The 235441-nt window shown below is 46.7% G+C and overlaps 3 protein-coding genes and 1 pseudogene across 7 annotated transcripts; 2 read left to right on the plus strand and 2 right to left on the minus strand.

Annotated features, from left to right (window-relative positions):
* Positions 1-3451: 3451 nt before the first annotated feature.
* PAM16 (presequence translocase associated motor 16) lies at positions 3452-17372 on the minus strand. Of its 3 annotated transcripts, none has more exons than XM_088464737.1 (5): positions 17266-17372; positions 16246-16330; positions 7649-7788; positions 6303-6368; positions 3452-4467 (listed from the first exon to the last, which is right to left on the minus strand). In XM_088464737.1, the coding sequence occupies exons 1-5, from the start codon at positions 17266-17268 to the stop codon at positions 4384-4386; spliced, it is 378 nt and encodes a 125-aa protein (XP_088320863.1). In that variant the 5' UTR covers positions 17269-17372; the 3' UTR covers positions 3452-4383. The 3 variants fall into 3 exon arrangements, with proteins under 3 accessions (XP_088320863.1, XP_088320861.1, XP_088320862.1); XM_088464735.1 differs by lacking the exon at positions 17266-17372 and adding an exon at positions 17020-17243; XM_088464736.1 differs by lacking the exon at positions 17266-17372 and adding an exon at positions 17041-17242.
* A 23971-nt stretch (positions 17373-41343) lies between these two features.
* Positions 41344-181501, minus strand: CORO7 (coronin 7). Its single transcript, XM_088464731.1, has 28 exons — positions 181239-181501; positions 177047-177143; positions 174956-175030; positions 174746-174816; positions 173025-173202; positions 172141-172217; positions 167346-167396; positions 145116-145202; positions 140893-140975; positions 72477-72531; positions 71222-71279; positions 70939-71084; positions 67736-67831; positions 67272-67382; positions 57487-57583; positions 53591-53766; positions 53147-53252; positions 51971-52057; positions 48993-49135; positions 47122-47226; positions 46850-46935; positions 46614-46755; positions 44378-44467; positions 44077-44193; positions 43837-43972; positions 43632-43720; positions 42970-43056; positions 41344-41902 (listed from the first exon to the last, which is right to left on the minus strand). The coding sequence occupies exons 1-28, from the start codon at positions 181296-181298 to the stop codon at positions 41897-41899; spliced, it is 2712 nt and encodes a 903-aa protein (XP_088320857.1). The 5' UTR covers positions 181299-181501; the 3' UTR covers positions 41344-41896.
* VASN (vasorin) lies at positions 95985-116730 on the plus strand. 3 transcript variants are annotated; one of them, XM_088464733.1, is made up of 2 exons: positions 95985-96271; positions 114026-116730. In XM_088464733.1, exon 2 carries the CDS (start codon positions 114036-114038, stop codon positions 116001-116003), a length of 1968 nt encoding a protein of 655 aa, XP_088320859.1. In that variant the 5' UTR covers positions 95985-96271; positions 114026-114035; the 3' UTR covers positions 116004-116730. The 3 variants fall into 3 exon arrangements, with proteins under 3 accessions (XP_088320859.1, XP_088320860.1, XP_088320858.1); XM_088464734.1 differs by lacking the exon at positions 95985-96271 and adding an exon at positions 106143-106371; XM_088464732.1 differs by lacking the exon at positions 95985-96271 and adding an exon at positions 106161-106321.
* A 40890-nt stretch (positions 181502-222391) lies between the features above and the next one.
* LOC148535053 (EF-hand calcium-binding domain-containing protein 12-like) lies at positions 222392-231635 on the plus strand (annotated as a pseudogene).
* The last annotated feature ends 3806 nt before the right edge of the window (positions 231636-235441 follow it).

Genomic DNA, 235441 nt, shown 5'->3' on the forward strand with positions numbered 1-235441 from the left:
GTTTAAATGTACCACCATTTTTAAATATCAACAGTAATTTTTACCTTATTCAGGTTTAATAAATTTATGTTTTTTATTGACACATCCGTTTATAGAAACATTATTTAAGTATTGATGAGTGCTGGTTTTTTAATATTATATTTGTATCCTTGTTTATTGATTGACTGTCCCTTACCGGCTGCTACGTGGTAGCGCACTGAACTATTGTTTTTTTGTTTTTATGACATCAGGCCCCCGTCAGAGCATACGCCTTCCATGACATCATCAGGCTCTCCTCTGTCAGAGCGTACGCCTTACATGACATCATCAGGCTCTCCTCTGTCAGAGCATACGCCTTACATGACATCATCAGGCTCTCCTCTGTCAGAGCATACGCCTTCCATGACATCATCAGGCTCTCCTCTGTCAGAGCATACGCCTTCCATGACATCATCAGGCTCTCCTCTGTCAGAGCGTACGCCTTACATGACATCAGGCCCTCCTCTGTCAGAGCGTACGCCTTCCATGACATCATCAGGCTTTCCTCTGTCAGAGCGTACGTCTTACATGACATCATCAGGCTTTCCTCTGTCAGAGCGTACGCCTTACATGACATCAGCCAAAGAAAAAGTCTCTCCTATGGATTTTTTGTTGTTTTTATGACTAATCCCAAATACTGTATACCTGACTCAGCTGTATTGATCAGTGGAAGAGGTATCAGTCCTCTTAGCGTGTCCTGCGCAAATCCTAGGGGCTGTATATTAATCCACTTATAGCTGTTAGTCCAAGGTTGGAGCGGTGAATACAAAGCAATCACAGTCCTCGTAGCGTGTCTTGTGCAGATTTCTGGGGCTGTGTAGTAATTCACTTCCAGTTGCTGCTCCAAAGGTCATATCAGGAAATCGTTGGGTAGTCAAATTAGGTCCATGGAGAGTCCAGACATCCTGGGTTGGTAAAACAGCCTAACAAGTGTTTGTAGATGTATCTTAACGCGTTTCGCTGGATCAATAACATCCAGCTTCATCAGAAGCATGATCCAATTGTACCTGGATGCTCTTTTTATACCATGCAAATCATGGGAACCTAGAGCACCTGTAAAAAATCATTAACTGACACACCCGTTTTTATTAACATATTCTTTAAAAAGTATAAATAAATATAAGCGGAGGCAATCTTACCTGTTTATAGGTTCATAATATAACAATTTTTCTAAAGAACCTTTTTCATATCCCTGGGATTTACCTATTATAATTCACCCAAAAGGGTTGGCCAAATCCCGATCATGTGCATATATTCCAATCACATGGTACGGTAAAGACCTAGTAATATACTCTAGTGTGTGACTGGCTAAATCACATGATCGGAACCCCGTAGTCAGGTAGACGTCATACAAACATAAGGGTTGCCGAGAAACGATCTACCAATGATCAGGGGCAATGATAGCACATCATGTGATCGGCTAAATCACATTATCGGAACTCCGTAATTACGGAAGAGAATAGTTGTGTGAGTTTGGTTGCTTGGATACGGGATAAAACACTGCCCAGGAATGGTCCTTACCGTACCATGTGATTGGAATATATGCACATGATCGGGATTTGGCCAGCCCTTTTGGGGGAATTATAATAGGTAAATCCCAGAGATATAAAAAAGGTTCTTTAGAAAAATTGTTATATTATGAACCTATAAACAGGTAAGATTGCCTCCGCTTATATTTATTTATACTTTTTAAAGAATATGTTAATAAAAACGGGTGTGTCAGTTAATGATTTTTTACAGGTGCTCTAGGTTCCCATGATTTGCATGGTATAAAAAGAGCATCCAGGTACAATTGGATCATGCTTCTGATGAAGCTGGATGTTATTGATCCAGCGAAACGCGTTAAGATACATCGACATACACTTGTTAGGCTGTTTTACCAACCCAGGATGTCTGGACTCTCCATGGACCTAATTTGACTACCCAACGATTTCCTGATATGACCTTTGGAGCAGCAACTGGAAGTGAATTACTACACAGCCCCAGAAATCTGCACAAGACACGCTACGAGGACTGTGATTGCTTTGTATTCATCGCTCCAACCTTGGACTAACAGCTATAAGTGGATTAATATACAGCCCCTAGGATTTGCGCAGGACACGCTCAGAGGACTGACACCACTTCCACTGATCAATACAGCTGAGTCAGGTATACAGTATTTGGGATTAGTCATAAAAACAACAAAAAATCCATAGGAGAGACTTTTTTCTTTGGCTTACAGGATGTTTAAATGTACCACCATTTTTAAATATCAACAGTAATTTTTACCTTATTCAGGTTTAATAAATTTATGTTTTTTATTGACACATCCGTTTATAGAAACATTATTTAAGTATTGATGAGTGCTGGTTTTTTAATATTATATTTGTATCCTTGTTTATTGATTGACTGTCCCTTACCGGCTGCTACGTGGTAGCGCACTGAACTATTGTTTTTTTGTTTTTATGACATCAGGCCCCCGTCAGAGCATACGCCTTCCATGACATCATCAGGCTCTCCTCTGTCAGAGCGTACGCCTTACATGACATCATCAGGCTCTCCTGTCAGAGCGTACGCCTTACATGACATCAGGCCCTCCTCTGTCAGAGCGTACGCCTTACATGACATCAGGCCCTCCTCTGTCAGAGCGTACGCCTTCCATTACATCATCAGGCTTTCCTCTGCCAGAGCGTATGTCTTAAATGGCATCATCAGGCTCTCCTGTCAGAGCGTACGCCTTCCATGACATCATCAGGCTCTCCTGTCAGAGCATACGCCTTCCATGACATCATCAGGCTCTCCTGTCAGAGCGTATGCCTTACATGACATCATCAGGCCCCACCCTGGCAGAGTGTAAGCCTTACATGGCTTCATGGTGTTTACCACTCTCCTGTCCCTAGGCTCTATGCAGAAGGCTATTACACTATGTCTGCAGAATGCGAGTCATTACACCGGGTCATTACTGGGAAATGGATCTGGCCGGAAGTCGTGAGAACATTGGTCTGTAGACGAGAAAAATAAAACAAAGATGTTTTCGCTTCATCCCCAGAGACCGTTGTAATAGGCACTAATTAGCGCTGAGCGAGACACCCTATGCAAGCCTGGCCCAGCACTGGGATAGCATGGAAAAAATATCATAAATTAGGGGCCGACTGGTGCTTTGCAATATTATGGGGTCTAGTTACTAAGCAGTGTTAGGAGACAGAGTGAAAAGTGATAAGGTACCAGCCAATCAGCTCCCAACTGTCATTTTCAAACACAGCCTGTGAGATGGCAGTAAGAAGCTGATTGGCTGGCACCTTATCACTTTTCACTCTGTCTCCTAAGACTGCTTAGTACATATACCCCATAATCTTATATCTCCGAGCGGCTTATACGTAGATGGAGTCATACAAACACACATGAAGGTATGTACACGTTAAGGACAGGATTTCAACAAATCAACAATGTGGGATTAGGTTTGTTTTCTTTTTATTCATAGAAAATAAGCTCCTTACCAAAAAAAACAAAACAAATCTAGGTGCAGCCAATCAGTGGCCGGCGAGGAGATGGCGGAGCACCAACTGGGCGCGCGGACATAATTAACCACATATTAGGTCATTGGGTTTGTGTGGCATTTCACACATTCCCTCAGGCTTGATGGGATTTCAGAAACATAATTTTCATAGGTACCACAACAAAGCTCCCATTCCCATCATTCTATATGTGCCCGTACTAAACATGACTCGCAGGTCTTCTGTCCCGTATATACCATTTGTACAGGACTGCACCGATTGGCTGGGCTGATCAGCCTATGGCAGAAGGCCTGCATACAGAGCCGCGGCCACATGTAAAGTTACTGTATAGAGGAGACCACTGCACGAGGAGGGTCTGCTGTCCGCTGAGCTACGGAAAGCAACAAGCGCACAAGTCTGCCATTATTATCCAACGCCAAATGGGACGTAATGCCAAAGGAGCGTGGAAACACTACCCTGTATTTCTGTATTGGGAAGAGGAATTTATGCTATAGATAGGACATGGAACCAGAACGCCATGCTCTAATGATCAGCTGGTTACAGGTTCACAGGCTTAGACACCGGTCTTGCTGGTGTGCCGAGCCTCTATCCGGCCTGTCCATGCACCAGTTCCCAGTGACCTCAATCAGGCATCTTTTTCATGTATTAATCAGCCCCAAAACCGGCTGCCGCTGCCTGCGGTGGGTGGGTGCAGCTTGCGTTCTAATGAAGCAATACAAAGATCACTCCGGTTATCTACAAAATATACAGCTTTATCATGACGGTAATAAATTACAACACATGGGCGTTCTCGGTGTAAGGCGGCAGAAGTGCGGATCCCCCGATTCGCCGTTAGAGTCCGTGTACACAGTTTATGTGTGGAGCTAAGGGGTCACGTCGTCTTGGCTTCCTCCTCAGACTTATTCGCTTGTTGGATCTGTAACTCCTGCTCGAGTCGCTCTTTAGCTCGAACCACCTGAGAAAGAAAAACAAAAATGAAACGTCTAATTTCTGGACCCTTCTAAAGCTGCTGAACACTTCCATAATGCACATTACATTTGTCCATAAGCACCTGGGGGACGCGGCGGATGTCTCTAGCAGCCTGTAAGGGCCATGATAGGATGATAGATTATATTTAGCTACAGGGCCAGGTCCAGGTTTGATTTAAAGCTTTTCAAGTGTACAGAGAAACTCCAACACATGTGCCATTATTACGTAACCATTATAATGACCTAGTCCTAAAGACACCCCATCACCCAGGTTCTACACTGGCTCTTTTATTTACCTGTATTACTACTTTCTATATTGGAAGTCTGTTCCAAACAAGGTCTGCATTACAGAGAACTGAAGCCGAAACGAAATCTACAACAACGTAACATATGAGCCTAACATTGATATTACATTTTGACACTGAACTTTTTCATATTCTTCAAAACACAATGGTCATTTGTAGAAAAAAGGAACCTAATGCAGGAAAGTTTTTTTAATCAGACATTTAGTAGCATATTGGAATTAATACTTATTTTCTAGGATTTCTCCAACACAGAAGATTATAAGATGGGATATAAATACTGTCACACAATTCTGCCTATACGGTCACACAGGTCACGGTCACCGGCAGCATAGAAGGACTCACAGACCCCCTCTTTTACCTCCACTAATGGTCTCTCTGGATTTATGGCAGGCCTCAGGGGCATACCATGCGGCTTAGCCCTGGCCGGGAGTCTGCCAAGGTCTCTCAGGGGCCTTGTTGGGTAAAACGTGCCAGTGTGAAACGAACAGATTATTGCAGCGTGTCACCGCTCCAGATTCTAAGACTTCCGTGTCAGAAGTGTGCCCGAGGGACTAGAAATGGACTCATGATGAGGGGGGGGGGGGGGAGGGCTTCGGGTCTGCAGGTGTGTGAGGGGTTAGAAATATTCATGGTTTATGGGTAATGATTGTAAGCAAGCGAGCAGGGCCTTCCTACCTATATATCTGTCTGTTATTACCCAGTTTTGTTCTATTAATGCTTACAATTGTAAAGCGCAACGGAATATGCTGCGCTATATAAGCAACGGTTAATAAAAATAAAATAAAAATATTGATGATAATTGCCTAGTGATTTATTTTTTAATGAAAGATCCCCAGGTCCACAGGTCACTGTCACGGGAGGGGACCTTACAATGTCGCAGGAATGCATCCTCCTAATGATGTAGCTGCAGTGTATGGGGTACTGAGGGTAGGCTGCTGTACAGGTGTGTGATTATAGTATGTACAACACTGTAACCCTGCTGAATATGTCAGACAAATAGAGCTGAGCGCATGCAGGCCCAGCGGATAAATGAGAAATTCGTTTTTTCTTCTTTAGGTCAGAGCTAATATTGGCCAGCAGTCATTGGTTTCTAACAGTCGATGGAAAACCCTCAATGGTTAAAACGATCAACGATGCAACACTGCTCATGCAGATCATGGGCCTGATTGAGAGATAAGACGCTGTTAGCATCCCCGATGCGTGACGCAGCAGCAGCGCTAACATATGCTAATGAAGCGTCAAATGACAAAGGACGCCTCCTGCCGCCATCGAAAACCATTTGGCATAACCATCAAAGATCAAAGCTAGTCAGACCCAGCCTTCTGTACCTCCTGGCTCACTCCGGCTCTCCCTTACACTGAATGCTGCTGGCAATATAGGGCTTAGCCCTGTACTAGAATGTAAATGGTGATCGATGAGGAGCTAAAGAGTCAGAATAAAGTGGGTTTGGCGGCCTTTACTTTGCACGTTGGTCACATGTGCACGAGATCTGTAGAAGTGGCGTGTAACATGCTTACCTTGGACTGCAGGTAGAAGGATCCCCCCACCGACTTGTCATTGACTTTGAACAGATGGTCATAGTTCTAGAGAAGAGAGAAGAAGTCATGAGGGTCTGTGGGACTAGATCTGGTCTCCGTGTTCTAGGCGTCTCTGAGGATGAGCACAGCCCCCTCCCCGTGACCAGATGTAGATGAGAGAGCTCTCGCCCCCCTCCTGATTCTTACTTAATGCACCGAATGTCATTATATGCATTCAACCACAAGACGTGCAATGGAGAAAATATATTAAATATATTATTTATATATATATATATATATATATATATATATATATATGTTCACTCTAGCTCCGGCGGCAGGCAGGGCGCCGGAGCTAGAGAGGGCAACCTTATGCGCGCGCCCGAAAAGGAAGGCGTGCAGGAAAAGGGGGCGTGTCTATAAGACGCGTCCCCTTTTCGTCATACTTGGGGGCGTGCCCGGTGCTTACGGACATGCCGGGCAGCCCCCAAGCGCTGCAGAAAGGGAGAATAGATGCCGGGCGCATGTTTCTCCACCCGCGGGACACTGTGTCCCGCGGGTGAGAACGGTACCCGCAGGCTGTGAGGGCAGGGTGCTTTTTGCCCTCCAGAAGGAGGGCAGGGCGCCGCGCCCCGCTAAAACAGCCTAGCGGGAACGCTATATATATATATCTATACATATACACGAGTATGCTGTGCTTTTCTGGCTACAGTGCAGGCATATTGTTCTAATCTGGCTAGAAAGGAACGGAACTCCGCAGGCAGCTTCTCTGATGTTACAGATGTACACGGCACAGGGAGCATTACAAGTGCAGAACGCGCAGGAATCGGAGCCCAGCGGATCTTAGCCAGGCAGGACACACACAGAGTCAGCCAGTGGTAATCTACATGTGGTCCTTGTGCTGTGCAGGTGTAGGGGCACCCTGAGAATTCTGCACTTTAGATGGGATTAGCAGGAAACCAATTTCCGGGGTATTAGACGGTGTTAATATTTAGCATTAATCTGGTAAAAACTGGCGAGCAGGGCCCTCTTCCCGCTTTGTCTGTCTGTTATTAACCTGTCTTGTTTAATTACCGTTTGTTCTCAATTATGAAACAAAAACAGAAAATGCGCTATATAAGTAACGGTTACTGAATAAAATAATTATTCTGCAGCTCTCCCTTCATCGGTCTATAAACTCTCCCAGGCGCATACTGTCCGGCAAAACGGTTGAACTGGGGCTGCAGAGCGGAGGACACGCAGATGGTACCAAGGCAGTTTGAACTATTGTAAAAGTTATTTTGACTACAGGCGACTTTAGCCGCACAACAGACACAGACCTCTGCCTCCTCCTTTTGTGGTGTTACCTTATAAATCTCTTCAGGTTCCAGTTTGGAGATGTTGAGAATCTGCTGTGCCTCCTGTAGGTTGATTCCCGACAGGCTGCTGGCCGCAGCCGACTCCTTCCCTGCGCGGCCCCCTCTGGCCTCTGCGGCTACCCTGCTTGCTGGTAGGGATCAGAGAGAACGGTGAGATGGACGGATCAGAGAGAGTACATAACAGGACATGCTATAGAGAATATCAGAAGCCTGTATTACTTATCTGATCCCAGGTACAGCTTTATAATAACAATTTTTTTTTTGTTTATTTACAGAAAAATGGCATAAGACAGATTTTTGCAGACTTACATTCTATAAGGAGATTCCTCGTTGAATACAAAGCAACATTACAGCACACATACATAACAGACATGCTAACATTAAAGTATGCCTACTAAGGGGCATATTCAATTAGGTGCAAAAAGTCCCCTACTTTTCGCCGTCATCGCTGGTCTTCCATGCGAAAATGTGAGATATGGTAAGAACTTAACTTTGTTATCTCTATTTCTACGAAGTCCATAGGGTTCCACAGGATACCTTGGGGTATAGGTGTGACGTCAGTCATCAGGCACCATAGAGTTAAGCTTTCAGCCTCCCAGGATGCACTAGGGTCCCCCTCCGATACCACGCCCCCGAGCCAAGGCACCTCAGTTAGTTACCAAGCCATAGGCCGGAGGAGGAGAAGGAAGAGAGAGAAAAAAAAGATCTGGATACACACAAGAATCACATTCTCACCAGAGGAAGACGGGAAAACCGGTGACCAGACCAAAGCCCATCTGCAGCACAGGTGCGACAGGGCGGGAGTCCTGTGGAACCCTATGGACTTCGTAGAAATAGAGATAACAAAGGTAAGTTCTTACCATATCTCATATTTTCTACTTCATAGTCCATAGGGTATCCACAGGATACCTTGGGGATGTCCCAAAGCAGTATCCTTTAAGGGTGGGGACGACCTGTGCTGAAAGGAGAACCCGTCGCCCGAAGGAAGCATCCTGAGAGGCAAAGGTGTCAAACCTGTAATACCTCACGAAGGTATGGACAGAGGACCACGTAGCAGCCTTGCAGATCTGGACCGCAGAGGCACCACGTCGAGCTGCCCACGAAGGACCCACAGACCTAGTGGAATGAGCCTTCAAAGAAGGAGGAACCGGCAGACCTTCATGAAGATAAGCTTCAGAAATAGCCATACGGATCCAGGCTGCCAAAGTTTGCTTTGAAGCAGGCCAACCCTATTTACGGAAGCCATAGAGGACAAACAAGGCGTCCGACTTCCTAAACGAAGAAGTGCGGTCAACATAAGTCCTTAAGGCTCGCACAACATCCAAAGTGGCCTCACCCACTGAAAGACCAGGTGAGTTAAAGGCCGGAACAACTATTTCCTCGTTAACATGAAACTGGGAAACAACTTTGGAAAGAAATTCAGGCAGAGTGCGGAGCACTGCCCTGTTCCCATGAAAAATCAAGAAAGGGGTCTACAAGAGAGAGCCCCTAAATCAGAAACACGTCTGGCCGAAGCTATGGCCAGAAGGAAAACAGTCTTAGCTGTTAGCCATTTAAGATCCACTGAGCCCAGTGGTTCAAACGGCGGTCCCTGGAGAGCCCTCAGGACCACAGCCAAGTCCCAAGGCGCCACAGGTGGAACAAAGGGCGGCTGAATGCGGAGAACACCTTGCATAAAGGTGCGCACATCCGGGATTGTAGCAATCCTACGGTGAAACCAGACAGACCGGCCCGAAACCTGTACCTTCAAAGCAGCAAGGCGAAGCCCATGATCTAGTCCCGCTTGTAGGAAGGCAAGTATCCTAGACAGACGAAACTCCCGCGGTGCATAACCTCTCGGTCGACACCATTGGAAGAACGTATGCCACACGCGATGGTATATCCTCGCGGACGACGGTTTCCGAGCTCACAACATGGTACGCACCACAGAGCTGGAAAACCCCCTGGACCTCAACATGGCTGTCTCAACAGCCACGCTGTCAAAGACAGCCGAGTCAGGTCCGGGTGAAGACAAGGACCCTGCGACAGAAGGTCCGGTCGTAGCGGCAACCGCAGAGGACTGTCCACGGACAGACCCTGAAGGTCTGAGAACCAGTGCCGTCTGGGCCACGCGGGAGCTATCAACAGGAGCGTCCCTCCTTCCTGTTTGAATTTCCGGATTACCCGTGGAAGAAGGGAAACCGGAGGAAACAGGTATGCGAACCGGAACGTCCACCGGACGGGCAGAGCATCCACCAGAGACGCCTCTTCGTCTCTTGTGCGAAACCCGTACACCGGCAACTTGTTGTTGTGCCGGGACGCCATGAGGTCGATCTTTGGAAGACCCCACCTGTCCACCAGCAGTTGAAAAACGTCCGGGTGCAGGGACCATTCCCCCGGATGAACGTCCTGGCGACTTAGAAAGTCCGCCTCCCAATTTAGCACTCCCGGGATGAAGACCGCTGATATGGCCGGAAGATTGCGCTCCGCCCATACCAGGATCCGAGACACCTCTACGAGAGCCGCCCGACTTCGGGCTCCTCCTTGCCTGTTTATGTAGGCCACGGTGGTAGCGTTGTCCGACTGGACCTGCACCGGACGACCCTGGAGAACCCAATGTGCCTGCTGGAGAGCATTGACGACCGCACGCAGTTCCAAGATATTTATTGGAAGCTCCGCTTCGGTCGGCGTCCACCTGCCCTGGAACAAGTGTGGACCCGAAACTGCTCCCCAGCCGCGAAGACTGGCGTCCGTTGTCAACAGGACCCAATTTGGTACCCAGAACGGACGTCCCTTGCTGAGATGGGTCGTCTGCAACCACCAGGCAAGGGACAGGCGAACCTCCGGGGTTAGCACTATCGTCTGGGACTTTAGAGACTGAGGCAGCCCGTTCCACTTGGACAGGATCAGGTGCTGCAGAGGTCTGGAGTGAAACTGGGCATATTCCACCATGTCGAACACCGACACCATGGAGCCCAGTAACCTTATCGCCGAGTGTAGAGACACCCGGCGGCTGTGCAGACAACTGCGCACCCTCGACTGTAAAGCAGAGATCTTTTCCTCCGTCACAAAGATCCTTTGCTGTCCCAAGTCCAATAAGGCTCCGAGGTGCAGAATCCGCCGAGACGGGATTAGAGTGGACTTCTGCCAGTTGATTAACCAGCCGTGCCGTTGCAGCAGCGCAATGGTCAGGTCCAAGTGGCGTAGAAGGAGCTCTGGAGATCCTGCCACTAATAACAGGTCGTCAAAGTACGGCAACATGCGGACTCCCTGCAGCCGCAGAGAAGCCGCCATGACCGCCATCACCTTGGTGAACACACGCTGTGCTGTCGCCAGGCCAAAAGGTAACGCCCGAAACTGAAAGTGGTCGCTGCGGATTGCAAACCTGAGGAACTGTTGATGGCGCAACAGAATAGGGACATGCAGGTAAGCGTCCTGTATGTCCAATGACACCATGTAGTCCCCAGGTTCCAGCGGCAGAATGATGGACCGTAGGGTCTCCATCCGAAACTTCGGCACCCGCAAAGACTTGTTGAGAGCCTTGAGGTTGAGAATCAGACGACACGACCCATTGGGTTTCTGCACCAAAAAACGATTTGAATAGAAACCCTGGCCCCTCTGGGAGAATGGAACAGGCACTATAACTCCAGCCTGGAGCATAGTGTGCAAGACCTTCCGCAGCTCCGTGGCCTTGTTCCGGTCTGATGGTAGACCCGTGGTGAAGAATCGAGCCGGGGGTCTGTGCCGGAAAGAGACGGCGTACCCGTGGGAGACCACCTCGAGAACCCAAGTGTCTGTCGTGGTGACCGACCAACACCGGGCGAACTGCAGCAGGCGGCCTCCCACTTTGGGATCCCCCAACGGGAGGCCCGGACCGTCAGGCCGCAGGCTTGTCATCAGGCTTAGGGGCCGGACGTCTGGTACTCCATGCCTGCTTCCGGGGCTTGGCCGATTTTTTGGTGCCTGCCTGTCGGGGAAAAGACTGTGGTTTGGGCCTGCCGTGGGCCCTATAAGACCGAAAGGACGATGGTCCTGAACCAGAAGGAGCCGCGGCAGACGGGAGACATGCCGATTTGGCTGCCGCCAGCGTGGCCACAATCTTGTCCAGATCTGGACCGAAGAAAACTTCTCCGTTAAAGGGCAATGCCTCCAAACCCTTTTTGGAGTCAGCGTCCGCCTTCCAGGATCGCAACCACAAGGTGCGACGAGCAGCCACCGCTGCTGAAGAAATGCGAGACACCAGTGTACTAATGTCTAAGGCCGCCTCGTTGATATAAGTGGCCGAATCACGGAGATTACCAATCAACTCCGTTTGTTCGGCCGGACAGTCGGAATCAAAGGATGCCTCCAATGAATCCGCCCAGCGCTCCATCGCTCTGGCAACCCAGCAAATGGCCATAGCCGGCCGCGTTGCCCCCCCCGCAAGGGAATAAGCGGACTTCAGGCAGATCTCCACCTTGCGGTCCGTAGCATCCTTAAGGGAGGACATGGATGGCATCGGCAATGTAGCACTACAGACAAGACGTGGCACATGAGAATCCACCTGTGGAGGGGATTCCCACTTAGCAAAATAATTATCCGCGAACGAATAAGCCACTGCCAGGCGCCTCTGCGGCTGGTATCGCTTGCCAGGCTGTTTCCACGCCTCCTCTAAATGGTCCATTAACTGACCCGAAAGAGGAAAGACTGTGGCGTCACCCTTCACATACTTAAAAAAGGCATACTTGGATTTAGCAGCTGGGGGAACTTCGTCCTCAATCACCAAGGCTGTGCGGACTGCCCGAATAAGTCCAGGAATATATACCTTGGACCTAGCGTCAGCGTCCTTAGTATGGAGAGGTTCCTGATCGTAAGGATCCAGAATCTCCCCATCAGACGTCCCTTCGTCATCCTCATAAGGAGCCGACAGAGACGCCACCGGCCGTTTATGTGGCCGCATCACAGTCTCCCCCTGCAACACATCCGACAAGTGCTGTACAGAACTCGTCAGGGAGTTAACCCACGCCGGCTCCTGAGAAACCGGGAGAGGGGAAATAGGGAGACTGCGGGGTACCACCAATTGTCTTGGGAAACCCTGCATGGGTGACGACACCACTGACTGCTGGGACAAACCCATCTGTGTAAACGCGGGCTGCGGAGCTAACTGGCCCACTAAGGTTGTAAGCGCCTGAGCGAAACAAGCCCAGGGCGGCTCCTGTACCGGTGCTGTAACCGTAAGAGGCCGCGCCATGGACAAACACTGCCAGCAGAGGCCCTCCGCGCTACCCTCCTCCTCCGCTAAAGGTACTTTACACGTAGTACACTGTAGCCGGAGAGGAAAATCACTTTCAGACATGATGGTACTAAGTATGTGACCCCTCTCACCAATTGTATTTTAAAGAGGTGAGAGACCACCCTGCAGCACCGCACCGCAAGGGCTTAGCAGAAAGAACAGGGACAGTAATAAAGCTGACAGTCAGAATAGAAGATACAGGCAGCAGCGCTAGCACAGTCACATACAATGCAAAGAAAATCAATTCCTGCACTAACCAGCGCTGATCACTCAACTACGCAGACACAGGGTCTGGTAGGACACAGCGCTGCATACACAGACCTGACCACAGCAGAGGAGAGGTATGCGGGGGGATCCAGACCAAGATGCTTCCTTCCAGGCTTCCAGCAGCGTTCACCATGCACTCAGGAAGATGGCCGCCGAGGAGCAGAGAGGAGGCTGGCCTGGGGGAGGAGCGCTGCCACAGGGCCAGTCGGCAGAGTGCAGAGAGGGCTGTGTGCAGCGGGGGAGGCGCCGGCTGTGAGACAGGGAAGGCGCGCTCCCCTGGCATGCATTTAACCCCCGGGACGCCGCAGAGCTACCGCTCTGCTGCGGTCCGCTGTCCCAGGGGGGTAGTGGAAGCGCAGGTTCTTACCTGGCTCCACGGTGCAGCCAGTCCCCAGGGAGCCCCCTGCCTGGGGACTCAGGACCATGTAACAGCGGGGACCCACCGCGGGACCCCGCTACTTACCTTGCTGTCCCCTTTGAATCAGGCCATGGTCCGGAACATCTGGGGTCACCGCTAGCTGTGACCCCAGATGCTCACCAGCATCCCCGGATCGGTACCGGAGTTCTGGTACCGGCGGGGGTGTAGGGAAGACAGCATGGACGTCAGGACTGACTGTCCATGCTGTACATCCAGATGTGCAGCCACAGCTGCATGCAGAAAAGCTTCAGGAGCTCTTTTATCCCCCACTCCAACAGGTGCACCCGACTCCGGCCGGGCACCAAACTAAACTGAGGTGCCTTGGCTCAGGGGCGGGGTATAGGAGGGGGACCCTAGTGCATCCTGGGAGGCTGAAAGCTTAACTCTATGGTGCCCGATGACTGACGTCACACCTATACCCCAAGGTATCCTGTGGATACCCTATGGACCCTGAAGTAGAAAGAGTATCGCGCGCGTCCCTGCTTATCCCCGTATTCAATTACAAATCAGCGAAAACGGGACCTGGCGTAACTGTAACAGGCGAAAAGTACTGTCAGATTTGAGGAAATCAGCCTGAAACCCCCCAAAAGATGCACTGACATTGGGGATCACTATAGATACCCCCGAATAGCCCTGCTGAAGGTATTTGGGGCACTTAAATGATCGCAATAGCTGCTATTTAGCGTCTTTGCAGAAGTGGTGAAGAATAGCATTTAGCAGGTTATTTTCAGAAAATAAGTAGTCCGAGCAAATTTGGGGTACACGAAAATGGGTGCTAGCATATTTCACAGTTGCTAAAGTGAACTTTTAAAAAACTTTAAAAATCCACCTGCCGCAACCTCCTGCAAACTTAAAAACACCTGGGACATACTTGGGGACCCCTCTGGAGTCTATTTCGCTAGTTTTTAAATTTGTCCCTCAAATTTGGACTTTTTGCCTCCAAAATCAAAAGTACTTTTTTGGGGGGTGAACGAAAGTAATTTTGAAACTTTTTTTGACGCAGTTTACCTTTGAGGGACTGTCCCAAGGGTGCAGGGGGTGTTCCGGGGTTTGCACCCCAAAACCAGGATTCTGCACTTTATTTCGACACCTACGAAACTTTTTAGCAGGTTCTATTGCATTAAGATTCCGCACCAGCGAAAATTCTCCGGAATTGAATAAGGAGGAAAATTTTCGCATGGCAAAATGATGTCCTCGTGATACTTTATCGCAGAAAACGGCTTTTCGCACCTAATTGAATACGGCCCTAAGAGTTCTAAGGCAAGGAATGAAGAGAAATTTAGAAAAAAAGATACTTCAGCGAATGCGCTAACCATTTATTAAAGAAAAGAAAGTATTAGGTATAATATCACCAGCTGGTGACACAAATCACTGGAGAGGCTCTATAATTGTTCAATGTGTCCTCCATTGCGGTCAACAACAGTTTCAATTTGAAAAGCATCATTCTCTATAGCAGAACATAGCATGTCAGGTGGCAAAGCCAAACACATGACGTCTACTGCTGCCTTTCGGAGCTGATCGGGTAAGACATCCTTACCGATACATGTGGTTACTCCAAAAAATAAAATAAAAATCCCACAACGAAAAGTCGCATGGGGTGGCCAAGATGCCCGCAATAAGATGTGCAATCACGTACAGCTTACGCAGTGCAACAATCCAGCTTCCATCCGGGTGGCTAAGTTTGTCACTAAATGGCTGCGACGAATGGCTAAACAGTGTTATAATGTCATCATCCACCTCTGACCGAAACAATGCTCATATGTTCCCCATGTATGACAATCACAAATGATAGTTCACATATGTAGAGATTTTGGGAGCATATTAGAATAAATAGATTATTTTAAATTGTTAGTGCGGATATCAGCAGGTGTAAAGGCCATACAGGTGGAGTCTCCCATGTCCAAAATGCCCGGGACCAGGGGTATTTTGGAATATTTGCATACCATAAGATATCTTGGGAATGGGGCCCAAATATACACACAGAATGCATTTGTGTGTTATATACACCTTATACACACAGCCTGCCGGTCATTTTATACAATATTTTCAATAATTTTGTGGCTCAAACAAAGTTTGTGTACATTTCATATACACCTTATACACAGAGCCTGAAGGTAATTGTATACAATATTTTTAATAATTTTGTGCCTTAAACAAAGATTGTGTACAATGAACCATTAAAAAGCAAAAGGTGTCACTATCTCAGTCATGATAATGGACAAGGGGCTGAGGTGACAAGTTCTGTGTATACGAAGAATATGGCGCGTGTAAAAATACAAATATTAGACACAGTATATTCCACATTATCCCTATTTAAAATAGCAATGGACTGCGGCGTCAGTTATGGTCTATCACAAAGTGACAGGTACGTTCTCTGGTAATATAAATGCCATGTTCTGCCTGCACATCAGTGATAAGGCGCACTATGTGGTCAAGGGACAAACGTTAATAGAAATATGGCGAGATGCACTGAGCAACGTCTGCAATTCTGTATTTACCTTGGAGCAGACAGAGTGGTTCTGGCAAATCAATAACCAGACAGTCCAGCTCACCCTCCTCTAATAGAACATTATAGGGGGCATCTCACTGTGACGGGACGCAGTATATTTCCCAATACCTGGGACAGACAGCAGAGCGCCGCTCACTTACCGGACAACTCCTGGCGCAGTGCCTTTGTAAACGCCCGACCCACCACCTGCACCCCCATCACCAGGATCTGCGCCAAGTACCTGGCCTGGGAGAGAGCGAGTGTAATGTAAGCACAGAGCAGGGAGGTTATATACATCAGAGATCATAAACATTGTATTAACACTGCCAGAGGCTGAGCACCCGTGGCGATGCAATGGGCCAGCAACTGGGAACAGGCTTGTGTCACTCAGGGTAAGAGCCGTGCGATATGCACATTGTGCTGAGTGTATGCCCTGCATACTGTATGACATGAAGCGTTTACTAACCATGTTATGGCTGTGTGACGTGTGTGTGTGTGTGTGTATATATATATATATATTTAGGGATGTGCTATATATATATATATATATATACACACACACACACACACACTGCATACGGTTTGAGTCTGTCCGCGAGTGCCGCACCGTATGCAGTGTATCCAGTCGTTTCGTGGGGGCACCCGGCAAAGTTAACCAGTTAACCAGTTTGTGTGGAGTGCCGGTCCAATGTGGGATTATATATATATACATATACACACACACACTACATACATACAGCTGTATACTCACCATCCATAGGGGTACTATGATATATATATATATACACATACACACATATACACACACACATACATACATACCACACCTACATGTGCCCAGCTCTATATTCAGGGTGCTACAATGAACACTACACACCTACATGTGCCCAGCAGTATACCCACCATCTATAGGGGTAATATTTATATATACACACATTCACACACTGTATAGTTACAGGAACAGGTGAGTACAGCAGGCAGGACTCTGAGGCTGCGGGCCGGCCGGAGACATTGTACATAAGGCATACACACAGATACTATGGGGAAGAGGTCCCGCCAGCTGCCACACACTCAGCACGTCAGGCACAGAAGAGGAGGGGGCTGCTGGCGCCGGGTGTGTGAGTGACCCGGCGCCGGGTGTGTGCGGAGTGTGAGTGACCCGGCGCCGGGTGAGCACTTACCATCCTGCTCCGCCGCTCTCAAGGTTACATGCAGCAGGGCCGGCTCCGGGCCAGCGTGACATCCCCGCACCATGTGACCGGGCCCCAGTGACGTCACCACACCACCACGTGACACGTTTAAAAATCTGCAGAAAATGGATGAGGAGCTTTATAGTATACAGTGCCCGGCTTCTCTCTATCCCTATCCCCTGTGTGTGTCTCTCCTGCCCCATCAGCCTCTTGCTCTCCTGCCCCATCAGCCTCTTCCTCTCCTGTTCCCCCCCCAGCCTCTTCCTCTCCTGCCCCATCAGCCTCTTCCTCTCCTACCCCTCACAGCCTCTTCCTCTCCTGCGCCCTCAGCCTCTTCCTCTCCTGCCCTGCTCAGCCTCTTTCTCTCCTGCCCCCAGCCTGCTTTTCTCCTGCCCCATCAACCTCTTCCTCTCCTGTCCCCTCAGCCTGCTTCTCTCCTGCCCCCTCAGTCTTCTTATCCCCTGCCCCCTCAGCCTCTTCATCTCCTGCCCCCTCAGTCTTCTTATCCCCTGCCCCCTCAGCCTCTTCCTCTCCTGCCCCCTCAGTCTTCTTATCCCCTGCCTCCTCAGCCTCTTTCTCTCATGCCCCCTACCTGCTTTTCTCCTGCCCCATTAGCCTCTTTCTCTCCTGCCCCGTCAGTCTGCTTCTCTCCTGCCCCCACAGCCTCTTCCTATCCTGCCCTGCTCAGCCTCTTTCTCTCCTGCCCCCAGCCTGCTTTTCTCCTGCCCCATCAACCTCTTCCTCTCCTGTCCCCTCAGCCTGCTTCTCTCCTGCCCCCTCAGTCTTCTTATCCCCTGCCCCCTCAGCCTCTTCATCTCCTGCCCCCAGCCTGCTTTTCTCCTGCCCCCTCAGTCTTCTTATCCCCTGCTCCCTCAGCCTCTTCCTCTCCTGCCCCCTCAGTCTTCTTATCCCCTGCCTCCTCAGCCTCTTTCTCTCATGCCCCCTACCTGCTTTTCTCCTGCCCCATTAGCCTCTTTCTCTCCTGCCCCGTCAGTCTGCTTCTCTCCTGCCCCCACAGCCTCTTCCTATCCTGCCCCATCAGCCTCTTCCTCTCCTGCCACATCAGCCTCTTCCTCTCCTGCCTCCTCAGCTTCTTCCTCTCCTACCCCTCACAGCCTCTTCCTCTCCTGCCCTGCTCAGCCTCTTTCTCTCATGCCCCCAGCCTGCTTTTCTCATGCCTCCTCAGCCTCTTCCTCTCCTGCCCCCCAGTCTTCTTATCCCCTGCCTCCTCAGCCTCTTTCTCTCATGCCCCCCACCTGCTTTTCTCCTGCCCCGTCAGTCTGCTTCTCTCCTGCCCCCCACAGCCTCTTCCTCTCCTGCCCCCTCAGTCTTCTTATCCCCTGCCCCCTCAGCCTCTTCCTCTCCTGCCCCCTCAGTCTTCTTATCCCCTGCCTCCTCAGCCTCTTTCTCTCATGCCCCCTACCTGCTTTTCTCCTGCCCCATTAGCCTCTTTCTCTCCTGCCCCGTCAGTCTGCTTCTCTCCTGCCCCCACAGCCTCTTCCTATCCTGCCCTGCTCAGCCTCTTTCTCTCCTGCCCCCAGCCTGCTTTTCTCCTGCCCCATCAACCTCTTCCTCTCCTGTCCCCTCAGCCTGCTTCTCTCCTGCCCCCTCAGTCTTCTTATCCCCTGCCCCCTCAGCCTCTTCATCTCCTGCCCCCAGCCTGCTTTTCTCCTGCCCCCTCAGTCTTCTTATCCCCTGCTCCCTCAGCCTCTTCCTCTCCTGCCCCCTCAGTCTTCTTATCCCCTGCCTCCTCAGCCTCTTTCTCTCATGCCCCCTACCTGCTTTTCTCCTGCCCCATTAGCCTCTTTCTCTCCTGCCCCGTCAGTCTGCTTCTCTCCTGCCCCCACAGCCTCTTCCTATCCTGCCCCATCAGCCTCTTCCTCTCCTGCCACATCAGCCTCTTCCTCTCCTGCCTCCTCAGCTTCTTCCTCTCCTACCCCTCACAGCCTCTTCCTCTCCTGCCCTGCTCAGCCTCTTTCTCTCATGCCCCCAGCCTGCTTTTCTCATGCCTCCTCAGCCTCTTCCTCTCCTGCCCCCCAGTCTTCTTATCCCCTGCCTCCTCAGCCTCTTTCTCTCATGCCCCCCACCTGCTTTTCTCCTGCCCCGTCAGTCTGCTTCTCTCCTGCCCCCCACAGCCTCTTCCTCTCCTGCCCCCTCAGCCTCTTCCTCTCCTGCCCCCTCAGCCTCTTCCTCCCCTGCCCCCTCAGCCTTTTCCTCTCCTACCCCCCACAGCCTCTTCCTCTCCTGCCCCCTCAGCCTCTTCCTCTCCTGCCCCATCAGTCTCTTCCTCTCCTACCCCCTCAGCCTCTTCCTCTCCTGCCCCCTCAGCCTCTTCCTCTCCTGCCCCCTCAGCCTCTTCCTCTCCTGCCCCCTCAGCCTCTTCCTCTCCTGCCCCCTCAGCCTCTTCCTCTCTTGCCCCGTCAGTCTCTTTTGGACCATAAGGCCAAAGCGCCCGGAGCAGTGGTGTTATGAGACGCACTGCGTATGTACTTGGGGCCTGATTCAGAGATGGTTGCTGATGCCCCCTCATCCAGCTGCTTTCCTGCCCCATCAACCTTTTTCTCTGTTACTCCCTCAGTCTGCATCTCTCCTGCTCCATCAGTCTCATTCTCTTCTGCCACATCAGCCTCTTTCTCTCCTCTTGAATTCAATTTGAAGGTCCGCCACATATGCTATCTACTGATTGTATTGTGTATAACACAATGGCAACTTTCATACTTTTTAGGTGAACTTCATAAAAATGGCCGCTGCTAAATTTAAGGGGTCTATTTACTAAGCAGTGTTAGGAGACAGAGTGAAAAGTGATAAGTGATAAGGTGCCAGCCAATCAGCTCCCAACTGTCATCTCACAGGCTGTGTTTGAAAAATGACAGTTGGGAGCTGATTGGCTGGTACCTTATCACTTTCTCATCACTTTTCACTCTGTCTCCTAACACTGCTTAGTAAATAGACCCCTAAATATCATTTGGCAACTTACTGTATAATCGGCTATTATATATAGTGAGATTACATCTATAAATGAATCCTCATAGCTACTATTGAGCCCGGATCCTGTGCTTGTGCAAAGTGACTCACGCCACTGTGACCATGGTTTAAGTCCTTGCACTTGCGCAAGATCCGCGTTTCATCACAGGATTGGAAATCTCCGTGATCCTATCGATGTCACTCCGTCACTGCAAGATCCCAGAGGTAAATACATGACATTACCCACACAGTGGGGGAGATGTATGAAAACCAGAAACGGTATAAGCGCACGTTAGGTGCACTGATACCGCTTCTCCCCGATGTATGATCGCCTGACCGTTCGGCCCACTGTAGCTGTCGTTATCGACAGCTACAGCCTGGCGCTGTCCTATCTCCACAGCAGAGACAGCGCTGTACCTGCTGGGGCTGCTGCCGGCTCCAGATCTCGCGATACTTGCGAGATCTCGCGCATGCTCAGTGGAGCCGGCCGGGAGAGAAACATAGGGCGTCAGCACTAGGCTGATGCGCTGTGGTCTCTAGCGGGTAGCGCCGGAGGGGGAAGTTAACGCTCCCTCTCTCTCCGGCTGATGAGATGTTCTTACATCTCATCGGTAGTGCTTCCTGCTTCGCCTCGGTAAATAAGCAAAGCAGGAAGCGTTATAGCGGTACACGTTAAATGCCGCTATCGTACATCTACCCCAGGAAGTCCTGCATTTAGGCCCAGTCTTGGAATTCTGGTTAACACCCCTCCCTTTTTTAGAATTTGAATTATTTTCTAGGGGGTACATACACACTCACTGGGCACATTGCTCATCATCCTGATGAAGTCCAGCAACTAGGCATATGGACGAAACGGGGTGAGGAGAATTGACAGGACTTCTACCCTCACTTTCACCATGATACGGGCATTTATTTGTATTTTTTTATATATATATGTGAATAAAATAGTTTTAATATATTATACTATATAGTTTTTTTTCCTCCTCCAGCTGAGGAAAGCGCCATTTATACTTCTATATGGCACGAGTTTTGGCACTTTTATGGTGGATGTTACGTTTCCTGATAATCTCCCATATTTGGTTACTGTATTATTTACTTTGTGGTTTACTGTTACGCTCTTTTTTAACTGTATTTGGTATACAGTTGTTTAAAGTTGTGGATGAAACGTGTGCAGGATTTTGTTTTGGAATTGCAGTGTTTTTTTGTTTTTTTTCAATATATGTTTATTGGTAGATTTTTTGTTGTTATTTATGCTTCCAAAAAAGAAACAATTTGTGAGAAAAACCACATACATTCGGTATCATAGTTTGAAAAATACATCACACGTAACAAGTGCTAGATATAGAAATAAAGCCACACCTTAACAGCAATAATCAAGTAAGAAAAAAGAAAACACAAATAAAAATACAAAAAAAAATAGATGAATGAATACATAAATGAATAGTGATCTAACACAGAAAAGAGGGGAAGAGAGAAAGTGAGAAAGAGGAGGGTGGTTGGGGGATGGCAGTGTTTTTTTTGGCACAAATGAGTGTTTATTTAGCTCTGGCAACATTCTGGTGAGATGGAAACACTATGCCACTTGGAAAACAGTATTACACTATTTGGTATTGTATTATATATATGGAGAGGTAATGAGTTTTTAAGACATTGTCATTTTATGATAGGAAAGAAGAGAACTACTGATAAGCTAACTTATATTCTGGTATGCCTGAAATTTAGTGGTTCTGATGGTGATGAGCACACATGTAATGCATAATATACTACACTAGAGGGCGCTATTTTGTCACCCATTTCTAGATTAATTTGTGTCCATCAGAACAACAGTTATATTGGAGAACAGCAGACACCCTAAAGGTGCCCATTCATTAGAAGACAGGCAAAAGACTGCACGATTACGACATTGTAATCGTGCAGTCGTTTGTCAGTCTGTCATGAACGAGCAGTCTGTTCAGTGTAGGCACAATCAATCATCTGCAAACATGCTGAACCTGATGTTACCGTCAGGTTGACCAGCATGTTTGCCCGATGATAGATGTCTAAACGACCAGCGGGGGCGCGCATCGCTGGTAGTTTTAGGCATTTTTAAAATAATCTGCAAACGATTATCGAACGAACGATGGAACGATCATGATATCGTTATCGTTCAATCGCTCATTTTAATCGTCTAGTGGATGGGCACCTTTACCAATATTCGGTCCATTTCTTCAATTGGACAGTTGTGAGACTATTATTTAGAGAGAAAATAAGACTATTAACAAATCTTATAAGGTGTAGCGCTTATCACTACCATTATTTTATATATATATAATGGTATAAATATTATTTCTACACGTTATACTTTCAAGACAGCAAACACTACCTAGAAAAAAAATCTATATTCAATCTCAAGTGTGGGTTAATATCGAAGCAAGATCCACAAAGTATTCCTTGCCGTGGTTTCTAAAGTACAACCATTTGCTGTTAAAGAAGAAAAATAAAAGGCATCACAATATTTAGTGGTATATGATATTAATAAAAGTTCTAACAACTGCGTGAAGTAAAACCGTATAGTTATTAAAAGTTAAATTGAGTTATAATACAAATACAGTGAAATATAAAAAATAAAATTGGTGTAAGGGGTAAGTCAGGACCTGTAGACGGATAGTCAGGAGACACCAGTATAGTAGGCCTTGTATCTGACGTTAAGTTCACAGTAATCAAAATAGGCTAACGCATTTCGCCGGTGCTGCCAACTTCATCAGAGGCAAATAAGTAAGTAGGCTAAGGGTCAAACATATAACTTTTACTCTTAATTGGTGCATTCATTACACCTGTAACAAGAATATGCCTGTCACAGAGTAGGTAATTATAATAATATTTGATAATTATTTAGATGATAGTCAAACTTTTCAGTTTCTTGCTATTTCATTATAAAAAATACTTTTTGGCCATAATAATAATAATAATAAACAAATGAATGCTATGGTTGGTAAATTCGAAGTATTTAGAAAAAAAAGCCTGGTATAATTTATGTGGTTACTGCATAGTAAAAAATTTTATATTAACAGTCCAAAAAGTAGCAAAATAGGCTCAGTACATGTGTAAGAACACCCTTAGTGGCATGGGCGGAACTACCATAGGTGCTATGGGGCCCAGAACTGAGGGGGCCCATCTTCCTTGTCACAGTTACATACATTCACCATTGGGTGGTACATAGGGGCCCTTACAAACTTTTGCTATGGGGCCTTCACCTACCTAATATATTTTATAAAAAGTTTAATAGGGCAGCGGGGGATATGCTGGTAATTGTGCGGTATATATTTTACAGGACTGGAATGCAGATTAGGTAAGGGAAGGGACTGACCTGGAAACAATAGGAACTAATAGGGGGTTACACTTCCAGCCTATGATATATTGACTACCTGTAGCAAAACGAACCCTAGGGATAGGTCACCTCCCAGTCTCCACCCTGAAACGTCCAGGGATTTCATTCCCCCATCAAGTGTTAGTGACGCCATATGCAATTACAAACGGCATCGCACAGTAGCAACAAATGGCTCAACTGCAAATCATGGCCTTTGTACAGATATCACATGATCAATATGTAATGATGTGATTTATTTAGAGAAATGTACATTGATGACAAATAGTCTAATTTATAGATAAGAATAGAATTTTATTAAGTACTTTAACTAATACTGTTTAAATGTTAATCATAATGCAACATAATATCTAGTTATGGATCCATTATTCATATTATACCAATCAATCTTGAGTCATTTTTAAAGCTCATTATCTATGAAATGGTATATTCAATTTTACTTAAAACACCCTTGTACTATATTTGTATTTCTCCATAATAATTAAGAATAAGGGGGTATTTATCAAATCTCCTCGAGAGATAAAATTGTGAGATATAAAGTATTAACCAATCAGCTCTTAACTGTCATTTTTCAAACACAGAGCCGTATTCAATTTGAGTGGACCGCGATACTTTTCCGCCTCCCAGACTTTTGGCCTACATCGCGTGTTTTGTAGGCAGAAAAGTATCGCGCGCGTGCCCGCGTATCTCCGTATTCAATTTGAAAGTACGTGAAAACGGGACCCGGTGAAACAAACAAGCGTAAAGTACTGTCAGATTAGGGGAAATCAGCCTGACACCCCCCAAATGATGCTCTGACATGGGGGTTAGCTATGGTACCCCCCGATTTGGCTTGTTGAAGGTATTTGGTGTTTTTAAACGGACTCAATAGCTGCTAAATAGCGTTTTTGTATAAGTGGTGCAGAATAGTATTCTGGAGGTTTTTTTGCAGAAAATAACTTTTCCCAGCATATTTGGGGTACTTGAAAATGGGGGCCAGCATATTTTAAAATGGCTAAAGTTAAGTAGAAAAAATTGTGCAAAATCCACCTGCCGTAAGCCCCTGCAAAGAAAAAAAAAACACCTGGGCCATACTTAGAGACCCCCCCAGAGTCAAGTTCGCTAGTTTTTATCTTTGTCCCCTAACTTTTTTTTCGCCCCCAAATTCAAAGTGATTTTTTGGGGTGTCCTTAAGTGTTTTTTTAAAAAGTTTACCTTAAATAATTATCTTGTAATAGAAATGACCCTGCAAAAACACAGTCACATATAATTGTAAATGAAATAAAAATGATTTGTAGTCTTGGATTTATTGTGTCCAGGAGTGGGTAGTTCTGTAAAATAAGCTAAATATGTAAAACTAAGAAATAGGAACACAAGCAAGAAAAACCTCTGGATAAAACTAGAAAACAGTCACATTTATATCTAGTCATCCATATTTTAGGGTGAGTCTATCCGTGTAATAAAATATGCTCCTTAAGTGCTAATTAATTTCTGCTGCCCTTGAGGCTATGAGAACAGTTACCCTTCCCAGCGCCTGTACTCACAGCTCTCCCCGGCTGCCTGACACCCAGACACAGTCCCTTTTCTTAGAAATTCTCAACATGTAAAGCACTTTTATAAAAATAAAATATCAGTCACATATATATTGCAGATCTTAAATTTCTCAAAAACAGTAACTTGTACCCGTTTTCCACTGCTGCAATAGCCCAGATTATTGTTGGGTCTTCCCGGGTAGTGTCTCAGTGGAAAAGGGTCCCTGAAAAATAACCCGGGTCAAGTGACCTGGGAATCCAACCCAGGTAGCTACTAGGGTTGGACCCGGGTAATGGCACAGTGTAAATGGCGCGACCCAGGTTATCCAACCTGGGTCATGCCTAAAATGAGCTGATTGGTGGTTGTGGAGCAGTCACCTGCCACTTTTTATGACATCACAATTTTAGCAGAGCAGACCCAGGTTTAGTGCGAACGAGGCCGACCCAGGAATAACCCGGATCGAAGGTACAGTGTAAATGGAGTCTGATCTGGGTTGGAACCATGTCCAAAAACCCATGTCAGACCCGTGTTTTTAGTGGAAAATGGGTAAATCAGCATGTGCATTGTGATTATATATATATATTTTTTTTATTTAACCAGACCTTAATACAGGTTGAGTCTCCCATATAGAAAAAAATTCTTGGGACCAGGGGTATTTTGGATAATGGAATATTCCGTATTTTGGAATAATTGCATACCATAATGAAATATCTTGGGAATAGGACCCAAGGAATCGATATGAATTACCTTACGTCCGGCGGTTCAAATCCCGACAGCGGCTGCCCGACATGGGTGAAAATTCTGATCGTCCCCAGGTAAGTACCTCCCCCACTCCTCCTTAGGGGTGCCTAACCCTAACCTTCCCCCCCAGTGCCTATGCCTAATCCCCCCTCTAAGTGCCTAAACCTACCCCCCCTTCCCCGCCGCCTAAACTTAAGTCACCCCCGGGGGTGCCTAACCCTCCCTCCCCCTAGCCTAACCCTAACCTCCCGGGGGGCTGTCTAACCCTAAGTCCCCCCCGGGAGCCCTAAACCCCGCCCTTTACAAGCACCTGTGCTATGTCATTAAGCTGATTTGAGCAACTACCATATTTTTTGTTTGCAGTTTGGAGAGGTATTAAGGGAGTCAGTATTAGGAGGAGGTGCTGATCCTTATAGTGCCATGTGGAGGTTTTTGGGGGTACCTCCAAGGTAAGTTAGCTCTCAGCTCATACATGTACTGTTATCATGCAGTACACGAATTTGTAATCATATGACCCAGAGTGGGTGCTACTATTATGTAGCAATAATTATTTTGGGGTGAGCGTTTGGGAGTGGGGTCCCCGGGGTTGTTCTGGCTGGACCTTTCTCATGGCATCACCACTTAATTCACATAGAATATTTTTATCACTTCTCTAATTGTTTGTATATTATTTGTCATTTTAATTCTTTCACACTTTATTAACACTTATTGATTTATCCTTACACATCTATCCTTTACACTTCACTATCACCTTTTTTCCCCTATTCGTGTGATGCCCTGGGGATGGTCCTTGGCTAGAATTTTTTGGGGTGCCTTGCTTCTCGGACGTGAACCCCTTAATGTTAGGGATGCCAGTACAGAGGAGCTTTGACGATTAGCCTGGTGCTTATTCATATATTTGCAAATGTATTTAACTAATATCTCTGAATCTCTATTATTATGTAGGATTTAAGTATTTTTGATTTTGCTACAGTGTGCTGGAGGGAAAATCCAATTTTTCTGTGCTCAGTGTAAACCCCGCCCTTTACAAGCACCTGTGGTATGTCATTAAGCTGATTTGAGCAACTACCATATTTTTTGTTTGCACTTTTTATGACATCACATTTTTATCAGAGCAGACCCAGGTTTAGTGCGAACGAGGCCGACCCAGGAATAACCCGGATCGAAGGTGCAGTTTAAACTGAGTTTGACCTGGGTTGGAACCATGGGTCTCATTCAGACCCGCTCGCGAGCGCAGGACGCTCGCAAGCGGGTCGATGGTACCCAAATGCACATGTGCACGACGGAGGCTGCTCCATCGTGTGCATGCGCGAGACCCGGCGAGCGACGGGGAAGCCGTCGCTCGGGATCTCGCACCAAAGGGGGCGTGCTGGCGATGGTGAGTGACAGCACGCCCCCTTTGGTGGGCATGTCAGGGGCGTGGCTGCCCAGACGGAGGCGTTCCCATGGGAACGCCTACCGTCTGGGTCCGGCCCCACTGACATCACTAGTGATGTCAGTGAGAGTGATTTTGGCTCTGATAGAGCCAAAATCACTCCAGGGCTTGCGGCAGCGAGACCCTACTGCAGGGTCTCGTCGCAAGCCCGATGGTCGCGATGGTCTTGACCATCGCGACCATCATCATGGACGCTCGCATAAGCTGTGGGTGGTAACCCACAGCTATGCGAGCGTCCACAAGGCCGCTCCAAATTTAACAAGGACGGCCCTGATTCAGAGCGAGCGCTCTGGTCAGAGCGTCTGGCTCTGAATCAGGCCCCATGTCCAAAAACCCATGTCAGACCCGTGTTTTTAGTGGAAAATGGGTATAAATCAGCATGTGCATTGTGATTATATATATATATATATTTTTTTTTTTTTTTTTTTTTTTATTTATTTAACCAGATCATAATAAAGGTTGAGTCTCTCATATAGAAAAAAAATTCTTGGGACCAGGGGTATTTTGGATAACGGAATATTCCGTATTTTGGAATAATTGCATACCATAATGAAATATCTTGGGAATAGGACCCAAGGAATCGATATGAAGTACCTTGCGTCCGGCGGTTGAAATCTCGACAGCGGCTGCCCGACATGGGTGAAAATAACCTAACCTCCCCCCCATAACCCTCCTGAGGGGTGCCTAACTCTAACCTTCCCCTCAGTGCCTAAGACTAATCCCTCCTCTAAGTGCCTAATCCACACCCCCCCCTTCCCCGCCGCCTAAACCTAAGTCCCCCGAGGGGGTGCCTAACCCTAAGTCCCCCGGGGGGGGTGGCTAACCCTAAGTCCCCCCCCGGGGGTGCCTAACCCTCCCTAGCCTAACCCTAACCTCCCGGGGGGTGTCTAGCCCTAAGTCCCCCCCCCCTCCACGGCTATCCGCAGCAGCGCCCGGCATCACTTTGATTGGGATGCCGGGCGCTGGTCTCCCGGCGGCGGTAAAATGACCGTCGTCTAGATGTAGACGCCGGTCATTTAACCCTTGCTGGGATAAAGCAGTCGGGAAGCTGGCCGTAGGGATTACGTCCGCCGGCTTCCCGACTGCATACCGGACCCAAATATACACACAGCCTGCAGGTAATGTTATACAATATTTTCAATAATTTTGTGGCTCAAACAAAGTTTTGTGTACATACATGAAATTCATTTATGTTTCATATACACCTTATCCACAAAGCCTGAAGGCTATTTTATACAATATTTTTAATAATTTGTGCCTTAGACTAAGTTTGTGTACATTGAACCATCAAAAATCAAAGGTTTCATTATCTCAGTCATGCCAAAATTATTCCGTATTTCGGAATATTTGGATATGGGAGACTCAACCTGTATGTCAATTTCAATTCTTCAGTCAGCCATAGTAAATATCAGGTGTAGCTACAGAATATGAAAATGAGTATACCATATCCACATCTGGCCATTCCACATGGTTTTAGAGACAGTTATATAGAGCACGGTCTATTAGGGATAGCTTTCAAAATACTCAGGAGAGCCTCCAGATATAATGATGATGTCACTAGTCCTCAGCCCTGTTCCATAATCTCAGCAGAAAGGGAATTTCATTCTCAATTTGAGAGAAAAAAAAAAAAGATCCTCCAAACAAGATATCCCAAGGTGGAGATGATCCGCATGTATATCAGGAATCCAATCTGGTGGCCAGTATACAAAGCAGACTCCAATCTGGTAGCCAGTATACAAAGCAGACCCCAATCTGGTGGCCAGAGCCGTAACTAGACTTTTTGGTGCCCTGTGCCAGAGAGAGCATTGGCGCCCTAAATATGGAAATAAGACAGTGCACCTGAAAAAGGGCCATGGCCTCATGGGGAAGGGCCAGGGAAGAGATAGGGGAGGCCAGGATATGCTGGGGATAAAAGAAGAGGAAGCTACAAGTGAGAATGATAATAAACATGAAAATTGAGAAGGCCCAAACAGCACCCCCTGTCCTACGGTGTCCTGTGCCATGGCACAGTGGTCACACTACCCTAGTTACGGCCCTGCTGGTAGCCAGTATACAAAGCAGACTCTGGTGGCTAGCGTGCAAAGCAGATTCCCAACTTTATTTTTGTTATATAAAACAGTTCCATAATCTGGTGGCTGATGTATAGCAGACATTCAGTGTATTGGCTAGTGTATTATACAGGATTTATAGATTGGTGTTTAGTCTATTAACCACACCTCATCCCAGTACACCAGCGGGAGTGGGGTGGGATAAGTCTACAGCCTGGCCAGTGACCCTGCACCCATGCTGTATATGCCACTGGTTACACAGGCATCGTGCTGTATTTTTTCCCATTCCTGTCTATTGGAATTCCAGTGGCCCAATTTTTCCAGTGGGGTTGTGCACTATATGTAGAAACTCCATTAAAAGTAAATATAAATGAATGGGCTATTGACATGAATGGAGCTTCACAGTAGTGTCCTGGTGAAATGGCCACTTTCCGCATTGAGCTTTTCAGCGGTAACTGCAAACTATGTAATGCTTTTCTTCTTAAAGATGGAATTAGGTCAAGAACATCTATTTATAAAACTTTTCCAACCCGATTTTCTAAAATAAATCCCCCTATAAATATTGATCAACGATATATCGGACCATCGATGAACAGGGCAATGCGAATTTTCATTGCCCTGGCGGCTGCTCCGCTGGGTATACACTGGAGGGCTACTTCATTTCCCCGGCGGATGCTCCTCTCTGCAGCCACCAGCTGGGGGGTGCTGCAGGACTGCCCAATCAGCAGTGATCAGCTGCGTAGCAGACACTGGGGGAGGATGTAGTTCAGGTCCCTCTGACATTGGTGACTGCTGGATGTTTATCTTCCACCAGCCGCCCAGTGGGTGTTTTTGACCGGTCGCATTGTTTGGGACTATGTCACAGAAAGCATAGTCTGGCATGGCCGCAAATGATGGACACAACAGGCCAGAAATATTTCATCTACTCTGTCTGGATGTAGAGTTATAGATGTAAGGAACATTCGGAAATAATTGCTGAGAATGAGAAATGTATTTGGATCGTGACAAATTCTAGTTAAAAATCCTCTTTTCTGGCATAAGTAGGTGTTGAGGAAAAGGTTAAAATATGTGCAAATGTAATGCAAAGGCTTCATGTGCTACAAAACAAAAGATAGACCAAATTTGTTTCTGAAACTGAAGGGTAAATTCAGAGAGGCTCCATCAGACACTCTCACGCTAGCATACAGAAAAGAGGACTGTCTTACCCGGTTAAGTCCTTTTCTTCGAACTCCATGGGGACACATGCAGAAACCATGGGTATAGGGTGGAGCAAGAGATAGCAAGCCCAAGGCAGGAGCGAGGAAGAGAAGGAAGACGGACCTACACATACTGGTCCAACACCCCGAAACGGTAAAGGATAACTGGAAACACAGTAAAAAACCCTGCCAGCCCGGTGCGTCAGGGTGGGCGGCCTGTGTCCCCTATGGGATTAGAAAAAAAGGATTTAAACAGGTTAGACATAAGTCATCTTTTCTTCTGCACAGTCCATAGGGGACACAGGCAGAGACCATGGGACAACCCAAAGCTATCCCATTACGGGAGGGGACGCGCCGGAGCTGCACTGAGAACCCCTACGGCCACAAGCCACGTCCGTGGCAGCGAAGGTGTCAAATGAACAGAACCAGAATAAAGGATGGGCGGAGGACCATAAGGCCTCTCTACGAAGCCTCTCAGCCGAGGCACCTCTGGTAAGCCACTAAGAACTCACCAATCCGGTGAAAAAAAATTAACTGTAAAGACGTAACAGAAAGGACCACCAGCGCTGAAGCGTGACAGAAAATCAAACGGAGCCAACTGGCTAAGTCCCGTGTAGAAACCAGCCAGTACCATTTACAAAAATTCATCGAGGACAAAAAGGGGAGAGAATCGGAGTCCTGACCACAAAGATCAGGAGGGCCGGCACAATCCAAAGAGGCCTCCTCCATTGAAAAACAGGTGCCTGAAACTCAGGGACCAAACAATCCTGGGTGATGAGAAACCAAGGGACTACCATAGGAAGGTAGCCTAAGCAAATTCAAAGAACAGCCAGGTGTCAGTGATAAACCCACAATGGAGAGGGACAGGACAACGCGCCCCAGGGAAACACTTGCCGAAAGCACGAAAAGCGGTCATCCACGTAAGAAAACAAATGTATATCAGAGCCTAAGGGCTCAAAGGGCGATGACTGAAGAGCTCGAAACACCAAAGACAAAATCCAAGGAGCCGAGGAACAACACCGTCCGGGGTATCTTGAAGGAAAGTTCATACGTCAGGCATCAGAGCAATCTGTCTCTGAGGAGAACAGAAAGTGTGGAAACTTCAAACTTCCAAGAAAAGAGGCGGAGGGACAAATCCAGCATCATCTGTAAAAGGGAGAGGACCCAAGAGAGGGAAACCCTCTGGGAATAAAGTTCCAGTCTCAACACCAAGCAAAGTAAAACTGCCCAAGCAGTGACAAAGTCTTGCAGAGGAGAACTTATGGGCATACAGCATAGTACGAATGACCGACCTGGAGAACCCTGAATTTCTCAAGACTGAGTCAAGAGCAACGAGACGGGTCAGATCTGGATAGAAACACGGGCCCTGAGACAGAAGATCCGGCCACAAGGAAGATACAGCCGAGTGTTGACAGAAGATCTGCGCACCAAGCTCACCAAGGCCCATAGGGGCAACCAGAATTACCATGCCTCCCTCCCACTGCAGCCTGTGGAGGACCCGCGGAATCAACTAAATCGGAGGGAAGACAAACGATAGAATGAACTCCTGCCGGACCGGCAAGATGTCCACCCAAAGGGCTCTTGGAACCCTGGTATGGGAGCAGTACCTCGGTAGTTTGTGTTCCTGCCGAGATGCCTGAAAGGCGATGTCTGGCCACCACCAGCAAAGAACTAGGATCCGAAAGGCATCTGGACAAAGCCACATTCGTCTGGGTAGATGCCCAGGTAGCCAAGGAAGCTCTCTTCCCCATACCGGACTCTAGGAAGGAAGGCAAAATCCAAGGAGCCGAGGAACAACACCGTCTGGGGAGAATATCTTGAAGGAAAGTTCATACGTCAGGCATCAGAGCAATCCATCTCTGAGGAGAACAGAAAGTGTAGAAACCTCAAACTTCCAAGAAAAGAGGCGGAGGGACAAATCCAGCCCCACCTGCAAAAGGGAGAGGACCCAGAGAGAGAAACCCTTGGGAATAAAGTTCCAGTCTCAACACCAAGCAAAGTAAAACCGCTGAAGCAGTGACAAAGTCTTGCAGAGGAGAACTTACGGGCATACAGCATAGTACGAAGGACCGACCTGGAGAACCCTGAATTGCTCAAGACTGAGTCAAGAGCAACGAGACGGGTCAGATCTGGATAGAAGCACGGGCCCTGAGACAGAAGATCCGGCCACAAGGAAGATACAGCAGAGTGTTGACAGAAGATCTGCGCACCAAGCTCACCAAGGCCTATAGGGACAACCAGGATTACCATGCCTCCCTCCCACTGCAGCCTGTGGAGGACCCGCGGAATCAACTAAATCGGAGGGAAGACAAACGATAGAATGAACTCCTGCCGGACCGGCAAGATGTCCACCCAAAGGGCTCTTGGAACCCTGGTATGGGAGCAGTACCTCGGTAGTTTGTGTTCCTGCCGAGATGCCTGAAAGGCGATGTCTGGCCACCACCAGCAAAGAACTAGGATCCGAAAGGCATCTGGACAAAGCCACATTTGTCCGGGTAGATGCCCAGGTAGCTGAGGAAGCTCTCTTCCCCATACCGGACTCTAGGAAGGAAGACTACTGACAGAGCCGGAAGTTGACACACTGCCCAGATGAGAACGCGACACACCTTCTTCAATGCGCTGTAACTGCGTGTGCCGCCCTCTTGTTTTATGTAGGCAATGGCAGTCACGTTAACGGATTGAACCTGGACCGGACCATACTGTAGGAGCATTCGTGCCAGGCAGAGAGCTCTAAAGATTGTTTTCAGAGATCCACGAAGTTAATCGGCACTCGGCTCACGGAAGTTTTTCACTGACCCTGGAAGGTTGTATCCCATGTGGAATCCCGAAGGGGTCGGCCCTGTCTAAGCGGGATGCCTGAACCATAAGAGGAAGAGCTGAACCTTCCAGGAAGATGTGAGCCATCGGTGGGACCTGTTCCACAGGGACCATTCTCCAACTGAAGAGGGCGAGAGTGAAACTGGGCATACTCTGCGATGACTAATGTGGAAACAAACAAGCCCACTATCTGAATGTAAGAGTGTATTGACACTCAGAGATTACTAAAAACGTTGTGAATCCTGGCCTATAGGTCCCAAGCTTTTCTGGTGAGAGGAAGATTCGCTGAACCCTTTAATCCAGTGAGGTCCCTAGATGGTACATCTTCAGCGACGAAGTCCATGTGGAATACATCCCATTGATGAGCTTTCCGGGGGACTGGAGGAGACCTATTGAAAGACCGATGTGTTCCCTGAGAACATCCGGAGACCGGGAACGGATCAGAAGGTTGTTTAGAGAAAATAGAAACCTGATGCCCCTGCAGTGTAAATGATTTACCATGACTTTCGTTAAAAGTCGAGGGGCCCTGGAAAGACCAAATGGCGATGTCTGAAAATGAAAATGCTCCTCTCGGACTGCAAGCCTGACCAAAAAGCCTGTTGAGGATTTCCAGGTTAACAAAAAAGAGACTGGCAAAAAGAGCCCCTATGGTCTTCCTCAAGTCTGAGTCAGCGTACCAGAAATTAAGCCAGAGAACTCGCCTAACAGCCACCGAGGATGCGGACACCCTGAAGTCAGGATCAGTATTTATTGTTGCCTCTCCTATCTAAGAAGCCACCCTCTGATATTCTCACCTGACGCAGCTCGTTCCAATGGGAAACTAAGCTGAGGCTCTCCTAAAGAGCATACGTCCAACCTCCCATGGCTTTAGCTGCATAAGCAGGAGTCAGGACTGAGGGCCTGATTCAGAGCCGGACGCTATTTGCGCTCGCTCGTTCAGAAAAAGGGGCCGGCTATTTAAATTGAGCGCTCGCTCTTTGCGGTCTGTTGACGCCTCTATGTCTGAGCGAGCGAACGAAACATGTGCCCCCTGGCCGCTCGCATCCTACGTCATCTCCGCTATTTATTTGATTAATCGAGTACATCGAAAGGCATCTGAACTGCTCGCAGTGCTTGTGGTAGGATTTTCCTACCCCAATCATGCGAACAGTTGAGGCTAAGAGACAAACAAGTGACGTGGTCGATGACGCTGCTTTGTTAATTATGCACACCCTTAAATAGCCCGTTTTGACCTTTTGGCACGCCTGCTGGGTTCGGATCACCACTCCCCGTTTTCAAGCACCTTCCCGTTACCATCCACAAACGCCTCATCCTGTCACTCAAATTAGCAGGCACTCGCTATTTTGCGAGCGCTTGATTTCCGACCGCAATGACTGGTTGGCGCATGCGCATTACGACCCATACGCAGATGTGCGAACATCGCTCGGAGCGAACGCTTACGAGCGGCTCTGAATCAGGCCCTGAATGCATGATAGAATCTGCAGAACTTAAGTCCCTTTTGAGTTCTATTGTCCTGTTCGTCTGATCCCAAGGGATGCCGTATTTGGACTAGGAAGGGCAGCATTTTTGACTAGGCGGGCCATGTGGCATCCACTGAGGCTCATTATGCCCGGTCCGTAGCAGGTAGAGAATTGAAGGAGGCAAGGAGATTAGAAACCTGGAGGTGCCTATTAGGGTGAGCCCTCCATAGAAGGTCCACACTCTGCGCAAAAGACGGGAATTCTGCAGAAACCGTCTACCGAAGCTTTAAAACTAGGGATGTGCAGGCTCGGATAGGTTAAAATTTTCCCGCCAAATTCGGATTTTTCCTGCCAAAAATCGGGTCTGAGAAAGAGGCAAAACGTCATCTTTCATGGACAAACATCATCATTCCTGGACAAAAGTCGATGGAAGATGAGGTTTGTCCATGAAAGATTACCCTTGTTATCTCTCTTTCTTCGAAGTCCATAGGTTCCACAGGGTTGACCTTGGGGGTATAGGTTGGGAACCAAATCCGGACACCACATAGGTAAAGCTTTCAGCTCCCAGGATGCACTAGGTCCACTCTCCCTATAACCCCGCCCCCAAGCCAGACTCACCTCAGTTTGTAAGTAGCCAAAGGCCGGAGGAGGAGAGAAAGAGAGAGAAGACTGGAACACTCAAGAACCACAGTCACAGAGAAGGAGACAGAAAACCGGTGACCAGTAACACAGCCCATATGAAGCCAGGTGCATCAGGGAGGGTGCCCTGTGGACCCTTTGGACTTAGAAGAAAAAGAGATAACAAGGGCAAGTTCTTACCATATCTCTCATTTTCTTCAGGGTCCATAGGGGGTCAACAGGGTTGACCTTGGGGATGACCCAAAGCAGTCCAATTAAGGGTGGGGACGCTCCTGCGCTGAGAGGAGAAGCCGGCGCCCAAAGGAAACATCCTGAGAGGCAAAGGTATCCAATGCCTAGAACCTTACAAAGGTCTGGACAGAAGACCACGTGGCCACCTTGCAAGGCTGAACAGCCAAGGTGCCACAGTGAGCTGCCCACGAGGGGCCCACAGCCCGAGGAGAATAAGCATCAACAGAAACAGAAAGGCCTGCCTATGTGTATGCCCCTGAGATAGTCATAGCCAATGATTGTTTATTGGCCGGCCATCCTTTCCTGTGAAATCCATAGAGCACAAATAAAGGAGTCTGATTTCCGGAAGGAACTGGCACATTCCACGTAAACCCTGAGAGTCCGGACCACAGTCAATAAGGCCCCACCAGCCGAGAGGACTGGTGACTGAAATGTTTGTACAATAAATTCCTGAATAATATGGAACTGAAAAACCAATTTAGGGAGAAACACAGGGCAAGTGCGACTCACAGCCCTGTCTTGGTGAAATATCCAGAAGATGGAGCCACATGAGAACGCTCCCAATTCCGACACTCTCCTGGCAGATGCAAACGCCATAAGAAAGAGAGTCTAAGCTATAAACCACGTAAGGGCTATCAAAACTAGTGGTTCAAATGGAGGCCCATGGAAGGCACGAAGAACTACTACCAAATCCGAAGGAGCCCCTAGGGGGGATAAAGGGAGGTGGAATCCAGAGAACACCCTGAAGGAAGGTCTGGACACCCGGGAGTAGAGCAATTCTACATACGAACCATACTGAAAGTGCAGAAGCCCGCACTTTCAGGGAGGCCAGGCAGACTGCTAGACCCAATCCAGCTGGAAGGAATGCCAGAACTCTGGAAATCCTAAACACTTGAGGATCATAGCTACAGGTACAATACCATAAGAATTATGTATGCCACACTCTGTGGTAGATCCCAGCAGAAACTGGCTTACGCACTCTAAACATCCCTAGGATGACAGAGCCAGAGAATCCTTTGGACCACAGTAGGGATGCAGTCAAAGACAAGACGGTCCAGGGAAAGGCAAGGACCCTGAGACAACAGGTCCGGACATTGAGGCAGCTGGAATGGAGTGTCGATGAAGAGACTCCGAAAATCTAAGTACCAGTGACGTCTGGGTCAATCCGGAGCCACCAGCAGGACAGTATCTCCGCCTTGATTGAACTTCCAAAGAACTCGAGGAAGAAGGGAGACCGGACGAAACAGGTACGCAAATTGGAAGGTCCACTTCACTGACAACCAGTCACCGAAGGTTGCTTCGATATCTCTAGTTCTGGACCCTAACACCAGCAGTGTGTGATAAGAGTCAGGAGGCCATGAGGACCACCTCTGGGAGGCCTCATCTGCTCACTAGGAGTTGAAACCTCTCTTGGTGAAGAGACCAGTCCCCGGGATGCATGTCGTGATGGCTGAGGAAGTCTGCTTCTCAATGGAGAACTCCCGGAATGAACACTGCAGAGATGGCCGGGAGGTGACCCTTGGACCATGTCAGAATGTGTGACACTTCTGTCATTGCTGTCCAACTGAGAGTGTCTCCTAGATGCAAGCCACATTTGTGACATTGTCGGACTGAACCTTTACAGGTTTACCGTGAAGTATGTATTAGGCCAGAGTGAGGGCCCTAAGACAGCTCGAAGTTCCAACAAGTTGATTGGCAGGGTAGAATCGACTGACGTCCAATGGCCCTGAAAGGAGTGCGGACCGGTCACTGCGCCCCAGAGACTGGTGTCCGTTGTAAGGATTACCCAGTCCGGGATCCAAAAAGGGGCGACCCTTGATTAGATGAGATAGTCATAGCCACCCAGATAGAGACAGACGCACCTCTGGAGAGAGCATCATCGTCTGAACATTGATCCGATGGAGAAACCCGTTCCACCTGGAGAAGATCAGTTTTTGCAAAGAGCTGGAATGGAACGGAGCATATTCCACCATTCCGAAGGTAGACACCATGGATTCCAGAACCCGCATTACTGAGTGTAAGGACACTCGTCGACTGTGGACCATTCTGCACACTCGCAGTTGAAGAGTGGAGATCTTGTCTGATGTCAGAAGGATTATCTGAATCTGAGAATGAATCATCCCCTGTTAGCTATTCAGGGGGGACTTTTTCCCCAGTTGATTAACCATTCGTGCTTGTGAGGGAAAGCAATGGTTAACTAGAAATGGCTTTGAAGTACCCTGGTGATCCTGCCAAGAGCAGGAAGCCGTCCAGATAGAGGAGCAGTCGGAAACCCTGAGCAGATGGGCTGTCATAAAAGCCATAAATCTGGTAAACCCCGATGGGGCTCTGGACAGTCCAAAGGGCCGAGCCTGAAAAATGGAAGTGTTGCTGTGGCACAGCAAACCTGAGATAATGCTGATGAGAGGGCTCTATAGGTACCTGTAGGTACGCATCCTGAATATCCAGCGATACCATAAAGTCCCCAGGTTCCATAGCTCGGATGATGGAGCGTAGGGGTTCCCTCCTGAACCTACGCACCTTTAAGAATTGGTTCAGGGATTTGAGATTGAGTATAGTCCAATGAGGACCATTCGGCCTCTGAACCAGAAAGTAGAATAATAACCAGCCCCTCGCTGAGTGGGGCTGGCATAACTACCCCTCCTTACAGCAAGGATTGTATAGCTTTCTGGATTAGTAAGTCCTTGTTCGGGTCTGAAGAAGGACCTGTGTAGCAAAACAGGTGGGGAGGCTGTCTGAGCAATGAGAGGGCGTACCCGTAAGAGACCCTATCTCTTACCCAAGCATCCGTGGTGGTTAGACACCAGCACTGGGCGAACTGAAAAAGTCGGCATCTCACTCTGGGATCCCCCAGATGAAGGCCTGTCCAGTCAGGCTGAAGGTTTATCCTCAGGTTTAGAAGCAGGGCGTCTGGAGTTCCTGGTCTGCTTGGTTCCGGGTATGGCGGCCCTCGTGGAGGCCGACAACCTAGGAAAGGACTGGCCTTTAGGCTTTCCTTGAGGGCAAAAGGATTTCACAGATGTAGTCCGAGGCCTTATGGTGGAAGTAGCTGAAGGCGGAAATGACATTTGTGATACTGCCAACGTTGCTACAATCTTATCAAGGTCAGGGCCAAACCAGATCTCCCCATTATAGGGTAATCCATTTTAAGGTCCACCTCTGCCTTCCTTGAGCGCATCCATAGGGTATGGCGGACAGATACAGTCGCAGCTGAAACCCTGGAGGTTAGGAGACTGGCATCCCATGTGGTTACTCCAACATAGGAAACTGCATCTTGAATGTGAGTATCAAAAGACATCTGATCCCCAGAAGCTTTTGAGGGAAAAAGGCCTACAGATGCATCAGCCCATCTCTCAATAGCATTAGCCACCCATGCGATAGCCATGGGTGGACGGCCAACAGCCCCTGAAAGCGAGTATATCGATTTCAGGCAAAGCTACCACCTACCCATCCATAGAATCTGTCAGGGCAGGGATGGGAGGCGTAGTAGCGCTCTTAATCAAATGAGTAACATGAGAATCCACCGCAGGAGGTGATTCCTATTACTTGCAATGACCCTCAGGGAATGGGTAACATGAGGCCAACGCTCTTGTGATACCTCTTATCTGGCGATTACCAGACCCCCGACATGTGCTCCACCCGCTGGTCAGAGAGGGGGAAAAACAGCTAAAGACACTTTAATGCTTAAACTGAGGGTGATTTGATTTATGTGCAGGTTCGACATCCTCTATAACTAGGATGGACTTGACCGCCAGCACCAAAGGAGGGATATTAAATTGATTTAGGCTCCCCCTCGTGTGAAAGGAATAGGAGTCAGATACATCATCCATTTTTCCCTTGGCAGACGATCAGTGTTAGACAGCAGTGCAGACTGGGAAGTAACCACAGGGCGTTTATTACGCCTTCTTGGGTTTCTTAGAAACGACATTCACCCAGGGTGGCTGTTGTGGTAATCCCTGCAAGGGAAATGACAGACTGTTGTGGTACCTGAGGGAATTGCATGTACTGTGAAAAACCCCGGTAGGGTGCGACAGTCTGTGTCACAGGGGTAAACTGCAAGAACTGCGAGATACCCTGAGAGGGAAGGGTAGCATGTTGAGGTAACCCCAAGTGGGTTACAAATATGGGGGCCGTCAGGCGATCCATAATGGAGGCCAGGTTTGAGAAAAAAACGCCCAAGGGGGATCTTGTAAGGGGCCCGGCACTTGATGGCACCTTACACATAACCCTTCCTGAGTCAAATCCTCTGTACTCACACCTGCAGCACATGACTTGGAGGATAGCAAAAATGGATGCAGTATCGTGCTCTATTTCCTGGTCAGACATATCTGACTAATCACCATCATTGTGGAAATATCAAATGGCCCTATACTGTTCCTGACTAATGGTAAAATTAGCTGCAGGGACCCATTATCAGCGTATGCAACACACAGTTCCACCTAAAACATGGCAACGTGCAGCATGCAACAGTATGTGACAAACCTCACAAACATTGACGACAAGTATATACATGTGAGGTCTCAGAAGCACCCTAAGTACACCTGTATTAGGGCAGATTGTAAAGAAAAGGGATAGATATACACTGACAGGTGAGAGAATAAAGCACAGTCAGCGCTAGAATAAGGGTGCATACACACCTGTACGATATTGGCCCGATTTGGCCGATTTAGCCAAATCGGAACGACAAATTGGGCATATCGTGCAGTGTGTATGCCCAATTTGCGCGTACCCGCGGTCGCATGCGATATCATGCGATTGGCTGTGCTGCACAGTCAATCACACGATATCGCATGTGAGCCTGTAAAAGTTAATGAAGGACGGAACAGTGATTTATCAGTCTTTCATTACATCTTTTAATGTACCGGCAATCATGCGATGTTCAGGGTGAAGACAAATCGCCCTGAACATCGGCACGATTGGCGGTCGTTTAGGTGTGTACCCAGCCTAAGTCACATACAATGCAGAAATATATATACATAAACATTACATATAATATACTACAGATTCAGTGTCTGGGAAGGCTATAGCACTGTGTACACTGACCCAATAGGCGAGGTACGCAGGGGGACTGGATCAACTGCTGTCCTAGAAGATCTGCGCTGCACCACAGAGTAAAATGGCCGCTGGAGAACTCAGAGGAAGCGTGGCCCATGGAGGAAGCAGCTCAGCAAAGCCAGACCTTAGACTGGAAAAGCGTGCTGACCTGAGGGGAGGAGCCGCTGTAACAGGGAAGGCTGCCTCCCCTGGCCGGCTATTAACCCCCGGGACGCCGGCTCCCGCTGCCGAACTTTAAACCCTGGTGGTCTAGTGGACACGCAGGGTATGGGGGGGGGGGGGGGGCTTACTAAGGGCAACATCTCCACTTCTAAAAACTCGGACTTTAGTAAATATCCCCTATAGAGTAGAAGGAGCAGGGTATCACAAGTGCACAATGTAATGAGAGGCTCCTGCCATACTGATACAGGAAGACTGTGGTGTAAAACGCTCCTCTGCTGGGCACATTAACTATTCATAGAACCCGGGGTTACAGGTGTAGCACACATCGGACACGGTTACATATATATTTGTGTTGTACAAAGGGGAGCTTCATTATTACTGGTTCCCTAATGCTGTGACATCATTCCCCAGCCGCGCAGAGCAGACTGAACAGGCAGAGACCATGATGTTTTGACAGCTTTATTAGAAGATAAGGCAGGCCCGGCTCAGCCGGCAGATTTGGCAATGCTGCAATTAGTCCCTGTGTTAGTAACATATATGGCTTCTACATAGGCAGGTAAACATTAGACTAGGAGGAGATCTCATTACATTTGTTCCCTTATTCAAATCTAGGTCACTGCGAAGAGACGCAGATTGTGCCCCTGACTGGGTAAACTGGTGCCGTTGAGCACTGGAAACAATACAGGTCTGTAAACTAGATACAGATTGTGCTAATAAAATCACCAGTGCGCCACAAAGTCATATACACAAGAGGCGAACACGCAGTGACACAGCCGTACACCGGATAACTGTCCGCTCAGTGCGCCAGCTCCTCTGGTGGCATCATCCAGTTTCTTACAGCCGGGAATGCCGGGAGAGTGTAAACAGTTGGACATGAGTTTATTTTTCCCTGGGATTGGAATGTATCGGAAGCAGGGCTGGCTGCGGAGCCATTTCCAGTTACATGGGAGAGAGGAGGTGAGGGGTGAGCAGGCAGCTGGGAGCACTGGGGGTCACGTCTAATCCTGAAAGAGACAAAACACAGACTCGTGAGGAGAACAGAGAGAGAGAGTGTGTACACACGGCTGTCTATGGACACGTGTGAGCAGAAACTAACAGTCACGGGCATGGATGCGTGTTGCTATGTTAATGTAAACACCCTGAAATCTGATGTATTGTATATGTAACAGATTCAGCGCAAGCAGAACTGAAGTGACTGATGGGGATTTATGCCAATCCAATCAGTAGAGATAATTATTACTATTAACGTTAATTACAAAATACCATTATAACAACTGGAGACTGCATTGGGAATACAGAGAATGAGGCCACTGCTGGTCGGGGCGTTCTTACACATGGCTGCCCTGGATTCCATGCACGCCCCAAAGCATGGCCACTCCTTCTGTGGGCACCATGACTGAGGGGGCACAGTGACTGAGGGGGCACAGTGACTGAGGGGGGGTACAGTGACTGAGGGGGGGCACAGTGACTGAGGGGGGGCACAGTGACTGAGGGGGCGCCCCACTGGAGCCAGCTGGAAAGCTAATCAGCGACACATTTCATAATCAGAATAAAACAGCTCTGTGTATATTTGACTTTAAAATATACATTGCTGGGTCCAGGAAATGTCTAACTGACTCTTGCACTGTAATGAAGCCCCCCCGGTGATGGCGTTGGGCAATCAGTGCTACCATTCATGTAATAAGGGACATCAGGTCATTTTACCTGTGTTAGGACATTACTAACATTTTTTTGTTCCTGTCCAAACTTTGCTAAAGATATGAAATAATGAAAAAAAAAATGTAAGTAGCACAGTTGGAGTAGTGTTCAGTATTAATGACACACAGCACTGAGGTCTTGGATTCCAATCCCACCAAGGTGTGGAGTTTGTATGTTGTACCCGTGTTTCCTTCTACAATCCAAAAACATACTGGTAGGATAATGGAGTCTGATAAAATAAAAAAACATTAACCCTGCAGTAGTCATTGTGTGTGTGTGTCCGTGTGATAGGGAATATAGATTGTGAGCTACCCTGGCAAATAATTGGTAATAAATAAATATATTGTATGATCATCTCATGCGATTCACTCACCCACTCGTCCTCATCTACCCCTTCGAAGGCGTCCTGTGGCAGAGGATCATCCCGGTTCCCCAGTTTTTCCACCATCGCATTCAGTAGCTGAGGAAAGTAGAGAGAGGTTAGCGCTGTATGCATTTATGGACCTGTCACCTGCGCACAGTAGAGGCAGCTGGAATCAGTGCCTCGTGCCTCAGTGCTGTCAATGATTCCTAGTAGGACATCATGCATTCTCATGAGTATTGGTTTGGGATACCATATGGCTGTCCCTCCTACAGACAACGGTTATGCGTTTTCTAGTATACCCGTCTAACAAGGGGGCCCATCTATCAACGAGTTTTATCATACGCAACGAGTAATAAAACTTGTTGTGTATGATAAACGGTGCTCCAGCCAATCAGCTCCCAACTGTCACTTTTCAAACAGATGACAGTTGGGAGCTGATTGGCTGGAGCACCATTATCACACGCAGCGAGATTTATCACTCGTTGCGTATGATGAAACTCGTTGATACATAAGGCCCATATCACAGTTGGGAGCTGACTGGCTGGAGCACCATTATTATACGCAACGAGTTTTACAACTCGCTGCCTACGATAAAACTCATTGATAAATGAGCCCCACGGTCTCTCCAGCAGTGATATTGCTGTAAGATAAAGATGTGCGAGTGATCTGACCTCCTCTTTCTTCTGCTCGTCCGACTTCTCCTGGATGTACACGGAAGACGGGATCTTCTTGGTTGGTGCCTCTTTCGGAGCCTGGCTGACTGAGGAGAGAGAGGAGAATTATTGGCACCATTTGATGCAGCAGAGAATGACCAGCGCGTATTAAGGGAGCGGTGAAATGCTCCGCTCAGCAGCAATGCTCCGCAGGGAGTATTACCTGGAACCATGCCCTCAGGGCAGAGGTTGATGCTACGCTGCTGCTTGTCTTTACCACTGAGCCACTCCTCTGACGACAAGGCTGGCTCCCATGTCACGCGCGACGCCGGGAACACATCCTCTTGGAAGAACTCTTTCTATAGGGAAGAGACAATATAACCCATTGTACATGGCCTAAGCCAGCATGGCGTTTGTTACTTTGCATTATAACTACCCATGGAGCCGTAGACACAATACACACCTTCACACGTGGCACGCGGAAAGCCACGGGCTCCAGCGAGCTCGAAGACAGACGTATGGCGCACAGAACCTCCACCTCCCGCACAGCGCAATCCAATTTCCGCAGGTACTGGAAGCCCTGCAGTAACAAAGTGATATATCGTTATTCGCCATACACCAATGTATCTAGCGGAGCACAGTAAATACATCATGGCTGGATATTACTTTGTATCAGGTATTACACAGAGTACATTGGTTGAGCCCAGCTGGCAGGCAATATAATAAGGAGGCGATGTGTATGGCGGGCGGGCGGTCACTCTCACCTTGTGCGGCTCACTAGAGATGAAGCAGTTACATTCCAAGAAGTAGGGGGTCTCCGGTATCACCTCATAGAGAAAGACCCTTGTGTCACCCTGAGGAGAATTAAAGTCACATCAGGAGATCACGTTGTGCACCCTGTGTGTGTCTGCCTTAGCAACAGAAGCCTAATGCTGCCCAACCATTTAACGATGCGGGGGACGACAGCACGATTATGACTGAACGTTCAGTGTATGCAGATCAATCATCCCCGAACATGGCAACCTGACAGTGGTCGTCAGGTTGACCGTCATGTTCGGGCGATGATTGATGTTAAAAACGACCAGCGGGCACGCGCATCGCTGGTCGTTTTTAACCTTTTACTGCCTGATTTGCGGGTGATTACCAAGCGATGGAGCGATATCGACCATCGTTATCGCTCCATTGCTAGGCATATTCGCCTAGTGGATGGGCAGCATTAGACACAATACATGTCTGAGATTTTGTGGTGTATTGGTGAAACCGGGCGCTCCTGTTGAGGCTAAGCGGGCCGTGACTGGTAATGGGTTTTCCCTAGTGAAAACCAAAGTCTGAATTATGTGCCTAAAGGTAGGTAATTACCATGTATTTAGGCGCTCCTCAACATAAATGCTGTGACGGAGTCGACCGTATAGATGACATAGGTCAGTGTAGACATAAAATAAAATTTATTCATGAATACAAGGTGATGCATGGAATATAAATGCATACAGTCAAGACGTGCTGTAGATTCAAAAGGGATGAGAATTCACAGAATCAGTTGATAAATACTGGGTGAAGCAGAAAAATGGTATCTGCCATGGACATTAGACATATGCAATAGGTGAATTATATATATTGTGGATGAATCAAGGCATGAAACATAAAACAAATGACAGGTCTGGTGAGTTCTGATTGCAGCAGGAAATGTGACTCCTGTTTTTAAAATAAGCACTATCGTGCAATGTACAAATAAATGGTAATAATTGTACACTTGGTAGAAGGCAAAAAAGTACAGGATATCATACCCGGTGGGTGATGGGGAGCCAGCGGGTGTTGAATTGCAGGGTGGCCGGGTTGCCCTGCAAGGCTCCTTACGCTTTACCCAAACGGAAATCAGATCCTGTGGAAAAAGTCCAGAGTCCTTGGAAGTGATTACAGGTGTAGCTTGCCGACGCGTTTCGAGATACTGGATCTTGACCCAGTATGCAATCAGAACTCACCAGACCTGTCATTTGTTTTATGTTTCATGCCTTGGTTCATCCACAATATATATATAATTCACCTATTGCATATGTCTAATGTTCATGGCAGATACCATTTTTCTGCCTCACCCAGTATTTAACAACTGATTCTGTGAATTCTCATCCCTTTTGAATCTACAGCACGTCTTGACTGTATGCATTTATATTCCATGCATCACCTTGTATTCATGAATGTCTACACTGACCTATGTCATCTATACGGTCGACTCCGTCACAGCATTTATGTTGAGGAGCGCCTAAATACATGGTAATACCTACCTTTAGACACAATACATGTCTGCCCTACGGTTTATAAGTTACTAGAGATATTACAGAGGCAGGAGGAACTTCGTGCCTCATGCCTCGGTAATGTCACTAGTTTCTTGCGAGCTCATACGCTGCATTCTCTTCAGTACAAATTCAAGCCATGAAATGGCTGCAGGAAGACCTTAGGTGCAGACATCTTTGTAAATACAAAAACAAAAAAGTGTACTAATGTGGTTCTAAAGCACTAGGAAATAGGCTAAACTCTTACCGATGTACCTAAGATCTTATACCGCAACCTGTTCTGTTTATGATGCTTATAACACTGGGGCTAACGATTTTGTTGGAAAGGGTGTCTTTGTTTTCATGCATTTCTATACACAGGAGGGGTACAATTATAGAGAGACTTTATGTTAGTCACGCAGCGCGATCTGGCACTTGTGGCAAGATTCCAATCACACCATCAGCCTGAAAGCTCCGTCTGTAGGTATCAATCTACTGCAAACCTGGGCGTTCCTGTTAGTGATCATTACGAATAGAGAAATGTACACATCCGCTCAGCACTGTGGCACTGTACAAGATACAACAGCAGCCAAAGGAACAACACTTGATAAGTTTCTTCCATACATGATCCACATTGTATTTCACAGTGACAGTCACACTCTAAAGGAACAAGCAGAGTGACAAGAGCTTCTGAAATAACGCAAGTAACAGGTAAATGACCCTAAAACGTCACCTTCCCAGTAAGCAGCAGGAGCCCGGTGTCCGGGTCATAGTGCGGGATAAGGGTGGCCGGCGACACGTCAATAGCGAGGGTGCTGACGGGGCCGCGGGACAAGTCCTCCGTGCTGTGCAGGGTCAGCTGACGTTCGCTTCGGCTGTGAGAAATGACATAGTTATTGCTCTATACTTCCTGCCTGCTATGACGCGTACACATGGCGCTGTCAGAGTTACTCAGTGACGGCCTCTCACCTGTCAAATCCAGACACGAGCAGATATTTGCCATCACACACCCAAAGTATACGAGCTCCGCGGGCACCTTCAGGTCCAGCCCCCTCCTGTGAGTGGATCCAGAAAGAGAATCACATGATGCGCACTGAATAACACCATAAAGGCCATTGCTGAAAATGAGGCTGCATCGGTAACTACGCAGAAAAAGTAGCGAAACGCGTAGCAACAAAGACAATTTTAGTCAAAGGATTTAATAAGAGTTAGGGCTAGTCCATCGCCCAACAAGGTCTGACCTGCTTCGGCTGGCTGGAAACCCGTGGCTCATATATGCGAATGCGCTGGTCTTTGCTACAAGTTGCCAAGTATTTGCCGTCCGGACTCCATGCTAGGGAGAAGATCTGTAGGGGACAAAAAGGTCAATGCACCTGGCTGCTCCCTGGAGGGTCTCTTCCCTCACTAAGGAAAATGAGACCTAAGTGTACGTCCCTGTCTTCAACTTAATTCTGAAAACCCTCTCCCCAATGCATCCGGCCACATAACAAAATATGAAATATTAAAGGGGGAGAACAACAGTAACGGTGGGAAAGCTACTTGGGTCACATTAGTATAACAGCACCTGCAATAAACACGCTATAACAAGAAGTTACCCAGTGACAGGTTGTACGTGTTGCAGAACAAGCACCAGGTGCAGTAAGGGGACAGTTACACACACTGTTTGCTATTACAAATCTATGGAATTTCTATGCGACACATTATTTGCACAGGTTATTACTATTTTATTTATTTATTTTTATGCGTGTCCTCAGATAGAACAGGGATGATTCTGATTGGAAGCAAAGCCAACTAACATTGCAGCTGGACAAACCATGTTGCAAATGCAAAGGGGTGCAAACACATGTATTGTTTGTGCATTCAGGGTAAATACTGGCTGCTATTGCATGTAGCCCGCAAATACTTGAACAGCTTTATTCCTACACTGCAATTTAGACTTGAGCTAGGACACACCCCTCTCACATAATTTAGACTTGAGCTAGGACACACCCCTCTCACATAATTTAGACTTGAGCTAGGACACGCCCCTCTCACATCATTTAGATTTGAGCTAGGACACACCCCTCTCACATAATTTAGACTTGAGCTAGGACACGCCCCTCTCACATCATTTAGATTTGAGCTAGGACACACCCCTCTCACATAATTTAGACTTGTGCTAGGACACGCCCCTCTCATATCTCTCTGCACATTTTATACCCACCCCCTTCCCTGCAGTGTCACATGGTTATACCAGCACATAAAGTTACTCCTTGTTTTTCCTTTCCGCCCAACTCTCAATCAGGCCTATTGTGGGAGTTCATGTCCTTATAAAGCACTGATCACATTATTAAGGATACGTATTTCCTATCAAAGAGGCGGCATTTAGTATCAGAAAAGGAGCCACCTGACCATCACTGAACTCTGGTCACTAGTCATGTGCCACTTTGTCAGTTTCACATCCAATCAGTGGCGTCATGAGGGGGGTGCGAGCCGCACCTGGGTGTCACCCTCGTAGGGGAGGAAACCAAAATGCTGGCTCCTCTGCGGTGACAGGAGCAGGGTGCTGCAGTGTGACAAACTCCTGCAGCACCCGGCTCCTGTGACAGAAGAGGAGCCAGCCGTGCTGACAGCCCAGACAGCGGGTGCAGCCCAGCATCTCTAATGATGCTGGGCTGCCCCCACAGTGAAGTCATTGGGATACCCGCGAGGCCACGGCCCTTTGTTTTAGGCCACGCCCCCTTTCTGGGATAGTCAGTGTGCACCTCTGCATCCAATCAGATGCTTCCTTCTCCAAAACAGAATGCCACACCCTCTTTTCTTTCTAACTCCTCCCACCCAATTGCTGTCACTGGCAGCAATCAGCATTTAACCCAGAGGGTGCATAGAAAGCCAACTATAATTTTAAACACAAATGTAAACACCGATATTTCTTTCTGCCAGACATTGTTTCATGTTAGATTTAACTTAAGGACGATGTATTCTTATAAAACATGTCATCATAAGAGCTATTTTATAGCAGGTCTGACTGCATTTTCCTAGGTGATGATCTGATTCATCAGCTGCCTTGTGGTCCATAGCATGGCATTACGTGTAGTACGCTGCCTGTATAAGCTTGAGTCTGAGGGCTCACCTGGTCCTTGTGACCTTGCAGGGTTAGGACATCTTTTCTAGTCTTCAGGTTCCACACTCGCACGGTGAGGTCATAGGAGGAGGAGACGAGGATATCGGAGGCGCAGGGGTGGAACCGCACCGTATATATCCGCTCGTTGTGAGCTGTGGAGGAAGTAGGAGATATATACATTTTCCACTGACCATAGCTCTCTGCTCTGGACTCAAAAGGGTTAACTTGGAAATCCGCTGAGAATAATCTGCCTTTTGTGCCTAAAGTGAAACTATTCCCCATTTATTTACATTAGAAGGTGTGCAATCCCCATTCATAGGTAATTCACACAGAAGGGTAACTAGGCTGCTTGTGCTGGTCCAGGAGCATTCCACAGTCACCCTGTCTCTCCTCCTATCTCACATCAGTCACCCTGTCTCTCCTCCTATCTCACATCAGTCACCCTGTCTCTCCTCCTATCTCACATCAGTCACCCTGTCTCTCCTCCTATCTCACATCAGTCACCCTGTCTCTCCTCCTATCTCACATCAGTCACCCTGTCTCTCCTCCTATATCACATCACTCACCCTGTCTCTCCTCCTATCTCACATCAGTCACCATGTCTCCCATATCTCACATCAGTCACCCTGTCTCTCCTATCTCACATCAGTCACCCTGTCTCCCATATCTCACATCAGTCACCCTGTCTCTCCTCCTATCTCACATCAGTCACCCTGTCTCTCCTCCTATCTCACATCAGTCACCCTGTCTCTCCTCCTATTTCACATCAGTCACCCTGTCTCTCCTCCTATCTCACATCAGTCACCCTGTCTCTCCTCCTATCTCACATCACTCACCCTGTCTCTCCTATCTCACATCAGTCACCCTGTCTCTCCTCCTATCTCACATCAGTCACCCTGTCTCTCCTCCTATCTCACATCAGTCACCCTGTCTCTCCTCCTATCTCACATCAGTCACCCTGTCTCTCCTCCTATCTCACATCAGTCACCCTATCTCCCATAGCTCACATCACATATGTGTGTGTCCCAGTGTGTGATCAGTCAGGCTGTACTGTGTGTGTGTCCCAGTGTGTGATCAGTCAGGCTGTACTGTGTGTGTGTCCCAGTGTGTGATCAGTCCTGGCTGTACTGTGTGTGTCCCAGTGTGTGATCAGTCCTGGCTGTACTGTGTTTGTCCCAGTGTGTGATCAGTCCTGGCTGTACTGTGTGTGTCCCAGTGTGTGATCAGTCCTGGCTGTACTGTGTGTATGTGTCCCAGTGTGTGATCAGTCCTGGCTGTACTGTGTGTATGTGTCCCAGTGTGTGATCAGTCCTGGCTGTACTGTGTGTGTCCCAGTGTGTGATCAGTCCTGGCTGTACTGTGTGTGTGTCCCAGTGTGTGATCAGTCCTGACTGTACTGTGTGTGTGTCCCAGTGTGTGATCAGTCCTGGCTGTACTGTGTGTATGTGTCCCAGTGTGTGATCAGTCCTGGCTGTACTGTGTGTATGTGTCCCAGTGTGTGATCAGTCCTGGCTGTACTGTGTGTATGTGTCCCAGTGTGTGATCAGTCCTGGCTGTACTGTGTGTGTCCCAGTGTGTGATCAGTCCTGGCTGTACTGTGTGTGTGTGTCCCAGTGTGTGATCAGTCCTGGCTGTACTGTGTGTGTGTGTCCCAGTGTGTGATCAGTCCTGGCTGTACTGTGTGTGTCCCAGTGTGTGATCAGTCCTGGCTGTACTGTGTGTGTCCCAGTGTGTGATCAGTCCTGACTGTACTGTGTGTGTCCCAGTGTGTGATCAGTCCTGACTGTACTGTGTGTGTCCCAGTGTGTGATCAGTCCTGGATGTACTGTGTGTGTCCCAGTGTGTGATCAGTCCTGGCTGTACTGTGTGTATGTGTCCCAGTGTGTGATCAGTCCTGGCTGTACTGTGTGTATGTGTCCCAGTGTGTGATCAGTCCTGGCTGTACTGTGTGTATGTGTCCCAGTGTGTGATCAGTCCTGGCTGTACTGTGTGTGTGTGTCCCAGTGTGTGATCAGTCCTGGCTGTACTGTGTGTGTGTGTCCCAGTGTGTGATCAGTCCTGGCTGTACTGTGTGTGTCCCAGTGTGTGATCAGTCCTGACTGTACTGTGTGTGTCCCAGTGTGTGATCAGTCCTGACTGTACTGTGTGTGTCCCAGTGTGTGATCAGTCCTGACTGTACTGTGTGTGTCCCAGTGTGTGATCAGTCCTGGATGTACTGTGTGTGTCCCAGTGTGTGATCAGTCCTGGCTGTACTGTGTGTGTCCCAGTGTGTGATCAGTCCTGACTGTACTGTGTGTGTCCCAGTGTGTGATCAGTCCTGACTGTACTGTGTGTGTCCCAGTGTGTGATCAGTCCTGGATGTACTGTGTGTGTCCCAGTGTGTGATCAGTCCTGGCTGTACTGTGTGTATGTGTCCCAGTGTGTGATCAGTCCTGGCTGTACTGTGTGTATGTGTCCCAGTGTGTGATCAGTCCTGGCTGTACTGTGTGTGTGTGTCCCAGTGTGTGATCAGTCCTGGCTGTACTGTGTGTGTGTGTCCCAGTGTGTGATCAGTCCTGGCTGTACTGTGTGTGTCCCAGTGTGTGATCAGTCCTGGCTGTACTGTGTGTGTCCCAGTGTGTGATCAGTCCTGACTGTACTGTGTGTGTCCCAGTGTGTGATCAGTCCTGACTGTACTGTGTGTGTCCCAGTGTGTGATCAGTCCTGGATGTACTGTGTGTGTCCCAGTGTGTGATCAGTCCTGGCTGTACTGTGTGTATGTGTCCCAGTGTGTGATCAGTCCTGGCTGTACTGTGTGTATGTGTCCCAGTGTGTGATCAGTCCTGGCTGTACTGTGTGTATGTGTCCCAGTGTGTGATCAGTCCTGGCTGTACTGTGTGTATGTGTCCCAGTGTGTGATCAGTCCTGGCTGTACTGTGTGTGTCCCAGTGTGTGATCAGTCCTGGCTGTCCCTTATATAAGCCTCCATATGACACATGACCTCTTACCTGCAAGCACAAGTGGGGGCTCAGTCAGGGTATCTGTGAGACCACCCTGTGGAATTGTCCACACCCGTATCCGGCCGTCCTCTCCACCTGGGATGAATAAATAAATGATTTAATATAGCCTACACTTTATAAAATACCATAATTACGGCCATTAACTGTTAAACAACATACTGTGTGCCCCCCACCTCCGTTATATACAATAGGTGGGAATGAGTGTTCTATGGTGGCTAACGTCAGTTGTGGGGTCTCTCTGTCCAAGGGATCCTCTAATGGGCCATACTGTGCTGTGTACGCCAGGGGGGCACTACCTGCGGGTTCCGCACACTGGTTTTGGAGTTATAGGAGTGTCAGATATTGAACATATTCTATACGGAACAGCCTATTTTGGGGGTCACAGGGCACAGACACACTGACACTTGGGATCCGAACTTTAAAAAAAAAATTCACGTTGAATAAAGATAATTATGAGATAATGGAAATGTTTTGCTTAGAGATCTTGTTAAAGTCTAATGAAGCAAACATTACCCCTAATGAGGCCGTCTATGTACTGATCCAAGTCAGTGACCTGAGATTTATATAACAGTGACAGAAATATAGCAGAGTTCAAAGAGCAAATTATAATTAGAAAATGTAATAGTCTGTTTGATCAGAATATATTTTTAGTTCCACTAATAAAGCTACATTAGCTGTCTCTCTCTACCTGTGTCAGAGACTGCGACATTCCGCCATATTCCCCAGGACGGACGGTCATGGATTCAGCCCGGGTGTAGTATTAAAAAGTTGGCAGTCGGTATGCCGACACGGACAAGCGATAAGTCGAAATTCATAAATATCGACAAGGTTAAAAATGTAAACATGTTCATAACACAAACCATAAAAATAATACAAAAATGAACAGCCAATATTCTAGGGTCGACCTTGTGAACATGCCGACATTTCAACCATGCCGACATTTTTCTTGCTGACCCAATCTGTCCACATAACGTTCAGCCCTGGCCGAAAGCCAGGACTTTGTGTCACTACAGACTGTGTGAGAGACCGGACCAATCAAAAGCTTCGATATTCAACAACACTGCACCTTCTGATCGGTCCACTCACTCAAATCAAACTTCTGTGCCCGAAAATATTCACCCCTTTAGGTGGTAATGTAGCATGATCATATAGTCACCGTCATACCAATGGCCAGCCGATGAGGGTTGAATGGGTCCCACATGAGATCAGTGACGGGCGCCGTGTTCTGGACAGTAGGCAGAGAATCTGGGAGACGCCCGGTCTGCTGCAGCTGGGAGTAATATACAATCTTTGCTAAATTATCAGTGGTAATACTAAGCCAAATACGATACCTAAAATGACTATTTATATGTAACTAACAGTGTCTAATGTCCCATCAATTGGCAGAAGCCGGATGGAAAAAATAAACCTTAGGATGGTGGTGCTTCTTTATTTAGGATCACTCTGGAAGAGGTAAGGGAATCGGGGGACGAGCAGAAGCCCAACTGACAGTAGAATTGTTAGTTCTGTGCCAATAATAGTTTTCAGCGCTGTATAGTTGAGAGATTGACAAACTGTGACAAACAAACAATATATTATATACATACACACATCTGGGGGGCTACTTACCTCTAGCACAGCCACCTGACCCCCAGGAGCGGCCATTGGAAGCGCCAGTCGCTGGTGATTTACGCAGAATCCATCGCTCTCCCCCGGCGTGCTCTGGCTTACCCCTCGCAGGTTTGTAATGTGACTGTCACGGTGGAGGACAATCCCCTGAGTGTGACGGAAACGTGAGCTGGGACCTGTGAGGGTCAGACATTAGATACATGGGATGATTACACCTTAGTCTATTTGAGATAACCACCAATCTCATCCAACCATTAGCCCATAGCTCCCATGATGACCCAGGGCGCTGAGCCTGTAGGCTGAATGTGAAAGTGCTGTAGACAGGGGCTGATGAAGCAGGTGATGGCATAAGCAACGTCGACAACCTCCATCTAGAGCAATTTGCACCCGACGGTAATCGCTGGGGTACCATGGGACTGCAGGTTGCGGCAGGGGCGAGTTGTTCTACAAACGCGTAGGGCCTCTACTGAATTCTACTTATTGGTGTTTTAGCCATAACAAAAAGTTGCACAAAATTCTTCTTCAACCAATAGATGATTGGAGGGTTTAGAGCGCAGTGAATATTCTACTGAGGACCCTTTATTAAGTCTCCCGCAACTGTAGGGCATGTGCGTGCTATGACTCCTACGCCCGATTCAGAGGCGCGCACACTTCGCACGCTAGGCCGATGTTCACGTAGTTGAGCGATTGTTTGGAACTACGCATGCGTTCTCCTGAGTGTACGCAGAAAGGTGCTGTTGCCATCGGGACAGGCGGTATCAGAAAGGTGTTGGCAAAGTGATGGGTTCGTTCCTGGGCGGTGAGTGGGAGGTGGCTAGAAGTGAACGCAAAAAAAGTCCATCTCATGAGCGTGTCTCGGGCCGCGAGTCAGTGAGAGCGGCTGCGTTCTTACAGCTGCAGTGACCATGTTGCTACGGAGACACTGCACCTACCATAGGGCAGGTGCAGGTGTCGATGGCGAGCGGTGATGGTGGCGTCTAAAGAATCACCGGAGGTGTTACAGCGCGAAGAGACGCTGAAATCGGGGCGTCTATGGGGGGGCGATTCAAATGTTTAGGTGTCGGCTTTCTTTTTAAGGCGCCCGACGGAGCAATACATTTGCTCCATCTGAGCGCGATAGCTCCTGGCGATGGTATTTCTGCTCGCAGAAGTAAGAATGTGCGATAAACCCACAGTTAGGACGCCTTAACCAGGACTTTAGATGGGTTTAGCTTTTTAACACGGCTAAACCCGGTCTAGTAGAGCGTGAAGATGGCGATAATTAATGGACGCCAGAACAATTGAATTGCAACACTGGGTGCCTATAAATGATCACCGCCCACACAACAACTGAATCGCCCCCTCAGTGCTTGCTCATTCAGACGCAGGCTAGTACACTAGGGGAGGGCTGACACTGGCATTTGCATATCGCAGGCGTTACACCGGCAGCAGACTCCACCTGTATATCGGGCTCATAGTACTGATTGCTCTGGTGATGCTTATTGGTGTCCGGTCACTATTTATGTACAGAAAGCTCTAAGGTCTCCTCTAGACTTGCTCCTTATACGTCTGTACAAGTTATTAAGCTTCATTTGCATTGCACACAAGTGCTAGGCAGCTTTCTGTCAGCTCCGCTTTTTCTGGTTTAATTCCACTTACTTTCTGTTCATGTCAGTGAATTCCTATAGAAAATCCAGCAATAGTACAGCAGGCTCTGAATGCCGCACATTTTATAAGGACACATATACAGCTTTCACACGGCTATCCTCAGGGTGAGAGTATTTCCTCCAGCAAAGTCCATTCAGGCTCTATACAATGACCTTTTGCTTATATCGCTGATAGTGATGAATTAGCATATTGGGCTAGGCACATAGATCCCAGTGTATGGATAGCTCAGTATAACTATTGCTTTAGAATGAATAATTCTTTATAGCTGAATCGTGTGACGCTGAGATACAGAGGGAGATTTCTTATCTGCATCTTATTAGGTCTTTTTATTCCATGCAAATCGCATTCACTTATCTGCTTATACATTAATGGACTGTTTGCATTTTGCATAAAGCTGTTTAGTACCCTAAACCTAAGGCCCCCTCCCGGTGCCTAAACCTAACCTCCCCCTTCCCGCACCCTAATCCTAACCCTCCCTCCCCGATGCCTAACCCTAACCCTCCCTCCCCGATGCCTAACCCTAATCCCGCTAGCTAACCCTAACCTCCCCCTAACACCCCGATACTTACCTTCGGGATCCCGACCTGTCGGGATTTTGTCGCCGGTATACAGACCGTCGGCATCTTGCACGCCGGGATGCCAACTACATCCCGTTTGGGTTTTTAAAATACAAGCCTATTAACTTCTGGTTTTGGCAACATGCGTTCTGATCACTCCGCCATCTTAGGACCCGTCAGATCACAAAGTGTTTCCAAACGGCAACTAATTCTAAAGCTGCACACACAACGATTTTTTGAACGATTATCGTTAAACGATATCGTTAAACGATAATCGTTTGAAAAAATCGTTCACTTTCTGAGTTAAATGATGAACGATTATCGTTCATGCGCGTTCACATTTGTAGTTTGTAGTTCAGTCAGACTTGTCAACTAAACGATTTTCATTAAGGGAATATGCAAAAATCATTCATTACACTTTAAAAAATCTGACAGATAATCTGACAGAAAATCGTTCATAAAATAGTTAATAAAATCGTTGGTAACAAAATCGTTGTGGGTGTATGCAGCTCGTACAATAATCCGATGGTATGTATAGAACGCAGTTCTGGGAGATTTCATAAAGGGACACGGTGATGTCCAGAAACGCAAACAGTAAGGTAACGACCACGATCTGCTTCTGTACGTAGATCAGATCATTCATGTTGGTTGCCTTACAGAATGTCCCCCACCAGCAACACGTCATCTCCAGGAAGTGTATTAAAACATCGGTACATTGGGCACCATCGGATGTGAACGCAGTGCTTTAGGTAGTTTTACCCTACCGCAAGCATTGCGAGGAAATCAGTGTAAAGAAAAATGGTAAGTGACGTGTACTATGACGCTGCCTGTTAATTATGCACGCCTCTAAAACGGCGTTGAAACACCCGGGCACACCTGTGTTCGCATCTCCAACCCCCCGTTATTAGTGTCCTGCCCCTGTTACCACCCACAAACGGCCTCTCCTGTCACTCATTGCCCTGGGCTGCCTTTGCTGGGCGAGCGAACGGTATGCGATCGCAGAGAGTAGTTGGCACACGCGCAGAACGAAGCATGCGCGCGTACGTAGAACATCGGCCCGCTTGCGAGCGCACGCATATAGCGAACAGGTCTGAATCAGGCCCCAAGGTTCGGTGTTTCCGTGCTTCATTAGTGTTTGTCGTAACTTTGCTTTTTTCCAAAACTTAAAATTGCAATGTGAAAGGATTTTTCATGGCCTTGGGGTAACATACAGTACACTTACTTATCTCATTACTGTATTACAGACTTGCAAACTGCGCCCTTCTCATGCAGAATAAGCGGGCAGCCGGGAATGTACACTTTATTGTAATATTTCTATTTCTATTGGGAGAGCACATAAGTACAACATGTACCAAATCCAATTCTCCCCGGCCCCACATTACTGTTTCATTTCTTCCTACAGTTATGGAATGCTGGCTGGTATGGCACGATTACCAGCTATCTATTGCTACTGAGCTGCTGGTGGCAGAGGCTGTCTGTGACAACCTGGTAGCAGTGGTGGCGTGCTAACACGCGCTGCCTGGCTGCAGATCCAGTACTGTGCATTTAGCCTGCATGGGGGTAGGAAGTGGGTAACATGTGGACGAGCTCTACTGGAGCTATAGTAAGGGAGAGCAATGCACGGTGCTCACCGCACAGACAACCTGCACCTTCATCTCTCAAAAGCGAGACAGCTGAGTGACCACCACTTACCCAGAATGCTCTGCAAGGAGCGCTGACTTGTGCTGGAGACAATACCACTGGAGGGGGACGTGACAGAGCTGGTGGGAGAAGAGACGGCGCTGCCATCCTAAGAGACAGAGAGGGAAAGAACAAGGTGCCATGTGGCTACTCATACGGAGGAAATGAGGGACATTTACTAACACGTTGCTGGTGTGTCACTGCAGATGCTGCGATACACACACATATATAGATAATATATAGACATAATACACACACACACACACACACTTCACATTATTAGCACAAAACTCTGTGGCTGGCTCTGGTGCAGTATACCTGACATTAGTACAGGATTACTACTAAATTATCTCTTACAAATAAATAAGAGCAGCTGAGAAGTGATCTGAGTGACAGTGAGGAGCTGGCAGAGAACAAGCAGAGTGTACAGTGCACATGGAGTGAGTTTCAGGCGTATGTCTGGGAGTATGTTCTAGATGTAGGTGTGTGTTAGTGTGGGGCAGGTATGTGTGTGAAAGTGTTGCAGGTGCAGGTGTGTGCATGTTAGTGTGTTGCAGGTGTAGGTGTGTGCATGTTAGTGTGTTGCAGGTGTGTGAGTATCTTAGTGTGTTGCAGGTGTAGGTGTGTGCATGTTAGTGTGTTGCAGGTGTGTGAGTATCAGTGTGTTGCAGGTGTACGTATGTGCATGTTAGTGTGTTGCAGGTGTGTGAGTATCAGTGTGTTGCAGGTGTACGTATGTGCATGTTAGTGTGTTGCAGGTGTGTGAGTATCTTAGTGTGTTGCAGGTGTAGGTGTGTGCATGTTAGTGTGTTGCAGGTGTGTGAGTATCTTAGTGTGTTGCAGGTGTAGGTGTGTGCATGTTAGTGTGTTGCAGGTGTGTGAGTATCAGTGTGTTGCAGGTGTACGTATGTGCATGTTAGTGTGTTGCAGGTGTGTGAGTATCTTAGTGTGTTGCAGGTGTAGGTGTGTGCATGTTAGTGTGTTGCAGGTGTGTGAGTATCTTAGTGTGTTGCAGGTGTAGGTGTGTGCATGTTAGTGTGTTGCAGGTGTGTGAGTATCTTAGTGTGTTGCAGGTGTGTGAGTATGTTCGAGTGTTGCATGTGTAATGAGTGTGCTGCTGGTGTTCGTTTGTTGCAGGTGTGTGAGTATTTTAGTGTGTTGTGTGTGTAGGTGTGTGCATGTTAGTGTGTTGCAGGTGTGCGAGTATCTTAGTGTGTTGCATGTGTAGGTGTGTGCATGTTAGTGTGTTGCAGGTGTGTGAGTATCTTAGTGTGTTACAGGTGTGTGAGTATGTTGGAGTGTTGCATGTGTAATGAGTGTGCTGCTGGTGTTAGTGTGCTGCAGGTGTAGGTGAGTTATGTGATTGTGTGTTGCAGGTGTAAGTGTGTTGCAGGTGTAGCTGTGAGTGAGGTGTAGGTGTGTTAGTGTGCTGCAGGTATAGGTGTGTTAGTGTGCTGCAGGTGTAGGCGTGTTAGTGTGCTGCAGGTATAGGTGTGTTGCAGGTGTAATGAGTGTGCTGCAGGTGTACGTGTGTTGCAGGTGTAATGAGTGTGCTGCAGGTGTACGTGTGTTGCAGGTGTAATGAGTGTGCTACAGGTGTAGGTGTGTTAGTGTGCTGCAGGTGTAGGCGTGTTAGTGTGCTGCAGGTATAGGTGTGTTGCAGGTGTAATGAGTGTGCTGCAGGTGTACGTGTGTTAGTGTGCTGCAGGTGTAGATGTATTAGTGTGCTGCATGTATAGGTGTGTTAGTGTGTTGCAGGTGTAATGAGTGTGCTGCAGGTGTAGGTGTGTTAGTGTGCTGCAGGTGTAGGTGTATTAGTGTGCTGCAGGTATAGGTGTGTTAGTGTGCTGCAGGTATAGGTGTGTTAGTGTGCTGCAGGTATAGGTGTGTTAGTGTGCTGCAGGTGTAGGTGTGTTGCAGGTGTAATGAGTGTGCTGCAGGTGTAGGTGTGTTGCAGGTGTAATGAGTGTGCTGCAGGTGTAGATGTGTTATGTGATTGTGAGTTGCAGGTGTAGGTGAGTGTGTTGCAGGTGTAAGTGTAGCAGGTGTAGGTGTGTTAGTGTGCTGCAGGTGTAGGTGTGTTAGTGTGCTGCATGTTTAGGTGTGTTAGTGTGCTGCAGGTGTGTTAGTGTGCTGCAGGTGTAGGTGTGTTAGTGTGCTGCAGGTATAGGTGTGTTAGTGTGCTGCAGGTGTAGGTGTGTTAGTGTGCTGCAGGTATAGGTGTGTTAGTGTGCTGCAGGTATAGGTGTGTTAGTGTGCTGCAGGTATAACAAGAGATATGGTAAGAACTTACCTTTGTTATCTCTGTTTCTACGAAGTCCATAGGGTCCACAGGGTTGACCTTGGGGTATAGCTTGGATCTGGATCCACGGGCACCATACAGTTAAAGCTTTAGCTCCCAGGATGCACCTGGGTCCGTCCTCCTCTATACCCCGCCCCCGGCCACAGGCACCTCAGTTGGTAAGCAGCTAAGGCCGGAGGAGGAGACTAAACAGAGAGAAGGAAAACTGGAACACACAAGAAACCATACTCACAGAAATGGGAGACGGAAAACCGGTGACCAGCCACACAGCCCATATGAAGCCAGGTGCGTCAGGGCGGGCGCCCTGTGGACCCTATGGACTTCGTAGAAACAGAGATAAAAAAGGTAAGTTCTTACCATATCTCTTGTTTTCTACTTCAGGATCCATAGGGGGTCCACAGGGTTGACCTTGGGGATGTCCCAAAGCAGTTCAACTAAGGGCGGGGACGCTCCTGTGCTGAAAGGAGTACCCGGCGCCCAAAGGATGCATCCTGAGAGGCGAAGGTGTCAAACGCATAGAACCTCAAAAATGTTTGAATTGAAGACCAAGTGGCCGCCTTACACAGCTGAACAGCGGAGGCGCCACGTCTAGCAGCCCAAGAGGGACCCACAGAACGAGTGGAATGAGCCTTAACAGAGGCTGGCACAGGTAAACCCTCCTGTGCATAAGCCTCACAAATAACGGAACGAAGCCAACGGGCTAACGTTTGCTTGTTGGCAGGCCAACCCCTCTTGTGAAAACCGAAGAGGACAAACAAAGAATCCGACTTCCTAACCGAAGCAGTCCGGTCCACATAGATTTTAAGTGCCCGGACTACATCTAAGGAAGCCTCTCCAGCTGAAAGATCAGGTGACTGAAAAGCTGGCACAACAAGTTCCTGGTTAATGTGGAACTTAGCAACCACTTTAGGCAAAAACTCAGGAAGGGGGGGATTCAGGAAAGTGCCCCCAACTCGGATACCCTCCTGGCCGAAGCAAGAGCTAGGAGAAACCCAGTCTTAAGTGTTAACTACTTGAGGTCAACCGACTCAAGAGGCTCAAAAGGAGGTCCCTGCAGGACCCGAAGAACCACCGCCAAGTCCCACGGAGCCACTGGAGGCACAAAGGGAGGCTGGATCCTTAGAACACCTTGGAACAAAGTGTGAACGTCAGGCAGTGTGGCAATCCTTCGTTGGAACCACACTGACAGGGCCGATACATAAACTCTTAGGGAAGCAAGCCGTAAGCCCAGGTCAAGACCTGACTGCAGAAATGCCAAAATCCTAGAAAACTCTGAACACCCGAGGGTCATAGCTTCTAGACTCGCACCACTGAAAGTAAGTGTGCCACACTCTGTGGTAAATCCGTGCAGAGGCAGGTTTACGTGCCCTAAGCATGGTACTGTTGACAGAGCTTGAAAAACCCCGGGACCTTAAGACGGCTGTCTCAAGAGCCACGCCGTCAAAGACAGTCGACCCAGATCCGGGTAAAGGCAGGGACCCTGAGACAGTAGATCCCGACGTTGAGGCAGAAGGTACGGAGCGTCTACAGACAGGCCCCTGAGATCGGAGTACCAAGGACGTCTGGGCCAAGCTGGAGCCACCAGCAGAAACATGCCTCCGTCCTGTTAGATCTTTCTGAGTACCCGAGGGAGTAGGGAGACTGAAGGAAACAGATACGCTAGGTGAAACGACCATTTCACTGACAACGCATCCACTAGGCTTGCGCCTGCGTCCCTTGTCCTTGAGCCATATATGGGCAACTTGTAATTGTGACGAGAGGCCATCAGGTCCTATTCCGGCAGTCCCCACCTGTCCACGAGAAGTTGAAACACCTCTGGGTGAAGCGACCATTCCCCGGGATGCACGTCGTGACGGCTGAGGAAGTCTGCCTCCCAATTGAGGACTCCCGGGACGAAGACTGCCGATATTGCTGGAAGGTGGCACTCCGCCCAAGTCAGGATTTGGGACACTTCCAACATCGCAGCTCGACTGCGAGTTCCTCCCTGGTGATTTATGTATGCCACCGTGGTGACGTTGTCTGATTGCACCTGAACTGCTCCTCCGAGAAGAACGGTGCCTGACGCCAGAAGAGCACGGTACACTGCCCGTAGCTCTAGAATGTTTATGGGAAGGACGGCCTCCTCCGCCGACCAACGGCCCTGAAGAGACAACGAGCCGGTCACTGCCCCTCAACCCCGGAGACTGGCATCTGTCGTGAGCAGAACCCAGTCCGGAATCCAAAAGGGGCGACCCTGGCCGAGATGAGCTGACTGCAGCCACCACGCCAAGGACTGGCGCACTTCCGGGGACAATACCAGTATCTGGGATCGTATCCGGCGGGACAACCCGTTCCATTCCACAAGAATCTGCCCCGGCAGGGGTCTGGAATGGAACTGGGCGAACTCCACCATGTCGAATGCCGACACCATGGACCCCAGGACTCATTGCCGAAAGTATTGACACCCTGCCACTGCTTAGGCAACCGTGTATCCTCAGTTGTAGGGAGGATACCTTTTCCAGAGTCAAGAAAATCCTTTGTTGACAGGAGTCCAGAAGTGCTCCCAGATGGACCATCCGTTGAGATGGGATCAGAGACGACTTCTTCCAATTTATTAACCACCCATGTGCTTGAAGACAAGCAATTGTCAGGTGGAGATGATGAAGAAGCACCTCCGGGGAGCTCGCCAGCAGCAGCAGATCGTCCAGGTACGGCAGCAACCGTATACCCTGACCCCGAAGGTGGGCAGCCATGACTGCCGTCACCTTGGTGAAGACCGTCGGAGCCGTGGAAAGAACGAAAGGCAACGCCCGAAATTGGTAGTGATGGTTTAGGATAGCAAACCTCAGGTACCGCTGATGTGCCGGTGCCGCGGGCACGTGGAGATAGGCGTCCTGGATATCGAGGGAGACCATGAAGTCCCCCGGTTTCATCGCCAGGATGATGGACCGCAATGTTTCCATCCTGAACTCGGGAACTCTGAGGTACTTGTTCAGAGACCTTAAACTCAGAATAGGGCGATGAGACCCATTGGGTCTCTGCACCAGAAACAGAGATGCGAAGCTTTGGACTCGTCCAGCGAAGGACTCGTGCAAAAAAATTGGTGGGGCGGCCTGCACCGAAACGACAGGGCGTACTCTTGAGAGACTACTTCTCGAACCCAAGCATCCATGGTGGTACTGAACCAACACTGGGCGAATCTGAGAAGTCAGCCTCCCACTCTGGGGTCCCCCAGGGAGAGGCCCGTCCCGTCAGGCAGCAGGTTTATCCTCCTGTTTGGAAGAGGGGCGCCAAGCATTCCATATGCTTCTTGAGTTTGGATGAGGCTTTGGTCGCTGAATGTCTCGGGAAGGACTGGCCCTTGGCCTTACCCTGAACCCGAAGGACCGAACGGCAGTGCTCCTCACCCTAGCCGGCGCAGAAGCCGAAGGGAGGAAAGCCGACTTGGACTTAGCCAAGGTATCCACTATTTTTTCCAAATCTGGACCAAATAGCAAATCTCCATTAAAGGGGAGAGCCTCCAGACCCTTTTTAGAGTCCGCATCAGCCCTCCAGGACTGCAGCCACAAGGATCTCCGAGCAGACACAGCCGCAGCCGAAACTCTAGAGGTTAACATGCTTGCGTCCAATGACGCTTCCCCAATATAGGAATTGGCATCCCTCATTTGTGCCACTAATGCTCTCTAAACATCCGGAACACCGTCCGTAAGAGAATCCTCCAAGGCTTTGGCCCAGTTCTCAATGGCTTAAGCCACGCAGGAAATGGCCATGGACGGGCGCGCCACCGCTCCGGAGAGCGACTTCAAACAAATCTCCACTTTCCTGTCCGTTGGATCCTTTAAAGAGGAAATAGACGGCAATGGTAGCGTAGCTGATTTAACCAAGCGAGTGACATGTGAATCCACCGCCGGTGGAGTCTCCCATTTCCTGCAATGATCCTCAGGAAAGGGATAATGAGAAGCCAACCCTTTCTGCGGTTGGAATCTCTTGCTGGGTAATTGCCAGGCCGCCGCCATATGATCCGCTAACTGATCGGACAGAGGGATTTGCTTTCCTGAAGTCAGGAAACTTCGACTTAGGGACCGGTGCCTCCTCCTCTATATTGAGAATAGCCCGCACCACCCTAACTAATGCTGGAACATTAATGGAGGACCTAGGCTCAACCTCTCCATCATCTGAAGAGGGATCCGATTCTGATACCTGCGCAGTGAGTAAACTCACAACAGGCCGCTTAGTCGCCTTCTGTGGCCATCACCCTGCAACAATGACTTAAAAGCCGAGGATGAAGGCGCCAAACTCTGTACCGAGTTGGAGAGAACATCCACCCAAGGCGGAGGAGCCGACTGAGGGAAGCCCTGAAAAGGCACTACAGACTGTTGTGATACAGGGGGAGGCTGGACATACCCAGACAGCCCCGAATACTGTCTCACAGTCTGGGCCCCGGAGGGAGACCGCAATACCTGCGGAATATCCGGGGAATGGGAGATAGAGTGCTGGGACAATGCCCCAGAAGGGGTCACTGTAGGGATCGACATCTGCAATAGATGGCAGCACTTGTGAAACATCGCCCAAGGGGGGTCCTGCTGCATAGGGGGTATAGAGGGGCCTGGTGCCAGCTGGCACTGCCCGCAAAGACCATCCTGAGATAAATCCTCCCATTAACACCAGCAGAACAGCGTCTGCAGGAAAGCAACACAGGAGCCCGGAGTGCTCAGTCTCCTCATCAGACATAATACAGTAATTATACAATAAATACTTATCAGCAGAGGACATACGGTGTTAACACCCTCGCACTCACCAGCATGCAACACAAACAGGCCCAAAAATATGGTACTGTGTAGCACACAACAGTATGTGACTGACCTCACAAATACATGATTTATAAAAGTGAGGTTAATAGAAAAACGCCCCTCCCCCACACACCTTCGGGCTGTAGGAGAAGCAAAGGGATAGATATAAGCTGACAGCAAGTAGAGAATAAGTACAGACAGCAGCACTAGCAAAGTCACATACAATGCAGGAAGATTGTACTTACTGCACCAATCGCTGCCCTCAACCACCCAGATTCAGTGTCTGGGGGGAGTTATAGCGCTGTGTACACTGTCCTTTTGGTGGGGAGAGGTACACAGGGGGACCTGACCATGCACCTGCCTGGGAGCCTGCGTTAGTCGGAGAGCTCTGAGGAGGAGTGGCCAGCAGAGGAGCAGCTCAGCGACGCCAGTACACGTGAGAAAAGGCGCGCTGAGCTGAGGGGAGGAGCCGCTAAACCAGGGAAGGCTGCCTCCCCTGGCTAGTATTTAACCCCAGGGATGCCGGTTCCCCTCCGGAACTTATACCCTGGTGGCCCAGCGGAGCGCGGGGTATGCCTGCATGAGGGGGAGCCCGCCGCCGCTACTAGCGCCGCCGGTCTGTCCCCAGAGACCGGCGGCAACTGACTGCATTTACCCCCGCGAGCGGCGCTAAGAGCGCTGCTCGCGGCTTACCTGTTCCCCGTAGAGTCCGGCAGCAGTCAGAGGGAGGTCCCGGAGCCATGCTAGGACTAACTCCGGGGTCCCGCTGCGATCGCCAGATCAGTACTGGCGTCGCAGCGCCAGCGGGGTGTTGAAGCGGCAGCATGGACGTCCAGAAGGACAGTCCTATGCTGCCGCATTAAGTGTAAAACAAGAGAGAAAAAATAAAAAACTTTTCTTCTATAAAAATAAAGCTATGGGGCTGCTCCTGCAGCCCCACTGCACAGTGCAACCGACTTCGGCCGGCACCAAACTGAAACTGAGGTGCCTGTGGCCGGGGTATAGAGGAGGACGGACCCAGGTGCATCCTGGGAGCTAAAGCTTTAACTGTATGGTGCCCGTGGATCCAGATCCAAGCTATACCCCAAGGTCAACCCTGTGGACCCCCTATGGACCCTGAAGTAGAAAGGTGTGTTAGTGTGCTACAGGTGTAGGTGTGTTAGTGTGCTGCAGGTATAGGTGTGTTAGTGTGCTACAGGTGTAGGTGTGTTAGTGTGCTACAGGTGTAGGTGTGTTAGTGTGCTGCAGGTATAGGTGTGTTAGTGTGCTGCAGATGTGTTAGTTTGCTGCAGGTGTAGGTGTGTTAGTGTGCTGCAGGTATAGGTGTGTTAGTGTGCTGCAGGTGTGTTAGTGTGCTGCAGGTGTTGGTGTATTAGTGTGCTGCAGGTGTAGGTGTATTAGTGTGCTGCAGGTGTAGGCGTGTTAGCGTGCTGCAGGTGTAGGCGTGTTAGTGTGCTGCTGGTGTAGGTGTGTTAGTGTGCTGCAGGTGTAGGTGTGCTAGTGTGCTGCAGATGTTGGTGTATTAGTGCTGCTGGTGTAGATGTGTTAGTGTGCTACAGGTGTAGGTGTGTTAGTGTGCTGCAGGTGTAGGTGTGTTAGTGTGCTGCTGGTGTAGGTGTGTTAGTGTGCTGCTGGTGTAGGTGTGTTAGCGTGCTGCTGGTGTAGGTGTGGTAGTGTGCTGCAGGTGTAGGTGTGTTAGTGTGCTGCAGGTGTAGGCGTGTTAGTGTGCTGCAGGTGTAATGAGTGTGCTGCAGGTGTACGTGTGTTGCAGGTGTAATGAGTGTGCTACAGGTGTAGGTGTGTTAGTGTGCTGCAGGTGTAGATGTGTTAGTGTGCTGCAGGTATAGGTGTGTTAGCATGCTGTAGGCGTGTTAGTGTGCTGCAGGTGTAGGTGTGTTCGTGTGCTGCAGGTGTAGGTGTGTTAGTGTGCTGCAGGTGTTGGTGTGTTAGTGTGCTGCAGGTGTAGGCGTGTTAGTGTGCTGCAGGTATAGGTGTGTTGCAGGTGTAATGAGTGTGCTGCAGGTGTACGTGTGTTGCAGGTGTAATGAGTGTGCTGCAGGTGTAGATGTGTTAGTGTGCTGCAGGTGTAGGTGTTTTAGCATGCTGCAGGTGTAGGCGTGTTAGTGTGCTGCAGGTGTGTTCGTGTGCTGCAGGTGTAGGTGTGTTAGTGTGCTACAGGTGTAGGTGTGTTAGTGTGCTGCAGGTGTAGGTGTGTTAGTGTGCTACAGGTGTAGGTGTGTTAGTGTGCTGCAGATGTAGGTGTGGTAGCGTGCTGCAGGTGTAGGTGTGTTAGTGTGCTGCAGGTGTGTTAGTGTGCTGCAGGTGTAGGTGTGTTAGTGTGCTGCAGGTGTAGGTGTGTTAGTGTGCTGCAGGTATAGGTGTATTAGTGTGTTGCTGGTGTAGATGTGTTAGTTTGCTGCAGGTATAGATGTGTTAGTGTGCTGCAGGTATAGATGTGTTAGTGTGCTGCAGGTATAGGTGTGTTAGTGTGCTGCAGGTATAGGTGTGTTAGTGTGCTGCAGGTATAGGTGTATTAGTGTGCTGCAGGTATAGGTGTATTAGTGTGCTGCAGGTATAGGTGTATTAGTGTGCTGCTGGTGTGTTAGTGTGCAGTAAAACAGAGCTGTCCCTACTGTTCCCCTATGTAGCAGGATATAATGTACTGCACTAGAGCAGTGCTGCACACATCACACACAACCACATACAGAATATAAGCGCACACTCACGCTTGGCTCCGGGGACGCTGCGCTCTGCTCCGGGCGACCGGTCACCTTCTCTTTGCTGAAGTGAGAAGAAGGAAGAGATCTTCGGGCTGGGTCTAAGGAGACCTTCTGTACCTGAGGGTAATCATTGCAGAGACTGCGTGTGAGGTACAGAGACAGAAAGGAACTTACTGGGCTCAGGTGGTAATCACTAGGAAACCAAATGTGCTTTATCCCCAGTACAGGTATCTGGCCCACCACACCCTGACTGCAGCTGTTACTATAGACATTACTGATCTCTATGGTAAGGGTGTCCTATGTACACTGTATATACTCAAGCTAGGGGCATGGTACTATAGTATAAGCTTACATGGTCTAACTGGCTCGTTACTATGTCTGCTTTGTCAGCTCCATGTTAGAGACAGAAGACGTCATTCTCAGGCTGGGTACAGCATTCGCCTGGTACCCACCAAGGGGCTGTCCCTTACCTGCTTGTTGTCTCCGGCCCACCAGCCCTGAGCAGAGAGTGCGGCGGTACAGCTGGCCGTGTCTGGGAAGAGGTCAGTTTGTAGGTCCTGGGCGGCCTGCAGGACAGGGAGACAGAGTCAGAGGCCAGGATGGGCACATCAGGCAGCGAGAGAGGCAGACTCTGTGCCAGGGGTGACAGGGTGAGGAAGAGATGGCATCACAAAGCCGGGCAGCGTATGCCACAATGTAAAAGAATAAATAATAAGGTTTTGGTTCAAAAGGAAAAATAATGCAGATGTGGTGCAAGTATGTGAGACTAATATAGTACTGAATATGCATATAATCCCATGCAATGTGGGAGCAATCATAGGCACCTAGTGTTCAGCTCAGCATCGGCTCCAAAGCGAGAAATAAGGTATTGTATGCACGATGAGTATTCAGGGTACTGATATGTTCAATCTGGGTATTAATATGAGTATTCTGGGTACTGATATGATCAATCTGGGTACTAATATGAGTATTCTGGGTACTGATATGATCAATCTGGGTACTAATATGAGTATTCTGGGTACTGACACTAGCATTCTGGGTACTGATATGAGTATTCTGGATACTGATACGCGTATTCTGGGTACTGATATGATCAAACTGGGTACTAATGAGTATTCTGGGTACTGATATGATCAATCTGGGTACTAATATGAGTATTCTGGGTACTGATATGATCAATCTGGGTACTGATATGAGCATTCTGGGCACTGATATGAGCATCCTGGGTACGGATATAAGCATTCTGGGTACTGATACGCGTTATTCTGGGTACTGATACGCGTTATTCTGGGTACTGATACGCGTTATTCTGGGTACTGATACGCGTTATTCTGGGTACTGATACGCGTTATTCTGGGTACTGATACGTGTATTCTGGGTACTGATACGTGTATTCTGGGTACTGATATTGAGTACAATAAAATAGCATTGTGAGGACTATAGAACTCTGGACATCAGGCTATTATCACTTGTGCCTCAGTGATGTCGGGTGTGGTATATTTTGTCGACATTCATGGTCATAATGTCAACACTGATGAAAATAATGACATAATTAAAATGTTGACAAAATGTCCCTAGTGGTCTAGTGGTGACTTACTTTAGTAGACAGCCCGTGGCTACAGGAAGTGTACATGCGGCAGAGAGCCCGTGGCTACAGGAAGTGTACATGCGGCAGACAGCCCGTGGCTACAGGAAGTGTACATGCGGCAGACAGCCCGTGGCTACAGGAAGTGTACATGCGGCAGACAGCCCGTGGCTACAGGAAGTGTACATACAGAAGACAGCCCATGGCTACAGGAAGTGTACATACAGAAGACAGCCCATGGCTACAGGAAGTGTACATACAGAAGACAGCCCATGGCTACAGGAAGTGTACATACAGAAGACAGCCCATAGCTACAGGAAGTGTACATACAGAAGACAGCCCATAGCTACAGGAAGTGTACATACAGAAGACAGCCCATAGCTGCAGGAAGTGTACATACAGAAGACAGCCCATAGCTACAGGAAGTGTACATGCGGCAGACAGCCCGTGGCTACAGGAAGTGTACATGCGGCAGACAGCCCGTGGCTACAGGAAGTGTACATGCGGCAGACAGCCCGTGGCTACAGGAAGTGTACATGCGGCAGACAGCCCGTGGCTACAGGAAGTGTACATACAGAAGACAGCCCATGGCTACAGGAAGTGTACATACAGAAGACAGCCCATGGCTACAGGAAGTGTACATACAGAAGACAGCCCATAGCTACAGGAAGTGTACATACAGAAGACAGCCCATAGCTACAGGAAGTGTACATACAGAAGACAGCCCATGGCTACAGGAAGTGTACATACAGAAGACAGCCCATAGCTACAGGAAGTGTACATACAGAAGACAGCCCATAGCTACAGGAAGTGTACATGCGGCAGACAGCCCGTGGCTACAGGAAGTGTACATGCGACAGACAGCCCGTGGCTACAGGAAGTGTACATGCGACAGACAGCCCAGAGCTACATGCGGCAGACAGCCCGTGGCTACAGGAAGTGTACATGCGGCAGACAGCCCGTGGCTACAGGAAGTGTACATGCGACAGACAGCCCAGAGCTACAGGAAGTGTACATGCGGCAGACAGCCCAGAGCTACAGGAAGTGTACACACAAAAGACAGCCCATAGCTGCAGGAAGTGTAGGTTCGCCAGACAGACAGTGGCCACAGGAAGTGTACGTGTGGCAGACAGCCCGTGGCCACAGGAAGTGTACGTGTGGCAGACAGCCCATAACTACAGGAAGTGTAGGTGCGGCAGACAGACAGTGGCCACAGGAAGTGTACATGTGGCAGACAGCCCGTGGCCACAGGAAGTGTACGTGTGGCAGACAGCCCATAGCTACAGGAAGTGTAGGTGCGGCAGACAGACAGTGGCCACAGGAAGTGTACGTGCGGCAGACAGACAGTGGCCACAGTAAGAGTATGTGCGGCAGACAGCACGTGGCTACAGGAAGAGTACTGGCGGCAGACAGCCCGTGGCTACATGAAGAGTACTGGCGGCAGACAGCCCATGGCTACAGGAAGAGTACTGGCGGCAGACAGCCCATGGCTACAGGAAGTGTACATGTGGCAGACAGCCCACGGCTACAGGAAGTGTATACATGCAGCAGACAGCCCGTGGCTACAGGAAGTGTACATGCAGCAGACAGCCCATGGCTACAGGACATGTATGTGTGGCAGACAGCCCGTGGCTACAGGAAGTGTACATGCAGCAGACAGCCCATGGCTACAAGACATGTACGTGTGGCAGACAGCCCGTGGCTACAGGGAGGGTACATGCAGCAGACAGCCCGTGGCTACAGAAAGGGTACGAGCGGCAGACAGACAGTGGATAAAGGAAGTGTATGTGTGGCATACGGCCAGTGGATACAGGAAGTGTACGTGCGGCGGATAGCACGTGGCTACAGAAGCAGTACTGGTGGCAGACAGCCTTTGAATACACAAATTGTATGTGTGGCAGACAGACAGTGGATAGGAAGTGTACATGTGGCAGACAGACAGTGGATACAAGAAGCACACATATGGCAGATGGCTAGTTGATAAATATAGTACACGTACGGTAGACAGCCCGTAGATGCAGGAATTGTACATGTTGTAGAGAGCATGTGCATATAGGAAGTGTACGTGAGGCAGACAGCCCGTGGTACCTTGCGTGGGACGGTATAACTGATAGGAATGATGAACCTGTCAGTCAGCTGGAGGAGGCGCAGGAGCTCACAGCTCATGACATCAAGGCAAAGCTTCGGGACCAAGGCCAGGCCACGGGTCTGCTGATCTGTGACACACTGAGAGACTGCAAGACACGGAGAACCACTTGATCAAGGCATGCCCCACGGTAGCAGAAGAGCGACTGTGATGCCGTACAGGATTAAGAGGCAAAAACAGACAGACAAATAGACGGACTGGTGCAGGGGGACAATGTAATCTTACGCTGCATAAGAGACGGGGGCTCCGTGCTGACCTCCATACAATACATTGTACCTTCACCCTGCAGAAGAAATGGACAATTGGCAAACAAGCACTGCACTTAGAGACATATGGACGGCATCAAGGGGTTAATATAAATCTCTCGCCGGTGCGCGGTAAAGTGGTACTGTAACCACTCCAAAAATATACTTGGAAGTGAAACGGCTGCCAACAAAAATTAACCCTGTGTGTATGTACATGTGATAGGGAACATAGGGCCTGATTCACTACGGATCGCAGCTTCGATTACGCACGAAGGTCTGCTGCAAAAATATGCTAGTGACTGCAATCGCAAAGCCGTGGCACTGCCAGCATAGAGATGCCCACTGCCGCTATCTCACATCCGTAATACTGTGCAATCTTGTGTATACATCGGTAACATCGGCCCCTCACGCACAATTACAGCAGGTCTGTCCTTCGTCAGAAATGGCTCACCTCGTCGCACGCAGTGAGTACACAAGCTGCGTACGCCGTTGCAGTGGCTAATTTATGCACGCCCAAGTAACGGCGTTCAGACAGGCGCGCCTGCGTTTCCCCGACCACTTAAACATCCAAACGCTGACCTCCCGTCACTCGCTCTGCGATGGCCTTGTATCTCTGTAAGTGATCGCAGTGCGATCGCATTGCTAACTCACACAGGCGCACTGTGGTAAATACGTATGCGCAGTACGCAATTGCGATCTGTAATGAATCAGGCACATAGAGTGTAAGCTCCACTGGGCAGGGACTGATGTGAATGGCCCAATATTCTCTGTAAAGTGCTGCGGAATATGTGTGCGCTATATAAATAACTGGTACTAAAAAAAAAAAATACATAACCACTAGCAACCAGTATAGATCTGTATCTTGTTTAGTACATTTATGCCACATAATAAACCGATATATTTTTACTGCAGGTTATGCACCTAATCTTGTGGTCATTTACTGCTCAGAATTATAAACTTTATCGACCCCATTTATAAATGGAGCATGGTCTACTTTAAACAGGCCACTAATCTAGTGAATTGCCTACGCAGAGTCCAATGACATAATATTCACACTTCAGACCTAATCATTCATATTATCATATTATTATTATTACACCATTTCCTGTGCCCCGTTTCCATAAACGCCCACCGATAAATTCCAGTCAGACATTGTCAGGTTAGCTTTAGGTTATGCTTTGGTTGCCTGATGCAGCTAAGGCTTCTGGGTAAGGCTGCTAGTCAGCCATGTTTACCTGAGCAGCAAGAATGAGGAGGCCGGTGTCTGCATCATAGAGCGGGATGAGGAGTCTGTGGAGAAAAAAAAACAACACATTGCTGCTTGTAAATCACAGATAGCATACATATAGCCTACTGCACCCATTCCCGCATTTACATAAAATATGCACAAGGGGGCAGAAGAGATGCATCGCGCCCATTTTATTTTGCTCCAGATGTTAGCAATGACAGATTGGTTATGAGCGTGTGCTGGGAGATGGTTTTGGATGAGGGAGTTACTCCACACAGCGTAATTGTCTATGGACATAAGAAAATCACAGCAGCTGTAGGAGGAACGTTATCAAACTTTCTTTCTAGTTGCACTGAGGCCAACATGACCTCCCTGCTTTTATTAGTGAAGTTTAAAAGAGTTTTTCTGTGCAATACAGCTGGAGATTGCAATCTAGCCTTCACTCTCTGGGCCTGATTCAGACCCGTTCGCTATATGCGTGCGCTCGCAAGCGGCCCGATGTTCTGCGTACGCTCATGCGCACGCTTCGTTCTGCGCGTGCACGAACTACTCACTGCGATCGCAAACCGCTCGCCCGCACAGCAAAGGCAGCACAGGGTAATGAGTGACAGGAGAGGCCGTTTGTTGGTGGTAACAGGGGCAGGACACTAATAACAGGGGGTTGGAGATGCGAACGCAGGCGTGCCCGGGTGTTTCAACGCCGTTTTAGAGGCGTGCATAATTAACAGGAAGCATCATAGTACACGTCACTTGACAATTTTTAAAAACTGATTTCCTCGCAATGCTTGCGGTAGGGTAAAGCAACCGCAAGTACTGCGTTAGCATCCGATGGTGCTCGATGTACCAATGTTTTAATACACTTCCTGGAGATTACGTGGTGCTGGTGTGTGGCTCTGCCTGTGCGATTGGGCGTGCGCATACACAAAGTGGCCGCTCGCTAAGACATGGTGGATGTGCTTATGCCTTGGCGAGCGATCGCTTCCCGTGGCGTCACTTTGAAAAATTTGCATACGCATCTAGCGAGCGTATGCAGATAGCGACCGGATCTGAATCAGGCCCTCAGTCCCATTTCTATGAAAACAAGCAAAACCCCCCCCAGAAAATATGCTAAGCTAGTGGCCGTGTGGGGTCTGACAGAAGAGAGGTCCGTCGGGGAACTGGCACAGCAGACTTAGGGTACACCAAACAGGAACTGAGCTACAGTAAGGCCGTTACTTGCAGGAACAGAGGGCCTGATTCAGAGCCGCTCGTAAGCGGCCGCTCGTTCGCTCCGAGCGATGTTCGCACATCTGTGCATGCGTATGGGTCGTAATGCGCATGCGCCAACCAGTCAGTGTGGTCGGAAATCGAGCGCTCGCAAAATTGTGAGTGCCTGCTAATTTGAGTGACAGGATGAGGCGTTTGTGGGTGGTAACAGGGGAAGGTGCTTGAAAACGGGGAGTGGAGATCCGAACGCAGGCGTGCCAAACGGTCAAAACGGGCGTTTTAAGGGTGTGCATAATTAACAAAGCAGCGTCATCGACCACGTCACTTGGTTGTCTCTTAGCCTGAACTGTTCGCATGATTGCAGTAGGAAAATCCTACCACAAGCACTGTGAGCAGTTCAGACGCCTTTCGATGTGCTCGATTAATCTAATAAATAGCAGAGATGACGTAGGATGCGAGCGGCCAGGGGGCGTCCTTACAAAATAGCGAGCGCATGTTTCGTTCGCTCGCTCAGACATAGAGGCGTCAACAGACCGCAAAGAGCGAGCGCTCAATTTAAATAGCCGGCCCCTTTTTCTGAACGAGCGAGCACAAATAGCGTCTGGCTTTGAATCAGGCCCAGAGTCTTCTTAAAACAGGCACGTCAGACAGCAATGACGACCTGTATAGTACAGTATGAAAGGTTACAGGAGCTCAGCTAATGTTATACCTGACCATGATCCCTACACATATAGCTTCTACCTACAAATGAATAACTTCATTCACAATAGGATAGATTTGCGACAAGTTTTATATACAGCGACAAGAAAACGCCATCATATCTTTTAAAGTGTAGCCCAATAAGGGCCAATCCAGCCATTCGGTCCCCAGGACAGCCAGCCCACGTCATTAGGGCCGGGGGTTGGAAGCTGAGCATCATGGATACTGATCCCAGAAATTTTGTTAGGCTAATTATAACTGCCAAATGACACAAACTCACCCAGAAAGCATGTATTATACAGAACTACTGATACAGAACACAGCGCTGGGAGCCACATTTATGTGAAATTCATAGCACAGGACAAGGGGTGCAAACTTAGGAGGAGGGAAACTGGTTTGATGCTCTCAAAACAAAGGTTAAAAAAACTGCAGATATTCAGGTTGTCCATCATGGGTTTTTGCCATGGGCATACCTCTCTATATTGCTACTATTTGGGACAGTTAAAGGGGGCATGGGAGTGTCACTTTGGCAGCCGAGACAGATGCCTTGCTGATGAAACGCTAAGCCGCCACCACCAACCCATTTCTCCCAGCAGTTCTGTAAAAGGACAAAAGTCCTAACTGTTAGGACAGCTAAAAGGTCACTCGGGTCAGCTGGGACAATAAAATGTGGCATTATGTAAATATGGGCGCAATACAGTGTGGCATAATGTGAATCGGGTGCAGTACAGTGTGGTATAATGTAAATATGGGCGCAATACAGTGTGGAATAATGTGAATCAGGTGCAGTACAGTGTGGAATAATGTGAATAAGGTGCAGTACAGTGTGGCATAATGTGAGTACAATGTGGCATAATGTGAATTGGGTGCAATACAGTGTGGCATAATGTGAATCGGGTGCAATACAGTGTGGCATAATGTGAATCAGGTGCAGTACAGTGTAGCATAATGTGAATCAGATGCAATACAGTGTGGCATAATGTGAATCAGAAGCAATACAGTGTGGCATAATGTGAATCGGGTGCAATACAGTGTGGCATAATGTGAATCGGGTGCAATACAGTGTGGCATAATGTGAATCGGATGCAGTACAGTGTGGCATAATGTGAATCAGGTGCAATACAGTGTGGCATAATGTGAATCAGGTGCAATACAGTGTGGCATAATGTGAATCGGGTGCAATACAGTGTGGCATAATGTGAATCGGGTGCAATACAGTGTGGCATAATGTGAATCAGAAACAATACAGTGTGGCATAATGTGAATCGGGTGCAATATAGTGTGGCATAATGTGAATCGGGTGCAATACAGTGTGGAATGTGAATTAGGCACAGTACAGTGTGGCATAATGTGAATTAGGCACAGTACAGTGTGGCATAATGTGAATCGGGTGCAATATAGTGTGGCATAATGTGAATTGGGTGCAATACAGTGTGGCATAATGTGAATCAGGTGCAATACAGTGTGGCATAATGTGAATCAGGTGCAGTACAGTGTGGCATAAGGTGAATCGGGTGCAGTACAGTGTGGTATAATGTAAATATGGGCGCAATACAGTGTGGAATAATGTGAATCAGGTGCAGTACAGTGTGGAATAATGTGAATAAGGTGCAGTACAGTGTGGCATAATGTGAGTACAATGTGGCATAATGTGAATTGGGTGCAATACAGTGTGGCATAATGTGAATTGGGTGCAATACAGTGTGGCATAATGTGAATCAGGTGCAGTACAGTGTAGCATAATGTGAATCAGATGCAATACAGTGTGGCATAATGTGAATCAGAAGCAATACAGTGTGGCATAATGTGAATCGGGTGCAATACAGTGTGGCATAATGTGAATCGGGTGCAATACAGTGTGGCATAATGTGAATCGGATGCAGTACAGTGTGGCATAATGTGAATCAGGTGCAATACAGTGTGGCATAATGTGAATCAGGTGCAATACAGTGTGGCATAATGTGAATCGGGTGCAATACAGTGTGGCATAATGTGAATCGGGTGCAATACAGTGTGGCATAATGTGAATCAGAAACAATACAGTGTGGCATAATGTGAATCGGGTGCAATATAGTGTGGCATAATGTGAATCGGGTGCAATATAGTGTGGCATAATGTGAATCGGGTGCAATACAGTGTGGAATGTGAATTAGGCACAGTACAGTGTGGCATAATGTGAATTAGGCACAGTACAGTGTGGCATAATGTGAATCGGGTGCAATATAGTGTGGCATAATGTGAATTGGGTGCAATACAGTGTGGCATAATGTGAATCAGGTGCAATACAGTGTGGCATAATGTGAATCAGGTGCAGTACAGTGTGGCATAAGGTGAATCGGGTGCAGTACAGTGTGGCATAATGTGAATCAGGTGCAATACAGTGTGGCATAATGTGAATCCGGTTCAATATAGTGTGGCATAATGTGAATCGGGTGCAATACAGTGTGGCATAATGTGAATCGGGTGCAGTACAGTGTGGCATAATGTGAATTAGGTGCAGTACAGTGTGGCATAATGTGAATCGGGTGCAATACAGTGTGGCATAATGTGAATCAGGTGCAGTACAGTGTGGCATAATGTGAATCGGGTGCAATACAGTGTGGCATAATGTGAATTGGGTGCAATACAGTGTGGCATAATGTGAATCAGGTGCAATACAGTGTGGCATAATCTGAACTGTGGGCACTATCTTAGTAATCGTTTTTTTTTAATTATAAAATCTCTCCTTAATAAAAAAAAAAACACATTTATTTCAATATATTTCTATTAGTTTTAGCATGTAGAATAAGATTTACTCTGCAAAGAAACTTGACATACTTGTGAAGAAAAAAAAAGTGTGGCCCGCCGTCAAAAATCAGTTTCTTAACATGGTGCTTTAAGAAAAATGGTTGGACGCCCTGCACTAGAGACAGGTAGAATTAGAGGTATAAAAGGTTAAGTGGATGTTCTGAAAAAGGAGAATTAGGTGGTTCTAGGGGGTATATTTACTAATGTGCGGGTTTATAGAAGTGGAGATGTTGATAGCAACCAATGAGATTCTAGCTATTAACTTCTAGAAGGAAATAGATAAATAACTAGAATCTGATTGGTTGCTCTGGGCAATGCCTCCACTTTAGTAAATATACCCCTAGATGTTGGTAATGTAAAGGAGGGAACACATAAAGGTAGATCCTTTTAATTTACATATTTTTTTTACAGATAGGGTGATAGATCTATGGAAACACTTCTCTGCTGTTATGGTGGGGTCTCATACCATAAAAGGAACTTAAGGCCCTCATTCAGAGCCGGTCGCTATTTGCGCTCGCTCGTTCAAAAACAAGGGGTGGCTATTTAAATGATCTGTTCGCAAATAGAGGTGTGAACAGACTGCAAAGTCTGAACGAGCGAGCAAAACATATGCTCGTTTATTTGTTAAAAACGCCCCCTGGCCGCTCGCACCATACGTCATGTCCGCTATTTATTAGATTAATCGAGTACATCGCCCAGGGCATGAACTGCTCGCTATTCTTGTGGATGGTTTTTGCTACCACAATCTTGCGAGCAGTTCTGACTATAAAATAACCCAGTGACGTGGTCAATGACGCTGCTGTATTAATTATGCACACCCATAAAACGCCCGTTTTGACCTTTAAGCACGCCTGCGTTCGGATCTCCACTCCCCGTTTTCAAGCACCTTCCCCTGTTACCACCCACATACGCCTCATTCTGTCACTCAAAATAGCAGGCATTCGCTATTTTGCGAGCACATGAATTTCGGCCGCACTGACTGGTTCGCGCATGCGTACGGATCGTTATATGATGTGCGAACATCGCTCGGAACGAGCGTACTGCCGCTAGCGAGTGGCTCTGAATGAGGGCCTAAGACCATATGGCGATTATTAAGGCTGTTATCTAAAATACATATATAAACAAACAGACCAATAAAATGGAACCACTGGTTCTTTTCTGTAATAACATTCAGTGTAGCTATATTCTATATGCCTGTGGACTGGTATTAGTGTCACAGTGTGCTGCCATCGTACAACACATACACTTGAACCTCTGGGACTATGGGCCTGATTCAGAGATTGCGGCAATGCCGCGGATTACGCAGAGGAACAATTATCGGTAAACTGCGCAGACGACAAGTTTCATTTTCGCTGACGCTCGCAGAGAGGATTTATTCGCAAAGCTGTTGACAGACAGGCAACGGGAGGATGGCAACTCGAACGCAGGCGCGGCGCATTCGTTTTCAGGGCCATGTCTCTGCCTGCGAGTGCTGTCCTGGCGGCCATTCTGTGCGGCTATAGGGTTACTCAATCATCCGCTTATCACCCATGCTGCATCTTTCAGCACAGTAGCTTGAATTTGCCAAGCCGGCAGCGGGCGTCTCAATCCAAATCCGGACGGCTGCGTCATTTGCTTGTATTTGCACAGGCGCTGTGTACGGAATGGCAGTCGGGACGGCATTTGCGTCCATCTTTGAATCAGGCCCTAAGTTAAAGGCTGCGAGCTTAGATACAACACTGAGCCTCCGATGGGAGGCTGCAGGACGCTACCTAAGCTCACACTGGGAAGCAGCAGATGTAGTGGGAACAGGACTATAAGGGATGTTGACTGCAGCAGCAGAGTTAGGTCAGTTAGTCCAGAGGGGATGCAGGGACATGGACCTCTGATGGGGTCTCACAGACAGCAAAGTCAGTCAGAGGGGATTCTGCCTTTTGATCCCTGCAGCAGCAGAGAGGTTAGCCCCATCCCAGACTGTTTCCTGCTGGGCCCCTCTCTCCATTCTTACGTCACCTCGCACAGACCTCTCTCCCAGATCCCCCCCCCATCATCCTCTACCTCTGCTCTAATCACCTCCTTCTCTCTGCCCCCCCAGGGCTGGGAAATCTTCCCCAGAACTTCAGGCCCGTGGGAAGTCAACGCTACAACTCACCCACGTTACGTACACTCGCAAGCCACTGAAATGAATTAAAAATCCTCCCCATCAGGAAATCCCTTAACACTTTAAACCCTTTCCTCTCAGAGACCAGCAATAAAAGTGAACACAATTTATTCAGAAAATACAGTAAACACAGTTCCCAAGTGCTGATCGTTCTGCCATTTATCCTTGTAAAATGGGAAACGTGGAGCCGCGCCGATGAGCGTTTTTGAACTGACAGATACACAAACATTGTAAATTAAACAAATAAAAGCTGTTCACAGAGGAGGAGGATGGACTCTTGCATCGGTTGCCATGGCGATGCGCTTAGCAGCGTCCTGAGGCCTAGGGGCTGGACAGATTTATTTATATTTGAACTGTTCAGTAAATTAAAAATCTGGATGTGCACACGGGAAGACTAGAGGCTAATTGGTCTGGTGTATTCGACTCAGGAGCTGTGCTCAGGCAGTCGGCCATTTTTTTTAACTGACCCTTTTGGTCCTATGAGGAATTCTCTCACACATCTCGCTTTCTCTCCTGTCAAACATTCACGGAGAGATTTATCTCTGGAAATATCTCAAGTATAGAGTGGGGCGTGAGAGAGAAGAGCAAGGAAAAAACAAACAAAAAGCAAGCACGTGGATGCTTCAGTGAAAATACCCAGTAAGAACCACGTGATTTGGAGATGGGAAAAATAAACCGTTCTGAGGGGGTAAAGAAAAAGTATAAGACAAAATGGCCGCCACTTCGTTTCAGTTGTCTTTAAGGGTCCATATCTACAATGTACGGGGTTTACCGACTGCCGTTCTCCCTAACTACCTTCAAATGTACACTTCATGGTCCGCATTGGGCGGCCGTCAAACCTTGAAATGGGTCGCACATTCCCCTTATCCTCAGTAAAGAGCTTACACAATAATATTTAACCACAAAAAGAGACGCCTATCTGTAATAATACACCAGCAGGCATAGTAAAAGGGTTGGGTATGGGGTCCAGGCGGTCGGGACGCCGTCAGTCAGAATACCAACAGCGGCATCCCGACAGTCAGAATCCCAACACCATTAGGTAAGTACCCTAACGCCCACCCCTACCCCTCATTCCCTGGTGCCTGAACCTAATCCCCCCCCTCCCCCCCCCCAGTGCCTAAACCTCACATCCCCATCCATACACCCTAGACCTAAGGCTCCCCCCTCAGTGCCTAAGGGGTCTATTGTTAGGAGACAGAGTGAAAAGTGCTAAAAAAAAGTGATAAGGTGCCAGCCAATCAGCTCCCAAATGTCATTTTTCAAACACAGCCTGTGAGATGACAGTTGGGAGCTGATTGGCTGGCACCTTATCACTTTTCACTCTGTCTCCTAACACTGCTTAGTAAATAGGCCCCTAAATCTATCCCTCCCCCTAGTCCCTAACCCACGTTACTTGCCTTCGGGATAACTATGGTCGGGATTCTGGAGCCGGTATTTTGACTGTTGGCATCCCGTACACCAGCATGCTGACTTCCTCCCATATTAAATATTACAAGCTATAACAAATGCACTAAAAGCAGGAAGTAGGGGGCCGGAGTTGAAGGCTCGGGGGGGCGATTTTGCCCGTTCAGTTATCCTCTCCAGATAAAATTATTTGCACTTAAATTCGGGAGGGTCATCTGGCCATTCCCCACTTGCTACACGTTTTCAGCCACCTCAGCAGTTGTTGCATTGCTCACTGCAAGCTTTGGAAATGTTAATTTTGTAGACTGTGAGGGAACTGGGGTAAATAGTTAATCATACATCTAAGTAGAGCTAAAGTGGAAAATCAGTGTAATATTAAAGCACTGCCTTATGATGATTGATGAGAACTGCAGGCACCTGAAAGAGACTGGTAACATAATCACATAACACGTATTGCAGCTCCATAAGTCTCTTGGGGAGCAATGCGGGAAGGGGGATTCTTTGTCTATTTTGGCTTCCTTTCATGTTACTTGTAGCCTTGGTGACTACAGGAGGAGAATGTTATATTTGGTTTGTAATATAAAATGCAGGACAGTCCTTGAGGTCTATAGACGATATCTAGAAGATGTGAAATGCGCACAGTTCCAGCTCTTTCATATGGTGACGTTTGTCCATTTTTTATAAAGTTTCCTTTAATAAACAAAGGCGGAGACTTAGCAAGCCATCTATGATGACAAGTGGAGAAATTGCACATAGCAACCAATCGGAAAATAGCTATCATTCATTTAGTTCCCAGAAAATGGTTGCTATGGGTAACAACTGCAATTGTCCTTTTTTAGAAGTTCTGATAAATCTTTTCCAAAGAAGCAAAAACTACAGCACATGGACTCCATTGCGGTAGATTCAGTTAAGCATGAGGTCATTCATGCAATATGCTCCTGCGCATACATACAGATATTACATCCCAGAAAACATTGCTTATTTCTGCTTGAAGCTCTACCAGGCCCAAACATAAAAGGAGAACTTTCCAGCAAGACTCCTTAAGGAGCCATCGCTTAATTGAATATACCCCATGATTTATATGTGAAAAATGTCTCCACTTTAGGTTTCACTCAGCACCTACACACAGTGGGAGCAGCTATAGAGTGGACTGAACCAATATTAATGGATAGGTTGATGTCGGACCGCTCTCTTCCGGGTTGGCAGGAGGCATGGTATTGAGGTCTGTTGGAGGCAGGGGTCGAGGTGGGAGGGTAGGGTAGGAGGAACGGGGAGGAAGGGGTTATGGGCCTGATTCAGAGCCGCTCGTAAGCGGCCGCTCATTCGTTCCGAGCGATGTTTGCACAACTGCGCATACGTACGGATCGTAATACGCATGCGCGAACCAGTCAGTGCGGACGAAAATCGTTTGTTCGCTAAATAGCGAATGCCTGCTATTTTGAGTGACATGAGGAGGCGTATGTGGGTGGTAACAGGGGAAGGTGCTTGAAAACGGGGAGTGGAGATCCGAACGCAGGCGTGCTTAGAGGTCAAAACGGGCGTTTTATGGGTGTGCATAATTAATACAGCAGCGTCATTGACCACATCACTGGGTTATTTTATAGTCAGAACTTCTCGCAAGATTGTGGTAGGAAAAACCAACCACAAGAATAGCGAGCAGTTCATACGCTGGTTGATGTACTCGATTAATATAATAAATAGCGGACATGACGTAGGATGCGAGCGGCCAGGGGGCGTAGTTTTCCATAAAACGACAGCAAGTTTTGTTCACTCGTTCAGACCTAGAGGCGTGAACAGACCGCAAAGAGCGAACGGTTCATTTGAATAGCCACCCCTTTTTTCTGAACGAGCGAGCGCAAATAGCGTCCGGCTCTGAATCAGGCCCTATGTCGGGAGTATCAGATCCTGTTAGTAGTCCCAGTGGTATTGGGGGGGTATAGAACTATTATATGCACTAATAATATCCCTGTGTGTCTCGTATCTCAGTTATTTGCACCAGTTTCATAATCAGCCCTAAATAATACCTTATTTTGGAAATTTTACTTTTAAAGCTGCACCTGTCATACTGTTGCCTGACGGCTATGTAAATTTCCTTTCAATCAAAACTAAAAAGATTTAAAAAAAGGGATTACATTTCCCTAAATTTAGTTCCTATAGATTTAACGACATGTGACCTAGGGCCTGATTCAGAGCCGGACGCTATTTGCGCTCGCTCGTTCATTAAAAAGGGGTGGCTATTCAAATGAACCGTTCGCACTTTGCGGTCTGTTCACGCCTCTATGTCTGAACGAGCGAACAAAACTTGCGGTCGTAATTTTGAAAAAGACGCCCCCTGGCCGCTCGCACCATACGTCATGTCCGGTATTTAATAGATTAATCGAGTACATCGAACAGCGTATGAACTGCTCGCTATTCTTGTGGTTGGTTTTTCCTACCACAATCTTGTGAGCAGTTCTGATTATAAATCAAGTCAACCAAGTGACATGGTTAATGAAGCTCCTGTATTAATTATGCACACCCATAAAACACCCGTTTTGACCTTTAAGCACGCCTGCGTTCTGATTTCCACTCCCAGTTTTCAAGCACCTTCCCCTGTTACCACCCACATACGCCTCCTCCTGTCACTCAAAATAGCAGGCATTCGCTATTTAGCGAACAAACAATTTTCGGCCGCACTGACTGGTTCGCGCATGCGTATTAAAATCCGTACGCATGCGCAGTTGTGCGAACATCGGTCGGAATGAACGAGCGGCTCTGAATCAGGCCCCTAGCTCCTGTGTTTTATCACTAAGCGGTACTGAACACACCATTATAGAGGGAAATATTATAGAACACTGGATTAGAGGTCTGCACTGGATCCTGGCAGGACCAATTCTCACATCACCCAACAATCCCTTAGCCACACACATCCTATAGTATAATGAGATCTATCAAAGCTTGGAGTGATATAAAGTACCAACCAAGCAGCTTCAAAATGTAATGTTACAGGCAGTGTTAGAAAAATGACAAGTAGGAGGTGATTGGTCGGTACTTTATCTCTCTCCAAGGTTTGATACATCTCCCCCTAGAAATGAAGGGGCCCATGAATTAACCAGTGATAAGAGGTAAAAGTGATAAAGCTAGAGACAATCTCTGTACGTACCGCTTCTCCATATGTACCAAAGGGATTTTCACAGTCTTCTGCCTGCAAGCGCTAAAGCAGGCAGAATAATCGGATCCGCCATAGACACCTACGGTGGTGACAGATGACCCAGATATTACTAACATTAAAATGCGCTTTCCGCTGGGTGTCTTCTAGGGATGACCAACCATCAAAAGTTGACCACAAATAGCAGAAAACCAATGGTTCTCCGCCTTCGATGGTACAGGGCTCACTGATGTGTTTTTTCTTTCTATTTGGCGCAGGGACACTGGGCCTCATTCAGAGGCGGTCGGAGGATGCAAGCGGTCGCTCGGAAACTGGGCGGCCACTTGCATCCTGACCGCCCGCCTCTATTGCGGTCGTTAGGCTGTGGGTTAACACCCACAGCTCTAACGACCGTTCGGGTGATGGTCGCGATGGTCAGAGACCATCGTGACCATCGGGGCTTACGACGAGACCCTAGGGTAGGGTCTCACTTGTCTTAAGCCCCGGAGACCTTCTGGCTCTGTCAGAGCCGGAAGCTCTCCACTGACATAACTAGTGATGTCAGTGGGGCCTCCCCCAAACGGCAGGCGTTCCCATGGGAACGCCTCCGTTTGGGTTGCCACCCCCCCGCCTCGCCTTCCAAACGGGGCTAGCTGTCAATCAACATCGACAGCTCGCCCCCTTTGGAAAGAGACCCGCTACGACGGGCGCTGTCGGTCGTAGCGGGTCTCAAGCATGCGCACGAGGGAGCCGGCTCCCTCGTGCGCATGCGCACTGACAAAACATCGAGGCAGCCGTGCGGTCGTAGACCGTACGGCCGCCTCTGAATAAGGTCCACAGAGTCTAGCTCCGCCCCGGTGATACCCGTGAAACCCTGTCCTCACCTCTGATTGGCCTGTTGCTATGTAAATGTGCGAATATACACATTTTTTCACACTTCTTTTGAACAAGGTCTGCCTGATTTTCTTCCTTCTTGCGTCAGGCCCAATGTCTCTAGCTACAGATTTTCGGTGATTCTCTCCTGTCAGCAAGTGTATCTTCCTTATAACTTTGTTTACTCCTTATTTGAAGAGGAATAGAGCCTATATTATATATATATATATATATATATATATATTTTCTTCAAATAAGGAGTAAACAAACTTATAAGGAAGATACAGAGACATGTCCTCAGCATTACACTAGGCATGTCAAACTCAATATCCTAACTGGGCTGAATATTCAATGTCTATGAAGACCTTGAGAAATGACCGCTGGTCCTACAGAAAAATGCGGCTGTCCTGAAATCCCTGTGGTCAAGCTGTGTGTGTGCATGTGTATTATAAAATTATATTATGCGCAACCCTCACTATCCCTTAACAACAATAACATGGGTACAAATGGACAGGTCATTTGGGTTCTTCCGGCGACATGGAACCTTTTACAGACACTTCCTTAGTGCATATTGGTGACAGCTTTAGTAGGGTACTTGGTGTACACTCTTTTAGCTGAAAATTTCCAAACAGTGCATGTTTTGCAGGTCTCCTCACAGAATCACAAGTGCAATAATTATCTCCACCTGTGGATCTTTTAAAATGTGTCAGTGAGTGATGACTACACCTGTGCACCTGATAGGTGACCTGGAAAACGTAAACTGTGTGGGGTCCTGAGGACCGAGTTTGAGAACCTCTGCCTTAGACTAATGAGAGGGGTGTCCCTCTCTAGGTGATTCCTTCCACAGTAGCTTAGTACTCGGGATGCTGACACTTCACATGCCGTTCCTTAGTTCCCTCTCTGAATCCAACCTAGAGCTGAACTCCTCCTATTTAAAGGTCCTATTTGCACTCACCCACATAAATGACTTCTGGCTTCCAGATACACCAGACGGTTATCACATCTTTTTGAAGGGGAGAACAAATATATACAGGACCAGATTAAGGTCTGTGGGGGCCCCTGGGTAACAAACATGTGGGGGCCCCTATTACATGCGGACGAACTGGGGGTATGCGCAAAGGGGACCTTAGTGTCAGTGCCCACAGTAGTGGTGCCCCTTATGCAATACCCCCCATTAGTAGTGCCCCCAGTAGTCATGCCCCCAGTAGTAATGCCCCCTGTGGTAGTGCCCCAATAGTAATGCCCCCTGTATAAATGCCCCCAGTAGTAATGCCCCCAATCGTAATGCTCCCTGTAGTAGTGCCCCAGTATTAATGCCCCAAGTAATAGAGCCCCCAATAGCAATGACCCCTGAGTAAAACCCCCAGTAGTAGTGCCCCCAATAGTAATGCCCCCCAGTAGTCATGCCCCTGTGGTAGTTTCCCCAATAGTAATGCCCCAGTAGTAATGCCCTCTGTATAAATGCCCCCAGTAGTAATGCCCCTGTATTAGTGCCCCCAGTAGTAATGCTCCCTCTGTAGTAGTGCCCCATTAGTAATGCCCCACCCCCAAGTAGTAGAGCCCCCAAGTAGTAAAGCAGCTGCACCAAAAAAAAACACCTAATACTTACCTTAAGCCCCGCTCCTGCTGCCGCCCAGTCCGCTCGGCTGCTCCTCTGCACTATGGGAGAGATGTCATGATGTTTCTCCCTCTCTCCCATAGTGCACTGCGGGAGCCGGAGCTGGCTCTTCAGGGAGGTAGCCAGGCTGAGCTGGGCCGGAGGAGGCAGAACTGATTCAATCTCCCCCGCCCACTTTAACCCCTGACGGGTGTGGGGACCCGGGACAACCGCTCCTGTCACCCACCCCCTCACACCCCCCCCGTTAATCCGGCCCTGTATTATATATATATATAGCGTTCCCGCTAGGCTGTTTTAGCAGGGTGCGGCACCCTGCCCTTCTTCTGGAGGACAAAAAGCACCCTGCCCTCCAGAAGGAGGGCAAAAAGCACCCTGCCCTCACAGGCTGCGGGTGCAGTCTTCACCCGTGGGACGCAGTGTCCCGCGGGTGGAGAAATGTGCGGTGACCCGGTCACTGCCGGAGAATAGACGCCGGGCGCATGCGCCCGGCATCTATTCTCCCTGTTTGCAGCGCTTGGGGGCTGCCCGGCATGTCCGTAAGTGCCGGGCACGCCCCCAAGTATGATGAAAAAGGGGACGGGTCTTATAGACACGCCCCCTTTTATGGCCACGCCGCCTTTTCGCCCGCGCGCACAAAGTTGCCCTCTCTAGCTCCGGCACCCTGCCTGCTGCCGGAGCTAGAGTGAACACTATATATATATATATATATATATATATATATATATATATACACACGCTCACACACACACACTCACACGAGGGTGAGTCAAAAATTATCCGCACTCCAGTTATATTAAAACTTCTGTCGGCCGCACCGTCTTATCAACGCTTTCCGTACTAGGTCGCCGTCTCCCCAGTCACTGCTGTGCAGGTTTGAACGCCAGTTCATTTGTGACTGCAGTGCAAGAAAAAATGGCTGCCCCACTTGTGCTTTGCACGAAAGAGCAGCATGCAGTGATTCGGTTTTTGTGGTCTGAGGGTGTGTCTGGTGCCGATATTTATCGAAGACTCTGGGCCTGATTCAGAGCCGGACGCTCTTTCAAAACGCTCGCTCTGAATCAGTGCCCTCCCTCTCTTTTTTTAGAACGGCCTCCCGGCCGCTCGCATAGCTGTGGGTGACCACCCACAGCTATAGGGAGCGGCCAAAAAGATGGTCGCGATGGTCAAGACCATCGCGACCATTGGGCTTGCAACGAGACCCTTGTGGTAGAGTCTCGTCTGCCGCAAGCCCTGGAGTGCTTTTGGATCTATCAGAGCCAAAAGCACTCCCACTGACATCACTTGTGATGTCAGTGGGGCCGGCCCCAGACGGTAGGCGTTCCCATGGGAACGCCTCCGTCTGGCCAGCAACGCCCCCGGCACGCCCACCAAAGGGGGCGTGCTGTCACTCACCATCGACAGCACGCCCCCTATGTAGCGAGACCCATAGCGATGGCTTGCCCGTCGCTATCCGGGTCTCGCGCATGTGCACTGGCCCAACATCGACCCGCTTGTGAGCGCTCAGCGCTCGCGAGCGGGTCTGAATCAGGCCCTCTGTGCACAGTATGGAGAAAGTATTTTGTTGCAAGAAGTGTGTATGAATGGATAAAGAAGTTCAAAGAAGGCCGCATAAGTATCAGCCATGAGGAAGGAGCCGGATGCCCGTCCACAACTGAAGAGAACATTGAGCGTGCACATGAACTGATTCTGTTGGATAGACGAGTGACAGTGGATTATGTTGCAAACCATTTGCACATCAGCCATGGCTCTGCCTATCAGTGGCGTCTCTCCCCGCTGTGTCACCAAGCCGAAAAGGGGGCGTGGCCTAGCAGAGAGGGGTGAGGCCACATGGGAAGGGAGCGTGGTCTCGTGGCCGAACCTCCCTAGTCCCGTCACCATGCTTACTACTGGGAGGGAGGGGGTGGGGGGGGGGGTGACGGAGATGCGGACTGCCTTGTGTTCAGTGCAGGGCAGCTCCCTCACGGTGTCAGGAGCCAAGTGCTGCACTCAATTACATAGTGTAGCACCCGGCTCCTCTCATTAAGGAGGAGTCTGCACCTTGGTGTCACCCCTCGGTGGATGACACCTGGGTGCGGCCCGCACCTCCCTTGAGACGCCACTGATGCCTATGCAATAATCCACGACAGACTTAGGTGAAGACAGCGGTGCATTCGATGGCTTGCAGCTCAGCCTAAAACATTTTTTAATGAGGGAATAGCTTGTTGGCAGATGGACAAAGTGTATTGAAAAGCAGGGAAATTATGTACAAAAATTATGTATTTGTCTTTTCTGAAAGTTGATTAAAATATATTCTACAGCCAGAGGGCCTGATTCAGAGGCGCTCGCTCTGAATCAGGGCGGGACGTTTTTTGTTTTTTTTGTTTCGGCCTCCAGGCTGCTCGCTAAGCTGTGGGTGGCCACCCACAGCTTTAGCGGGCGACCTGGCGATGGTCGCGATTATCGCGACCATCGGGCTTGCGACGAGACCCTTGTTGTAGGGTCTCGTCCACCGCAAGCCCCAGTGAACTTCCTGCTCTAATAGAGCAGGAAGTTCACTACTGACATCACTGGTGATGTCAGTAGGGCCGCCCACAAACGGCAGGCGTTCCCATTACTTTTGGCCCCTTAAAAAGTGGGAGGCACATATAGAAACCGTTGTAATTCCTACACCGTTCACCTGATTTGGATGTAATTACCCTCAAATTAAATCTGAAAGTCTGCAGTTAAAGCACAACTTGTTTGTTTCATTTGAAAGCCATTGTGGTGGTGAAGAGAGGCCAAAATATGAAAATTCTGTCAATGTCCCAATATTTATCCACCTGACTGTAGATAGATAGGAGATAGATAGATATGAGATAGATAGATATAGAAAGATAGATAGATATAGAAAGATAGATAGATAGATAGATAGATATGAGAGCTAGATAGATAGATATAGACAGATATATAGAAAGATAGACAGATATGAGATAGATATCTATCTATCTATCTCATATCTATCTTTCTATCTATCTCATATATATCTATGAGATAGATAGATAGATATGAGATAGAAAGATGGATAGATAGATAGATAGATATGAGATAGAAAGATAGATGGATAGATAGATATGAGATAGATAGATAGATATAGATAGATATATTGAAAGATAGCTAGATATGAGATAGCTAGATATGAGATAGCTAGATATGAGATAGATATGAGATAGATAGATAGATAGATAGATAGATAGATAGATAGATAGATAGATAGATAGATAGATATGAGATAAATAGATATGAGATAGATAGATATGAGATACATAGATAGATATAGATAAGAGATAGATAGATAGATAGATAGATATGAGATAGATATGAGATAGATAGATATGAGATAGATAGATATGAGATAGATAGATATGAGATAAATAGATATGAGATAGATAGATATGAGATAGATAGATATAGATAAGACATAGATAGATATAGATAGATAGATATAGATAGATAGATATGAGATAGATATCCAAACAGGTATGACATTCACAGTAGACTTCACATTAATCTCAGAGTGCGTAGGCAGTACTGTACATTAAATAAGCCCATATGTGCACAAATAATGGAACTAGCAGCTTTGCAACATACGAGACTAAATTCATACTCTTCTATATGACTCAGGCAGAACAATATTTGCTCTAAATGCCTGAGAGGCTTGCTAATTCAATTTATCTAGCAATCTATGTATCTCTTTCCTGCAGATGTCCGATAATTCATTTCTGCTTTTGTGATGAGCAATAGCAACCCCCCCCCACCCATCCACCTCCACCTCCACACACCTGTTCTGTGTCAGCATACTGACATACACGTGTTACACCTGCTGTCCCCACACACAGGAACAGGTCTTGCCGGTCCCAGAAATGTCACCCAGATACTTGGCAGGAATCGGCATGCACCTGACAGAGCTGAGTTTAATTTCTTTCTAAGTGGAACAAGACTTGTTCTATAATTAGGAAGCGAAGACACGGGATCTGACCTATATCTGAGAAATTACAGTTCAGGAGGCCTCAAAATATCTTCAGCAAGTTTATGCAGGGGATTCATGACACTGGTCCTCTCGCATCTAACTACAAATGATATTGGTGTCTTTAACACATCTAGATGATTTAGCATTAGAAATGGGAACGGTCTGGTGTAATTTATAGGTGATGCAAGTGTTCCATCCCTTTGAACATCCTCCAGGTATTGCCAAATGTTGCAGAGCTGCATTTTGAAGGTAGACATCAACGTCGACCAAAAACGGTACAGAAGAAACACCAGTGATTTGGGTGCAAGTACGGCGGGGAGAATTCTGCAAACGCTGTACAAAGTGACACCCATGAAGACAGCCATGAATATCACAGGCCTGCGATAATCCTAGTCACCTAACCAGGTCTTCTAGTGACACCTCTCCATTATTAGTCTGGTCTCTTTCAGGTCATGAGCTCAGCATCATAACATTGAGAAGATTTAGAGGTCACAGACGGCATATTGTAAAAGCCTCTCCCTCTGGCTCACCCACTTTTATTGGCTTAAACACAATAAATCTGCTAGATTTAGCGGAGGAACAGCCGGAGAACATTAGGCAGGAGTGTTGCTATAAACTAGTTTTTAATGTTGGTCTCCACCCAGTCCTCAAAAACTGGTGAGATAATCCCCCACCGGGTGCTGGACTTAGAAGGTCCACATTGTGGTCTAACGCCATCATGCTTTGCTTCCTGGTATTACTGGATCCTGATCCACGGGTATAGTAATAACTCCCAATCTGTATGTGATCACACTCGCTCTTACAGATCTCTACCCCGAAGCACTGCACGCCGTCCAACTTACAGGGCGCTATTCCTTTTACGTCAGTATCCCTACATGCTGCCGACTAAAGACAATAAGATATTTAGATTTAAGGGCGCTCAAGAATTAAACTAATCTAGAATTGTTCTCCAACTGAGAGACGTATTCAATTTGAGCGGACCCACAATACTTTTTCGCCTCCCGGACTTTTCGCCTGTTTTGCAGGTGGAACAGTATCGCGCGTGTGCCCGCATATCGCTGTATTCAATTTGAAAGTAGGCGAAAACGGGACCCGGCAAAACTTAAACAAGCGGAAAGTGCTGTCAGATTTGGGGAAATCAGCCTGACACCCCCCAAAAGATGCTCTGACATGGGGGTTAGCTATGGTACCCCCCCGATTTGGCTTGCTGAAGGTATTTGGTGATTTTAAACGGACTCAATAGCTGCTAACTAACGTTTTTGTATAAGTGGTGCAGAATAGTATTCAGGATTTTTTTTGCAGAAAATAACTTATCCCAGCAATTTTGGGGTACATGAAAATGGGGTTCAGCATATTTTAAAGTTGGTAAAGTTAAGTTTAAAAAAATCATGAAAAATCCACCTGCCGCAAGTCCCTGTAATAAAAAAAACACCTGGGGCATACTTGGGGACCCTCCAGAGTCTAGTTAGCTAGTTTTTAACTTTATCCCCCAACATTTTTTTTCACCCCCAAATTCAAAGTGATTTTTTTGGGTGTTCTTAGGTCTTTTAAAAAAAAAATTGACACAGTTTACCTTTGGGGAACTGTCTGAAGGCTGCACGGGGTTCCCGCAACAATGCACCCCAATACTGCACTTTTTTCCACCTCCTATTCATAGGTGATACTTTTCCGCCATTTACATTGCATTGACTTTCTGCCTAGGCAAAAAGTCTTCCAAATTGAATATGGAGTAAAATCAAAACAGGCGAAAATGACGTCATCTGCGAAAAGTTTCCGGCAAAAACACGTGAAAACGGCTTTTCGCCTCAAATTGAATACGGGCCTGATATTGACATTTTTTGTCTCTTTTGCCAAATCACGTGAAGCACTGTTCCAAATACAACGATGGTGCTCCCGCTAGGCTGTTTCAGCGGGGCACCGCGCCCTGCCCGATTTGTAGTTGCTGAAATGCGATCTGCCCATATGGTGGTACCCAGTTGAAGCAGCCGTCCCCACCCGCAGGCCTCAGTGTTCTGCAGAGGGTAAAAGTTCTGGTGAAACAGCGAGTGAATAGATAGGAGCACGGCAACTACTCACACTGCTGGGAGAGCTTGGGGGGCAGTCCAGCCTCTCAGTGAGTGCTGGGCACGCCTCCTACAGTGATGAAAAGGGGGCGCGTCTCAAGGGCACGCCCACTTTTTCTAGTGACCACGCCCCTTTTTCAGACGCCCGCAGAGGAGTGTTCTTCTGTGATAGCCTCCCTGCCCCACCAGAATGAACACTAAATTTAAAGTTTATTTAAGATTGTCAAGCGTCAGTAATTTAAGTGATTAAAGTATTGACGTAGTGACTTTTTTTTTCCAGTTAGTACAAAGATTTCCTGACACTAGGGGGTCTAGTTACTAAGCAGTGTTAGGAGACAGAGTGAAAAGTGATAAGGTGCCAGCCAATCAGCTCCCAACTGTCATTTTTCAAACACAGCCTGTGAGATGACAGTTGGGAGCTGATTGGCTGGCACCTTATCACTTTTCACTCTGTCTCCTAACACTGCTTAGTAAATAGGCCCCTAAATCATTGTACATAGAAGATTAACACCATTGATTTGGGGATGATGTAAGCTTCTGAACCTCTTAAAGCGGAGATCTCATCAGTCCATAACACATTATACCTTTAGAAGAACGTAACAGGGCAGTAAATATATAGAATAGGACCAAGGGAAATAGCAGCAGTATAACAAAGACGAAAAGTCACAACATAGAACCGCTCAGAGGACCTTATCCAGAATTGGACGCAGTGATTATATTTACACTATTGAGCAATGTTTTGTAACTGTCTATAAGCGAAAAAGTCTAGAAAACACTTACGTGAACCAATGTTTGCGGTGCTGTTCGCAATTGCGTATGGCATAGCTAACACTGGAGAAGGGGTTTGCGATCCCTGGGCGTATCAGGGTGGAGACTAGGAGGTGACCTAAAGTGATGCGTCAGAGGCCATGTTTAGTTGGATTAGAGGAGAGCAGCTAGATTAGACCCTAGGTTACCGCAAAGGTCACTGGCCCGACCGATGTTGCGTAGATGCTGGAGTGTTTACAATCTCCATCGCAAATGCACAGCCTGAAAGTGGGCGTCTCACCGCTCGTACGCTCCATCCCGCACCTAGGGAAGGCTGAGATTAGTATTTGCATATTCCCGCAAACCGCTATTGACAGAATGGCTGGAAACGCGGCTGCATTACCTATCATCTCTGAATCAGGCCTGGAGTGCTGTAGTGTAGTCTTATTATTGAAATGTATTATTCTCACAGGTCCCTAGCCTATGGACCTAGTACAGAAGTTGGGACTGCACCTCACCTCATCACTAACAGCTAGCCAGGGAACAGGTAGAGGAAGCCTCTGCTAATCAGCTTCTCTAAATCACTAACGCTGCTTCGTAATCCAGAGGAGAGGGGGGGATGGCGGACTATCCAGCCCTAGCCCTCAGACATGGACTCAAGCAATACTTTGCAGAGCAGACAATGCAGTAAGGATTAGTTCAGTGTGTGTATATATACACAGTACTGTATATATTATATATGCACGACGGAACAAATACTACTTGCACACATTATTACATATACACACGTTCTAGTAGATTTTATACCAATAACAAACCGGTCGCAGTTTCGTACAGCAACACCGCTTCCCGTACCTGCGACAATTTTGCGGTGACAATTTAGTGGATGAAACACACTAGTAAAATGAGGTCACTATTTTCCTATCAGATGGAGAAACCCTGACAGTTTTATAGCTTTGATATAAAACTGCAGGAGCTGTAACGCTGTGCCAAAATCACGCCAATATTACAGATATTACGCTGGAAAAATCCCAAGGAAAGTCAGTGGGATTGTAGCAAGCCTCACGGAGCGTTTCCCCCTAACTAAGGAGCTCAACAGATACGCTTGCTATATGCGATCACTCGCCCCCAGCGTATGCATATTCGGCTAAGTGACGGCATGGCAGGTGCTCGCTCGGAAAGGCATAAGCACGCCCACTTTGTGTTGGCGAGCGATCACTTTGTGTCTATAGACGCCCATTAGCGTATGCAGAGATGCCCACTAGCGCACGTCATCTCCAGGAAGTGTGTTAAAACATTGGTATATCGAGGACCATCGGAAGGGCTCGCAGCGCTTGTGGTTGCCTTACCCTACCGCAAGCACTGCGAGGATTTCAGTGTAAATAAAGGTGACGTGTACTATGACGTTGGCTGATAATTATGCACGCCTCTGAAACGGCGTTGCTACACTCAGCACACCTGCGTTCGCACCTCCACTCCCCCGTTATTAGTGTCCTGCCCCTGTTACCACCCACAAACAGCCTCTCCTGCCACTCATTACACTGGGCTGTCTTTGCTGGGCGAGAGGATTCCGAACACTCCGAGTAGTTCGCGCACTCGCAGAACGAAGCGTACGCATGCGTGGTCGCTTACCATCGGCCGCGAAAGAGCGATCGGCCACTTGCGAACGGCTCTGAATGAGCCCCTAAATCCACCCAGAAGTTTTTAAAATCTATTTAAAAAGAAAAAAATATATAGAGCAACTTGCTCTATTATATCCTTTAATGGATGGTAGACATTATAAAAATAAATAAATCTTTGTTGTGTGTTTGGTGCCATCTATTGCGCTTGCTGGACCATCGCCTGTCAGCGTTATATGCGGCAAACACATAAAGCAATATAATTAATAAGTCACCTAAATTTGAAGACCAGCGAAACGGTTTCACAGCATGATTCCAGGACTTCTTATGTGATAATATCCTGCTTTTCCCACTTATTTTCAAACTTCAGTAACACAATTAAAGTAATTTTTACTATCATTTAAAAGCATGACTCCACCCAAAAATTATTTTTATTCCCTCCAGTCCCCCCCCCCCCACCCCCCGGTACCAGGACATCTGTGCTTCATGTCAGGGACCTCCGCAGCTCACTATTGCCCGTGTGCCAACGCTGCTGCTTCCCGAGCTGGCACCCAGGACTTCAAATGCACACAGCACTGTGTCAGCGTTACCCGCAGGCTCTGACCCTACGGCCTACAGTCAAACGGCTGCATTACAAACGAACGCAGCGCTGTTTGCAATTCCCCTCCTGACGGGTAACCAACGGGTGATGTGCAGCCGTTACAGCGTTGGGTAATTATTTTGAGGGTCTCTGGCACTAGCCACCCACAGTTCAGCGAGCTGACAAAACAGGAAAGGTTAGTTAAAAAATGAAATGATAATTCCACCCTGAGATTAACTAACTGGCGTAGGAAAATAAGTTGGAAAAGCAGCCACAGACCATAGTCGCTGTAAAAAGCAAGTAGTGTTACATTTAAATGTGTTGCGAGTTAAAGTTTATCCTTAGTGTGATAGTTTTGGGAGAGAAGATATATCCCTGCCTATCTGTGCAGCCTGTCGCGTGGAGGTCACACTGTGTAAACCTGCCAGTTATGAAAAGCATAGATATGTAAGATGAGCACATCCACATCCCTGGGCAGGCTGTAGGTACAGGGTCAGTGGAAAGGTGGAGGTGGGAGGTGTATGATTTAGGGGGGTTAATCCAGGCCAATGGTTAGCTAGCAAGCACTGGAGGGAAGCTTAGTCCTGCCTCTGTCCTGGTGACGCCTCCACTGCCCCAGGCAAACAGCATTGGAATAGCTAAACTATCACTTCCCCAGCCAGAAAAAATCAGCCAGCATAGGAGAGTAGAAAAAGCAGGACCCAGCAAGGGGGGGAGCAGGAGAAGAAGTGAGAGAGAGAAAACTTGGATGAAGAAAAAAAGAAAAAGAAAAGGAAGAGTCTGAGAGGACAAAGGCGGCTCAGAAAAGTTTTGAAGTTGAAGAACTAATAAAAGGTGTGAAACAAGGAGGCGAGGAGTCAACCTCAAGGAGACAGGGAGAACGGAAAGCTGAGGACGTCGCTCTCTGGATGTCATTTGATTGCTTGGGGGCCCATCACAGACCCGGGACAGACGGTAAGACGGTCTTCTCTCGTTTTATCCTCAATTTGTGAGTTTTAGACGTACAACATCGGCACCGGCACACGTAATTACTACACACCGCTACACACGCTGTCAACACGCACAGCCTGAGAGCACACAAACAGAAGCTGGACAGGTCGTGGTACAGTGCAAACTACTCAATGCTTATGTTACCTGTAAGGCAGAGAAATAGCACAGCGCTGTGATAAATAAACAGGCAGCGCAGATGTGGCTTCACCTGATGCTCATGTAACGCTGCAATGCTGTCTCGCTAAGGGGTAACGCAGCATCCCCGGCCGGCTATACAAACATTTATATAAATGAGACCATTTAGCAGAGATGGGACGGACGAGACTCAGGGCGGGTATGGAGCAGTCACTGCCACAATTGCCCATCTCCGCAGCAGCTGATGTGCCCACGGTTGCACCTCTCCTCTGATTGCTGAACAGCTGGAGAGCCCGGCATTGTCTGTGCTCTGCTTACTAATACAACGCACGATACCTACTCCTAGGCATCATATTCTGCAGACACTACAGAAATTAGCACCGGCACGCAGATATTCAGAGCTGTGGTGTGATGCAATGGTACACAGCAGTACATACCGACACATATTACACACAGAGTCCTACTGTCTGCTTCCCACACACAGAGCAAGCTGACTGTGCAGAGGAGGCAGCCTGGAAGCTGTACAAAGCTGACACATGAACAGAGGGTACGCCGGGCAGAGCGCAGTACCCACACAGCAGAGTGCAGTACACACACAGCAGAGTGCAGTACCCCCAACAGCAGTGCACAGTACCCCCAACAGCAGTGCACAGTACCCCCAACAGCAGAGCACAGTACCCCCAACAGCAGAGCACAGTACCCCCACAGCTGAGTGCTGTACCCCCAAGGCAGACCACAGCACCGCTGTTTTCAAATGATGCATACAGCACATCTGGGTCTGTGATCTGCTGGATGGGATTAACCCTTTCTCCACTAGAATAATCTCTTGTATGGTTGCGGTCTTTGCTATGGCTACTACATGTCCAGGGACAGCCACAGTTTTATGACTCGGATCTTTAATGCAGAATATTAGTTTTCCAGACTTTTGTTATCTCCAGTTCACGATCTGTATGGAGGTAACATTCCCCAATCACATCACTGATATACTGTCATTTACTGGCCTAACCCCAGGTAACCGGCCCCTGCTACCCTGCGCCAAACACATCATCACCCCCTGCTCTCTACCATTTATCCCAGTTACTTATTCTAATCCCCATATCATTTGTTCTCAGTGACCTCAGTATTTCCATCTATACACCCCCTCCTCCTCCCCTTAGTTACTATTCCTCATTCCCTTTTTATCCCTCATTTCTCCTCCTCACCTCTCTTTAATTCCATAATTTTGTTCTATTGCCTCTACTCCCCACAAGCACCGCATTACGTGTGTACTTATTACACCATTACCATCTCATCCGTGCTCTATTGCCATTATCATACTACCACTCTCCCTCATGCCCCGATGCCTGCACCCAGGAACCACTATTACTCCTGGCATTCCATAATGCATCACCTATTCTTCCTACCCTGCTTCCCGCTGTGATGCCCCTTCCACAGATCTCCTCTACACTCCCCATATTCCCCGTACAGGTAAATCCATGTAACTGGCCATTTATCCTCCAGTTGAGATAGATAGATAGATAGATAGATAGATAGATAGATAGATAGATAGATAGATAGATAGATATCGCATCTATCTATCATAGCTATTTATCTATATATCTATCTCATATCTATGAGAGAGATAGATAGATATGAGATAGATATATAAATAAATAGCTATGAGATAGATAAATAGTTATGAGATAGATAGCTATGAGATAGATAAATAGATAAATAGTTATGAGATATATATGAGATAGATGTAGATATGAAATAGATAGATAGATAGATAGATAGATAGATAGATAGATAGATATGTAGACCAATGGAGAAGTTGCCCATAGCAAGTTTTGAAGTAGCGTTTATAAAGTCCATTCTATACATTATAGGTAGATGCTCATTGGTTGCTTTGGCCAACTTTTTCACTGTTCCAACTTCTCCACTATTTTCACTGCTTGATACATCAACCCCTAATAAAAGTATGGAGGTTCCTAGTAAAGAGCGTTACAGGGAGGCCTGGCAGTGCCGCAGTGGTATACATAAGGGGGCAATTCACCCCTTTTGCCAGCACTCACACTAATCTCTGTATCTGACAACAACCAAGATCACTCAGAGGCTGCGGCCGAGCCAAGAATAGAGCGATAGTGACAGGAATCAGGAAGCCCAGCATTCTACTACAACGCCTAAATATCTCTGTGTGTCATCAGACTCGCTCAGTGGCTCGGTTACCGGGTCACGACTACGGAAGCCTGCGTCATACTATAGGGGGGGGGGGGGGTCATACAAACAGACTAAGGGCCACTGTCTGGGTCACGATTGCAGCGAGCAAGAGCGTTAGTGCAGGAACTTCAGGAGGACCGATCGCCAGTATCACGCAGCCAATAAGAGAGCAGGGGGTCAGATCTTGGAAGTCTTCTATCCCCCGGGGGACCCCCATGTTTATTTTTATGCTGGGTGGGTGTAATAATACAGCTGCCAACTGTGAGCCTCATCCCAGCCTCTGTGGCTGAACCGCGGGGAGTGGTGATAATTACAGGCAGGGTGGGACAGGCAGTATGTGAAGCAGTGCCCAGAATGGTTTGGGTAGGGAGGAGAGGAGCCCCCCGTACTTGTTTGTGAGTACACAATCACATGGACGCTAAACTCTTCCCTTCCCCCCCCCCCCCCCCTAATGCAAGCCAACACAAGTGAAGGGAGAGATGATCTGCAATACTGACTTTACAGCTAACTTAGCTTCTAGCTCTACAATGCTTGCTGAACTACAATTCTCAGAATGCTCTTTTCCCAAGTTTTCGTCATTAAAGTAGCTTGCCAGCTACCCACACAGCCAGCTGCTGTTCTGCAGGTGCTGGGTTATAGCAGGCAGATAACAGCTCAGCCCACCCAGTCTGTGCACATTCATACCTGCTGCTGTGCACGTGTGGGGTAACATCAGTGATCTCTCTGCTTTTGTGACTAGCTGCCTCTATGTAGCTATTGTGAAACCACAACTTCCTGCTGGCTCTGCCATACTTTGGCTTTCCAATGGCTGGGGGGAACTACAAGTCCCTGCATAGTCTGCCATACTGTTGCCTTCCAATGGCAAGTACAAGTCCCCACACGACCTCCCATATTCTGTCTCCCCCACAAAGATAAAGAGATCCCAGCATGCACTACCAGTCCATGCCGGGACTTGTAGTTCTACAGCAATTAAGAGCTCCACGGGTTGCCTAACCCGGATCACGTCACCACATTCCACCACGGAGATCCAGAAAGCCGTATTTACATCTGACTTCTGTCAGCTGGGAAGCATATTGTTTAACTACACAATTATTTGTATTAAGTGCTTCCTCACACCCTGCAGTTTATTCTGGCACCGTTCCGGCAAAGCTTCTCTGTTGTACTTTCTTCAGTGGCTTAAATGCGTGCGACAGTCTCTGCCAAATGTCTCTCTCTCCCTCTTCAAGTAGATCACCATACAAACATGGCTCTACAATAGTGTCTACCCAGAGGCCTTAGCGGCACACCCGCCCCCCCCCCCCCTGATTTGTATAGATCTGTGTAAAGGCTCTCACAGCTAACACCCAATCTTGTGTATATAGCTAAATATTTTCACATTTTCAAAGCAGCACATACCTTTGTCAGGTGAAATTGTTACCTTTGTGAGAGACTATGGCTAGTGCTCGCACTGGGGTAAAGTGCAGGATTTAGGCGAGACTGCTGGGAGGCAATAGTCCGCTAGTGACAGTGTCCCTAGGCCACAGGGGAAAGTCACTAGGGTTGGCTCACATACAGTATATATCAAAGTATTTTGCAGTACACCTTAGTAATACACAAAGTGTTTTGCAGAGCTTAGAACTAGCGCAAAAGTATATTTCCAGAAAATATACTACTCCTATTACGCAACTCAGCTCCTGGAAATAAAACAAGAACATTTTAAATGAATGCCGCTAGTTCCAAGAATCTAACACTACCTACACATTGAGCAAACCCATTTTGGCAAGGAAGGTGTTAAAAAAGACAGGGCCACGACAGACTAATCATCATTACCATAAGGCATTAAGGGCCGTGTCCCAACTCCCTATCATTACCAAGAACAGGGACGGAGGCTTCTCCTCGGCAGATCTTTATTAAGCTTTAATATCTTAAGTTGCTGTGATTTTACAGCCAAAACATACAGCGAGCCGATGTATAGACAGGTCGGGCGTCATTAAGGGAGAACATGACAATAAGGCAATGCTTCACATAAATGGCTAAGGAGTGGGAGGCTGGAAATCATCCTAGCTGGCTTATAATAGGCATTGTATTGCAAAGTCTTAGGAAATCACAAAGCATAATTATATACACTCACCCCAGGGCTATGATGGGTAATACTTTTATGGTTACTGGGGAGGCATACTTATAAGTGCAATACTCTGCAGACATACAGGTCCATGCAAGATACTCTGCAGTAGCACACTGGCTAAGGGGGTACAGTGCAAAATTGGTAACAATGAGCAATGATATGCAAGGAATAGGTAATGATCACTGACATAATAAACATGGTCTGGTTGGTGAATATCATATACATAGTGTTATGGTATCTTTTTTTTTTTTTGAATAAGTAGAACTTTATCAAGGTTAACCCAATACTATGCTAGTAATCCGTTTTCTGGATATTACCGAGGAGTGAGGTATAAAAGTGCTTCACAGTTAACCTGCAGCCTACATACCTTGTGTAGCAAAATACAATATTCTATAGAATACAGTCCATCAACTCTGTAGAAAGTACTAATCGCACTGACAGTTAGGGGGAGATTTACTGAGCCTTGAGAGAGTGATAAAGTGGAGACAAAGTACCAACCAATCAGCTCCTAACTGTGTTATTTTTCAAACAGCCTGTAAAGTGACAGTTAAGAGCTGATTGGTTGGCACTTTGGGCCTGAGAGACGGACGCAATGGCGACTATGCACGCAATCGAGCGATTGTTTGCCATCACACATGCATATAAGCCACAATGCGCGTGTGCAGCGATTGCACCACGATCACAGAAGTACATAGGAGTTCATCGCAGTGTGAGTGACAGGTTGTCAGCGTTTGGGGGTGGAAACGGGGGAGGTCTGAGAAACGCAGTGTCTGTCCACTTACATGGGCGTGCATGAACTAGCTACTGAGAGAGCATACACAGCGCTGCGTGTCTGAAGAGATGCCGGCGGTCAGAACTGCCGCAAGGCCAAGATGACCGCCGATGTGCGGCGAGGTTACCGTTATTTACGCAGGTATGCATCGTCGCACGCAGGTAAGGAGGCAGCAGTGGGCGTCCTTATGCTCGGGTGATCTTTGTAGACATTACCATATCTTCGCTGCTGCGTTACGAGCGAAATCGCAGCTGCGATCGCATTAGCGCCCAAACCCTGAATCAGGCCCTTTATCTCCATCCACTTTATCACCCTTCAAGGCTTAGTACATCTCCCCCCATAAGCGCACAGTCCTTCTGAGTATGGCTGTCACTCACACACTGTGGCGGCAGCCATTTTGTGGGCTGAACCTTATGACTGGACACCACTGACATGACCGAGGCAATGAGGCACTACTTCTGTGTCACCTGAGCTACTTTATGAAAGACGCAATGGCACATACTGTATACTTTGCCTGGAAACACAGCAGGCTGAATGTGAATAATGTGCTATACTTGGCTGTGAGGTCTGCACAAGCAGGGTAACGGTGACAGGATGTTTTTATATGCTGGACTACATGCGAGGATCACATTTCCGCTCTGCATAGATATTAGTACAGGAAAGCTCTGCATAGATAGCTGGCGTAGAAAAGCTCTGCACAGTCCATTGGTGCAGGAAAACTCTGCATAGACCATTGGTGCAGGAAAGCTCTGCATAGACCGCTGGCGTAGAAAAGCTCTGCACAGTCCATTGGTGCAGGAAAACTCAACGTAGACCATTGGCGCAGGAAAGCTCCGGATAGTCCATTGGTGCAGAAAAGCTCTGCATAGACCATTGGTGCAGGAAAGCTCCGCATAGACCATTGGTGCAGAAAAGCTCTGCACAGTCCATTGGTGCAGGAAAACTCAGCGTAGACCATTGGCGCAGGAAAGCTCTGCATAGACCGCTGGCGTAGAAAAGCTCTGCACAGTCCATTGGTGCAGGAAAACTCAACATAGACCATTGGCGCAGGAAAGCTCCGGATAGTCCATTGGTGCAGAAAAGCTCTGCATAGACCATTGGTGCAGGAAAGCTCCGCATAGACCATTGGTGCAGGAAAACTCAGCGTAGACCATTGGCGTAGGAAAGCTCTGCATAGTCCATTGATGCAGAAAAGCTCTGCATAGTCCATTGATGCAGAAAAGCTCTGCATAGACCATTGGCGCAGCAGGAAACAGTTTCCATGACGTTCTGCGGACCTGATAGCTATTGACTTGCTATGTTCTACAGGCCAATCAGCATAGGAAGCTGAACAATCTGACACAATGTCACTGTCCTAAAGTTTATTTTTTCTATCAGTGAAAAGTGCTCCCGAGATCAGTGACCCCCTCCGCTTTTGCTATATTAACCCATCCCCAACCCAGCTACTGCTTGGATGAAATAAGCTATTTTTATTTAGTTGTTTATTTATGTACAGCTCATAATCCCGGCTGACGATATCCGCTAAGTGATACAGCGTCACATTATAACTAATGCGGTTTTCCGAAACCCATGTGCTTCACATTTTAAGCGTAATCACAACAGATTTCGGTGGGTCTGTTAGAGCTGGGTGGGAGATGGATAGTCAGACTCCTGACCAGAAGGTCCCTCGTGTCCTGACCTGCAGAGTTTGGCTGCAGATGTCCAGAGACAGACAGGCGAGGGCAGGAGATAATAAGGCCTAAACCGGGATTCCTAGCAACATAGTGCCGGCTTACAATGGGGCTTGCCCTTGGGCCACTTACATAACACCACTACAGAATGCTGTTTATAGCTGCACATTTCCTGTGGCCACAGGAAGATTTGCATGCACACACCTGGATGCCTACAAGGATTATAGAGCCTTTTATCACTGGACAAAAAGTTATTTATTTGTGCATTTGATAATACGTTTATAGCAAGCGAACTGTAGAAAAGAGTGTCTAATGTTAATAGATCTCAATAATTCTTTAATGGGAGTTATTTACTAAGAAAGTGCAAAAGCAAAAATGTGCAGGGACTGATAGAAACCAATGAGAAGTGAGCTTTGATGGTGAAAGTCAGACAATGAAACCAGATTTCTGATTGGCTGCTTTGGGTTACGGTTTTCAGAATCGGTTTGTACTTTCTAAATATAGAATAACAATCCTTTGGTTATTAAAGCCACCTACATACTACATCATTGTTATTATCTCATTTATAAGACGCTAACATATTCCAGAGCAGTGCTAGGCAAAGTGTGGCACTCCAGTTGCTGTGGAACTACATGTACCAGCAAGCCCTGCCACATTTTTTGCTGTAAGGGAATGCTAAAGGTGTAGCAGGGCATTCTGGGATGTGTAGTTTAACAGGAGCTGGTTTGACAGTGCAAGGGGATCAGAGCACCCAATGGGGACAAACTAGAACTCCATGAAGATAGAACCCTGGGGTTAGAATTTAATTTAGGGTTAACCACTACGCTGCCTTTCCAGTCATTTGCAGTGTGCACGATAGGGATAGTAGTCCAAGCAAGGTAGCCTAGTGTGATAGCAAGGCTTACAGACATATACAATATTCACAGAGGTTTTAGGAGAACTAGTTAAACCGTTTACGCCACATTTAATAAGAAGGGCGTGATACTTTGGGGAGTTTCTTCCAGAGTCCTCTTCAATGAGACGGTGACTCTGTAACACTCACAGACAGATGACTAAGGACAGCACCTATTTCTCATAGCAGCAGGACTTAGAGCTGGGTCACTCGTGTGCCTTTAATAAGATTGTTAAATGTTTTATTAGCAGCTTCGCCCAACTGAGCCAAGAAATAACATACTGCTAAAATTTATACCACTTAATAGTTTAGACTGAATAAATGAATTGTTCTCAAATATAATAAGCATAACCCTCCCTATATATTCTCCCCATGCCCCCCATTATCCTCAGCCGGATAGCGCTGCAGCTCACCTTGCTGGAAGCCACAGTGGGCTGAATGAGAGTCAGCTATTATCGCTTGCGCATTGCGTGCGAAGAGCTAAATGCGATGTTCGTCCACGTGCCGGACCTCCTCCGAACACTAGGTTTGATAGTTGATACTCTATCACCATTAGAGCATACTTACACCAGCCCTATCCTTGGTGTTAAAGATTAATCTGAAGACAGGCGTATGTACACAAGCACACAACTGTACGTAGCCCGTAATACCATCGATGCGCCCTTTCTGAACTTAGCCGATTCAAACCCGCTCGCTAGGATGCGTTCGCACGCAGCCGTCAGCTGCCAAAATATGCAAATCCCGCGATCGCACAGCAAGGCATTAGCACGCTCACCATGTCTTGGCGTGCGATCGCTATGCGTATTTAGACGCCCACCAGCCTGTCTTAAGACGGCCACTTTCCCTTAGTGATACACGTCATCTCCAGGAAGTGTATGCAACAATCGGTAACATCGAGTAACATCGGACCCATACCCAGCACTTGTGGCTGACCATATCCTACCGCAAGCCCTGCGAGTGCTGCAGTGTGTAATTCAGCCACGTGACGTGTATTATTGCGCTGCGTCTTAATATGCACGCCTCTGAAACGGCGTTAAGACGCTCAGACATGCCTGCATTCACACCACCACTCCCCGTTTCCATCGACCAACCCGTTACCACCCTCAAACGGCTCGTCCTGTCACTCAATCTAGCGAGGCGTCTGTGTACAACTGGCGATCGCATGGACTGGTTCGCGCACGCGCATTGAGTCTTATACGCATGCGCAGATTGCAAACATCGGCAGGCTACGTGCGAACGCAGCCTAGCGAACGGGACTGAATCGGGCACAGACTGTGATTGTGATGTAAAAATTAGCTCATCTTCTGGAGGGGACGGGTAAGGATTCATAAAGAGGTGCTGTGGAGCTGCCGGAGACGGAGCTAAGACTCGGATGGGAGAGGGAGAAAGGTGGAAGAGAGGCAGGGTAGCCAGGAGGAGGTTGCAGTAGTCCAAGCGGGAGAGAATAGTAAGTGAAGGGACCAGTGTTTTGGTTACATGCTGAGTGAGACACAGACGGATAAGGACTATGTTGTGAAGGAGGAAACGGCAGGACAGTGAGAGGGACTGGACATGTAGAATGTAGCTGAGGCAGAGTCACCAAGGTAGCGGGGTTTGGGGAACAGGGCAGAGCGAGATGCAACAAGCTAAAGGCTTTACATAAACTGCATTAAGAAACACCTTTAGTTCACACCAGATGATTGGACTATGAAATAACTGGGAAAACGGGAACAGGACATTTTAGAACATTAATAAAAAGCATGCTGTAACCCATAGCAACCAATCCAATGTTTCTGTTCAGAAAGGGACACCCAACAAGCCTGTAACATGCTCTTATATAAAGGTATCAATGCTGGACCTTTAAAAAAAACTGTGAGGCTTTTATAGAAGGAAGGAAAATCTCATCTGGGTATTTTATGTGTAAAGTTTCCTCCTGACAGGATGACACTCTCCCCAGCCCCATTTCTCCAGACACACAAGCCTTGTATGCCCCCCTGATAGCAATTACCAAACTGCCCCTCCTCTCAGCACCATCTGCAACATCTCTGCACTTATTCCTCTATTCCAGTCCATTCCCTGCTCTCACCTCTGCCTCCCCCCCCCCCCCTCTCACAGCTGCACATTCCTCAGAATATTACCTGCCTCCTACTGACCCCTTCCTTAACTCTGTCAGTACAGGCTCCGATACAGACCTACACACATTCTATCTGTGCTGATCTAAGGTGTGCTCATGCGGATGGGAACTCTGGCACAGTGCACTCATGTAAGAATGCTGCCCATGTCCTGCGTGCTGCAGGGATCTGCAAGAGAGTGGTGGGAATTCTCAAATAACAACTTTATGTACATGCAATTCAGCTTATAGAGTGGGGGGAGGGGGACTATAGAAGTGTGTCTGTATGAGGCAGAGACTATAGATTGCAGACTATAGACGTGTGTCTGTGTGAGGGGAGGAATATATAAGTGTGTCTGTGTGAGGGGAGGACTATAGAAGTGTGTCTGTGTGAGGGGAGGACTATAGAAGTGTGTGTGTGTGAGGGGAGGACTATAGAAGTGTGTGTGTGTGAGGGGAGGACTATAGAAGTGTGTGTGTGTGTGTGATATAGAAGTGTGTGTGTGTGTGTGTGTGTGAGGAGAGGACTATAGAAGTGTGTCTGTGTGAGGCAGAGACTACAGATTGCAGACTATAGAAGTGTGTGTGTGAGGGGAGGACTATAGAAGTGTGTGTGTGAGGGGAGGACTATAGAAGTGTGTGTGTGTGAGGCAGAGACTACAGATTGCAGACTATAGTAGTGTGTCTGTGTGCGGAGAGGACTATATAAGTGTGTCTGTGTGAGGGGAGGACTACAGAAGTGTGTGTGTGCGGGAGAACTATATAAGTGTATCTGTGTGAGGGGAGGACTATAGAAGTGTCTGTGTGAGGCAGAGACTATATATTGCAGACTATAGAAGTGTGTCTGTGTGAGGGGGGAACTATAGAAGTGTGTCTGTGTGTGGAGAGAGGACTATATTAGTGTGTCTGTGTGAGGGGAGGACTATATAAGTGTCTGTGTGAGGCAGAGACTATATATTGCAGACTATAGAAGTGTGTCTGTGTGAGGGGGGAACTATAGAAGTGTGTCTGTGTGTGGAGAGAGGACTATATTAGTGTGTCTGTGTGAGGGGAGGACTATATAAGTGTGTCTGTGTGAGGGGAGGACTATACAAGTGTGTCTGTGTGAGAGGAGGACTACAAAAGTGTGTGTGTGAGGGGAGGACTATAGAAGTGTCTGTGTGAGGCAGAGACTATATATTGCAGACTATAGAAGTGTGTCTGTGTGAGGGGGGAACTATAGAAGTGTGTCTGTGTGTGGAGAGAGGACTATATTAGTGTGTCTGTGTGAGGGGAGGACTATATAAGTGTCTGTGTGAGGCAGAGACTATATATTGCAGACTATAGAAGTGTGTCTGTGTGAGGGGGGAACTATAGAAGTGTGTCTGTGTGTGGAGAGAGGACTATATTAGTGTGTCTGTGTGAGGGGAGGACTATATAAGTGTGTCTGTGTGAGGGGAGGACTATACAAGTGTGTCTGTGTGAGAGGAGGACTACAAAAGTGTGTGTGTGAGGGGAGGACTATAGAAGTGTGTGTGTGAGGCAGAGACTACAGATTGCAGACTATAGTAGTGTGTCTGTGTGCGGAGAGGACTATATAAGTGTGTCTGTGTGAGGGGAGGACTACAGAAGTGTGTGTGTGCGGGAGAACTATATAAGTGTATCTGTGTGAGGGGAGGACTATAGAAGTGTCTGTGTGAGGCAGAGACTATATATTGCAGACTATAGAAGTGTGTCTGTGTGAGGGGGGAACTATAGAAGTGTGTCTGTGTGTGGAGAGAGGACTATATTAGTGTGTCTGTGTGAGGGGAGGACTATACAAGTGTGTCTGTGTGAGAGGAGGACTACAAAAGTGTGTGTGTGAGGGGAGGACTATAGAAGTGTGTGTGTGAGGGGAGGACTATAGAAGTGTGTGTGTGAGGGGAGGACTATAGAAGTGTGTGTGTGAGGGGAGGACTATAGAAGTGTGTGTGTGAGGGGAGGACTATAGAAGTGTGTGTGTGTGAGGCCTACAGAGCGGAGACTATAGAAGTGTGTCTGTGTGCGGGAGGACTATAGAAGTGTCTGTGTGCGGGAGGACTATAGAAGTGTGTCTGTGTGCGGGAGGACTATAGAAGTGTGTCTGTGTGCGGGAGGACTATAAAAGTGTGTCTGTGTGCGGGAGGACTATAAAAGTGTGTCTGTGTGCGGGAGGACTATAAAAGTGTGTCTGTGTGCGGGAGGACTATAAAAGTGTGTCTGTGTGCGGGAGGACTATAAAAGTGTGTCTGTGTGCGGGAGGACTATAAAAGTGTGTCTGTGTGCGGGAGGACTATAAAAGTGTGTCTGTGTGCGGGAGGACTATAAAAGTGTGTCTGTGTGCGGGAGGACTATAAAAGTGTGTCTGTGTGCGGGAGGACTATAAAAGTGCGTCTGTGTGCGGGAGGACTATAAAAGTGCGTCTGTGTGCGGGAGGACTATAGAAGTGCGTCTGTGTGCGGGAGGACTATAGAAGTGTGTCTCTGTGCGGGAGGACTAAAGAAGTGTGTGTGTGTGCACAGGAGGACTATAGAAGTGTGTGTGTGTGAGGCAAAGACTACAGAGCGGGGACTATAGAAGTGTGTGTGTGCGGGAGGACTATAGAGAGGGGACTATAGAAGTGTCTATGTGAGGCAGAGACTAGAGAGGGGACTATAGAAGTGTCTATGTGAGGCAAAGACTATAGAAGTGTGTCTGTGTGATGCAGTGTTTAGAGAAGGGACTGCAGCTGTGTGTGGCACAGTAGTGTGTAAAGGAGTACAAAGAAAGTTGTTCCAAGAGGAATGCACAAAGAACTCTATAGGGGAGCACTCTCATAGCCAGATATATAAACAGGTTTTTTAAAACATAACTTTTATTAAAGACTGCTATATTGTTAAAATTGACAGACGTCACAGTAGACAAATTATAAACAAAAAAAATGATGAATGAATAAATAGAAGAGATTAGGGATTGTTATCTAGTCCCAACATACAGCAAAATATAGAGAAGAAAAAAATGACAAAACACACACACACACACACACACATATATATATATATATATATATATATATATATAGATATATATATATATATATATAGATATATAGCAAATTCTATTGCATATTGATGATGATAAGAACATCTGTTGTGAAATCGTGTATGATTCTCAAATAAGCAGTACAGAGAGGGGAGACTAGGTCGGTGTATAGGGGATTCTGCTGCTCCCCCCTCCTGCCAGTGGTAGAGGAGAGGGAGTGGGAGATCCACATATAACGCTTTTATACCTAAATTCCAGGTCTGACCCAGAGATTGGAACAGGGTTCCAAACCGGATCAGACCCGTAATGTAGCCGCGCCGACCCAGGATATTCCAGAGTCGGCTGCGTTCACACCGGAGCCGGGTCTGCAGTGACCCCGCTCTTCCGGTGTGGAAGTGGACATTTGGGGATGACATCATCTCCAAGCGCCACTGAAGCCGACCAATTGGCCGGCATGTGGCGCGTTCCAGGTCATCGTGACCCGGATCGCGCCGTTTACACTGCAGGGTTTCATGGGTTATTCCAGTGTTAAATCCTGCAAGTTACCTGGGTTGGATTGCCGAGTCACTCCACCCAGGAATCCAACCCTGTCCCCTTTTACACCAAAGAGCTACCCGGGTTACCCCTGCAATAACCCGGGTTTTAGCTCTGGTGTAAAAGAGGTATAAGTGCGGGCACCCCTAGAAAGCACCGGTTCTCAGCTTTTCAATTCTGCTTTCGATTGTCATTGCAAAGGTCATCAGACAACCGATGAGAGAACTAATGAGCTGGTATGGGAACAAATGAGAAAGTATAGGCTAGAAAGTGCATATTCTGCGCAAAATAGCAGAATGTGAACATTTATTCTTTGAGAGACAAATCCAAAAAATGTCCCTCAATAAAGTGCAATTAAGTACTATCTTGAGCCATATATCGTTGTGTGGTGGATAACTCAATAATGACATGTTCATTTACAAAACGATTCTGAGCTGTAGTATTTGTATTTACTTCATCTTCCAGAGTAGGATTTTATGGACATTTAAAAAAAAAGTGCATATGGATATATGATGGCTAAACAAGTAAATCCTGACTAAATGTCATGCACATCTCCTAATTGGCTGATAATTCAATTGATCACAGAGAGAATAAAAACCCTAGTAGTCAAGATCTCAAAATGAGTGAAGTGCATGTGCTTAATCATTCAAAGCTGAACATATATTTGCCCGTAGATCACTATCCAGCAAACGTTTAGGATGCCTGTGGAAACTCAGGATAGTTCGGTTTAACAAGCCTAATTTAAAGACATCTGTTACCCAGATAGACCGCAATAGATACAATCACATACCCCGTGCGCTCAAAAGGTCTGTACATTGATGACACACAGTAAAGTTTAGGCTCTCAGGGAAAAGTTATGCCATCGGGTACAGCATATGCACTTTCTAGCCTATACTTTCTCATTTGTTCCCATACCAGCTCATTCGTTCTCTCGGTTGTCTGATGACCTTTGCAATGACCACCGAAAGCAGAAATGAAAAGCTGAAGACGAGAACTGGTGCTTTCTGTGGTATCTAGGGGTGCCAGCACTTAGTGGATCTCTCACTCCCCCTCCTCTACCACTGGCAGGAGGGGGAGCAGCAGAATCCCCTATACACCGACCTAGTCTCCCCTCTCTGTACAGCTTATTTGAGAATCATACACGATTTCACAACAGATGTTCTTATCATCAATATGCTATAAAATTTGCTTTATATCTAAGATTGTGTGCTATATTTTGACTTATATATACACGTTAATTGTTATGTTTTGTCATTTTTTCTTCTCTATATTTCGGCATATGTAGGGACTAGATAACAATCATAAATAGAAGAGATAACAAAAGTTAACTCTTCTATTTATTCATTCATCATTTTTTTGTTTAGAATTTAATCATCTACTGCAGGGGCTCCCAACCACAGTCCTAAGGGTACACTAACAGTCCAGGTTTTAGGGATAGCCATACTTGAGCACAAGTGACTTAATTAGTACCTCAGTTATTTTGATTTAATCATCTGTGCTTTAGCATGGATAACACAAAAACCAAGACTGTTAGTGTGCCTTGAGGACCAAGGTTGGGAATCACTGGTCTAATGTGATGTCTATGTCAATTTTAACAATATAGCAATAAAAGTTATGTTTTAAAAAACCTGTTCATATATCTGGCTATGAGAGTGCTCCCCTATAGAGTTCTTTGTGCGTTCCTCTTGGAACAACTTTCTTTGTACATACGGATTCAACTCTCAGTAGCACCACCACCACCCACTTTCATTAACAGCCATTATTGTATACCAGTGGTTATTATAGAGGTGGCAATAGCGACTGACATTAGAATATATAATGAAGATGAGATTTCTCTCAATGTAACCATTGTGGTGAGGAACCCTTCCCTTTTGTGTCCCCCTCATTGTTAACACAGTGTGTAAAGGAACCAGTTTGAGTGCTGTGTGTGTGAGGCACAGTGTGTAAAGGAACCAGTCTGAGTGCTGTGTGTGTGAGGCACAGTGTGTAAAGGAACCAGTCGGAGTGCTGTGTGCGAGGCACAGTGTGTAAAGGAACCAGTCGGAATGATGTCTGAGGCACAGTGTGTAAAGGAACCAGTCCGAGTGATGTGTGTGTGATGCACAGTGTGTAAAGGAACCAGTCTGAGTGATGTGTGTGTGAGGCACAGTGTGTAAAGGAACCAGTCGGAGTGCTGTGTGTGTGAGGCACAGTGTGTAAAGGAACCAGTCGGAGTGCTGTGTGTGTGAGGCACAGTGTGTAAAGGAACCAGTCGGAGTGATGTGTGTGTGAGGCACAGTGTTTAAAGGAACCAGTCTGATGATGTGTGTCTGAGGCACAGTGTGTAAAGGAACCAGTCGGAGTGATGTGTGTGTGAGGCACAGTGTGTAAAGGAACCAGTTGGGAGTGATGTGTGAGGCAGTGTGTAAAGGAACCAGTTGGAGTGATGTGTGAGGCAGTGTGTGTAAAGGAACCAGTTGGAGTGGTGTGTGAGGCACAGTGTGTAAAGGAACCAGTCGGAGTGCTGTGTGTGTGAGGCAGTGTGTGTAAAGGAACCAGTTGGAGTGATGTGTGAGGCACAGTGTGTAAAGGAACCAGTCGGAGTGCTGTGTGTGTGAGGCACAGTGTGTAAAGGAACCAGTCGGAGTGATGTGTGTGTGAGGAACAGTGTGTAAAGGAACCAGTCGGAGTGATGTGTGTGTGAGGCACAGTGTGTAAAGGAACCAGTCGGACTGATGTGTGTGTGAGGAACAGTGTGTAAAGGAACCAGTCGGAGTGATGTGTGTGTGAGGCACAGTGTGTAAAGGAACCAGTCTGAGTGATGTGTGTGTGAGGCACAGTGTGTAAAGGAACCAGTCGGAGTGCTGTGTGCGAGGCACAGTGTGTAAAGGAACCAGTCGGAGTGATGTGTGTGTGAGGCACAGTGTGTAAAGGAACCAGTTGGAGTGATGTGTGAGGCAGTGTGTAAAGGAACCAGTCGGAGTGATGTGTGTGTGAGGCACAGTGTATAAAGGAACCAGTCGGAGTGCTGTGTGTGTGAGGCACAGTGTGTAAAGGAACCAGTCGGAGTGCTGTGTGTGTGAGGCACAGTGTGTAAAGGAAACAGTCGGAGTGCTGTGTGTGTGAGGCGCAGTGTGTAAAGGAACCAGTCGGAGTGCTGTGTGTGTGAAGCACAGTGTGTAAAGGAAACAGTCGGAGTGCTGTGTGTGTGAGGCACAGTGTGTAAAGGAACCAGGTCGGAGTGCTGTGTGTGTGAGGCACAGTGTGTAAAGGAACCAGTCGGAGTGATGTGTGAGGCACAGTGTGTAAAAGAACCAGTCGGAGTGCTGTGTGTGAGGCACAGTGTGTAAAGAAACCAGTTGTAGTGCTGTGTGTGTGAGGCACAGTGTGTAAAGGAACCAGTCGGAGTGATGTGTGAGGCACAGTGTGTAAAGGAACCAGTCGGAGTGCTGTGTGTGTGAGGCACAGTGTGTAAAGGAACCAGTCGGAGTGCTGTGTGTGTGAGGCACAGTGTGTAAAGGAACCAGTCGGAGTGCTGTGTGTGTGAGGCACAGTGTGTAAAGGAACCAGTCGGAGTGCTGTGTGTGTGAGGCACAGTGTGTAAAGGAACCAGTCGGAGTGCTGTGTGTGTGAGGCACAGTGTGTAAAGGAACCAGTCGGAGTGCTGTGTGTGAGGCACGGTGTGTAAAGGAACCAGTTGGAGTGATGTGTGTGTGAGGCACAGTGTGTAAATGAACCAGGTCGGAGTGCTGTGTGTGTGAGGCTCAGTGTGTAAAGGAACCAGTCGGAGTGATGTGTGAGGCACAGTGTGTAAAGGAACCAGTCGGAGTGCTGTGTGTGTGAGGCACAGTGTGTAAAGGTACCAGTCGGAGTGATGTGTGAGGCACAGTGTGTAAAGGAACCAGTCGGAGTGCTGTGTGTGTGTGTGAGGCAGTGACTGTATAGACAGGGGTTAGGTGTCAGTAGCAGCGTTTCTGTGCAGGGCTGTGTGGCCTGGGACACCGCCTTTTATCTACATGATGTTTTAGAAGTGACAGATAGGGGAGGGGGCCTACATACCGTAGGGGCTCTGTTTATACACACAGGGCATGGCCTGACAGGCACAAGCCCTTCTTGTGCTGGAGATGAAAGGTCATCTAACCATAATGATAGGGGTACAAATGCCAAGATATATTGTTAACTATTTCACGACAAGTCAGAAGTACTCTGTCAGGGCATGCCATGCTAGCATTGCTTATGTATCTTCATGCTCAGGGGTCCGTTTATTGCCTGTGATCACAGTACCGTGCATTAATATTAACTTTTGTTTTTTTGTTTTTTTAACAGAATTTGCAACATGTATCTCCTCTTCGCACGGACTGTCCTGCTGAACATGGCATTCACCGTCCTCATCGAAGGCTGCCCAGACGGCTGCCTATGCAGCCAGCCATTTACCATCTTCTGCATGAACCGCAAGAGCCCCAACTTTCCCCGCAGCATACCCCAGAACACCATCAGCCTCTATCTCTTTGAAAATGGCATCACTCTGGTAGAGGAAAGCAGCTTCTCCGGCCTGTGGGACCTGCAGCTCTTAGACTTGTCTCATAACAAGTTGTCTAAACTACCCGGAGGGGTCTTCAAAAGCCTGGCGAACCTCAGCAACCTGGACCTTTCATCCAACCAGATTAGCGAGATCTCTGCGGAGACCTTTCAGGGGCTGGGCCGACTAGAGAGGTTATACCTCAGCGAGAACCACATTCGCAGCATCCACCCAGATGCCTTCAGGGGCCTTGAGAACCTCCTGGAGCTCAAGTTGACAAAAAACCAATTGGTAGTCCCTCCAGCCTTCGCCCTCCCCTACCTTCTGCTCCTGGATCTGAGCTATAACGCTATTCCTGCAATCCAACCTGGGGCATTCCATGCCAGCAATATTGAGACTTTACGTTTGGCTGGTTTAGGTTTGAAAGAGGTACCAACAGATCTTCTCAATGGCCTAAAGAATCTTCATGAACTGGACCTATCGGATAATCAGCTGAGCAAGGTGCCCGCTGGTCTACGCGGCTTAACCAAACTCAACCTTGCCGGCAACACTGCAATCTCTCAGCTTCAACCGGATGACTTTTCTGGCCTTAGCGGATTACAAGACTTAGACTTAAGTGGGTTAAGCCTGCACACTTTGCCAAAGAGTCTATTCCAATTTTCATCACGCCTTCGTGGGGTGAGCCTGGCAGAAAACCCTTTCAATTGCGTGTGCCTACTAAGCTGGCTAACAGAGTGGCTGAGGATCAGTGGGGTCACTCTTATGCGCTCAGATGAAACGCGCTGCCACTTCCCTCCCAAAAACGCTGGTAAGATCTTGCGAAATCTGCAGAGCGTTGAATTCGGATGCCCTGTACCTACAACGGTCTTTGTGCCGACGACTGTAGCGCCTAGCAGCACAGTTGCACCATCTACACCCTCTAATCCTAGGCCAACACATATCCCGACTACTGACTCTACCACCACGGTTTCACCCCATCACCCAATAGAGGAGGAACTAGTTCCACCCACTTTATACGATCAGCTGTGCCCCCCTGAAACTTGCTTAAATGGTGGCTTCTGCCGCTTGGACTCAGTTGGGGTACTGGAATGCGACTGTCCAACTGGATTTTACGGGATGTACTGCGAGATGTTGACGCTAACCCCTGTAGACTTCCCAGAGCAGATTTCGATGAAGCTGCAAGTCCTTGAAGTGACTGGCAGCTCCCTCAAAGTGGACCTCCAAAGCTATATCCAAAGTAAGAAACATATTCCAGGACTTAGGCTGACGGTACAAAATCTCTCTGGGCCAGACAGTCGGCCTTTTACGTACCAGCTCCCACCAACACTCCACCACTACACACTGAGGGATTTGGTTGCTAATAGCTCTTACAAACTTTGCCTTGGGACCATGCGTGATGTAAATCCACAGGCTGAGCTATGTACGGAGGCACAGACTACAGGGGAATCTCCAAAGCATAGTGCCCACATCACCCACACCCAGGAGGGTAGTTTGACATTAGTTTTGGTGCCTGCTGTTGCAGCCGGTGTCCTCCTCTTGGTGGTCATAGTTAGCGCAGTCTTCTATACACGGAGGCGCAAAGAAAAGGCGCACGCGGGCGAGAACGGAGGGCCTCTGGAGTTGGAAGGTGTCAAAACAGCATTTGAAGAGAAAGAAGAGTTAAAGAAATTCTCTGAGAGTCCAACCGGCCTCGAAAGGGGGCTCGAGTCCGATGAGCCTCTCGTGCAGAGAGTGGGAAACAACAATGATGCCCCTGCAGGTCGGATTCCGCGCTCTTACTTTTAAAGCTGGAGACTGACGCCAAACGTATGGACCCATACACACTCCCAGTACCAAGCAATGGGAATTTCCAAGGTATCTTTCATACGGGCATGTCTGAGCTTGCTGGGAGCCCTGACGAGATGACAGCTGTGCTGTCAAGGCTTTTTGGGCAGAGGACAACAAGGGAGGGCTGATCCGCTTGGTGTTCCAAATTACAGATGATGAGCAGGAGGTAATGTGCAGAAACAATCGCACGCCAACGCTCATATGATTAATAACATTAAGGAGCCCGAAACGCCCTTTGACTGATGGGGGTCTTTTCTTACGACATCGGACAGACAGATGTTTCTAAGTTAGAAGGATGCTCAATGCTGGGGCTCGGTCTCCGGCCAGGAGAACCCGTGCCCTGATAGCACAGGTTGGTTTATGGCTACAGGCCACGCAAGGTCCTGGAGAGACATTATAGCTAAGAAAAAGACAAAAGGAAAAACTAAAAACAAACAATAACTTACAAACCTTCTAACCTGGAGGGGCACTTACGTGACTGGACAGATCACCATTTAATTACTGTGCTAAGAAATTTAAATGCATGCACCCTATTCTTGTGAAGGTGGACAAGTAATTTGTACTGACTATGAACAATAATGTGATGGAAATTTGGGGATGGCGGGGTACAAGGCGCCGATTGCTGGACAAGGTGGCGCCAATCCGTAATAATTGTCCGCCATGTAATAAATATTGATTCTTTTTATGTGTCTGGTTTTTGGTTTTATTTTTTTATTTACTTGTATGTTACTCAAGCAGTACAGCATTATAGTTCTGTAATGACATACAGGCAAGACAGTCTGGCACTTGTAGTTCCAAACTCCCCGGAGGGTTGCAGGCTGCAGACGCAGCATATACAGAGAGGGTAGATTGCTTTGCAGAACCGGCACGCGGTCCTGCAGGTCAGACAACACATTGCCGTGCTCTGTAAGGTTACGTGGCCATTCCGCAGGCTATAACCGTCTGCCAAGTTCTCACTTTCAATTTTTCTCCAACAGCTATAAAGTACAGGGGAAAAAGTGAGGTATCGGCTCATCTGCTGAAGACATTAGAACCAGACCGCTCCAACTGGAAAGCGTGTGCGTAAATTAAGTATAGGGGATGATATGAGGTGGGGTAGGGGTTTGATATGTGGGCCCCTTAGCAGAGCTAGAACGACTTATTAACCATTTCCTTGCAAAAGAGCGCCGTATCTAGGCCCTGGCTGGAACAGAGGTGTTTTGTTATAAAAGATAGGATCTGGAGTGCATTGATTAATGTTCTCTTCCACTATAATGGAGAGCTGACGTGCCGAGCCTCTTCCGCAGACCTGCACACTGTCACCGCCATGTGTACATCTCCAGAGCACTGTGTAACACTGACCAGATCATGTTAATGACTTAACTCCGAGCCAGTGAGCAGGCTGCTGCTGGCGTTGTGTACAAATGATCTCTGCTTTGATCTGCGCAGTCTTCCATGTAAAATTAGCCTCCGCCCGTGATTTGTGCCTTCAAATCTGAAAAATGCATTTCCTCCCGCTGCATATAGCTCAGGGCCTCATTATGCGAGGTGGGCTATCGTCTTACAGTAGTGCAATCAGCCTTCCTAATCCCTCTACCTGTATGTGCGGCTTGCAGAAGTGCTTGTGCTAGTTCAGGGGTAAGAAGGGGGATGGGGGGGGGGGGGTCTGGAAGTCATTATCTGCACTGGGCAGGAGGTCTGCGGCTAATCTGTGGCGAGTGTGCAGGGAGTGAGTAGGAGGGAGGGGGCAGGTGTGTGCATCCTGAGGCAATGTTTTATATTACAGGGAAAGAAAGGTCTCTCTGTGAAGGAGAGATATTATCCAAATATCAGTGGGGTGGGGGAGAGAAGCAGGGGCAGCGCGCCGCTGTACAGATGGAGGAAGAGGAAAAACAGACAGGGAGAGTGCGTCAGAGATATATATACTGTGATTGGTGTATAGAGACATGGGCCCGTATTCAATTTGGAGCGAAAAGCCGTTTTCGCGTGCTTTGGGCGAAAACTTTTCGCCGATGATGTCATTTTGCCAAAAGTATCGCCGTATTCAATTTGAAAGACTTTCTGCCTAGGCGGAAAGTCAATGCAATGTAATAAGCGAAAAAGATTCGCCTATGAATAGCAGGCGGAAAAAAGTGCAGAATTGGGGTTTTGGGGTGCAATGTTACGGGAAACCCCGTGCAGCCTTCAGTCCCCCAACGGTAAACTGTGTAAAAAAATTTTTTTAAAAAGACTGAAGAACACCCCAAAAAATCACTTTGAATTTGGGGGCGGAAAAAAAGTTGGGGGACAAAGTTAAAAACTAGCGAACTTGCCTCTGGGGGGGCCCCCCAAGTATGCCCCAGGTGTTTTTTTCATTGCAGGGGCTTGCGGCAGGTGGATTTTTCATGTTTTTTTCAACTTAACTTTAGCAACTTTAAAATATACTGTCCCCCATTTTCATGTACCCCAAATTTGCTGGGATAAGTTATTTTCTGCAAAAAAAAACCTCCTGAATACTATTCTGCACCACTTATACAAAATCGCTATTTAGCAGCTATTGAGCCTGTTTAAAAACACCAAATACCTTCAGCAAGCCAAATCGGGGGGTACATAGGGAACCCCCATGTCAGAGCATCTTTTGGGGGTGTCAGGCTGATTTCCCCAAATCTGACAGTACTTTCCGCTTGCTTAAGTTTCGCTGGGTCCTATTTTCGCCTACTTTCAAATTGAATACGGCGATACGCGCAATACTTTTCCGCCTGCAAAACACGCGATGTAGGCGAAAAGTCTGGGAGGCGAAAAAGTATCGCGGTTCGGCTCAAATTGAATACGAGCCATGGTCAGGGGTAGCGAGACTGCGCTGGTTATGTATTGCTACCCATACATCTACTGCCCAATTCCTCGTTCTACTGACGCCGATCAGCGACCAAAAACGTCAAACTACGGATATCGGTGAGTTGCGCTCCTTCGGCGGATCGGGGAAATTCAACATGTTAAAAGTCCCCGACTCGCCAATTCCAACCATTTTTAGGTCGGAATCGGGAAACCGACCTGACTCCAGTAGAACGGGGAATTGGGGCAATCCGTCACAGGTGTTTGGGCCCCCAATGAATGAACACAGAGGGGTCTATTTACTGTGAAATTTCCCAGATGAAATATAATTGCTCATCACCGCATATCGCGGCAATAAGAAATTATTTCACTGCAGAATTTACCAAGCGTCTCATGCCGGCTCCAGTAAGAGACCTCTACGGCACAGATTACGCAGTGATAGCTTACGCTGTTATTTACTTCCTGGCACGGTACCGCCATGACTAATACGCCTGTGTGAGTACGGGCTCCAAAAACACTTTGCGATATCGGAGCTCAATGGCTGCAAAGGGCCAACACCATGTAAAGATTGTAATAGCCCCGGGGCCAGGATCCAAATGATAGAGGGACCTCATAAAAAATGATGATTCCACGTAAAAATGGCGGCAAGAACCTGAAAACGTGTTTCTGCAGGACTGACTGCAAATCTAGTTTCATAAATAGACAGAGTTAGTGTTTGTTATGTATGAATGATGAGAGCTATAGACAGGTAAGAAGTCGGAGATTGCTATATATGAATAACAAGAGATATAGACAGGTGACAAGTTAGTGCTTATTGTATGTGAATGATGGGAGACAAAGACAAAGGTAACAAATTAGTGCTCGTTATGTATGAATGATGGAAGATATAGACAGAGGGAATTAGTTAGTCTCAGTAATGTAGGAATTAAGACATATATAGACAGACGTAAAGAGTTAGTCCCAGTTATGTATGGAATAATGGAAAGTTAGTAGATTAGTCCCTGGTATGAATAAAGAAATATATAGTCAGAAGTAATGAGTTAATCCTTGTTATGTAAGAATGATGGCAGATAGAGTCAGAGGTAATGAGTTAGTTCCTGGTATGTATGAATGATGGAAGATATAGACAGACGTAAAGAGTTAGTCCCAGTTAGGTATGGAATATATAGTCAGAGGTAATGAGTTAGTCCCTGTTATGTACAAATAATGGAAAGTTAGTAGATTAGTCCCTGGTATGAATAAAGAAATATATAGTCAGAGGTAATGAGTTAGTCCTTGTTATGTAAGAATAATGGCAGATAGAGTCAGAGGTAATGAGTTAGTTCCTGGTATGTATGAATGATGGAAGATATAGATAGAGGTAATGGGTTAGTCCAAGTTATGTAGGAATGAGAATGAATATATTGTCAGATGTAACAAGTCAGTCCTAGTTATGTATGAATGAATAAATATTTAGTCAGAGGTAATGAGTTAGTCCCTGTTATGCATGAATAATGGAAGATATAGACAGAGGTAATGGGTTAGTCCCTGGTATGAATAAAGAAATATATAGTCAGAGGTAATGAGTTAGTCCAAGTTATGAAGGAATGAATATACAGTCAGACGTAACAAGTTAGTCCAAAGTTATGTATGAATGAAGAAATATTTAGTCAGAGGTAACAAGTTAGTCCTAGATATGTATGAATGAACAAATATAGTCAGAAGTAATGAGTTAGTCCTAGATATGTATAAATGAAGAAATATAGTCAGAAATAATGAGTTAGTCCTAGATATGTATGAATGAAGAAATATTTAGTCGGAGGTAACAAGTTAGTCCTAGATATGTATAAATGAAGAAATATAGTCAGAAATAATGAGTTAGTCCTAGATATTTATGAATGAAGAAATATAGTCAGAGGTAATGAGTTAGTCCAAGTTATGTATGAACTAAGAAATATTTACACAGACAGAGGTAAGGAGTTAGTAACTGTTATGCATGAATTAAGATAAATGGAGACAAAGGTAACATTAGTGCTCGTAATGTATGAGGGAATAGAGATAGACAAAGGTAACGAGTTAGCACTGGTTATCTATGAATGAATATATAGTCAAAGGTAATGAGTAAATCTGGGTATACACTATGCCAGTGGTTCTCAAACTCGGTCCTCAGGACCCCGCACAGGTCACGTTTTCCAGGTCACCCAGCAGGTGCACAGGTGTAGTCATTACTCACTGACACATTTTAAGAGATCCACAGTCGGAGCTAATTATTTCACTTGCATTTTTGTGAAGAGACATGAAAAACATGCACTGTTTGGGGTCCTGAGGACAGAGTTTGAGAACTTGTGCACTATAAGATGTGTGGCCCAGCGACGGTACGAAGCATCGCATGTGCTGTACACACTGCACGATCCGGTTTACGATGGTACGATGTGTCGTTGCACGCTGCATGTAACAGCACAGCGTTGTTCATTGCATTGTCCCATAAGCGAGTGTTATTGTGAGTTACAGTACATGGTACAGAGGAATGACAGTAGCACAGTGTATGAGGGAGTGTTTTGTGAGTTACACTACATGGTACAGAGGAATAACAGTAGCACAGTGTATGAGGGAGTGTTTTGTGAGTTATAGTACATGGTACAGAGGAATAACAGTAGCACAGTGTATGAGGGAGTGCTTTGTGAGTTACAGTACATGGTACAGAGGAATAACAGTAGCACAGTGTATGAGAGAGTGTTTTGTGAGTTACAGTACATGGTACAGAGGAATAACAGTAGCACAGTGTATGAGGGAGTGTTTTGTGAGTTACAGTACATGGTACAGAGGAATAACAGTAGCACAGTGTATGAGGGAGTGTTTTGTGAGTTACAGTACATGGTACAGAGGAATAACAGTAGCACAGTGTATGAGGGAGTGTTTTGTGAGTTACAGTACATGGTACAGAGGAATAACAGTAGCACAGTGTATGAGGGAGTGTTTTGCAAGTTTCAGTACATGGTACAGAGGAATAACAGTAGCACAGTGTATGAGGGAGTGTTTTGTGAGTTACAGTACATGGTACAGAGGAATAACAGTAGCACAGTGTATGAGGGAGTGTTTTGTGAGTTACAGTACATGGTACAGAGGAATGACAGTAGCACAGTGTATACGGGAGTGTGTTGTGAGTTATAGTACATGGTACAGAGGAATGACAGTAGCACAGTGTATACAGGAGTGTGTTGTGAGTTACAGTACATGGTACAGAGGAATAACAGTAGCACAGTATATGAGGGAGTGTTGTTGTGAATTACAGTACATGGTACAGAGGAATGACAGTAGCACAGTGTATACGGGAGTGTTGTTGTGAGTTACAGTACATGGTACAGAGGAATGACAGTAGCACAGTGTATACGGGAGTGTTTTGTGAGTTACAGTACACGGTACAGAGGAATAACAGTAGCACAGTGTATGAGGGAGTGTTTTGCGAGTTACAGTACACGGTACAGAGGAATAACAGTAGCACAGTGTATGAGGGAGTGTTTTGTGAGTTACAGTACATGGTACAGAGGAATGACAGTAGCACAGTGTATACGGGAGTGTTGTTGTGAGTTACAGTACATGGTACAGAGGAATGACAGTAGCACAGTGTATACGGGAGTGTTTTGTGAGTTATAGTACATGGTACAGAGGAATGACAGTAGCACAGTGTATACAGGAGTGTTTTGTGAGTTATAGTACATGGTACAGAGGAATAACAGTAGCACAGTGTATGAGGGAGTGTTGTGAGTTACAGTACATGGTACAGAGGAATAACAGTAGCACAGTGTATACAGGAGTGTTTGGTGAGTTACAGTACATGGTACAGAGGAATAACAGTAGCACAGTGTATGAGGGAGTGTTGTTGTGAGTTACAGTACATGGTACAGAGGAATGACAGTAGCACACAGTGTATACGGGAGTGTTTTGTGAGTTATAGTATATGGTACAGAGGAATGACAGTAGCACAGTGTATGAGGGAGTGTTGTGAGTTACAGTACATGGTACAGAGGAATGACAGTAGCACAGTGTATACGGGAGTGTTTGGTGAGTTATAGTACATGGTACAGAGGAATGACAGTAGCACAGTGTATACGGGAGTGTTTGGTGAGTTATAGTACATGGTACAGAGGAATGACGGCAGCACATAATGTAGAGTGAGCATAAAGTGAGAAGAGATCGCATAGCACACGATAGAGAGCACCGAGTGCAGCACACAATACACAGGAGTGAGTGAGTAAGACAGAACGGAGGAGTGAAATCTCAGAATGAGGCCTTTGTTTGGCTCTCAGACACCGGCCCCTGGATTCCTGCTGGAATTTGCTGCTGTGTAAATATTTTCACTCTGGACGCGTCTCTCTTCCAATCCCTTAAATCTGCGCCAACTTCTAGCCTCAAATTAAAAACCAGACTCTGTGCTGAAAAGCATGCTGGGATATTGTACCCCGCACAAAGCTCTCTTATGCCTTGTTATTAACTCTCTGCGGTCTGGGCGAGTGCCAGCAACCCTGCAGTTCTGCATTAACCCCCTCAGGCAGAGCATTACAACCATATCAACCAGGGGGGGCCTTGCCGATTGTCAAGTCCCCAGCTTTCAACTATATACCTGCAAACTAGGTTTGCTCATTCCTCAATCCCAACACCTATTGTATGCGAACCACTGGGCGCCGATTGTGCCTCTCGCATACATCAGTGCTACAGCGTACCAGAGAAGCTAACACTTTCTCACATAACGAGAATAATTGGCCACTTAAAATCAAATGTCTGCAGCACATTGCATCAGAAATAAATGCTATGCTGTTTACAACTTACAAAGGTGGCAGAACAAACCTTAATACACAAAAATCTTTTTTACAGTCACAAAGTCTTACATGAACGGTGGCTGTTATTTAACGGCGCCCGAGCTTTGCCGTGCAATACGATAGACTACCCTCTGGCACGCACAGGGTTATTGCTTTCATATGATTGAATGCTTTAAGTTAATTTATACCCTTCATAAACTAGACCAACTTTAGCATCTGGGAGCCATTTCTGAGCGGACATTAAAATCTGCCAGAACCAAGACTGGAGAGAAGGGGGGGTGATGAGGTAAGAGAACTTATTTCTGGTATAATTATGGGGTCAGCTTGGTCCCATTGGGACAGAGACTGAGGGTTAGTGGAAAGACAGGGGGAGCGGGGGGGGGGTGAACGGAGTTGGCAGCGCACGGCGCTCACCTAAAAGCACCATTTAATCAGCATAGTGCGGTCTGCAGGCATAACTTAGAGATGAGCCGTACATATACACCGCACGATGGGCGATGTCCTACCAGGCCGATGCAGAGCTCATCCTGGCTGTATTAGAAGTCACGAAGCTTTAGGCCTGGCGTTGACCTGTTTATTTTAGCGATTGCTATGGAGATCAGCCCGCTGTCTGAGCTCCTGCTAAATAAACCTAGTGCAGGAGACCAGGAAGGGAGGGGGAGAGGGGGGTGGAAGGCAGGCAGAGATGGATATCTACAGTTATAAACATAAACCCATTGCCGCAATGCTGTAGTCAGGAGCTCGCAGCGGCAACGGAAGCGCACTGCGCAAAAGTATCGACTTCTGATCTCCAGCCTTGTTACTAGCACGTATTTTCATCAAATAAAGCGCTTTTTATATTTGTACTAAAAACACCTCTCGGTTTCCTCTCACAGGTGGCTTATATTAATGAGAGTGGGGCCACTCGGTCGATCCTGCGTGTGAAGGGTTTTTACTAAATGACTCAGAGTGTGCCTAAATATGCTATTCCCCTGCCAATCTTCAATATGGAGGTCCATTAACCGTTTAGCAAGAAACGCGATCATCGCCAGCCGTCAGCTTGTGCAAAATACAACTGCTTCGGTAGCGAGGAACTCCCCCCTGAAAACGCACACACGCCCCTTCCTCTTCCTCTCACCCTCAGTAATCACCTACTATATAAAACAGAGATCTAGCTTTGGCACCGTTCTCCAACAAGTAATATCATCCCACACTCAGCTCCTCCCACACTCAGCTCCTCCCACAGCCCAGCTCCTCCCCTCTGTAAACTGCGGCATGCCGGTGCATGCACCCATCTTGCCTATGTGTCTCGGTGTAATCACTGCCATCACCGCTTTATCCTCCTGTAACTTTCCCTGATCTACTCTGTGACTCATCGGAAGTGGTATGGATTTACTGCTGGACCCATGCCCGGCGGTTGGAATCCCGACAGCGGCATCCCGGCAGAGGAGGGGATCCCGATAGTCAAAGGTAAGTATATACTAACCTATTTCTACCCCCTAACCCTAACTCTCCCTTAGGGATGCCTAACCCTGACCTTCCCCCCAGTGCCTAACCCAAATCCCCCCTCTAAGTGCCTAAACCTATCCCCCCCTTCCCCTAGCCTAACCCTAAGTCCCCTCCGGGGGTGCCTAACGCTAACCCCCCCCTTCCCCTAGCCTAAACCTAACCTCCCGGGGGGTGCCTTACCCTAATACCTTCCCCCCGTGGCTATACGCACTCGGTTGGGATGACGGGCGTCGGGATCCCGGCGTATGTCTAATGGCAGGCGCCGGCATATCGACGCCTGTCTTTAGACCCTTGCCGAGATATGACAGTCGGGAAGCCGGCTGTCGGGATTAGGTCCGCCGGCTTCCCGACTCATCAGGCTATCTCATACTATATACCTCATCCTGTAACTGTCCTGTTTCTAACACAGGTGGTCACCAGACAATAATGTACTAACCTGCTAAGGGGCCCCATCATTTGAAAGAGGGACCGCCTCAAATTTTAAATGACAGTAAGTCAGTTTGGAGGAGGTCTTTCCCGATCTTGCCCCAGTGAAGCTGGGATGCAATCACAATGTCCGCATTGCTGAGATGTTGATATGCAGAATGTCGACAGGTGAAATGTCGATATTCCGCACGCAGTGAAGGGTTAGGCTATGGGAGGGGAAGTAAGGGTTAGGCACTAGGGAGAGGATTAGGGGCTAGGGATACTCACTTATCGCCAGACCCAGAAGACACTGCTGGAGCCACCGTTTCATGTAAGTCACCACTAGACCACCAGGAACGTTTTGTCGACATTCTAATCATTCCGCCATTTCATCGCAGCCAATGTCTACATGCCAAGCGTGGCTAACATGTTAACATTCTAAATGTACCAGATGTTGCCTGGGGATCACACACTGATCGATCACCCGGCAATGACTTCTAAGGGGGGCCGGGCGGTGAGGTCTATGCCGTTTATTATTATTTGTACTTACTCGCTGGAACATCCTGCACGGTTTCCCAACAGTCTTTGGGTTTCCTTGTCCTAAAAACACTTTTTTCTTACAGAATTAGGAGCAGCTTACACCCAAATATGAACTCTCCGAAAGAATTCTAAAACGTCAATCACATTTTTAAAAACATGTCACTCACCGATATACTTGCAGAACTTGTATCTCACAGTTCAGATTTCTCTCTCCCCGCAAATACTTGCTACCAGCACCCAGGTGTGAAAGTAAAAATACATACTTTACACATATCGGGGCTGATGTAGAGGTTTCTGCCGAAAAAGCAGAAATGGCGATGTCTGCATGAGACGCATTTGCGCAAACGCGCCCCTAATGGCCATAGCCAACGCTTGTGTGCCTCCTCAGTCTACTTTCTCTCAATGCAAAGAGTCTAAGGGCAAAATCCATCTGAATCTACATATAGATGGAAGTGTCACAATGTTTGGAACACATGTACAGTACGCAGATAGTCTTAAGTCCGCCTCTACATAATATATAGAAAACTCAAATTGTTGCCAAACTTGTATCACATATGTCATATCTTTCTCTCTCTTATAGCCCTTTCAGACATACAGAAAAAACCTGGGTTTTTGGTCGTGAACGTGCATCAACCCGGGTTTTTGCTGTGTGTGAACAGAAACGACCCGGGTCGAAGTCCCAGGTCCATGACCCTGCTTTATACCAGGGTTTTCCTGGGTGCAACCCAGGTAGCCTCTAGTGCAGTGTTGGCTAACCTTGACACTCCAGCTGTTGTGGAACTATATATCCCAGCATGCCCTGCCAGTTTTAGCATGCCCTAATAGCAAAACTGTAGCAGTGCACTGGGACGACTTTGTGTCTCTACTTAAAGATGTAAAAACACAACTCCGGAAGCGCAGAAAGGAGAGAACGCAGTGCGTGCACGTAGTAAAAGTGGCGTGAGGGTGCACGGCAATACAATACATAAAAGGTAAACCTCATGTCTCAGACTGAGGGCCTGATTCAGAGCCGGACGCTCTGACAGAGCGCTCGCTCTGAATCAGGGCCGTCCTTCTTGTTTTTCAGAGCGGCCTCCTGGCCGCTCGCATAGCTGTGGGTGACCACCCACAGCTATAGCGAGCGGCCAGGAAGATGGTCGCGATGGTCAAGACCATCGCGACCATCGGGCTTGCGTCGAGACCCTTGTGGCAGGGTCTCGTTGCCGCAAGACCTAGAGTGCTTTCGGCTCTACCAGAGATGTGATGTCAGTGAGGATGGCCCCAGACGGCAGACGTTCCCATGGGAATGCCTCCGTCTGGGCAGCCACGCCCCCGGCACGCCCACCAAAGGGGGCGTGCTGTCACTCAACACCGACAGCACGCCCCCTTTGGTACGAGACCCGGAGCGACAGATTGCCCGTCGCTATCCGGGTCTCGCGCATTCGCACGACGGAGAAAGCTCTGTCGTGCGCATGCGCACTGGGTCACCATCGACCCGCTTGCGAGCGCATAGTGCTCGCGAGCAGGTCTGAATCAGGCCCTGAGATCACTGGATCCTAGTGAATTATCAGGCTGCATTACAATGCACCGTTCCTTCCTAGGCATGTTATAAGTAGTGTGTGCACTTTGTTGAACAAGAAACATTGCTAAATATTTGTATTGGGATTAATTAGTCTGAAGGGTCAACTTGGGGAATGTGGTTAAAATACTCCATAGTTTTGTTACTTCTGAAGGAAATCAGACACTTGGATGTGAGCCTACTAATGAGGCTAAGCATTATTTCAGGATGTTCCCATTCCTTCTTAATGAGATACATAACTGACATGCAATAAATGGATTTTCTGCTTATGTTTGATTGGGCAAAACACAGCCCACGTTCTGCTCCCCCCGGGTCTCTGTGCTCTGCGAGGATACTACCCGTGCTCACGTCATGTGGCACCCGTTCGCACACGCTTGTGCCCAGTCTCACACGCTTGTGCTGATCAAATACAATCAGTTTTGTGGGGTTCCTGCAAAGTTACCCTGAACTAAACCACAGCTGGGAATACAATGCTTACATAGCAGTTTTACCTCCTTAACAAATCAGGTGATACGTAGGGCCGGGTTTTCGAGTTATTTAAACAGATTTAAAACAAATATAAAATCGCAACCTGTTGGCTAAAGACAACGGACTGAGGGCCTGATTCAGAGCCGGACGCTATTTGCGCTCGCTCGTTCAGAAAAAGGGGCCGGCTATTAAATTGAGCGCTCGCTCTTTGCGGTCTGTTGACGCCTCTATGTCTGAGCGAGCGAACGAAGCATGTGCTCGCTATTTTGTAAAGACGCCCCCTGGCCGCTCGCATCCTACGTCATCTCTGCTATTTATTAGATTAGTCGAGTACATCGAAAGGCGTCTGAACTGCTCGCAGTGCTTGTGGTTGGAATTTCCTACCGCAATCATGCGACCAGTTCAGGCTAAGAAACAACCAAGTGACGTGGTCGATGACGCTGCTTTGTTAATTATGCACACCCTTAAAACGCCCGTTTTGACCGTTTGGCACGCCTGCGTTCTGTTCTCCACTCCCCGTTTTCAAGCACCTTCCCCTGTTACCAACCACAAACGCCTCATTCTGTCACTCAAATTAGCAGGCATTCACTATTTTACTAGCGCTCGATTTCCGACCGTAATGACTGGTTGGCGCATGCGCATTACGACCCATACGCATGCGCAGTTGTGCGAACATCGCTCGGAGCGAACGAGCGGCCGCTTACGAGCGGCTCTGAATCAGGCCCTGAGGGCCTAATTCATTACGGATCATAACTGCGATTGCAATAGCGGTTACACATGCGTAGTCTCACTGCGATTGTATGCTAATCCATTGCGATCACTATGCCGTCACAGCACAACATACAGTAAGGACGCCCACTTTACCTTACACACATCCGTAATCCTTAGCAAGACTGCAAAACCATCGGTAACATTGAGTACCATCGCAGCCTCACTGCTCAAGCTCCAGCCTTACTCAGGAATTGCTGAGCCCATCGCACGCTATAAGTACACAAGCTGCGTAAGGCATTGCAGTGGATAATTTATGCACGCCCCTGAAACGGCGTTCAAACGCACTGGCTCGCCTGCATTTCCCCGACCACCCCCCCCCCGTCACCACCCACAAACAACACTTCCCGTCAATCACTCTGCGATGGGTCTCTGCAGTCACTGCGATCGCAGTCCCGGTTCGCACACTGCGATGCATACGCAAAAGGCAACAATTGGCGATTGCGTGCGTATTAGCATTTGTGATCGGTAATGAATCAGGCTCTGAGAACGGGTTCTGTAGTTATAGTCACAGCTCTTAATACTCAGATTAAGGGCCTAGTGTAGCCCTGAGCCTCTATGAAAGGTGCTAACGAAATTGATCCCTACTAAGAAGGAGAAGAGTACAGGACACTGCGGGTCTCATAGACCGATCTACGCTCTCTCCAGTGATGTTACAGCTCTTCCCTAAGGTCAGACTGCGAGGCTGGTGATGGTCACTTCCTTACATCTCTCTCCTGGCCAGTGTGTATTCATATATATGAGATGACTGTATTCTGATTGGAGCTGTAACCACGATGATGTGGGCTGTAGCCATACTTGGGCTCATTTACAGCTGAGCGCAATTGCACCTCAAACGTAAGCAGGAAGAGACAAGGAGGTGCCGAAACAGAGTAGAGATGTGGCTGATAATCTACATTACCCTATTTGTATGCAATATAATAACGTAATCTGCAATCGGCCAATCAGAAGCGGATAGATAGTGCTGCTAACCATCCTTGCATATTGTTGCACCAGCAGCCTTAAAGCTCCCCATAAGAGAGAGGCCTCCTGCCAGGTATATCTGCATCTACATCCAGGTGTACTTCGGTTGTAATTGCCAGGACACAGCCTTATGGTACTCGGCCTACACTCGCCCTTCCCTCCCCCGTTCTGCCTAATAAATCTTAATGAGTCTTAAGTGTAAGTTGTGTACATTTATTTGGTGTGCACGCTCTATACAGAAACGCGTATCTTATGGCCTGTACACACGGGACGATCAGACAACGATCAGATATCGTTGTCTTATCGTCCTGCTTGTTCGATATCGAACATCCAGCACATGCACCAACCACAAAACTACTATAAACTGTAGTAAACAGGCTAACCTGGTCGATATCGACCAGATTGACCTGCATGTACGGGCGATGGTCGATATTGATCTTGACCATCCGTGCCCGCGCATCGATGGTCGTTTGGTCGTTGGAGAGGGCTAAAAAGAAAAAAAAAAAAAAAAAGGACGGTCTAAACAATCAAATGATATAGTTTATATCGTCCTTTTTATCGGACCGTGTGTATGCACCATTACACAGATAAAAGAGAACTATATCCAGCTGAGCCACCATTTTTCTACGGATATAGAGAAAGCTCTTGTTGGGTTGTATTAGAAGAGTTTGGACCTAATTTGAGTATTAATATCAAGATGGTCTATGGTGGAATACACAGCCATTCAACCACTGCAACGGCAACATACACGATCAAACTACCTGGCACCAGCTTTCCTCCCAGCCATTATTCTAAGCTCTGCCTGTTATCAGGAAGAATTGCCATTATCGTTGAATTCAAGAAAGGTGAATATGTTCCAACATACCAAGGTGTGTATTTTACATGATTCACCAATTTAGCCTTCCTTGCCGTGTAGGGTTGCTACATATTACTGTACTACCAGGTGTGTGCCCCATATTGCTGCACCCATATCACTCTTGTGCTCGGGGGGGTGTTTATTTAACCAACCTATGCATTACATTTGCTAAAAAATGAGCCAATCACGCCCCTCCGCTTAAATGCAAACACAGTATTACTTTCTAGTTTGGCTGCATAATGCCAGATGTGCACGGCCGGCACTAAGGATGAGGTGAACAGTCATCAGGGTATCGGTTAGTCAGCTGGGTAGACGACTGCACGTGAAGGCTGACGCTGGATCGCTGCCAACCAGAATGACGTCTTGCCAGAAGCTTATTCAATTTTGATTGCGTATTTAGTTGGGATGATTCCTCGACACCGAGAACGTCTACTGGTGGCAAAACGCGATGATATCATGCCAAGTATGAGGCAACGAAACGCGCCGATAGCATGCCAAGTATGAGGCAACGAAATGCGCCAATATCAGGCCAAGTATGAGGCATCGAAATGCGCCAATATCATGCCAAGTATGAGGCAACGAAACGCGCAGATATCATGCCAAGTATGTGACAACGTGATAGTGCCAGATATCAGACGAGATTGGGAATCATGAAAACACAAAGAGGAAATTACTTTTCCTTGATAAAACAGCGGCTTTTTCTTCCTACGGGTTTGCATACTTTCTCCGATACTGAGGAAACATCGTCACAGTGCAGACCAAGAGAACAGTTGATGAGGCAGTAGGGCTAGGACATTTTAACAAGCAGGACCAGTGTTAAGCAATGAAATTCCCCAGAACCAGTTACCTGTAAAAACAAGAGATATGGTAAGAACTTACCTTTGTTATCTCTGTTTCTACGAAGTCCATAGGGTCCACAGGGTTGACCTTGGGGTATAGGTTGGGAACCAAATCCGGGCACCACGCAGTTAAAGCTTTTAGCTCCCAGGATGCACTTGGGTCCACTCTCCCTATAACCCCACCCCCCAGCCAGAGGCACCTCAGTTTGTAAGTAGCCAAAGGCCGGAGGAGAGAAAAAGAGAGAGAAAACTGGAACACTCTAGAACCATACTCACAGAAAAGGAGACGGGAAACCGGTGACCAGTAACACAGCCCATATGAAGCCAGGTGCGTCAGGGCGGGCGCCCTGTGGACCCTATGGACTTCGTAGAAACAGAGATAACAAAGGTAAGTTCTTACCATATCTCTTGTTTTCTACTTCAGGGTCCATAGGGGGTCCACAGGGTTGACCTTGGGGATGTCCCAAAGCAGTTCAACCAAGGGTGGGGACGCTCCTGTGCTGAGAGGAGAATCCGTCGCCAAAAAGGAAGCATCCTGAGAGGCAAAGGAAACCAATGCCTAGAACCTTAAAAAAAAGGTTTGGACAGAAGACCACGTGGACACCTAGTAAGGCAAAACAGCCGAGGCGCCACAACGAGCCGCCCACGAGGGTTACATGACCCGAGAAAAAACAAGCCTCAACGACAGAAATGCCTACCTATGGGTAGGCCCCTGAGGAAGACATACGAGGCCATCCAGCCAACATTTCATTATAGGCCGGCCATCGTTTCCTGTGAAAACCAGAAACCGCAGACCACCAATAAGGAGTCCGATTACCATAAGGAACTTGAACGGATCATATAAAGCCAAAGAGGCCGGACCACAGTCAATGAGGCCACACCAGCCGAGAAGACTGGGGACTGAATGGCCGTACCATAAGTTCCAGAATAATATGGAACCTAAAAACCACTCTAAGAAGAAATACAGGGCGAGAGCAACTCACACCCTGACATGATGCCCTCCAGAAGAGGGAGCCACATGAGAACGCTCCCAATTCAGACACTCTCCTGGTTGATTTAAACACCCTGAGAGAGAGAGAGCTTAAACAATAGACCATGTAATGGCTATCACAACCAGCAGTTCCATTGACTGTCCCCGGACGGAACAAAGAACCACTACTAACTCCCCAGGAGTCCCTAGGGAGGACAAGTGGAGGCATAATCCAGAAAACACTCCAAAGGATGAACTGGATACCAGAGCGGAGCAATTCCATATCTTAACCATACTGACAGTGTAGAGATCCGCACTGTCAGGAAGGCCAGGCCAAGGGTGAAACCCAAGCCAGCCGGAAGGAATGGCAGAATATCTGAAAATCCTGGACACCGGAGGATCGTATCGACAGGTACGATACCATAAGAATTATGTATGCCACAGTCCGTGGCAGATCCCAGCAAAGTCTGGCCTATCTGCTCTAAACATCTCAATGAAGACAGAGCCAGGGAAGCCCTAGGACCACAGTAGGGGCGCAGTCAAAGACAAACGATCCAGGTCCAGGGAAAAACAAGGACCCTGAGACAACAGGTCCAGATAGTGAAGCAGTAGGAACGGAGTATCGATGAGGAGACTCCGAAAATCTCAGTACCAGTGATGTCTGGGACGAACTGGAGCCCCCAGAAGGAAAGCCCCTCCGTCTCGAATTAAACTTCCGAAGACCTCGAGGAAGAAGGGAGACCGGAGGACACAGGTACACAAAGTGGAAGGACCACTTCACTGACAAAGAGTCACTGAAGGTAGCTTCAGTACTCCTGGAGCTGGACTGTAACACCGGTAATGTGTGATCAAGTCAGAAGGCCATGAGGATCAATCCCCTCAGGGAGGCCCCCTCTGCTCACCAGGAGTTGAAACCTCTCTTGGAGAAGAGACTAGTCCCCGGGATGCACGTCGCAACAGCTGAGGAAGCCCGCTTCCCAATGGAGAGCTCCGGGAATAAACACTGCAGAGTTGGCCAGGAGAAGACCCTTGGACTATGTCAGAATGGATGACATACCTGACATTGCCACCCAACTACCAGTGTTGCCTAGATGGAAGTCACTGTTGTGACACTGTCGGACTGAACCTATTCAGGTTTACCGTGACATATGGGTTAGGCCAGAGTGAAGGTCCAAGACAGCCTAAAGTATCAACAAGTTAAGTGGCAGGACAGAAACGACAGACGTCCAACTGCCCCGAAACGAATGCGGACCAGACACTGTCTGTAGCAAAGAACACCCTGGACGAGATGGCCATAGCCACCCGGACAGAGACCAACTCGCCTCTGGAGAAAGTATCATCGTTCGAACATCGATCCGATGGGAAAAACTCGATCCATCTGGAGGGGAGTCAATTATGGCAAGGTCTGGAATGGAACTGAGCACATTCCACCCTACCAAAAGGTAGACACTCTGGTAGACCGCGCATCACAAAGAGTAATGACATATGTCGAATGCGTAGATATCCGCACACTCCAAGTTGAAGAGTGGAGATCTTGTCTTACGCCAGAAAAATTCTCAGAGTCTGAGAATCCAGCAGTGCTCCCAGATGAAGAAAACCCTGTGAGGGATGTAGGGAGGACTTTTTCTCCGTTGACTAATTATCTGTGCCGAGAAGAAGCCACGGTTATCCTGACCTGGCGGTAAAGTACCTTGGTGATCCTGCTAAAAGCAGGAGACCGTCCAGAGAAAGGAGCATTCGGATACCCTGAACAGGTGAACTGTCAGAAAATCCATAAGGCTGGTAAACCCCGGTGGAGTTGAGGACAGTCCCAAAAGGCAGAGCCCGAAACTTACAAGTGTTGCTGTGGCACAGCAAACCTGAACCCATGCTGATGAGATGGCTCTGTACGTACCCGTAGGTACGTATCCTGAATACTCAGATATACCCTAAAATCCCCAGGTTCCAAACGTCGGATGATGGAGCATGGACGATTCCACCTGAGTCCAGGCACCGTTGGAATCTGATTCAGGGATTTGAGACAGAGTATAGGCAAATGAGGACCAGTCGGTCACCGCCCCAGAAAGAAAGTAGAACAACCAGTCCCTCACTGAGATAGTGAGGTTGGCCGAAATAGCTCTGCTTACCACAAAGACTGTATAGCTTTCTGGGATTGTAAGGCCCTGAACAGGTCTGAAGAAGGGCCCGTGTAACAATGCCTGTGAGGAGGCTGCCTGAGCAATGAGAGGCCGTTGAGAATCAGTACCTCACTCTGGAAATTCCCCAGACGTAGACCTGTCCCGTCAGGCTGAGGGTATATCCTCAGGTGTAGAAACAGGGTCGTCCGGAAGTCCAGGACTGCTCGGTACTGGATATGGTGGCCCCCATGGAGGCCGACAGCCTAGGAAAAAACAGGCCTTTAGGCTGACCCTGAGGACAAAAAGACTTAACAGAGTTAGTCCGAATGTAGTGGGAGTAGCTAAAGACGGTATCTCCCCATTAGTGATACTGCCAATGATGCAACGATCTTGTCAAGGTCAGGACCAAACAAGATCTTCCCCATGGAAGGAGTGTGCACCTCTGCTTTCCCATAACGCAGCCATAGGGTACTGCGGCGGATACAGACGCCGCCGAAACCCTGAAAGTTAGAAGACCGGCATCCCATGAGGTAATCCCACATATGACCACTGCATATTTTATGTGAGCGGCAAAAGATATTTGAACCTCAGGACGTGTTGGAGGGGAAAAACGTCACAAAAGCATCACCATGCGATGGCCATGGTAGGACGGGCAACAGGCCCTGAAAACGAGTACATTGATTTCAGGCAAAGTTACCACCTACGAATCCGTAAAATCCGTCCAGGCCGGGATGGGAGGCGTATTAATGCCTGTAACCCGATGATTAACATACAAATCCATCCCAGAAGGGGATTTCCATTAATTGTGAGGACCCTCAGGGAATGGGAAACAGGAGGCCTTTGTGACTCTTCGTATCTGGCGACAGCCAGACTCCCGCTATGAGATCCACCCGCTGGGCAGAAAACGGGAGATGTATGATACAGGTGCAGGATCGACATTCTCTATATCCAGAATGAACCTGGCTACCAGCCCCAAAGCAGGGATAATAATACTTGAAATCGGCTCCCCCCATGTGAGAGGGAAAGAGCCGAATATACCATCCAGTTCACGGCAGAGCCACTGGTCAGTAACCACAGGGCATATATCACGCCAATTAGTATTTCTATAAAACAACATCCACCAGGGTGGCCGTTGTGGTAATCCCTGCAAGGGGAATGACAGGCCGATGTGGTATCGGAGGTAATTCATGTACTGTGAAAAACCCCGGCGGGGAGCGACAGTCTGTTGCACAGGGGTAAATTGCAAGAAATTGCGAGATACCCCGAGTTCAAAAGGGCAGTATGGTGAAGTAACTCCAAGCGAGTGACGACAATGGGGCCCGCCCGGCGATCCTCAAAGGAGAGGATCCTGAGAAATAAACCGCCCTTTAAGGGGGTCGTGCAAGGGGCCCCGCACCAGATGGTGCCGCATACATAAACCTTTCTGAGTTAAAATCCTCCGCACTAATTCCTGCAGGCTATGACTTGCAGGATCGCAATAATGGGTGCAGTATCGTGTGCAATCTCCTGGTCAGATATATCTGACTATCTTGACGGAAATATTAAGCAGCGCCATACCGGTCCTGACTGACGCTAAGATTAGCTGCAGGGACCCATTATCAGCGTATGCAACTCACAGTTCCATCTAAAATATGGCAACGTGCAGCACGCAACAGTATGTGACAAACCTCACAGATATTAACAAATATATATATGTGAGGTCTCAGAACCACCCCAGGTACACCTGTATTAGGGCAGATAAAGAAAAGGGATAGATATACACTGACAGGTGAGAGAAAAAGCAGACAGTCAGCACTAGCATAAGTCACATACAATGCAGAAAAATATATATACATACATAAGCATGACATATAATATACTGCACAATGTCGCTACATTCAACTGCCCAGATTCAGTGTCTGGGAAGGCTATAGCGCTGTGTACACTCACCCAAATGGCCAGGTACGCAGGGGGACTGGGCTCACTGACATCCTAAGAGTTCTGCAGCACCACAGAGAGAAAATGGCCACTGGAGACCTCAGAAGAAGCGTGGCCCGCGGAGGAAGCAGCTCAGCGACGCCAGACTGTAGTATTGAAAGGCGCGCTGAGCTGAGGGGAGGAGCCGCTAGACAGGGAAGGCTTCCTCCCCTGGCTAGCAATTAACCCCCCGGGATGCCGGCTCCCGCTGCCGCTATAATCCCTGGTGGGCTGTGGACACGCGGGGTATGCCTCCATGGAGGGGGAGCCCGCCGCCACCGCTAGCGCCTCCGGTCTGTCCCCAGAGACCGGAGGCATAAGGCTGCATATTCACACGTGGATCACCGCAAGCGGTGACCACGCGACTTACCTGTCCCCGTCGATCCGGCAGCAGCCCAGGGATTCCTCCAGAGCCCGGCTAGTACAGACTCTGGGGTCCCGCTGCGATCCCCAGATCTGTACTGGCGTCGCAGCGCCGGCGGGGTGTAGGAGCGGCAGCTTAGACGTCCATTGGACAGTCTGATGCTGCCGCTCTGAAGAGTAGTAAAAAATAATAAAATAAAACTCTTTTAAGCTTAGGGGCTGCTAAGCAGCCCCCCTGCAGTAACGGTGACCCGACTCCGGCCGGGCACCAACTTAAACTGAGGTGCCTCTGGCTGGGGGGTGGGGTTATAGGGAGAGTGGACCCAAGTGCATCCTGGGAGCTAAAAGCTTTAACTGCGTGGTGCCCGGATTTGGTTCCCAACCTATACCCCAAGGTCAACCCTGTGGACCCCCTATGGACCCTGAAGTAGAAAGGACAGATATTCTGATCTAAATCGCAGTGGGAAAGAAAGCATGTTGTAAAATAGTACGGGACATACATCTACGGGCCAGATTTCCGGTTCTACCAACCCAACGCATTCCGCCGATCCGATGAATGGCCGCCATCGATGATAGGTGATTTATCAGTGGATCGCAGAAATTTGACATGTGAAAAATCAGAGTTGCTGATTCCAACCATTTTCTGGTCAGGATCAAGGAATCAAGAAAGTTCAACATGTTAGGTATCCCCGATTCCCCGACCCTGGCAGAATGGGGAATTGAAGATTTATGGGCCTCTTATTAATGCAATTAAAAGTGTTCTACTATTTATTATTGGTGCATTACAGGTGTGTCCTCATACACTATTGCTGCAGTCGCACCAAACAGCCCTTCTCGCTGCAACAGGTCCCGTGAGACACTGTTTGCGCGGAGCATCTTTTTTGTCGGTAAGTGTATCTATGTCGTAAATGGAAGAGACGATGGATTTCTTGAGACTGCCCTGATTATTTTGATATGTGACACTTGGATATCTGTGAGCGAGACTGCGTCAATCTATATACCAAGCGCAATGATGCAGCGGCCGCGGCTTTTTCCCACGCAAAGTGCATTGAGTTTATGAGTCACTGAATTTGGTACATTCCCTATTCTGTTTCTGGCACGGGTGGTGTAAACATGGAAAAATATATGTACAGTTGTGTCACCATATGCCTGTGCTCTAGGTCAGTGTTTTTCAACCACTGTGCCGCAACACACTAGCGTACCGCGAGCGGTTGTCAAGTGTGCCGCGGCCGTCAGCTCAGCGCACTTGTACTGTAGTGTGTTTTATTCCTGAGGAGACCAATGTAGTGTGTTTTATTCCTGAGGAGACCAATGTAGTGAGTTTTATTCCTGTGGAGGCCAATGTAGTGTGTTTTATTCCTGAGGAGGCCAATGTGTGTGTTTTATTCCTGTGGAGGCCAATGTAGTGTGTTTTATTCCTGAGGAGGCCAATGTAGTGTGTTTTATTCCTGAGGAGGCCAATGTAGTGTGTTTTATTCCTGAGGAGGCCAATGTAGTGTGTTTTATTCCTGAGGAGGCCAATGTAGTGTGTTTTATTCCTGAGGAGGCCAATGTGTGTGTTTTATTCCTGTGGAGGCCAATGTAGTGAGTTTTATTCCTGTGGAGGCCAATGTAGTGTGTTTTATTCCTGTGGAGGCCAATGTAGTGTGTTTTATTCCTGAGGAGGCCAATGCAGTGTGTTTTATTCCTGTGGAAGCCAATGTATGTGTGTTTTATTCCTGAGGAGGCCAATGTAGTGTGTTTTATTCCTGTGGAGACCAATGTAGTGTGTTTTATTCCTGAGGAGGCCAATGTAGTGAGTCTTATTCCTGAGGAGGCCAATGTAGTGTGTTTTATTCCTGAGAAGGCCAATGTAGTGAGTCTTATTCCTGAGGAGGCCAATGTAGTGTGTTTTATTCCTGAGAAGGCCAATGTAGTGTGTTTTATTCCTGTGGAGGCCAATGTAGTGTGTTTTATTCCTGAGAAGGCCAATGTAGTGTATTTTATTCCTGTGGAGGCCAATGTAGTGTGTCTTATTCCTGTGGAGGCCAATGGTGTTTATTTTTTTATGTGGAGGCCAATGTGTGTTTTTTCATTGGACACGCATGCCGCATCGCGGGTAGTGTGCCTTGGCGATTTTAACATCTTGTGTAGTGTGCCTCGAGTTGAAAATCACTGCTCTAGGTGCACCAAATCGCCCCCCTTGGTGCTCCAGGACACTCGCGTCTTAGCAGTGACGGGCATCCTTTTTCCTCAAACTTTGCGTCTTCTTTGCACAGCTACAACGAACAAAAGCGTCCAAACTGACCACTGTGGCTTGCCGTACTTTTACCTCTGTGTACGACTGTCGCGAATCTATGTAGAAAAGGTTCCAATGCGAGTGGCCGCAGCTATTCATCCCGCCGCGTTCCGCAAATTTGTACATAGGTTGTACCAATTCTTTTGCGACAAAAATCGCAACCTAGTGTCTCTGGTACACTGGTGTGTGGCTTTGTATTAAGCTACGATGCAACTAAGGTGCAATATTTAGCAAAAGAGTACGCATCGCTGCCCGCGTCAGACAGCGTATAGATGCTAGTTGAATGAGGACACGTCTATATTTTGATTTATTGACGCTAGGACATGTTGAAACATCCCAAACTGAGCATGTGCCTCACATCGTAGCTGTAAACTATGTGCCCCATAATTTTTTATCTCTCTCACAAACATAAATGAGCAGAACGCAACACGAAATCTACAGGTCTATAGCGTTATTATACTGGGAGCGCTGACAGTTATGAGCCTAGTAATCAATCTAGAGGTCTGAAGGTCAACATATGCCCAGTATAAGAGCGCCAGAGACTCTCTGGTATGCTATGAACTATAGATACCATTAATATGTCTGTATGGAGAGCAATGCTTTATGGTACGGAGTCTGAAATGTATCAATATACAGTATAATAGAAAACTGTTCCATAGATCTAGAAGGAGATTACTAGTGCAGAAACACATGACACTGTAGCAGGCCCTGCGTGGTTCTAGATAGGACGGTAATTTATAATACACCATAAAAAATTGTCACACTAATAAACTGAGCAGTTTAATCATATCCATCAGTCGTTGAATTAGCTGGTTTATGAGACACCAAGATATCCCAAAGGTCCCATAAAACACAGCACTAAACGAGGGCAGAAAGGTAGAGATTGCTCTGTTGAGTACAGGCAGAACAAGCTAAACACCAGCACAACTCCCAGTAAGCCCTGTGTGTACTGGGACAGTCAATTGCTGGACTCCAAAATGGGCATGGTCCATCCGGATGATGGTACGGCTTCTGGGTAATGAGGATTTGCCCTGGGGTGGATTTGTTTTATTTAGAAGTGGGGATTATTTAGCCTCTGTATTTTAGTTATAAATGCTAGGAGGTATTTAAGAATACGGCAGAATTAATGGCTATTTCTTATCTGCACAATAAAGCATCCAAGTAGGAGAGACTAGAATCACTGTGACGGGAACCAGCTCTGGAATATTCACACTTAACTGTGATTCCCTATTGGCCACAGAGCAGCTGTGATGCCACCACAGTTCTTCTTGGCCAATCAGATGCTTTTTTACCAGCTCCAGGCTCCACCCACAGCGGTTTATTCAATAAAGGGATAGGTAGGTCCCATTGTAGCCTGGCGGGATTCTTATGGCAATAAACGTCGACCATCTTTGCTTGTGCATCATAGAAGTGCAAGCAAAATAAGTAATATTTTTAGGTACCATAATTACTGGAAACGTGCGAAGAGAGACATGGCGCCTGGCGATAACGGGAAAGCACAATTGATTGAATCGGCTCCATAAACAGTTAAATATCTATCATCTATAACTCTGAATTGCCCCGGATGCATGGTTTATACCAGAAAGGCAAAATATTTAATAAATATCACAAAGCTTTAAAACTGCACTAAATAATATCCGCTTACATAACAAATGCATAATCACTGGCCACAGAGACATAACAGATGCCTACCCTGAGGACGCATCCAGTGAGAAGGTCGTCACCGGCCGGCTTAAGCTACGAAGATCCCAAAGCAGTAACTCTCGCTCCCTAACCTAATGAGACATGGAGAGAGCAAGGGATTAAAACACATACTAGATGGGGAATCAACGAAAGCTTGGAAAGTAGGACAGAGAACTAGAGCGTTTTGGATGGCACAGTGGTTAGCATTGCTGGCTCGCAGTGCCGAAAACCAGTGCTCTATCTGCACAAAGGACCTCATTCAGAGCCGCTCGCAAAATGCGAGCGCTCGCTCTGAATGAGGGTGGCCGCATCCAAAAAATGATGCGGCCTCCAGGCCGCTCGCTAGGCTGTGGGTTACCACCTACAGCTTTAACGAGCGGCCAGGATGATGATCGCGATGGTCAAGATCATCGCGGCTTGCGACGAGACCCTTGTGGTAGGGTCTCGTTTGCCGCAAGACCCAGAGAGCTTTCGGCTCTAATAGAGCCGGAAGCTCTCTCACTGACATCACTGTGATGTCAGTGGGGACGCCCACAAACGGCAAGCGTTGGCTTGGGAACGCCTCGTTTGTGAAACCACCCTCCCGCCAAGCCTACAAAACGGGGCGAGCTGTCGATCAACATCGACAGCCGCCCCTTTTGTAGTGAGCACCGGAGCGAGAGAATTTCATCACTCGCTCCGGGGCTTGCGCACGCGCATTGCGGCCGCTGCGCGTGCGCACAGCCAAACATCGACCAGCTTGCGAGCGAGCGGGTCTGAATGAGACCCAGAGTCTGTATAATCTGCCTGTATTCAGATGGGTCTCCTGATCAATTATCAGTCACACGGTGCTCGTGCCAAGTGGCCGATCCAGCCTGTGTGTGGGCAGCTTTAGACAGGCCGATGCAGCATTATAACAAGACTATATAACACATGAATAAACTCATGCCCAAAACAAATTGATTTTCGGTGTAGTCACTTTAAACACACGGTACAGCCTCACCTTCAGCAACCCAATAGTTTGTAATCCCATCCCCACAATGGAAATACTAGGGAGGCCAATCCCCAACGTTTTCTCAACCCCGGGATTCGGGATTGAAAAAAACATCAATCCCGGGATTGGCTTCATTTAGAAAAAAAAAAAAAATGCCCACCACCCTGCCCCCACGATGACTTACCGGGTGGTTGGTGCCGTGCCGTGTAGAGGGGTGGATGGAAGGGCAGGCACTGCAGCCGGCACAGGGCTGCGCAGCGTGACGTGATGACAGAGGTCATGCTACGCAGCACTGTGCCCGCCCGCCTGCCCATTCTCCCAGTGCACACAGCCAAGGGAGCGGGGAGCTGGGAGCCGGGCAGCGGTGACTAGGGAGGGAGCTGGGCTTCCTCCCGAATCACCGGCAGTAGGAAGACCAATCCTGAATCCCGGGATTGGAAGCTTCCAATCTCGGGATTCAATCCCAGCCATTTTTAAACGTCCGCAATCAAAATATAGACAGTCGAAACATGAACACCACATCATTGAGTGTCAAAAGGTCAACATGGACTTAAAGTTGACAGGGTCATATCTTAGTCAAAAGGTCGACATGGACAAAAGGTCAACATTGACAAAAAAAAAAATGTTGACATCCAAAATATATTACCGACAGATATATTATTTCAGCATGTCAGCAGATCTACCATCGATAAAACGTTGGAGCTCGAAATCGTGAGAACAGGCCATCAATTATGTGTTTTAGCTCTGTTTCCAAACATCGATTGACTTAACTTATTGATAGATGGAAACTGATCATCAATAGAAAAACTTTACCGATTCTAAGCCCTAATGATTGATAACAACGCTCATTGGGTAGCATCAGGCCTAGGTACCATCGATCATCTATTGCCGTTTCACCTTTTCATAAAGTCCGATATTAATAAAAGTTCATATATGTAATTTTTTATTTTGGTCGCCAGGACATGGCGGCTTGCTGGCCTTCACTATCGGTTGTGAATCGCCTTCCACCCAGGGTGCTTCTTTAGTGGTCCAAAGAGATGGAGATCACTCAGAGCCAGGTCAGGGCTGTAGTGAGGATGGCCCAGTACCTCCCAATGGTAGCGCCATAACAACTCACACCTGTGGTTGGCTGGGTGTGGCACGGCGTTAGCGTGCAGCAATACGCCTGTTCAAAGCAACCCAGGTCGTTTTTCGCAAACTGCTCTCCGCAACCGGCTCAATGTGTCACAATAACGGACAGTATTCAGGAAATCTCCCTTGGTGAGGAAATCAAGCAATAGCACGCCCTTGTGGTCCCAAAACACGGTCGCCATGACCTTTCTTTGCTGATGGAGTTGTTTTGAATTTCTTTGAAGGTGGGGACAATGCGTGTTTCCATGTAATGGATGCTGGCTTAGGGCCTGATTCAGACCCACTCGCGAGTGGCTGTCCGCTCGCAAGTGGGTCGATAGTCTGCACTGAGCATGCGCACGACGGAGGGAGCTCCGTCGTGCGCATGCGCCAGACGCGACGAGCAAAAGACTTTCCTTCGCTCGTTGTGTCTGATCAAAGGGGGCGTGCTGTCGATGTTGATTGACAGCACGCCCCCTTTGGTGGGCGTGCCGGGGGCATGCCTCCCTGACGGGGGCGTTCCCAAGGGAACGCCTACCGTCAGAAGCTGGCCCACTGACATCACTAGTGATGTCAGTGGGAGTGATTTTGGTTCTGATAGAGCCAAAATCACTCCGGGCCTTGCGGTTGAAAACCTCAACCGCAGGCTCCGGCTCGCAGTTTCGATGGTCGCGATGGTCACGACCATCGCGGCCATCAAACTGCACGCTCGTATAGGTTGTGGGTGGTGACCCACAGCTATACGAGCGTCCAGGAGGACGCTCCATAATTATGGAGGGCGGCCCTCATTCAGAGCGTGCGCTCTGCTCAGAGCGTACGGCTCTGAATGAGGGCCTTAGTCTCCGTGTGTCACATGATGCAGCCACCTTTCATCGCCTGTAACAATACGGTGCAGGAACTACACGCCCTCTTCATGGTATCGCGTCACGTGCACAAGAGACAATGAACGTCTGTGACTTGCTACGATCATCATGCTGGTCACTTTTTCCTGTACCCCAGTTGCTCATGAACGATGTTGTGCACATTACCCACTGAGATGTCCATTTCATCAGCAATATCACTAACTCTAATGCATCTGTCCTGAACCAGACCTACAATGCGGTACAAATTGCCGTCTGTGGTGGACGTGCTTGGCCGGCCGGATCACTGCTCATCTTGAACGTCTGTCCTGCCGTTATCACAGGCCATGCACCAAACCCAACCCTGTTTCTGTGACGTTATCACCGTGCACCTCGACAGGTCGGCGATCTTACAGCTGATGTGGGGACAGTGTGACTGATATGAGGGCGCAGTCTAATGGCCATGAGGGGAAGCAGTGTTCAATTTATTAGGTTGTAGAATTTTTTTTTTTTCCTGCGATCTAACTTTTATAGCCAGACAGAGCTAAACACGCAAAAAAAAAAAGTGATAATCGATCATCGAAGGTCTGTTCTCATGATTTCAAGCATCTTTGTTTTATCGATGATTGATGGTTGACCATCAGTGTATTGATGGTTAATCTGCTGACATTCTGAAATAATAATGTATATATCTGTCAACATTATGCCCTGTCTATATTTTGGATGTCGACATTTTAACCGGTCTCTGTTTTGTAATGTCTATATTATTAACGCCGACCTTTGACTGTAGACCTTTTGTCGATATTACTGCCTGTCTAAATATTGTCTAACTTTGACCATGTAAAAGTTATGTCCCTGACGATATTTTGACTGTTGACATATCGACCATGTCCATATTTTGATTGTCGATGTTTTGACTATGTATTATTTCTGAATCTTCCCAGTCCATGCTGTCTGTCAATGTGCATGCCACGTTCCTGTAGGCACCTTGTGCTGCTCAGCATAATATGATGGTAATATAGATAAAAAGTAGTAATAATAATAATATTAGCAATGAAGATGTAAGTTAGTGGTGTGGAAGATGCATGGGAATGTAGTACAGATATACATATTGTGGTCACCTGTATATATCTGCTATGAACACCCAATTGTCTGCATCTGGCTCCTATTCCTTGGTTTAGATTAATAGTGTAGTATTTCCCACCTACAGATGGGATTACTGACAAAGGAACATTCCCCTCTCTCACTAAGAACTACCGGTATATGGTGCTCAGGAAGACAGACCTGCAGAGGCATGAGGCATACTCTACCTGGTTGAACCCAGAGGTTAGGAGATGATTGTTGGAATTTGTCCAGACTACTCGAGAGTCCTTATTATTATCATGACCCTGCGCGTCCTGAAATAAAACAAGACACCGTTAATGGCGAGAATGGGCGATGTATAATATATACCTAAATGAGGACTCAAACGTGTACCCTGTCACCTGCACACAGTGAAAGCTGACATTTCTGAGGCAGAACCCAGTAAACAGCCAAAGCATCCTCACTGAGGCATGAGGCACGTAGTGAGAATACAGTCAATTTGATAAGAGCCAGTGGCATCAGTGAGGCATGAGACACAAAGTGAGAATGCAGTGAACTTAATAGGAGCCGAAGGCATCAGTGAGGCAAGAGGCACAAAGTGGGAATGCAGTCAATTTAATAGGAGCTGAAGGCATCAGTGAGGCATGAGGCATAAAGTGGGAATGCAGTCAATTTAACAGGAGCAAGTGACATCAGTGAGGCATGAGGCACAAAGTGAGAATGCGGTCAATTTAATAGGAGTTAGTAGCATTAGTGAGGCACAATGTGAGACTGTAATACATATAATAGGAGTTAGTGGTATTAGTGAAGCACAATGTGAGAATGTAATACATCTAATAGGAGTTAATGGCATTAGTGAGGCACAATGTGAGAATGTAATACATCTAATAGGAGTTAGTGGTATTAGTGAGGAGCAATGTGAGAATGTAATACATCTAATAGGAGTTAGTGGCATTAGTGAGGAGCAATGTGAGAATGTAATACATATAATAGGAGTTAGTGGCATTAGTGAGGTGCAATGTGAGAATGTAATACATCTAATAGGAGTTAGTGGTATTAGTGAGGAGCAATGTGAGAATGTAATACATATAATAGGAGTTAGTGGTATTAGTGAGGAGCAATGTGAGAATGTAATACATATAATAGGAGTTAGTGGTATTAGTGAGGTGCAATGTGAGAATGTAATACATATAATAGGAGTTAGTGGCATTAGTGAGGCACAATGTGAGAATGTAATATATATAATAGGAGTTAGTGGTATTAGTGAGGTGCAATGTGAGAATGTAATACATCTAATAGGAGTTAGTGGTATTAGTGAGGCGCAATGTGAGAATGTAATACATATAATAGGAGTTAGTGGTATTAGTGAGGTGCAATGTGAGAATGTAATACATCTAATAGGAGTTAGTGGCATTAGTGAGGCACAATGTGAGAATGTAATATATATAATAGGAGTTAGTGGTATTAGTGAGGAGCAATGTGAGAATGTAATACATCTAATAGGAGTTAGTGGCATTAGTGAGGCACAATGTGAGAATGTAATACATATAATAGGAGATAGTGGTATTAGTGAGGCACAATGTGAGAATGTAATACATATAATAGGAGTTAGTGGTATTAGTGAGGCACAATGTGAGAATGTAATACATCTAATAGGAGTTAGTGGTATTAGTGAGGTGCAATGTGAGAATGTAATACATCTAATAGGAGTTAGTGGTATTAGTGAGGAGTAATGTGAGAATGTAATACATCTAATAGGAGTTAGTGGTATTAGTGAGGCACAATGTGAGAATGTAATACATCTAATAGGAGTTAGTGGCATTAGTGAGGAGCAATGTGAGAATGTAATACATCTAATAGGAGTTAGTGGTATTAGTGAGGAGTAATGTGAGAATGTAATGTATCTAATAGGAGTTAGTGGCATTAGTGAGGAGTAATGTGAGAATGTAATACATATAATAGGAGTTAGTGGTATTAGTGAGGCACAATGTGAGAATGTAATACATATAATAGGAGTTAGTGGCATTAGTGAGGCACAATGTGAGAATGTAATACATCTAATAGGAGTTAGTGGCATTAGTGAGGCACAATGTGAGAATGTAATACATATAATAGGAGTTAGTGGCATTAGTGAGGAGCAATGTGAGAATGTAATACATCTAATAGGAGTTAGTGGTATTAGTGAGGCACAATGTGAGAATGTAATACATATAATAGGAGTTAGTGGCATTAGTGAGGAGCAATGTGAGAATGTAATACATATAATAGGAGTTAGTGGTATTATTGAGGAGCAATGTGAGAATGTAATACATCTAATAGGAGTTAGTGGTATTAGTGAGGCACAATGTGAGAATGTAATACATCTAATAGGAGTTAGTGGCATTAGTGAGGAGCAATGTGAGAATGTAATACATCTAATAGGAGTTAGTGGTATTAGTGAGGAGTAATGTGAGAATGTAATACATATAATAGGAGTTAGTGGTATTAGTGAGGAGCAATGTGAGAATGTAATACATCTAATAGGAGTTAGTGGTATTAGTGAGGAGCAATGTGAGAATGTAATACATCTAATAGGAGTTAGTGGTATTAGTGAAGCACAATGTGAGAATGTAATACATCTAATAGGAGTTAGTGGCATTAGTGAGGCACAATGTGAGAATGTAATATATATAATAGGAGTTAGTGGTATTAGTGAGGTGCAATGTGAGAATGTAATACATCTAATAGGAGTTAGTGGTATTAGTGAGGAGTAATGTGAGAATGTAATACATATAATAGGAGTTAGTGGTATTAGTGAGGAGCAATGTGAGAATGTAATACATCTAATAGGAGTTAGTGGTATTAGTGAGGAGTAATGTGAGAATGTAATACATATAATAGGAGTTAGTGGTATTAGTGAAGCACAATGTGAGAATGTAATACATCTAATAGGAGTTAGTGGCATTAGTGAAGCACAATGTGAGAATGTAATACATCTAATAGGAGTTAGTGGCATTAGTGAGGCACAATGTGAGAATGTAATACATCTAATAGGAGTTAGTGGCATTAGTGAGGCACAATGTGAGAATGTAATACATATAATAGGAGTTAGTGGCATTAGTGAGGAGCAATGTGAGAATGTAATACATCTAATAGGAGTTAGTGGTATTAGTGAGGCACAATGTGAGAATGTAATACATATAATAGGAGTTAGTGGCATTAGTGAGGAGCAATGTGAGAATGTAATACATATAATAGGAGTTAGTGGTATTATTGAGGAGCAATGTGAGAATGTAATACATCTAATAGGAGTTAGTGGTATTAGTGAGGCACAATGTGAGAATGTAATACATCTAATAGGAGTTAGTGGCATTAGTGAGGAGCAATGTGAGAATGTAATACATCTAATAGGAGTTAGTGGTATTAGTGAGGAGTAATGTGAGAATGTAATACATATAATAGGAGTTAGTGGTATTAGTGAGGAGCAATGTGAGAATGTAATACATCTAATAGGAGTTAGTGGTATTAGTGAGGAGCAATGTGAGAATGTAATACATCTAATAGGAGTTAGTGGTATTAGTGAAGCACAATGTGAGAATGTAATACATCTAATAGGAGTTAGTGGCATTAGTGAGGCACAATGTGAGAATGTAATATATATAATAGGAGTTAGTGGTATTAGTGAGGTGCAATGTGAGAATGTAATACATCTAATAGGAGTTAGTGGTATTAGTGAGGAGTAATGTGAGAATGTAATACATATAATAGGAGTTAGTGGTATTAGTGAGGAGCAATGTGAGAATGTAATACATCTAATAGGAGTTAGTGGTATTAGTGAGGAGTAATGTGAGAATGTAATACATATAATAGGAGTTAGTGGTATTAGTGAAGCACAATGTGAGAATGTAATACATCTAATAGGAGTTAGTGGCATTAGTGAAGCACAATGTGAGAATGTAATACATCTAATAGGAGTTAGTGGTATTAGTGAGGAGTAATGTGAGAATGTAATACATATAATAGGAGTTAGTGGCATTAGTGAGGAGCAATGTGAGAATGTAATACATCTAATAGGAGTTAGTGGTATTAGTGAGGAGTAATGTGAGAATGTAATACATATAATAGGAGTTAGTGGTATTAGTGAAGCACAATGTGAGAATGTAATACATCTAATAGGAGTTAGTGGCATTAGTGAGGCACAATGTGAGAATGTAATACATATAATAGGAGTTAGTGGCATTAGTGAGGCACAATGTGAGAATGTAATACATATAATAGGAGTTAGTGGCATTAGTGAGGCACAATGTGAGAATGTAATGTATCTAATAGGAGTTAGTGGCATTAGTGAGGCACAATGTGAGAATGTAATACATCTAATAGGAGTTAGTGGTATTAGTGAAGCACAATGTGAGAATGTAATACATCTAATAGGAGTTAGTGGTATTAGTGAGGAGTAATGTGAGAATGTAATACATATAATAGGAGTTAGTGGTATTAGTGAAGCACAATGTGAGAATGTAATACATCTAATAGGAGTTAGTGGTATTAGTGAGGAGTAATGTGAGAATGTAATACATATAATAGGAGTTAGTGGCATTAGTGAGGCACAATGTGAGAATGTAATGTATCTAATAGGAGTTAGTGGCATTAGTGAGGCACAATGTGAGAATGTAATACATCTAATAGGAGTTAGTGGTATTAGTGAGGTGCAATGTGAGAATGTAATACATATAATAGGAGTTAGTGGTATTAGTGAAGCACAATGTGAGAATGTAATACATCTAATAGGAGTTAGTGGCATTAGTGAGGCACAATGTGAGAATGTAATACATCTAATAGGAGTTAGTGGCATTAGTGAGGCGCAATGTGAGAATGTAATACATCTAATAGGAGTTAGTGGCATTAGTGAGGCACAATGTGAGAATGTAATACATATAATAGGAGTTAGTGGCATTAGTGAGGCACAATGTGAGAATGTAATGTATCTAATAGGAGTTAGTGGCATTAGTGAGGCGCAATGTGAGAATGTAATACATCTAATAGGAGTTAGTGGCATTAGTGAGGCACAATGTGAGAATGTAATACATATAATAGGAGTTAGTGGCATTAGTGAGGCACAATGTGAGAATGTAATGTATCTAATAGGAGTTAGTGGCATTAGTGAGGCACAATGTGAGAATGTAATGTATCTATAAGGAGTTAGTGGCATTAGTGAGGCACAATGTGAGAATGTAATACATATAATAGGAGTTAGTGACATTAGTGAGGCACAATGTGAGAATGTAATGTATCTAATAGGAGTTAGTGGCATTAGTGAGGCACAATGTGAGAATGTAATACATATAATAGGAGTTAGTGGCATTAGTGAGGCACAATGTGAGAATGTAATACATATAATAGGAGTTAGTGGTATTAGTGAGGAGCAATGTGAGAATGTAATACATCTAATAGGAGTTAGTGGAATTAGTGAGGCACAATGTGAGAATGTAATACATATAATAGGAGTTAGTGGCATTAGTGAGGCACAATGTGAGAATGTAATGTATCTAATAGGAGTTAGTGGCATTAGTGAGGCACAATGTGAGAATGTAATACATATAATAGGAGTTAGTGGCATTAGTGAGGCACAATGTGAGAATGTAATACATATAATAGGAGTTAGTGGTATTAGTGAGGTGCAATGTGAGAATGTAATACATCTAATAGGAGTTAGTGGTATTAGTGAGGCACAATGTGAGAATGTAATACATCTAATAGGAGTTAGTGGCATTAGTGAGGCACAATGTGAGAATGTAATACATCTAATAGGAGTTAGTGGTATTAGTGAGGTGCAATGTGAGAATGTAATACATCTAATAGGAGTTAGTGGTATTAGTGAGGAGCAATGTGAGAATGTAATACATCTAATAGGAGTTAGTGGCATTAGTGAGGCACAATGTGAGAATGTAATACATCTAATAGGAGTTAGTGGTATTAGTGAGGCACAATGTGAGAATGTAATACATATAATAGGAGTTAGTGGTATTAGTGAGGTGCAATGTGAGAATGTAATACATCTAATAGGAGTTAGTGGTATTAGTGAGGAGCAATGTGAGAATGTAATACATCTAATAGGAGTTAGTGGCATTAGTGAGGCACAATGTGAGAATGTAATACATCTAATAGGAGTTAGTGGTATTAGTGAGGCACAATGTGAGAATGTAATACATATAATAGGAGTTAGTGGTATTAGTGAGGAGTAATGTGAGAATGTAATACATCTAATAGGAGTTAGTGGCATTAGTGAGGCACAATGTGAGAATGTAATACATCTAATAGGAGTTAGTGGTATTAGTGAGGTGCAATGTGAGAATGTAATACATATAATAGGAGTTAGTGGTATTAGTGAGGAGTAATGTGAGAATGTAATACATATAATAGGAGTTAGTGACATTAGTGAGGAGCAATGTGAGAATGTAATGTAACTAATAGGAGTTAGTTGCATTAGTGAGGCACAATGCAGTGGCAAATGCAGGATTTTCAGAGGGGGGTTTCCAAATGCTTAATTTTAGCGCCAGTGTGGCTTGTCAATGAAGAGGGCAGAATTAGTACTTAACCAGCTTTAATAAGCGTCATACAAAGTGTATTGTGTGTAATAATTCCATCATATACAGGACCAGTGATCACAATAAGCCATTAGATGCATCAGTAGACCATCCTGCCTGAGCTGAATGTATTTATTTTAGATGTGGGCACCATTCCAGCATTGGAGCAAGTCCGGGAGCCTGGAGGAGCAGCAGAAGAACCTAGCACTGCCCTGGACATATATGTACATATTGGGCTCTATATCAGTGCATCTCTAACAGTGCATGTTTTCCAGATCTTCTAGTTGGTGCACAGGTTATTTATTACTAGGTGATACATGTTAAAAGATCCCCAGGTGGTGCTAATTATTTCATTTGTGATACTGAGAAGAACATGCAGCACTAGTAACAGTGTATTATATTACTATTTCTATTGTGGTTATGGTGTGGGCTGGGGAGGGGGGTTTCCAGGCAGATGGAAACCCCCCCTGCATTTGCCTACGCAATGTGAGAATGCAGTCAATTCAAGTAACATCTGTGAAGAAACAGTAACACGCTGCAATGAAGTGTCTCAACGATGTCACGGGCTCCTAGCATTGGGCACACTTAGTGATAATGGTAATATTACTTCCATTGCACCCATTAACTCCAATGAAGCAATAAAAACAATGCAATGCCTGTCTGGATGTACCCACCAATCAGGTTAATCAGCAGCAGCACTAGAATACATGACCAGAAAATATAGCCACCAATCAGCCCCCAGCTATAATTTATCTAGTACAGTCTCTAAAATGACAGCTACAAGCGGATTGGTTGCTATGGGTAACACCTCTACTTGTCCTCTTTAGAAAGTGTGACAGAATCTCCTCAGGTTCATTATTAAAACTTGGACAATAACTCGGTAACATTTCCGTAGACAGTACCAGAGGTGCCCCCAGCTGCTCATGCAGACCCAGTCCTGTCACTACATTTCAGGCAGTAACAAATTCTTCCGTCACTCAATGTGACCCCACACTGAGCCAAAGGCCGCTTTGCCATTTCTATAATGTGATCTCCAAACTAGTACGGACCTGGCTGCTGGCTGCACGGCTCTGGCCTCACTGCACGTCCGCTGCCTCCTGCTCTAAGCGTGCCATAGGCTTATGCTGGCACTGCCACAGCCTAGCCAACAGCTGGCACTTCTGTCAGCCGTGTCCAATCTCTGAACTCAGGCTTCCCTGCAACGCACACCATTTCTTCTGCAGTGTAGACACTTGTGTGTATATATATATTACATGCAAGGCAAGGAGCGTGCCTGTGTGTGCATGTAAATATTTATACCTCAGTGTGTGAAGTGCATGTGTCTATAGCAAAATATACATGACCGTTTGTATAAGTCTCTACAAGTGTGACAAAGCCAGCGGACTATAGAAAATAAATAATTTTACAGGAGAGCGCTCACGTCCACACACGTGGCTGCAGCGCGGCCTATGCACTCAGGGATCTCCATAAAAAAATACCCTTGTAAAACAGAAAACACTGTTTAAACGTTGCTATACGACTCTACTGTATGGTGACATTTACAATTGTGTTCAAAAAGCAACAAAAATGCCAATTTCGCTTCACCGCACCCCATATACAACGTTAAAGCAACTCAAGATTAGTGCACCTCAGCACTCAAAGCTCAATACAAACGTATCCGTTCAATTGATGGCCAAAACGTGCGATATTCCTCAGGCGACGTGCAAAAAAGAAAAATAAACATTCGTGGTGTTTAAGCTGTGTATACAATTTACGAAGGGTCGGCGAGTGAAATAGCCATACTTCGTAGGCGCCGTACACACTACACGGCCCGGCGTACGACGGAGCGATGTATCGTTACATGCTACATGTAACTACACCTCGACGTTTATTGAATCGTCCTATTGGGATGTGCAGCACATCAGATTGGATGATTCAAAGAATGAAGGCCGGGAATGATGCATCGGGCGTACATACTACTATACAATGTGTACGATATATCATTCCGAGTTGCATCAGGGCGATATATCGGACAATATATGGTATGGCGTGTACCCAGCTTAACCCGTTTATCACTTATGTGCTGGAGCTGTATCTCCTCCCTAGTAATTGCATTCAGAAGCACCTGAAGTGAATAAAACCCGTATACGTTTCTTTCCATCATCTAATGTAGTAGTCTGTCATCATGTAATCACCAAATGACCCTATTCTGACCAACTTGCTGCACATTCTTCAATTGTATCCTCATTTATATCGCACCATATGCATAGAAAGAAAGAAAAAAAATATTGTGGTGCATTACTTTTTAAAATTTATTACATACTTCCCAACATTTGGGTACACGGACAAATACAGATATTAAAACAATAAAAAACTAGGGATGTGCAGGCTCGGATAGGTTCGAGTTTGCACCTTGAGTTCGGATTTTTCCCTCCAAAAAAACGGAACTCAGAAAGAGGCAAAACATCATCTTGCATGGACGAACATCATCATTCCTGGACTGACTTTTGTCTCTAAGCCGCATCCACTGCGTACAAGCTTCTGTAACCGGCTCCAAGCAGCACCATCGGCTCTAAAATCCGCATTGATTATTACTCACTTCTGCATCCGGCTCAAAGCCACACCATCGGCTCTCAAAGCCGCATCAATTATGTACTTGCTTTTACTATAGGCTCAAAGCCGCACCATCGAGCTCTCAAAGCCGCATCAATAATTACTCGCTTCTGCAACCGGCTCCAAGTCGCACCATTGGCTCTCAAGGCCTCATCAATAATATACTTTCTTCTGCTACCGGCTCCAAGCCGCACCATTAGATTCAAAGCCACACCATCGGTTCACTTAGTCATATCATCAACTCCCAAGTCTACCGGAACCTGTTTCTGTTCCTGTCGATTCTCTCACCACTGAATCCCATTGTACTACCCCGAGTGATAAGTCCAGGCGGCTGCATAAGTACCAGTGAACGTCACCTAGTTCTTAGGGAACAATGGGCGGTTGTTATTGGCGGAAGACCTCGCTAGCCTGGATTCTAGGGGGTTGACACAAAGCAGGTTTTGGGTATCATAACACCAGTGACCTTAAAGATGGTTGTTCTAGTGTGTACAGGAGCAACGATAAATCGCATATCATCAAAGGACACTTTAAATCATTCCGTCACAGTGTGTACGCTCAATATCGTTTGTTCTGAGATGAAGGGAAATTGGAACGACTATCATGTCATTTTGACACCATTCTATGTGACTATAAGGAATTGAAGGTCCTTTCTGATATACACCATTACCGAATGATCTGGCCATCAATTGAACGGATACATTTGCATTGAACCTTGAGCGCTTTGGTGCATTTCTCTGGAATTGTTTTAACATTTATATTTGTGTTCATATAAAACCTGCGTTGATTACAAAATGTAGCTGCAAATATGGAACCCTGTCCATAACATTTTATTTCTTAGCCTATACACTGTAGTTTTCTCATTGTGATTCGATAGAAGTTATGTTGGTTCAGCCTTCAAAATCAATGCCCACGGCTCGACATTATAAGGTGAGCAGGATAGGGCCAAATTGCCTTCGCTTCAAATATAAAATGAAATATCACTTGTGGGTTACATAAGATCGTTAAATCCTATTAGAGACCCCCAAATGCTCCTTTTTTCGCTATATACGACTTCATATATTAGAATTTGGATTACCATTTACTGCTGCTGCAGCTTGTAGAACCTCCTTTTGATGCATATTTATACATACATATATAGGAACATATAGCTATAGCCTTGGGTATTAATGGTTAATACTGGGAGGAGATGTCGCTGTTACTATTTATAGATATCACCTCAGCTCTGTCTTCTCTTCCCACGGCCCCGAACCCTCTAATCCCACACACTTCCTGCAGGCAGAGGGGGATAGAAAGACAAGCGATACCCTTCCGCACAGTTATTACAGTAATTCCCATTCCGTCGCTGCAAGTTGTCACAGCTACAAGGCGCACATGCAGACTCTGTGTACGCTTCTATTGGAACATGTGTCACACCGGGTCCACAAATATATGCTCAGCGCCCGGACGCACACATACTCTTCTATACAGACACATACTCAATAACGGATAGAGAGTAATTACTGTTTGACCAGCCCCAGCTCAGTATATACACGGAGGGCATGTTGAAACGTCACCATGGTAACAGAGGTCGGACATCTTGGACTCTCCGTGGAGAGAAACAGACATGTAAACACCAAACCCTTGGGAATTAGCGACCAGAGAAACAGCTGTGACTGTCACAGAGCCCCCCTACCACAAATACGTCCCCCCTATAAAGCTAATAACAAGTGGGCAGCATTCTTTTAGTTTGGTATATAGGAAACGGCGAGCGTTATGACATCAGTTCCGGAAGAGATTAAACAGTCTGGAAAAAGTACAAATTGTAGGACGCTAATGCCGAGGAAAGATTTGTTATTTTTTAATAATTAAAAAAACATACCTAAAAAATGGCGTCCGTAATCTAGCTAGAGCCTTGCATTGATTGGACAGGGACGGTTTCCCTCACCAAATAATAGTAATCGCATAAGGGAAATACTGGCGGCTAGTATAAAAGCCTATTTCTTAAGGCTCAGACAAGAACAATTGATAACCCGATGTCCAGTTTGGCTGCTCATACTATGGTTCGTTGGATTTCTATCGATGGTCATTTGCATGTAAGGGTAATTAGTTAAATCGTCCATTTTAGGGTTCGCGCGAGACTGCGGGGCATGGTGGGGCGCTGAGCAGCACGCACTCCCGAAAAGGGGGCGTGTACGTTCAGGGAGGCGGCGACTTTGTGACACGCCTCAAATTTGTCAAACTTGGGGGCATGCCCAGCTCTGCCCTCACGCTGAATAGACGCCGTGCACATGCGCACAGCGTCTATTCGCCCAGTGGTGGTTGTTCACCGTAACATTTCTCACTTGCAGGACACTGCGGCCCATGGGTAGGAAAGACTCAGGGCACAGCTGTTTTAGCGGGGCACCGCTAAAAAGGCAGGGCGTATTTTGCCCTTTTAAAATCGGGCATGGCGCCGCGCTCCGCTAAAACTGCCTAGCGGGAAGACTACATTAAACCATCTCTTTCTGACCTGACCTCATGTCGCAAATTTGGTTGACCAACCTCTATGGCCCTTCCGCCATTATCTGAAGCCGTACTTTATCATACATTATAGGACGGGGCTTATGGAATAGGTTTGCGAGCTGCATATTTTTTAATGCATTCAAAAAGGCAAGGCCAGCTTGGTTGATTCCCGCTTTAAAAATACAGTAAATCTCGCAGAAGTTCCTGCATCGGCTGCAGCTAAGCACCCTATAACATAAGCCACGACATCTCAGTTGAGAAATATGCCCTTTAGTCCCGAAGGCTTGGGAATTACAGCGTAATGCAGCTGATGGCGAATCCCATCAAACGTCACATGAAAAAACAACCAAGTGCAGCACAGACGGTGTAATAGTTAGCATTACTGCCTCACAGCACTGAGGTTGTGGGTTCGATTCCCACCACGGCCCTAACTGTGTGGAGTTTGTATATTCTCCCTGTGCTTGCGTGGGTTTCCACTGGGTACTCCAAAAATATACTGGTAGGTTAATTGGCACCCAACAAAAATGAATCCTACTGTTCATGTGATATGGAATATAGATTGTAAGCTCCACTGGGGCAGGGACTGTTGTGAATGGCCAAATATTCTCTGTAAAGCGCTGCGGAATGTGTGTGCGCTATATAAATAGCTGGTAATAAATAAAATAAAATAAACCTATTCTCAAATCATGCCAAATAGCGCACCACAAACTTTGCGACATATCCGTGCCAAAACACTAATCCCAGTACATAGGACTGATTCAGACCCACTCGCGAGCGCATAGCGCACGTCCGTGAGCCCCGTAGTGAGTGAATTTTCAATCGCTGCGGGACTCACTACAAGACGGGGGCGGCTGTCGATTGTGATTGACAGCTCGCCCCGTTTTGTAGGCGTGCAGGGGGGTGGCTGGACAAACAGAGGCGTTCCTGACGGAACGCCTGCCGTTTGTGGGCGCCCTACTGACATCACCAGTGATGTCAGTAGGGAACTTCCTGCTCTATTAGAGCAGGAAGTTCACTGGGGCTCGTCGCAAGCCCGATGGATGCGATAATGGCGACCATCGCCAGGCCGCCCGCACACGCTGTGTGTGGTCACCCACAGCTGTGCGAGCGGCCTGGAGGCCGGTCAAAAAAAAACAAAAACGTCCCGCCCTGATTCAGAGAGAGCGCTCGCAAATAGCGAGCGCCTCTGAATCAGGGCCATAGTACATTAAAGGGGAACAAAGATGCAAAACTGAGGAAAAATTAGCACAGAGACGGGCGTCTCGTGCCATAAGGATCAACAAAAACATCTGTCAAACTTCAGGACTAATCTCTTCATTCATTTAAACGTTTCTGATTTTCGCCTAAAATACTGCTAATTTATATCCTGAGAGAAATGGGGCGTTGTGACTTTATTACATGCACCACTTCTCTGTGTCTGAGGCCTTATATTACATTAGATGAAGTTTGTTTTTCCCATCAGAAGTACAAGCGGGAGGTGCAAAACTGTGTCTTATTATTAACGATAGCAAAGACCCTGGGTCAGAATTAAAGGTAAACGCAGTGACGCTGTCGCACGCAAACGGCCGATGCTTTAAGCCTGAGCACGCGTCGGATAATGCAGGCGCCCCGATCTTTGTCTGACAGAGACGCGGCACAGAATCGGACACACGGTCTGAGAATTTAAGTGCGCGCTCCTGGGAGGTAACAGCTTGCGTGTCACCGAAAACGGCTGCGTTCTAAGACGGACGGCAGCTCGCCCTGGAGGCCATACTTGGGAGGAGAAGCTGTGTCTGCCATAGGTCTGGTGCGACTTGCGGAGGTGCGTCTAAAGATGTTCCCGAGGCGGAAATGGACTGTCTCTAAACGCTGAAAATGGGCATCTCGGTTCTTTACAAATAGGAGGCGGCATTAGCACATAAACGCCGACACGACTGCAGCAAAAGACGCAGCTCCTGCCACGGCTGCATCCACTTCAGAATCAGGCCTCCTACCTCTAGTACCTCAGAGGTGGTGAACATGGTGACAGAGCAGCAGTAAGCGTTTATCTCAGTGATATCACATTATCTGATAAAGCCCATTTCTCCAGACTTCAGTCTCCTCAATCTGGATGGTAGGTGAGAAAAGTCAAATCCACCATCCTCACCATGAGACGCTGTTCCTAGGCTGAGATATCTTTAGGGCCCAGAAAATGAAGGGCAGCAGAGCATGCTGGGAGATGGAGTATAGGAGCAGCTGAGCAGCCATCTTGTTGAGGTAATATAATTGCCATCACACTACTGCACTCCAATAGGTCTTATAAGGGTTTCTATGGTACTGCCTTAAATGTTTGGATTTCTCATGTCCACAATTGTGAAACAGAGCTGAATCTTCCAGGAATGTGAAGAAATGATGAATCACACTGAGCAGCAGAACCACTGGGACTCTGTCTAGTACACACAGATCATTCACAGACTGCTCAGCTAGGATGCTACAGCTCTCTTCTAGCCCCACCTAGCTGGACTCCATGGAAGTGACTTTATGCAGGATATTAAATGAGTATGTCCAGCATGTCTCTGTAACAGGAGAGGAGAGCTCTGTGTCATCATGGCTATGTACTAGGAGGAGAAGCGTCTTATGGGAACCGGTATGTAATGCCGGCGGCTGTTTAGCCGCCAGATCAAATACAGACAGCGGCAGCCCGGCGGGTCGAAATCCCGACACCTTGAGGTAAGTACCCTAACCCTCCCCTCCCCCCCCCGTAAACCTCCCTTAGAGGTGCCTAACTCTAACCTCCACCCCTAGTGCCTAACCCTAGGGTTTAGGGTGCCTAAACCTAACCCCCCCTCCCCGCACCCTAAACCTAACCCTCCTGGGGGGGTGCCTAGCCCTAACCTCCCCCCCGAGTGCCTAGCCCAAACCCCCCTTCTCCTAGCCTAACCCTAATTTTCCCCGGGGGGTACCTAGCCCTAAGGCACCCTGGGGGTCCTGAAACCTAACCCCCCCCATTCCCGGGCTAAGTGTATACTTACCCGGCAGAGAGGACGATTGGTCAGGCGTCTGGATTAACATAGGTGTCGGTATTTTGACGCCTATGTTAAATCCCTTGCCGGGATTACTCTGTCTGGATTGAGACCAGCGGCCGTCTCATAACTACATCTCGTCTTATGCCTTTGAAAAACAAGATGTCTGAATATAAAGAGAGAGTTGTGCGTAATTTCTGTGTATTAGGAGGAGGGGAGAGGACTGTGTCCTGATGTCTGTGTATTAGGAGGAGGGGAGAGGGCTGTGTCCTGATGTCTGTGTATTAGGAGGAGGGGAGAGGTCTGTGTCATGATGTCTGTGTATTAGGAGGAGGGGAGAGGTCTGTGTCATGATGTCTGTGTATTAGGAGGAGGGGAGAGGGCTGTGTCCTGATGTCTGTGTATTAGGAGGAGGGGAGAGGTCAGTGTCATGATGTCTGTGTATTAGGAGGAGGGGAGGGGCCTGTGTCCTGATGTCTGTGTATTAGGAGGAGGGGAGAGGTCTGTGTCCTGATGTCTGTGTATTAGGAGGAGGGGAGAGGTCTGTGTCATGATGTCTGTGTATTAGGAGGAGGGGAGAGGGCTGTGTCCTGATGTCTGTGTATTAGGAGGAGGGGAGAGGGCTGTGTCCTGATGTCTGTGTATTAGGAGGAGGGGAGAGGTCTGTGTCCTGATGTCTGTGCATTAGGAGGAGGGGAGAGGTCTGTGTCCTGATGTCTGTGTATTAGGAGGAGGGGAGAGGCCTGTGTCCTGATGTCTGTGTATTAGGAGGAGGGGAGAGGTCTGTGTCCTGATGTCTGTGTATTAGGAGGAGGGGAGAGGTCTGTGGGCCTGATGTCTGTGTATTAGGAGGAGGGGAGAGGTCTGTGGGCCTGATTCAGCAAGGATCGCTATTCTGCTAATATGCACGCTACGCAGTTGCTAATATCAGCGGTGAAATGTAAATGTGTGCAATTGCATTACGATCACAGCCTAACATAAGGACGCCCACTTCCCCTTACACACATCTGTATAGTTGGGCAACATAGCGAAACAATCGGTAACAATGGACCCATACACACAGGTAAGGCATGTCAGACCTTACTCAGAAATTGCTAACTTCAGTGCACGCTATGAGACCTCAGGCTGCGTCTGTTAGCGTAGTGGATAATTTATGCACGCCCCTGCAACGGTGTTGAGACGCACTGGCACACCTGCGTTCGCCCGACCACCGCCCCGTCACCTCCCACGAATGGCACTTCCTGTCAATCACTCTGCTCTGGGTCTGCGTAGCCCAGCAGATGCAGTTCCCATCGCAATCGCTAGTACACGCACTGCGATGCATACACATGCGCAGTGCAAAATAATCGACGATTGCGTGCGTATTAGCAACTGCGTTCCTTGCTGAATCAGGCCCTGTGTCCTGATGTCTGTGTATTAGGAGGAGAGGTCTGTGTCCTGATGTCTGTGTATAAGGAGGGGAGGTCTGTGTCCTGATCTGTGTATAAGGAGGGGAGGTCTGGGTCCTGATCTGTGTATAAGGAGGGGAGGTCTGTGTACTGATATCTGTGTATAAGGAGAGGAGGTCTGTGTCCTTGTGTCTGTATATAAGGAGGAGGGGAGAGGTCTGTGTCTTGATGTCTGTGTATAAGGAGTGGAGGACTGTGTGTCCACATGTCTGTGTATTAGGAGGAGGGGAAAGGGCTGTGTCCTGATGTCTGTGTATTAGGAGGAGGAGGTCTGTGTCCTGATGTCTATGTATTAGGAGGAGGGGAGAGGTCTGTGCCCTGATGTCTGTGTATTAGGAGGAGGAGGTCTGTGTCCTGATATCTGTGTATACTGAGGGAAGGTCTGTGTGTACAGATGTATGTGTATTAGGAGGAGGGGAGAGGTCTGTGTCCTGATGTCTGTGTATTAGGAAGAGGGGAGAGGTCAGTGTCCTGATGTCTGTGTATTAGGAGGAGCTGAGAGGTCTGTGTACAGATGTATGTGTATTAGGAGGAGGGGAGAGGTCTGTGTCCTGATGTCTGTGTATTAGGAAGAGGGGAGAGGTATGTGTCCTGATGTCTGTGTATTAGGAAGAGGGGAGAGGTCTGTGTCCTGATGTCTGTGTATTAGGAAGAGGGGAGAGGTCTGTGTCCTGATGTCTGTGTATTAGGAGGAGAAGTCTGTATCCTGATGTCTGTGTATTAGGAAGAGGAGAGAGGTCTGTGTCCTGATGTCTGTGTATTAGGAGGAGGGGAGAGGTCTGTGTATTAGGAAGAGGGGAGAGGTCTGTGTCCTGATTTCTGTGTATTAGGAGGAGAGGTCTGTATCCTGATGTCTGTGTATTAGGAAGAGGGGAGAGGTCTGTGTCCTGATGTCTGTGTATTAGGAGGAGGGGAGAGGTATGTGTCCTGATGTCTGTGTCCTGATGTCTGTGTATTAGGAGGAGAGGTCAGTGTCCTGATGTCTGTGTATTAGGAGGAGGGGAAATGCCTGTGTCCTGATGTCTGTGTATTAAGAAGAGGGGAGAGGTCAGTGTCCTGATGTTTGTGTATTAGGAGGAGGGGAGAGGTCTGTGTCCTGATGTCTGTGTATTAGGAAGAGGGGAGAGGTCTGTGTCCTGATGTTTGTGTATTAGGAGGAGGGGAGAGGTCTGTGTCCTGATGTCTGTGTATTAGGAAGAGGGGAGAGGTCTGTGTCCTGATGTCTGTGTATTAGGAGGAGGGGAGAGGTCTGTGTCCTGATGTCTGTGTATTAGGAGGGTAGAGGTCAGTGTCCTGATGCCTGTGTATTAGGAGGAGGGGAGAGGTCTGTGCCCTGATGTCTGTGTATTAGGAGGGTAGAGGTCAGTGTCCTGATGCCTGTGTATTAGGAGGAGGGGAGGTCTGTATCCTGATGTCTGTGTATTAGGAGGGGGGATGTCTATGTATACTAAGGGAAGGTCTGTGCACAGATGTATGTGTATTAGGAGGAGAGGTCTGTATCCTGATGTCTGTGTATTAGGAGGAGGATGTCTGTATCCTGATGTCTGTGTATAAGGAAGAGACTGCTGTATCCTGGTGCCTGGGTATACTGAGCAGGTCTTTGTCCCATTGCCTGCATACTAGGAGAGCATGCGGGCTACTGTGAGAGGGGGGATGAGGGTCTTCTCATGAGAAGCCTGGTGTGAGTGGCTAATAGGGAACATGTGCTGAATCATTTTTTTGCGCCAAGCAGAAGAATATACTGAAATTAAACCCTTTCTTCAAAGCCAGATCTGCAGAACATTCCTGCACTAATAGTTTCAACACACAGATCCTGGCATTAACCCCTCAACGCCAGTACAAGCAGAACACACAGCCCTCTATGCCCAGCTAGGTTTTGGGAGAGGAAATTAACAGCATACCCTCCTTTCACCCCTTGCATTGAGGCACTGACATGCCAGGGCCACAGATCCCGCACCTCCCTCCCCGCCCGCTGCCCCATCTGTGCAAACGATCCAGACCTGCAGACCATTCCCTCAAGGAAGAGGAAACGGGGAGGACTTGGACGGGGAAGGAGAAGAGGTTAGCAGGAATTTCATGATGCTGGAGGAAAGAATTTCTCTCCTCCTCCTCCTCCTCCCTCCCGTCTAAGTACTGGAGGATGCCGGGCCGCCCTGCAACATCTGGAAGCAGTTTCTGCGGCCAGTTCACCCACACACTCAGGGATGAGGCTGCCCAGTCTCATCCTGTTACATGTGGCACTGGCTGTGCCATCGTACACGGGAACACACAGGTGGTGCCTGGCCCCAACCTGACCCCTGGCTAGACAGTAGGGAAAGGTGATATATTCGGTGTATGACCAAAAAGCATATTAGAATATAATAGATGTACAATCCGCAGATGATGTGGACGGTGACACATAAGATTGTGAGCCCACAGGGCTACGTATCACGCCAGATCACTATTAGAATATACACCATGCATTTAGGCCCATACAGGGTACTTTAGTTCACTTATATCACTATGCACCGCAGTACTCAACTACTCTGACAAGCAAATCACTATCTCAACTACTCCGACAAGCAAATCATCATCTCAACTACTCCGACAAGCAAATCACTATCTCAACTACTCCGACAAGCAAATCATCATCTCAACTACTCCGACAAGCAAATCATCATACTCGTACTGTATTTTGCTGAGCAGGTATTTTGTCTCACTGTCTGTCTCCTGTGCCTGATCTCGGAATGTGCTCAGCGGTGCAAGTATTATATCATGCTGGTACCATGTGACTTTTTTCTGAATTTTTATTGGTGATTGTCCCCCTCCTACACAAAAATAAACCTTGCACAGCACATTTTATCTCGAAGAAACTGGTTTGCAGATGTCTCATCTATAGAGCACAAGTTCCCTGCAGCGTCAGACTGAAATCCTGTCCTGCCGCCGCTTATCAGACATCCGATTCTCTCCAACACGTCTGTCCACGCATTTGAAAACATTCGAAAATGTATTGTGAGAGAGGAACTACTAATCAGTGCTTGGAGGGATGACGGAGGGACGTGGGCTGAGACTTAGCACAGATGCTTGGAGGGTACCGGATTAAACTGAACACGCTCTGCATCATGCGTGCAGGGCGCCCCCTGGTGGTGACCAGGAATCAACACAGCGAGACAATTCTACTGAAACAGTGGGATATTTAGGGCCCTGATTTAGAGTTGACCGCCAATGCAGCCCCGACTGCACTGTTATAAAATGCCGCAGCAGGTGGGATTCGTACAGAGACGACCACCAGCTGCGGTGCTGATTGGCGCTTTGCGTATTAAGACGCGCCGTCAAACACTGCACCAGCCTTGTGGAGGTACATATTACACGCCTGAACATGGCCGCCAAAATCAGTACGACTGCAGCAAAAGACTGACTGCGACACGCCCACATATGGCTAGCCACTCCCCCTGTTACCACGCAGACACGGCCACTGAAATTGCCCTTCTCTGCGTCCAAATTCAATCTGAGGCTGTCCGCGGTAACCATCGGGACGCATACGCAGACCAGACTGAAAACACCAGCGCATGCACAAGAGTCCTATTAGTGATGTGAATAGACCGGTGATGCGGTCAACTTACCACGAGCACATCGCAGGGATGGATTCCGTTCAGAGCCCTTGTCCCTGCATGCATTATTTGATACATTCGGGTGCGAATACTACATTCTGCGATGCGATATTGGGCACTAATATCGCACCCAGATCGAAGAGAATGTGATTATTGATAAATGGAACCCCTAATGCTAAACCTGTCCATACACCAGACCAACTGTCATCCAACTGCTCAACCTGCCCGTCCAACGAAAACGGTGCTCCATACACCTAGCCAACTTTTTCCGCAGACCAGCCAACTTCTGTCCAACTTGTGATGTCACAAGTATCCATCTACGGCCCGTATTCAATTTGAAGCGAAAAGCCATTTTCACGGTTTTTTGTCGAAAACTTTTTGCCAATGACGTAATTTTCGCCTGTTTTGATTTTACTCCATATTCAATTTGAAAGACTTTCTGCCTAGGCGGAAAGTCAATGCAATGTAATAGGCGGAAAAGTTTCGCCTATGAATACCAGGCGGAAAAAAGTGCAGAATTGGGGTTTGGGGTGCAATGTTGCGGGAACCCCCGTGCAGCCTTCAGACAGTCCCCCAAAGGTAAACTGTGTCAAAAAATGTTAAAAGGAAAAAAAAAAACACTTAAGGACACCCCAAAAAATCACTTTGAATTTGGGGGCGAAAAAAAAAAAAATGTTGGGGGACAAAGATAAAAACTAGCGAACTTGACTCTGGGGGGGTCCCCAAGTATGCCCCAGGTGTTTTTTTCATTGCAGGTGCTTGCGGCAGGTGGATTTTTCACGATTTCTTCAACTTAAACCTTTAGCAACTTTAAACTATGCTGGCCCCATTTTCAAGTACCCCAAATTTGCTGGGATAAGTTATTTTCTGCCAAAAAACCTCCTGAATACTATTCTGCACCACTTATACAAAAACGCTATTTAGCAGCTATTGAGCTCATTTAAAAACACCAAATACCTTCAGCAAGCCAAATCGAGGGGGTACCATAGTGAACCCCCATGTCAGAGCATTTTTTGGGGGGTGTCAGGTTGATTTCCCCAAATCTAACAGGACTCTCTGCTTGTTTACGTTTCGCCGGGTGCCGTTTTCGCGTCCTTCTGAATACGGCGAAAAGCGGGCGCGCACGCGAAAGTGTTTTCTCCAAAAACACGTGATGTAGGCAGAAAGTCCAGCAGGCAAAAAGTCTACAAATATCGGGACGATCCGCACGATATCCGCGGATCGCCCCGATAATTGTAATGTGTGTGTGGCCGACCAAGGGTTAAATATCGATGGGTCCAGCATGCCGGATCGTCCAGCATGCCCGTCCAATGCGATATCTGCAAGTTAAAAATGTCGGCCCAGCCATGGCCGACAGACACTTCCCCCTGTTCGTTCCTTCCTTGCTCCAGCGTTATGTGGCGCGACTTGTAGCGCACGGAGGATAGATATGGGCATATCTGTAAATGAAATTGATTGAGGTACTAATTAAGTCACCTGTGCTCAGCCATGGATATCTCTAACACCTGAACTGTTGAGTAGCCTTCAGGACCGCGTTTGGGAACCTCTGCCCTAACCCATAGGGTAATTTTACCAAATTTTAACCAACTTGACAAATCATTACACTGTGTGTGGCCCCAGCATGACTTTAAAAGCCAATCTAGGCAGATTGAAATGAATCAGTGCTCGGCTGAGGTCATTGGCCAATTAGGAGGCGGAGATCAATTACAAGCCGACAATGTCACCTGAAGGAGGAAACCCACTTTAAGTAAGTGCTGTACTGAGAGATCTCTGTTGGAAAGGCACAGGCAGTCCCAGTTGTTGTGGGACTATAAGTACCAGCAGCTGACTGATGTGGAACTACAAGTCGCAGGTTGCCCTAACAGTTAGAGAACCTAAGCAAGCCTTCCAGGTATTGAGTGGAGCTAATGTAGAAAGAACTAGAAGTCCAGTGAGCGGAACAGTTATATGAGCATTTAGTGAAGCATAGCGCTGAATTCTGCAGTCATTGCTCTTCAGAGTTTTACAAAACACACTGGTCAATCTCCCCATCCCAGCGAGGTGATTGGAACAAGTCACCACAGACTCTCTCCGGAGCCACATAACTGGCGCCTTTGGCAATATGACCTTCCCTGAACCTATGCTGCTGCAGGAAGTAATAAAAAACAATTAGTAGCGATGTTATTGCCACCTTCATATTACAAGAGCCATGTGCTGCGGTTACAGTGATGCTACAGAGTCCGAGTGGGAGGGTCACAGGGTGTGGGGAGTGGAGACTGGCCCTGTGAGGTTGACGAGATTCAGGACCGACTGGTGGCAGAGGGTGGACAGTGCATGGCCCACATCAGATCAAAGAGGAAACTGGGTGTGAGCTGGGAGCAGGAAGGGGAGGACCGAGCAAGGACCGCAGGTTGACCCGGTAGATAGTCCTTTCGGGGAGAGGCAGCAAACCGCGCGGTGCTGAGCAGAACTTCTGTAATAATCGGTAAGTTGGGGTATATAGTGTCCCCGTACACTGAAATGATAGTTTGATTTTTCCAATTAGATGGGAACCCAATTTTTTGCCGTTTTTCAGCGTGTGGGACTAACGAACGATTATCGTTTGCTCCCACACACTGGCCCACACTAGATAGTTGGTTGGAACGATATCGTTCTCATGCACGGCCTGCTTAAGACAACTGTAACAGGACAAGCTCAACGATACGGATTTTAACATGTTTAAGAGAATTATTATGTTGCATTGCCCCCCCTCCCCTGGTCTTTATAGAAGCCCTTGTGTTATCCCATGAATTTCCAACATGACGTAGACTTTTAGCCCCGTACCTGGCTGGCTGCTGTGCTCTTCCGGACATCAAAAATCCTCAGCCGCTTGTCCTGTAAGAAAGGAAACAGCACAAAGTCATGTAAGTCTGTACAGAAATGATCCATGGGTTTACAATGCGCTACATTTACTAAATAAGTCCCCAATACTTACAATGTGCTGGTTTACACCTTAAGCACCGTGTGACTTCTGTAAGGTACCAATTTGTATTGGATCTAGTTAGAGGGGCTGATGTATAGGAATCGGCATGATTCAAATCCCGACAGCGGCTAATCGACATGGGTGAAAATCCCGATCGTCCCCAGGTACAGTAAGTATTCACTTACCTATTCTACCCCCTAACCCTCCCTTAGGGGTGCATAACCCTAACCTTCCCCCCAGTGCCTAACCCTAACCCCCCTTCCCCGCCGCCTAAACCTAAGTCCCCCGGGTGGGATGCTTAACTCTAACCTCCCCCCGGGGGTGCCTACAGATTTTCACAGATAATAGTAGCCCATCTGGGTGTGGTGCAAAATGTCGACATGTTAAATGCCAACATTCAGTGTAGACACTAACATGTCAACACTGCGCATGTCGACAGCGTTTTTCAGGCGATTGTAGCCCTCACCCTACCCGCAGCCTAACATTGACCCTGCCCGCAGCCTAACCCTATCCGCAGCCAAAACTTAACCCTACCCGCAGGAAAACCCTCACCCTACCCGCAGGAAAACCCTCACCCTACCCGCAGGAAAACCCTCACCTTACCCGCAGGAAAACCCTCACCCTACCCACAGGAAATCCCTCACCCTACCCACAGGAAATCCCTCACCCTACCCGCAGGAAAACCCTCACCCTACCCGCAGGAAAACCCTCACCTTACCCGCAGGAAATCCCTCACCCTACCCGCAGGAAAACCCTCACCTTACCCGCAGGAAATCCCTCATCTTACCCGCAGGAAATCCCTCACCCTACCCGCAGGAAAACCCTCACCTTACCCGCAGGAAATCCCTCACCCTACCCGCAGGCACACCCTCACCCTACCCGCAGGCACACCGACACCTTATTCGCAGGCACACCCTCACCCTATCCGCAGGCATACCCTCACCCTACCCGCAGGCACACCGACACCTTATTCGCAGGCACACCCTCACCCTATCCGCAGCCAAACCCTAAACCTATCAACAGCCAAACCCTAGCTTTAAATTCCGACATTCTGCCCATGTTGACATGGAGTAAGATGGAACAAATAACTGTTCACCCAGACAGACCACGTTGGAATGCAAAGGGGGCAAATACTATACACACATTTTTTGCATGCGTGGTAAATACTGGCTGCTGCTGCATGTAGCCCACACATGCTGGGCAGCTTTATCTTTACACTGCAATATAGGATTTGACTTTGGACACGACCCTCCCAAATCTATCTGCCCCACCTGCAGCGCAGCATGGTGTTACCTAGGTGTAAGATATACAGAACAGCCTAATTAGTCATTTACACTTTATTCATAATTTGGCTGAAAAAGACCAAGAACATGTGAAAAAGAATATTGAACCAGGTACGTACCACAGGCCAGTAATGGGACCTTACAACATACTAAGAGCACCAAGTGCAGGGCACTCTGGTAAAGAGCACAGTCATCGTCTCTCATGTCTATGTCACAGTATCACTGTCTCTGGCTCATACGCATCAGCCAGAGCATTACCATTGCCTGTGTGCCCTCTTGCAACTTTTTTTTTAAAGTTTCTAAGTAAATAACTTTCAGTTATTGACCCTATAAACTTACTACCGCCGGGGAAACGCGCTCTGAGGCGGTAATGTTCTCCAATAAGGTACTTATTGCCACAACTCCAAGAAGTGCCGGTTGAGGCAATAACGCGCTTTGTACGGCAGCCAGAGCAGCCCTGTCGTTTATACTTAATAAAAGCAAAATATTTACAAAAATAAAACATAACCACTGTTGTAGATTGCACAAGATGTTAAGAATTCAACTCCAGTTTCCATAGACATATGAGCAGTTGGTCAGCAAAGCTATGTCGTTCTATGGCTGGTATACGTCTTAGTGATTGAGCCCAAGAATAGGAAAAGAAAACTGCTAATTGTTATATAAAGAAATGAAAAGCTGAACTGGCTGCGCACTGATTACCTAACGTCTTAGGACAGTGCTGCTCTGCACTGATTACCTAACGTCTTAGGACAGTGCTGCTCTGCACTGATTACCTAACGTCTTAGGACAGTGCTGCTCTGCACTGATTACCTAACGTCTTAGGACAGTGCTGCTCTGCACTGATTACCTAACGTCTTAGGACAGTGCTGCTCTGCACTGATTACCTAACGTCTTAGTACAGTGCTGCTCTGCACTGATTACCTAACGTCTTAGGACAGTGCTGCTCTGCACTGATTACCTAACGTCCTAGGACAGTGCTGCTCTGCACTGATTACCTAACGTCTTAGGACAGTGCTGCTCTGCACTGAAACGCGTCAGATATTTTATTGAAGTTTTAAAAACCAACCTGTGGTGAATCCTTAAATTCCATGTTTAAGGCCCAGAAACACCAGTTTATATTGGCTCAATGAGACATCAGGAGAGAGAGCATCAATAACTGTATATGTGACCCTAATTATCTGAACAGTATATAGGATGCCTGTACAATTAGACTGAATCCAAAGGATGAGCAAAGAACCCGGAGAATCTTTATGGGACACCCACCTACTTGGAGTACACAGTAATGCAGGATCTTTCTATTCAGAGATGTTCTCTCCATAAAGATCCCTTAATACAGAGACTGAACTGGCCTCATTAGTTGCTAACACTTTCGCCGCCGTTGGGGGAGGGGGGGGGGGTGAGAGACCGGGATCTCCGTCGGCTGACGGAGATTTCCTGGCGTCATCCTATCATCTGCAGAGACCGGCTTGCGTGACCCCATGGGCCACCTTAGCCGGCCGATGTTCCACAGAGTATCCGATGCTGTGTTGGACAACGCAGCTTGGATACGTAATGCAGCAGGAGGCGTGATGTCTCCTGTGCGTTACCATATCTGCGAGGATCGCAACTGCCAAGCTGCCTGAGTGCATACATCATATATCTATAGCCTGCGTGCATGGGAGGCAATCGGGAAGCCGACTGCCTAAATACCGGCAGCCGGCTTCCCGACTGTCTTATCCCGGCAAGGGTGAAATGGCGGGCGTCTAGTTGTAGACGCCCGCATTTCCCATGATGGCGGTAGACCGGCGCCCGGCATCACGATCGCAGTGATGCCGGGCACCACGCGCGGACAGCCGCGGAAGGGGGGGGGGGGGGTGGTTGGGAGGGCTTGAGTTGGGAGGGTTAGGTTTAGGGCTCCCGGGGGGGGACTTAGGGTTAGGCAGCCCCCCGGGAGGGTTAGGGTTAGGCTAGGGGGAGGGAGGGTTAGGGTTAGGCACCCCCGGGGGGGACTTAGGGTTAGGCGCCCCCCCGGGGACTTAGGTTTAGGCAGCGGGGAAGGGGGTGGTTAGGGTTAGGCACTTGGGGGGGAAGTTAGGGTTAGGCACCCCTAAGGAGGGTTAGGGTTAGGGGGGTTAGGTTAGTGGATACTTACCTATCCACGATCAGGATTTCCAGCGCTGTCGGGCTTCCGCTGCGTCGCACTCTGCTCCTGTCGGGCTGCCATGCGGCCGGCGGTATTTCATACCAATTCCGCGTGCATACATCAGATATCTACAGCCTGCGTGCATACATCAGATATCTATAGCCTGCGTGCATACATCAGATATCTATAGCCTATAGCCTGCGTGCATACATCAGATATCTATAGCCTATAGCCTGCGTGCATACATCAGATATCTATAGCCTGCGTGCACACATCAGATATCTATAGCCTGCGTGCATACATCAGATATCTATAGCCTGTAGCCTGCGTGCATACATCAGATATCTATAGCCTATAGCCTGCGTGCATACATCAGATATCTATAGCCTGCGTGCATACATCAGATATCTATAGCCTGCGTGCATACATCATATCTATAGCCTGCGTGCATACATCATATCTATAGCCTGCGTGCATACATCATATCTATAGCCTGCGTGCATACATCAGATATCTATAGCCTATAGCCTGCGTGCATACATCAGATATCTATAGCCTATAGCCTGCGTGCATACATCAGATATCTATAGCCTGCGTGCATACATCAGATATCTATAGCCTGCGTGCATACATCAGATATCTATAGCCTGCGTGCATACATCAGATATCTATAGCCTGCGTGCATACATCAGATATCTATAGCCTGCGTGCATACATCAGATATCTATAGCCTGCGTGCATACATCAGATATCTATAGCCTGCGTGCATACATCAGATATCTATAGCCTGCGTGCATACATCATATCTATAGCCTGCGTGCATACATCAGATATCTATAGCCTATAGCCTGCGTGCATACATCAGATATCTATAGCCTGCGTGCATACATGAGATATCTATAGCCTGCGTGCATACATCATATATCTATAGCCTATAGCCTGCGTGCATACATCAGATATCTATAGCCTGCGTGCATACATGAGATATCCATAGCCTGCGTGCATACATCAGATATCCATAGCCTGTGTGCATACATCAGATATCCATAGCCTGCGTGCATACATACAGACATCATATATCTATAGCCTGCATGCAGCTTTGCAATTGTGATCCTCGCTGAATCAGGCCCCAAGTGCGCAGACAATTCTGCTTTTAGTTGGACATGGGATTAGGTGGAGGACTGATATAACACACAAACACGGTACATGGCAAAAAGGCTGATAACGTATAAGGCTTCTCTGTGCGCTCACCTTCGAGGATGTCCCTATGAGGCTCCCATCCTGGCTCCAGCAAATACTCTGCACCAGGTCCCCATGATCATCCAATGCTACAGACAGGAAGAAAGAAATCTGTGTGAGATCCTTGATCACAGATCTGTTTAATAGTACTTTACAGATCTCCAAATATCTGCCCATCAAATTTACAATTAACTTTTTTCTTCAATTTAAAGCCCAGAAATTCTATTTTATTTTGGATAATTATAAAAAGTAGGATACTGGGAACTGTATTAGGAGCTATGGACTAAAAATGGCAGGCCCAATTGTATTGCGGTCCCTAACCAATAGGTTAAAAAAAAATTAAATAAAAAAAAAAAAGCAATAGCAGACCAACCGCAAATTAATTTAATTGACAATTGTTTAATTGTATTCCCCACTAAAGATGCAGGAATAAAACAAAAAAATAAAAAGACCTTTTTTTTTTTTTAAATATAATTGTACACATTTTTCTTGCATTCTCTAAAGCCGGGTACACACTAGAAGATGTGTCATCTGCCGGATATGTCGTGTAACCGGCTATATCGCCAATGGGAGCCATGCTGTTCCTGCTGTTGCGCCATCGCTCCTGGCATCGGCAAGTGTGTATGCACTTGCCGAGGCGGGGACCTGCCGTGCGATAGATCGCGCTAGGTACAAATCATTTAGTGTGTACCCATCTTAACACTCTGATATATTGTAATAAAAAAATAATTCCATCTCAAATTATGGATATGCCTCATTTAGGAGGAAATTTTCCAGGACGTGCGAGTCCCTGAACTTAGCACAGGGTTATGTGGCTGCTGCAGTTTTGAAAACAGTTAAAAAAAATTCCCAAACCGGCGTGAAGTCCAGGAAGCATGTTAGACCAAGGTTGTTACCTGCAAGGGCAGTTTCCCTGGAGAGATCCCAGATTTGAGCAGATTTGCTGGCTGCAGACACCAGCAGAGCATTAGCTGAGGGGTGGAACTGCAAGGCTTTCACAGGACCTCCTTTCACGGTCAGTATCCCAGTAGGGTCGCCCACATCCCCTACCTCCGACACGCGCCACAGCTTTACCTGCAAAACAAGTGTAGGAAGAATGCGGACACTGGTTATACATCTATTGGAGCAAACCAATTCAGAGCAGTCAGCAGGGGGTCCCGCCAGAAAAGATTAATAAACAGGTTTAACGTTAATGTCCATAGCTGGCGATATCGGTCAGCACATTGCTAAAATTGTCCCCAATGTATACGCACATAGGCCCGTATTCATTTTGGGGCGAAAAGTCCGAGGTCAGACTTTTCGCCCTCATCGCCGTTTTTAGCTGGAATAAAATATCGGGCGCTTATCGAAGTATCGAAAAGTCCTGGGAAATTTTGGGAAATCATCCTGGCACCCCCCTAAAGATGTCCTGACATGGGGGATCACTATGGGTACCCCCGTTTTGGCCTGCGGAAGGTAAGTCGGGTTTTTTAATAGCCGCGGCAGGTGCATAAATGTGCCTGTGAAGAAGGGGTGAAGAATAGACCTTATCTTTCCTTTTTTTTTTTAAATAAATATGCCTATCAAATTTGAGTACATTGAAATTGGGTGTAAGCATATTTTTAAGTCACTAAAGCCATTTAAAAAAATTATTCGAAAATGCACCTGCCGCATTCTAGAAAACACCTGTCGCATACATGGGAACCTCCCCTGAATCAGTTTTGCTACTTTAAAACTTTGCTCCCCAATAATTATTTTTTTTTACCCCCAAAATTTAAGTACTTTTTTTGGGGGGGGAGGGGGGGGGGGGGCGGTGTCCTGAGGAATTAAAAAAGAAAATTGTCAGAATACTTTTAGGGGACACTCCCAGGGGTGCAGACTATTATTTATTTTTAAGCCTGCACCCCTAAACCCCAATTCTGCACTTTTTTTCTCCATGTATTACATGGAGAAAAGTTATCCCCATTTTTTAACAAAGACTTTTCGCAGCAGCGAAGTCTTTGAAATTGAATATGGGGATAATTGAAACAGGCGAAAATGAAGTAATCGGCGATAAATTATCGCCGATAACGGGCTTTTCACCTCAAATTGAATATGGCCCATACTTGCCGATTCAGGGGTGAGATTCAACTAAAGCCGGGTACACACTGGAGCAACTGGCAATCGGAAGGATGTTTAGGGCAATTTGCCTTCATCCTGGACATCGCATGATTGCCAGTAAACATTACCCGATTTTAATGAACGACGGAACATACACTCGTTCCATCCTTCATTAATATGTATGGCGCCGCACGCGATATTGTGTGATAGGTCGTGCGACCGCGGTAGCGTGCAAATTGGGCACACACACTGAACAATACAGCATGTACGGTTTGTCGTTCCGATTTGGCCAAATCGGGCCGATGTCGCTCCAGTGTGTACCCAGCTTAAGGCTTAAGCGTGAGATTCCATGGGGACGTTTAAAGGGGGAAATTTGCAACGCCTTTATGTACCAAACCTTAGGAACAAATTCACATACCTGTTGTTAATTCATTTCTACAAGGTTAAAAAAAGCAAAAAACACCAACACGCACCACTAACGACAACCCCACAAGTCTAGACAAATAAGAGAAAGTTCCCAGTCAATGTTTCCACTTACTGTTTGGTCAGCAGATCCCGTGGCGAGGAAGCAATCATCGAACGGAGAAAAGGCGAAGTCTGTCACCACATCTGAGGGAGCGACGGGTAAAACGAGAGACACAAAGCACTGAGGTTTATTTGTTAGACGTATGTAAAATAGAAAAGAAAAGACATGGTGAATAATGGATGAAAGGGAGGATTATAACGGAGACCTAAAACCAGCACGCACCTGAGTGGCAATGCAGCCGTGAGACCGTCCTCTTCTCTCCGTCCTCCGCCTGGAGGGGGGTGATCCCCAGCACCCCTAAAAGTACAAACATGGCATGGAGTAACAGTAACACAGTAACTGACAGACACGTATCTTACACACAGCTATAAAACATGTTAGGTTATATTTTATTATGTACTACGTGCTGTCATCTATGGTTCTAGACATGGCTAAAGACCAGTTTCCATTATAAAACGTTTAACATCGTAATGATCGGAAGTGAATTTCCATAATTAAATGAAGCTGAAAGGTAACAAAACGTCTGTAGCCTAAAGCCCAGGGCTGCTCCTTGGATGGGATGAGGGGAGAGTCTTCTCAGGCGGTAACAGTCATGTACACGTGTTTGCAATTGCTTATACATGCACTTACTGTATTCTGTCCCATATTACAGAGCTCCCTTCCCACCTATGTGAATCAAGCGAGCCTGCATGGGTGCATATGCGTGCGGCCACTTTTAGGAGCTTGTGCAGAGCAAAATCAAGCAATTCACACTATGCAAACCGGCGCAGTACTCACTTTACATCAGGCCCAAAGTCTACACCTGACCTCCTGACCTCCAGCATCTCTCCCCACCCTCCCTGGTGCTTTCACAGATTACAAATCCCTGTGTGTTTCCTCTTGCAACAATGTGAGTGACAGCAGGAGCAGAGGGGTGCAGGAGAGGGAGACCTGCCAATTTACACCTGCGTTCAGCACGCTCCTCTCTCAACCAATGCAGAAGAAAATGTGCCGTGTCTAATCTAGATCAGTGTTTCTCAAACCCAGTCCTCGTGGAACCCTAGCAGTGCATGTTTTCCAGATCTATAGTGTTCTCGCTAGGCTGTTTTAGCGGGGCGCTGCGCCCTGCCCGATTTTAAGAGGGCACAATGCGCCCTGCCGTTTAGCAACACCCCGCTAAAACAGCGTGCCCTGTGCCTTCCCCAACAGCGGGCCGCAGTTCCCTGCGGGTGGGAAAAGTTGCTGTGACCGATTACTGCTGGATGAATAGACGCCGTGCACATGCGCACGGCATCTATTCGCCACAAGGGAAAAGCTTGGGGGAAGCCTAGCACCTCCAAAAGTGCTGGGAACTCCCCCAAGTGTGGCAAATTGTCACATGGACACGCCACCTCCCTGATCGGCCATGCCCCCTTTTCGGGGGTGCACATCCAGAGGATGCCCTGCCTGCGAGACTACACCCTGCCTGCATTCTAGCGGGAACACTAATCTAGCTGGAGGACAATAGTGACTAAAGCCGGTACACACTGGAGCAATGTCAGCCCAATATGTCGTTCCAATTAGGCCGAAACTACATATCTGCACGATCGCTCTGTGTGTACAGCCAATATGCGCGCTCCCCCAGTTGTTAGCGATATCTTCCGGTCAGGCGATATCGCATTTGTTTAGCACACCCACCCAGCAATCAGATCGGTTATAATCTCAATAATGGGTATTTTAAACTGTAATAATAAGGTAACAGAGAGGGAGAAGGATATTTCATTAATAAATAAGTAATCCATTTCTTAAGTACAGTCGTTTTGATGAATGATAATGCTACGGCCATTCAAGCTGATCTTAAATTATCTTTATGATACCCTAAAGGTTCATGGACGATTTTCAGCCCCAGCAACTAAATGTCATGAGATAAACCTTTGAATACATCAGAAGGGTTTGTAAACAATTTATTTGATTAATCTCACGAGAGAGAGGAGACAAACCCTTCCTGTCCTCTCTATCTCAGTGTCCATGCCCTGAAAGAATCACCTATCATATCCAAAACGGGCAGAAAATAGCTCATCCCATTAAACTCCACGGAGGAGATTAACTGCCTGAAGCTCATGAGAGGCGATTAAATTGCGGAGGAGATCATTGCTACACAGGTGATATTTAATCGCTTTGTAGGGCAAAGTCCACAGAAAACAATGAGCTATAACCAGAAGTACTTCTGTTCTGCCCTGGCTGACGTTGAGGAGAAGGCTGACGTAATGGTGTGGATTACCATCTCTGATCGTGTTACAAATGCAACAAATGGGTCTAGCATTCAGCAAACCACAGCGCCTCACATAGACCTACCCGAGCTGTCTGTGTTGTACACAATCCGACTATGTCCACTCTTTATGTTGTTTCCATTGGATGAAGTGGATACACCTCCGATGTCTTCAATCCAACCCTAAAATCACATGTCACTACGTGAGAACAAGACACACAACAAGAGCACGTGTAGGTCGTTAAAAGACAGACAAGTCTATTATTTGTGCTCCCTCCACACCCACGTCCCCGTTATGATCACAGAGCCTTTTATCTGACAATGTTTTGTGGTTCTCTCATTAAATGTCCACACCAGTGATTCCCAAACCAGGGATAGCCAGTTTTACACGGATGGTCGATGGTTTTGCCATCAATGGTCGAGATCCGATGGTTCTCCACCATCAATGGCACAAATGCAATATTTTTGGCGTTTTTTTTTTTTTTTAGCTGCACAGTGGGGGAACGTAACTTAGCCCAACCACCACAACCAGGCCACTAAGCCCTGCCCCATGCCAATTGGCCAGATCCCCACTCTGTAGGAAAAGCAGGGATGTCCATCGATGGGTGAAACCATCGATGGTTCCCAGTTAATTGTTTTATGCCATCAATGCTAAGCACAGATGGCACCATTGAAGGAAACCATCGATAGTTAATCCTACAATGCCATTCCTATCCCCAACTCAGGGACTGATTCAGCAAGGATCGCAACTGCGATTGCAATAGCGATTACGCATGCAGGTCCTCAAATCCCCCTTACAGGTTTCTAAGGCTAACCATGCTTGAGCATGGATGGTTAAATCAAAATTATTGAGGAACCAACTATCTCACCTGTATGGATGTCCTTAAAACCAGGATTGTTAGGGGGCTTTGAGGAAAGGTTTTGGGGAACACTCGGCTATGTAATGTCTGAAGCACCTTCCCCTTCTGCAGCTATTGCCACCAGTGGTGATGTCGTACAGCGCCTGCAGCCATCACATCATTAACCCAATGTAATCGGGGACAAGCAGAGTATTGCCGGGTACACACTACTAGGGGTGAGCAATAAGCACCCCCCCCCCAGCTGTTGTAGAACTATACATCCCATCGTGCCCCAACACAGTTTTGCTATTTGGCCATGCTAAAATTGTTGCAATGCATGCTGGTATTTGTAGTTCAAAAACAGCTGGAGGGACGCTTATTGCCCACCTCTGCACTAAACAATAGGTCGTCCGATCCACACATAGTCAAGTGTGTACCCACTATGCTCACCCTTACTGACCGACGTCGAGGGGTCGTTCCGTCGTCTGTGCAATGCACAAACGGCGGAGCGCCCAGCTGCCGACGCCGGCAAATTCAATGGTGCTGGTGAACGACATATTGGGCAGCCCATTACCGGATGGAGCGGACTCACCAAAGAAGGCAGGAGTGGTGAGTGCTATGTACACTCTACTAGGGATATGTTACAGTAAATAATTGCAGTGAGGATTATAACCTCCGGGTCAAGGGCCGAGCTCCCATGCTTACAATCTACAGGGGCCAAAGTGTCACGTATTGCCTATTGGTGCAGTCAGATTGCAATGTGCTTTAGGCTACTACGTGAGTCAGTCATGCACACATTGCTTTGAGTTGATAATAATGACAAAAGCAGATTTAGGTGCATCAGGGTCTGTCCCGATAGCCTTGATCTGTTTTATTTGCCCGTCAACAGTGTGGTGCCCTGGCAGCTTATAGAGCCGGGGGTGATATCTAGCATGGGAAGTGTGGGAGGAAATGACAATCTTGTGACATGTACAAACAGACAAGGCAGCGGAAACCTGCAGATCTCCCTGTATAACAGGGCATGCAGCAGCTCACACATGTACTGTAGCTCTGTCAGTGTTTATGATGTGTAATGACGCTCATGGTACATGTGGGCTTACTGACAGAAGGTATTTATTGCGTGGGAGGCCCCTGTGCCAGTCACTACCTTACAGCTGCACTGCAGCGTAGGATGTCTTGAAATAGCTGCTTATTTATTTATTACCAGTTATTTATATAGCGCACACATATTCCGCAGCGATTTACAGAGAATATTTGTCCATTCACATCAGTCCCTGCCCCAGTGGAGCTTACACTCTATATTCCCTATCACAGGCTCACATACACATACACACTAGGGTTAATTTGTGTTGGGAGCCAATTAGCCTACCAGTGTGGGAGGAAACCGGAGCACCTGGAGGAAACCCACACAAGCACAGGGAGAATATACAAACTCCACACAGTAGGGCTGTGGTGGCAATCAAACCCATGACCTCAGTGCTGTGAGGCAGTAATGCTAACCACTACACCGTCTGTGCTGCTTATGCTTTGTAAGCGTCTTACTATGGATGTTTTATTTACCACAAAACAATAGTAGTTTTATTTATGTACGCCACAGCCATACACAGAACCGGGGGATATAGGACGTTGCTGGAAAAGTTCAACAATGCGATTCAGGGACCCAAATACTGCAAAGCAAGTGTACCAGAAGAGCCACCTGCAAATACACAACGATCTGAGAGCCTGATGCACAGCGGTGCGCTAATTGTATTGACGCTCTGTTGCACTGATGCACGCAGCGATAATGCTATATTATACGAACGCCAGGCCCCCTGCTGGCTTCTCTGATCCGCAGCTGCGTCCACAGAGTAACCCTCGAGTTACTGAGGGTGGCCGGGTATGACACGCTGTCGTGGCCAGTGAAGTTGCCTTTGAATGCCCAGAAAACAGAGGACGCTGGCCGTCACCGCACCTTCCCCGTCCCCAATTGGCTGCAGCAAATCAATGATGCAGCAGCTTAGGGGGCCCTGCAACTGTTGTAACAGACAGCGGTCAGCGCATGCGCCGATCATCGGAGCTGTGAGCAAACCATCGGGATTGCCTACAACGCTGAATCGGCGCTGTATCCACACCACAGAATCAAAAGTACAAATGAAATGCTCATAAGAGATGTAGTCAGGATACCGGCCGCCGAAATCCAAGCCCGACATGCGACTAAAGATAGGCGTCGAACTCCCGATGCCTATCAATAGCCCCACAACGAAATTCCGACACCCGGCATACCGAACGAAGGTAAGCCGGGGGTCTTAGGTTTTAGCAGCAGGAAAGGGAGGGGGGGGAGGCTTAGGAATCTCCGGGGGGATTTTGTGTTAGGCACCTTCCCCCGGGAGGGTTAGCGTTAGGCTAGGGGAACTTAAGGTTAGGCACCCCCGGGGGAGGTTAGCGTTATTCACCCCCCCAGGTGGGTTAGGTTTAGGCACCAACAAGGAAAGGATAGAGTTAGGCACTAAGGGGGAAGGTTAGGGGTAGGCACCATTAAGGGAGGAGGAAGGGGGGGGGGGGAGTGGGGATACTTACCAACCCCCTTCGGGATTTCGAACCGTCGGTAGTTGATCCGGCGGCTATTCAGCCGCTGGCATTACATACCGATTCCGCTCATACAACTAAACATTTTAATTAATAGAAAAAACAAAAACCACTGAAGATATCCTTTAAAAGTGTTTTACAGCTGTGGCTCTCATAGCCCCCCAGGGGTAGCATTTTCTGTAATGGCGAGGAGGGCCGTCCTGGTGATATTTAGACACATGCGGTATCACGGCAGGACCCTGATCACAACATGAAAAAGTCTGTCCCTGTATAAGAAGCCTTATGTGCACTATAGTTTTATTGTCCATTTCACACTTTTCATCAATTGTAGTATGAGTATATGTACAAATAATTCTGTATAATAAATATATATATATATATATATATATATATATATATATATATAGCCATTACATATACTGTATAACATAACTATTTGTTAGCAATCCTATGTATGACATATGTGCAGACAGGCCCACTCACAGGTCAGGAAAGAAGCAGCTCTGCTTGAGAATAGATGTGTAATCCTGAGTGACTGTGACTGACATGCAGCTGCACATGAGCCCTTAGGCTGAGAGTGACTATTATTACACCCCTATACTGGGCAGCAGCACACCACTAATCTGACAGCCCGCAAATGCATGTACATATCTAGCATGGACAGGGGAGTCTGCCCCACCAGGAGATCATGTAAACCCTGTCCTGCTGACATGTTGCAATGCATGGCTGTGCCACTAACCCTCCCATGCCCCAGGTTATGCAATCCCTGCATGAGAAGCATTCCCTCCCAGTGCATCATTAACCCTTTAGGGTGCTCACAGCTCCCATGTAGGCACTGCCCTGCACCCCTCCTGCCCACTTATCACGCTCTTACCTCCTTTTTGGGGATTTTAGGGATGCAGTTCTTGAATTTGGAGGTCTTGAAGCGATTCATGATGGTGGGAAGCTAACCTCCCAGTAGCTGTCACTCTGACCCCCACACTGGCTGTCACTCCCTGAGCTGGGCTGTCTCCCTGACTCTCAATCAGATGAGCTGGCTCCGGGTCAGAGACTCAGACTTTCACTCTGCTGTATCTGGGCTCAGCCCCTCCCAGCCCGAGAGACAGTGCTGCCCAGCGATCAGATCGGAGATGGATTGCTCCGCCCTGCTGCTGTCCTTTTTTACTCTGACATCTGCTAGACATGTCTACTCATTATAACCTTTCCTATGCAATGAGAATGATGCCAGTACACATAACACTTGACTACTGACTCTCCCTGCTGCGTATTTTTAGAGTTTTAAATGCTATTGCAGCAATGTGTATAAAGCATGTCTTTGTCCTGCATTGTATTGTACTGTAAGTTACTTGTTTCTTGTTTATGTACTATGTAAGGCGCTGTGGAATACTTGTACCATATAAATAAAGGATAATAATAATATATATACAGTACTGTGCAAAAGCGGATTGGCTGTGATACATTCACATAATATCGCAGTGTGATTTTTTTAATAAATCACAAGGATGTGTCAAAAATTGCATGCAGGAACAGAGCTTATGATAAAGCTCTGGGCCTGATTCAGACCCGCTCGCAAGCTCTATGCACTCACGAGTGGGTCGATGTTTGGCCACTGCGCATGCGCACGCCGGAGCCGGCTCCGACGTGTGCACGCGCGAGACCCGGCTAGCGACGGGCGCTCCGTCGCTCCGGGTCTCGCGACAAAATCGGGTGGCTGCCGATTTTGATGGACAGCTCGCACCGGTTTGGAGGCGGGCAGGGGTGGTGGCTGGCCAAACGGAGGTGTTCCCGACGGACCGCCTGCCGTTTGGGGGCGGCCCCACTGACATCACGAGTGATGTCAGTGGTGAGCTTCCGGCTCTATTAAGAGCCAGAAGCTCACTGGGGCTTGCGGGAACGAGACCGGGTCTCGTCGCAAGCCGCCATGGTACCTATTGGTGTTTTGACATATCGGGAGAGATCATTAGATAAGGGTAATACGTTACACACAAATATAAGAGCTGATCTATATTGCTTATTGATGCTAGTTTCATATAAGGTACTGTAATGCCCCTCATATTAGTATATAGTTTTCTTGGATACATGTGCTTTTATATATTGGATACAGTTCCATACTTCACATAATATTCACATTTTAATTTTGTTGTTTAGCTGTCCACCAGAGGGAGAGACGGTGTTTAACAAACGGTACCATAGTAACAAACATCAACAGGGCGATGACGTCATCCAGAGCGCGACCTCGGATGAGCGTGGACACCACTCTCACCTCCATCAGCAGCACTGATTACTCTCACAGGGATATAAGGTAAGCTCATTTTAGCATATATTTTATATTGTCATGATCTTGCGCAGTCCCGAGACGTCGATTGTCATTAGACTTTTGTATAAAGAGCATTTGCAAAAACCCTGGAGTGACCTGTGTGGATTTGTACTCATTTCATAGTACTACCCAAAGCTATATATATATATATATATATATAATATATATATATTTGTGGCTAGATGTTTTTTCATTGGTAACCAAGGATCTGGAAATTCCCCTTTCAAAATCCTGCGTTTGCCACTGGCAGCAAAGAAACAACATAAAATGGATGGGCTGATTTATTATCGGGCAGTGTAATACCCAGCTGCAACCCGAGTCAGACCCCTTTCACCCTACACCTTCGTCCAGGGTTATTTCCGGGTTGGCCCTATTCACACTGAACCCGGGTCAGCCCTGTAAAACCCTATGGATGTCATTAACAATTTACTTTTTCAGGCTCACAAAGATAAGATTACAAAAGGGAACACAAAGGAGGGGTGGGGACTGTTCACAGCATTGCAGGAATCATGTCTAATAATTGTATTATCTGCGCTAATTGGGATGAAAAAAAGACCTGATTGAAAATAAAACACAATATAATTTGTAAAAATATAAAAGGAAATTTAAATATCCTGGAACAACAATATGACCGGTCATAGAAAATCACATATAAGACAATAATATTATTAACTACAGAAAATTATTATAAGCTAAATAAATGAATACACTACAATGTATAATAAAACCTAAAGGAGGTGGATCCTAAAAATCCTGGTTTTACCAGTGTAGGGATTGTATTGTGTGATACTCGAAGAATGTAATTTTACATCAATTGATGCAAATTATTTGAAGTCCCGTAGCTAGTTCAATAGAACTCAATCAAGGTTCTATGGAGTGCTGTGGACATCCGCAATAGCAATGCTGGCTTTGGTTGTATAATCATACACTGTGCACACAATATATGGACAGGGGGAGACAAAGGGAGGCACTTCTCCAAACGGAGGTACCAGGCATCAACTTTCTGCCAGATAAGTACAGTCCTGTAACTCACGTGTTGTGCCCAGCCTTACACGACTGTTTGCAATCTTTTCAATGGATCTGTTCTAATTCAATATGTAGACGATTTATTGTTGTGCTCTGATTCGTTTATGTCATGTTTGAATGATACTAAACTGTTGCTTCATCTCTCACAAACAGGGCACAAGGTTGCAAAGGACAAATTACAGCCATGCCAGACTAAGGATAAATACTTGGGACACTGTCTAACCCAGGGGCTAAGACACTTGACAACTGACAAAATCCAGGCCATACAGACCATGACACTGCCGCAAAACCAGCAGCAAATCTGTACCTTCTTGGGCATGTGTGGATACTGCAGAACGTGGATCCCAGGTTTTTCTATTTTGGCATTACCATTGCAGGAATTAGTGTCATCCTCAAAACCCGACCGTGTCACACACACTGAGGAGACAGAGCAGGCTTTCCTTAACCTTAAGGATAGTCTGACAAGAGCACCCTAGAATCATAGAAAGTGATAGGGGTACTCATTTCACTGGTGATGTTTTCCAGAACATGTGTAAGCTTATGGGATTCAATAGTAGACTTCACACCCCCTACCGACCGCAAGCCAGTGCCAAGGTGGAGAGGGCGAACGGTACTATTAAGAACAAACTGAGTAAGATCATGGCTGAAACTGGATTAGGATGGCCAGAAGCTTTACTGCTCATCCTCCATAGCATCAGAACCAGTCCCAGATCTCCTCTTACTCTGTCCCCCTTTGAGATACTGTTTGGGAGGCAACCTCATTTGATTATAAGTCCACAGGATGATTTGAAGAGTAATAATGAGGTAACTGTGCGATATATTCTAAAAATGAGTAAACAGCTGAAACAACAGCAACAGAAACTGAAAATGTTGTTACCTGATATGCCAGAAACAAACTGTCATGATGTTGAACCTGGAGAATATGTTATGATCCGAAATTTCATACGCTCAGGTTGTTTGACAAACCGGTGGGAAGGTCTTTACCAGGTGTTGATGACAAGTACCACATCTTTGAAGGTAGCAGAAAGAGATACCTGGGTCCATTCCACTCACTGCAGAAAGGTCAACCACCCAAAGGAGGTACACGGCGAAGTCGAGACAGACAACGTGGACCTGTTGATTGCAAGCCTGTTCCAGGAGAACTAAAGACTGCAGTGAAAACACCTGAGCCAGAGACGCGTACAGATTACTATTTCAGCAATGGAGTGGCGATCTGTTTCTTTTTCTTGTTCCAGGGTTCTTCTCATCCTTGTTTCAGGGTGTCTTATTTCTGTGACGGAGGACAGATGACGGAGGGGGAGGCCGATAGTGTGTTGAAGTGTGGAAAATGTACCACCAAGGTAAACAGTGAAAATTAAATTATGATGGTGGTGAGTAGCGGTGGTATAGGTACTAAGGTTGATAAAGAACTGCATTACAATCCTGAAATTGAATGTACCATCAGATAATAACATGTGAATAGGCTTGGTCATGTATAATAAAATGTATTGTAAATGTTCCGTTAAACATCATAGATAATGTAGTCTCAATTTCCCCCAAAACTTCCTTTATAGGTTTGATGAGGTCCCACATCCTACCAACGGTCCCCTATAGATCCGCTGAGTGCGTATAAGGGTTATTTTACCCTTTTTTGAAACGCATTATTGACGGTTCAATGACCAAACTGTGTCATACCGTTTAGAACATTGAATAATAATTTATTATGCATGACTAAAAAAGGTTAAGAATAGTATGTGATAGTTTTATGTTTGCTATCAAAGGGTGGACTGTCAAAGTCAAATAATTGGATATGATGGCTTGCAATTATTTTCTGACGATATAGTCGTGTATAGTCTGACGATGTGTTACTAGGATGCTACTTTGCGTCGGTGCAATCCAATGCGCACAAATGCGAATCCAGAATACACATATACTGACGCACATAACGCACACACATATATATATATATACAAACATACACAAAGACACTCGTATGTATATTCACATACGTACACATAGACACTCACATGCGTATGAAAATACATACAGACGCACATTTGCAAACGCATACATATAAAATGGTTCCCACACATTATAGTTAATAACCAAAGTTATTAAAGGTATTGTTAGCTAATAATTATGATGTAATATGTACTTAAAAGAGATATAAGGTTCAGAATAAAGTGTACATGTCATGTTTGGTATCATACTTAATCCCTGTTTATTTGCAGACATCCGTTTCTATTGGCAAAGAAGTCGCATCATACGTCCGCTACTTATGGATGATAGGGAGTTATTGAATAGAATGGTATAACTTGTATGCAGTGTTGTAGACAGTTTTAACCAGTTGTTCAGCGAGAAGCTACACAATGTGACCGTTTGAGGACTGAGCCATACCCCCGATGACACCGTATGAACTGACCAATGACCGGATTGACCAGAAGTAAGATCCAATGAGAACCTGTCAATTTGTCTCATTGTTAACTCTGAAACCTGTAAGGTATATAAGCTGTGTCCCGATCTCAGTGCACGGGCATCTTCTATGCGACCGCAGGCTTCTGGATTGATGACTGTATACTGGGACCAGTGCGCAAACGTATGTATCGGCTGAACTATTTTCATTGCTTTTTACTCTAATTGTTAAATGTGATATCGTGTTACTTTTTTACATAAATAACTTTTGTGCTTTGGAACCACATGATTGGACTGGAAAGCAATTCTTTCTTAAGTGACTTGCAGCGCTAAATAGCGACTGATAGGAATCAATAAGAGCTATCACATCTGTCACTGAGAAGGGCGTGCCCCTATGTTTCCTCAGTGCAGTATTATTGCCCGAAGCACAGCCCCCCCCCCAGGCCCCCCCTGCGCTCCAGGCAGTTTCAGATTGTCAGAGGGGAGGATAACCTATCGATACCTCACCGCATATCTCTCCCTGTCATACTCCAATGAAAATAGCAGCGTTTTTCACTGTTACAGAAGGAATATCATTTTCCCTTATATTAAGAATAAAGACATTTGTGTGAAGCTGATTGAGCTATTAACCTTGCAATGTTTATAAGTGATAACATATTGATACGGGATTATTATATATATATTATAAATATATCTGAACTAGAAATAATAAGTAACAAGTCTAAAATGAATAAAAGCTTGCATATAGAAAATGTACGATTATAGGAATATATACTGAAGATGTCAGAATGCCAAGAGGTTGCGTTATATAACATGTTGTTTCTTATTTCATGCCGAGTGTAATCTACAGGCTCACAGATGCTTCCTGAGATAGCGGATCATAGATGATAATGCTAAAAGATACTCTTCACCTTCCCATATGAATATCGCAGGCTAGAGATACTAAGGTCCATCTGTCACCAGTGATTGTGGTCTCAGATAACTTGGAGAAAGTCCACATAAATGTGGCAGCAGCACAGATTAACACAATCCCCATTGATAATGTTCACTGATTAATTGATTTCCAGAACACTGCAGGGATCCATCAACCAATCCATAACTGATGGCAGGATGCCAGGAACCGTGCCAACCACTTATATTTATAATGTCTGATTAAAAGCAACAGTCTTTAATTACAAGTCATTTGAATATGTAATTGATAGGCACATGTACAGGATAAATAGCAGGACTGAAGTGTAACCAGTGGGTTAAATAATTAATTTCTACATAGGTAAATAAGTTGTAATTCACAACTGTGCTAGGCCCCATTGTACCTGGGGGGCCTACTTGTACCTGTCATTAGCAGAAATGTATAATGAGCCCTTAAGACCTTATATGGTGTTAGTTGTAGACAGTTAGCCACATTCCAATAGAATAACCATTGTAAGATGTGTAGAGATGCTAAGCATTATAGGTTACTGACAGCGATGTCCATATTCTTTAGACAAAGAGGGGCATTGAGATAGTGTAACTCCAGACATTCTAGGACACATCATAACTGTATTTCTTTGTCCTGAGTATATCTTAGTGCTTACTGAGCATGTGCAAGAGATAAGAATGGTCCATGCTGTGTTGTACCAATCAGTGCTTGATATCCAGTATGTAACTAATATGGGCTTACTATCTGGAAAGCCAAACAACCAGACTATGGTATATAAATCAAGACCTAGACAAAGGCTCTTCGGGCTCGTGCATGGACCTGAGACTGCAGTAGGGTGTCTGCAATGTAAATTGAAAGACCTGAGCATTGTGAAACGAGGGCTCCCCAGATTAACATGAACTACATCTTATGTTGAAGATACTGAATCACCGGTGTCATCTAAACACAAGTATACTGCATACTTTGTATGTTAATTGTATGTTTGTTGCTTGTAAATAAAGTGTGTTAATTTGTACTCACTCAGTTGGTTATGTGGTATAAATATTCACTTCGATCAGAACGAAACACACCGTTATGCCCTGAAGCTATGTGAATGGAGCCTTTGGATTGAAGCCTTAGACATGTCTAATATCAGTATTGCTGATTTGTAATCCCTGCTAAAATATTATATAAAAGAAGAATTTTCTCTTTACTTGGTTTGGAAAGCAAAAGTTATTTAATTGCTCTAATTCCCCTGATGTGTATATGGGGACGAGAGTGAGAGACACTGCACGGATCCACACAGTTCTCTGTTCCTGCAGGATGTGTACGACAGGTAAGGAGCAGATCATGAGGCATTTTGTCTCCACCTGGGCCCCCAGGTTCTGGGTTTAGCACCCTACAATGGTGATTTTCTGGTCCTCCTGGATGTTATCATTTTGTAACCCCTCACCTGGGCGCAGGTCTCTCCTGGTGTTACTGAAGGATGCCCCCTCGTCCGGGTGCAGCTCTCTCCTGGTGTTACTGCAGGCGGAGGATTTGCTCTGCTCGTTGATGCTATTACCACAGATGCCTCTGGCAATGACTCTGCAATCAGAAAGAGATCCACCATTGTTAGTAATATGTTTATGTGGATGGACGTACTCTGTGTCCTACAAGTCACAGGTTGGCTAAGGCTACTGTAACATGAAAAGGGCCACACATCAATTACACTACAGCGCCAATATCCCAAGACTGGTAACTTAATGATCGTTTTCACTAATGTCTCATTCTACTACGTAAGTGAAATATAAGTTCTAATGTTAGATACTGTACTACCTAGTAATAGGTGACAAATGACCTGGGAAAGTACTTACCATCAACATCCTCCGGCTTCTCCAGAATGCACAGGTCCAGGTGCTCTCAGCAGATCTCAGGGCTCAGCAGGCGAGGTGGGTTCCCGCTGACCCACAGCAGTGACACCGAATTATACACCATTCACTGAAAGAGGAGACACAGAGGATAAATCTACAGCTGGAGCTATAAATCTCAGCGATGGAGCATTTTACTACAGGAAGAAATAGCCCCGAAGATACTAAATGTTTTATTGTGTCCAAATACCTCCCTGCGTGCCTCTCTAGTCACCCGCCATGCCATGGCACGACTCTGTAGTGCTGAGCATATTTTCATGCATTTTTTTTACCTTCAAATGCATCTTAATCAAACAGTGATGGGAGTAGGACGCACAAGCAACTTCTGCTGATTAAAATGATATGCGGCATGCCTATATTCTGTGTGTGACTGCCGGTGTATCTGCATGCGAAATGCTACGTTACAGTGCCAGTGGCTGCGACACTGTAACAGCTGATACGCCACCCACACAATGGTTCATACGCCACCCGGCACAATGGTTGATATGCCAGTATCCCGGCACATCCTGTACCCATCCTAATACATATATAATAACAGAAAACGATTATAGCAGCCAGGTTCTTAGTGTCGGCCTCTTAGTAAGCACACAGTACATGTGAAAGATATCAGCCTCTTAGTAAATACACCGTTACATCTATTACGCAAACACCCAGTAGATCCTTAGCTAATAAACGAAGGGGCCTATTTATCAAGAGTCTCGGCCGCATTAATAATCATGCGGAATGAGCAGGGGAACCTTCCCAGGGGCTGCTGCTGGGCCATAGCCCACTGGCAGCCCTTAATAAATAAAATGCAAAAAGTTTTACCTGCCGCTCTTACTGTGAGTTCTTCCACGGTCACAGCGGCAGGGATCCGCGTCACACCTTTGGTGGACCTGCAGCAGTTCTCCGAAGGCGTTGTTCTCCAGTTCCCAGGATGCATCTCTGAAAGGTTAATGATAGTTAATATCGCTGATGTAATTAATCAATGTGACATTACAACGCTTTACTCTGTCTGTTTCATCTAGTCCAGTATTTCCCAAACTGTGTACCATGCCGCCCTGACGAGTTGCAGGGAACTTACAGGAGTGCCGCGCAGGCCCGTGACTGCCTACCACCGGGCGTTTTTTTTTTTTTTATTATAAGATATTTTTTTAATCAGGCTGTAGGGAAAACAGTGAGTTCTCCCCAGCCAGTCTCTGGGACCATGCGCTACTCCTGATTGTGGGAGAACCGCATTAGGGAAGGGCCCGATGGTGGTGGGAGATACAAAGCGGCAGCTCTGGTCCTTCCTTCCTGCTGCTCTATGGTGAGGCTCCAGGGTCAGAGGAGCCTGTGCTGAGCCGTGATTGGTGGAGCCCAGCTCATGCTTCTCTGACCCCAGCAGAGGGCGAGTCTACAGTGGCATGTCCTGGCAGCATGAAGGAAGGAGCTAATGGCTCCACATCACGGTGAGATGTACCTGAGTGTGACCCTCCCTGTCTGTATGTATTGTATGTGTCTATGCGTGACCCTCCCTGTCTGTATGTAATGTATGTCTCTATGTGTGACCCTGCCTGTCTGTATGTAATGTATGTGTCTATGTGTGACCCTCCCTGTCTGTATGTAATGTATGTGTCTATGCGTGACCCTGCAGGTATGTATGTAATGTATGTGTCTTTGCGTGAACCTGCAGGTATGTATGTAATGTATGTGTCTATGTGTGACCCTGCAGGTATGTATGTATGTATGTGTCTATGTGTGACCCTGTATGTATGTATGTATGTATTTATTGTATGTGTCTATGTGTGACCCTGCAGGTATGTATGTATGTCTGTCTGTATGTCTTATGCACACATAAGAGGTTATTATTGTGAGATAACCTCACTTGCTTTTGCTAGTATTACATTAGCATTAAAATGTACAACAGAACCTCAACGCTAATTGAAGCTATTTCTTGGCCTAGGGGTGCCGCAAAATAATACTGAGACAGTAAGGGTGCCATGATCCAAGAGAGTTTGAGAACCACTGATGTAGTCCTTTCCAAGCCTTGCCAGACACACAGCAATATTATCATCACTGGCAGCAAAGAAACAACATAAAATGGATGGGCTGATTTATTATCAGGCAGTGTAATACCCCTTTCACATCGCAAGCCCGTTTCTGACCCAGGATTTTGAACACGGGTCCAACCCAGCTGCAACCCGAGTCAGACCCCTTTCATCCTACACCTTCATCCAGGGTTATTCCCGGGTTGGCCCTGTTCACACTGAACCCGGGTCAGCCCTGTAAAACCCTATGGATGTCATTAATAATTTACTTTTTCAGGCTCACAAAGATAAGATGACAAAAGGGAACACAAAGGAGGGGTGGGGACTGCTCACAGCATTGCAGGAATCATGGCTAATAATTGAATTATCTGCGCTAATTGGGATGAAAAAAAGACCTGACTGAAAATAAAACACAATATAATTTGTAAAAATATAAAAGGAAATTTAAATATGCTGGAACAACAATATGACCGGTCATAGAAAATCACATATAAGACAATAATCTTATTAACTACAGAAAATTATTATACGCTAAATAAATGAATAATACACTACAATGTATAATAAAACCTAAAGGAGGTGGATCCTAAAAATCCTGGTTTTACCACTGTAGGGATTGTATTGTGTGATACTCGAAGAATGTAATTTTACATCAATTGATGCAAATTATTTGAAGTCCCATAGCTAGTTCAATAGAACTCAATCAAGGTTCTATGGAGTGCAGTGGACATCCGCAATAGCAATGCTGGCTTTGGTTGTATAATCATACACTGTGCACACAATATATGGACAGGGGGAGACAAAGGGAGGCTCTTCTCCAAACGGAGGTACCAGGCATCAACTTTCTGCCAGATAAGTACAGTCCTGTAACTCACGTGTTGTGCCCAGCCTTACACAACTGTTTGCAATCTTTTCAACCTGCCAATGGATCTGTTCTAATTCAATATGTAGATGATTTATTGTTGTGCTCTGATTCGTTTATGTCATGTTTGAATGATACTAAACTGTTGTTTCATCTCTCACAAACAGGGCACAAAGTTGCAAAGGACAAATTACAGCCATGCCAGACTAAGGATAAATACTTGGGACACTGTCTAACCCAGGGGCTAAGACACTTGACAACTGACAAAATCCAGGCCATACAGACCATGACACTGCCGCAAAACCAGCAGCAAATCTGTACCTTCTTGGGCATGTGTGGATACTGCAGAACGTGGATCCCAGGTTTTTCTATTTTGGCATTACCATTGCAGGAATTAGTGTCATCCTCAAAACCCGACCATGTCACACACACTGAGGAGACAGAGCAGGCTTTCCTTAACCTTAAGGATAGTCTGACTGGTGATGTTTTCCAGAACATGTGTAAGCTTATGGGAATCAATAGTAGACTTCACACCCCCTACCGACCGCAAGCCAGTGCCAAGGTGGAGAGGGTGAACGGTACTATTAAGAACAAACTGAGTAAGATCATGGCTGAAACTGGATTAGGATGGCCAGAAGCTTTACCGCTCATCCTCCATAGCATCAGAACCAGTCCCAGATCTCCTCTTACTCTGTCCCCCTTTGAGATACTGTTTGGGAGGCAACCTCATTTGATTATAAGTCCACAGGATGATTTGAAGAGTAATAATGAGGTAACTGTGCGATATATTCTAAAAATGAGTAAACAGCTGAAACAACAGCAACAGAAACTGAAAATGTTGTTACCTGATATGCCAGAAACAAACTGTCATGATGTTGAACCTGGAGAATGTTATGATCCGAAATTTCATACGCTCAGGTTGTTTGACAAACCGGTGGAAAGGTCCTTACCAGGTGTTGATGACAAGTACCACATCTTTGAAGGTAGCAGAAAGAGATACCTGGGTCCATTCCATTCACTGCAGAAAGGTCAACCACCCAAAGGAGGAACAAGGCGAAGTCGAGACAGACAACGTGGACCTGTTGATTGTGAGCCTGTTCCAGGAGAACTAAAGACTGCAGTGAAAACACCTGAGCCAGAGACGCGTACAGATTACTATTTCAGCAATGGAGTGGCGATCTGTTTCTTTTTCTTGTTCCAGGGTTCTTCTCATCCTTATTTGTTTCAGGATGTCTTATTTCTGTGACGGAGGACAGATGACGGAGAGGGAGGCCGATAGTGTGTTGAAGTGTGGAAAACGTACCACCAAGGTAAACAGTGAAAATTAAATTATGATGGTGGTGAGTAGCGGTGGTATAGGTACTAAGGTTGATAAAGAACTGCATTACAATCCTGAAATTGAATGTACCATCAGATAATAACATGTGAATAGGCTTGGCCATGTATAATAAAATGTATTGTAAATGTTCCGTTAAACATCATAGATAATGTAGTCTCAATTTCCCCCAAAACTTCCTTTATAGGTTTGATGAGGTCCCACATCCTACCAACGGTCCCCTATAGATCCGCTGAGTGCGTATAAGGGTTGTTTTACCCTTTTTTGAAATGCATATATATATATACAAACATACACAAAGACACTCGTATGTATTTTCAGATACGTACACATAGACACTCACATGCGTATGAAAATACATACAGACGCACATTTGCGAACGCATACATATAAAATGGTTCCCACACATTATAGTTAATAACCAGAGTTATTAAAGGTATTGTTAGCTAATAATTATGATGTAATATGTACTTAAAAGAGATATAAGGTTCAGAATAAAGTGTACATGTCATGTTTGGTATCATAATAAATCCCTGTTTATTTGCAGACATCCGTTTCTATTGGCAAAGAAGTCGCATCATACGTCCGCTACTTATGGATGATAGGGAGTTATTGAATAGAATGGTATAACTTGTATGCAGTGTTGTAGCCAGTTTTAACCAGTTGTTCGGCGAGAAGCTACACAATGTGACTGTTTGAGGACTGAGCCATACGCCCGATGACACCAGATGAACTGACCAATGACCGGATTGACCAGAAGCAAGATCCAATGAGAACCTGTCAATTTGTCTCATTGTTAACTCTGAAACCTGTAAGGTATATAAGCTGTGTCCCGATCTCAGTGTACGGACATCTTCTATGCGACCGCAGGCTTCTGGATTGATGACTGTATACTGGGACCAGTGCGCAAGTGTATGTATCGGCTGTAATATTTTCATTGCCTTTTACTCTAATTGTTAAATCATATATCGTGTTACTTTTTTACATAAACAACTTTTGTGCTTTGGAACCACATGATTGGACTGGAAAGCAATTCTTTCTTAAGTGACTTGCAGCGCTAAATAGCGACTGACAGGAATCAATACGAGCTGTCACATCTCTCACTGAGAAGGGCGTGCCCCTGTGTTTCCTCAGTGCAGTATTATTGCCCAAAGCACAGCCCCCCCCCGCCCCCCCTGCGCTCCAGGCAGTTTCGGATTTTCAGAGGGGGGGATAACCTATCGATACCTCACCGCATATCTCTCCCTGTCATACTCCAATGAAAATAGCAGAGTTTTCCACTGTTACAGAAGGAATATCATTTTCCCTTATATTAAGAATAAAGACATTTGTGTGAAGTTGATTGAGCTATTAACCTTGCAATGTTTATAAGTGATAACATATTGATACGCGATTATTATATATATATATTATAAATATATCTGACCTAGAAATAATAAGTAACAAGTCTAAAATGAATAAAAGCTTGCATATAGAAAATGTACGATTATAGGAATATATACTGTATGTGTTTAACTTATCGAAGATGTCAGAATGCCAAGAGGTCGCGTTATATAACATGTTGTTTCTTATTTCATGCCGAGTGTAATCTACAGGCTCACAGATGCTTCCTGAGATGGCGGATCATAGATGATAATGCTAAAAGATACTCTTCACCTTCCCATATGAATATCGCAGGCTAGAGATACTAAGGTCCATCTGTCACCAGTGATTGCGCTCTCAGATAACTTGGAGAAAGTCCACATAAAGGTGGCAGCAGCACAGATTAACACAATCCCCATTGATAACGTTCACTGATGAATTGATTTCCAGAACACTGCAGGGATCCATCAACCAATCCATAACTGATGGGAGGATGCCAGGAACCATGCCAACCACTTATATTTATAATGTCTGATTAAAAGCAACAGTCTGTAATTAAAACTCATTTGAATATGTAATTGATAGGCACATGTACAGGATAAATAGCAGGACTGAAGTGTAGCCAGTGGGTTAAATAATTAATTTCTACATAAATAAGTTGTAATACACAACTGTGCTAGGCCCCATTGAGGTTTGAAAAGAGATTGTATTCATGTAGTTCTAGTCTATGCATAGAACGGTCAGATTCACCTTTGGGGTCAGACAAGACATATATTGGGGAGCCTACTTGTACCTGTCATTAGCAGAAATGTATGATGAGCCCTTAAGACCTTATATGGTGTTAGTTGTAGACAGTTAGCCACATTCCAATAGAATAACCATTGTAAGATGTGTAGAGATGCTAAGCATTATGGGTTACTGACAGCGATGTCCATATTCTTTAGACAAATAGGAGCATTGAGATAGTGTAACTCCAGACATTCTAGGACACATCATAACTGTATTTCTTTGTCCTGAGTATATCTTAGTGCTTACTGAGCATGTGCAAGAGATAAGAATGGTCCATGCTGTGTTGTACCAATCAGTGCTTGATATCCAGTATGTAACTAATATGGGCTTACTATCTGGAAAGCCAAACAACCAGACTATGGTATATAAATCAAGACCTAGACAAAGGCTCTTCGGGCTTGTGCAAGGACCTGAGACTGCAGTAGGGTGTCTGCAATGTAAATTGAAAGACCTGAGCATTGTGAAACGAGGGCTCCCCAGATTAACATGAACTACATCTTATGTTGAAGATAATGAATCAGCGGTGTCAGCTGAACACATAGACAAAAGTATACTGCATACTTTGTATGTTAATTGTATGTTTGTTACTTGTAAATAAAGTGTGTTAATTTGTACTCACTCAGTTGTTATGTGGTATAAATATTCACTTCGATCAGAACGAAATCCACCGTTATGCCCTGAAGCCATGTGAATGAGAGCCTTTGGATTGAAGCCTTAGGTATGTCTAATATCAGTATTGCTGATTTGTAATCCCTGCTAAAATATCATATAAAAGAAGAATTTTCTCTTTACTTGGTTTGGAAAGCAAAAGTTATTTAATTGCTCTAATTCCCCTGATGTGAATATGGGGACGAGAGTGAGAGAGACTGCACGGATCCACACAGTTCTCTGTTCCTGCAGGATGTGTACGACAGGTAAGGAGCGGATCATGAGGCATTTTGTCTCCACCTGGGCCCCCAGGTTCTGGGTTTAGCACCCTACATTGGTGATTTTCTGGTCCTCCTGGATGTTATCATTTTGTAACCCCTCACCCGGGCGCAGGTCTCTCCTGGTGTTACTGAAGGATGCCCCCTCGTCCGGGCGCAGGTCTCTCCTGGCATTACTGCAGGCGGAGGATTTGCTCTGCTCGTTGATGCTATTACCACAGATGCCTCTGGCAATGACTCTGCAATCAGACAGAGATCCAACATTGTTAGCGATATGTTTATGTGGATGGACGTACACTGTGTCCTACAAGTCACAGGTTGGCTAAGGCTACTGTAACATGAAAAAGGCCCAGCATCAATAACCCAAGATTGGTAACTTAATGATAGTTTTCACTAATGTCTCATTCTACCACGTAAGTGAAATATAAGTTATGATGTTAGATACTGTACTACCTAGCAATAGGTGACAAATGACAGGGGAAAGTACTTACCAGCAATATCCTCCGGCTTCTCCAGAATGGAGGCACACTCTGCACAGGTCCATGTGCTCTCAGCAGATCTCAGGGCTGAGCAGGCGAGGTGGGTTCCCGCTGACCCACAGCAGTGACACCGAATTATACACCATTCACTGAAAGAGGAGACACAGAGGATAAATCTACAGCTGGAGCTATAAATCTCAGCGATGGAGCATTTTGCTACAGGAAGAAATAGCCCCGAAGATACTAAATGTTTTATTGTGTTCTAGAGAGGATTAAACAATTTGGCAGCTTATAAGAATGTATACATTTCAGCAATTCTACAGCAAACATTTCCCAATTTGTAGGGGTGTTATATTATACAGTTGTGTCCAAATACATCTAGCCTCCTTGCGTGCCCCTCTTGTCGTGCCATGCCATGACACGACTCTGTAGTGCTGAGCGTATTTTCATGCGATTATTTTACCTTCAAGTGCATCTTAATCAAACAGTGATGGGAGTAGAACTCACAAGCAACTTCTGCTGATTAAAATGATATGTGGCATGCCTATATTCTGTGTGTGACTGCGGGTGTATCTGTATGCGAAATGCTACGTTACAGTGCCAGTGGCTGCGATACTGTAACGGCTGATACGCCAACCACACAATGGTTGATACGCCACCTGGCACAATGGTTGATACACCACCTGGCACAATGGATAAAACGCCACCCTGCTCCCCTCGTTGTTTTATATTGTAGGCATTGGACATCATAACGTGTCTCTGGTGCCGAATAGAAGAGCAGCCGGGAAGAGAAGCCTCTGAGCCGCCCAACCAGCACAGTGAAGCACGATAAAGAGAAGAACAGAATTATAGGGCAGAGGAAGAAGAAAGACGGAGGAGCAGGTAAGTGTGGGGTGAAACCAAAAACAAAGTGGACAGCGCTGTCAAGAAAACCTAAGGTACTGGGAACTCTCTGATAAAGATTCTAATAATACAATTTATTGAATACACAATAGATTCACAACACATATAAAATAGGTGATACGTTCAGTATCCCGGCACATTCCGTACCTTTCCTATAACATATATAATAACAGAAAAGGATTATAGCAGCCAGGTTCTTAGTGTCGGCCTCTTAGTAAGCACACAGTAAATGTGAAAGATATCAGCCTCTTAGTAAATACACCGTCACATATATTACGCAAACACCCAGTAGATCCTTAGCTAATAAATGTAGGGGCCTATTTATCAAGAGTCTCGGCCGCATTAATAATCATGCGGAATGAGCAGGGGAACCTTCCCAGGGGTTGCTGCTGGGCCATAGCACAATGGCAACCTTTAATAAATAAAATGCGAAAAGTTTTACCTGCCGCTCTCATTGTGAGTTCTTCCACGGTCACAGCGGCAGGGATCCGTGTCACACTGTTGGTGGACCTGCAGTAGTTCTCCAAAGGCGTTGTTCTCCAGTTCCCAGGATGCATCTCTGAAAGGTTAATGTGAGTTAATATCGCTGATGTAATGAATCAATGTGACTTAACAACGCTTTACTCTGTCTGTTACATCTAGTCCAGCATTTCCCAAACTGTGTACCATGGAGCCCTGATGAGACGCAGTGCACTTACAGGAGTGCCACGCAGGCCCAGGCCTGCCTAACGCCGGGTTTTTTTTTATTTTCATAAGATATTTTTTTATCAGGCTGTAGGGAAAACAGTGAGTTCTCGCCAGCCAGTCTCTGGGAATATGCGCTACTCCTGATTGTGGGAGAACCGCATTAGGGAAGGGCTAGATGGTGGTGGATACAAAGCGGCAGCTCTGGTCCTTCCTTCCTGCTGCTCTATGGTGAGACTCCAGGGTCAGAGGAGCCTGTGCTGAGCCGTGATCGGTGGAGCCCATCTCATGCTTCTCTGACCCCAGCAGAGGGTGCAACTACAGCGGCAAGTCCTGGCAGCATGGAGGGAGGAGCTAATGGCTCCACATCATGGTGAGAAGTACCTGAGTGTGACCCTCCCTGTATGTATGTATGTATGTATGTATGTATGTGTCTATATGTGACCCTTCCTGCATGTATGTAATGTATGTGTCTATGCATGACCCTCCCTGTCTGTATGTAATGTATGTCTCTATATATGACCCTCTCTGTCTGTATGTAATGTATGTCTCTATATATGACCCTCCCTGTCTGTATGTAATGTATGTCTCTATGTGTGACCCTGCCTGTCTGTATGTAATGTCTATGTCTATGTGTGACCCTGCAGGTATGTATGTATGTATGTATGTATGTCTGTCTGTATGTCTTATGCACACATAAGAGGTTATTATTGTGAGATAACCTCACTTGCTTTTGCTAGTATTACATTAGCATTAGAATTTCCAACAGAACCTCAACACTAATTGAATCTATTCCTTGGCCTAGGGGTGCCGCAAAATAATACTGAGACAGTAAGGGTCGCACACCTGGCTGGCTATTAATTATGGCTGTAGGAAGAAGCCAGAAGACGTTCAGCTATGATAGAAGTGTGCAAGCTGGAGCAGGGTGTGCAAGCTTCCAAAGAGAAGGCACTTTGGTAGTTACAATGACGGATGCAACAGACTTGTCTCAGAGCCGTACTGATGCCGTTCACCCCATTATTCCGTTGATAGCTTTCAAAAAATGCAGCCAGCACCGTGTTCTAGAAGCGATCCCCAGAAACGGCAGCTGCACCATATGTGCGGATATAACGCCAGATTATTGCGCATGCACAGGGGATTCTGGGTAAATTCCAGATTGTTTGTGATGTTCTGCGCATACGCCAGTGCCCTTTTTTTTTTCAGAGGGAGGGGGTTCACAGAAATCCTAACATGGGCCCCCTCCAGTCTTAAAATGCCCCCCCCCTGGTGGGCACATGCATATAGCTATGTGACCAAGCGAGACATCCGGCAAGGCCTCTATGATGGAGCTGGATTCTATGTTTTAGATAAATACAATTGTTGCATATACCTGTGGGGAATGTAAATTCCCATTCGCAGCATCTCCTGCTGGAAACTCGCCATGTTCTGGCATATGGGGCACTTCAGGAAATACTTCCCTGCGTTTAATGCCTGCATCTGTAATGTAAGAAGTTCAGATTAAATACCATATATATATATATATATATATATATATCTACAGTCATAAAGCAAACGTCCTGCACAAGAGCTGACGAGCGAGGACAAGCCGATCAGCCTAACGTCAGGCCGCATTCGACATAATCCTTCATATACAGAGCGCGGACACCGGAATCAGCCTCAAACCCTCATTGGCTGTCATGCCTCGGCTCTCTCCTGGTTGGCCTCCTCCCGGTGACTCCGATAGTGAGGAGTAAATAGTAAAGCCATAGCTCACCTGCAGGCAAGTCCTGTGGAACCAGGTGTTTTTGCAGCAGGGGCTCTTAATCACATCATATGCAGGGGCGGGGGTCAGCTCCTCCAGGCAGATGGTACATGCACTTACTCCGTCCTGTGCCGCAGCCTTCTGAACTGGCCGATGCCTTGGGCAAAATGATCTGCAGGGAAACAAATATTACAGAATAAATTGTGAGAAGTTCAAACAAAAACCCCCACTTTAACGGAACATACATGCACAGCGCGATTGCACGCCAAGACATAGTGGGCGTGCTAATGCCTTGACGTGCGATCGCCTGCCTTGCCGGATTTGCATACGCCGGCTGCGTGTGAACGCATATAGCAAGCGGGTCTGAATCGAGCCCTATATACCTAGAAGCAAATGGATTACTCACGGAAACTCCTTGAAGTACTGGAATATAAATTCCTTTTCCTGGCCACAGGGGAAGTGCACGGTCTCAGCGCAGCCCTTCCTGCTGCAGCGTATGGAGGCGCCCGTCCTCTTGCACACTGTGCAGGGCTGCAAAACATGATTAACAAATAACAATACTGAGCATAACATGAACAATGAGTGTAAATAGGTCCCCCACTATAAATAACCTTTGTTCTAGACTCCTTTACTTCCTAATAATAGAACAGTCACTGTATATAACACTCAAGTATAGCCAGGTCCTCTGCTAACCACCTTAGCGGGAGAGATAGAAAATAGCTCCTCTAAGGCTTCCAATCATAGCTGCTGCGGCCGATCGGCCGTCCTACAGAGAGAGCTATGGCACTTTAATCTTTTCTTTTTATTTTTTTTATTTTAGTGAAGTGCAAGTGCATGTCTAAGCTTCCAGTCCTCTGTGCATGAAAGAACTGGCAAGCTGGATCACACATGTGCATTTAGCAGCACACTGGCTCGAGAAAGCAAAAAGATCTGCATTACCGCTGACAGGTGGCATCACTCATCTGCCCCCAAAGACTATTTGGGGAAGTGTGTTAGACTAGCTACAACCCCCACCTCCTCCCCCGTTTCTTTCCACAAGCACCCACTGTTTGCTCTGCATCCAAATACTCACTACGACCATGTCGGTAAACCATCAGGACACATGAACAGTAAAAAAGAAACACAATAGCCAACTGCGCCAACACCTGCAATGCATCCGCCTCTGAAGTAGGCTCATAGACCCAAACATTTTATGTTGGGAAAACACTTCTGATTGGCTGAGAAGCTTTTGACCTTCCTGGCCACATCAGTTCCACAGTCATTCTGCACCGTGGCTCCAGGTGGAGCCGTTCTGACTGCGGCATCACAAAGCTGTTTATTTTATTCTCTGTGGATTATCAGGGAATAGAATAAACTCCCAATTAGGCCCAGTATGTGTCATTCAGTTCTCCGGTGACTTCCTTAGCGCCGGTCACATGACAAGAGAAAGTATCAGCACGATCAGCTCCTCACCTGCTCTGCCGCCTGGCTGGCTGCCTTCCGCACGTCTGGGTACAGGAAGCCATAGAAGCCTTGCCTGTCACTGCCCCTCTGCAGCACACCGCTGGAGAGTAACTGGATAGGAGAGAGGGGAGATGTACTTATGGCTGTCACCACTGCTGCATTATCTATAACAATTAGGAACACTCGTATCTCTAACATATGCTTCAATACAGGTTTATCATGTTTTATGCACTTAGCATGTTAATGAAACTGCACAGATCACTACATAACCTTAGGGGAGGGCTCCAATAATATTTAATGCCTAAAGTAAAATGAAAACAAAATATGTTTTATTTTCAATTTTTTTACCATTTTAATTACAGAAAATATATGGTTTAATTTGGTAGAGCAATTTGTTGCCTTTATGTGTGGGGAGCTATCACACTGATCGCGCCATCCCATGGCTTTGTGCTAGGCTGAGGGGCTCACAGCGCCACCCTCCCTAGCGCTGCAAAAAAGGGGTATTTTTAAACCTAAGGGGTCATAGCCACGCCTCCCACAATTAGGCCACACCTCTTTCCCCTGGGCCCGATTCTCTACATCCCTGCCCAAACACCCACAAGCTATCTCTCTGCTTCAAAGGCTTACCGTGACTGGGCTCTTATCGGCACTGGCCTCCCGGGAATAGGAGATTGGTAAATTTGAGTAAACATTTACATTATCACCTTGTGAATATAGGGCCTGATTCAGCATGAATCGCAAGTCTGCAATCGCACGCACCCGGCCGCTGCGAAAATATGCTAATGAATGCATTCACAATGCGTTCGCCGAACTATAATCAGACGCCCACCACTTCAGTAAGCCGCCCACTTCCCAATACTTACATCCGCAATACCTTTGGTAGTCGGCGAAAACATCGGTAACATAGAGTAACATCGGACCCAGACGCACAGTTGTGGTAGAGCTGACCTGACTCAGAAATTGCTAAACTTCCTGTCGGTATCTAGATCTCAGGCTGCATATGTCATTGCAGGGGCTTCATTATGCACGCCCATGTAATGGCGTTCAAACGCACTGGCACGTCTGCGTTCCTACGGGTACCCACCTCTCTCCACCCCCACCAAAAACGGTCACTTCCTGTTAATCACTGTGCGATGGGTCTGTGCACTCACTGCGATCGCTTCCCGATCGCAGCGGCCGGTTCGCACACTGTGATGCATACACATGCGCAGAACACAAACATCGGCAGGGTGCGTGTGCGTCCGCAGACTTGCGTTCCAAGCTGAATCAGGCCCATAGGACAGAATGATTATCACATTTGCATAAATATTGCAGAGTGTGATAAATCTGCACCTTACTGTGTAACAGGCTGATCTCAGCTGCTATAACTGATGTATCATTACTTTCCATACTTACCAGGCAGTAGTGGTGGACGGTCAGCTTCTCCTTGGCGTTACGCAGCAGCTCTCCATACTTGGGCACGTCATTCTCTGCACGACCACAGAAAATGCATGCTGTGGAAGCGAGGCAAGACGTTATGTATGGTGTGTTCTTCACTCAAAACACAAATCACACATTAAACCAGAACAAGTACATGCAAGATAGGTGAGGGAATGTAGCTGTGAGACAGAGGGTAGAGAGAGCGATGCTCGGCCAGGTGTGTACCCAGCTTTACTCTATGTCATATTTATAGGTATATTACTGAAGGTGTATAAAGACTTCTGGCTCCTGTCTTACCTGGATCGGCTCCTAGCGATGAGCTTGATGCCGAATCTCTATTCGTCTTCCGCTTTCTCTTACTAAAGATAGAGATGCAAAAACAAAATTGTGAATTATAAATGCAAATAATAATCCTCCTTTATGTATATGTCATATGTAATCTATTCTGTGAGCTGGTGCTTTAGTAGACGTGGATCTTTGTGGACAGTGTAGCTATTTTTATGGGACCAGATAAGCAGGGGTTAAAGCGAGCTGGTACGTGGTGGTACTGAGTTTAGTCAGTTATATTTGAAGGGGAAACAAGTCAATCCCCTGCCCGCGGCCCTGCAGCTGAGCCCAATGCCAACCGAGTGACTCTGCCTCTGAGAGGAGTCACTAAGTGACAAGCATCACCTCATGCCATCTGCAGTCAGCGCACAGCGTCACCCCATGCCATCTACAGTCAGCGCACAGCGTCACCCCATGCCATCTACAGTCAGTGCACAGCGTCACCCCATGCCTTCTGCAGTCAGTGCACAGCATCACCCCATGCCATCTGCAGTCAGTCCACAGCGTCACCCCATGCCATCTGCAGTCAGCGCACAGCGTCACCCCATGTCGTCTGCAGTCAGAGCATAGCATCAACCCATGCCGTCTGCAGTCAGCGCACAGCGTCACCCCATGCCGTCTGCAGTCAGAACGCAGCATCACCCCATGCAGTCTGCAGTCAGTGCGCAGCGTCACCCCAAGCCGTCTGCAGTCAGTGCACAGCATCACCCCATGCCATCTGCAGTCAGTGCACAGCATCACCCCATGCAGTCTGCAGTCAGTGCACAGCGTCACCCCATGCAGTCTGCAGTCTGCTCATGTAGAGATGGACTCGCCTTTTCCCCCTAATCCAGGCACTATTGTAAGCTGTGCATGCACACCACAGATCTTATGTATCTACAGCCGTGTCGGCAGAGACACATTTTAGGATTAGTACGCCTTATGGTAAGGGGGCGGTGTAATGCGACCAAAGTTATGAGCGCCTTCACTTTAAAAATACGCCCCATAACGGGCGGCAGCAGAGTCCGATTGGCTGAATGCATCTTGAGCATGTTTATGCCAATATACAGTAATGTTACTGTTATTATCTATTTACATTATTACAGTGATATTGGTAATGGGTTTTCAGTAATAAGGCATATACTTCTGCAGCTCAGATTACATTATTACAGTGATATTGGTAATGGGTTTTCAGTAATAAGGCATATACTTCTGCAGCTCAGATTACATTATTACAGTGATATTGGTAATGGGTTTGCAGTAATAAGGCATATACTTCTGCAGCTCAGATTACATTATTACAGTGATATTGGTAATGGGTTTGCAGTAATAAGGCATATACTTCTGCAGCTCAGATTACATTATTACAGTGATATTGGTAATGGGATTGCAGTAATAAGGCATATACTTCTGCAGCTCAGATTACATTATTACAGTGATATTGGTAATGGGTTTGCAGTAATAAGGCATATACTTCTGCAGCTCAGATTACATTAGTCTTCATTCTAGCACTCTCTGTCTATATCTCAGCAGTGTGTTGCATCAGCTGAGTGTGCTAGAAGCACCAGAGCAGAGAGCGACACCCCAGGCAGAAAAGAGGAAAGGCACAGGCTGTGAGAGGGGCAGGGTGCTAGAATGAAGACTATTACATTGGCCCCTAAGAACAGAATTTTGATACAGCATAAAACTGTTCCTAATATTCCAACATGACAACAACAAAACAGAAGAAATTGTTTCCTTGGATCATTTTGAATTTAGCTTTATAAGCGGATTGGATGGTTTATAATGAGGAGGATGAGGGCTGCTACGTTTCCAGACTTATCTTAGAGACAACTACTTTAAACAAGTTTGTGTAGAGCCAACCTGTGGCTCTCCAGCTGTTGTGAAACTACAAGTCCCAGCATGCCCTGCTACAGTTTTAGCATTCCCTAATAGCAAAACTGTGGCAGGGCATGCTGGGACTTGTAGTTTCACAACAGCTGGGGAGCCACAGGTTGTCCAGGCCTGGTGTAGACTATGAGAACGCTTGTTTAGTACTATTAAAAGAATTCAAGTGGTTTCAAATGAAAAAGAAAAACAAAAAACAATTCTATGATGCTATTATGTGATGGATTGATGTGATATTCTACTTTTTTTAAACATATTTCGTAATTGTAATTTTCTATGGTGTTTCAATAAAAAAAACTATTCTAAAAAATAATAATAACAATCCCCACATAAACAAACAGTGAAACATTAAAGTATCTCAGCTTCTGTTTCAAAGAATTTGAAGGACAATTATAAGTTACTCCATTTTGGATGCTATCAATGTTTGTGTAATTAGTCACAGTATGGATGTACTTGGTGAAATAAATTAGCTATAATTGGTGCTCCACATAATTGTAAATCTGATCATAAATATTACATATGTAACAAGGAAATCACTATTCTTAAAAACACAACACAACCAGTCACTTACCTAGACGAGGCCATGACGCCTCACATTTAGTATTACAGCCTCCCAGATGCTTCTCCAGTAGTAGAATTAGAGAAAAATATGCTTTATAATAAAAACGATGCAACTTGCTAGGATTCTGTAACTATAATGCAAGTCTCTGCTGAGGGTGAGCCTCACTGGCTGTCCTGTGTTATGACATCACTGGCCACTGTGACATCACAGATTTGCATAACCATGGCAGGTCAGATATCTGACACAGGGTCTCCATCATGCACATGCAGGGGCTCCATCAGAGGCCGGACTGGCTGGGGGCCCGCCGTGGCCAGGAACACAGCCTAATTCCTCTGTACTGGGTCCCATATTTCTCTGCGCACATGTACCTGCTGCCCGGATCACTAATTCTCTCACACCAAAGAGTCATTCTGGGGCAATAGTGATCTCCTTGTACTAATAAGCAAAGATAAATCAGGGCAAGTCCATGTACTTAAAGTTTTCTTTCTGAAGTTATTACCACTTAGTGTAGCCCCATGTACTCTATTAATGCACATTCACATCATACTCTGCAATAAGCCTGTGTACCAAATTTGCTGACTTCCGAGGTGGCAGACAGGTTGGCTCAGCAGGGGGGAGGGTCCCACGGGAAAACTGGAGCCAGGTCAGTGGTTTTATTAAGTTGGCAAGGTACAGCAATGATGCGGCTGCATCTCTTGTGCGCCCTAAAAGGCTGCACCCTGGGCCTGGAGCAGATGCTTGTTTGCTCTGTAGTAGTACAGAGTCCGCACCGTAGAGTTAGGTGACGCAGTTTAGCTATGCTGATATACGCCGCACCCCCTGACCTCTCCTCAGTGCTGCTGCTGCTGCTCCATTGGGGCTAGAAGGCAAATGTGCTTCTGATGGGAAGCTGAAGTTTGTTTCTATCTACTCCATGAACAGAACTCTAGTGTGCCCCATGTCCTACAGAGTGCCCCACACCACACCCACAGCTTTCCAGTGTGCCCTGCGCCCTACACACAACACTCCAATGTAACCCTCGCCTTTCCAGGGAGCCCCATGCCCTACCCATGGCCTTCACATGTCACCACCTGCAAACCAGAGATTCTCACATGCCAGCTCCTGCCCGCTAGCATTTCTATCACATGCCCCCTGTGTGACCAGAGCAGTCTCTGGTTCTGACTTACTTGTCCAGATAAGTTGGATCTCAGGTGGTTCTGCGGGCAGGTACTGCTGCTACATCTGCTGTGTGACCTCACCGCTATACGGCTGTGGTCCAGACGGACTCTCTGAGGCTGGAGGCTGTAATGTAAGAAAACAAAACAAGTTATCTAAAGCAAAAGCAGTGACTTCATATATATTCCTGTCTAACCTATTATATGCCCACGCCCCTCCTTTTTTTTTTTTTTTTTTTTTTTTTAAATATCTTTTTATTGAACAGCAATAAAACAGTTATACATTGCACAATCCAAGAATTAGAGAAAATAAAATTGTCTGATAAACGACTAGTCTGTTTCTTGGAACAAACAATATACAAACTACTGTTAATCTTTTCAAACTTTTTTTGGAAAATAGTACAAATATAGATTGAAATTATGTCAAAGTACAAAGAAACAAAGTACTTGAATATAATATAATGTAGAAAATTACAAAATTACAAATACTGTATAAAAAAATCAATATAGTACACCGTATAGAAATGCAAGTAAATATACAATCAATGTCACTCAAACTATGCAACTTATAGAGCCAGTGTAAGCAGCAATTGAATTTTGAGTTAACCAATTATCACATCAACTTCGGTATATCAGTCAATCGTTGCGTCAATATAATCTACATCAATGCAGAATTATATTAGAAAAAAAAAAAAAAAAAAGGGGGGGAGAGTTAGAATAAAATGATAAAAGAAACAGAAGAAGAAAGAAAGGTGAAATAGAAATAGAGGGGGAATCACTGACAGAAGGTGAGAGATACCTTGTCTGGGGGGATTCACAGAGAGCTACATATAAATAGCACAAATAGGGGCATTTTAAGTGATATTTCTTAGCATAAACCATTCCGTGTGATCAAAGACTTTCCATATGTTATTCTGAATCTGGACCGGTAAACATTGTATGTATGGTTCCCATTTTTTGGAAAAAATCCGTACCCCTCTTTCGATGTTAAAGATAGCCATACGTCTCTCCGCATAAATAACCTCCAGCAGCGCAATTTTCCATTCCATTAGTGTAGGTGCTGATTTTGAGATCCAGTAATTAAGGATAAGTTGTTTAGCTACTGTAACCATGACTCTCAGAGCAGGTTTCCATGGGCCCAAGGAGGACTCAGACTCCCATATTGAAAATTCTGCGAAAATAAGAGCTGCCGCATTTTTGGACAATTTAAGATGTATCGTATTATTTAGATAACACAAAATTTTATTCCAAAATCTATGGATCTTTCTGCAGTACCAGAGGTTATGCGAGAGAGAGGCATTAGAGCAGTCACATTTCACACAATTTCCCTCCTCCAGTGGCACAAAATGTCTCCGTTGGGCCGGGGACATATATGTACGATTTAAAATTCTAAGATGAATTTCTTGAAGTCTCGCTGACTTAAGGCAGGGTAAAACACAATCCAGATTCGCAACAAATGGCTCCAAGTCACATAATTCGGGTATCTCTGTGTGCCAAGCTTCCGCAACTGGTGCCCAAGCATGTATAGGAATTTCAATCAGGTATTTATATAAATGAGCTATTCTGAATTTGGTTGAGCGACATAAGAGTAGAATGCGACCCATTGTATCTGTGTTAATTGAGATCCATAAAGGATTATCTAAGGATTGAATGAAATGACGTACTTGTAGAAACATAAAAAATTGTGTACGAGGGATGTCATATTTATCCTGTAATTGTACAAAGGAGAGCAAATTGCCACCCGGATCAAATACATCTTTGATGGACATGATTCCCTTTTGATTCCACATTTTAAAAAGAGGAATGTCAAGTGAAGGGGGAAAACAGGGATTACCCCATAAGGGGATGTACGGGGATGAAAAAGGATTTTTCCCCAAATGTGTATTAACCTTCAACCACGTAGTGTAAGTGTCCCAGAATAAAATATTAGAACGAAATATCTTAGGAATGTGTATTTTAGGGGTGTGTAACAAGGCTGCTGGGGCATATGGGTGAAATAATGCTTCCTCCAAGTCAGGATTAGTATAGTGATCGGTATGTAATAACCAATCAGTTATATATCGGAATATGGCAGCTTTTGCAAATGCAGAGATGCTTGGGATGCTCAGCCCTCCATTTTTTTTCAATAGGTAAGCTCGGGAACGCGGCATTCTGGGTTTCTTGTACTGCCAAATGAATTTAAAAAAGATCTGCGTAAACTTCAGTACATCCACTCTTGTTAAAGTAATGGGTAAAGTTTGTAAAAGATAGGCTAGTTTCGGGAACACCACACTCTTTATTACAGTTACTCGTCCGAGTAGAGAGAGTTTAAGATCTTTCCAATTCTGGAGTTGGGAGTTTAATCTATTTAGCAATGGAGAGAAATTAAAAGCATATAGAGAGGATAATTGAGCTGGTATAAATATACCTAAGTATTTTAATTTATGTGTTGCAATTGTGAAAAGAGAGGCTATGTGGGGATGTGTAGCTAAAAAAGTAGCTGCATCAATAGGGAGCAACTCAGATTTACTCACATTGATGCGATAACCTGCAAATGATCCAAATGTGGTAATTAGATCCAGAAGTGTAGGGATGGATCGTAGGGGGTCAGATATAAAAAGCATCATATCGTCTGCAAATAAAGACAATTTACATGTTTGGTTTCTGATAGTAATACCCTTTACCTCCGTTTCCTGTCTTATTGCTATTGCCAATGGTTCTAGCGCAATTGCAAACAAAAGTGGAGAAAGCGGGCAACCCTGTCTCGTCCCTCTCTGTGTACAGAATACAGGTGATAAATATCTATTAGTGAGAATCTGAGTAAGGGGAGAAGTATATAAGGATCGTATGATCTCAACAAAAAGGGCGGGCATACCAAACCGACGCAGAGATTCAAACAGGTGATCCCAGGTTACCAGATCAAACGCTTTTTCTGCGTCTAAAGACAACAAGAACCTGGGATCACCCGTCTCGCCCATATGCAGAGACTGCAGCACCGTAAGGACTTTCCTAATGTTTGTGACAGAATTTCTGCCACAAATAAACCCGGTTTGGTCCGGGTGTATGATAGACGGGAGAATCAACTTCAACCGCTCTGCTAAAATTTTTGTCAATAATTTATAGTCTACGTTAAGTAGAGAAATGGGTCTATATGATGAAGGCAAAAGGGGGTCTCTGCCTGACTTCGGCAGAACTTTTATAATGGCCGAATTAAAATAGTGAGGGATTATTTTACTATCCATTATGGAGTTAAATACATTAGTTAAAGTCTCTGTGATTTGGGGACGTAATATTTTGAAAAACTCCCCACTCAGACCATCTGGGCCTGGGGCCTTGAACGTCTTGAGAGATTTAACAGCCTGATCTACCTCTTCATGTGTAATTTTGCCAATCAATATATCAGCCTGTGCAGATGAAATCTGTGGCAGGGTGTGTGATTCCCAAAAAGCCTCCTTTTTAGTGATATCTATTGGGTCTTGGGAATAGAGGTTTTGGTAGTAACGGAAAAAGATATTCGCGATATCTTTGCCATTGAATTGTATGGCAGAGCTTTCATCTTTGAGAGCTGCAATATTATTATGTGGCTTGGTACCTCTCAGCATGTTTGATAGGAGTCGGCTAGGTTTGTTGCCGTATCGAAAGAAATGTAATTTACCTGAGTATACATATTTATCATCCATTTGAGTGAGGATTTGATCAAAGTGTAACCTGCACTCACCATATGCGGCTCTAGTCACCGGTGAGGATGAAGCTCTTAGAGCTTGAAATGCGGATGTTAAGGCCGTCTGTGCAGATCTATAAGTGGCGTCCTGTTCAGCCTTATATTTTGTCATAAAGGAGATAATTTCCCCCCTAATCACCGCCTTAGCAGTTTGCCAATATAAACCTGGGTTATCTTTATGTATTTGGTTGTTCATTTCGTAATTGGCCCAAGCAGACTCTAGCATTGACTTAAATTTAAGGGATGAGGCTAATTTTGCCGGAAATCGCCATTGGGAGTATGAACCCAAAAGGAATTTCCCCTGTACATCCACCCACACCGGCGCATGATCCGAAATAGCTATAGTTTCAATCGATGTATCGATAATCATTGGGGATATTGAGTTAGATAAGTAAAAATAATCAAGCCTAGAAAAGGCGTTATGAGTGGCTGAGTAGTACGTGTATTCCAGATCAGTGGGGTGTCTCATTCTCCACACATCTAATAAATTCAATTCTTTGGCTATATAATTTAAACCTATTTTTGGTTGTTTGGGGGAGGAATGAGAGAAAGTTTTCCTATCTAAGGTTGGGGAAGCGACCAGATTGAAATCACCCCCTAATATAATCTTAGAATCTGCAAAAGAATATAATTTGTTAATCAATCCTAAGAAAAAAGATTTATCATATATATTGGGACCATAGACATTACACAAACAATATCTAGTGCCGTCTAGCGTGACATCCATAAGAATGTATCGGCCCTCTTGGTCCACATCAGAGGAGTGAATATCGAATTGAATACCCTTGCGTATTAGGATTACCACTCCACGTGACTTAGAACCAAATGATGATGACGCCAGTACCTGGTGGTGCAGTGTGTTTAGCTTGGCGTGTTCTGTGGGAGTTAAATGAGTCTCCTGTACATAAGTGATATCGGATTTAAGCTTATTAAGATATGTCAATATGCGCTTTCTTTTCACTGGTGAGTGAATCCCCCTGACATTCCAGGTGCAAAACCTAAGGTGGGAATGCATCACAAGGTGTGGAAATTAGGTAATGCAAATAGTAAAAAAGTGTAGTATAAATGTTAATATACTCCCCATAATACCGGTTGGTGTTAGGTAGGTTCATAATAATATGAATGTCGGCTCTAGTATAAGTCATAAATAAGCTATGAAGGGCATGAGCTTCGTGATTCATACAGTATAAAGAAACAAATAAACAAATGGACATAGACATAAAAAGAAAATAAAGAAAGACGCTGATATGCATAGATTGCGAATCAAATGCAAACATATAACCAAAACTATAGTCATTGATCTCAGCCTATTGAAAAGGAAAAAAAAAAGACAATAGTCTTAATAATAACTATAAAGCAACGTCACAAGTATATATGTAATTATAATCCTAAATCAGACTATAAACATATTTTTGAAGAAAAGGGTAAAACCTGGTAAAGGCATCAAAATAGGTATGGGACATCTTCCCGTAATCAATCATTATGGTCCATCGTGGAGGGGTCCGAGGACTCTTTTACTTCGTTAAGGAAAGCCTGGGCGTCAGCAACTTCTGTGAAATCTTTAGGGCCTTGAGATGAGAAAATGCGAAGTCTAGCTGGGAATAAGAGCGCGAAGCGAGTCCCTGATTGGATGAGCTGAGAGCAGACAGGGGACATATTTCTGCGTGCTCTGGCAACCTCCGCGGAGTAGTCCTGGAACAAGAGGATACGTTGGCCATCCCACTGAAGAGGGCCCTTCTGTCGAGCAGTTGACCATATCAGATCCTTGTGACGAAAATTTAAGCACTTGAAGATAACAGCTCTAGGGCGTGAGATGTTAGAATCGCGAAAAGGACCTAATCTATGTGCTCGTTCTATCTCAAAATTATTCAGTTCAGCCGAGATGCCGAGTAGCTCAGGGAGATCGGTTTGAAGAAATTTAGTGAGATCGTTGCCTTTAATCGTTTCCTTAAGACCCAGAAGTCGCAGGTTGTTGCGTCTGGACCTATTTTCCAGATCGTCTACCTTGGATAGTAATTGTTGTTGTGTGGTCGACATGGTAGCAACTTGTTGTTTTAGTTCCGAAAGTTCATGAAAGTTGACTCCGATCCTGTTTTCATTTTCACGCACTTGTTGTGAGACAGAGGACATTTGCGTCTTAATATCCGCCAGTGCCCCCATGAATTTATCCACTTGGTTTTGCAGTAGTGGTTCCACTGTTTCTTTAATGGCTCTAACTATCTCTGCATATGAGAGAGGAGCAGGAACCGGGCCCATTGTGTTATGGGTAGTAGCGGGTTCGGAACTATGTGTGTGTGGCATGTTTTCCACAGAGTCTGTAGGTTGATCTGTACGTTTGCTACTACCCCTGGCTCGATTTGCCTTGGGGGTGGGCTGTGGAGCCATGAACTTATCCATGTAGAGATTGGTCTTAATTTTCACCAGGTTATGATAATACTGAGGAGTGTGTTGCTTAGAAATGGCTGTGATCACAGACAGGAGATCCTTTACATTTCAAATAATTGTGAAGTAACTTGAAAAATAGGGCTGGAGCACCATCTGGTGGTAGAAGCTGGCACTGTAACTATTCCCCAGAGTAAAGGATATGTACATAAATATTGCCAAATTTATCATCAGCTATAGCTGGGGATTCAAAAGAAGTATAGAGTTGCAAGACTTCTGTTTATAAGCAGCTGTACGTTCTCCAGTATAGGGCTTTAACTGGTAACACACAGTACCTTGTCTCCTGTATATGCAGTGTCTGCAAAATGGCGCCGTCTGTAAAAGGACCTTGAAAGGAGCCAGCGTCTGCCTTCTGCAATTATGATATGCGGTCGCGGGGACCCGTCCAGCGGCGTCCCCGTGTGTTCCCCTTGCTGCTCGCACCCACCAGCTGACTGTCTGTGAGCCAGCGTCGCGGGGTTTGGCAGTGGACCAGGCGCGATGCAGGAGCCGGGAGGCGAGGGCCGGAATCCAGCACCACGCACCGCGTCTGCAGTAGGCCGCGAGGTCCGGCAGCCCGAGTCCGGGAACCAGGATCCCGCTAGGCAATGGGAACACCCGCCTTGGGGGCAGAGATGGCTTGTGGCGGTAGGAGAGCCAAGAAGCACCGCGCACGGCCGGAGGGACTGGATCAGCAGGCTCAGTCGTAACGGAGCCCCGACTCCATGCAGCTTTCCTCCTCGGCTTCCAGGCCACGCCCCCACCCACGCCCCTCCTTACTGATGCTGTCACTGCTTACTGACACAGCCACACACCGCTTACTGAAATGGACACAGCCACACACCGCTTACTGACATGGACAATGACTCACACTGCTTACTGACACAGACAATGCAATACACACTGCTTACTGACATGGACTAATCCAATTAGGTGCAAATTGTGAGGCATGAGTTGCCATTTTCTCTGCGAATTCACATTGCAAATTCATGTTGCAATCCAATTAGCAACTCGCACTGAACCCGTCAGAGTAAACTAAAAGTTTTCCATCTGCACCTCCCTGAGAGTAAGACAAGGGGCCGAATTCAATTAGACGCGAAAAGCCGAGATCCGCGGAAAAGTATCGCCGATCTCGGCTTTTCACGTGGTGGAAACTTATCTCCGTATTCAATTCCAGCCGCTTTTCACGTACGCGGAAAGTCAACGCAATGTAATAGGCGAAAAAGATTCGTCTCTGAATAGCAGGAGAAAAGAAGTACAAATTTTTATTTTGGGGTGCAAAGGTGGGGAAACCACTCAGAACCCCTGGGACAGCCCCCCAAAGGTCAACTATGTAAAAAAAATTCCCCAAAAAAAAGAACCGCCCAAAAAAGTACTTTCCTTTTGGGGATTAAAAAAGTAAAAAGTGGGGGGACAAGCATAAATACTAGCGAAATAGACTTTTTGGGGGTCTGCAAGGATGGGTCAGGTGCTTTTAGGATTGCAGGTGCATGCAGCAAGGGCGTTTTTCATGGTTTTTAAAACTTCACTTTACCTAGCACCCATTTTCAGGTACCCCAAATGTGACAGGACTACTTATTTTCACCCCAAAATACTGCTTTACGCCATTCTTCACCACTTGTGCAAAGACGCTAATAAGAAGCTATTGAAACAACTTAAGTACCCCAAATAGCTTTATTAGGGCTATTCGGGCACATCTACATTGATCCCCAATGTTAATGCATCTTTTTGGGGGGTTCAGGCTGATTTCCCCATTTCTGACAGCACTTTCCGCCTATTCTGACTTCGCGGCTTGCCGTTTTCGTGTGGTGCGGAATTGAATAGGGCAAATAGCGGGGGAGCACACGATAAGTTTCCGTGTCCAAAACACACGATGTAGGTGTAAAGTCAGGCAGGCAAAATTTTATCGCGGACGTGAAACTAATTGAATACCGCCCATGGTAGGGAAAATCTTTATTTTAAGGATACAATGTCAGGACAACCTGCAGAACCCCTTGGCCACGCCAACCCCCCACCCCAATCACTAATTAGGCAATTGGAAGTTTCCACTTAGCTTAATTAGTCCACTAATTACATGTAATTTTTGGGGATTAAAAAATGGCCTCAAATATCCCAAAATCAACTTGTTAGTTTAATCACCCCAATACAGTATTTTCTTTAATTGAAAAATAATATGAGATATGGTAAGAACTTACCCTTGTTATCTCTATTTCTACGAAGTCCATAGGGTTCCACAGGATACCTTGGGGTATAGGTGTGACGTCAGTCGCAGGGCACCAAAGAGTTAAGCTTTCAGCCTCCCAGGATGCACTAGGTCCCCCTCCTATACCCCGCCCCCGGGCCAAGGCACCTCAGTTAGTTACCAAGCCATAGGCCGGAGGAGGAGAAGGAAGAGAGAGAACAAAGATCTGGACACATACAAGAATCACATTCTCACCAGAGGGAGACGGAAAACCAGTGATCAGAGCAAAGCCCATCTGCAGCACAGGTGCGACAGGGCGGGAGTCCTGTGGAACCCTATGGACTTCGTAGAAATAGAGATAACAAGGGTAAGTTCTTACCATATCTCATATTTTCTACTTCAGGGTCCATAGGGTATCCACAGGATACCTTGGGGATGTCCCAAAGCAGTATCCTTTAAGGGTGGGGACGCTCCTGTGCAGAAAGGAGAATCCGCCGCCCGAAGGAAGCATCCTGAGAGGCGAAGGTGTCAAACCTGTAATACCTCACGAAGGTATGGACAGAGGACCACGTAGCAGCCTTGCAGATCTGAACTGCCGAGGCACCACGTCGAGCTGCCCACGAAGGACCCACAGACCTAGTGGAATGAGCCTTCAGAGAAGGAGGGACCGGTAGGCCTTCATGAAGATAAGCTTCAGAAATAGCCATACGGACCCAGGCTGCCAAAGTTTGCTTTGAAGCAGGCCAACCCTTTTTACAGAAGCCATAGAGGACAACAAAGCGTCCGACTTCCTAAACAAAGAAGTGCGGTCAACATAAGTCCTTAAGGCCCGCACAACATCCAAAGAGGCCTCACCCACGGAAAGACCCGGTGAGTTAAAGGCCGGAACAACTATTTCCTCGTTAACATGAAACTGGGAAACAACTTTGGGAAGAAACTCGGGCCGAGTGCGGAGCACTGCCCTGTTCCCATGAAAAACCAAGAAAGGGGGTCTACAAGAAAGAGCCCCTAACTCAGAAACACGTCTGGCTGAAGCAACGGCCAGAAGGAAAACAGTCTTAGCTGTTAGCCATTTAATATCCACTGAGCCCAGTGGTTCAAACGGCGGTCCTTGGAGAGCCCTCAGGACCACAGCCAAATCCCAAGGCGCCACAGGTGGAACAAAGGGCGGCTGAATACGGAGAACACCTTGCATAAAGGTGCGCACATCCGGGATTGTAGCAATCCTACGGTGAAACCAGACAGATAGGGCCGAAACTTGTACCTTCAAAGAAGCAAGGCGAAGCCCATGATCTAGTCCCGCTTGCAGGAAGGCGAGAATCCGAGACAGACGAAACTCCCGCGGTGCATAACCTCTCGGTCGACACCACTGGAAGAACGTATGCCACACGCGATGGTATATCCTCGCGGAAGACGGTTTCCGAGCTCGTAACATGGTACGCACCACAGAGCTGGAAAACCCCCAGGACCTCAGCATGGCCGTCTCAACAGCCACGCCGCCAAAGACAGCCAAGTCAGGTCCGGGTGAAGACAAGGACCCTGAGACAGAAGGTCCGGTCGTAGCGGCAACCGCAGAGGACTGTCCACGGACAGACCCTGAAGGTCTGAGAACCAGTGCCGTCTGGGCCACGCGGGAGCTATCAACAGGAGCGTCCCTCCTTCCTGTTTGAATTTCCGGATTACCCGTGGAAGAAGGGAGACCGGAGGGAACAGGTATGCGAACCTGAACGTCCACCGGACGGACAGAGCATCCACCAGAGACGCCCCTTCGTCTCTTGTGCGAGACCCGTACACCGGCAACTTGTTGTTGTGCCGGGACGCCATGAGGTCGATTTCTGGAAGACCCCACCTGTCCACCAGTAGTTGAAAAACGTCCGGGTGCAGGGACCATTCCCCTGGATGAACGTCCTGGCGACTTAGAAAGTCCGCCTCCCAATTTAGCACTCCCGGGATGAAGACCGCTGATATGGCCGGAAGATTGCACTCCGCCCAAACCAGGATCCGAGAGACCTCTACGAGAGCCGCCCGACTGCGAGTTCCTCCTTGCCTGTTTATGTAGGCCACGGTGGTAGCATTGTCCGACTGGACCTGCACCGGGTGACCCTGGAGAAACCGCTGTGCCTGCAGGAGAGCATTGAAGACCGCACGGAGTTCCAAGATATTTATTGGAAGCTCCGCTTCTGTCGGCGTCCACCTGCCCTGGAACAAGTGTGGACCCGAAACTGCTCCCCAGCCCCGAAGACTGGCGTCCGTTGTCAACAGGACCCAATTTGGAATCCAGAACGGACGTCCCTTGTTGAGGTGGGTCGTCTTTAACCACCACGCAAGGGACAGGCGAACCTCCAGGGAGAGCACAATCGTCTGGAACTTCAGAGACTGAGGCAGCCCGTTCCACTTGGACAGGATCAGGTGCTGCAGAGGTCTGGAGTGAAACTGGGCGTATTCCACCATGTCGAACACCAACACCATGGAGCCCAGTAACCTCATCGCCGAGTGTAAGGACACCCGGCGGCTGTGCAGACAACTGCGCACCCTTGACTGTAAAGCAGAGATCTTGTCCTCCGTCACGAAGATCCTTTGCTGTCCCAAGTCCAATAAGGCTCCAAGATGCAGAATCCTCCGAGACGGGATTAGAATGGACTTCTGCCAGTTGATTAGCCAGCCGTGCCGTTGCAGCAGTGCAATGGTCAGGTCCAAGTGGTGTAACAGGAGCTCTGGAGATCCTGCCACCAATAACAGGTCGTCCAAATACGGCAACATGCGGACTCCTTGCAGCCGCAGAGAAGCCGCCATGACCGCCATAGCGTCCTGTATGTCCAATGACACCATGTAGTCCCCAGGTTCCAGCGCCAGAATGATGGACCGTAGGGTCTCCATCCGAAACTTCGGGACCCGCAAAGACTTGTTGAGTGCTTTGAGGTTGAGAATCGGATGATATGACCCATTGGGTTTCTGTACCAAAAATAGATTTGAATAGAAACCCTGGCCCCTCTGGGAGAATGGAACAGGCACTATAACTCCAGCCTGGAGCATAGTGTGCAATACCTTCCGCAGCTCCGTAGCCTTTGTCTGATGGTAGACCCGTGGTGAAGAATCGAGCCGGGGGTCTGTGCCGGAAGGAGAGGGCGTACCCGTGAGAGACCACCTCCAGAACCCAAGTGTCTGTCGTAGTGAACGACCAACACTGGGAGAACTGCAGCAGGCGGCCTCCCACCCTGGGATCCCCCAAGGGGAGACCCGGACCGTCAGGCCGCTGGCTTGTCATCTGGCTTGGGGGCCGGACGTCTGGTACTCCATGCCTGTTTCCGGGGCTTGACCGATTTCTTAGGGCCAGCCTGTCGAGGAAACGACTGTGGTTTGGGCCTGCCCTGGGCCCTAGATGACCGAAAGGACGATGGTCCAGAACCAGAAGGAGCAGCGGCCGACGGGAGACAAGCAGATTTGGCTGCCGCCAGCGTGGCCACAATCTTATCCAGATCCGGACCGAAGAGAACTTCTCCGGTAAACGGCAACGCTTCCAGACCTTTCTTGGATCTGCGTCCGCCTTCCAGGATCGCAGCCACAAGGTGCGACGAGCAGCTACCGCTGCTGAAGAAATTCTAGACACCAGAGTAATAATGTCTAGAGCCACCTCGTTGATGTAGGTGGCCGAATCACGGAGATTGCCAATCAACTCCGCCTGTTCGGCCGGACAGTCGGATTCAAAAGAAGCCTCTAATGAATCCGCCCAGCGCTCCATCGCTCTGGCAACCCAGCAAATGGCCATAGCCGGCCGTGCTGCCCCCCCTGCAAGGGAATAAGCGGACTTCAGGCAGATTTCTACCTTGCGGTCCGTAGCATCCTTAAGGGAGGACATGGATGGCATCGGCAATGTGGCACTACGGACAAGACGGGTCACGTGAGAATCCACCTGTGGAGGGGATTCACACTTAGCAAAATAATTATCTGCGAACGGATAAGCCACCGCCAGGCGTCTCTGCGGCTGGTATCTTTTGCCAGGTTGTTTCCACGCCTCCTCTAAATGGTCCACCAACTGACCCGAAAGAGGAAAGACTGTGGCATCGCCCTTCACATCTTTGAAAAAGGCATACTTAGATTTAGCCGCTGGGGGAACTTCGTCCTCAATCACCAAGGCTGTGCGGACCGCCCGAATAAGTCCAGGAATATATACTTTGGACTTAGCATCAGCGTCCTTAGTATGGAGAGGTTCCTGATCGTAAGGATCCAGAATCTCCCCATCATCAGACGTCCCTTCGTCATCCTCATAAGGAGCGGACAGAGACGCCACCGGCCTTTTATGAGGCCGCATCACAGACTCCCCTTGCAACACATCCGACAAGTGCTGTACAGAACTCGTCAGGGAGTTAACCCACGCTGGCTCCTGAGAACCCGGGAGCGGGGAAATAGGGAGACTGTGGGGTACCACCAATTGTCGTGGGAACCCCTGCATGGGTGACGACACCACAGACTGCTGGGACAAACCCATCGAAGTAAACGCGGGCTGCGGAGCTAACTGGCCCACTAAAGCTGTTAACGCCTGAGCGAAACAAGCCCAGGGCGGCTCCTGTACCAGTGCTGTAACCGTAATAGGCCGCGCCATGGACAAACACTGCCGGCAAAGGCCCTCCACGCTACCCTCCCCCTCCGCTAACGGTACTTTGCACGTGGTACACTGTAGCCGGAGGGGAAAATCACTTTCAGACATGATGGCACCACGTATGTGACCTCTCTCACCAATTAAGTATTAAATAGGCGAGAGACCACCCTGCAGCACCGCACCGCAAGGGCTTTAGCAGAAAGAACAGGGACAGTAATAAAGCTGACAGTTTAGAGAAGAAAAGTTACAGGCAGCGCTAGCACAGTCACATACAATGCAGAGAAATAATAATTCCTGCACTAACAGCGCTGATCACTCAACTACACAGACACAGGGCCTGGTAGGACACAGCGCTGCATACACAGACCTGAGCCACAGCGGAGGAGAGGTATGCGGGGGGACCCAGACCACGATGCTTCCTTCCAGACTTCCAGCAGCGTTCACCATGCGTTGCAGAGAAGATGGCCGCCGAGGAGCAGAGAGAAGCTGGCCTGGGGGAGGAGCGCTGACACAGGACCAGTCAGCACAGTGCAGAGAGGGCTGTGTGCAGCGGGGGAGGCGCCGGCTGTGAGACAGGGAAGGCGCGCTCCCCTGGCATGCATTTAACCCCTGGGACGCCGCAGCGCTACCGCTCTGCTGCGGTCCGCTGTCCCAGGGGGTAGTGGAAGCGCAGGTTGGTCGCCTGGCTCCACGCTGCAGCCAGTCCCCAGGGAGCCCCCTGCCTGGGGACTTAGGACCATGTGATCAGCGGGGACCCACCGCGGGACCCCGCTGCTTACCTCTGTCCCCCTTGAATCCGGCCATGGTCCGGAGCATCTGGGGTCACCGCTAGCTGTGACCCCAGACGCCCACCAGCATCCCCGGATCAGTACCGGTTTTTTGGTACCGGCGGGGTGTAGGGAAGACAGCATGGACGTCAGGACTGACTGTCCATGCTGTTCATCCAGATGTGCAGCCACAGCTGCATGAAGAAAAAGCTTCAGGGGCTCTTCTAGCCCCCACTCCAACAGGTGCACCCGACTCCGGCCGGGCACCAAACTAAACTGAGGTGCCTTGGCCCGGGGGCGGGGTATAGGAGGGGGACCTAGTGCATCCTGGGAGGCTGAAAGCTTAACTCTTTGGTGCCCTGCGACTGACGTCACACCTATACCCCAAGGTATCCTGTGGATACCCTATGGACCCTGAAGTAGAAAATACATTTTTATAATTTTTTTTTAAAGTACCCTCAAAGCACCCAAAAATCTCCTTATAATTTTTTATACACCTCCCCCCCCCCTACACCTACAGTACAGTAATAACAAAAAATATATAATTCCATGCAATCTCAGAATTCTTGTTTTAGGAGAGAGAGAGCACGTAGTATCATCCCACCAGGACTAACATCATGTTAATTAGAAGATCTTTTGCCTCAGAAAGTGGATAGAACACAACTTAAGGCCCCATACATCAGCAATTGATTGCAGCATTCGTGCAATTTGCAATCGATTGTGTATAAAAATCTTTCTCTTTTTCAATCGATTGCAGATTGCAGAATTGCCACAATCGATTGAAAAAGGGAAAGATTTTATACAAAATCGATTGCAAACTGCACGATTGCTGCAATCAATTGCTGATGTATGGGGGCCTTTACTCATCCATTTGGGGTACACAATACACACCACGGAACGTCTGACACAAACTGCTCTGCTGCTTCCACAGGAAATCAGATGTTAGCTTGTGAGGCATATTACCGGCAGCAGAGAGCCAAACCCACACTCACTGGCAGCAAAACAGAATTGTGATTTCTGACATTTGTTTTATTATTATTATATATTTTTTTTAAATTAAACAACTTGTCTCCAGTACAGGAGACATTTTCCTTGAGCCCACATCCTTATTGTCAACCAGCTTTGGTCTTCAAGAAAATGGAGACAACGCCAGACCACTGTCAGACATTTGGGGACATGTTTTAGCAAGGCCAATTGGAGAGATGGGGTCGGGCCGTCGATATGGTACCTTGAATTTAAGCAACAATCCTGGAGGGAGGGAGATGAGAGGGACTGGGAGGCTCCTGCATCCCCCTGCACTTACAGAGCATTGCTGGGGAGCTGCTCCTTCATGTCAGGGGTACTTTATTTTATACTAGTTTATTTTTTTTTTATTTTTTTTTAGAAGGGTTAGGCAATGTGTGGCACTCCAGCTGCTGTGGAACTACACCTCCCAGCATGCCCTGCCACAGTTTTGCTGTTAGAGCATTATAACCCTGTGGCAGGGCATGCTGGGATGTGTAGTACCACATAAGCTGGAGTGCGTCACGTTGCCTAGCCCTGTGTTATTATAGCATAGATGCCTGATATCATCACTAATGCATGGGGTGTGACAGGCCTGATATCAGATTTATACAGTGGGTACAATTTTCTGGATCTGTCCCTGGTTTCTTACTGCACGGTACCATCCTATCCAGCCGGAGGCTATTCTCATTATCTATTATTATTTGGTAATTTTCAGGAGTGGTCTATGTCTGCCATCTAGTCCAGGCTCAGACGGTAGTGGCACTGCAAGTTCCAGCATAACCTGCCAGCTACACAATTCCTGTGTTCCTTGGGCTTAATCCAGAGTTGCGCGCTATGCTGATGTTGGACGCATGTGCGGCCATGCTGTAGCGACAGTCGCAGACAGAATTTAAGTTTAATTGATGTGTAATAGCGAATTTGGTTGTTACATTTAAAAAAATGGTTTCCAACATGGGTGCAAGTGAGACGTGTCTGTGACGTGCGCCTGACGTAAATCAGGCGCATAGGCTCCTGTCCCCGACCCGCACTTAAAATAGTCATCGGCGTCGCTTTGTATGTGGTTGCAATTTGTGATTTTTTTTTAGTGAACCTAATTTGCGTTTGCGATCGAATTAGAGTCTAATGTTGTTTTTTTGTGAAGTAGAACCACTAAAACAATGATCCAGGACATGTTCAGCCGCTTACATATTTCTCCATTCCAGGACCAGCCCTAGTGTAAGCTCCGGAGATCTGTCGCCCATGGAAATAACAGAATAAGTAGGAGAACTTGTGCCACCGCTGTCTTTATGCTGAAGCGCATGTAATGCACGGGAGCTGCTCCAATGGCATTATCCGAGATGAAACTATACTGAATGTGACAATGGCTAGAAGTCTCATTCCAGGACTTTCATCCACCAATGGATAATCACTTGACAGGGTACAAGCAGAGAGATCTGTCCCAGACTTGTTTCTTCAAGGTGGCCTGCAGGACATTTGGACCTCCAAAGTCAAGGACACGACGCATCATTGCTCCTCCCATGGAAAAATTGCAATCTCGGTTAGTAGAGGTTACAGAACCGTCGCTTGTGGCTTCTGGCAGCAACATTAAGTCGGGATCTGAAAGGATGGCTGATATCGAAGAGACTAGTAACACCGGTCGGAGCATTTCAGACTGGTTACTGGAAAGACAGAAGTTCAGGACCCAGTTGGACAGTATGGGGGACATAGACAAATGGCTGCATGGAAAACCGGACCTGACAGACCTAGAAACTCGGGTACAGGATAGGATGGATGAGAGAAGTCTCAAAAGCCGAATGTCCCTAGAAACCACTGAAGAAACGTTGGGTTCAGCACTTAGACATCACAATTTTCAGCAACTTTAGTCCTATCGACAGCCAAAGGGCAAACTTATCCTTCTGCATCGGTGCAGCTTAAGGTGGGACTTAACCAGAAATGTGAAACACTTATCCTTACACTCTCAGCAACTGCCCATTCAAACCTTTGTAGTGTTATACAGGTATATTATACTGACTTATATCATACTTGCCTACCTTTTAAATCTCCTCCCTGGGGGAACCCGGGGAGGAGAAGCAGCTGGGTCCCGACAGGGACTGGGCCAAATGATTCACAGCATTAAGCCCCACCCCTCCGTGGCAAATTGCCGCGATTGGCGCATATTTAAATAAGGGACGGGGCTAAATGACGTGAGTCATGAAGAATTGTGTCTTTAAGCCCCATCCTCTTCACAGGGACCCGCGATTGCCGTGGAAGTTCTCCCCATTCTGCCCCCTTCATTAGGAAGTGGGCAGAATGCGGGAGAGGTGCCTACCCTTCCGGGGGTGCGGTGGGTTACCCGAAAAATCGGGAGCCTCCCGCGAAAACCGGGAGGTTAGGCAGGTATGACTTATATGAATCTTCTCCACCACTCAGTGGGAGCTGCCATGTTGGTTTTGCTAAGCGTATTTTACATGCTGAGAGCTAAGACAATGTTATTGTTACAGAAGGACAATATTCTTATTTATTATTAGGAGGTGTAAACAGATAGAAGATGGTAAAACATATGTTAATTTATTTATTGACCATAATCAGTCATTAAAAATGTGGGGCATACTTTCAATATGGTAAAGGGCAGTAAGCAACTTCTGAATAGTTTTCTGAACAACACTATATCTGTGTCTGTGCATTACAGTTCCATTTTATAGCAAATTGTTTTATTAGATAATAGAAGCAAATTATTATTGCAAAAAAGAACCATTTCATAATTGGTAGTACAAAATAATCCTACAAAATGAGGTTTCAATCAGATCTGAAAAAATATAGAATTTCCTGATCAGAATATAAAGAACCTCTATAATCAAAATAAAAATTATTGCATATTAAAACATTAATTAGATACTATAACATTTAGGGGAGAGACAAAACAATTTGGAAAGAAAAGAAAAAAAAAAAAAAGGGGAGAGAGGAAAGAGAGTTTCTGTATAATTAGAATATAGATCAAAAACAAAGCCACAACAAGTTTAATAATAATGTATATCGGCTCCACTAGGTCACATAGGGCCCAGGCAGGGAAATAGGTATAACTTACACATGTGTAGGTTGGCTAGAGAGAATGGTTTTATAAGACACAGAGGACCTCATTCAGAGTTGGTCGTTGCAGCCGCACGGTCGTAGGGGAAAGGGGCCGGATATGCAAACCGAGGGTAAGAAGCGGTCATAAGAGTGGCCCTTTCTGTGGGAGGTCATGTTATGTTTTGGGTTTGGGCCGGTGTTCTTGAAATGGGTAAAGCTAATGTATGCGAACCCTACTGCCAGGGTGTCAGTGAATGGGTTTATCTCCCCATCCTTCCCCCTGTCTCGGGGCACAAGACAGGGTTGCCCCTTGTCCCCAACCCTGTTTGCATTGGCTATTGAGCCGTTAGCCTGTATTATACGTTCTCACCCTGATATCATAGGTCTACAATTGGGTAATAGAATGGACAAAGTTTCCTTATATGCAGATGATTTATTACTGTCTGACACAGCTATGCCTGTGGTTCTTCAAGTCATAGAACAATTTGGATTTTTTTCTGGTCTTAAGATAAACTGGGACGAATCATCTATCCTTCCTCTTAGGGGGTTGTATCAGACTGTTCCCATTATCACTCTCCCTCTCTGTTGGGTAAATAAATTTAAATATTTAGGTATCTGGATAACTAATTCCCCAAAGGACTATATAGTATTGAATGTTGAGCCCCTTTCTGTCTACTTAAAGGGCAAACTTCAGTCCTGGCACCGGCTCCCTCTTACCGTTACTGGTAGAATTAACTTATTCAAGATGGTGGTGCAGCCAAAATTTGTGTACGTTTTGCAGCATTCTCCTGTTTTTATTACAGATACATTGTTTAGGCCTTTGAATAGTCTTCTTTCTTCATTGGTCTGGGTGAATCGTCGACCATGTATTCAATTGGCAGCTCTGACCCGATCTAGGTCTGGGGGAGGTTTGGCTCTTCCAAATTTCAAATTTTATTATTATGCGGCGCAGATGGCACATATACGGTTATGGCTTCAAGATGACTCCCCTAATGCCCTGCACGTTTTGTTGGTTTCTCAGATTTTCCCTAACTTTACACCATTACAGGCCTTACTTGCAGGTAGAATTATACAGAAAGGCCCTCCCCTGTTGATGCAAGCTATTAAGATATGGAAATTGGTGTCTAGTATTCTACAGTTTACGGGATTAGATCCAGACACTTCTCTATGTAGTTATCGTATATTACCTGAACTGGCCTCTTTACAGCTTGAGGTGACATGGGGTTCTAACGGAGTAACTACATTGGGTCATTTATATGACACTTCAATTCTTAAATCTTTTGCACAACTCCAAGAAGCTCATCATCTCCCTCAATCATATTTCTATAGATATTTACAATTATGGCATGCTCTCTCAGCTCAATTTTCAGATGGCCCTCCTCTAATTCAAAGGGGCCAGATATGCAAATGAAGCGATCACAAGTTGCGGTCCTAAAATGAGATTGTTAGCTGAACGACCGAGGGTAAGAAGCGGTCGTAAAACTAAATCACGCCCCCTTCTCGATCACAACACACGTCATCTCTTGGGATATAAGGATTAATCGCGACCACCGGGAACCATCGGAGCTGGTCGTAGAGCTTAAGGTTGACCATACCCTCTCTTAAGCACTACGATCAAGTCAGTGTACAAACCTCCCATGTCACATGTGCCATGACACTACTTTGTTAATTATGCACTCCCATTAAACGCCGTTCGCATAATTAGGCACGCCTGTGTTCGGATCTCCACTCCCCCATTTTCAAGCACCTTCCCCTGTTACCACCCACAAACGGTTCATTCTGTCACTCAAACTAACGACATGGCTGTGTTCAAGGAGAGAGAAATTTCTGATCGTAACAGCTAGTTTGCGCACGCGCATTGCGAACTTTACGCATGCGCAGTTCAGTGAACATCGGTTGTGTACGACCATGCGGCCGCAACGACTGACTCTGAATGAGGTCCAGAGTCCTTCAAATCCATCCAGCGAGACCAGGTATCTCTAAAGGATTTGTAGTCGCCATCAGCGGAAGTTATCAAATCATCCATCTCCATATATAAATCCATTCTCGTGAACCAGTCAGTCATCGCGGGAGGAGAAGAGGAGCGCCATCTCACAGAGATAACAGCCTTTGCCGCGTTATTCAAATGACATAATAAAGACCTTTTGTACCTCGAGAGGGGCCCGGACGACAAATGGAACAACCGGAACAGGGGGTCTGTGGGAACCGGTTCACCCAGAATTATAGCGGAGAGGCGAATCACTTCTGACCAATAAGGTCGGATAAGTGGGCATTGCCACCAGATATGAAAAGGATTACCCGGAGCATTCGAGCAGCGCCAACATATATTGGTCACCTCAATCCCCATTTTAGAAAGAGAATCTCTGCATCAATACCATCTCAAGATGAGTTTGTACTGAGTCTCAACAACAGTGGTACTCTTGGAGCAGGCGTGTGCTAGTGCAAATATTTTTCTCCATTGAGTTTCATCTAGACTGGAGCCGAGGTCACGGTTCCAACGCTCAGTAAAGTTTGGGAGGGAGGTGCCTGCATCTGAGGAGAGAGAGCTGTATAGTAATGAAATAGTATGGGTGGGGGGAGTGGGACTTACGTACAGCTGCTCAAAAGGAGTATAAACCCTACTTAAGGTCTGGGGTGTTCCCAAGGAGTGTAAGAAATGACGAACCTGGAAATAACGACAATATTCATTAGCCTGCAGCTTCCATCTCTCACATACTTCTGCAAAAGATAATACGCTACCATTGCTAACCAACTGTCCAAACCTGAAAAGACCTGCCCTCAACCAAGAATGGAAGGTAATATGGTCCATCCCTGGAGGGAAGCTATCATTATAAAGGAACGGTGTTAGAGGGGAATTAGGAGCGAATATCGATGGACCTCCAACAGGAGAGCGTAGGGCCAATAGTGGGGTGCGTGAGATTGGGGAGGACAGGAAGCCATGGAGCTATCAACAGGGGGATCTCAAGTGCTTATTGTTCTATGCATATCCATTGTTTAGGGGAGTCAGATCTAGTCCATTCTAAAATGCTGTATAGGAAGCATGCATGATGGTATCTTTTAATATTTGGAAGGGAAATGCCGCCTCTATCTTTGTGATGGGACATAAGATCCAACCTCAAACGGGGTCTATTTCCCTTCCAGATGAAGTCTCTAATTAGAGTTTGGACATCTAGTATCCACTTAGGTGATAATTTGATTGGGAGAGTTTGTAGGAGGAATAGGATCCTAGGTAAGAAGTTCATCTTCAACACACCCAGTCTTCCAAACCACAAAAAAGATTTGGTTTTCCATAACTGTAAATCCGAGCAGAGTTTGGCCAGTAGAGGGACAAAATTAGATTCAAATAGGTGAGTAAGTTTTCTAGTTAAAGTAACCCCAAGATATTTTAAATGGGTTGTATGCCAAGCAAAGGGGAATGATAATTTGAGACCAGCTACCATCTGGGAGGGGGCAGTAATGTTTAGAGCAACAGATTTCGAGTAGTTAATTTTAAAGTTAGAAAGGTCCCCAAAGGTCTTAGGACATCATTCAGAGGCGGACGGAGGATGCAAGCGGTCGCTCAGAAACTGGGCGGCCACTTGCATCCTGACCGCCCGCCTCTGTTGCGGTCGTTAGGCTGTGGGTTAACAACACCCACAGCTCTAACGACCGCTCAGGTGATGGTCACGATGGTCAGAGACCATCGCGACCATCGGGGCTTACGACGAGACCCTAGGGTAGGGTCTCACTTGTCGTAAGCCCCAGAGAGCTTCTGGCTCTGTCTGAGCTGGAAGCTCTCCACTGACATCACTAGTGCCACCCCCCCGGCCCGCCTTCCAAACGGGGCGAGCTGTCAATCAACATTGACAGCTCGCCCCCTTTGGATCGAGACCCGTTATGACTGGCGCTGTCGGTCATAGCGGGTCTCACGCATGCGCGCGCCGGCGCCGTCGTGCACATGCTCTGTGGGGGGCCATCGACCCGGTCCGAGCGCATCAGCGCTAACGACCGGGTCTGAATGACCCCCTTAAACTCTTCTAATAAATTCGGAAGTGAAACTATAGGGTTCGTGATTGTGGCCAATAAGTCGTCGGCAAATAAAGCTAATTTATATTCCTCCCTGCCCACCCTGAAACCCGATATGTCAGAGTTTAGGCATATGGATTGTGCCAGGGCCTCCATACAAAGGACAAAAATCATAGGAGATAATGGGCAGCCCTGTCTAGTTCCATTTGCTATGGGGAAAGAATTTGAAAGGGAGCCGTTAATTCTGATTCTCGCAGATGGAGACCTATATAAGGCAAGGATATGTTGAAGACAAACAGAACCCAATACCAATTGTCTCAATAAATATAGGGAGGGAAAAACAATTCCTAACTTCTTCCAGGGGAAGAGAAACAGTGAAACTTGCACTAGCGCACGCAGGGGGGGTTTCTGAGTACCCAGAACCCCCCCTGATGAACCCAGTGATTGCAAAATACGCTGACCCGATTGTAAAATTTGAGCAGGTCCTGCAGTGTATGGCTGTGCTACATGCAGAGCGCCGCAACAGCCAATCGCTGGTGCCATCTCCTTAATCAGTCCCCACCGCGCTGTGTCTCCTCAGCCAGCAGGCAGCTCCGTCCAGCCAGACAGACACTGGCTGGCCCACGCCGCCTCCTCCCGGGACTCGTCAGGCCCCGCCCACAGACCCTGAGCAGCAGCAGCAGTGAGGCCCGCACACAGTCTTCCCCTGCTCCCAGACTGGATTCGGAGCGACGGCCTCACGTAGCCACTCACTGTTGGAGCTTGAGACCCGGATGGCGGAGCGCAGCATGGTGACCACAGGGAGTCTGGCTCACACAATGGCAGCAGTTGCACCACGCCACCCCCCGCGATGGTTGAACAGACATACAGTAAGGAAGGAAGGTCAGTACACCCAGCTGCACACCCAGTACACCTCTTTCTGCTTCAACCACACAGTACTCCTCTCTCACATACACACAGTGTTTATATATATAGATATATATATATGATGCATACATGTGTATATATATCTATCTATATATATATACATATATATATATATTTATAGGGATGTGCAGACTCGGTTTTACTCGGATTTACTCGGTTCTTATCGCCACTTTACCGCAAATTCGGATTTATTATATTGGCTATACAAAACACATGATAGGCGATAGCCAATAAAATGCCGTTTAAAGATCCCAGTAAATCCGAGTAAAACCAAACCCGCTCACTCTATATATATATATGTGTGAATATATATATTTAATGTGTGTGTGTATATGTATATAATATATATATATATATATATATATATATAAAATTATATATGCACATGTATACACACTCACACACACATATACAAATGGAAACCCCCCCCTAAAAATCCTGCGTTTGCCCCTGACTTGAGTACACAGATATTCAACATTAGAAATGCAAGAGTAAATGGGTAGAGCAGAATAGTTTGATTATCTGACTTCAGGTGGGATCAGTGTTGGTTGTAGAATCATTTCCTTCAGCTTTCTTCTGTTGCTTCGGTACTGTATGCCATTGAACTCACACACACACCTAGAAGGGGCAGCATTTCAGTTTACTGATTAAATCTCTGCTTAAATAATTAAGAGTTTTCAGGAAACTTGCATTGACTGGAGTAAGAATGCATCTGCTCTGGTTTGAAACATCTTTTCACTATTCCTAGATACTTGTGATATCTGATATACCTCAACTAGATGATCGCTGTTACCAGCTAACTATAGTATTTTGCTTCCAGGCATATAAAACTGAGGCAGGCGGTCGCAGTATGACGAGGAGCTCACAGTCCCGTGTGATCACACCCACCATCCAGCAGCCTAACCCGGAAGCCCTGGCTATCCTGGAAGGTTACCTGAATCAGTGCCGGCTGCGCCTGGTGGACCTCTATAACCAGACAGAGAAGAGCAAGAGGAAGCAAATCTCCAACCACGACCTGAAGACTGTGAGAAAAGAGGTGAAGATTTAAGAATGGTGGTTGGGTTGTTTGGTCAAAGGATAACTCTTTCCTAAGTTCTTATTTTCTCTTATTTATTACTTGTAGATAAATACATACTATACTAGTGTAACCAGTGGTGCTGGCCCTCATGTAATAGGCTCCTCAGTTCCTGCATTCAACCTTGGATAGATGAGATGTTTATCGAACTGACCACTGGACTGTAATGCAAGAACTGCTCTTTCCTAGGCTAATATTCCCATCAGTGACTTGCAGTTTGATGACCTGGTGATCTCACTTACCAATAAGCAGCCAAATCAAATCAACTACAAGGAGCTGTCAGTGGGACCTTATTCCTGGAGGAAGAAGAACATGGAAGACCATAAGAATGGTGTAACTGTCAGCCCAGGTAGACTAACACGGTCATCTCATACACACCCTCACCTCAGGGATCCTTCCTGTGCAGAATAGTTGCCCATAGTCTTATTACTGACCAAATATTGGTTTTATAGCTAACAAATGAGAGACAAAGCTGAGAGTATAATGAGTGTGGTAGTTATGTCATACATCCAGCAGGTAGACTCATCATGGCTGTTTAGTTTTTGGGTGGTGTTACATAAGAAGTCTCCAATGAAATGAGTGGATAGTGATAAAATAGTAGAAGACATGGGGTGACCATACTTACACGGTCCATGGCGTGGACCATTATGCCTGGTAGTAACATCATCCTTTGTGGGTACAGAGAACAGATTGCTCCTTCTTGACAGAAAAGCATAAGTACTGTTTTTGTTTGGGTGTAACATGAGGTGCGACGCTGTGTGTTTTGTGTCTCCATTGGCCATTATCATGTTAAACATATGTTTCCTCTGTCCTTGCAGCCGCAGTGAGGTATTTCCAGCCTCCCAGGGACCACAACATTGAGGGAGGCGATTCCCAGTCTGTGGTGACCCTCTCTGGGATGCTGGATGGCCTAGGAAGCTTAAGAACTGAATCTCGGCCAGTCCACAGTGTGGGGTCACAAACTGACTGGGGTCACAGTTTCTGCAGGTGCCCCCAGTCAGTTTGGAGGAAAGAAGACCCCTCAGCTATGAGGACATGGAGGACATTGGGAAGAACTACAGAGAGAGGAAGCGCAGAGTAAAGGTGAGGACACCAAAGATGGAAATACATAGGCATGGCCACCACTCCCGTTGTTACTGAACTACAAGTCTCAGCATCCTTTGCCAGAGAGTTATACTTCGTACAGGAGTAGACGTCATCACTGTCAGCGGCACGTACCCCTACCAGGGCCGGACTGGGACTAAAAATAGGCCCTGGCATTTTAAAGCACACAGGCCCACCTCGGTGTCAGCATCTGGTTCCTGGCACAGACTCCTCCCTTTACTATTCCAGACTCCTCCCACTGCTTAGTCTATGCTCTTACACATATATAATATTAGAACAACATAAAAGTGTATATCATTCTCTGCATTAAAATACACACAAAAGAGCACATCCTGCAGGGGATTTAAACATGTGCCATAGTCAAACATTTGGTATTTGGTTGGTTCTGTTAGGTAAAGCTGGTACTTCATTGGTGTAGATCACACCCAAAGAAAAGGGAAGGCATTTTCACAATTGACCAAGCCCTAGCTTAGCAGTTGTAGAGATTAGATAGTGATCACTGTAGTATTTTTTTAGGGTAGGGGTGCTGAACCCAGAGAAAGACACATCTGTGCACACCAAAGCAGAGCTGTTACTACACATTTTGGTGCCCTGTGCACATAAAGAGCATTGCTGCCCCCTCCATAATAGAAGTACAGTTGCTGCCCGCTGAAGACAAGCACTAAAAAAAACCCAGATGTGGACTCGCTGGGAATGGGCATGACCACACAATAGCACCCCCATTCAAATTATGCCACACAGTAGTGCCCCTTCGTCACATTCCACCACACATTAGTGCCCCTCATTCACGTTACATCACACAGTAATGCCCCTTACGCCATACTATGCCCCACACAGTAATGCCCCTGTTACATCCTAGGAACACTACTGAAATGGCCTCTCTGCGTGTCTAAATTCATCCTCCATCTCCCGGGACACATGTGCAGTGCATCTCTGATGCGCATACGCAGGCTGAAGATATCATCCATTAGTGTGCGGCATGGACATAGCACTCACCTCTGAATCAGACCCACTGGATTTTGGTTACGTCTGTCTCAGGAATATTTACTAATAGTGGGAAAGTACATTAAATATAACAATAAGGTGCTAATAATAAAGACTACCTTATATGTCTGACATAGTTAGAGCTACACTTATGGATTACTATACTGAAAATAAGGCAGAAAATAGACAAAGATGTACATCATAATGCGATGCATAAAATATTTATTATATAACGTTACTAATGTCAGCCTAGTGCAGGCACAGTAACCCCCTCCCTAGGTGGTGACAACTCACACTGATGGTGCCCCTGCAACTATGAGAACATATTCCTCTGGCTGCCCTCAGTTACACACCCACTCCAACAAACCACACCAATTTTCTTAATAGGCCTGAACGGAGGCTCCTCCACAACACCAGCTGGTAATGTCACATAGAAAAAAAAAAAAAAAAGCAGCGGTCGCACATCGGAAACCGTATGGATTCTCTGCTCAGGTGACCAGGAAGAGATGGAAGGTATGGGAAAGGAAAGGAGGAACATGGGGGAGAACAGGGGGAGACGGAAGGAACACAGAGTTAAGAATAGAGGTATAAGGGAGGAAGACGGGGAAGAACAAGAGGAGTTGGGGGGAAAACACATAGAGACATGAGGAAGATGGCGGTAACAGCATGGAGGATGGGGGAAAACGGGAGATTGGAGTACCATGGGGGGAGACAGGAGGAACACAGGTAGAGACGGGAGGAAGTCTGGGGAAAGAACAGGCAGAGATGGGAAGAATGGGAATAAAAAATAAATTTTTTTAAATATACTCAAAATAACTGTGCCAGAGAACACCAGTTGTGTGGCGCCCCTGTCCCGGCATGTGCTGGATGATGCAGTCCGGCGATAGGATTGCATCTGGCAATGCGATCATGAGCGGTAATGTAATGCCCAGATCGCATTGCAATTGAGATAATAAAAGGAACCCCAAATAATACCCCAAGTAAAGGTGGATCTGGAAATTAAAGTGGCCCTGGAAAAATTTCCTGAAGGTGCTCCATGTAGACAAGACAAAATCAACTGTAGGTGGGGCCCAAAAAAAACGTTACTGGGACTAGTAAACTATTACCCTAGCAACATTACACTATGTCAATCATCCCAACAATGGCTTTAAACTACATATGTGGTCAAACACTCCGATAATCCAAACATCGTCTTAGATAAGTCACTAATGGCAATATATATATAAAATAGTAAGATAGTTCTCTAATACGCATGCATCCAAAAATTATGAGTCCTATAAGCCCTCTATGCCAAATATATCACATCCTTGCCACTCTTAAGTTCCCATTACAAGAGCACAGAAATAAAAAATAAACACTCTAAACAATACATATCACATATATCAATTAAAAATGTTCACATAGAAGATTTATAAAATTAACACTTAATATATGATAACATACCGGAATACCTGGATACTTCATATCCAAAATGTCATTAGATTATTTATATTCAGGTAATATGCAAATCAAAGGGTGTAGGTAAAAGCCAGATCCATGCAAACTATATTGAAAAACTTGATCAATAGGAAGCATTGAAAAAGCTGTTTCCACACTGTGGGCCTGATTCAGAGCCGGACACTATTTGCGGTCGTTCGTTCACAAAAAAGGGGGTGGCTATTCAAATGAACCGTTCGCTGTTTGCGGTCTGTTCACGCCTCTATGTCTGAACGAGCGAACAAAACTTGCGGTCGTAATTTTGAAAAATACGCCCCCTGGCCACTCGCACCATACATCATGTCCGCTATTTATTCGATTAATCGAGTACATCAAACAGCGTATGAAATGCTCGCTATTCTTGTGGCTGGTTTTTCCTACCGCTATTTTGCGAGCAGTTCTGACTATAAAAAAACCAAGTGACGTAGTCAATGACGCTGCAGTATTAATTATGCACACCCTTAAAACGCCCGTTTTGACCTTTAGGCACGCCTGCGTTCTGAATTCCACTCCCCGTTTTCAAGCACCTTCCCCTGTTACCACCCACAAACGTCTCATTCTGTCACTCAAAATAGCAGGCATTCGCTATTTAGCGAAGAAACGATTTTCGGCCGCACTGACTGGTTCGCGCATGCGTAGATGTGCGAACATCGCTCAGAACAAGCGAACGGCCGCTTACGAGCGGCTCTGAATGAGACCCTAATTTCCCACACGTGCACACCCAGAAAATCTGGATCCATACTAAGGGTCATATCCAATTAGCCCCGCGGCTAATTATCGCGCTTGACGTAATTCAATTAGCGGGGATTGCACGCGTGGGTGTCCCCGAGACCCTGCGCACGAGTCCCCGCTGTCGGCCTTTACCTCGCACCTCATGTAGGTGCGAGGTAAAATCTGCGTGTAGCCGTCCTAATCGGCCTCGCGCTAGATGCAATAACACACTGTTTCCGCGTTGCTCGCGGAAACAGTGTGTTCCCGCGCACGACAGCAGAGTTAACGGCGCGGGGAAAAAGCTATTTTATTGAATAGCTTAACCCTGCGCCACGGGACTTTCAAGCCCATTACTCGCGGGAGAGGTCCCGCGGGTACTTGGATATGCCCCTAAATATAAAGATGGTTCCATACTGAGGACCTGATTCTGAGCCGCACACTATACCGATAAGAATGCAAATGTTTTTTCATGACTGCGCACGTGTCCTGATTGTCTTCCCACAGAGACGTAGTATAGATTTGTACACAGGGTCATGGAATTATATTAAGCATTCCTGTGCAGTGACTGGGAAATAACTGGTGGTGTGGCAAATCCAAGACACGCAGATGGCGAGGAGAAGGAAGACAGGCAGACACTCTGAATCACACACATAGGCAAGGTGAACAGAACC

This window comes from Taudactylus pleione, unplaced genomic scaffold (genome assembly GCF_031769625.1).
Source record: "Taudactylus pleione unplaced genomic scaffold, aTauple2 ptg000061l, whole genome shotgun sequence".
Taxonomy (NCBI): domain Eukaryota; kingdom Metazoa; phylum Chordata; class Amphibia; order Anura; family Myobatrachidae; genus Taudactylus; species Taudactylus pleione.

What these genes read in the sequence shown, in the direction of transcription:
- PAM16 (XM_088464735.1), bottom strand. Translation starts at nt 17,103, where the DNA reads ATGTACAATGTCTCCGGCCGGCCCGCAGCCTCAGAGTCCTGCCTGCTG. An exon ending in TAACTATACAGTGTGTGAAT is followed by an intron (nt 16,331 to 17,019) that starts GTGTGTATATAT and finishes GCTCTCTCCCAG; the next exon opens with GCCAGGTACTTGGCGCAGAT. An exon ending in CCTTCTACCTGCAGTCCAAG is followed by an intron (nt 4,468 to 6,302) that starts GTAAGCATGTTA and finishes TTTCTTTCTCAG; the next exon opens with GTGGTTCGAGCTAAAGAGCG.
- VASN (XM_088464733.1), top strand. Translation starts at nt 114,036, where the DNA reads ATGTATCTCCTCTTCGCACGGACTGTCCTGCTGAACATGGCATTCACC.
- CORO7 (XM_088464731.1), bottom strand. Translation starts at nt 181,298, where the DNA reads ATGAATCGCTTCAAGACCTCCAAATTCAAGAACTGCATCCCTAAAATC. An exon ending in CTAAAATCCCCAAAAAGGAG is followed by an intron (nt 177,144 to 181,238) that starts GTAAGAGCGTGA and finishes ATGTGATTTTAG; the next exon opens with GGTTGGATTGAAGACATCGG. An exon ending in TCCTGCTGCTTACTGGGAAG is followed by an intron (nt 44,468 to 46,613) that starts GTGACGTTTTAG and finishes AATTCTCCTCAG; the next exon opens with GGTGACACAAGGGTCTTTCT.